This window comes from Thermobia domestica, chromosome 8, assembly GCF_964235325.1.
Source record: "Thermobia domestica chromosome 8, izTheDome1.hap1.1, whole genome shotgun sequence".
Lineage (NCBI taxonomy): Eukaryota > Metazoa > Arthropoda > Insecta > Zygentoma > Lepismatidae > Thermobia > Thermobia domestica.
Window position 1 is genome coordinate 127,623,948 of NC_137461.1, and position 285,067 is coordinate 127,909,014.

General features: G+C 36.7%; 4 protein-coding genes and 1 pseudogene across 5 annotated transcripts; 4 read left to right on the forward strand and 1 right to left on the reverse strand.

Annotated features, from left to right (window-relative positions):
- The first annotated feature begins 59,141 nt into the window (after window positions 1–59,141).
- On the forward strand, window positions 59,142–79,151 carry LOC145693203 (COP9 signalosome complex subunit 9). The gene is made up of 3 exons (XM_081768985.1): window positions 59,142–59,385; window positions 74,620–74,692; window positions 78,884–79,151. Exons 1-3 carry the CDS (start codon window positions 59,317–59,319, stop codon window positions 78,919–78,921), a joined length of 180 nt encoding a protein of 59 aa, XP_081625111.1. The 5' UTR covers window positions 59,142–59,316; the 3' UTR covers window positions 78,922–79,151.
- A 7,574-nt stretch (window positions 79,152–86,725) lies between these two features.
- Window positions 86,726–158,621, reverse strand: Dp (transcription factor Dp). 2 transcript variants are annotated; one of them, XM_081768986.1, is made up of 11 exons: window positions 158,245–158,621; window positions 149,071–149,189; window positions 117,654–117,735; window positions 116,916–117,028; window positions 113,431–113,567; window positions 112,573–112,738; window positions 109,587–109,799; window positions 105,111–105,259; window positions 101,481–101,563; window positions 92,063–92,146; window positions 86,726–88,733 (listed from the first exon to the last, which is right to left on the reverse strand). In XM_081768986.1, exons 1-11 carry the CDS (start codon window positions 158,291–158,293, stop codon window positions 88,501–88,503), a joined length of 1,428 nt encoding a protein of 475 aa, XP_081625112.1. In that variant the 5' UTR covers window positions 158,294–158,621; the 3' UTR covers window positions 86,726–88,500. The 2 variants fall into 2 exon arrangements, with proteins under 2 accessions (XP_081625112.1, XP_081625113.1); XM_081768987.1 differs by having other exon boundaries at window positions 112,573–112,735; window positions 158,245–158,620.
- Window positions 158,622–158,652: 31 nt separating this feature from the next.
- Fsn (F-box synaptic protein) lies at window positions 158,653–186,393 on the forward strand. The gene is made up of 3 exons (XM_081768989.1): window positions 158,653–159,375; window positions 175,870–175,960; window positions 185,383–186,393. The coding sequence occupies exons 1-3, from the start codon at window positions 158,779–158,781 to the stop codon at window positions 185,475–185,477; spliced, it is 783 nt and encodes a 260-aa protein (XP_081625115.1). The 5' UTR covers window positions 158,653–158,778; the 3' UTR covers window positions 185,478–186,393.
- Window positions 186,394–265,459: 79,066 nt separating this feature from the next.
- On the forward strand, window positions 265,460–271,161 carry LOC145691839 (uncharacterized). Its single transcript, XM_081767155.1, has 2 exons — window positions 265,460–265,528; window positions 269,052–271,161. The coding sequence occupies exon 2, from the start codon at window positions 269,083–269,085 to the stop codon at window positions 269,608–269,610; it is 528 nt and encodes a 175-aa protein (XP_081623281.1). The 5' UTR covers window positions 265,460–265,528; window positions 269,052–269,082; the 3' UTR covers window positions 269,611–271,161.
- A 10,727-nt stretch (window positions 271,162–281,888) lies between these two features.
- Window positions 281,889–282,299, forward strand: LOC145692292 (protein GVQW3 pseudogene; annotated as a pseudogene).
- Window positions 282,300–285,067: the final 2,768 nt, after the last annotated feature.

The following is a 285,067-nucleotide window of genomic DNA, read 5'->3' on the forward strand; positions in this document are numbered from 1 at the left end:
ACAGAAACAACAGATGAAAAACTTCACATCAACGTTATATTCACAGTAACACACATAAACACAGCTGTCTAAATAACATTACTGTTGGAGAAAATACGCTGCAAAACATTTCCTTTCAAAAACAGTGGGGCACTTGCGCACAGCCCAGCTGACGGAAGTTCAACAGTACATTAGAAAGAACACGCAAAGAGACTTACGTTACAGGCACACGAGGAAAAAGGTCTTTTTAGGCAGGTTTTGAGTTATATTTCCGACAGCAAGAGTCGGTATATTAAATAAATAAAAAAAAATAATAATTCCACGTTTCCTCTTTTCTCTTTGTAATGGAAATTTTCAGGTATGAATTCCCTTAAGATATTCTCAAACATCTTTGACTCCGAGAGCAACACTTATAGCTCATTAAACATACTGTAATTTTTTCTAGTACTGTATATTGTTATGATTACTCTATAAATGTACATTATTTAAAAGTAGCTGTCGTACCATTGCTTATTAAAATTTTACAATCAAGTAATATTAGAAATCTTATTTTAAAAATACCCCAATTAGACTTATTTTCTGTAAGTGGCCACCTGTCTAGGTTGGCCACTTTTCAATGAAACCGATGATGGCCAACATAGGTTTCATTGTAAATCTTATATGGTGATGCAGGGGAAGATTGACAGTTGGGGAATATCGACACTTCTAAGCTGGAAGTGAAGGTGTTGGCGTAATTAGTACTAAGTAAAACTGTGCGGTGTATGAAATCTATATGTGTAAAAGTTTAAAAGTAAGTGGAATAATTTGGCGAGAAAGGTCTAGATTTATGAGGTGAGATGTGAGAGAAGTGAAGGGTCATTGCAAAATTTGAATGTTTTGTTAAGCTCTTGTTTGGAAGTAAAAGTTGTATTATTTCGTACTCATAGTGGACAGCATACAGCTGAAATTTGTGCAGTCACAGGTAGTTGGTTCATGAATGTGCAGTGTTTCTAACTTGCATAAAATATATGCTAGTTAAGCGTAACATATACATTCGGGGTACTCTCGACACTCACATTTGGGGTACGTTCGACAGATGCTTTTTCTTTTCCCTTTCGTTGTGATTTTTAATAACATATGTATCAAAAATACCATGTTAGTATTAACATATAGATAGTAGGATGTCTGCATCTTTTTTCCATTGCATTACGGTTTGAAATTACACACAGAAAAGCATGAGATGCTCCAGGAATTTGAACAAAATGTCAGTAGCCAATAGAGGCCGTAAAGAATGAAATTCCACTTGCTACTGCTTCAAGAGTTTTTGAAGTCCCTGGGATACATTACGTGACAATCTATTCAATGTTAACTCCAAGAAACATTTTGGTGAACGTACAGTATTTGATGAAGAAGACGAACACGTACTAGAAGAAGAGTTAATTATATTAGACGTGTATGGGTTCACCTAAGAAAATAAGATATAGTAATATAAAGCGAAGGACAATAGTGCCAAACTTTTAACATTTGCACAGAAAAATAGTAAAATAGAAAAATCAAAAGCATTGCCCCCAACTTTCTGACAAAAAACAAAAATGCTACTTATAAGATCCTTCAATTCTGATTTGTATTAACCATGCCCCTCCCCCAGCAGGCAAAAGGTCTGCTCCCGAGCAACCAATTTCTAACTCCGCCTATGATCAAAAGGTAGTGTCACACAGAAGAATGTACAGGTGCATAAAAATGTTACAAAACACAGTAACAAAAGTGAGAAAACTCAAAAATAAAATTCTTGTGCTATCTGCCGAGGTTGGTTTAACGTCAAAAAATGATTGGTTGCAATGTACAAAATATTTTCAGTAGTTTCACGAGCATTGTCTTTCTTCATCCAGACGATCCATTCTTTGTGTGTCAACAATGTGAAATTTCAGACAAATGTGAGTATAATGATTGCCCTTTCCTGTATATGAGGCTAACACTAATATTTTAATCTATAACCACACTTTTGATAAGATATACTTAACATAAATTAACAAACACTTTTTTATGATGTACGGAATTTTTGTGCTCTCTGTACTAGCTCACATTTAGCATATTATTTTTAAATGAAATTCTTGTTTTACATATTTTTTGTAACTAAGTTAAATACATTTTTGTGATTATTCTTTTCCTCATTTGTAACTCAGTGACATATTTTAATATCTTCTGTAGCTGTAAATAAAAGTATTCTACATTCCTAAACTTATAGATTTCCGTGTTTGTTTAAAGCATATAAACTACTTTACGAACAGCAATGTGTGTTGTGGCATTATTAATGACACTATCATAGTACCTAAGGTTTTAATGTTGATGTCGATGTTGATTCAACAAGTTGGGCAAGTCAGTCATGGTTCGTCTCAATTACACCTCCACATCTTCATTGCTTTTGTGTATCATGTATTGTATTTGTCAACTAGTTGGAATAGTATACTTAATCATGGGTTATAATTCGTTTCTTTAATAATTCATTACAATCTTGTTGTAGTGCCAATGTCCTTAGGGTGTCGGTATTGCCCCAAATGACCATACCAGCTTTCATGTAAGAACAATTTTGACTTTGTGTCGATTCCTCTTTGTGTAAATACTGGGTCAGTCCATATGAAGTGAGCCAATGAGGGTTGTTTCACCATTTCATATTCAAATTAGTTTTTGTTTGCGGATTCCTACATGATTACAGAGTCTAAAAACAATAATTTTAATTTTATTTTTATCGTTTTCACAACTTCGATGGTAGCCATTTTTGTTTGATAGCTCGCATTTCTGATTCTTGCATTTGTAATGATTTGTGTTGACTGTTATTACTCAGACCTGGTCAATCCTAGGTTGATGAAAAATTATACAGGAAACAACAGCTTTTTTTTTTTTTTTTTATTCAGTGCATATTTAATGAAAAATTTGTATGCAGAAGATTCCAAATCCAGTTGACATCGAAATTGACAAATTTTCTGTGTTCAAAGGCATATCACCACAAGAAGGAATGTAATCTCTTTCTTCGTTATTAGAGGATTTGTAGCTATCTAGATGTGCTTTATGGAAAACAAAAAGTAAACCTGAGAGTTGCTTCTTTTATAAGTTATAATGTTTCAAACGCGGAAATTTAAAAGGAAATCAAAATTTGGACACCCTACATTTTTGTTGGGACAAATTTGGGACAAAGTTGAAAAATCTGAACTTTTGACAGATAAACTCACTGTCTTGTATTATACTGGTGTGCAAATATCATGCTTGATATTTATTTACAAGTCAAGTTACAGGACGTTACAATGTCATAAAAAAAACAGAAAAAATACACTACGCTTATCAATAATAAATGATAATATGATCTTAACTAATATATCCTACTACATTTAAACGTACCAGTGTTACATGAAATAAGTGAAAAGTAGATGTTAAGTGAACGTGAATAATCTAATACGCTGAATAATTAGAAAATTTTTCATGGTCCTATTAGTTTCGAAATAAAGAACTTCCACTGTATAAACAATTCAGAAAAATTTAGTCACAACTTTATAACAAAGTGTGTAGCAGTAGTATTTTTGGAACTCTTTAGTGTTGATACATTTGGGTCAATACTATCAGAGAGTTTCTAGGATCAGGAATTCAACCCCTAGGGTAGTGAATACTAGGAATGAGCTACAACCTTATGTCAACTATGCTAATGTGAATTACCCAGAATGTTATAATCGTGATTCAGGAAGTGCATCAGTAAAATTTGTTTCTCAGGTAGAGAATAAGCTCATGATTAAACATACTTTTAGTAAAACCTCTGAATATTTAGAGAATAAATTTAGAAATTTTAAGAAATTAGATGGAAATGATAGTATTCAGATGTTTGAGGTTATGGTTAGCATCGAAGAAATTTTATTAGATACTAGTTATTCTTTGGGAATGATACTAACAGCTTTGATTTCGCGATGTGAAGGTACAGATTTGAAAATAATTTTGTCTGCCTTACATGATAACATTGGTTGGGAAGAGTTACGATATTCTCTGTTGACAAAATTTGTGACACCAGTATGTATTCATACGTTAATATTTGAACTTGTTTATAGGAGGCAGAAATTGGTTGAATTAATTAATAATTATGTTCGATCAGTCATGATTGCTATGAATGCGTTAGGAATGAGAGCACCTGAGATTGAACTAGTTAATATAATCCTGAGCGGAATGAATCCGAATCAGAGACATAGAATGTTAAATGCGTATATTCCTGGTGATAGAAGAGAACTTTTAGAAATAGCTGATCAGTTCGTCCTGATTAATAAAAATCAAATTGATTATAATAAACAATCAGGTTATGTCAAAAATAAATTAAATGTTGTTCTTTCTAGTAGTAATGCTAGGACTAATCGATTGTATGGTAATGAGAAAGATAATTTTATGGAATATCCTAATAAAAATATTTCGAAACCGAATCAAATGGGAGTCGGGTCTCGAAATTCGATATCTTCAGAGTCTCATTCGAATAAGCCGAATTATTTCACAGGGGAGAAACCCAGGCCCAGGGGAAATATTCCATCAGAACTAAGTGGCACTATAGCATCCTTTGTAGTTGGGAAAGTTAATAATCAATTGACTAATATTTGCTTGGATGGTAGATCAAGTTTCAATTTGGTAACTGAAGATCTAGTGCGTCGTTGTTGGGCTAAACATTTTGTGAAGGAAGCGGAAGATAGAACGGTGAATGCTCCTTCTGGGTTGACTTTTTCAACTAATAGGGAAGCGTTACTTAACATCAACTTGTCCGGACATTTCGAGCGAGTTAATTTTCGTGTAGTGAAACAACTTCCATGTTACTGTTTATTGGGCACTCCTTTCCTGCGTGAATCCAAATCAGTGATCGATTATGTGAACAATCGAATAATGTTGAATAAAGGAAAGAAGATAATTCGCCTGAACTTTCGTCGTATGATAAACGATAAAAGGAAGTGGTTGCGATCAGTTGATCAAGGTGACCAGTCCGAAATTCGGAACGATGGTACTTCGAACTTAGTTTGGTTTTCTGGGCAAAACTCCGGTATGGCTTCGATATTTATTAGGGAGGATGTAAATTATTCGGGAATTGCTAGCAAGGGAATACAGTGTGAATTGGAATGTGAACTAGAAACTGAGTTATTAAAAATTGAACATCCTTCAGCCACCCAATTGTTGAATTTCCGGACAGTGGTTGAGTGTGAACTTGGAAGAAGAGGTGATCAGGGTCCTGATTTGTTGTCTCGGCCAGTGGATACTGGATTTAAGGATACTGGCTTCGGAGATATTTCGTCGCATCGAGAACTACCTTGGACTTTAATGGAAAATTTAAACAGAAATAGGGATCATAGTAGCTCTGGAAAAATTCCTGTTGATTTGGCATTTATCACAGATAAAATTGAAACTAAAAATCCTGTTTTGAATTCGGATGAAGTAGCAGTTCCTGAAAGTCATGTGGAATGTCCTGTTGGAGAAAATAGAGGTTCTTTGGTGGCAACGACTAATTTGCAGGATAAAGTACTGGTGGAAGAATATCGAGCGGATTCTGGTTTTCCTGGTGTTCCCAAAAGGCAACGAAGAAAAATGCGAAAGAAGAAACGGAGTGATTCCACAGTTGAATCTTTGTCACATGAAGGTGATAGCAAACCAGATGTTGAAATTCCTGTTAAAGATGGGTTCAAGAAGACTGTTGGAAACTCTTCAGATGCTGAAATGCATGTATTGTCATCAAAAGGGGAAGTGGACGGAAAACTTCAGATTACCGATTCAGAAACATCTGATGTGGATATACAACAGTCTGAGACTAAAAAATTAATAAGCCAGAATAGGAAATACTTGTCTCCGGATAATTCATGTCTTGATAAAAATTTGAAATCGACAATACAGGTGAAAAACCTTGATAACACACAGGTGGAAAAACCAGTGATTCCTAATGAGTCCTGGAGATGTCAAAATTTAGAAATCGTTTACTGCATTACAAATTACATAACATAGCTTTCTCCAATTGCATTTTAACTGATTTCTTCATTAATGTTTCTAAATCGTTTAGAAGATGGTTTCGAAGTTTCTTCAATATCATCACAAATATAATCATCTTCTAATGAACTTAATACCAGTTTATTTGTGCATGATTCTCCCTCACATTCTCCACACATTGATGTGCAGTAGAGTCCTCCTTTTCAGAACTATGCAGTAGAGTCCTCGGGGCTTGCTAGGTTCATAATATAATAAGGATTTCGCAACAGTTTGGATATATTTCTTAAATCTTGTTCTGTCGAGACCATCTGTTATTTTTCCGCCATACAATTTCCAATAAACGTTTCTCCTACAAAAATAAAAATACGTTTAAATTAATGCAACGGAAATTTACCCTTTCCTAAAAAATAAAAGAAATAAGTAAGAGGAAATTTTCTCAGAGTGTTATTGGGAAAACATTTCAAAACGTGACCCTCAAACGCAAAATCCAAGTGCAAAACCCAGACATTAGGTGCCTACGTCTGGGTTATACGTTATTTCTTAACCAGGATCCGGTGATAGTCAAATTTGATTTATTGGCTGTGTTTGACAAAAACTGCTCTTGTGGAGCGGGCACGACGTTCAATTCTGTTACTTTCAGCTTTGTCTACATGGCCTCCCAAGAGATTTTCGTACATGCAAAACATATTTTGTACTTGGTTCTTCATACCCGTCGAAAACCACGGCCACATTGGTTCCGTAATTACTATTTATGTATTCGAGGTACACTCATGTTCAAAATTATTGTCACATGTCTATAAATATATATTTAATATTTATAGACAGAATTGAACGTCGTGCCCGCTCCACAAGAGCAGTTTTTGTCAAACACAGCCAATAAATCAAATTTGACTATCACCGGATCCTGGTTAAGAAATAACGTATAACCCAGACGTAGGCACCTAATGTCTGGGTTTTGCACTTGGATTTTGCGTTTGAGGGTCACGTTTTGAAATGTTTTCTCAATAACACTCTGAGAAAATTTCCTCTTATTTCTTTTATTTTTTAGGAAAGGGTAAATTTCCGTTGCATTAATTTAAACGTATTTTTATTTTTGTAGGAGAAACGTTTATTGGAAATTGTATGGCGGAAAAATAACAGATGATCTCGACAGAACAAGATTTAAGAAATATATCCAAACTGTTGCGAAATCCTTATTATTTTATGAACCTAGTAATCCCCTCTCCAAGTTCAGCTGCAGCGCGCCAGCATAGTTTTCGAGTGTACCATAAGATACAAGAGTGGAAGGGAAATCACCTTTCGCCTGAAGAACGGGGATGGAAATAGAGGCGAGACAGTACGTACCCATGGCATCGACTTTGCCACCAGCGCCAGATAATCTATTGCATCTCGTAAGGTGTGGATGCGAAAGTGACTGTTCCAGAAATTGTAAGTTCTGAAAAGGACTCTACTGCACATCAATGTGTGGAGAATGTGAGGGAGAATCATGCACAAATAAACTGGTAATTAAATTCATTACAAGATGACGATTATATTTGTGATGATATTGAAGAAATTTTGAAACCATATTCTAAACGATTTAGAAACATTAATGAAGGAATCAGTTAAAATGCAATTGGAGAAAGCTATGTTATGTAATTTGTAATGCAGCATTTCAGGTGGTTACCCATGTGCTATTTTTAACGATTTTCTCAGGATTTTCAGCGGTTTAAAACATGCGTTTGTTTTCCAAACGTTTTTCCGCCTTTAATTGTAAACATATTCTCACATATTTAGCGTAATCTAAGTGATAAAAATTCAACACCTTGCGCTACATAAAATGGACTAGTTCGCTTAATTGTTAAGATACAGAAATAATACTGGTATCTTTAGAAAGGTGAGACGCTACTCTATAACGTTTACTAGGGTGTGTTTTTCCGTATATCTGGTAATTTCATAATAATCTACTGTAAAACAAATAAAATGAACCGGAGAAAATTATTTTTTAAGATAACAACCGCCATATTTAAAAATGGCGGCAACACTTAAGAAGGATATTAGCTGAAATCACTTAAATAATGCTTTATCTTTAATTTGGCACTAAAACGAAGTTTGTATCTCAGTTCTGTGATTAGATATTACCGCATACGCATAGTAAATCGTAGTTGCGTGACCACCATATTGATGACGTCATTTCAGGTGGTTGCCCACATGGGATTTTGAGGATTTTTCTGTGGAGTATCAGGGGAGTCCATAGAACTATTAAAGTGAAAATTTGCTTTCTAATATTTTTACCGTCTCCAACCCTAATTTCCCTATACTAAGGAAGTCTTATTAATAATGCATCAAATGTCACAAGTGCTGCCATCTTTTGCAATAGGCACAAATCGTTAAACTCCTATCGCTTGTCTGCCCGTCATCATGTGAACGCCTCAACAGTTGTTTTGCTTATGTGTGGTATCGCTCGCGAAATTGACGTCTGTGAAACTTGTTCAGAGACGGTTTTCGTGTGTATTATGGTGTCGGTGCAAAAGAAGTGCTAACTTACATATCCATCAAAAATGGGACCAGCAGTTACGAGAAACGAGATTATTGTTACCGATGACTGGTTAAACATGCAGAAAGGAGTTTCAGAAGGAAGCGTGGATAGAATTTATGTTACATTTAACAGAAGCTCTGCAAATCCATACAAGCTAGCAGATAATTATAAATCTCGAAATCAAATGTGCATAGAGTACTTCACAAAAGATTGCACCTGCATGCTTACAAGGTTAAACTTCATCAGCGCATAAAACCGGCTGACAAACTCCTGAGTGTACAATTCGCAGAAGAAATGGTTGAAAAAAATTGATGAAGACAACGCATTCCTGAACAATGTTTGTGTTTCAGACGAGGCAACCTTCCATGTGGGTAAACATGTTAACGGACATAGCTGTAAGATTTAGAGGTGATAGAATCTTCGCGAAGTGAGCGAAAGAGTACGGGATTCTCCAAAACTAAGTGTGTGATGTGGTGTGACGAAGAGCAAAATTATTGGTAATCGAACAATTTTCTAGACATGTTGCAGCAATAGACCTTGCACCAACTCCCACCTTGAGCCATTTTCCCACAAGACAGAACTTCATGCCATTTTACTCACGTCGTCAGAGACTTCCTCCACGACCATTTCAATACAAGATTAGTTTGAAAAAGTTCAAAGTTCATAACATGGCCCTCCACGATCACCAGATCTTGACGTGTGTGACTTTTTTGTTAAGGACCAGGTTTATTTTACTCATGTTCAAGATCTGGATGGCTTGTGTGAAAGGATTGTGGTTGCAATAAGCAACGTCAATTCCCAGATGCTTGAACACGTTAGGATTAAGGCGGAATACCATTTTGACATTTGCCGCTCAACTACGTTTAGAAATTCATTTGTTTTCTTCATTTGTAAAAAAAAAAATGTCTTATTTGTGCGTTTGCGTAGGGTAGAGCGTTTTGCACTTTTGTTGAAAACTCGATGACGGCTAGTGCGGAAAATGTGCCATTAGTGCCACCGACCTTACTGATTTTTTTTTATTTTTTTGGACAGCCAATTACCCTGCCCCAACGGACTTAAAGTTTTTTAAGTGTTTGGTTAGGTAACATGCACAACACCAATGACAGAAAAGATACTTGCGGTCAGTTTTAGAGTTACCTGATGGTTATAATACAATTATTTTATTAAAAGAAACTTGTAGCAATGCCAGTAAATAATTTTAAAATGTTTATGAGTCAAAGTACAGCCATATTAGCTTAGTTGTTGGAATTAATGCCCAGATTTTGTTTGGAATGCCACGTTAACGATGATTGTAGGCATAGCCCTTGATATAACACGATTTTCTTTGTGCATCTCTTCGCTTCTTTTGCTCTGTACGCAAAATAACCCAGAACTCACCACGGGGAGGTGGTTGCACATCGCATTCCGCACACCCACCCACCCAGTAGGCATACGTTGACATTTGACCTTAGGTCACCTAGTTCTTCTTGGTCTCGAAGCGGGGCATTCTTGTTCTATACTTCAGTTTGGCTCTAACGTAGATATTTATTGCGTTCTCGCCGCACCTTTTCGACGCTACCTCGGACACCAGCTTCACTGTGCGTTCCACAGCTTGACTATGGCAAGGAAATGTTGTAAGAGTAGCTGAAGTTCGGATGTTTTCTTCAAGCTGCTGATCCGTTATGTTTCGTGTGATTGACGGCTCTGTTAGACATTTAGGCCAATTAATCATGTCGTAGTAATTTTCAGCTGTAAAGTTTAATTTTAGAACAATGATGTCACGTGGGCGGCTTGATCTCGGAGTCTTCTGGCTGCGGTACTTTTTTTTATCCTTCTCCAGCCTAACGTTCGAATATGCGGATTTCCATCTGCTGTCATCGCTATCAGCAGGTTTTCATGATGAGCGTAGTATCCGTTTGTTTATTGAACAGAATGAACTATGTGTTGTAGATTTTCTGGCAGAAAACGTGATAGCTTAACTATGCTAAACAGATTCATGGCGCCCATTTTGCATGAAGGATTTCGCCGTATTGAAAACCAGACGGAGACGTATACTTTAACAATGTACTGGCAAAGTAGACACAAACTTGAACTAGGTTTATTAGTAATGATGTAGTGGCGAAGCATACTACAGTCCAATTAAGCCATCATGAATGTGATAACGGTCCTGGTTTTTTGTTTGCTAGATCGGTAATACACATCCCTGTAGCAACAGTTTTACAAATTTCAAAGAGATAATTCTGGTCGCTGCTTAAACTAACTGGTTTTCCCATTTCAGACACCCATTCAACGGGAATGGGTGTAAAGGAGACGATCGGTGAATGTTCACAATCATTTAATTTCTTTCCGATGGGGCCGGAAAAAGCGTTGGTTCCGGTCCTCCCACCATCCAATTCGGTAACCAGGTGTCGAAATGGCAACTCGTTGGTATGAAGAAGGCAAATGAGATGCTGCCATTCCTTTCCTAGGGATCTTTGTATCTGACTTATCACGCCGTTATCCCATCCTGTGTTCGTGGTTTCACCATCGCTGCCGACTGCCTCAAAACTTGACACGTCGTACTGATTCTTCTCTAAAAGCTCCAATATAGAGTCGGCAATATCATTGCCAGTGTCTGACTTAGGTGTGGCATGACTCAAGTATTCTGAACCGAGCTCCGATAGAACTGTGATATGCTTTTCTGTAGCCTCTCGTCTTCGTAATTTGCCGTTAATTTTTTCTTGCACAAGAGTTGCATCATTTTCTCCGTCGAAGTAGATACTTGTAATCGCCCGGCCTAGGTGAGTCTTTTCTTTCTGGATCTTCTCACCCAGTTTATCTTTTCCTCTTCGTACCTTAGATCTGTCAACAACAAGATTTTTGTCCTTTGGCATTATGAGTCTCGCGTCCTGAAGTACATCAGAAGCGATCAAAGCAACCTGTCTGTCTGAAGCTCCAGTTCTAAACGCAGCCTCCGCTGTATTTTGAAGACAGATGCGCTTTAGGCTATATTTCCTTCTTGGTCGCGAATCGAAGTCAGATTCCGACGTGCTTCCCGATTCAACAGCTTCGCTGAATTCCCCTGACGACGCCAGTATCTTTGACCTGTGCCTATGCCTAACCCCACTAGTTGATGGACTTCCTTCAACATTTCCAGCGTCTTTCTTGGCTGTCTGCCCCTTAAATCTGCTCACTTTACGGGAAAACATCTTTGACAGATATTTGCCTGTTCGGACGTCAATGTTACCAATGTTCATTTTCCGTGAAGTTCTCTGGTCCAAAAGAAACTTGAATTCTCGTTTTGGAATCTTGTGTGTCCTCTCACAGTTGCAATCTTCGGCGGTTTTACAATTGCAAGCCGCAATATCAAAAAGAGACGTTTCCGCGTGTGCAACAAAACCTGCACGAAGTGTTGCTTCTTGTCCTTGTCGACTGAAATGTTTTTCCTTGGTGCGACACTTATTATAAATGTTTTCAATATGTCAAAAACTTTCTTTTCTGAAACCACAGGAATGATTGCTTTACGTCAAATATGTACAACTCTTTTTTTTTTCAATTAGTTTACAAATGTCAGTCATTGGTAATTTAGTTACACTTTCGTCACCACTTAAACCACTTCGAAACGAATGATAATGTCGCATAACGTCAACGTACTTGAAACTGCACTACACTCATTTCACTTGGAGTGCCAAATAAGCCTTGTTTTACACTTTCTCGCGTTGGTCTGCTATGAGGCTTTTTTTTCATCTTGCTTTCCAGTGCTTCCGAACTTGGAAACCAAAATATACAAAATGTCTCTGTATCGTATTGCACTAAGAAGACTGTAGCTTTAAGTACAATGCACAAACTCTCTGTCTTAACAGAAACAGTAGCGAACTAAAACCGTTAAAGCTTAAGCTGCAATAAACTGGCTTGTGGATTGGTTGGCCGATGTACACAATATTTATACCCCCACCGAACTTCGAGCGAGAATATTCTAGAATCGTCGGCGTAGGTTCTGGAGACAACCAGGCGAGCGGGAGGTGCGCGAATCTTCTGGACGAAGCCGGACGTTGCGACGACGCTCGAAGAGCGTGGCCAAAGTAAGCAACCACGAAGTTGTGTAGAATGCCGCTAGATGGCATTTGCTGTCGCTGTACATGACAAGCGAACAGTTGCTTACTTGAGGTAGGAAACGTCGCGCCACCACCCGTACTTGCATATTTTATACCTTGAAAACATTGCTGGTACCCAAATTGCAATAGGGAAATCATAAACCATGCACAACATCATGTTTCACAAACTTATACAACAGGTCAAGATCTATCTTAAGTTACGGTCCCGATCGAATGAGTTTGGTTGATTTGTGAAAAGCCCAGCCCGGTGTGTTTATTGGGTAAAATTGGGTTTAATTGGAAAAAGTTGGGTTTTATTGGGTATTATTGGGATTGATTAAATTTTCTACGTATATTTAAAACCATATTCTACTTTATATTTAAAACCATAAATACCATTTAAGCATTCATGTTCTATTGTACATCCACCAGCATAAGTATCACGCCCCCTGAGTGCTCTAATTCAATTACTTGGGATCCAGATCATTTGCAGTTGCGAAAACGCCTGGATAGATGCAAACCAACTTACATGTAACTTTTCTCGGCACCGACAGCAGTTGGTAGCACTGAGTCAGGTCTTTACGCAAGTAAAATTGTGAGTAGATGACGTACGAAACATTTCTCCATTCTGAGATGAATCTCTATGGTTCGGATCGTGTTATCCAATGAACACCACATATTAATCTCAATATTGCTATATATGTAAGGTATTATTTTATTATATACCGTATGTCCAAAGAAACAAAAACACTGACCACGCATGAATCAGCAAACGCTTGAAAGTAGATGATAATATCAAATCTTGAACAACTACACGAAATAAGTTTGAAATAACTGTCTTCATTGACAGAACTTCTACAATTTTCCTCATTTCAACATCTTTCTCTTTCTGGGAAGGAGATCTTGCTTGTCACACTGAGTATGCATTGAATTAAAACATTTGAAAAAGTTTGAACCTGGCCGGGATTTGAACCGGGGTCCGCGGAATACAAATTCAATGGGCTAACTACTCACCTACCGCGTCACTTCATCTTCCAACCAAAGTATTAGGTAGTTACAATCGTTTCATGGAAGATTACTACTCAAGATACTAATGATCGTATAAGAAGACGTTGTTTATGTGAGTGTCACAATGATTTACTCGATATTTCCTTCTCTAACTCAAAAACAAGTTATATAGATCTTCCTCAATGAGGAAAATATCACGAAACGTTCGTCATATTGAGGACACCACATCATTTTTAACGATTGTCCCGATTTACATTACAATTTTTCCTCACCGTAACTTCTAATTTACAAAGAAGAAAAGATGGCAGACATTACTTTCATTTTTCATTTTTTAAAAATTTACACTATTAATATTTTAATTTTTGTTTTTATCATTTAACTTGTATTTTCTAGATTTTCACATATTTTTTTCTTTCTTTCTTTCTCTCTCTCTCTCTCTCTCTCTCTCTCTCTCTCTCTCTCTATATATATATATATATATATATATATATATATATATATATATATATATATATTTCATATGTAATTACGTGTGTGTATACCTATGTTCCTCTGTAAATGGAGTTTGGCTCTGTAGAAGACGGTTCATTCCCGTTGTGCCTACTTCCCGTTCTGCCTACAGACCCTCCAGCACTTTAAAGAAAATATTTTTAATTATCTTATCTCTAGGCAGAACGGTAATTCCCGTTGTGCCTACTTCCCGTTGTGCCTACTCTTTCGAGACGGAGAATTATGTGCAGGGAGGAATTTTTGTAGGGAATATTTCTTTAGTATTTCTAAAAGCTTCTGTAAAAACAACCACCACCTCTACAAGTTTCATCATACATGGAAAATTGGTTGACTCAGTTGCAAGAATGTTAGACATTGTATGTGAAACAAACATTAAAAAAAAAAGATCTAATATAAAGCAATTTCAGAACAAAATTTTATTTGGGTTTCCAGTAGTTTACCTCCAGCATGCTAAGACTTGCAGTACTAAAAAATGCCACAGTTCACATCCCCAAGACATGTCTGGCCAACTATTAAACAAACAACGCAAGAGGATGCATAAGGCGGCCTTTAAAAAGAGTGTTTGTCTCCATCATATCTCTTTCCTCGAATTGATTGATTCAGTTGCCAGTAACCCGTTTGACATTGTATCTGAAACGAACACGAAACAGACTTACTTCGGGCTAATATCAATTCATTTCACAACCGAATTTTAATCGGTTTTCCAGTAGTTTATCTCCAGCATACTAAGGCTTGCAGTACTAAAAAGTGCCACAATTCACATCCTCAAGACATGTTCGGCCATACATTAAACAAACAATGCAAGAGGATGCATAAGGCGGCCCTTTTGAAAAAAAAGAGCCTTTGTCTTTTACATCACTGCTCCTTCTTTGGCATTACCTTAACAGGTAATTTGTCTTCTAACACGATTCTATACTACATGCAATGTTACATATACTTATATTGTCAATGTAAATACTACATATCGTCAATGTTAATACCATATATCGTTAATATAGCCAATATATTTAAAACATCTCACCATCACTGTTCTAAATGCAAACAGTATGCAACTGCATCTGTGTAAGCCACCAAGTCTATTACATGTTTCCAGACGTGCCTTCAATGATTTTATTTTTTGTTCAATTCGCTTATATTTCAGCTTTGGTTCCTTCGGCTTTTTTCCTACCTCCAACATCAGCATACAAGCTTCATTCTCACTCTGTTCTTGCTGCAACAGCTGTACAAATGTAAAAATATTTGGATGTTCTCTTGTCAGTTTTCTGTTTAATTTAGAGTGCCAGCCCTCTACAACATTATTTGTTCTTCCCTCAACATTATCATATTGGTTCCATATATCTCTGGAAAAGAGAGAAACATTAATTACATAAAACAAATCAAAGCTTGACAATAGACATTCAACAACGATTGGAAGTTGCATGTTAACGTCTGTCGTAGATAACGTTAAGGATAACGTCTGTTGTTTGTTGTTAGTAACACGGTAAATTTATAAGTATTCAGTTTTGTAATCATTACACTAGTATAGAGTTAATTTCAGATCTCTGGTATGAGCAGATTAAAATTTCGTATTGGCATGCAGATCTCAGAAATGATTTTTTATGGAATGAGAATAATAATTACGCTTACCACACTCCATTAAAGACACTATGCACCATTTCATATCCAGACACTTCTGAGCTCACAATTGTAGAACACATAGGCAATACTGTGTTGTATAATCAAAAGACTAATTATTCCATTTAGTTGGAATATTAAAATTTTTACCATGTATGTAAATCCGAACTTTTTCCTGAGTGTGTACTCAGACAGAAAAATAAGTTTATTTTAACAAAGTGAGCGGAAAATCCAAGGACACAAATACTTTACAAAAATAACAGTGACGTAGCTAAACTCTTGGATTTTCTCAAGACAAACATGTTTTTTTCACTAAAAAGTAGAATCATATAAATACTCTGGAAAATATACGTTTAGGATCAGAATTCACACACATTCAGGGATTCAGTTATTCAGTTAATCTGATACTCCTCAATCGTCGTCTGGGTGGACACATACATGGACGTTTCTCTCGTAATAAGTTTTCGTAGGACTTAAAATATTCAGAGATATGAGAGAACTGTAGAAACCGCTATTCACATTGTAAGTTTTCTTTTTACCTTTACTTTATTGATATGTCTTTTTGAGATTTGTATCTCAATTGGTGGTCTCTCAAGGCTTACCTTAATATGTATTTAAATTACTTTGAAATTTTGAAATGACTAGTAATCATGCAGACCAATTTAAAGTACTCTTTTGTCTTGTTAAGCATATTTCCTTTCATATCTGAAGTCTGCATCTTGTCACATTGAATTACTCATAAATAAATAATGAGTAATGAATATAATTTTTCTTTCCATGTATCTAATAAGGTAAATAAGGATACCAACACTATACTACCTTAAGATATGCATTACAAATATAATTTACGAATAAGCTCTCTCTCTTTCTTTTAAAAGCATATCACATGGCTTTGCCCGGGAACCGTAATAGACAATATCAATAAGGATTTTTCCAGTTATGCAGTTCTTTGCCCTTCAGGCACTTTCACTTTCGATTAGCATTCCGCTATTAATGGTACTTGCATATTTTTAAAAGCCAACAGACCACTAATACATTTCTCACAAGGACAAACTTGCTATTTTTTGATATTTATGCATGTCTAGTGTTAATAGTTTGCATCATATTTGTGCATATAGTTTTTTTTCCTTGTTGTTTATAAGTGTGTCTTTTCTGGTTATTTAAAGTATTAGAAAGTGTGCCATTATGTCACGTAGACAGCAAAACACTAGCAATGAGCTCAATGCTAATTCCTCCTCACACACACCGGTTGCCTATCCATCCTTTCTGGATACCTTTTCGAATGAACAAGGGCAAGACGCGGAAGCTTTCATACAACAATTTGAGAAATTTGCATTATTGCATAATTTAAATGACCAAAAACGTAAACAGATCTTTAAGCTCTCTTTGTCTAGTTTTCCGGCTCTTTGGCTCTCCAGTAACAGTAGTTACCTCAACCTATCCTGGGAAGAACTCAAAAAAGCATTCCTACAGGAATTTTCCCCTTCCAATTCTTCCCTCTCCGCTACCTTACAGTTTCAACAAAGGACACAGGGTAAGGATGAGAATTTAATCCCGTTTCTATATCAAAAGTATGATCTATCACAACGTATAGATCCCCCTATGCCATTTAAGTCATTTCTTTTGCAGACAATATTATCCTTACAACCGAGATTTGTACCTTTATTAGCACAGCATACTTTTGACAATTTTCAGCAGCTGATAGCTAAAGCCCAAATTATTCAGCGCTCAGACACTCTTTTGCAGTACCGTAATCAACAGAAACAAAAGAATGTGTCTTTTCAGGAAGTTTCCTCTCCCTCCCCGTCGTCAACTGTTGACGACCAGTTGTCAAAACTTTCAAAACAACTTGAGGCTCTGCATATAGCTATAACTAAACAAGTGGATGATGCCACAGTAGCGGTCAATGTCACCCATAATCAACAACAGAAAAAGAAGAAAAATAGAAAATATTTTCAGCCAAGGTCGCGTTCACCGTCAGCTCAAGGAAGACATTCTTCCTCTCCTTCTTGTAGTAACCAAGTAGGTCAACATTCACATGAGAACCAAAATAAGCGAAGGAATGCATTTTCAAAAGGCAAACAGAACTTTAAGCATTTCTACACACAATATTATACGCCACCTCCGTTTTATCCTTGTTTTCCTTTTCCATTTTATAATGGAATGCCTTCAGCACCAAACACAAATCCTACAAATTTTTTGGCTCTTGAACCAAATAACCCTTCAAAAAACTCCAACAATTAGGGGTTGGGTTAACACAAGATTCTCGGATACAACCCCTTGGTGAACAACCCACGTTGCCCATATATTCAGTTTCCAATCCTTGGAAACACAGCTTTTCTTCTTCATACCCACGTTTTTTTGCAGTTTTCCCCAGATATTAGCCACTCATTCTCGCAGTTAAATCCCCATGCTCCAGAATTTATTAGTAATAGGTACTTAGCACAGCACCCTGCTCCACAAGTATCACAAACGTCAGTTGATATCCCTCTCCAAGTGGCCACTGAAGCTGCCACTGAAACAAGTGTCAAAGATACTATAGGGTCGCTAGCCTTTTTTACAAATAATCAAGAATCTAATAATAAAATACCCATAAAACAAGACGCTTCCACCCATACTGACAATAGTCTTTCGAATTCTAAGCATGCTACCATTACAGTACCTTTGTCATTCAAAAATCAATTACCATATATAACAGGTGCCATAGGTAATCAGGAATGTCAATTATTGTGTGACACAGGCGCTATGGCCTCTCTTTTGCACTTTTCATTAGTGCCACCTAACTGTAAAGTATTTTCAATGAATACGAAGGTTTATGGCATAACATCCACACCCCTTCACCTTAATAAGGCTGCTATAATTCCAATTAACATAGCTGGTAAAGTTTTTAACGTGTTATTTCGTATTTCGCCAATTTCTAACATTCCTATTCTGCTGTCCAATGCGTTTTTGCAGAAACACCAAGCTAGTATTTCATACAGAGATAATACTCTCACACTCACACATTCTGCAGATGATTTTAAATTTCCTAAAGAAAATAATACAGAAACTTCTTTATCTGCGAATGTCAGTCGAGCGTGCAGGTTCAACTTTTATGTGCAGCGAGGCACAGTGATCCCCCCTAAGTCAGTCCGGTATGTACCATTACGTTTGGACACTCCAGTGAAGGATACAGAATTTATAGTTCAGTCCCCAATTATTAAAAATATGAATTCTTGTGTATTCATGCAAACTGCATTAAGTTCTAACGATATGTATCTTCCTATCGTAAATCCTACACCACACAAGAAATATTTTCATAGAGGGTTGCATATAGCTCAAGGCGCCCTGCTCCCCAAAAGGACTCACTCCACTGAAATTTACACAGTAAGAAAATTATACGAACCAACTAAAAAACAAGTTCGAGACAGAGTAGCTAGAAGATTAGAAAAGATAAAACCACATATTGATTATTCCAAATTTCAAATCAATCCGGATCTTTCCCAAAACCAAAAAGATAAAATTTTGGCCGTACTAAAACGACATGTAACATGTTTTTCTTGGCATGACAGAGATTTTGAAAGTTTAAACAGTTATTCAGCTAGTTTGAATGTAGTAGATAGGATGCCATGGACAGTAGGGTGGAGCGAAAATATGAAAGAGAAAATTTTAATTTGGCAGACCCATAAAAAGTTTACTACTTGTCAGTGAAACACCTATGTAAAATTTGATGAAATTTCGTGAATAATTTTAGGGTGCTACCAACCACTGAACTTCTGTCATTTAACTCTTTCAAATTACATCCTTCCAAATGGATCGATGGCGCAGTATGTTCATTGTTGGCTTAAAAATGAACCAACAAAGCTTTTTACTTAGGATTTTTTTTATTTTTTCAAACATAGAGGCATTGTAGAACACGTTTTGTACAGTTTTTCGCTTTTCTGCGTCGAGACATGGGGGTGACGACGTCATAAGTTAAAAACAAATCGTTAGGCCTATTTTCATTATTTTTGGCGCGCTTACTTTTGCACCTAGAAGGTCGAAATTTTGCACTCACATTCTCCATACCCAAGAGTATTTCTTTGATTTTTTCCAGATCTCTGTGTTAACGCAGAGGGGTCAACAGGGGCAAAAAGGTAAAAAAAAGAATTTTTATTTTAAAAACCCTTTTTTGGTGATTTTTCCGCCTCAGGTACATGATGGAGACATGAAACCGTTAGAAAGGCTATTCTACTCTGAAGAGAATGAGATGTGAAAAATGATCCTAGTGCAAATAGGGATGTCTCAGGAAATTCTTATCTGGGATCCCCTTTTATGCATGCATCTGAAATATTCTGGGATATTCATAACACATTAGTAAATATTTTCCCGCTCTCGCTTTTGCACCTAGAACAGTGAAATTTTGCACGCATATTCTCTGTACCCCTTAGTATTTCTGTGATTTTTTCACATCACTGCGTTAACACAGAGGGTCCAGAGGGGGCAAACTTAGAAAAAAGGGATTCTATTTAGATGAAAAATCCCCTTTTCTCGCGATTTCCTCCCTCAGATACATGATGAAGACATGTGAGTGGTAAACAATGATGACACTGTAGCTGCTTGACTAGAAGTCTAAAATTTACCTAAAAACCCCATAATTTAAGAGGGTTAATATACTTGGTGCATATGGAGTTATGAGCTGACGGTGTGAAAAGAATTAAACAAGACAAGGTGTTTTCTAAAAATATGTTAAAATTGGCTGATACTATGTATATAAAATACGTATTACTATTATGATTAATTAAATTAAGTTTAATTATACTACTTCTGTTGCATTTGAAAAACAATAATTAATACGGATTTCTTTATTTACAGGTAAATTGAGTAAAGCCAGGTGGTAGATGCCAAAGCCAGTCAAGCAATTGGTTTGAACTGAGACAGTGCAGTAAGCTGCAATTTTCAGGGATCAGTTTAGTTAGGAACATTTATTTGGTGTAATGTCAACTAGGAATGCAGTTCAGTGCCCAATTTTGGGGAGTCCTTCTGAAATGAAAGACAACATTTTACCAAGTGTGTTAGACGTTTTGAAGCACTATTTACATTTACGACAACTACTTAAAGCAACATCGAAGAAAGATCCACCGATTTCAGACATCTCTAATATTCTGGCAGAAAAGATTGAAGAAATTTGGAAGCGAGCGTCAATTCCAATTGTATCAAGAAAACGTGTTTTGCAACTGATCTCAAAACACTATGAGACATCATAAACTTGTGAGGTATCCAAAATCAAAACGAAATGAAAATTACTATCTGAAAGTCGAAGCTTTCAAAACTGATTCAAGTGCGCTTCTTGACATTGCATCTTGCAAGTGTGTTACTTTTGCTTCATGTACCTGTGAAAAAATTAATAAAGTGCCAGCAAAGGAGCACACATTTCTTAATGACCAGAGATCTTCCAGGAAGATGGTAATTGGTTCCGTAGATAAAACTGAGACAATGAAATTAAGAAGAGCAGAAGAAAGGAAAAGAAAAGAGGCTTCAAGAATTGAAAAGTATAAAATATCTACTGATGTTCGAACAGTCAGCACTGCTTGTGTTGCCGATACTGGTGAACTGTTGTCATCTGGGGATGAGGTTGAGGGTGACAGAGAGATATTTGAAACTGACATTCCAACATCAAAAGAAAAAGCTTCAAAAAACCAAATGAGATTACAACTTCCAACACTGGCGAGAGTTTCAGATCAGTATGGGGTATCTGATAGATGTGTTGCCGCAATTGCATCTGCAACTTTACAAGATTTTGGAATAGTTTCCAGGGAAGACAAATCTCAAGTAATTGACAGAAGTAAAGTACGGAGAGCACGACAAAAAACACGAGCTACTCTTCGAGAACAGAGAGAGGAACAAGACACGCTGATAGGACTCTAATTTGATGGAAGGAAAGATGCAACATTAACTCAAGCAAAAATTGGCCAGAAATATCACCGTCGAATCATAGTTGAGGAACACATTTCTCTTATTCAAGAACCAAATTCCATTTATTTGGGCCATGTTACACCATCAAATGGCTCAGCAAAAAGTGTGTCAGGAAGTATTCTTAAATTCTGCTTGGAAAACAGTATAGATATAAAGAATCTATCAGCAATTGGCAGTGATGGAACAGCAGTGAATACTGGAACAAAAAATGGAGTCATTAGGATACTTGAGCAACACCTTAACAGACCATTGCAATGGTTTATCTGCCAACTACATGCGAATGAACTTCCCCTTCGCCACTTATTTCAGTACCTTGATGGAGTCACACTGGGACCTCGTGAATTCTCTGGACCGATTGGAAATTTGCTGAAAGATTGTGAACATTTGCCTGTTAAAAGTTTCCAGAAAATCACTTGTAATTTACCAGACATTTCTGCGAATGATCTGAGCACAGATCAAAAATACTTATACGAAATGTGCCATGCCATTTCTTCAGGAAATTGCTCTGCTGATCTCGCCAATCGAAACCCTGGCAAGTTGTCACATTCAAGGTGGCTAACGATGGCTAACAGGATACTCAGAGTGTATGTGGGAACTGAGAATCCATCATTTAATCTGACTGTTCTGACTGAATACATTGTAAAAGTGTATGCTCCCCTTTGGTTCAAAATTAAAAGCAAGTGGTCATGCACGGACGGAGCTCAACATGTGTTTGAAACCATAGTGCTATCAAGGTTCTTACCTTCACATCTCAGAAGTGTTGTGGATCCTGTGATACAACGAAACGCATATTTCAGTCACCCTGAAAACCTCTTGCTAGGGATGTTAACGGATCAAAGAAAGCACATTAGAGAACTTGCATTGAAAAGAATCCTTAAGCATCGTGAAAGAAGTTCAAGCACTGCTGTCACAGTACGGCAGTTCACAATTCCAAAGTTGAACTTTGATGTGCAAGACTACACTGAAATTATTGACTGGCAGCAAGTTGAAGTCACAGAGCCCCCAATTTTGACAAATCTTACAAATGAAGAATTGCAATCCCTTATCATTGAAGTTCCAATATTCAATTTCCCCAAATTTCCATGCCACACACAGACCGTCGAAAGATGCGTAAAGTTAGTGACTGAAGCATCTGAGGCTGTAATTGGTCCAGAAGCAAGGGATGGCTTTATACGTACGAAGATAAAGTCAAGACTCATTATGCCAGCCTTTGAAACCAAGAAGGACTACAGTGTTACATAAAGTGTTAATGGGTCTTTAAATGTAGTAGGTTAAAGTCAAACTTGTAATGCAGTGTCTAAGGGTTTATCACACTGTGAGGGGTCTTGTCTTACATTTCATACGTACGAAGATAAAGTCAAAACTCATTATATCAGTTTTTGAAACCAAGAAGGACTACAGTGTTGCATAAAGTGTTAACGGGTCTTTAAATGTAATAGGTTAATGTCAAACTTGTAATGCACTCTCTAAGGATTTATCACACTGTGGGAGAGGGGTGTTCTTGTCTTATGTTCCAGAAAGTTTTAATATATAATTACTTGTGTTTAACTATGTCTTAACTGTATCAATTAATATGTTGGAAGTAATCAAACAGAAGGAAATCACCATTTTATATGAGCCTGCTGTATGCCCGATTATTCATGTAATATGACAATAAGAAAACAGCTGGTAGCAACCTAAAGATATGTTCAGAATTTCAAAAAATTTGGAATATATGTTGTACAACATTAAAGGAAAACTTTAGTACCTATGCCATTAAGAATTTCTATTGAAACTTTTTTCTCACTACTTTTCACTCCACCCTAATGGACAGTCCCCAGTTATTCCATTCCCTTTAGGCTTCGTCCGCAAGCAAAAGAAAAAATACAACAAATGATAGATAATGGCATTCTAGCTCAATCTGATGCTTTGTATAGAAACAATTTAATTGTAGTACCGAAGCGGGATTCGACTCAAGTACGTCTAGTTTTGGATCTTAGGGTACTTAGTTCTCGCTCGAAACCTATCAATGACGTCACACCAGGCGTGCAGGACGTTCTCGATCAGTTATATAATGCTAACTTCACAGTAAGAGCTGACTTATCAAATAGTTTTTATCAAGTCCCATTAGATGAGAAAGATCAGGATCTTACCAGTTTTAGTGTAAGTCAACTAGGATTTCCTCATACTCTATACAAGCTAACGAAGCTTCCCCAGGGATTTCGAACATCTACGTTAATCTTACACCGAATTATAAAAGATATCTTTAGAGACTTCTCAGAGAAAGATTATCTTTCTTATGTTGACGACCTAATCTTCAAACGTAGCACGTTCGAAGGCATGTTACGTGTTTTAGATCGTGCTCTTGCTACAGCTGAAAAGTATGGTCTTCTATTAAATCTTAAGAAGACACAATTTGGTGTACAAAAATTCAAATTCCTAGGTTATGTTATAGACAAAGGTCACATTTCTCAAGACCCTGATAAAGTCAAGGCTCTAGCCTCTCTACCTTTACCTAAAACAGCCAAACAACTCAAAGCTTTTCTTGCAGCTTTAAATTTTAATAGAGCTTTTTATAACAAAGTTAGTATAGTAGCTGCCCCCTTCATAAATTGGCAGCAGGTAAACAAAAGATCTTACAGTGGACCCCAGAACTTCAAGCAAATTTTGAACAACTAAAGCAAATGGCCACATCTGCTCCTATCTTGCAAATATATAACCCGTCAGCTGAGCATCTTTTAGTGACTGATGCTTCGATGCTAGGTTGTGGTTCGGCTCTATTACAGAAAATGCCCGAAGATAAGCATTGGTCTGTAGTACAATTCGCCAGTGCAACGTTACCGCCACGTGTTAAAGGTTACCCTATATATTACGCTGAGCTTTTCGCTGTTTATTTTTCTTTAAAGAAATTCTACAGATATTTAATTGGAGGTCACTTTACCATTCTAACAGACAATCTGGCACTTACTGCTGTTAAAAAGACTACAAATCTGACCAGTCAAATGCTACGTTGGATGTCATACATCAATTTATTTGACTTCACAATCCGTCATGTTAGGTCTTCTCAAAACAGCCTTTCTGATTATCTCTCACGAAATCCTTTATATCTTTCTCCAGAAGAATATCAAGATATAGAAGGAGACGAGCATCCATATGCCTTGTTAGTGTTAGATGGCAACACTGACATCCCTGATTTACAACGTGCAGATCCAACTTTTTCTGTTATCTATCGAGTATTACAAAATAAAGAAACAAAACACCCTAAATATAAGCAATGGTCACAACAATATGTGTTACAAGATCATAAGCTATACAAAGTGATTTATACTCCTACCGAGTCAAAGTTACGCCTCTGTATTCCGGCAAGTTTAAGAGATTCAGTTTTTGATAAATTTCATAAAGATACCCATCCAGGTTTTCAAAAATTAAGGTATCTAATTAAAGATCGATATTATCTACCTAGGTTGCAACAATGGCTCCGTAAGAAGGTAAATGCATGCATTGAATGCAATAAATTCAAGCGTAATTACCGACCAAATAACATTCATGTACAAAGTCATGAGCATAATAAAGTTTTTGATGCGTTCTTCATTGATGCCATTGGGAAACTCCCAACATCTGAAGGTTTTAATTATATTTATGTAGCCACCGAAGCAGTTACCTCTTATATTATAGCGAAACCTGTCAAAGAATTGACATCTAATACATTCATTCAGTTTTTACAAGAAGAAATTATATATCGCTATGGAGTCCCAAAGGTCATTTTCCTTGATAAACATCCTTGCCAAACCTCAATTAAATCACAAGAGTTTCTGAAAGCCCTCAACATTCAAACCAAATTTGCTTTGCCTAGTTCGCATAAAACCATAGGTTCAGTGGAATCTGCCTGTTCTAAGATACAAGCTAGTTTACGCTATCTTACGCAATTAGATCATTCAAAGTGGTCCCATTACTTACCACAAGCCTTTCTGCGCTTCAGGCCTTTCTGCGCTTCTACAGTTATACAGGGTATGTTTAATTCCCTCAAATGTTGGCAAAGCGGCTGCAACCTCTTCCTGTATCCCTTCCTTTGCAATCACTTCTCTGAAGATAGAAACAAATGAAATAAATAAAAAAAGTTAAAATTTACCTGCAAAATACATTCATCTGACTAGTGCAATAAGCTTGAAGTCAAAACTTGTAAACTGAGATTATTTGTAGTGCTAACTTGAACTTGTATCACACGACTAGCGAGATACTAGGCCACTACCTTCAAGAAACTGACTTCAGTTTACCCAGATCAACTATTTGGTGTCTCTTAACGTAATGTTAAAAAACGAAAGAAAAAAGTAGTTAATTTTTAACTAGAAGATAGAACTAACCAATAAAATAACTACTCATTTAAAAAGAAAATTTAGTCTTACCTGTAAACTTTTGGAACTGCATCTACAGGATTCTCGGACACTTTACACTTCATCCTGTCTATTAAGCATCTTGCTTCAATTTTGCTCCTTTCTGTTTCATGAGAGTGTACTCCACTCTTTGATGAAACATCGTCACCCAAAACAACAACTGTCGCTTTGCACCCACGTGTACATTTCCAATATGTCTTTTCTTTACTACGTCTATTAATCCGGTATAAGAACCCTTCGTACGCGAGCACTTTCCCCCCGTATTTCAAACTGACAAATTCTGCCATTCTGTGCTGCTTACTATTCCTATTGATACTTATAAAGTGACAGATTAAAAATTTGAATTGAATTTTATACAGATTACTGTCTCGATCTCAGAACTTTCACTTTTCGAAGCCGTCAGGTGTTCTGAACGCTGATTGGCTACCGGTGAACACAGTAGCCAATCACCTTCAAGAGTACCAAACTGAAACAAAATCTTATAAATCCCTTTCCCTCCCCGATTATCTGACCTTTTGATTTGAGTTGAAACTCTACAAAAACATTCAATTATGATATTTGTATTTTGTATTCCTGCTATTTACATTGACAATATAAATATGAAAATAGAAGTATGTATGATATTATGGCATATAGTATAGAATCACGTATAGAAGACAAATCAGCTGATAAGGTGATGCCGAAAAAGTAATTTTAATGTAGGAGACTAAGACCCTTTCTTAAGGGCCCCCTTATGCATCCTGTTGCATTAGCCCTATTTGTTTAATATATGGCCATCAAACATGTCTTAAGGATGTGAACTGTGGCACATTTTACGTACTATGAGTCGTAGCACGTTGGAGATGAAATACTGGAAAACCGAATAAATTTTTTTTGTGAAATGACTTGATATTAGACCGAAATAAGTTTATTTTCTTGTAACTGAATCAATTAATTTTCCATTTCTCTGTAAGTATTAAAAAAACACATCTCTACTAAAGTAGACGTGAATAACGCTGCTAATAACAAAACTGTACCTAGTCATTTTTTCTGAGAAGAGCAAGTAAGATAACATTTAAAATATATGATGAAATTTAAAGGAATAGTTATTCTTCTTACAGAATCTATTAGAATTAGTAAAGAAAAAAATCCCTAGAAAAGATCCCTCCCTGCACAGAATTCCCCGTCTCGAAAGAGTAGGCAGAACGAGAAGTAGGCACAACGGGAATTACCGTTCTGCCTACAGATAAGATCATTAAAAATATTTTCTACAAAGTGCTGGAGGGCCTGTAGGCATAACGGGAAGTAGGCACAACGGGAAGACACCGTAGAAGACTATTATAAACGAATAAAGAAACAAATTCTTTGAGGTTTTTCAACGCGTGTAGAAATAGGAAGTTTTATTTTTATTTTCCGTAACTATTAGTTTATTTTCTTAACTTTGCAAGAGGAATCTGTGGCAGAGTGATAAAGCAGAAAGCTACTATGGCAGCGGCCAGGTTGCAAATCCCTTCATAGCAAGTATTTTTTTGTTTATTGGAAGGTATTATTTACGTAATTGGTATTGTAATTCTGTTATTTCTTTATTATTATGGTTATTATTATTATTATTATTATTATTATTATTATTATTATTATTATTATTATTATTATTATTATTATTATTATTATTATTATTATTATTAACGATAATTTATAATTTGGTTTATTAAAAAATAAATAATCTCATCAAAAATATTTCTTGTAAACAAATTGTTCAGCCTCAAGCCTCGTTCACTCTTAAAAAGATCTCATGTAGAGCCAAGTCTGTATTCCTCCTATACTAACTCTAATACTTTGATCCTATGAACGGTATGACTCTCTACGTCTTAGTGTAAGAAAATTTCATGACTTGGCTGTTATGGAATACTGAAGTTGTTAAATCTTACGATTTATGATAATTTATGCTCATTATATCAGTAGACATAGTTCTATACCTGCATAAATTTTCACTTCTTATATACATAGATAATAGTTAATTAAGAAATGTGAATATTCCATATTCATTGCAATAAATTACACTGGATTACCAAAATACATCACAAAATCTGGTGTCGCAGCATCGTTCCTTCCGAAGTTGAGCTCTAAAGACGTTACCATTTATATCTTTTCTCGAAACGATTTCGTATGTTTTTGAGTCTTTCATTTTGGATATTATTTTGCGTTTTCGGGTTAAGATAGTCGCCATACTTAAAGAAAGTACTAAATCATATTCTGATAGTTCTGTTATCATGTTGTTGGAAAAGTCATGACGCATTTGGTGTATGTTGTACAACATGTAACACAAAAATACATTTCACTCGATGATATATTGCCTATTTTGTTTAATAATGTGCCATCTTTCAACCAACTACAGAATATCTCGTTCATAGTAGGACTTGTTTTTATCCTCCAAAAACTAAGGAAGCTGCTGCTCTACAGCCTCATGGGAATTGAACGTTACACCACACAAAGACTGTTGGAGAGAGCGAAATAAGTGGAAGTCTGTCGGAGTAAGATCGGTCGAGTATGGTAGATATCAAAGCTCTGAATGTTTTATGCGTTACCAAACGTGTGTGTGGTTTAGAGTTGTCGTGATGGAACCCGATCCCTTTACGATTAACGGGTTCTGGCCGCTTTTGGATGATGGCTTTGTTCAGACTGTTCAATTACCGACAGTACTCTTCGGAATCGATTGTTTTGTTCTTAAGTAGAAGCTCAAAAATTACGATTTCTTTAAAATCCCACAGCAGTGAGGGTATAATCATTCTCTAATGAATATCTGCTTTCGATGTCGTTTGAGGCAAACGCCCATTTGGGACCACGAACGTTTCCGCATTGTTCTATTTTCTATGAAACAATTAGATGGATGTTTTAAGCTGATAGCATCATATTCCTTACTGCTATCGATGGTATGAAAATAAAACACTACACATTATCTCATATTATATCGCCAGTATATTCCTATTTTTTGATAAGTTAGAACGACATTCTAGGACACCGTAGCGAAAAATGTATTTATTTCTTCATGCATTGCACGAAAAACACAAAGAGTGAACGCAATAATAACAAAACAAGGAAAAATATTCGATGTGAAGTACTTTGCCTCTTTCGATAAATCATGCGTCTTGGTGGTGTAATAAATAACAACGTTGATTCACCTTCATAGATTCCTCAGGTGGATTCCCGCTCAATATCCTCAGATGTTTAGTTTTGTTTACCAAAATAAAAGTCTTTTAATTATCCAGTCAAACGAGGAAAGCAAATTGTGTAGAAACACAACATTCCACTTTGGTAGGCACATTATTGGGAAGAAATATTATCACTTCTTGCAGACCAAACTGTTGACGATGAGTTAGTTAGTAGCGATTTTCGGTCTTTTTTCCTATAAACAATGCCCAGTGTTATCAACGACAAAGCTCTACACCAACGTCGCTGAACCGTCGATCGCGAGCTACTAATAGCTCGCGGGTACATTATAGTAGATCACTTTCACTTCGGTTGGCTAACCTTGAAATGTAAGTTTGAAGGCAATAAACCAACGTAAGATTTTTATAAAATGTTGGTAGTTCTTTTGGTTGATAGCTTAGAGCAGGATATAAAAGATGTCCGGTAGTTCAGAAGCTTCAAATGTTTGGCATCACTGCTCTACACGATAATATTAACGTAGTAGGTTTTTGACGAAAACAATCTATTATTATTATTATTATTATTATTATTATAACAAAAGACGGAAAGAAAAAATCACATTCTCGAAGCTATTCGTTGGAACAAAAAAGATATACGTCAGATGTTTCTAAGATTTACACATGAACGCAATAATATTCTTAGGTTTATGAATTTACAGATAAAGTTATCATTTTATGACACAAGAAATAGAGTATAAATAGTTGTTAACTGACAATAGTAATGAATTTTGTTTCGTCTTTCTTTTAGGTAGAAAGATTATGTGACATCTTAAATAGCATCCTACTTCTGACTAGAGTTATAAGTTCGATCACTATTTTCAATTTGTGCACAGTTAGGAACAATTCTACAAGTGCTAGGAAACAATAGCGTTTGTTCTTGACCAGTTACATTTTCCGCCCATACTAACAATGAGGATAAGCCATATGTATTCACCAATTGTTGGGCCAACACATTATGTTCACAGCCTACGAATCAAGGTTGATACGGATGACGTAATTTTGTGGTGCTGATTTTTCACCTGTGAAGAAAGTCGTCTGAACTCTAAGAACCAGAGAAATCAGGGTTGGCTCGTCCATATAGACAACCTAGGCGGCTGCCTAGGGCAGAAACGTTTAGGGGCGGATTTGCATGCGTTTTTACGTGCGGTTTATTAACATTAGCAAAAACATACGCCCGCCAGCGCCCTACACGTTTAGGAGAAAATTAATGAAAAGTGGGATCATCCAAGATCGATTACTGCTCATCTATATAGAGCGGGGAACATCTATCTGGCCATAATGCGTTTCCGTGGTCCCATTGTCCATTCTATGACTAAAGATCTGCTTTATCTGAATGTCCTGGCTCCGGATGCTGCAGAAATGTAGCTGACCTGAAGTTTTTACACAACGTACTCAATGGAAACTTAAGGTCTGAGGCCTTACTTCAAGAATTATCCCTTCACATTCCTTGCCGTATAGCACCAAAAACCCACCTCTTCCATCTTTCCCATCCTAGACTGCCTATTATTCAAAGGTGTTTCTTTCACAGAGCGCCAAATTTGTATAATCTAATAACTGACGTGGACATTTTTTGAGCCACTCAACTTTTGACAAAATAATCACACAAATTCAAAATAACTAAAAATGAATTAAGAAACTAGACTACTTATTTAGAAACTAGTTCAGAATTAAGAAACTATTTTAGACTAATTCGGAAGGGGATCCAGGACGGACTTCTGAGGCGCGGTGGGTTACTTTTAAGTACTAGTACTAGTTACTACTTAGAGCTACTTTTAAGAGCTCCAAACTCTGGGATGGGTTTTATTTATATATACAATTAGAAAGTTTCCTCTTCTGGGGGGACATCGCCCCACTGAATCCAGTTCAAAACACAAACTGTTTATATATTAACTTTTGATTTCCTTAAGCAGGCAAAAAATAAATTTTTGAATATATTGCAGTCACTAATCGCGTTTTCTATGGAATTTTTTTAGAAAGAATTACAACTATCGTTTGTTTTGTATTTACAATCGACATCGACATGCTTTATATTTCAATAAAACTTTAATTTCCTGTTTCCCTGTGGTTATATTAGCAAATTTCATTCCAAATGCCACAACAACAAAAACGTTAAAAATAATTGGCTTATAGATTACTTATTATAAAGGGAACGAAGAAAGTTCTGTCACTTTTTCACCCACGTTCGAACATCGATATGCCACTAAGACGTACATGGAAGATTAAAAATAGTCCCCACCAGTATCGACGACCTTCTGCCAACGTTATGGAAAGCCATGGATTCCATCGCTGTAGAATTTGGTGGGCCGTGAAGCGAAGTAGGTATCAAGTGCATTTTGCACCTCTACTAGTATTTGAACTAGCGTCCTCTAAGGTGATTGTCCAAGGAATGGAATAGGTGATAATCAGACGGTGCAATGTCCGGGGAGTATGGCGGATGCAATAGTATTTCCAATCCAAAGTGTAGAATGGTTTCCCGGCTCATCCTAGTTACGTGGGGCTTGCGTTGTCATGTAACAGGACCCCTTCGCGATTCAGAAGTACTGACTTCAGAGTTTTGAGTTTTTGTCGAACACGACTCAACTGCTGACAGTATACAGTTGCATTGATGCTCTGATCAGCTGGTACCAGTTTCCGATGCACAATCCATCAAAAACATAGGAGGACCTTCTTCTGGTTCAGTGCTGATTTCGGCTGTTTGGAACCGGTTTATGGGATGCTAATCATTGATGACGGCGCCATCGAGCTTCGTACGAGACCCAGTCATCATCACATGACAACACCTTGTCCAGAAATGGCTCCTTCCTCAGACGAGAAGGTAAAGCATCATGGGTGTCTGCTCGCGTTGCCTTCTGGCTAGGAACCACATCATGTGGGATCCATTGACCCACCTTAAAGTGCTTCCCAAGTTGATGGACGTGCTACCGAATGGTTTCTCCACTCACTCTTAATTGTAGTACCAATTCCTCACAACTCTTACCATTGTTCGCCTCAATTGCTGCCTGAAGATCTTCATTTTGTACATGTGTTGATCTTCTGGTACGTGGCACGTCTTCTAGTGTTTCGTCACCATTCTTAAACTTGTTAAACCACCGCTGCACTGTCCACATATTCACGACACCCTTACCAAAGGCCTGGCAAATCTTCCGCCCCGCTGCAGCGTCGTTTGATCAAAGTTTGAACTCGTACAGCAAACACTCCCTTATGACGCCCTGTGGATATCCCATGTTCACTCTGTCCTTAGGAAGTTCATAGTGTAACTGTTCTGCTACAACCAGGTAGTATGTTGGATATATCCACTCAAACAACTAACCTTCGCTTATGTCCATTTGCATTTAACTCACGGTGTGATTGCCAATTCTTCACAAAAAGCAACATAATTTTCTTGGTTACATTTATACAAGCACAGAGAGAGGCATTGGGCGTGAGTTTTGTTTTATTTAATGCTTGAACAAATTGTAACAAAGTGACAATGTTGAAAATGTCAGAACTAACAAGGCTTCACTTTGTGTTTGGGAAGAAAGGAGATTATGGGGGCGCGGACTTGTTTTTCGCCTAGGGTATAAAATATCCTAGAGCCGCCCCTGGGACAAATTGAATATTACTCATGTTATTATACATAAGAAGCATCAATATTGCAAGTAATAAAAATTTGTTTGCTTACCTTCGAGCGAATCGAACCTAGAACGTCAAGATTGCAAAACCGACTGTTGAGGAAGGGGAAAAGACTCAATGTGCAGTGAATTCAGTGTTCTCCGAAATGTTCTTCTATTACTTCCTGTGGACACAGCAGAGGTATAGCGTTCATTTTCTACAATGAACAGAGTGTTATGTTCAAAACTATGCCGACTTACAAGGGAACCTTCCGAAAATGATAGTTGCAGTGAAAGATGTGGCCTATGCCAATTGAAAGAGCTGTAACAGAGATGAGCATTCCCAAAAAATTAGCTGCCCATAGCAATAGGTTCAAGAAATATAAGGGGTGGAAGTTCCGGAAACAGCAAGGTTGGACAAAGGGGAAAAATGCAAATTCCGCAAAAAAAAAGGGGGGGCACGGCAAAATACAATGCTGACAAGTGATGTATAGAAAGAGACTTGCCACAATAGGGAACAAATGAAGGCCACCAGTGGGGTTAACAGTGTTGCCAACTGCAATAAAAAGTACATGGTTTGCAAAGAGCACTATATGTAGTGAGTGCAATATTCAGTGTCATGTAGAACATAAGATATGACGTGTATAATCAGTGGTACAATCTAACAAGAGAGAATAGAAAAAACAGAAGTAAGAAAAATACGGAAAAGACGAAGTTGGCCATAATGCGCCACATTTGATCACGAGCTGTGCATATTAGAATGAACAAAACAAGAAGCACCAACTATGCAGGAAACCGACGTACCTAGAGTCGAAAAGAAAAACGAGTTCCAAATTTGGCAGCACTGGCCATGAAAATCCAGACAATTCTAATATAGTTAAGCCACTCGCTTCACAAAAAGAAAATTCCGGCAAGAAGCATTAGCCTTCGCATCATTTGTACTTGCTCGTCCACATTGTACGTGCAATTGTTCGATGAGACAATGGTCCAAACAGAAGATACATTTGCAGTGAGCACAGCGGAATACTGCCAATCCGTCATACATGGTACAATGATCCCCTGTGAATGTCTCGAAACAGTACTCTAGAGGTGTCGGAACCTTTGGTGGTCTCTCTATCACATATCCACACCAGTAGAAAGCAAACATAATCAAAGGCTTGATCTGCTGTGTGTTGCTGTCTGTAGTACTATCACCGCCTATATGATGTATCCAAAGTGTCCCACCTAACTCTGCGACTGAAATAGTTTCAAAGCGAAAAAAAATGTGACACATCCAGTTGTGCAGGAATGTACCCATGTCAGCGGGCGAGAAACTTCTGTGAGACGCAAGTGCCCCCAAGTCCCCCATCATAGGGTCCCAGGGGCCAACTTCAAACTTTCAAATAGCACCATCGGTCGAGTTATATTTCTTTCGATAAATCATGGAATATGCAACAACGCATATCAGAAATATTTACTATATGGGATTTCAAAATATCTGCTCGGTGACAAGAACAACGTGCATTTTTGGCGGCCATTTTGAAAACCGTGCTTCTTATAGGCGGTGTTGTATCTATCCAGAGAAATATCATCCGCCCCCTGTTCCCATTTGACATGTTGCGGTTGACCCCTCGAGCCTTATGATGGGGACCCTGGGGACTTGCTTCTTACAAAGTTTTCTTGGCCCTCGACATGAGTACATTCCTGTGCAATTGGATTTGCAACATCTCTTTTCACTTTGCAGCAATTTGAGATCACAATGTTCGATGCCATGTTAAGACACAACATATATTTGTGGCGGCCATTTTGAAAAACATGCTTCATATAGTATGCTTCAAATGTTTCATTTTGAAAAACATGCTTCAAATGTTTCCTATATGTGTTGTTGCATATTCCATGATCTATCGAGAGAGGTACCACTAGTTCCCTGTTGCCATTTGAAAGTTTGAAATTGGCTCCTTTGGCCCTATGATGGGGATCCTGGGGGCACTTGCTTCTCACAGACTTTTATCATCCCCTGACATTGGTACCTTCCTGCACAACTGGATCCGTCACATTTTTGTTCGTTTCTCAAATCTTTCAGGTCACAAAGTTTGGTGGAACACCCTGTATATTCCCACATACGACCCAACCATGACATAATGTTTACTTCTATTATAGGTTGTTGTCTCAACCCAACCATTTCATGTTTCCCGACTTGGCATTGCCTCAATCACTCTAGCATTGATGCATTCCGAGTGATGCCTGTTGCCGGAATTTTCATTTTGTGAAGCGAGTGGCTTAACTATATTAGACTTGTGTGGATGTTCATGGCCAGTGCTGCCAACTTTGGAACTCGTTTTTCTTTTCGACTCTAGGTACGTCGGTTTCCTGCATAGTTGGTGCTTCTTGTTTTGTTCATTCTAATATGCACAGCTCGTGATCAACTGTGGCGCATTATAGCCAACTTCGTCTTTTCCGTATTTTTCGTACTTGTTTTTTTTCTATTCTCTCTTGTTAGATTGTACCACTGATTATACACGTCATATCTTATGTTCTACATGACACTGAATATTGCACTCAGTTCATATAGTGCTCTTTGCAAATCATGTACTTTTTATTGCAGTTGGCAACACTGTTAACCCTACTGGTAGCCTCCATTTGTTCCCTATTGGGGCAAGTCTCTTTCTATACATCACTTGTCAGCATTGTATTTTGCCCTGCCCCCCTTTTTTTTTCGGAATTTGCACTTTTCCCCCTTGTCCAACCTTGCTGTTTCCGAACTTCCACGCCTTATATTTCTTCAACCTATTGCTATGGGCAGCTAATTTTTTGGAAATGCTCATCTCTGTTACAGCTCTTTCAATTGGCATAGGCCATATCTTTCACTGTAACTATCATTTTCGGAAGGTTCCCTTGTTAGTTGTAAACGATTTAATGAAAATATGTATAGAAGGCCCCTATATTCCTGATATTGGCTCCGGTTCTGAAGAAGAACAAAGGCTAAATGAACTGATAGGTAAAGTTTGCAACATTTGGTTAAAGTCACCTCACAGAAATGTGTAGATGACTACTATATGCATAAAGATACGTGAAGAATGAATAAAAGTGGTACAACTTTGATAGAATAAAAGATATGTATGAGGAGAAGCATGTGTCTGTGTGTGCGTAAGAGTGAGAATAACAAAATGTGTTCATTCAATAGCAAATAAAAGTGAAAGGAAAATATTTATCTTTTCTCCTATTCATAACTAAAGCAAATAATGTAATCCTTTGCCGAGGTTATGCTAAATTTGTAATATGTTTGTAGTATTAACAAAAGATACGCTTAAGATCTGCCTTTTAAAAAAATTATATAATTACAATCTATACCCCCTTCCAATTCATTGCATCACCCTGAAGAAAATTTCTGGCAAATGCCCTGTTGCTACTACAGTTGCCAGGTCATACGACATATCGTCTCCAGCCGTTGGACTTTCTATGTTCAAACCATTTCAGCGTTACTACGTTGAAGCATTGAGAAAATAGCACAGAACCAATTCTTCTCCCTTTAGACAATGTCACGCGCCTGTATAGTCTCTGAAGTCTATCCAAGAACAGCAACAATGACCAATGCTATGAGCGGTTTCAAAGCTACTGGTATATGGCCACTAGATGTGGTAGGGAGAACCACCACATCGTCACATGGTTTCTGCAATATCTTTGGATAGTTCCTCAGCTTTCCCGGCAGGTGGTAGCACAGGACCGGTCGAAGGGTATATACTTTCAAGACAAGGAGAGAGCCTTCTTCTTCACGTTAGGATCAGGAGAACAGCAGCAACAGCGGCAGCAGAGGCAGAACCCGCATCGGAGGCCGGGCTATAAGAAGAAAAAGCATCTTATGGAAGAGAGTGAAACAACGAGTGCGTCAAGAACACTAGATTCAGTATTTGATGAGTACTCTATGTGTGAAGTGCGACTGGCGACTGGACCTCACGATAAGTATTCAACTTTCCTTTTTGTACCTGTATAGTCTGTCTCCGTCATCTGTATATAATTTTGTAAAATATATATAAAACATTTTTAAAAATCTTGATTATCATTTTTAAAAATCGAAACCACCTTACTACTCCTCGCGCCATCTGTGCAACCAATATAAAATACACCCTCACATTTGCTCCAGCGCAAATGCTACGATGACATACATCGACATGTATTCGGAGACTGTGACTTCGTACTTACATCGATCCCAATATTAGACAATCAGGTAGAACAGGAAAGAGATAAAAGGCATAAGTACTATGAACGTTACAACAAATATAGCAACAACGTCTACCACTAGTGAAAATCGGGAAAACGGAAAACCGCCAAAGCTACTAAAGCGATTCATGAAATCATTACGCTGCTCAGTCCAATAGGAAGAGGAAGTAGGTCTACCAACAGGCAACCACAGAAAACAGAAGTTCTCTCATCAAGTCCTTACAAAAAGCATCTTGAAGAACAACTGTAAAGGCAATCAAGAGTATCCAAACGTGTGTGGAAAGCCCTTATTTTTTTGAACCGTCAGGTAGGTCTGTATGTGCTTCAGGAAATCTTAACATCAAAAAATGTACTCGAAAAGTAGATACATCCAATCACGATGCTCCTAGCTACATATTCCCAGTGTTTCAAACGTGGCTGTAGAAATCAATGAACAAGGTTGGTTTTAGATCCTTTGTCAAGAAAATTTAGTTGAAGATATGGTACAGTGTGATTTGTGTAAAATCTGGATACATAGTTTTGTGCGGGTGTTTCAAGAGATGAACGTGCATTCCAATGTGATTTTAGTGCACATAAGGTGTAGCTGTCCGTGTTTTTTATAAATACAGATACGTTTACATTTCATAGGATTATGAACAACATTGCTCATTGAATCAACAATATGGATATTTTTTAATGATATATTCTTCCCCATACTAAATAACACTTAGATAAAAGAACGTGATATATAATATACATATTAATTTGGTTTACTTATCGGACGCATTTCTACTTAGATTATTTGTAAGGTGTTATTTCTGTGCTCGGTTATTTGCATTGTAGTACTTTTTCAATTTAAAGATGTATAATTCCTTATCTTCATAAAACATGAATAAAATAATGTGATATTCCACGGAAATGATAATTTGTTTAATCATATGCTTTACGGTAAAATTGGGATCCGAACCACATGAGCTTCCGCGGGAATCGAACCCGAGTTTCCCACGCCAAAGGTGTGTACGCTAACTGCTTAGCGATGAGAAGGCTCAACAAGACTTTTAGTTTGCTTTTCGTATGTAAAAGTACGTCCCCCTAAAAAGTCCTTGCCTCTCAAGAAAACTTGCTGGGTACACCTTGATAGATTTGATATTCTTTTACCCCCTTATTCTTTATGGGTTGCATTTCCAAACAATAGACTTACTTCGGAAGGTACATACCAAATTTCATTAAAATCGGATACCGGTACGTATTACAAGAGTCGGACGGACTGCAGTAGAGAGACGGACAGACGGACATACAAATGCTGATCGACTCAAATGGTAGACACTTCGCTTCAATCAACAGCGCTACTTGGTAATCTCGTAAGCTTTTATTATTGAAATAATGGTTCAAGCCTATGCCTTATGTGCCTTTAAAAATGTTAATGAGTTCGTGTCATAAATGTAAGCAATATATAGTTCATCTTTTGGAAAAATAATCAAAATTTCATATTTTTAAATATTTTGGACTTCTTCATACCTTCTTACTTTTTGGATAGCATTATCGCTTTTGGTTTGGGCCCTTTTGTGATATTAAGCGTTTATTGCACTATCCTTATTTATGCGCATATCGCTCACGCGCCTGTTCCCCACGGACGCACCCTTACGCGGGACACTCTCCTGACTAGGTTAGAGAGCATACACGATTTTAATAAACACCTAGCACAAGTTATTTTGTGTTCTTTGCACAGTCGTTGTAATGACATATATCCGGAGACATATTTGCATCTGTAAGGGGAGGTCGTCATGAAGTGAATCTGGACACAAGAATGCAACTCCTACCCTAAGAGACATACACCGTGTGCGTGGGTTTTCTCCGGGTTCTCCCGTTTCCTCCCACTTTCTTCATTTCACCATTTTATTCATTTCTCATCATCACCGTCTCCTTTATCCTAACTGGCATAACTGGTAAAACAGAGATTTCATTTAATATTTTTCCTACCCTAAGACTCAATTTCTAAGGCGCAACGAGTGTATTTTGTGATGAAACACTGCGTATTATAGGATTGCACATAATTTCCAGGTTCATTAGTTTGTACGGATATTATCAATCTGTACACAATTATATATGCAAGCACCAGGATGTAACTAATAGTCCAGAACTTCTTAAGATATCCTTTAAAGACAGGTAAAAATCAGTGGCGGCCGGTGGATTGTGTCTTCGGGTGTTGCAGTCCGAACGATCGGAGCCAGAAGATATAAACTAGACTCATTGTCTAATCAGTATAACTGTAGATGCAAATGCTATGCGACATGTGAAATTAAATAAAATTCTGTTTAAAAAAAATAATACAGAACATTTTTTTCAAGTTGTCACCTTATTTAATTAGTAAGTCCATTCTCCTCTCTTTGATTGGAGTAAATCTCTCTAATACATGCTGGTTGAACCCTTATATTTCCATTATCAGGTTTTCTTCGATGGAAAACATAACCAATGGTGATTATCTTTCTTGGGACATTCATTTCCTTGAAAGTATCAATTCTTCTCGATGTACAAAAACGCCTTTTCCCCTTTCGTTGACTTCATAGGTACAGTCACTCAACGATTTTTCTAGGAGTTTCGCTATGGGCATATAATTTGAAGTGCTCAACAACTAACTACACCTACAAATATGATTGCGGAAGTACCGCAGGATTCTGAAACATAAATATGTGTATAGGGCACATACTAGTTCCTAAGTGAAGTGTTGACCCGACTACGGTAGGTCCCATAGTATTGCAGCTATGGACCTTTAAAATTCAATATTTCATGTTTTCGGCAGCCTATAACTTCGAATGGAAGCATTTGTGCCCCCAGGTTGGCCTATACTTTTTGTCTTATCTTGATGTCAGGAATCACCTCCCAAACGTTGTCGGTGTTGTTTTGAAACACCTTGTATACTAAAGTAACAACCACAAAGGGGAGGATTTTAAGTATATATTGACTTATTAATATTTAATTCACAAATCACTGTACACGAAGCCTTCATGATCAATATAAGCTAAGTACCTTGTAAACGCGTGTTATTTTCATTTGTTTTCTGCTCTTCTGTCTTATTTTATAATTCTGCAATCACTTTTTTTAATTATCATTATATTGGTTTGCTTCAGTATAGTGTCATAATATAAAAATATGAATACATAAAAATAAATTCCATTTGTTAATTGATAGTGAAATAAAAGTCAGAAATTTTGTTTAGCGCGAAAAACATTTGCTTTCACTGGAAACCGTAAAGCGTTGCAGAAGCACTGCAACTACCAGAGCCTTTAACTTCTGACACGGGAGGGTCCCACAAGCTGTCGCTAAAATTTGATTGTCATATAGCACATCTGATAGAGAATCATGAGAAATGAAAATGAACAAAATTTAAGGTGCTATGGACCAGAAGGATATTGGACCAGGAAGCGCTTCAAAATTTGAATATCCAAAAAAAAAAAAAATATATATATATATATATATAAGGTAAACGCGCCTGAATTCGACAGGCACCCGAATTCGACATACCTGTGCTTAAATATTGTGAAATAAGCGTAAGATGTCATCCCTGCGATCGTGAATAGAAGTGACAACATTGTGGGAGTGTCTTTTCTCGTGTCAAAAGTGCGCTTACAGTAGATGAGTCATACGCATGCAGAAAAGAAGGACATTGTTGTGTGTGTGATACACTCTTCGAGAAAAAACACATAATCTTAAGAAAATCATAAGACGGCAGGTTATTTTCGTAAGACTTTTATTAAAGTTAGGTTTGCTTCAACCAAATAGTGGTACTTTAGTGTTGTAAAGGAGTTTCAATTAGTGCGTTTTGCTTTCTTCTGTGAGGACAAAGGTTGTGATGTAACATGAACGGGGGGTTGTCGAAAACACAAGCCTTTATTTGTAACGTGAACCGGATTTCGACAAGGTTGTCGAATTCATGCTAATAGTGCAAATATAATTTTAACTGAATATCTAAACGTACAAGTATGTTCAAAGTCTTTCATAAAGCTATTTGTTGTATAATTCTCCGATAGTTGTAACCTCAGTTCGATATGGAATGTCGAAATCAGGTTCCTGCATGTCGAATTGAGGATCATTGAAGTAACTACTCAGTTCAGAAAATTTAAGTTGTGTTCTTTTGTCCGTCTGATAATTTCTGCATAATAATAAAACAATATTTGAAGCTGAGAAGAGATTACTACTAATAATAATGCCGACTTAATGTTTTACATGGATATAATTGAAGGTGTCGAATTCAGATACCGCAACTGTCGAAACCAGGTGAAGTGTGTCGAATTCGGGTTCCACTGGCGAGTTCCAGTTTCATAAAAAAATTTAACATTAGCATTTGAGCCTTGAAGTGACTTTTAGTATTAGTAGAGACTGTACATTTCAAGGAAAAAAATGGGCCAACACCGACCAATATTATGGCCACAATAGGCAATTGATTTTGAAAAAGATCCTTAACCTGTCGAAATCCGGCGCGTTTACCTTATATATATATATATATATATATATATATATATATATATATATATATATATATATATATATATATATATATATATATATCATGAAATTTAGTACGTTGAAAACGGTTAATGTAATCAAAACAAAAGTTACACAACATAATGAGAACAAAATGCCCTATCGAAAACCACAATCATTGTTGACATAGGTGAAGCAGTGTTGCCAACTCAGCATAAAAATATTTTATTTGAAATAGCACCATATACAAGTGTGAACAGATTTAAAATGCATTATTATCACTAAACAAAACAGTGAAGTGTATTGGAACAGTGTTATACACTATTGGAGCTACGTGGGCTGAAAATATACAATGAAGAAGTCTGATATGTGGCAACAGATGCTAATAAAAGAATCGGGGTCTCATACTGTGAATTTAGTTCAAATGCATAACACAGGTAGTATAACATAGCAAAATGTCAGCAGTGTCACAAAATATTGATGTATTTGAAAAACGGAATTGAGTGATGCCATTTTTACGTCCTGTGTCAGCTCCGAATCTATGTAGGAGTGTAAAGTGGTATCCGAATCACCATGAAAGTGAAAGGGTACAATGAAATGTAAGGTGAAAAGTACAACAAAAAATGTCCGAGGCGGGATTGGAACCCACCATGCCTAATATGTCGGGTGTCTAGCCTGGCTATCCTGGCCGACTAAAAGCGAAAGAAGTAGTAATAAAATATTTCCAATGTGAGTATGGTAATATTACAGTGTACGAACATTATCATATGGTATGTAGGAGAGGAAATAAAAGGGTATGTCACTCAACACGGAAGACAGAAACCAAGAAATTACTCTTCCAAATATTGATAAGATAATCGAGAAATAATTTACAAAATTAGAAAACACGTATTTCTTTCCTCGCGTGTATAATTTTGTTTTCGCGAGTTGTCTGCTTATTCATCGGGGCTACAGAAGTATAATGTAAAATCCTAAATTGTTTCTAATGCATTCCTTTATTACCCTTTGTTGCCACATATCAGACTTCTCCATTGCATTTTTATTACATGTAGCTCCAATAGTGTGCAACACTGTACCACTAAACTTCACTGTTATGTTTAGTGATAATAGTGCATTTTTAATCTGTAGTAGTAGGGGTCCCGTTACATCGCGTCGAGTCAGCAAAAATTTTCTCGATTCTGATTGGCTGATAGAGGTCACATGACTTTAGGCCCCGCCCAAGCGGGAAATTCAAATTTCCAGGTCACGTGGTATGACGTCATGAGTCACCCCGCGGGGAAATCCTTTATTCTCTTTTATGACCGGGGTTTTTGAAATTTGTTCCCTTTTACGGGTAAGATGAGTGCTTTGATACCTGATTCTGATTGGTTGACAGATATCACGTGATCTTAGACCCTGGGATATTTGAAATTCGTTCCCTTTTATGGATAACATGAATGCTTTGGTACCACGATGATGATTGGTTGATCAAGGTCACGTGATCTTAGGTTTTGGGATTTTTTAAAATTCGTTCCCTTTTACGGGTAAGATGAGTGCTTTGATACCTGATTCTGATTGGCTGACAGAGGTCACGTAATCTTAGGTCCAGAGATATTTGAAATTCGTTCCCTTTTTACGTGTAAGATGAATGCTTTGGTACCACGATGATGATTGGTTGATAGAGGTCACGTGATCTTAGACTCTGGGACTTTTTTTAAAAAAATTCGTTGCCTTTTATGGGTAAGATGAGTGGTTTGGTACCTTGATTTTGATTGGTTGATAGAGGTCATATGATCTTAGACCCTGGGACTTTTGAAATTTGGGTACCCTCTTTGATCATTACTTTGCTACCTCGATTCTGATTGGCTGATAGAGGTTACATGATCTTAGACCCGCTACACGATGAACAGAAAAGTTTCAAACAAAAAAATTTCGAACTAAAAATTGAAACAAAATTTAGTCGAACTTAACCAATTTTTAAAAACAAAAGTTTCGAACTAATGATGTAAATCAAATTAAAAATTTTCAAATCAAATTTTTATCTAACTAAACTTTTAAAATTTTCGTACTAGAAATTTAAACCAAATTTTAGAAAACTAAAAAGAAAAATCCTAAAAAAAGTTTCTCCAGAAATCGAACTCAGGTTTTTCAAACCAAAGATGTGTACTCTAACCGCTTAAATGAGATCAGATTTAATCATGCTTGGCTTGGTGGGTTTCGAACCATGGTCCTTAAAAGGATACACTTATACTTTAAGAAAATAAATCTGGCAATGTAACGTGGATTAAATTAAAATGCTGATAGACTTCTTTGTGTGTTGACATAGAACCACATATGATTGAAATGCAAGCGTCAGCGATGTTGTATCGTATTACTTTAGTTTTACTACGAACGTGTCAGCATGATTAATGGAAAAAGCAAACTTTGACATTCTCGTATGGAATATGAGGAAAATGAAATGTTGTCACAATTTACGACAGGTAGTGACATGATCCTGACAGAAAGCATTTGGGATTATGTCATAATCGGAATTGCAATACTAGATGTTGTAACTATTGAGAAACGTGAATGACGTCACGATCGATTGTTACACATCGTTTTGGTTCGTGATTCATGACGAAAGCAGCGTTGTGATTGGATCGTTGTGATGCCATTTTATAAATTTCCTCGTTTCTGATTGGTTGATGCTGACGTCGTTTTTACAGCGACCTAAATAAAAATCTAAATTTCATTTTTCAAATCCTATACCGCTCTCAACCGTCAAGTAAAGAAGGTCTGCTTTTTAAAAGTGTCTTCATTGCGGCGACTTTTTGTTCATCGAATTTGAGGTAAGTTCAATGAGATTTTATTTTTCACACAAAATTCGAAAATCATTTTTATTTAATATTTATAGGAACTTCATATGCGGATCACTAATACAATATTTTACTTTTAGTACGAAATATTTAAGCTATGTGGAATTAGTGGAATGGGAAAGTGGGAGTACCCCGAACAAACTCACGAGATCGAATCAGGAACCTCCACACATTAAAACTAAGCACGAGAAATGATATGGTTTGTTTATTTTGGTTTGGCGTCCCTTCAGCTTAATGTTGAATGTGAACTCCCGTCGGGAATTGAATCATGGCTTAAAATGTATGCGCTTAGTTTTGAAAAGAATGCATTACAAAATTTCGAAAACTATGCCTGAGAATAATATGGTTCGATTCGCTTTGAAACCATTGTTTTAGTTTAGCGTCCTCTTCAACTTAACGTGATATTCGAGCAACCACCTGGGATTGAACCAGGGCCAGAGGTGTGTACGTCAACCATTTAGCTTAGTTTTGAAAAGAATGTATGATAACGCATGAGAATAATACATTTCAGAAAAGCTTGACAGCGATCCGACGTGAAAAGCAAACCCCACCGAGGATTGAACCAGGGCCTTCCACGTTAGAAGCATGTACGCTAACCGCTTAGTCACAATAAAAAAAAGTTTTACGCTATACAGATTTTGTTTTCACAATTACATATGCATAACGTTAATGTTTAATGGTTCTATTCAACTTGCAAACGCATCATTTTAAAGTCGAGGGAAAAAATGCTTACGCGTACTTTGTCACATCTCAGCACTCTTGAAACATTCATTCATTTCATGCATTCTTTTTATCACTATAGAATGGTAGGTCAGTTACATGCTGATGTAAAGATCTCGAGTTTGATTTCCAGTATGACAGCAATAAAACCTCATTTCAGTAACATAATTATTTAAAAAACTTTGATTTCTAGTACGTGTGCTTTAACCTTTATTTTACGGCTTGTCAGTACACTGCCAGAATAGTAAATCCGTTCTTTCCCGCGTGTCACTGTACTGACACAGGCGAAAGGTCTACTTTGACCCGTGAGCACACCGGTTGAGAACCAACGTTTCTGGTTCCTTTCACTATGGACTATCTCTTCATACAATAAGGTACATCATTTAAAAAATATATATATGTGCTCGCGGGTCAAAGTAAACCTTTCGCCTGTGTCAGTACAGTGACACGCGGTAAAGAACGGATTTACTATTCTGGCAGTGTAGTGACAGCCGTAAAGTAAAGGTTAATAATGGGATTCTGAACGCACCCGCCAGGGAATCAAACTCAGGACCTTTACATGAATTGCTTAGTTAAGAATTTAACATGAATGTTATGATTTCCTGTTTATCAGGTCATTAAGATTTTTCTTCTTTTCTTTTGTAGTAAATCACGTTGCTCAATTCCTTTTTTTCCTTAGGAATATTTTATCGTCCTGTTTGTTTGTTTTCACCTTTTTTCAACCATGGCCGAATCGGGTTTTACTGTTCGTAATGAAATCACTCGTCATTATAGACGATTTAACATTGAGGGCAGAATGCTGGAAATTCAATTTAACGCACCACCCGTAGGAACCAATATTATCCAATATGTGCATAACAGTTTCCAAGCAATGCTGGGCCATTTACTAGCCAATGTCGACGATGATGCGATGGTTGGTTTATCGGTAATATCACCATGCAAAACCAATAAGCCATTTTGGGTGAGTTTTCGCCAAGCCCGAAACCTGACACTGGAAACAATGTGAGCCTCGTTTGAAAGAGTTTTACAAAGTAACAATTCATTTCTCCTGCACGAGCCATTCACCGTACATTTTCATCGTGTGGATATTCCAAGAGGATACGGATATGGAGATCGTTTAGCCCAAGGAATACTACAAAATGAAGAACTGTTACGAAGCAAGCGAGGGATTGTACGCGTAAAAAATCAAGATTCAAGGTGTCTGGCGTACGCCCTTGTCATTGCTATTGGCCTGAAAAAAATACAAAAATGTAGATGTGAAACGACATAAGGAATATCAAGATCAGAGAAAATGTATTGTGGACCAAGAAGTCGATGCGTTATGTGCAAATGCAGGAGTCAATTTGGACCATGGTGCCAGTGTAAATGAAATACGACAATTCCAGTCATACCTCAAAGAATATAAAATTACAGTGTATACTAGTTTCACAGGCCATGACGTCATGTATGAAGGGCCCAACGATGAAAATCGCACTCCCATAAATTTGATTTGTTTGGCTGGCCACATTGACATCATCCAATCTTTAACTGCTTGTTTTGCAACCAAGTTCTACTGTGAAGCGTGCCATAAAAAGTATAGTGAACGTAACAGACATGTGAAAAATTGCCCTGTAACATGTTCAAAATGCCTACAGAGACCTCTATGTGACAAGAATCCAACGCCTATATTGTGCAACGACTGCAATCGTCAATTTTACGGCGAAGAATGTTTTAATACACAATCATCGTAATATTGTATATCATCAAGGGGAACCTGTATGTAAAATGGTGAAGCAATGTACTAAATGTTACAGAGTATATTCTTTTGTACGAAGTAGACAACGCATTCATGATTGTAATGAGATCTTTTGTAATGTTTGTAAGAAGATTGTTCCGGGATCGCATCAATGTTTTATGCTTCCTGATCGACAATGCTTCAAATCTGGTGTTCCTTCACTCATGCACGCAAAGAAAGCCTTATTGGTTTTCTATGATATAGAATCTATGCAGAACAAAAATATTGGCGATAATATGTCTGTACACGTTCCGAATTTATTGGTTGCACAACAAGTATGTTATGTGTGTATTGAAAACGATAACATCCAACAGTCTTGCAGTATGTGTGGTCAGCGCCAGCATATTTTCCAAGAAGACGATCCAGTTTATGATTTTCTTCAGTACTTGCGGGAACGTCGTCCCAATATAAATAGGATTTTCTGTCTCGCTCACAATTCGAAGGGCTACGATGGGCATTTTATTCTAAAGACCACGGTAAAACAATGTCAATGGAGACCTGACGCCATATTAAATGGGACCAAGATATTGAGTTTAACCTTCAATAATCTGACGTTCATTGACTCTTTGAACTTCCTGCCTATGGCATTAAGCGAATTGTCAAAAGCGTTCAATATACCCGCAACCAAAGGATACTTCCCGCATTTCTTCAACACCAAAGAAAATCAATCGTATATTGGACCACTTCCAGAAACGAAGTATTATGGTGCAAATGAAATGGCCGTCGAAGACAGGAACAAGTTCATGCAGTGGTACAACGATCATCGTAATGACACGTTTGATTTCCAGAAGGAAATTATCAACTATTGTATTCAAGATGTCAATGTACTGCGACAAGCATGCGTTTCGTTTATGACGTCATTTGAAGCAGAAACCAAAGTGAATCCCTTCTTGGAGACGATAAATATTGCAATTGCTTCCAATTTAGTATTCCGCCGGAATTTCCTCAAACCTAATACCATTGGAATTCTACCGGCACATGGCTATCGATGGAGAAGTACCCAATCGATCGCTGCAATGCAATGGCTGGCCTACATTGAAAAAACCGAAGGAAAACAAATTTTACATGCGGCCCGACAAAAAGAAGTGTTTATTGCGGGATTCCATGTTGATGGCTACTACCAAGATCCTGAGACGTTAGAGGAGCACGTCTATGAGCATGCCGGCTGTTTTTATCACGGCTGTAAAGTGTGTATTACTACAGGCTGTAATCAGCCCATCTACGGCAATCCAGAAGACACCATGGAATTCCGTTATGAACGAACGCAACGAAAAAATGCAAGACTGCGTGAATTGGGATACATTGTACATGAAATGTGGGAGTGCGAATTTAAACAGTTCTTGAAACAAAATCCAACAATGGCGACGTATGTCAAGAATCATCCGTGCATGAACCGTAGACCCTTAAATCCAAGGGATAGCTTTTTTGGAGGAAGGATCAATTGTGTGAAATTGTACCACCAAGTCGACGAAAAAGCAGGAGAAAAAATAAAATATTTCGATATTGTTTCGCTGTATCCTTACATAAATAAGTGTGCTAAATACCCTGTAGGCCATCCTAGAATTTATCTACAGGGTGATGAAAGTATACCACCAATAAATAAAGTCAACGGTCTGATCAAAATGACGATATTGCCAAGTCGCCATCTTTATCATGGTCTCCTGCCTTACCGATCCAACAAGAAACTACTGTTTCCACTGTGTGCTGTTTATGCCGAAGAAATGAACCCAGACCCTACAGCAACGTGTACGCACAACGATTAGGAGCGATGTCTCACTGGAACATGGGTATCATATGAAATACAAAAGGCAATAGAATTAGGATATCAACCGGTGGAAATGTTTGTAATTTGGGATTATGACATTGAACAATATGACCCCATCACGAAAACAGGTGGCTTGTTCACGGAATACATCAATACGTTTTTGAAATCGAAAATGGAAGCTTCTGGCTGGCCAAGTTCCTGTGTCACCGAAGAAGACAAAACAAAATTCATACAAACCGTCCTGGAGCGTGAAGGTATTGCATTGGATCCGACCAAAATTGAAAATAATCCTGCACGAAGAAGTTTATCTAAGCTTTGTGTTAACTCTCTATGGGGAAAGCTTTCGCAGCGTACAAACTTTAGCCAGAACACAATTATTGATCGGCCGGAAGAATTTTATGAAAAACTCACTTCCCCCGACATTGAACTCCATCAAATTGTACCCATCAATGATACCATATTGTATGCGTTCTGGGAGTACAATGAACATGTGCCTGTTCAAAACCAAAACACCAATGTCGTTTTAGGAGCATTTACAACATGTCAGGCACGTCTGGAACTGTACAAGTACCTGGAAAGTTGCAGGAACGTGTTTTACATTTCGACACAATTTCTGTGATATTTACAGAAAAGCGTGGGGAGCCAACCATTGAACCTTCCACGTACTTGAGATGCTTATCGGATGAGATGGAGTCTTATGGACAACGAGCATACATCAAGACATTTGTCAATGGTGGGCCAAAAAATTACAGCTTAGAAATATACAATCCAGACACCAACGTCACCAGCTACGTATGTAAAATTAGAGGATTTACATTAAATTACAATGTAGGACAGCATTTAAATTTCAACACGCTAAAAGAAATGATTACGAATCAATGCCGTGGACAAGTCACCATTACCATCCCCCATAAAATATGCAGGACCAAAGACCATACCATCGTCACACGCAAAGAAGAAAAATTGTACAGCGTCCAGTACACAAAACGTGGATTTAAAGAACTCAATTCTTATGATACGGTTCCGTACGGATACGTTAAAAAACGGAAGTTGGAACTGGAAAAAGAAGATAAAGAAAAAACTGTAAACACCCAATGAGGCAGCCCTTGTAACATAGTATTTTTCCTTTTCCTTTTTTTCCTCCTTGACCACAAAGCAGCAACACCAAGAAAAAAAATGAAGTACCCAGAAGAGTTCATAAACCACCAACACCATCAGTGGAAGAAATGCAGTCATCTGGTACCCAAGGGGGAACCTTGACCATAAAGTAGAAACACCAAGAAGAAATGCAGTACCCAGAAGAGTTTATAAACCATCAACACCATCAGTTGAAGAAATGGTGTCATCTGGTACCCGAGGAGGAAGATGAGCCTAAACAGATCCATCATTTACGAGTAAGTTTTATTTCTCTCTTATTAATATTTACTCATTTTTATTGCTTTAGAAAAAAAATTCATTAAGTAATCCATTGTTTCTTCTTTTTCTTTACAAGATACGTCTACAAGATCCGAAGATGATGACACGTCCAAAATATTCATTAACTAGATCCTGTATATATTATGTTAATAAACTTGTATGAGAAGAGCACATACCTTTCGTTAAAATACAACAAGTTGAAAAAAATATGTTTTATTATTTCTTGAAACCTTGAACACTTGTTTTCAAATAATGGTAATCTTCAACATTTAAGGTGGAAATTATATCCAAGATTTGGTTTAAATGATTAGTTTGAAAATATTTTGTTCGAAAAAATTAATTAAAAAAAATTTAGTGTCCAAAATTTGGCTTTTAATTTTTAGTTCGAAAAAAATTTGATTTGAAAATTTTTAAATGTGGTTTACATCTTTAGTTCGAGACTTGTTTTTAAAAATTGTTTTAGTTCGAAAATTTTTTTGTTTCAATTTTTTGGGGGTTCGAAATTTTTTCAATTTTTTGTTCGAAAAATTTTGATTTGAAAATTTAGTTCGAAAGTTTTTACTTTAAAATATTTTTAGTTCGAAAAAAAATTGTTTCAATTTTCTAGTTCGAATTTTTTTTGAAATTTTTGTTTCAAAATTTTTAGTTAGAAAATTTTTGTTTGAAATTTTTTGTTTTAATTTTTTGGTTCGAATTTTTTTTCAACTTTTTTAGTTCGAAAAAATTTTGTTTTGAAATTTTTTTTATTTCGAAAAATTTTTAGTTTAAAATTTCTTGCACTCTGCGGAACCGTTTCGAAAAGAACCGGAGCAGTTTAGGTAAGAAAAATCTGGCAACACTTTTTCCATTAATGAAGCGCTTACTGAGCGCTTAAAAAAACGCGTAAACTCACAACAATGTGTTATAAGAAATCTACAAGCCACAAGAATGGACCCCTCTTTCACCATTGTTAACATTAAAAATAAATGTATCCTTTCAGAGACATAGAGTACTGATTCAAGGACAGGATCTCCATACGTAAACATATAAGGTCTCTCCATCAAGATAAGAAAGCTGGTAATCATCTTATCTGTCAAAGAGAATGACAATATTTAATGTAAACCAGTACAATATCATGATACCAAAAAGGGTTATTTAAGGAGAGGGTTGAACCCTTCATGGGAACTTCAAGGTACCAAAAAGGATAACCATAAAAAAGGGGGATAAAATTCTAAAATCCTGGTCAAGAGTGATCACCGTCATATCACGTAACCTAAAAAAAAAGAAAATGAATTTCCCTCATGGGCTGGGGCTAAGATCATGTGACTTCTATCAACCAATCAAATTGAGGTAACAAAACATTCATCTACGACCCGCTCGAGAGAGTAATACTCCCGAACTACGTTTTTCCGCGCGCTACTCTAGCCAGCTGTTTTACGCGCTATCCTAGCCAGTTGTTTTAAGTTGGTCACAAAATTTATATCATGAAGTACAAGGGTAAGAAAATGAGCCCTATATCATGGAGTACAAGGGCATAAGTACTACAATTACTTATTTGCACAAAAATAAATAGATCACTTTTTAAGTATTATTTTCATATTATTTTAATTTAATAAGTGTTATAAAAATGTAAAAAAAAACTTCCTCGGGCCGGGTTTGAACTCGCGCCAAAAGAGACTTTTATTAGTAGCATATAGCGCTAGCCCACTCGGCCACGAAGGCGGACAGCAACAAATCTTGGATTTCTTCTATTTTAATCCAACGTGGCAAGAAGTGGATAACGCCAACCAATCACAACTGTGTTTCTCGTTTCTACTTCCGGGAGCATTACTCTCCCGAGCTAGTCCTATTCATCTTACCCGTAAAAGGAAACAAACGAGTGAGGGATTTTCCCCCACGTTATACCACGTAAACTGTTCACTGTGTGGTGGGTCTAAATCATGTGACTTCTATCCTTCAATCAGAATCGAGGTACCAAAGTATACATCAAAGAGGATACCTGAATTACAAAAACCCCAGGGTCTAAGATCATGTGACCTCAGGTATCAAAGCACTCATCTTACCAGTAAAATGAACGAATTTTAAAAAATCCCAGAGCCTAAGATCACGTGACATCTACCAGCCAATCAGAATCAGGGATCAAAACATCTTAACCGTAAAAGGGAACGAATTTTAAAAAATCCCAGAGCCTAAGTTCACATGACCTCTATCAATCAATCAGAATCAGGTATCAAAACACTCATCTTATCCGTAAAAGGGCACGATTTTTTTTTAAAAAAAATCCCAGGGTCTAAGATCACATGACCTCTATCAGCCAATCAGGGTCGTGGTACCAAAGCATTCATCTTACCTATAAAAGGGAACGAATTTCAAATATCCCAAGGTCTAAGATCACGTGATATCTGTCAACCAATCAGAATCAGGTATCAAAGCACTCATCTTACCCGTAAAAGGGAACGATTTTCAAAAATCCTGGCCATAAAAGAGAATGAGGGATTTCCCCGCAGGGTGACTCATGACGTCATACCCAGGGATGAATTCAGGGGGTAGCCCGGGGGGGAATCTCTCCTCCGAAGAAAATTCATTCCCCCCCGGAGAAACTCTCAAAATTTCAATCACAAGATGTAGAAATTACTTCACCCAAACTCCCCTGCCCCCGAGGAGTTCATATTCCCCCCCGGGTAAAAATGTCTGAATTCAACACTGGTCATACCACGTGACCTGGAAATTTGAATTTCCCGCGTGGGCGGGGGTTTAAGCCACGTGACCTCTTTCAGCCAATCAGAATCGAGAAAATTTTTGCTGACTCGACGCGATATAACGGGACCCCTACTACTTCTGTTCACACTTGTGGATAGTGCTATTTCAAATAAAATATTTTTATGCTGAGTTGGCAACACTGCTTTACCTATGGCAAAACTGTTTCTGGTTTTCGATAGGGCATTTTGTTCTCAGTATGTTGTGCAACTTTTGTTTTGATTGCTTTAACAGTTTTCAAGATATTTACTTTAAACGTACTAAATTTCCTGATATAGGCCTAATTTTTTTGGATGCTCAAATTTTGAAGCCTTGTAGCTCCTATCCTTCTGGTCCATAGCACCTTAAATTTTGTTCATGTTCATTTCTCATGATGCTCCATCAGATGTGCTATGCGGCAATCAGATTTTAGCGACAACTTGTGGGACCCTCCCGTGTGAGATAGGGGAAAGGAGACTTAACATTCGCTCCAATTGCAGCGCTGCAGAAATCTGATCGTTGTACGCTCGCTGCAACACAATATAAATTAGAGGCTCTGTGACGAATTGTTTTTCGCTTTTTAAAACGGATTAATGGATTTTACAGTTATACAAATAAAAAAAGTGTTATTTAACGAATATTTAGGGGTATTTTGCCGTTCTTGAATACTACTGCTAATAATATTTTTCTTGAAATATTTTGGTCGTTGCGGAACGCTGCAACATTAACATTGCCGCCACTGGTAAAAAATATTATTATTATTATTATTATTATTATTATTATTATTATTATTATTATTATTATTATTATTATTATTATTATTATTATTATTATTATTATTATTAATTTTCCTTTTTCGGCGGAAAAGAAGGCAGTTACATATTCTGAAGAATTAAGTACTTGCGTGAGCTTTCGTTTGCAAAACACGGTAAACAACATTACATACACCGAATTTCCAGCTATTTGTCCATATCTTCGGTTATTTCATCTATGGTAGCACTCCTGACTATGACCTATTTTTGGATGATTTATCTTCCATATAAAAATTCTCCTCGTGAGGTATACATAAGACAATTTTACACTTGTAGCCTACAAGAATTATGTCCGAGGGAATGCTTAACAGACAAAGTTTTGGACAAAGTGAGGAGGCGTAGGAGTCGATGAGTGGTTGTTGGATTACGTTGTGAGCTTCGACTGAGTGTACTTCTGTGCTAGGTCTTCAGCCGATTTTGAGTGCTCTTTAGTTTCGTTGTTCTCACATTATAGTGTCTTTGACTTGTGTTATCTTCCTTTTATTTACTACGTGTGTGGTGCATTAGTGCAAGGTTTTTTTTTTTTTCACTTTCGTCGCTGCCAAATATGGCAGCCTCCTCTGACGGACATGTGCTCCAATCAACTAAGATGGATACTTCATCATCTACTAATTCTACTTCTCATATAACAACTGTGCCCTATGCACACACTACCAACAACAGTTATAAAAATCACCATCTAGGACCTTATGTCGTCCACGTGTCCTCCACGTCTGCCTTGGGCAAACAACATCCTATGAAGTTAGGTCGACTCTTATATAATAACAATCTTACAGATGTCACAGATATTCGTACTCTTGGCCCCCAGGGTTTAAAGGTCTTTTTTCGAACTGGCAAAGCAGCCAACGATTTCCTACAACATCCTTTATTAGCGGCACATAATTGGCGTGCTTATATTCCGAATTACGCCGTTTCATGTCAGGGTATCTTACGAGGAGTCGATCCGTCCTTAACGGACGATGAACTCATCACTGCGTTACGCAGTAGCGCTCCAATCTTACATGTTCGCCGTATGTTTCGTAAACGTTCTTCGTCTGATGTTTCTACAGTTCCCCCTACCTCTGACTCTTCTCTACCTCCAACCTCCGATTCTCCACCTTCTGTTACGGATTCTTCCATCCCCACCGGCACAATCGTAGTCACTTTTGATGCCAACACTCTCCCCTCCCATTGCAACCTTTTCTATTTTCATCTTCCCGTCGAAACATATATTCCGAGACTCAAGCAATGTACTAACTGCCTTTTTTACGGCCATTTTAAGCAGGCCTGTCGTGGTAAACAATCTTGTGTTAGGTGCGGCCTACCCGGCCACCCCTTTTCCTCCTGCTCTGCACCTCCCAAATGTAAGCACTGTGCTGGTGACCACGTGGCTACCTTCCCTCAGTGTCCTGAACGCCTTATACAAATTCAAATTAATACTCTGATGGCTACAGAACATCTATCCTATACCGATGCCAAACGACGCTATTTAACCACGACCCCTGCACAGCGCTCCTTACAGGGAGATCCACTTCCCCATTCTACTTCGTCCTCCCTTGCCAATTCTAGCTTTACTCCGTCCTCTATCCCTACCTCCGCTTCCTTTTCATATTCAGCTGTTACTTCTCGGCCTTCCACTTCTCATTCTCCTTCCTCTCCTTCCGGTGTTAGAAAAAAGCGCTCTCTCAGTCCTCACTCTTCGCCTTCTTTTTCTGCCCGTCCCCCACCTCTTCCAACTGACCGATCCCCTTTAGCATTTTCTCCCCTTCCCAGTACTGTCACAGCTTTTCCGAAACCGTCAAATGCGGCAGATCCTATACCTTCTTTTTCCTCCGCTGTTTCGTCCATCCTTTCTATTTTAGAAAAATCGCAACATAAATTTTCTCCTCCCGACTATAAATCTTGCATCACCATACTCAAGCTATTACAATCACATTCACTATAAACTCATCTGGTTCCTGCTTTTCTACTCTCTTACAATGGAACATGAGGAGTTCTCGCAGTAAAATGTATGCCTTACATCACCTCATATCTCTATTTCATCCGTCTTTTCTCTTACTCCAAGAAACCTGGCTTACAGATTCCTACCGTTTTAACACCCCTTCCTACCATTGGCTTCATGATGTTCGCCCAGACGGTCGAGGGGGACTCTCTCTCGGCATTCATCATTCTTTACCTTACGTACTACACCCTCCTCCCATCCAATACCCAGAAGTTCAATGTCAAATGGTCACCGTTCACTCTCTCACCCTGGTTAACCTCTACATTCCTCCTCACGTTCACCTTCCTGATCATCTCTGGCTCTATCTTTTTAATTTCCTTACTCCTCCCTGGATTGTGGGTGGCGACGTAAATTGTAATCACCCGTTCTGGGGGGCTCCTTTTTCCAACCCCGCTGGCTCTGCCCTGTATCGTCTACTTCCCACCTTACCCTGTACTCTTCTGAATACTGGTACTCCTACGCGTCTTCCCCGTCCCCGTGAACTTCCTACCGCACCTGATCTCACCTTTTGTTCTCCAGCTTACTCTAGCCACCTTACATGGACTGTTACTTCCGATCCCTATGGCAGTGATCACTTTCCCATCATTTTACATAACTCTAATTCTCCTTCCTTTTCATCCTCCTCCTCTATAGGTCGCCCATATTCTACTAACCTCGATTGGTCTCTTTATTCTTCCTGCTTTGCCCATTTCTCTCCCCCTCCCTCGTCTAGTGATCCTCTCCATCTTCACACTGCATTTTGTTCTCGCCTTTCTCAAGCAGTATCACACTCCCACCCTGATCCGTCTCCCTCCATTCGATCCTCTAATGTCCATTCGCCTTATCCTAAATGGTGGACTAGGGAATGTCAACAATGGATTTTCCGACGGCGTCAAGCCCTTAAAACATACCTTGCCACTCGTTCCTATTCCAATTTCCTGGTATATCAACAAACCCAAGCCACTACGACCCGTATTCTTCAACAAACCCGTCGTAATGCCTGGCGCCAATTTTGTTCCAACCTCCGTTATGGTTCCTCTTTATCCTCCATTTGGAAATTTTATCGCTCCCTTCGTAACAAGACATGTCGTCCTCCCTCTGGTGAATCTATTTCCTCTCCCTGGCTTCATCAATTCCATTCCCAGTTAGCACCATCCACATGTCTCTTCCCTCCTCTCTGGCTTTCACCTCTATATTCTCCAGAACCATCAACCCCTATCCATCGTCCTTTCACTATGTCTGAACTTTCTCTCATCTTATCCCGCCTACCCAACTCCTCATCTGGCAAAGACGGTATACATTACCGCCACCTACAACATCTTCCTCCACTGTACCAGAACTTCCTACTCACCTTATATAATACTGTATGGTTTTCTGAACGAATTCCCCCTCAGTGGAAAGATTATGTCATTATCCCCATCCTCAAACCCACAAAACAACCAGGTATCGCTGAACATTATCGTCCTATTGCCCTCTCCTCATGTCTTTTAAAGGTCTTCGAACATCTCCTGAAACAACGCCTCCAATGGTTCTGTGAACACCACCTTTTATTTTACAAACAACAATACGGTTGTCGACTAGGCTCCAGTGTTTCTGACTGTCTGTCTGTTCTTATCTCTGATATTTGGCTTGCTTTTTCCCGTACCCAGTTTGTTTTTGCCGTATTTATTGATCTTTCTCAGGCTTATGACTCTGTTCCCCTTTATGATCTCATAGATATACTTTGGCAACAAGGCATCCCTTCGAAATATCTCCGCATCATTTACAACCTTCTGGTCCAACGTATTTTGTATCTTCGCCTCGGTTCCCAACTCTCTGAAGGTCGCACCACTTCTCAAGGTCTTCCTCAAGGTTCTGTATTATCTCCTCTTTTGTTCAATCTCTTTCTGGCCCCAATTCTTCGCCAAACCAGTAACACTGTCCGGGTTCTTTCCTATTGTGATGATTTAGTCTTCTATATTACTTCTCCCTCCCCACAACTAGCTATACCTCAACTCATTTCAGCTCTCACCACTTTCTCCACCTGGTGTTCTACACATGGCTTACGAATAAACTGGAACAAAACTTCCTTTCTAGTCTTTACTCGCAAACGCTCTCCCGCCCTACCCTCCCTTACTTTCACCGGTATCACTCTTCCTCGCCGTCCTTCAGTTAAATACCTTGGAATCGTTTTAGACTCTTCTTTACGTTGGACCCCCCATTATCATCTTCTACATCAAAAAACATCATCCTTCTTACGTTTAATTCGTTCTATTTCTACTTCTACTTGGTCTACAGATTTTCGTGTTCTTCTCCTGTTATATAAACAGGTTTACTTACCTATTTTAACGTATGGTGGTTTCTTTCTATCTCCATCTCCTTCTCGAGTCTTTCAAAAATTCCAATCCCTTCAATATACTACTCTCTGCCGTACTCTTAGTCTCCCTACCACCACTGCTGCCACTGCGCTTTATTCTGAGACCCGAGTTCCACCTTTAGCAATTCACTTGAAACACCTCTCCGACAAATTCTGTCTTCAACGTTTCCAATTTACACGATCCTCTCTCCTCCCTAAACTCACTCTGCTTCGACACCTTCACACAGGCCGCAAACGTTCTCCATATCTCGCATCTCTCCCCTTCATATACTCCAGTTATCTAGATCTTGCACCACATCTATTACACATCCAGCGCACGTATACTCTCCCTTGCTACTTGCATGACTATCCAGTTCTTTCCCAATCCTTTTCTATAATTTTTCCCCAATACCCTTCTACCCAACTTTTCCCTCCCGAAACTTACCAACATTGCTTTTCCTCATCCATTCCTCCTCTCCCTCAGGACACTGTTCATTTGTACTGCGATGGTTCTGGCCAGGGCGTGCATTTGGGATCAGCCTTCTACGATTCCTCTCTTCAACAATGTTTCAGCTTTCAACTGCCCCATTATGTCTCTACCTTTCTCACTGAAGCTTATGCCTTGTTTGCGACTCTTCTTCATTCACTTCAGCATCAGTATACATCTATCTGTATCGCCACTGATTCTAAATCTCTCCTCCAATCCTTACAATCTTCCCCTTGGACATCAAAATCCTCCTGGATTCTTTATGAAATCCGTTTTCTTGTATACCGCCGGACTTCCCTCAACTATACTACTTGCTTAATTTGGTCCAAAGGCCATGTCAACATCCTCGGGAATTCTCTTGCCGATGCCGCAGCCCGTTTCGGAGCCCTGCATGGCACTCCCATTGATCTTTCTGTCTCGCCTATTGACCTTTTTCCACGACTTATTACACTTCATTATCAACGCTGGACTGCTTATAATGCCTCCTGTACTAAGGCACGTTGGTACTGGCACCATCATTGCTCTCTCCGCTCTCCATCTTGGTTTATTCAACATCCTTTCTCTCCCTCCTACCTCCATTTTCTGCTCCGTAACAGACTTCACATTCTGTATACTCCCCAACGCTTATATCTTCTCCGAAAACGTACCACTCCACTTTGTAATTGTGGTCTCGACACTGGCTCTATCGATCATCTCATTTTCTCTTGCCCTCTCTATCAACAATATCGCACGCCATTTCTCTCTATTCTTCATAAATTTCACGGTTCTGGCCCTTTTAATGTAGATTCGTTCATTTTCACCTTATCCCCACCTGTTCTAACTGCTTATTATCTTTATTTACAAAGAACTAAGCTATTCAGCATCTTATAAACATCTCTAAAGATTCATCCCAATTCCTCATCTTTTTCTTTTCATCAAACCGAATATAATTGCCGGGAGAGCGATCTTCGCTAAGGCAAGAAACAACCGCAGAAGAAGAAGAAGAGTGGTTGTTGTCAAGGCAACGAAAGAGTAAACTTACTTGTTGACAAGTAAGAAACTTTGGATGAACTTCAAATTCTAACTGTAGATTTATTTGAAGAAATTTATTATTTCTCACATTAACGAACAGCTAATATGAAACCTACAGTTGTGGCAGATGAAATGTTTCCTGAAGGAGCTGGCCCCTACATGGAGGTGGAAGAGGTATTTTTATTTGTTAAGTTTAACAAACAAGAACTCTGTAGTTCAGTACTCTTTCAGCATAATGGTACACATTCTAGATTTCAAGATTTTCGTTTCTTTCTTTTTACAATACTTAGAAGTAGTTAATATATGGCTATCGTATTACGGAAGAGGTCAGACATTGTAAAAAATGTAAAATTTTTATTATTTACCAACATAGTAAAGGCGGTTTACAGTAAGTTACGTAAGAAATTAATTATGTAAAATTAAAACTTTTCACGATTTGGTACTACTACATTATAAATGTCCATGCTATAGCTTTGTGGGGGATTGCATTTATGAGTGCATATTCACTTTAGGAGGGTTTATCCCTTATGTAATACATGTAAGGTCATATGCCGTAAACACGTTCAAAAACGAACCAACTTGTGCTAGATGGCCACTCAGAGGCATGTATCATATCTAACGAGTCAGAGCAGGGTGAACCTTGTGGACCAGCGCGGGGAGGAAGTGTCAGCGATGGTTAGTATTAGCGTAGGTGAGAACTGTGGAAATACAGGTTAGTTCAGGTTATTAATGGGTTAAGTTCCAAAGTTGGGCGTCCGTTTTCAGCAATATTTTTAAGATTTACAGGAAAGATATTGATAATTTGATCGTTTGTGTGCTTGATAATATATAAGGGTCTCGAAAAATCTGTTTATTTGTTATATATAAGCGGTTATAAACATGGGACTATACGCCGAGCGGAGGGAACTACTTGGCGCAAGGTAACCGAACAGTTGTATTGTGAGAAAGTATCGAGCATTTATGTTATCAACATGGCGAATGTACAAGGGCAATGAACTAACAGTTTTAACATTTGTGACACAATACGTTGATAACGAGCAAAATCTTATAAAAGTTTGTGAAGAGCGCGGATTAATGAACCTAATAACAAATTGCAGAAAATGTGGAAAGAGGATAAGAGCGAAAAAACGTGGCGAAAGCGGACGCCCAACTTCGGAATAAATTGTGACAGTGCCAGTTTTATATACCTTCGTTCTTATCACTAAGCTAGTATTCCGCAGATGAAGACCATGGATTAGACGCACATTAACCTGTGTCAGCGTTGTGTTTGTATTTATTTAAAGTTATTTTAATATACCTATCCTATACTTAGTCCTCTTTTATTTCTGTCTTTGACTTTTAATCAGAAATATTTATTATTTTTATGCTTTCTTTGTTCTTGACCAGATACGTGTTCATCTGCATTGTATTTTTGCACAAAATTAGCACTTTCCAATTGTTAAGTGTTACAACTACGCAATGTTCAGAAATAACAAACAATGAATCCTTACCTTCTCACTTTTTCAACCAGCACTATAAACAGTACTCTACTACAGTAATATTATATCAATAAACTTGTAGAGAGGTGGTTGGGGGCGGAGCCTGCGATACATACATATCTCTGGGACATCAGAAATTACAAAACGCATCCGAAAATATTTCTTTCCTGTGTCAGAATGCCACACAAGGGGATACTTATATTAATGAAAAATGAACTTCTCTTAGCAGGATACACATCCTATTGTCTTAGAAAGTGTTTCTTAAGGGAAGACTTCGTTAATGGATGTACACATAGTCTTTAGGAGGGTTGAATATAACATAAGTGCGTGTGCACAAATGACAAAAATTGCAGTACATAAAACACGATGTACCTTTAAAAAAAAGACGGGTTAAGTTTCAAAGTTGGGCGTTTGTTTCCAGCAAAATTTTTAAAATTTACAGGAAAGATATGGATATTTTGATTGTTTGTGTGCTTGATAATATATGAGTGTGTTGAAAAACCTGTTTATTTGTTATATATAAGCGGCTATAAACATAGGACTATACGGCGAGTGGAGGGAACTACTTGGCGCAAAGTAACCGAACAGTTGCATTGTGGGAAAGAAACGAGCATTTATGTTATCAATATGGCGATTGTACAAGGGCAATGAACTAACAGTTTTAACATTTGTGGAGCAATACATTAAAAACGAGCAAAATCTTTTAAAAGTTTGTGAAGAGCACGGATTAATGAACCTAATAACAAATTGCAGAAAGTGTGCAAAGGAGATAACAGCCAATAAACGTGGCGAAAGCGGACGCCCAACTTCGGAATAAATGCCAAAAAGACAAACCAACTTGCCTCAGGTGGCCACTAAAAAGTACGAATGCTATCTAACTTATGCAGGAGTATTCCAAGGAGGCCTGAACAGCAGCAAAGGAGTGTGTCCGTAGAAAAATATTTTATATGGTTAGAACACGTGCCTTGCGTATTGCACAGCTTTGCGACACTTCTATGATCACTTTGTACACTGCCTTCTTCATGTCTTTCTAATGAAGTAGTATGTGTTAAAGAGCAAGCTTTCCATTTCGTATTTCTAATTTATAATACATGAAAGAGGTAAGATTCCCATATAGTTCGATTGCTTGTACAATCCTAATGTGAAATCAAGTAACATATTTTTCCGTGGATTTTACAAATTTATGACCCCATAAAATGAGATAACACCCAAAGTTTTGCCCCATTTCTCATTTGTTTCAGATGCAACTCTTATTAGTTTCCCTTCTACATTTCCGTATTTCCCTCTGTTACTGCAGCATACACGTCCTGGGTTAGATAACAAAACAGTGGGACATATTATCCTCTATTTCCTGTTTACCTAATATTGCATCGATTCGCGAACTCATATAGTCCAGAATTTAACTTCGTTTTTGACTTTTTTGTTACTATTATGCTGACATTTCGTCTGATTCTGTTCATTTCTCCGTAAATTTTATATTCCAAGGCCGCTACCTGCAGGAGTTTACTCAACATTAGCATACTTACCTTAGGGTTTGCAGAGCACCGACGCATTCATTCTGATTGTGATCTATTCACTTATTTCTTAATTCACTTCTTATTCGTTCTTATTAATTCGTTTCTTATTCACTTCCATGAAATTTATACTTTATAATACTCGTTATAATAAGCCATGTTTGTAATAAAAACTTCTTAAATTAGTGCATTTCTCCTCTGAATTTTGTTAAATTTTCCTATTTCAGATCTCCTTCTACTACACTTAATTTTTATATATTCCTTTATAGGCTCCAATACTACGTAGTAGAGTAATATGGAATCACAGATTTCTTGTAGGCTTAAAGTACGGTGTCCAACGTATAAGTTAAGCTTTGGAGCGCGACAAATGCTGATTTCTGGTGTGTAGATTGATGAACTCTCGGAGCGAAGAAAGCAATGCAAAATATTCAGTTCTTTCGGTAAAAATTATGATGCACTTTATCTCAAAGTATTTTGTATTGGCGTATGTCTAATGTGCCGGGAAAAGAGGCCGAAGTTAGAATGGATAAACAAGTAGGATAGGGTGGGTTTTTTTGAGTTAGAGTAGGTTAGGGTGTATTTATGGCTCTCCGTCACTTAACCCTGGCGCGTTTACACTTCTTATCATCACCCTTGCACAGATTTACGGTAGGAGGAAACAATGGTACTGGTTTGAAAACTACTGCATCCTTTTAAGGAACATTTTTACCTGTCGTGGTAATTTCTATTTCAATTACAACTATATAGGTTTTAAAGAAACATCACCGTAGTTGTGCAGATGAAGAGTTTCATAAAGAAAAAAACTTACAAATACAATGCTGATGCATTATTGGTTTGGCAACTTATCATCTGTATGAGGTATGCCTGAACGACGGACGAGGGAGTTTGGAAACCGGAAAGAGCGGAGGTAGATTACTAACACATAGGCGCAGCGAGTGGATTGTATGCGACGGAGTTGATGTGCCAAAGGCGTAAAGGACAATGTCAATTACAGTAAAGGAAGGTCATTAAAATATTGGTTGGAAGAAAAAAAAAGATGAAATGATTTTTTATAATTGGATATTGAGCGTAAGGAACACATTGTTGAAAAAAAAATTGAAGACCAGTGTACAGGGTAGTCTTAAGGTTTAGACCATGGAAAGTACTGGGAATATTGGGTAGAAATAAGTAAGAAACGAACATTATTCAGGTTAGTTGCAATTATGATTTTCTTAATATAGTTTAACGTCCAACGATTATGATCTTCAGATTCAGAGACAGACGAATGTTGAAAGTGAATAATAAATTTTTTGTTCTTCCATCGAGAATCAGAAAAAAAAATTGTGTTTAACGTCTCACGCATGTGCGCTTTAGAGTAAAGGAGACGGAAATCATATGCAAAGTCTCTCCAATAATAATTCTTCGTGTGGCAGTAGTAATGGATTCACATGTGTAGTCTTCCTCGTATATACATTAAATACAAGTATTTTCCGTTAGAAGTTTCACCAAAACCGATTTCCGTCCTCTCCTGAAGAATTTTGGTCCTTATTGAAACCAGTGTCTGTTCTTGTTTTTATTTAAAAAAAAAAATAGATGAAATCTTTAAGTTTTATGTCCCACGTTTATGCCGGTTAGGCTAAAGGAGACGGTGATTATGAGAAATGAATGAAGAAAGTGGGAGGAATCGGGAGAATCGCGGGAAAACCCTCAAGCACAGTGTTTGTCCACCACAAAGTCCACGGCACGAGCTGGGATCGAACCAGGGACCCCAAGCACCGGAGGTGAACGCTCTACCACTGAGCCACCGCGCACCCTCTTGTTTTTATAGTACTCATTTCCAAACAAATTAACGAAGAAGCAAATAGCTTTTGATAGAAAACCAACACCGGTTTGAACAAAGTCGAAAAACCTGGTTTTGTACCCACCACTAATTGTAGCGACTAGAAAAATGAACTCAACGGTAATTGATGACTTATGTTGTCTTGGCTCCTTGTTAACTACTTTTTAAATAATATTTGTATTTTTTTAAATAGTATTTGTACAGTGCGTCCCACTAGCTTTCGAACCCGAAAAAAAACGTTATAATTTCCGAACAAATGTACATAAGAAAATGAAATTCACAATACACGTACCTTGTTTCATGCTAAACACGAGAAAGGGTTGAACAGAAGCGCACACGTCAAAACAAAGACGATAGGTGGCGCCAGGGGAAGTGCTGCTTGGCGTGATGCGCGTGCGTTAGTGTGACTCGAGTCGCTGCATCACGAGGATGGTTCTGTACACCGTACAGGAACATGTGTTCATTGTTAAAAAAATATTGAATATTGGGATCGTATCAGACCGTTCAACGTGAATTTTGCCGTGAGTTTGGATGCCGTAAAGGACCATCGAAATCATCAATAGATCATTTGGTGAACAAGTTTGAAACAACAGGAACGTTGCTTACTGGACATGGAGGCGCGCGTCCACGGATGTCCGAGGAGACAGTACAGAATGTGCGGCAACGTCTTTTGCAGTCCCCTAAGAAGAGCCTGCGTCGATTATTACAAGAGGTAGGGATGTCAAAGTCAACTGTGCAAAGAGCCGCCAAAAGAGCCAAGCTGTTTCCATATCGCGTTACAATCGTCCAGGAGTTGAAGACTACAGATTGGGAAAAACGCGTGATGTATTGTAGTTGGTTGCAAGCTTTGTTGCATGACAATCCAGGAATCCTAGACTATACTTGGTTCACAGATGAAGCTTGGTTCCATCTCTCCGGTTATGTGAACTCAGAGAATACTCGGGTGTGGGTCGCCGAAAATCCGCATGTGTATCATGAGATTCCACTTCATCCCTTGAAGGTGGGAGTTTGGTGTGCAATTTCCCGACAGCGTATCATTGGACCCATCTTCTTTGAAGATACAGTAAACACACAAGTTTACTTACACATCTTCAGTGAATTTGCGAATCAGCTGGACGATTAAGAACTGCGTCGCGGTTATTTCCAACAAGACGGAACAACATGCCATACTTCCAACGTGGCCATGACAGAAATTGAGTCCTTTTTTGGTGACAGGATAATCTCCAAAGGATTGTGGCCGCCAAGATCCCCGGATTTGCACCACCTGATTTCTTCTTATGGGGTTTTCTTAAAGGTCGTGTCTACAGAAACAACCCACGATCACTGCAAGAGTTGCGAAACAACATTGAGAATGCGATTCATGAGATCACACCGGAGACTCTACATCGGACTTTTCACAATATGGAACGCCGTGTACAAACATGTCTTGACGTCCAGGGAGGACACTTTCAGCACCTGCTGTGACGGTCATGTATTCAGCATGAAACAAGGTACATGTATTGTGAATTTCATTTTCCTATGTATATTTGATCGGAAATTATAAAGTTTTTTTCGGGTTCGAAAGCTAGTGGGACGCACTGTATTTGTTTTGTAATAAACAGAAAGTAAGATTTTAATAACTAGTTGCTGCTTTAACATAGATTTTTGGGTAATTCATATTCTGACTGCACTGTAATTTCTATGGATGGCAACTCCGATTCATATTTTTGGTTGTAGAATAACTTACCTATTATTGTAAATAACTTACCTTACGAAAAATGGTTAGCTTTTGTATCATTTTTAGTAGTTTGCCCCCTTAAGCAATTATTCAAGACGTTCATTGTACACAACATTGTATTGATTTGCAAGCGATCGTACAGGTAGCGACATCTATTAGTGTGAGTGTTTATTATTAGGAATTATCGTGACGCACAGACTAATACGTTTGCCGTTTATTATTAAGCATAAGTGTAAAGTTGTGTAATGTAAATAGAAGAAAACAAGTTACATCTATTGAAAATATCATTGATTCGATAAAGTTTTTCGAACAACTACGTTTTGCCTCTATGGTGTAATGGTTCACAAGGATATCCCATATTAATTTTTAGTTTCTACTTCAGGGCCAAGCATAATGTAGTTCTAGTTAATGCAGGGTATCTCCTCCTTCTGCCTTTAATATTTTAAGAAGTTATTCAATTGAGCATTTGTAGCAAATAAATTCGTTAGTGCGTGTAAGACGGAAAGATACATAAAAGCACTGTGTTAATTAAAAGTTACATAAATCAATTCATCATCAATGATAGAATGTGCCAATCCTAGCATGTGCCAATCCTCCGTTGTCCAGATATTGCTTGCCAATCAGTGGCATCCTTACAAGCTACACATGCAACATAAACTGAACGAGGATGACCCTGATCGCCGATTGGAGTTACTGCATGTGGGCTACTGAATGACACGAACTGGATCCTGCGTTTGCCAAGGTCATACTGTTCAGCGACGAGGCGTATTTCACTTTGAACGGAGAGGTTAATCGACAAAATTGTCGATACTGGTGTGACGCAAATTCGAACTGAGTTGACCCGAGTCCAGAACATAATCCAGCGAAGGTGATGGTGTGGTGTGGCATATAGGACACCCGCATCATTGGGCCATTTTTCATTTACAGCACTTTAACTGCACCACAGTATCTGATGCTGCTGCAGGACTTTGTGTTCCCTGCCACACTGAACGCTGACGGGATTTTCCCATCTTATTTTCAGCACGATGGAGCCCCTCCACACTATAGACTTGGTGTCCGTGAATGGTTGGATGAACAACTGCCAGGGAAGTGGATTGGTCGCCGTGGTCCCGTGGAGTGGCCGCCCAGATCCCCTGACTTAACGCCCCTTGATTTTTATCTATGGGGACATCTTAAGCAGATAATGTATGCTAAGACAATCCGTGATTTGAGACACCTGGAGGAACGCATCCAACAAGTCTGTGACCAAATTTCAGGAGACATTCTCCTCCGTATGCAGTCAGAGTGGTTGCAGCAACTACAGTTGTGCATTGCACGGGATGGACAACACGTAGAGCATGTGTTGTAGCATTCAGTATCAAGGTAATTCCCCACCTTTCAACATTAATAACTTCTAAACTGTACAAGATAGAAGGAAACAAATTACACCAGTAAATTCCTGAGCTCAAGCTAGTGTTATTTCATGTAATCATTTAACACACATTAATGAATATTTACCAAAGTATACTGCAACAAATCACTATTACAAGCAACTATTGATATCAGTTGTTGAAAATCAAAGACATACTTTTTTCTTTTTAAATAAGCAATTATATGTTAGCATCATGATGGAAAGACTACAAGGTGCATGCAATGCAGTGCTACATTCTTGTCGCTCTAGCGCATGACCTCATCTTGGTCACAGAAGTGGCTAACAAGACACAGATGAGCTTTTAACAAGCGCTTGCTCGCTGGTATCTCATACTCAAATTTCTCTTGTATTTGTAGTGATCTTCAGCGAAGCGAAAATTTTAGTACAAACAGTATATAAACGTAATGTAATCAATGCTTAAGCTAAGTGAATTCAAAGGAAGATATTTACAATAGCAAAAGAAACACCAATATTAGTTCTTATTAAACAACTTTGAGCTTTGAAAGCTGAACAAACTAATATTGTTCACTACATTTTTCTCTTTTTTTCTTTCTTTCTTTCTATTCTTTTCTTTTTTTAACATATGAAGTAATACACTCGAGTATGCATAGGCCTGAGTAGTCTAAAATGTACTTTATTATTATATATATTTATGTATGCTCAAGTATATTCTCGTAATACATTGATCGATTTCGATTTAGTATTATTATTTTGCTTGAAAGAGAATTCTTTACAGGTAAATTTTGAGAATATCTCAGGGGCGAATTCATGATTTTCGTAAACTGAGGTGCACATACGTATATTTTCGTTATGCTTGAACAGTTTTTTAAGAAGTTGCTGCTATATAAGTTTCATCAGAATCTCAGGGGAGGTTAAAAATTATATTGAGCAGGGACGCACGTTTGAGAATGAAGTATATATATATATTGTTATATATTTGTACGAAATAGAACGTTACATATACAACTTTTTTTTATCGTGTTCTAAAAATATATAGAAATAAAATATGTATATACAAAGCACCTCAAACAAAGAAATTGCAAGAACATCAACGCTGTTCTCATTTTGTAGTTAATTTTCTTCTTCGTAGTAATCTTCGTAGAACCGGGTAAAGGAGTTGATGGCAAGCAGGTAGAGTGATTACACAGCACTTGACAGAATATTTACAATAAATTCAGGAAACAGTGTTAAGCTAAGTTAGTACTGTTAAAGATACTGGGATGGTAGATATTTATTGTATCGTTTTTTGATTGTACAAAAAACTGAAATTATTAGTTTAGTGTTTCATGATTATGTTCCGTGGGATAACGGAGACAAACGATAAATGCAAGTGAATGATTATGTGAAAATTTTGTGGAATGAGAATGCGGGAGTACCCCGAGAAAGTCACGAACACTATGTTGCCCACTATAAACTCACTTGACCGGGTAGCGAATCAGTACCCCTTGCACCAGAGGTGAGCGTTCTGCCCCTGAGCCACCGTACTTCCTAAATAATTATCCAAAGTTATGATTAAAATGAACAAAAAATTCAAAATGTGAGTGTAAAAATGCTCCGATAATGATGCCCATGACATAGGAGATGGATACTTTACTCTCTTGGTTCAAAACATTGTTACATATCTTTGTAACCGTTAGTTATTATTACCAACCAGGCACGTAGCCAGGATTTCCTAAGAAGGGGGGGGGGGGTCTGTGACATGAAATTTTGTGGTCATCACACCAGGACTCGATCAATCTAACGTATTTTACTGGCTACATGTATTGGCTCGTTAGGACAATAAAATTAAGATATGTTAGTAAGTATTTTAATAAACTATGAAGAAATCTCGAGTAAAAGAATAAAAAAAAAAAGTATTGAAAAAGATTTTACAATATTTACGTCCCTTCCTTTGTTCACTCAAAAATAACAATTTTCCTTTCATTATGACATCATCTATTATAAAAAGTTCATATCCAATAATGTTTTGTAAAATATTTTTCAATATCTGTGTTCCTTTCTCTGTTGAATCAAATTATAATAGAATTTCTTTCCATAACATTTTTGTTTTCATTATTCCGTCAACTACTGTCTGTTCCAAATGACAGGTTAAAGGAGCAGTAGAAAACTGTTTCTGAAATAACATGTTTGATACTGCACAGAAACGATGACGAAAAATTATGATTAAAAATTTCCACACTGTTATAGAGTGGCGCTATGCTTTCGAAAGTTTGAAATTTACCTGACTAGTAGCAGAAATTCTAAGAATTCCATAATTTTTCTAGAAATGTCAAATTCCCTGACTTTTCCAGGATATCCCGCTCATTCGCCACCATGTATTACAAGTAACCAAAAGCCTCATAAGAAAGAGTAACCAAAAGCCAGCTGTAGTTTTCTACTTTTAACGTTGATTCTTCTTTTTCTCGTTTCTTGTTGGTTCATCCTTCCTTATTCTTTTTTTTATGTTTCGAAGGGGAGTCCGGACTCCCCATTGGCTACGTGCCTATTACGAACCTTCCATTCCTTACTTAGTTAATTCTCGATATAATTTAATCGAACACGTTTTCAATATCACTTAACCGAACACGAAATAATTTCAACTTGTCACTTCCAGCCGAGCCTTTTCCGGTTGTCCCTTGCAACCAAGGTGACGTCACAGCCACGACAGCACTCAAGGCTACATGCGCATGCACCTTGTAGTCTTTCCATCATGGTTAGCATGATATTTGCTCTTGGTTATAAATATGAATATGTGTGCACTAATCTACTTCAAAACCGATCCCGTGCCGTATACGTGTATATTTATAATCAATACATAATACGAGTAACGTAGAACACGTTTTAACATTCTCGCCTCTTACATTTGTTAAGGTCCCTTCAGTTTTTCTATATTTATAGAATTTGAAAATCTTTGATTTTACGTCCATGAAGTTTTAATTTCCCGCCATTAAGGCTACGTCATGTCGATCTCTTGCATAAAAACAAAATGACATCACAGAAAAAATCGAACATGTCTTGAAAATTAAATCAATCATGGTTCCTGCTTCTCGCAACAGCGATGGATAGTGACGCTCGTCATCTCTGAGCTTTTATTAGATTCGACTATGTTTAGCGCCCGAGAAAGTTGTTTGCTTCCCGTTACGTTGTCCTTTGATCAGCGGCTGAATATATTGACAAACGTTATGATAGTGACAAAAGATTCATGCTGAACTATCGTGTGAAGAAGAAGAGTTGAATTTATATAAATGCTAAACAGATTTTATTATGTAGCCAATATTATCCCATTGAACATTTTTTGAATGCGGAAGTTATGGCACATAATGTGGGCTACGATGGTACAACGTTTCTGAGTTGTTCCTCATTTCCCGAAATTTACACTTTCTCCATATATGAACAATTTTCCTTCTTGTCCCTTGAACTTACGTATGCGACTTTTATTGTAATTAGCTATTACTACTTATTGTGTCTTGCTATAATTTTTGTAAACGATTTCGGCAGATTCGCCCTCCATCTTTAGTAGATTGAAGTCCTTCACTGTAAAATCGTCTGACGTCTCAAAATAAAATATCATGTGACACTTTTGTATGCATCGAGTTGAAGAAGGGTGAGGTCACGAAACTTAACACAGGTTTCTTGTTCCTTATTTATTAATAATATATATATATTAAGAAAAAACTCTTCGAGTGCGATTTTTGTGTAAACTTAAAAGCGAAAAACTACTCCTTTGTGAGATTCACGAAATGTAACTTTCAAATACACTCAGACACTTGATGCTGTAAAGTGATCAAATGTGCCGAAACCATTTAGGAAAATTATAACAAGATACAATAAGTGGTAGAGTTCACTAATTACACTGCCGGTTTCCTTTGTAAATCAAATAGTTAAATGCATCAATTTCTGTCACTAAACAAATATGTAAGGCTTGCTGTAGAGTTCGCGCCAAAAGAAACCTAATGAGATAGTGAAAAAAATTAATAATCCTCATCATTAGAGTCGATACTTATATTATATATGACAAATACATACAGAAGCTCGTTTCATCCTTATAGTAGTGAATTGTATCTACCTGCTCTAGTCTGTAAAACTTCTTTTCAACCAGCAATTATCCTGAATATGGTGGCCCTGGCGATGAACACTTGGCACGAGATTGAGCATCCATTGAAGGAGGTTTCTAATCTGCCCAACGTGATTCAGTTTAGCACACTTGTCCTTGGATACCTTCCAGAATCCCTCAAGTATTGTGGCACGACGTTTTGTGATATTCAGTTTTGACAGGGCGAAGGAACAAAAGTCCACGCTAACGCTTGCAGATATGCTACCTAGCGGGTGATAAATTGCGTTATGCCATTACTGTAGATAAAGCGTGAGTCAATTTGACGAGTTCAAGGCGGTCGTCGGTGAAAAAGAGCACGCATAGTGTACAAGGAAAGTTTTCCCAAAGGGTTTTTGGGAGTGGCGGCTTTCTGTACCGAGAAGAAGCTTCGTATACACGAAGTGGCAACTAACGTGAAGATAAATGCTGGTTAGTATTTACAGCGCCTTAGATCCCATATACGGCCAACATGCCCATGCTTTGTATGGCAATAAAATCGCCAAACTCCACATCTATCAGGACAAGGATAGCAGTTTCTCGACTACAAAGCCAAGGTCTACATGACTCAAATGGAACAGAAGACAAGTATCAAGGCCATCCCATTTAGACACATCCTTATTAAAACGGAACATCTCAAAATGTCGAACCACAATACTTCAGGAACCTCTTAAAAGTATACATGGCTAAAGTGGGGTAAAGTGTATCAGGCTGTGCTGACGAGAAGCTTCCTTCAATGGAAGCTCGATGTCGTGCAATTGTTCATCGCCAGGACGATCATATTGAACATAGTCGGTGGTGGAAAAGGGATAGGGTGTTGTAATTCACTACCATAAGGATGAAACGATCTTCTGTATATTGAAGAAAGATATTTTTAAAAACCTGTCTATTAAATAATACGCTCTTGTAGTACGTGCTATAAAGTGCTTTTATGAATCAGTGCATTAAGTAACAATGACAACAGATAGGGTTGATAAAACTGAAGATTATAATTATGGAATAGATAAATATCTGAGAGTCATTATTTCTGCAGTATTGCGATACACATAGTTCTGTTTTTACCATTTGTTGATATAGGTTGTTAATGAAACGTGCAACCAAGCGCATAAGTAACAAAATAAAATGAAATAAGTAAATAAAGGGTCTTATTAGAATAGATAGTTGATTGTTATAAACTGCTTTTCTTTGTTGGTTGTAAACAGTCAGGTAAACTTCATTTTTCCACATTTACTCACTGAATAATACAGTATATAGAACTCATATTAAAGGTAGAATTTTAATTTGCGTTATGTGCTTAAGCAAGTTTACTAGTCTAATGTTAATTTTCACGATTGTTGACATCTTTAGATTCATTATGTTCTCGAAATGCAAGGGGTCAGCTTTAAAAATATTTCACGACAGTGAAACATACCATAACTTGTCTTTTTGTTTTTAAGTATAGTTTTCGATGACTTTAAAATAAAGTTTACATTGATGTAATGAGACTGTTTGCCACTAATACATTAAACAAAGAATCTTCCTTGTTACGAGAGAGTGTATGCTCCGAGGCTGAGGGAGGTAGTGACGATGATAAAGAACTAAATGGTAAATGAAGAAAGTGGAAGGAAACGGGAGGTCCCCAAAGAAACAAGTGTTGGTCCAGCACAAAGCCAGAGTCTAATAACTGCTAGTACCAACTGATTTAGAGATCACATGGTATGTAATACGCAACATAAAGTTGAATACGATTATTGATAACAGAACAGTTATTTCCATTTTTATGTGTTTGAAAGAGGAAAAATTAGGTGTAACTTTAATTATAAAATGTGTTATTATCCTTTAAAATGCAGTAGTTTAAATCCTATGTTATAACTTATGTATGTGCGTATACTAAAATGGGCACATCGGTTATTTGCCCGCCGAACAATAGCATATTGTTGCATGGTCTGATGACTTTATGATACTACTTTCGCCACATCGATGGTCGGATCAGAATCCGCCGTCTTCCATGGAAGCAGCTGCTCGGAACGTGCACAGTAGAACGACGACAAACTGGAGGTGGGTACATTATAATTTGGGAAATCTTCATATGGTCATCCTTTGGAGGGCACACCATGATGGCTCCTAGCTATCGGCAGGTGATTGTTGATCATGTACAACTATTCATATCTGTCATGTTTCCAGCTGGCAATGGCAGAAGAAATAACGTCCCTTGTCACAACTGCAATGTTGTGTTGCAGTGATTCAAAGAGGACAGTGGGGATTTCAGTTTTTGCAGTGGCTCAAATTCACCCAATCTTAACCTAATTCAATCCCTTTGAAATGTCATTGAATATCAGATCCGAGCTCATCACGGAATTCACAGAAACTAAGTGACTTGTTGGTACAGGCCTCTTTTGCATAATAGCAAATTGTATGTATTGTTATATATCACAGTATTGCGAGCGGTGATAATATTTAGCAAGAAATATAAGCAAAAAGCTAGCACTCACCGCAAAAGACCAAAGTATTATTTTAGGAAGCGCTTTCGGAAAATTCTATTCCATCTTCAGGCTAGACACAGTTCGAGGAAGATATTAAAACATGGCGGAGAGATTTTTTACTGATCCGCAAGAAAGTAGTGGCGTTTATCATGTTAAATGTCAATGTGACAAAATATATATAGGTCAAACAAAAAGGAATATTGGTTCTAGAATATGTGAGCACATCCGCACATCTAAAATCTCGTAGTTTACAACCGTTATCCGGATTGGCAGCACATCTTAAAGACAATAACCATAACAATGCTAATTCATGTTTGGTAGAGAAAGCAAAAATAACAATCGAACGAAAAATCAAAAAGCCTGTTACCTTCGTAAAGAGAAACCTACACTCAATTCAGATAAGAAAGTCATAAATGCGATTTGGAGCAGTCTTTTTTACTACTTATTGCCGCCATCTGGAAGGTATAAAATCAGTGAACAGTGACAAGTGAGTAACCATTAATATTAGTTCATTTCAGACAATAAGATTTGTGCTTCGCATTTTAAAAATCTTTTTAACCATTTTTTCATTATTATTTATTACCTTCCTACATCTCTCACCCATGTTTTAAAATCCTCCTCGAACTGTGTGTAAGCTGAAGATGGAATAGAGTTTTCCGAAAACGCTTCCTAGAATATTTTTTTTTTTCGCGGTGAGTACTAGCCTTTATCTTATGTTTCTTGCTATATCTGTTGTTTTTTATTCTTTCATAATGATAACGCATATCCTAGAACTGATGCTTATAGTATTTGTAGTATATAGACTTAATAATACAGGAAATAATATATGTAGAAAATAATACAAAATGCATTTATTTCCTTAGCCTATTTTATGTTTGTATGTGTATGTAGGAAATAAAAATCTTAATGCAAATTACTTTATTAATTTATTTTTCCAGGCAGGGGGATCTGGTGGCCTGCTAATGGATTTAGCTGCAAATGAAAAAGCAGTTCATGCTGATTTTTTCAATGGTAGGTGTAAGTCCACAGAACTTATATTTTGATGAAGTTTTATGAGAAAATTAAACCGGCATGTTTCAATGAAGAGTTCTGATTTCATTGTCTGATGAGAATGAATTATATTTGTACCTTATGTATTATAAAGTACAGTCCTGTTTATCATTTACTAGCTTGTCTAAACCTCTAGTGGAAACATGGAAAGAATTTAGTTGTCTAAATGATAACAGAAACTTCTTGCATTCAAGATTATTAGTGGTATCCTGACCTTAACGGGAACTATTTGCAATTTGTAGTTGAAGAACGTCCTGCTTAATTTTGTGTTGAAATAATATTTGTTACCTTTAAATACTGTTGGCATTGCTCTTGCATTCATCTAGTGTATCGAAGGAAAGACGAAACTCTGATGTCTTGCACCGGGAGGACTAGCTATAAAAGCTTTGACCAAACTATAAATGTTACGAAGGAGAGCATAACATTTTATTCCTCATAATTGAGCGAATTTTCAGTTAGCGTCAATTAGAGTTTAATTGATGTCATTGAGTGTAACTGATGTAATTCAAGCTTGAATTTACAAAGTGTGTTAAATCAAAATGTTCTTCAGCGAAGCTCGGGGGTGGAAAAATGATGAAATCATTCCCAAAGATTGTCTAAATTTTATGATATCTCATGATAGATGAAAAACAACAGTGTCACTTAAGGGAGAACTGTTGTCTCTTTAACCCTCTTAAGGTCCTCGGGTCCATTTTTACCCATTTTCGTTTTCAATGTTCCATAATTCGTAAAGTGTATCATCTAAACTTTCCATACTGCATGACTTTTATTAATTTTATTATGTTTGCATATATAATTAATATAATCGCCGTAGGTGTTTAGATCTATAAAATTTTTTACACTTAAGTCCCTTTGGGTCCATTTGGAGCCATACAATTTACTATGTAGATCTTAAGCTGTATTCGAACCATTGCTCACTAAGATGCATCTGTTTATGACCACGCGTTGCTTTGATAAACTCTTTTGTCATTTTTGGACGTTGGCGGGAAATTTTCCACAAAACGGAAAATTCATAGAGGCGGCAGAAACGAAGGGAATTTCTTTCAGATATAGTGAGAAATCGGAAAATTTTTGCGCTCTTCGCTCATTTGTACAGTATATCTGATCAGTAAGGTTCTCGTTTACTCTGGCGCTCTTGCTTTCACTTTCCCCGTGAATCCAGTGGCGCAACCACAAATTCTCTTTTGGAGAGGCAAGTATTAGTGTCATTGATGACGAGTTCTGCTTGTGCAGGAGCAGCTAGAGCAAATTACTGTGCGGAACGGTTTTCCACTACCGCTTTTTTTTTTATTATAAATCCTCTATAAACAATATTTTACAGAAATACTGCAATAATGTAACTTCTCTAGTATTAGGTAGGAATAGGTATCTCCTCAACGTGACAGTCTCGGGGAGGATTCCTCAGTAGCGAACTACATTAGGGGGTGTAGGACACTTGCTGCTCCACTGCATACAGAGAGGGGTTAGAGATCCCGACAAAGCTCCACTGCAAGCAGAAAGAGAGGTAAAGTTTCCCACAAGGCTCCACTGCAAGCCAGAAGGAAAAGGAACCGTTAGCTCCACTGCAGGCTAAGGATTTGGGTTTAGGTGGGGTATTTCGGAGGCTCCACCACAAGCCAAGAAAGGAAATTTGACCAGTCGAAACAGAGAGCTGTCCATGGAATTCTGAGACGGTGGCTCTGCTGTTCCCTCGGTTTCATGTGATCAGTAGTATCGCTGTCTTCTCCGTCGTCTGTAGCTATAGTATTCCATAATAAGGTGCACATGTCTGGTGTTCGTAAACATAAGCACGTGGGACATTGCAATATATATAATTCGCATTATACATTACATGGATTTTTTACCATGACCAGCCCCTGCCTCCCTGTGGTTGTACTACTTCCTGTATCTCTCCATATTTTCGCGGATATGTTTGAAATCCTTCCATTTACATTGTAAACCATAATATCTCAACTGTCTATGGACGTACACTTTCGAATTTATTGTATTTTTGTGTGTGAGCGCATTTGTGTTCCAAGGGAAATATTGAATCAGTATTTTGTATAACGTTATTTCTTTTGCTGTAGTCTAAATATTTTCAACAAGTAATTACGTAAAGCTACTATGTTAGAATATGTACATAGGACTACGAACGAAATATAAACAAAAGTTTATTACATAAATCAATATCTTAACTACCTGTTCATGAGTATAGATAAAACTACTCACTCACAATTTGTACAAGGTCATAGGAGTGATGTGTACATTTTACTCCTACGCCTTTGTACAGTGTGCAAGATTTTAGTACACAAGTCAAGATGTTTTACGATAACATGTAAATAAATTAAATCGGTTTATTAGTACAACATTTAAGCACATACATGAAAAAAAAAAAAAAGAGACGAAAATGCATAATGGGTCCAAATTGACTCGAGGGCTTTGTGTGTGAACTACAAACGAGGACCTAAAGAGAGTTAAAGAGAAATACGAGCGTGTGTAAACAATTCCTTGAATTAAGTATCGTTTCTCTGCACGATTCTTGCATATGAGTCCAAAAAATTTATTTAATTTTAGTATTTATGTTTCTTTCGCCGTTCTATGCATTTGTGGGTTTCATTGCATTTCTTCGCAGAAGTGTAGTTTACGGGAAGCTTTAATTAAAATTTCGTCTTTGTATCTGAAAAATATAGAGACGACTCTTAAAAAGTACAAAAGGAATGAAAAATTCTTGTGAACAATTCTTTGCTTACTTAGGGAGATAATAATAATAATATCCTTGAAGTGATCCGAATTCCCTAAAGCGTGAAATAACAGATATATACTTTGTTTTTCGAAAGCTTTCATATGACCTCAGTTGTAAATCTCATTTTTCATTCAGAGTGTCGGGGGGCTCAGTGGCTCAGTTGTAGAGCGTTCAACTCTGCAGCGGAGGTCCCTGGTTCTATCTCAGCTCGCGGCAAGTTGGCTTTGTGGTGGACAAACACCGTGTGCGTTGGTTTACTCGAAGTTATCCTTTCCTCCCATTTTCTTCTTCATTCCAGCATTTTATTCATTTCTAATCATCTCCGTCTCCTTTAGTCTACGTGGCATATCATGGGACGTAAAACTGAATAATTTCATTTTCATTTAGAATGTTAAGATGGAGGGTGGTTTGTAAGTAACTTGGTTTCATATTAAAGAAAAGAATTTGAGTTTTTTTTTAAACGTACTTTGGTCTTTGGCATATTCGCTTCGAAATTCAACACACTTGCCCCAATGTTTCTCCAACTTCGTGATTTCTTCCCGGAAATGAGTTCGAGACTTTCAAAATACTTGTGTACTTCCTGTGTGATCCCTTCCATTTACTAAAATTTTCTTCTGCCAAGAAAGTTTTGTGTTTCGGAAATAGATGGTAATTCTGAAGAGCTAGATGTGGGATATAGGGAGGATGCTGAGGTAGTTCAAATCGCAGCTCGGCCAATTTTTGCTCAGCGACACCGCTATTTCTTTGCTCCGAAGTGAGCAAACGCAGTTTCTATCTGAAGCATTTTTTTTTTTTTTTTTTCATGTACAATTCATTATGCAAAATGAAGTGAACTCGCTAACTTGAGACGCTTGCTGCTTCTGCTAACTCACATACTTTCACTCGTCTGTAGGTTAAAACCAAATCATGAACTTTCTTTCGGGGCCGCAGGACGTGGTGGATCTTTAGTGTTTGTTCTGCCTCACTTAAATTCATTTACTCAAAGTCGAACAGTTTCACAGGAAGGACATGAGTCATGTAATGTAGGAAAAATCCTCATGAATTTCGTTCGATGTTTCCATCCAGAATCATATTACGAATTCCAGTTATTCGAAACACTTTTCTTTAAGCAACGAATTACTGTCAGAATGATTGGAACTACAGATTACTTATTCATAAAAAGGAAACTTGATGACTATATATTCAGGTGGTGCTATAATGCGAACCAAGTTACTTACCAAACCGGTCTTGTATTACGAGCACTTGGTTCAGTGTTGACCGTAACATAGAAGCCAAACAAGTGAACTTATTTAAGAGCCAGGGCAAAAAAGTAAATGTATTTAGGAGCCCTGTCGGTCCTTTAATTGTGAATCTGTATTGATATTGATAGTCATGTTTGATTTCATTTACAAGAGTGGAACAATATATTTCTTATTTCGTTGTAATTTCAGATTTCGATGATCTCTTTGATGATGATGATCTCCAGTGATCATATGGATCTTCAGAGCTACTTCCGATTAAATGTTCTCCTTCCTAATTTTATTGAATATTGTTAAAGTTTGCAATTGCCTGTCAGAAACATTATTAAATTTTGGAGACTTTTCGGAGAAAGTGGAGACTAACAAAATGTGCATTTCAAGTTAAATTTAAGGGTAAATATTATCATAAGTTATGTGTAAAATTTAAATATTGCCTTAAAATAAAGTATTTATTTATTTACTTCTATGTCTTATTTCATATATACCAAAAAATATCACGAGCGTGTCACCGCGGTGGTCAATATTTAGCGATCCCTTATCATGCGCATCTCTGCATCGCGCTCCTATTGAAGTCACGGAAGTGAAACGACCCTATATACCAGATTCAGGTCAGAAATTAAATGTACATTTTTCGAATTTCTCTTACCATTTTAGATATTCAAGGTAACTCAGTAGGAAACCATTTTTCCAATGAAATAATTATCACAGCAGAAGACAGTAACTATATTTATTATGGAACCTATGGGAAATTTATAGAATAAAAGCATGATGATAACTCCAACTGAAGTTTTTTGCATCTTTTGCCTGGAGCCGGAGTTTTGAAATTTTGGTTTTTGTATCCTTATGGGAAGATCAAGGGTCTTTCCTAAATATCAGTAAGTACTTTAATTTAATATTCCATATGATCCTATAGCATTCATATAAGCTTGAAACAACGAAATGTTTCAAATTTGGACTTTGAGACATTGTTACTTATAATCAGTGTTGTTACTTTTCAATCATCTGTTAATTAACTTGCATCTCAAAAAGTATGCCATGGAAGAAACAGGTGACAAGTTTCCTTATTGCGGAAATAATAGTATTTCATTGAATTTTAAAGAAAATCTTCATTAAAATTGTTTTGCGAAAATTTCATCAAGTCCAAAACTTGTGAATCAGAAGCCTGCACATTATATTTCACTCGCTTGAATAGCAGGTAGTCTACCATCATGTCAAGTTTGATCCAATTCAGATGATTTCAACTCGTACGATGGTACCCTTAATTTGATTAACCAAAATTTGGGAACCAAACGCCGGTATACCGTATTATTCCATATGAATACTAAGCTTGAAAAGATCTATCACTATAGCAAGTTTGGTTAGGATCGGATGAGTTATATTGGCTGCATACAATAGTTCTGCGAAAATAAGTTCACTAAGTACAAACACCGAGTTTGATGAGCTCACAATTTGAGAACCAAAAGCATATAAATCATATTCCACAGGTTTATATACTAGCTCAGTGTCTACCACCATGCCAAGTTTGATCCAAATCAGATGAATTCGGTTGAACTTGAACTATCCAAATGCAAATTTGATGACTAATTTGGGAACCAGATGCCTGTATATTATTTCACAGGGTTGTGTAGCAGGTAGGGATGCAAGAGCTTAAAAACAGGCTTTTGTCTGGATTTTTTTTTTTTTTTTTGAACGTTTCTATTTTAATGATATAATAGTAGACCAGGGTGTCTATCGATCACGAAAGTCATGAAAGTCACGAAATTTAGCTTTTGCGCCAAGATTTTTTAAATCTGTACAAATATAAATATAGACTGGAAAATTTTGTCTTGTAAAACGTCAAAATTCACCACTATGTCTATGGTCGGCTTTAGACGCTACCAAATCGCAAGCAAAGCACGCTTCTATCGCATGCATGAAAATTCGGCCCAATTCGCACCCAAATTCGCTCTTGAGAATGTTACTAAATTTTGTTGTTTGGGAAAGAAAAGGTCACGAAATTTCAGTTTAGAATTTTAGTAAACACGCTGTAGACCCTTTGTTTTACAATTATAACAATATACAGTATAACCTCGTTAACACGAACTCGCTTAAGCCGAACACTCGGTTAGAACGAACAAAATTTCGGTCCCGGCATCGCTGTACGTTATCTTATAGGAAGTTTTATCGGTTAGCACGAATTACGAACTAACTTTTAGTCCCTTGAGTCAGTAAATGTTTTCATTTAACAGGAACTTTCAATCCTTAGTTTTTTTCCAGATCATTTTTCTTATTTTCGATTTCACTCCAGATGTTTTTGTCATACAGTATTTATACAGACGAAAATTGCCTTGCAAATAAGAGAAAAACCAGAAACGGGTATCTTTCCTCTCTTATGAGGTGTTTATTCTGTCCTCCGTCAAGCGCTGAACATGCAGGTGCTTGGCAGACAAGCTGGTGACAGCAGTCATAAATACCTTTCCGTTACTAGCGGTACCCAACCTGCTAGCAGAGTTGTCAATTTTATAACTTGACCTTGATTTTCTGTGTGGAAACTTTTTTTTTCTTTTTTAAATCTTCGAAGATAGGATAATGAGCTTACTGTAGTGTTTTCATTTTTCAGAGGCCGGTACCGAGACCGAAACTAGTCTCGATCTCGATTTTAACTCGAATTTGAGGCCGAGCTGTGCTTTTCGAAATCGAGACGAGACCGAAACTCTTAGTCTCGTCTTGATACAATTCTGTGGATGGTATCAAAACGGAGAATAGTCTTGGTCTCGTCTCGAATTTGGAACCGAGACTACTCAGTCTCGTCTTGATACCATCTCTAGTGTTTTCTATGACATACGTAATATACTGTAGTGCGTATGTATGGAGAAAATGTATTCGAATAATAAAATTTGGGACCCCGGTTAACACGAATTTTTTTAACACGAACTCCTGATTTTTCAGTCCCTTGGAATTCGTGTTAACGAGGGTTTACTGTATATATATTGTCTGCCAAGCACCTGCATGTTCAGCGCTTGACGGAGGACAGAATGAACACCTCATAAGAGAGGAAAGATACCCGTTTCTGGTTTTTCTCTTATTTGCAAGGCGGGTTGGAAACAACCGAATCTGTAGAAATTTTCTTTATTTTATCAGTTTTAAATCAAAATCTCAGTTTGGATTTTTTTTTTTTTTAGTTGCACGACAAAATTCTGTTTTGGGATTTGTAAGTTTTATTATTATTATTATTATTTAGATAGGGCTTTTACAGACAATATTAAGATCTTCATTGTGCTCATTGCCAGCTCCACTCGTAGGTCGATGTCCTGTGTCTGTAGTCGTGGTTCACAACCTATTTCCGGATGGGATGTGGATAATGAACTGCAGGCCTGGATACCGGACTATGAGTTGAGATGGAAGAGACTTTGGAAGAAGAGTTTTCAGGCACTGGATTAGGTGCTTAGGCAATCCAGAGTGTCTACAGGTTTGGAGACTCCAAATTTCTTGACCTTTTCTTCACGATTCTACAAATTTTCTTCACCATGTACTACATATTTTAGGGTATTTTTTAAATCCCCTATTAATGGCCGGTTAAGATGAAAGCTAAAAGTATTTTACACTTTTGTCTTAGCAAATTGTAATCACTAAAGGCTGCATAGTAAATTATTCATTTCACTACCTAGTAAATTATTCATTTCAGCTTTGGAACATTCAAAATTGTCAATAAAACAACTCCAACTGACCAAAGCAGTATTTTTTTAAAGAGTATATATATGTGTGTTACAGTTTCGGCTATGTAACATAGCCTTCCTCAGATAGCTTTCGGCGGTAACACAGATATATATACTCTTAATATACATACGTGGGGGCGCGGTGGCTCAGTGGTAGAGCGTTCACCTCCGGTGCTTGGGGTCCCTGGTTCGATCCCAGCTCGCGCCGTGTGGACAAACACCGTGCTCGTGGGTTTTCTCGGGGTTCTCCCGTTTTTTCCCACTTTCTTCATTCCACCATTTCACTCATTTCTCATTATCACCGTCTCCTTTAGCCTAACCGGCATAACCGTGGGACGTTAAACTTAAAGATTTCATTTCATTTCTTAATATACATACATATATGTATATATACTGTTTTGGTCAGTTGTAGTTTTATTAGCTAATTTATCTAATTTTATCATCTCAGTGTTAACTCTTAGAATACACTTTACAACTTTCATCCTGGATGGGGTATGGCTTTATTTATAATTAACACTTTCTCTGTGAATACACTACTAAATGGCAGAGATTTCATGTCATCATTCTAGTAAGTACAAATACGTACTATTGTGCAACGCATATGGTAACTTGGACATTTGTATTTGCATAGAACATTTTATTTTCATACATAGCTTCTTAAATAATGAAAAATACACATTATTACGCAAATACTTTTTTCTCTATGTTAGACTAAGCGCACTTACTAATTTTCTTTCTCAGATTTGTAATTTCTCTGTCCAAAGAATCAATTGTTTCATGTATTTGCTGCATAAGTCTCCTCTTCTTCATCGCTAACAAATGTAATTCTTTTGCAGACTTTCATTTACTGTTAGCCACTTCGTTCTCTTTGCTCTTCTTACCCTTTATAGCTTCCTGTATTCTAGATGATGAATTTCTTACCGCCAAAATCATTGGTATAGTTAGCTTAACGTTAGAAATCATTCTGCAGCTAATTACTTCGTACACTGCTCATTGAGCAACAAGCGACTCTTCTATCCACTGGCATCTCTGGCATGTAAAATTTGGAAGGGGGGGGGAAGGGCATCAAAGAAAGTAATTTAAATGGTACTACCCAGCCCAACCTGTTTATCTTCGATTCCCTTTACCTTTCTGCTTACCTTCACGGACCCCCTGAGATATATCAAGAACTCTGTTATAATCATTTTGCAGCCTGAATATTATATTCCAAATAAATAGACTATAATAATTATAATTTATTTGTTATTCTGTCATTAGGAAATAAATTAGAATAAAATATGGGGGGGACGAGTCCCCCTCGCCAGAGGCGCCCGTGCTTGTCAAGTTTTCTACCAAACTCTTTATTAACTGAGAAACCTCTTTCCACAGCCGCACTGGCGTGAAACAAGGTGAAACAGTGCGGAGAAAAGAACTTAGTTATCGAAACACTATTCACATTTGTGTCACGGAGAACGTTAGAAAGAAACAAATCCAGTTTGTCTGTCTTCCAATCAAATAATTTAACTGCTTCCTTCAGACACGAGGAATCGCAAAGTTGAAGGTAGTCCCGTTTCACACATTCGGCCATCGATGGAGATAAATGCTTCTCAGACACAAACTATTTAAGGGGCACGGGTTACAGGAGAGACTCGTAATGAGCTATTCGCCACTACATCTGGAGAAAGACACGAGTCTCCTCTAACAATTCTGCAGGCCAATGGGCACTTTCCAACGAATTTCTTGAACAGAGATATCAAATATTCTCTGCATTGGTTCCTAAATGACAGTATCTCCAGATCTTTTAAACCTCTGCAAGCAGCGGAAGTACCAAAACCAACATTCTGAGCCATCTTGATATTGGACGAATTTGTTAAGTCAAGGGTAGCGAGCTTTCTGGTGTTGTTGATTCCAATCATGACATTTTTGAATGAATCTGGTTGCGATACTGTACAGCAGAATGTACAGTTCCCTGTACATGACTGGCACAAGTGAATCATTAGATTGAAATGTGGCAAGAAAATCCTCCAACTCAAGTGCAACTGCCTGCAGAAACTCAAGCTTTGCAACTAGAAGCTGATCCCGCAGAAATTCTTGACCTACCGTGCCATTTCTTGACCTAGTGTTCATTTTTTTTTGACTTTTCCTTGACCTGTAGACACCCTGGCAATCAAATTGACAATCGATATGCTGGGTTGCATAACTTACACTTTCTGGGAATCTAGAAATGCAGTTTCAAAACTAGTCATGATAGACAGTCCTGTAGAGCCAGCTTTTTTTGCACTTCTAGTAGGTGGTCACAGTCCACTACTATGCCAAGTTTGATCCATATCGGATGGGTTTGAGGAGACTCGTACGATGTATGTATCAAGGATTTTTCAGGGAAAATTCAATGACGGACGAAAATCAGATGGCGGAAGGTCTGGGCTACTAGAAGTTCGATTTTAGTTCATTCATGACTGAAATTTTCTGATATAATGCTAGATTCGTAACATGAGATACTGTCGAATTACGATCTACCTGGTTTCACCTTTGCTGGGTAACGACGTTACAAAAATATAGTTTCATGTATTCGGCAGACCCATGTGTCACGAGTTCCTAATGGATATAATCTATCTGCTTCTTCTCTCACACAATGATCTACAAATGGTTATCAAAATAATGGAAACATTGAAGAAAATGTAACTTACACAGCGTGGGACCACCGTTAGCTTGCAGAACAGGTCTGATTTGTCGTGGACGGCAGCAGTCAGGGTAGTTTCCAGAATAATTTTGTGCCATTTTACATGCATTGCAGCACTGTTCCATCCTCGGGGATGGGAGAGTATATCTACTCCAAATTTTAAACTCCATAACAGACCACATGTATGAAATAGTGTTGAGATCTGCGGATTGGGCGAGTCAAAGGACCTGTCATCCTGATGTTCATGAAATCACGCATCAACAGCTAAAGCAATGTGAATACGCGTATTATCAACTTGGAAAATTGTGTCGTTAGCCGGAAACAATACATGGGCCGTTATGATACCTGTGGTCAACTAAAATGTCAACATAATTACTGGCAGTAATGGGCTCAGTGTATAACAGGAAATTAGGCCCGTAAGCACCACAGAGATGTCTGCGTGAAAGACTCATCGGACCATATTACGCGTTTCGAATCACTGGCGGTCCTTTTGTATGTTCTCGGTATTACTTGCTTCACGCTAAAGCGTTGTTGACCCTAATCAGCTGTTTGGAAATTGCATCTACCAGCTTTAACAATGCCTCCGTTCTACTCTGCCTGACATACTACAGGCGATTATCTAATATCCCACTACAACGGCTAGGCGATACGCATGCATATCTAATGTAAACATCTCAATATTGCGTGTTGTAAACTATGTGTGTATCCATTATTCTGGTAACTATTTGTATTAGTTTATGATACCGTTACTTCACAATATCCATTATATCCACCCACGAAGCTTATTATGTACGCGTTTGTAGTAATTCTCAACTGTGATATACCTGTGGTGAACAAAGGGTTACCCTGGAGTTCGTCTAGAGTGAAAACTAAGCCAGTAAATGTAACGAATGATAATGGTATCATGTACATTAGTCATTGCGAAGCTGTGGGTGCCATTTTTAATATAATTGTATTAATTTTATTTATTTACAGGATTGTCGGCAGCAGAATGTAGTTAATAGTTTGATATAGTCAGTCGTATATTGTAAACTATAATTACACTTTTGTCATATAGATAACACATCTACTCAAAAATTTACAACACTTTCATGCCTGACGGTGTTAGTGCTTATTCACTGCTAAAAATTGCAGGTCGATAATGTAACTATTTTTCATACAATAAAATCTCAAACTGTTTCGGGTGCGCAATCCTGGCGTTCATGGAAAACAATCTATCGCTGTTGTGAAGTGATTTTAGAAAAAGCAAGGATTGGGTCAACATTATCTCAACACAGCAATGAAATGTGATGTGCTTCTAGTGTGACCTTCTAAGACTGTACGTCATTTTTAGCCATCCTATACATAATTTTCATTCTTCTTGTACTTAAAAATTAATAAAGCATAAATTTTGATAGCAATCTGTAGAAATGCCTCAAAGGTAGGTATTAAATGACTACGGAATATTTGCTTGCAGTGGAGTGATAAGACTGCAACTTTATTGCTACACTGTGAGCTGTCTAATTAGAATTGGTGGAATCTTTGACAAAAATATTGAGCACACATTTATTTTAAAAATTACTACTATGTTTAAATTTTGCCATTATTTTCTAGCTGTATAAAATTAACGAACTTACCACTTTTTCATGAAAATATAAATATACGTTTAAAAGCGGCAACACACAAATGTATGCAAGTATATTAACAAAGTGTGATATTGTTTTTATTACATGAACTTTTCGACAAAACACAATGAGCTGTACAAAGGAAAAAAAAATCTGTATTATGCTTCTCTTTCGTATAATTTTTTATATAACAGAATCAATGAGAAATTCATATGCAACATAATAATTACAAAGTGAAATAATGAATAATTTCTTTGCTGTAACCAATAAGTGTACAGGCACACATATACAGTAATAGATCGGCCCACTAACATCAATTACACAATGGAAAACAGCTGTTCTTGTGCTGTGGCTTGCAAATACTTTGGCAAGATCGGGAAAAAACTACAAGAAAAACTTCTACCACCATAACAAACCTCTTTACATAAAATTCATCATTCTTGCTTACAACTATAGACATTTTTTGATTCCCTATCTTCCAATATACATATGTGTATCTTAAAATTCAATATCCAGTCATTGGGCACATATTATCCTGAGTTATATAATAGCCTCCCATTGGAATAAAATACATGCAGAGGCATCATTTGAAGTTTCTTTTTGCAGAAAGAACACCCTTTCTGCTGTGTTTGTATATAGGAGAAATTTCCCATACCACACACAGGTACATCTCATCCACAACTTGTACAATATATGTTATGTACTTCAATTCAGTACAGTACTGGCAGAAATTAATCAAAAGAAAGAAAAAAACATACCAACTGTGCATTAAAAAAATGCACAGGCTCAGATTTGGTCCATTACACGAGATTATCGATAGTCTTCAGCACAATCATTCAGGCTTCACGTTATCACATTGTGGTCAGTATTAAACTAATTTCTGAAGAAACCATGGCCCAAACAAGCTTTATACATGTATACATGATTTTATTTGTTTTCGGACTGTCTAAAAACGTGTTGGAATTTTTCTCAAGAATGTATGTGCATTAATACATTCTTATAAATATAGTATATTCGAGAAGTCAATCGTATTCTCGAAAAATTTGTTTCTTTTTTTTTTTTTTTTTTTAAGAACCTTCGTATTATAACACATTTATATATATAAAAAGTTTTTCGATATGGAAGCTGCACTCAGAAAGTATATGATTAAAATTATTACCGTCACGTCAATGCTTTCTATTGAGTAGAAATTTCATCTATATTTATATAGATAAACAGAGCCTGTACAATTTTGTTATATTAAAAGAAATATAACGAAAAACATATTTAAACAAAAATGGTTCGCATTACATGATTATTAAATACCTTCTTTGATATCTCTACTAACTTATTGTGGGAAGGAGAGGTTTATTTGTACTAAGTGCAAGCAAGTACTATACAAACAGTTTGGCTAAATTAATGCAATACTGATACACTTTAAAAAATATTTTCACTTATTTTTCTGCATCCAACATGGACTGATACAAATATCATGGTAGTAGCTAAAGACCGAATGCTTTTCAAGCGAGTAAAATAACTTTTTACACACACAACAAGTAAGATATTTGTTTTCTCCTTCGGAAAAGAAGAGGTTAATCACAGCTTGCCATATGGCAAATTCATTCTTCGTTTTTCCTTTTTTTTTTTAAAAAAAAAAATTAACGAACGCAGGCCTTGATCCATAATATACTGAATTCTTCTGGCTGTCACACAAAACTTTTCTGGCAGTTATGATCTTACAGATTCAAATCCACTTTTCGTTCCAACCACATTTGCCATGCAATATACAACACATCACCAGTCGAACAACAGAACCTTATTACCTAAATGTCTAAACAAGAAACATTCATCTCGCTTCTGAATATTTCAGTTTTAATTTACATCCAGTTCATCTGAAATGTCTGAATCATCATCGTAGTCATCAGCCGCAGAAGGGGATGAGGAGTCTGGGCGGAGTGGGTCGGAGAGAGAGGTGAGGGACGACTGTCGAGAGAGACCTCCAACGGCTCGCTGCACTTCAAGATCTTCGGAACAGACTGAGATGGACGACGAACTGGGCCCAGGAACATCAGGCAGGACTGGATCTCGCTGACCTTTAGCAAGTTCTAGAAAAAGGAAACAAAATGTTTAGAAATAAAACCGTTTTATTTTATTATTTCATGAAATTGAAAGGCAGTATTACTAATTAGTTTGAATTTTATGGGCTAAACTTAGTGGTAGAAAAGGTGAAACGATAACTGAAGATATTAGTGAAACAAACAAATGGGATTAATACCGATACAACTGCATTAATAAGTAGCTTAATAGCTAGCTGACATACTAGGAACAAATGTAATATTCACAGTCATAAAAAAACAGACCCTTATTTATTTATTTTTGTCCAAGACTGATCTATAATTGATATTTAAACAATATGTATTACGTTCTTACTATGCACACTGATATGATTTAAAATTCTGATTTGTATAGCCTAGGAACCAGAAGCCTGCACTGATATAGCACTACAATATTTTACACTTATGTACCAGATCAAGGTCTACGACAATGTCAAACTTGATTCTGAAAGAATGAGTTCTGTCGAACTTGTATGTCATATGTGATGTCCTTGATTTTTCCCCCTAGGCCGAATAAGTATAAAATAAAATAACCTGAAACTTATAATACGACAGTAAGTAGACCAATACAAACATCGCCAACAAAATTAAAACTGCTTTTCCACCGTATTACATCATTATGAAAATAATTATTCATAGTTATAAATTTAAATTAAAAGCTGTAGTGTATGCCAAAATTCCATCCTTAATTTTTTCCTCAGTCTATCTCTCTTGTAACAATTAAAAAGTCTTCAGCAATTGTTAACTTTAGTACTAAAAGAAAACAAGTATGTCCATATAACATTGTTATTTCTTGAATATTGTATTTCCGTTCATTTATTATTCTTATGGTTGTAGAAGAGAAATAACAGAATTTATTCACTTCACGAAACCGTCATTTGTCGACCACTAGTCTAGATATATAAATTAGCTTGACCTTTTAAAGAAATTATTTCCCTCTTCTCAAACAATACTCACTACAGTAAAGCCCCGAAAACTCTTGTACCTTATATGTAATAGCATTCCTCAGTACTTAGTTTTAGGTTAAGCCTCATACTGTTCAATAAATACTGTTTGAAGCCTTTCAGTGAACAGTATTTCACTTGTCATCTGCACGAAACACATGTTGTTAAAAAAAAATAAAGTTGCTCCATTGTTAACACAACTCTGAGCACATCAACTGGTTACAATGTAATGCGAACCGTCTTTATTATGCAGTATACGTGGGAGTTCAAATTTAAAAGTCTAGCTTCGTTCCTAGCGGTGTCAGACATACATATACAAAGAGAAAAGTGATGTTTTAATCTTTTTTCTCACAATAATAAGCACGTACATCCAATGTGGAGAAACTTTTCAAACGCACTGTGTAAAATAATTTGTAGCTCCTTAATTGTCAAAACGAATACTTTCCTCGTGAAATGCAGTATTGGATTCACACGATAATTGTTCTCTTACGAAGTAATGTTTCTTAAAGGTAGATGTAAGATATCGAGTGGAATATGTGTATGTCTTATGTGTAACAAAGGGGATAACTGGCAAATATGGAGGCATAAACATTAAAAACCTGCTAGCTTGAAGATAACATCTCTTTAATTACTGACGCTAATAAGACGTGCACCTACACTTTCACATGCAGCCCGAATATCAATTATCGCACAGTAAGGCTACGAGAATTCTCGGAAATCAGTAGAGTTCACTGGTCTAATTCTGTTCCCCTTCACGATCCTGAGCTATGTCGTAAAAATAATTCGCCCTAAGTAATCTTGCCAGCATAGTAACCTGTATGGGCAGGGCCATTTTCACTATTCCATTGGGCCGGACTGACCTGCTTTCTTTTCAAATCGGGCTGCGCCCAGTCCGATTAATTTCAGTTCTTTAATAATTATTAACTTTCGTTAAACGAAACGTTGAAGTCTGTTTGTACGAAGCTGAATAAAAGGTATTACGAACAATGCAATATTTACAGTTTGTGTTACTTAGCGGCGGATTGCTTATAAAGTCGTGTCGGATTCGGGTGAAAAACCTCCAAAACTTTCCGGGTACGGTTTGGATTGGGCTTGGGCCGAAATATTAGGTATGTCCAGGTCTTTAGGGTATGAACGGTTTACATATAATAAGGTCTTTATACATGTACTTATTTATCCTTCTATAGTCCTTACGAGAGCTTCAACAGAACACTTACTACAGCATTACTTTTGCCACTTGTCACAAAATCCTATTTAGGGCATGTTCTCTTCCCCTTCAAATACATTTTCGACCAGATAATCGAATCAGTTAAAAAAATTTAGTTCGGTTGACCAGGTTTACACGGCGCTAGTCAGTCATGGTTTATATAAAGTACATTATCGATTCATAAATACTCATGTAAGTGTGTGTCACCGGTAAAGAGAACGAACACAGCTGAAAGTTTGGCTTCCATACCACCCCTTTCTTTAGGTTATAACGTTACATGTTGTTCGTTGATTACAAACCCTAAACAGGACTCTTTGTCATGGTTGAAAAGAGTTATAATAGTGCAGGCAGTCCGGGTTCAATAATTAAAGAAATTACGTGTGAACTTGAGTTTACATTTCATATAGTTTCTGCTTTAAAAGGCATACTAAATCTCAGTTAACCAACATAACAATACATCAAACCGAGATTACAGAGTGACGCGTATGCATTATGCGTTGATTCGTGATGAGATGCACTAACTCGGCGTAGTTACCGTCTTCTGGCAGTAGTCAGTCATAAACTCATGTATGCCTCATTTCTTTAAAAGTATTGCTCGTGAAAAGAAGTTATCACTTAGAGGGGAGAGAACGTCCATCATTTTGGCCCCTCGGATTCAGTCGACACGATTTTGTTTCTTCTCTCTTAAAACCAACTAACTGTTTACAAATGAGTAGCACTTTTATTACAATGCCGTATGAACCAGCCCACACTTGTCTCCTTCTTACACTTGTCTTGTAAAAAATAAATTTATACAGCATTAATTTAAATTCCTTAAAGAATTATACGTCATCTTAGTTTTCCAATAATTTGAATAAATAGATATATAAGCTATCAGAATTTGTATAATCTTTTTCTTATTAAATTGTATACTTGTTTGAGATTCTCAACTATAATGAATGATTCGCATTTTAGTAGAATTTTATTTTTCTGATTTTTTGTATCAGTGTTCAATCGAAGAGAATCTATCAAATCAGTTATATAAGGACAGATTTTGAGGATCATAGTTTGAGAAACGCTGTCCGAAGTAATCTAACTGCGTACATTTTTAACGAAGGTAGGAGATGAAAACCTCAGAAGTGTGCGTTATATAATATTTGGCATCTCAGTTTGTAAAATAAAATACTTACGAACTACGTAACTTTCCAGAGACTTTGGCACCATCGATTTCGCTTTTTGCAAATCAGCCTCAGTACACTGGCCCCTCTCTAAACCTGCAAAATATCAAAATAAAAACATCAATGCAGCAATTTCCTTTATTAACTTTTACAACTCATATAGCGACTCAATAATTGAGTGTATTCTCGTAACCATCGTAAGAAATATTTAAAAACAAATGTTCTAATTTTATAACAGAGAACGGACGATTCTTACAGTGCACTAAGACCTTATTTGTATTGAAGGACTTAAGTCACTTTGCTTTACTTCCACTAGCGCTGGTTAAACAAAACACAAAAAAATAAATCTTTCATATTCGTTTTTGTATGTTTTCTACTTACTGAATTTAATATGCAAAGTCCATACAAATCTTATGACCAGTTATCTCTACTAACATGAACAATACTGAGTGAAATGAAATGAAATCTTCATGTCCCACGGTTATGCCGGCTACGCTAAAGGAGACGGTGATTATGAGAAATGAATGAAATGGTGGAAACAAGTAGGAGAAAACGGGAGAACCCCGAGAAAATCCATGCGCAATAACATTGAGTTAAAATTAATCAAACTACTAGTAACGTTACCATGACTCAATATTGAAATTTACTAATTATCTCCAACTCTTTGCAATAAGCTTCCAAACCTGGTTCTGACCTTTTATTCCTGACGCACAATTTTTAGTACAAACTTGGAGATTCCAAAATCATTAAATGTTAAACACAAATGGAAATATCAACTTAAAACACTTATTATTAAAAGGTGGCCAAAAAAGTTCTTGCCGTTCTACAGCAGTGGTACACACAGGGCAATACAGTGGACAGTACGTACCTTTAAGTTTCGAAGAATCTCGACCAGCATCCAATACCTTTTGCCAACGTTCCTGCAGCTGCACAATTTACCCTGAAAATAAAGCTCATCGGTCATGGATGCTAAGAAGTCCGTGAGTGCGTTACGCAGATCTCTATTTGTGAAGGATCTTCCACAGAGGTAGTTGTCGGGAGAATGAAACAAGTGGTAATCTGTTGGCGCAAGCCCCGGTAAATATAAGCATGGCACAGTGTCTCCCAGTTAAGTTGCTGAAAGGTTTCCCGGGTCTTCTTTGCCACATGTGGCTTGGCAGTGTCGTGCAGGAACACCCTTGTAATTCACCAATGTCGACTCCTGCTGCAATGCATGGTGCACCTTTTGCAACTGCTGAGAGTAGGGGTCAGCAGTGATAATCTGACCAGATGGAAGAAGCACGTAATGCACCACTTGCCAACAATTCCACCATACAGACAGAATTAACTTTCCATGGGTGCAGAGATGGTCTTAAGGTGTGAGAAGCAGGGTAACGTGGCAATAACCAATGTTTGGTACGCCTGGGAGTGTCACAGAGGACCCACTTTTCGTCACCAATGAGCAAGGTTAAACAGCGTTGTTCCTTGTTGGCTGCCGACAATGTTTGGGTTGCACACCTGCTTAACTTGTATGACTTCCCCATGTCATGCAGGTGCAGTCTGCTTGTTTCAACAGAAACATGGAATCTTTTTGCAAGTTATTACATGTCAGGCCACTCTCCTCCTTGATGGCTGCTTTCAGGGCCTTGTCATCCAACGCATGTGGTCGTCTACTCCAAGGTTCATCCAACAGGCTCACATCTCCAGAACGGAATTTCTGGAATCAATGCCTGACGGTACGTTCTTTCACAGCATTCTCCCCAAATGCATGGCATATGCGGTGAGCTGACAGACCCACTTAAAGTCATACAACAAATACACGCGAACTAGCTGCCTCGATATTTTCATTTCTCTTCGACAATGGACGAGCTATGCTGTATGTACGCAATGTGCTTGTATTAGTGAAGGTCGATTATCAGTCTCACTCCCGATCGCTTGGCAGGCACGTATCATTTCGTTTCCTCTTTGTGAGCGCACGATTAATTGGACGTCACAAACGGCAAGAACTTTTTTGGTTACCTTGTACTACTATTATCACTTTGTCATTCATCAAAGATATTAGATTTAGTTTAAGAAACGTCGACTAGGGTTTAATTAATTTTGTTTGCAAAGAGACTAAGTTGCTTCCGGCTTGGGTACAGAATCTCGTCATCCAAAATTTCGCAGGAGAAAATTTCACCTCGGACAAAACTTTGCCATAACGATTTTTTTAGTATAGAAAGTTCACTATATCGCTGTACGTATTCATAAATACAGCCAGGGTTGGCTGGTTTAAACCAATTTTTTTTTAATTAACTGGTTTAAGCCAAAAAACGGAAGAAAAAAAATGTTCGTAAAAGTAACTATTCGTAAAATCTTGATGAACACACACATTTGTGGGCTATCACGTTTCACTCCCGTATATTATTCGTATTATATTCAGACCTAAGTTTATGAATGTTTCTTTTGTGATTTTTTTATAGTTTGTTGTTATTGTTACGCATTAGCAATCAAAGGAAAGTTCTAAATATTGTTTCTTCGTTTTAATAATGTTTACTATTGATAATATACATTGAAATGCCGTACTTTTTGAGAGAAGAGGGGGGGGGGGATATAAAAATCCCACGAGAGGCATTTATTGAAATCAGAAGTATCTTTGGCATCTGTTTATGTATAAATGGGTCAGAGCCAAAGTTGACTCAAATAATTCGTATCTTGATTCACTTTTGTTACTAATATGCAAATTAAGTCGTCGTATTTCTTTAACTTGGACTAATAAAAGTTGTAGTGAACTAACTTGGACTAAATTAGTTCTTCCGTACTCTGCAGTACTTTAAAATTGTCCATATGTAATTCTGTATAATGGTTCCACTTGTGCAATTGTTTGTCTTTTTGTCCTTCTGAAATGACTCCTGACAATTATATTAACAAGTATGTAAAGATCAGTACAACGTATTTTTATCAGGAGTCCTTCGTGAGTGAATAGGCAGACGTATCGCATTTGTGGCCAATTAGTCTCGGTTTCGAATTTAAATGGAGGACAATTTCTCTCAGATGTAAGCCGAGAAACGGTTTGGATTCCACTTTAAGCTTATTAACCTCTTCTAGCACAACTCGGTTGTTGCATAATAACATCAAGGCGAGATAAACTTATTTCTGTCCATATGTGATATAAATACATAGAGCAAATTATTTAAACAAAACAAAACAAAAACAAACAAACAAAAGTTTTTGCCAACCCTGAATACAGCACATACTTACATTAAAGTAATGGCGGAAGGTCATTTCCAACGTGTTTCGATATTATTATAAATAATTTTACATGAATTTAGAGGGGAAAAAAGCTTAACAGTTTCTTTTCTGCATGGATTATTGTAATACTATTTTTTAAAAAATCACAGTTTACGTCCACCAAATAATTACCTAGTAAGAGAGTCAATAAGAAGAGGGATATGACATTGACATTAGCGAGGTTCAAAAGAAAGCTGAAACTAATAAGTAACTCAGTAATACGTAAAATGTATAATTAATAGAAGAACAATATGTTTTAATTAAGGCCGCACCCAGGTTTCGGGGTAGGATATTGGAGTAATTGAGTTAAGTTTTAGAAGTTTGTGTTGCTCTTTAGAGGCGTTGTCTTAGCTAGATTTCGGACTGCGAGGTCTGCTCATATACCTTACTTGCTGATCGCAAGCGGCCCTCCAACTGAATTCTTATGTGTTCGTCTTAATATAACCACCAGACAATCGGGCACATCAACTAACGAAATGAGAACATCCCAGATTCGACGACTTGAAACACTACGAGCTCAACTTTAGCAATTCGATATAAAAATAACTAAAATGCTTCAAAAATTAATATCTTGTAATATCATATGAAGGGTAAGGGGAAAAAACAAGGAATGTCCATGTGTGTGCTTTATCTGGTTCTTTGTCCTATCTGTTGGTGACTATTGGTACTATTTGACAGTATATGCCATGCATGCGTAGATGGCGAAATGTCCATGTAAATAGGGGCTCAAGATTTGACTACCCTATTCATTTTACGCGGTTTAAAATATAAAAACGCTGTTTTCTCGAAAATGCTGTTTTGTGACATTCCTCCTTTTTTCCCCCTTACCCTTCATATTAGGTAATTCATAAATATAATAGACACTTACTATTAATTAGCTGCCCCTCCCAAGCCCTGGGCATGCTATTAACCTGGGTGGTTAATCAAAATCTCTGCACAGACTGTGAATTCTGTAATTTATTACGACTTGATTCTAGCATCCGATCCTTTATACGTATTTACTTCAGCACTTTTCATTTCTCTATTTTCAAGTGAAGAAGCTTCTTAGGTCATGTCTACCATTGCTGTTTTGTAATATTTTCTGGATTTTTTTGAACTTTTACATTAATTTTTTTGAATTTTTACATTTGCAGCTATGCAGACTTTTGCTTCTTTTGAAATATTTTTAGTGAATTTATCAAGTTAATTGCGTTAGTCATCCTCTGATTCGCAGTACTGACAGACAGCTAAATGGAAACCTTCATATAGTTTGTGCCAATCCAAGAATGGAAGAAGCATTAATCAGGATAAAACGGTTCCGACAGAGGACGACCTAAAGAAAGTTTTTACTTTTTTACTTTTTTTAAAAAGGAATATGATACGGAGATATAAGACTAGTTTAGTGGGGCCTTAAAATGATAGTCTCGGTACTCAGGAGATCCAACTGTTTCTTCTTCTTTCTCAATATCCTTTCTATACTGCTTTATTTTACTTTTTCCTCTTTAATTCTCTTCGAAGATTTTAAGATCTCACTTATTTGCTAATAAAAATATTTTAGGTGATTCCGATTTTTCATTTTTATTTTGCTTTTAAAATTTTATTTTCGTGATGAAATTAACTAAAGTTTCTAGTACGAATTCAGTTTAATTTTCTTGTTCAAATGTTTTGTTTAAATGGATCACTGGCAGTCAGAGGCCTCGGCCAAAGGTTGAGGAATGGAGAAATAATATGGACTATACTATATTTTAATTTGACAGTAAAGACTGTATTGCTGAGTTACTTTGTACTATCATTTCCTTGTTTTCGTTTATGTTTCTGAACTCTGGAAGAACAGGAAGAATTGAAGTCTCGATAGGTGTAGAAATATTAAAAACAATATTTGGACTGTTGCAGGACTGAATTAAACTCAGAAGCTGTAGTAGAAGCAGTTAGGCATTTGAAGCATAACACTTTGTGACTCAATCCCGCTCTGTCTAGAAGGATTTATTTGATGATACAAAGTACAAAATCACCAAAATTTAAGGAGTAGGAAAGAATTTCCATTCTAATTATCGGATCTGGTTACACAATGAGAATTCTTTCCGGACGGACTTTTGATGTATTATTCCGAAACATTTTGGAAGTGCAGAATATTTTTATTTTAGAAGAAAATTCCACCATAATTTCCTTTAGAAATTTTTCAGCGATTACGACTTAGAGGTAAGAGTTGATGATAGTGTCAAGACTGTAGAAACCAGATGGGTCGTTATCTAGCTTTAACACTAAAAGGACAGTGCTCTTCGGGCGTCAGAATACTCCATCCTTAACAGGAAATTAGAATTAGAATGATTGTCGACAAATTGCATCCTTGCTTTAGGCAGTTTTTACACAAGATGATTTCTTCCTCATTTAAGGTAATAGAAGTAGTTCCAAAAATTAAAGTTTTACTATTGGGAGAATATAACAAGAAAAGTACAACCTGTAACAAGAAAAATACAGATTGACAGTATGGACAAATCATATATAGTTGTAGACGTAAAGGAGAATAAAACCTTTGTTAATACACGTCAGTTATCCTCTTTGCAATTATCCACATTTGATCTAGCAATTTGCACTCCAATGTCTCCTATTGCTAAAAATGACTAAAAACAGCAACAAGAAAGGCATAAACACATACGATGGTTTGCTTAAAATCTGGACACTGGACTGACAAATATGATCAAAGAAAGGAAAAGTGAGTTTCGTTTCACTTCCGGGAATTCAACATTGAAATTTGAAGTAGTACATCTATAACTACTGATTGCAACAGATCAATAACATCAAAAATAGGACCCATTCCTCGGACGCTGAATCCATATTAAAAAGCCATTACTCGCTATGCCTTACTGTTTATGTTCTATTACTAGAGACCGGATGTTAGGCAAAATGCCTATTCTTTAATATTAAAGATATTATCAAAAATAACATTTTAAAGTTTATATAGGGGGTTATAGTTTCGATTTAAGCCAATTTTATTTTGCATATTTTGCCTATTTCGACCTTTACTGCCTAAATAATTGCTTTAGTGCCTAATGTTGCCTATTCTATGAATTTTCTTCAAAATAAGCCTTCATTGGGAAAATATATAATTTACATAACATAAACAATACATACATATATACGTATATTAAGTGTTTGTAAACACAAGCACGTGGTACGTTACAATATATACACAGAGTGAACTTCAAAGATGTGCACATACTTCCGAGGTGATTAATGATATCAAAAGAAGACAAAAAGTTTTGTTGTAGTTTGTCGAATTCCGTGTCGTGTGCGAGTGATAATGATGCCAACTTGGAATCGAAAATCGAATATTGACAATTGGGCTGGAACAGATAGATATGTGCACATACGTTGAGAGGTGATTCGTGACATGAAAAGAAGACAAAAAGTCCTGTTGCATGTGGAATTTCGTGTCGTGTACGATTGACAGGGGTGCCAACTTGGAATCGAAAATCGAATCCTGACAGTTGGAACGGAACAGATAGATGTGCACATACGTTGGGAGGTGATTCGTGACATGAAAAGAAGACAGAAAGTGCTCCACGGAAATAATTATTAAAACCTGAAGTAGTAATAAATTTCAACTACTTCAGGTTTTGATAGTGTTGCAGGTTGTGACAGTACATTCACTGGACACTGAATCGATTGCAGAAAACCGCCTGTCACTATATATTACCATCTTTGTTCTATGGCGATAAATGTTGAAACCGGAAATAGTTAATTTGAACCACTTCCGATTTGAACAGTGTTACCGGAGGAATTAGAACCTATTTTTGGGATGCTGAATCAATGTAAAAACCGCATCTCGACCTTTCTTAACCTATAACTCTATGAAAATTAGTATTGAAACCAGAAACAGTATTACATTTCAACCACTTCTGGTTTTGGTAGAGTGCTGCGGGTTTTAACGATATGCTTGCTCTCTTGAGACATTGAATCAATTGCAGAAAACCACTTGCTGCTTATTTTACCATTTTTTTTCTATGGCAATAAGTGTTGAAACTGGAAATGACTAATTTGAACCACTAATAGAGGGTTTATGAAGAAGATTGAACCTATTCTTTGGACAATTAACTGATTGAAGAAAACCCCATTCCGATATCTCTCACCGTTTGGCTCTGTGGAAATGAGCATTGAAACCCGAAGAAATATTAAATTTGAACAGCTATCAGTTTTGATAGTGTGTTCGGAATAGACATGGTAAGTTGTATTTAGACGCTGAATCGTTTGCAAAAAAACTCGCTATCTGTTACTGTTTTCGTTCTATAACGATAAACGTTGAAATGGTAGTGATTAATTTGAACTTTCGGTTTGAACAGAGGGTTAACAGGGGAGATGGAACTTATTCTTGGGACGCTGAATCGATTGCAAAAAACCGCATCAAGATATATCTTATCGTTTTTGCTCTAACACCTGTCCACAGACGGACGGATGGAAAACGCCGTTCTGTAAGACCTCCGCCACTTAGGCATAACATAGTTTGGAAGTCTAACACAACTGAGAAAAAACAATTATACAGAGGGTATCAAAAGTCCCTTACCCTCTTTTTAAAATCCACACGGATGTAGTTTCATTAAATGTGAGATGGGCGATACACAAAGGTCCAGGAGGACACTTGTGGGAGTATGTCACGCGGACGGCCGCCATATGATTCGAAATTTTTATTATGAACAGTAGATGGGTAGTATGGTGCAAGACTATGAGCTAGAACTTTCTCAGGATGTCAAATATGTAATCAGATTTCATGTAACTTAATTTGGTGAAAAGTTATTGGCAACCGAATGTTATGTTTACTTCTTTCTTGCAGGTGTGAAACTATATCGTTAACACATGAGGAACGTATCCATATAATCGACCTTTGGGGCTGAAGGACTGTCCATGCAGTGTCACGGTTATTAACCCAATTTCAGGATGCGAGGCAGAATCGTGGACATACATTGTAGCGGATAACAATGGGCAGCCGCGGACGAAGCAACAGTAAGTGCTGGCCGCCTCCTCGATGTCACTTCAGCGGAGCACACGTTATTTATTAATGCAATTGGGGTGAGACGTTCAGTGGACAGGTGTAAGTGGCATCCGTATAAGGTGCAAATGCAGTAATATCTCTCCGAGGACGATCCTGATCGCCGAGTGCAGTTTTATGAGTAGGCTATCGAGCAATTACGGCTAAATTGTAACTTTATTATGAAGTACCATTCGGATGCTCACTTCTACACAAATGGAGAAGTTAATAGACAGAACAAGTGCTATTGGTCACCTGACAACCCTCCTAAAATGACCGGTACAGAGATGATGGAATAAGCACGCATATTGGGAAAATGAATAATCGGTCCCTTTTTCACTGCAGAAACTTTAACTGTGTAACGATACCTCGTGCTGTTACAGGAACAGATACTGCCAGGTGCGATGTCCAAAGATTGCCCTCTTCGGAAAACAGAGGTCGTTCATTTTACACTTCACCACCCATTCATTCAATACACTGCATAATGCCATTCCACTGCTTCTCACGTAGTGCGGAGTTTGCCCTAATACATCACCACCAACGGCCCAGCGTTGCGGTCTCCCCCTGACAGTTACCGTGTTTCCAAACCCAGGTGTTTTCATTAAATAGATAAGTATTTGTAACAATTTATTATAACGATATCACCTTTAAATATGGTTTGAATTTCCATTTTATTATTCGTTATCCGGATATAGCAATTTTACTTTGCGTTCCATCTATCAAGTAACAATACATATACCCCCCCCCCCTTTCCGTTCGTGTTTTAAGATTCATTAAAAATTTTTACTTGTGTTAATTTTTTCCCAATACATTTAACATAAAATCTAAAACAAATAAAAGGAGTCCAAATTTACCACAGCATTCGAATCACAATGACATCCACAATTTCTTTAACCCTTTCAGCAGATACCCTCACAACTGTGAATGCTACTTTCAGCTGTCAAAAAATGCCAATCAAATGATTTTAGTACACAAATTAGCTACAAGCACATTTGTGAGTGTCTGAATAATAAGTTGTTAGGTACTGAATTGCCATTTACTGAGTATATTGGAAAACACAACGTTCATAAGTAATGTGTTCTGCATTCACAATTGTATCTGCTGGAAGGGTTAAAATAAAGTAAATTCATATACTCTCATGCATTTGAAAATTTAATACGCTGCACAAAATCAACGTACCTAAGGCCATTCCCATTCTTTTAAGAACTTCTATATCGTCGTGAATTTCAAACGTATCGTCAAAATTAAACAGGTACTCCATTCTGTAAATAAATAAATACATAAATAAATAAATATTTGTATTTTTGGATCATTCCAAAGTAACTACACATTCAAGTAAGTCAAGAATCAATTAAGTTCTACATTGTTCTCAATAAGTTTATCTGAAATATAATATGCAGGATGTCTCCCAAAAAGCAGGATTTCTCGCTGTTTCCAGTATTGGTAGCAGCAACTTCACTCCTATGTTAGGGTCTCCATATCTCAAAGACACAAATTACTTCCTATCCATTATCCACTACGTCACTGACACTTTTAGCCCCCATTACTATTTTAACTTCCGTAGATGTAACCTCATTATGTTTTAATATTCCACTCACCCACGCCTCAGCGTTTTCTACAATATACGCCCCGAATCTTGAAACCTCAGCATGCAATTCCTGACCAAACTGTCCCAATTTGAAATGAAAATGAAAATGAAATTTTGAGTTTTACGTCCCACGGTTATGCCGGTTAGGCTAAAGGAGACGGTGATAATGAGTAATGAATGAAATGGTGGAATGAAGAAAGTGGGAGGAAACGGAAGAACCCCGAGAAAACCCACGCACACGGTGTTTGTCCACCACAAAGTTCACTTGGCGGGAGCAGGGTTTGAACCCGAGACCCCTAGCACCAGAGGTGAACGCTCTACCACTGAGCCACCGCGGCCCCTAACTGTCCCAATTTATTCTCACTATTAATATTTTTATATTTGAATATAACCACTATCTCCAAATCAAGGGCACTCACAGAACTCATTATAGGTTAACCTATTCATAAGACGTCTGCAACAACAAATATGCCCCTCATCACTACTTAAACTTTTTCTCTTAGCCTCGATTCATAGACAATGTCTTCCTAACATGGACCTACAGCCTACAGGCATTAAAATAAAATAAAATAAAAACTAGTCCCTAGAACAAGACGTACCCCAGTGAATTTTACCAGGTCCTTGTCTAACCACACAGTCACCTTTGTGGATATGAGTCTCACTTGAGAATGGGCATCTAAACACTGACGTACAAATCAAAAAATGAAATGAAATCTTTGAGTTTTACGTCCCACGGTTATGCCGGGTAAGCTAAAGGAGACGGTGATGATGAGTAATGAATGAAATGGTGGAATGAAGAAAGTGGGAGGAAACGGGAGAACCCCGAGAAAACCCACGCACACGGTGTTTGTCCACCACAAAGTTCACTTGGCGGGGGCTGGGTTCGAACCCGGGACACCAAGTACCAGACGTACAAATCAAATCTATCAACCCTCACTTCAAGAATTTCCACCCTCAACACATTAAATGCTTCTTATGCGATCTATACCATTACAGGAGCCCTATTGGTTAACTATATCGTACTAGTCTCGCAATTCTCTCGTCGTCTCTCAACAATACTTCATGATTCTCTCAACAGCAATCGCCATCCGATATGTCCTTAATCTCGTTACCAAATAATTAGTTATGCAAAAGACTATCGAAAATTTAAAAAAAAAAAAAAATGTAGACCGTTAAATGTTCTATTCCTAACTTTCTTGTCTTATAGGATCATCTTACCTGAAATTTTAAAGGCATTTCAGATTCATCTTAAAATATTTTACCGAACACCCTCCAACCTCCATACTTTCATCACGAGAACAGGCCCTTTGAAAATTCCACATCTCCATTGAAGAAATACTAGGCAACACTGTCAAGCTGTAATGCCCACCTGACTTCCAACTTCCCATCAAGAACACATTTTTTCTATCATTCCGGTAGATGCGATCCTTCCAACCTAGTTTATATCCTTAAATACTTCCACTTTCCAGTCTTTTACATATGTGAAATTCTAACTCCTTTCTCGATTCGAATCAACAATCGTCGATACTCCTGCGCGCTTAAATTCTTCATCTACCTGTCTCAGAAAACAATTCATCACAACAGCATATTTGACTATACCTACGAATCCTTCCCTCAGGATCTTTCATGTTCATTAGACAAGAGACCGGAAAACATTTACATTACTATCCTGTCGGCCACCCCACTTCCCCCATTGGTAAGCGACCCTGCCACACTATACTCACCCAGTTTACCAGTGTTCGTTCTATACCTTCGCCATTTTTGCTGGTGTTATGTTATTTGCATTATACATCCGCTATTCCCCCCCCCCCACACACACACACTTACTCACTCACTCACTCACACTCTCTCTCTTTCATTCTGGCTTAGTCCCATTCTTTATTTACTTTATAAGTTTGCCCTTGTATTAAAAAAATTCTTCTCTCTCTCTCTCCCGCTCTCTCGATTAATTTTCCAATTTTATTACGATCATCATTTATACTGTTTCTTTCATACACATTCCATTTTTATCTTGTATCTCATTCTTATTTATTTTAATTTTACTTTTAAATTGTCTAACTTTTAATTAATTTATTTATTAGTTTCTTCACTAATTTTTATGTTTCAATCTTTTTTTCCTTTACAGTACATAAAATTTTCTTCTTTATTAGTCCCTCACTCCTACCGACCTACTTCTGCCACTGGGACTAACTACTACCTGCTAACGGACTAGCAGCATTAAATATGACCAAGCGATCCTGCATTCTTACAAGAGGCTCACCTCGACGCTTCTTCGTTTTCATCTCTGTTCCTTGTATTTTCTTTTGACCTTAATTTTTTCTCCTCCCTATCTGCTTGAGTGTTTCAGTGAAAGAGTTCAGTGATGATTTTTATTCTGAATATCTTATACATATAAGCGTTAACTTCATAAATTATAGCAACTATACAACAGCCAAAAAACTGCAGCAATAGAAATTACTTGCTGTATGTGCTGAAAGATACAGAAAGGTAGTTTTCAATGCCAACAACAATGGCATTCATGTGCAGGAGCTAACAGCAGGAGCCATCGAAAGATACAATCATAGAAATTCCTTGTTCTATCAGACTAATATGCACAAATGAACACAAAAGTATAAAGAAAAATATGGTACATAATAGCAAATAACAATCGCCTTTCAAATAGTTCCTAATAGCAACCACACATCTTTGCTAACGATAAAGCAGGTGTAGAACACCACCACGTCGACTGTGTGAGATCCGTCAATGTATACCGCCTTGTTCGCAAAAATGTGTAGATTCCCTGGGGCAGTATTTGAAGTGTAAACTTTTTGCTATGTATCTACCGTACTTTGCTTTGTATTCATTTGCAGTAAAGCGTGATCGAACAATGAATTCGTACACATATATTCCTTTAATTGCTTCCTGTCGTTAGCTCCTGTACCTAGGGACCATATATCAATGGTACTGAAATCTTCCTATGGCTTTTTAACGTACATAGTTGACTCTTTCACTTTTCTCCCCATTCCTTTACTCCCGAAACAGCTGAGAACTGGGAACCGAGACCCTTGTTCCATCATCTTAAAAGGCTGACACCTTGAGCTCAGTGGATTTTTATCAGTGGCGTCACCAGAGAAATGGACAAGGGGCAACTCAAATAGTTTAAATGGCAAAAGGGGGATCCATCAGTAATAAACAGATCGGCAAAAATCTTACATACAAGCAAATAAATAAATATCACTTACTTGTCATTGGAAATGCTACAGTCAATAATTGTCTTCTTACTTGTATTAACTATTATAAATGGCAGTTGGATGGCTGAATTTGGAGGAGGAACTCCGTGGGTCTGTTCGGATTTTCTGTTCCGCTCGACCAAATTTTTGAAAGCTATTTGCTGGAATAAAATTATATGCTCTCAGTGCTGTATACTATACTACAAACAAGAACAACTATTAATGCATTTCGAGTTATCATCTGTATAAACTTAGTTATTTCATAAATATTGTCAGGATTTTGACCGTAGTTCGACCATGCTGGGTATGAGTGAGTGCTGTCATCTGGGTATCGTGGGAACGTGTAACGATGGAGTAGGGCGACTACGAGAATCGTGTCGCAGTCATAGCGCTGGGCAAGGTGGACATGCCACCACCACGGATCTTTGCTACCTTGAAACCTCTGCATATCTGTAAACGATTTGTCAACCACACCATCCAGGGCTACAATGGAACGGAGAGTGTCAATGTCCAGCAGTGTAGTGGCAGAATGCGTACAGTGAGGACACCACAGGGAATTAAAGCCGTAGGTGAAAGGTAGTCGGTAAATCCCGTCAGGACTCAATCAGTGATATCCAGAGATATCAATTTCCAGATAAACTATATTACGAGTGTTCAACTAGGACCTGGGACATGCCTACAAACAACGTACAGGTCATTTTCTGACTAATGCGCTACGTCAGCAGTGTGTGGTGAAAAACAAACGTTTTCTCAAGCGTTACGCAGGAAGTGGCAACAGGACAACTCCTTTCCGACGAGAAACTATTCACAGTTGAGTAGTCCTTTAACACTCAAAATGAACGTGTGTACTGTACGCATCATCATCAGTGCACGTTGCTGAACGTGTTTCCAGGGTGCAAAAGTCCCATCACGCAGCATCAGACATGGCGTGATAGGGTGTGAGGTTCAACGGCACAATCACGCTTCAATTTTTGTGAACAAGGGGTGAAAACATCGGCTGCCGTGCATCAAACCACAATCCTGAAGTTCATTGTCAAATCACTGAGTACCACCACGTCCCCCAACCAATAATGGACCTTCTAATAGGATTCTGCTTCCGCGCACAAGGCACGGTCAACACAGGAGTGGCTACAGGCCAGCGTCCCAAACCATCTCCACGTCAGACTAGTCTTCTAGCAGCCCGGATCTGAACCCAATTACAAACTATGATCAATGGTTCAATCAACAGAAATCTTAATATGAACTCCCTAAAGCGTGCTCTGATCAAGGTAGCCCACCACTTTTCCATCGACACTGTTCGTAATTCCACTGACGAGTGGCCCCTCAGACTCCGGGCCTGCATCCAGGCCCAAAGTAGACATTTTGAAAACTGATTGGTGCTCTTCATGCTCCACACCTCCGTGTATCATCTTGCAAAAAGGATATCAATATATCGTCAATATAGGACTGTGATTTATTTCCAAACCTCTCACAGTATTTATGAAATAACTAGATATTATACAATACATGAACTCATTATACTATATGCGCACACGCAATGTCATGCCGTGTCCAATGCCCTCGCTCGGCCATAACAAAGAATTATCACGAACAGTCAGCACAAATAAGTATCAACTGTAAGGTAAACATGACGACAAATGTCTTCCCTCATTGATATTACTTGGAGTTCAATATATTTTTATGTGTTCTTATACAGTATAAACTTCATAACTATTCACAAACTTTTCACAATGAGTTCAACATAAAGAAATCTACAGTAAAATAATATTTCTGTGAATATATGAAAAAGTAGAAATCTTAGATTTTATCAAGTCTCTAAAACGTAAAACGGTACACGACAGAAACTTCTATATACTGTGTATGGATTCAAAATACTGGTGCTGCAACCTAGTGCTTTGAGTGCCTTCGTGAGATTCAGGCACAGAAGAAAGAAAGAGAAGAAAAAAAAAGCGTTGTAAAATGCATCAAGTACATTTTGTCTAAATGACAACTAACTAAAATATATTATTCATTGATTGACTTCATTTTTTTTTATTTTATTTTTTTTTTTACTATCAGTTATTGTTGACATCTCTCCGGGTACAAATTTATATATATATATATATATATATATTTACCTATTATGCATTGTCCGAACAACTTAAAACCTTCTGCATTCTATACGTATCTAATGACGATACAGATTTACTAAGGTTTTAATGATATTAAATATTTTTAGTGTAAATGTCAGTTTTAATCCAAGGACTTTTAATGAAGATAATGATGAAATTAGAAATTATCATTTCAAATTCGGGAGAGTAATTTAGCTAAGTATCAGCCTCGGGAAAACTTAATTTAAGCGAATTTGAGAAAACTTCTTTACGGGGAGAGTAATACGTAACAATCCAACTTTTATTACTAGTGCGAGGCACGTCCACAAAATAAGTATTACTCGGCCCCTCGCGGGCAGAGGGAATATATTATTGCTATGTTGGTGACACTGCTGTGTAGCTTAGTTCCTACCGTTTCCAGCGACGCCAATCATGCGTCAGTACGACCAAAACTGTGGCCACAGTAACGTCTCCCGTAGATGTTGATAAAATTTGCCGCAAAGTGCGAGATTCGCAGCGTTATCCGTTATCTCGTTTTTAACAGGAAATCTTCGTCTGAAGTTTTTAACGAGATAAAAACAATTAAGAAGGGCAATGCAGAAAAAGAGCGGACTACTGAAGAAGGGAGTCCGCTTTCTGCACGACAATGCCAGACCGCATACGGCCAATGCAACAAAGCAACTTTTGGAGTCAGTCGTATGGGATGTTTTGAACCACCCCGCACATTCCCCTGACTTGGCGCCTACAGACTATTATCTGTTCACCTCCCTGAAGATGCACATGGGTGGGAAAAAAATTTCAACTGACGAGGAAGTGAAGATGTAGGTGAAGAATTGGGCAAAAGAGGTGGCGGCAGATTCTTTGAACAAGGCATGAAAAAATTCATGCCTCGTCTCAATAAGTACATCGGAAGGAATTGCGACTACGTGGAAAAATCGTTCACATATGTACTGATGTAACAATGTAAAAGTTTTGTTTTAAATAAATTTTTTGAAACTTACAAAAATCTAGTAGGCTTAATTTCTGGACGTGCCTCGTAGTATTTCAATGTTCAATAACCGATCATATTATAACAAGTGGCATCAAAACCGAAACCTTCAAGAAAACATCAATATGCAGTACTGAAATTTAAGCTTAACTTAATGATACGTAATTATAAATTAAACTGAACAGCCAAAATTAGAGTTTACTGTAATTTAAGTACTTGAATTCCTTATAATAGGAATACCTATTTGTATTCCTTAGTGTAGAATAAATTTTCGTATACTTCAGTTACATACACGAGTAAGCTTTAACAAATATTACCGAGACTTAACAAATGTATATTGATACCTTCACATGTTTGTTGTTTTAATATCGGTAGAAATTTCACATTTGTAGACCAAGTAATATATTTTTAGATTGATTATCCTTCTGTATAAAAGATAATCCAAACAACTGTTTCCTCTAAAATTGATCATGTATGTAGAGTGCACTCCCACACACTTTACTTATCGAAGATGATATTTTCATTTTTCAGGCCTAAAATTTTTCATTTTTCAGAATTAGAGGAGATCATAGACTATGTTTAAATTTCCCAAGTAAATATTTCATTAACAACCTTATACTATTCCATAATGGTTCTTCTCACAAAATTTTAGAAAGGGTAGTTGACTGCTAATTTAAGAGGTAAATTACATCACTTTGTTGTGTATTTCAACAATATTGGCTGGTTATGTATCTAGCAAAGTTATTTTAACAATTTCATTTTTCTAGATCACTTCAGTCGAGTACTTAATTTTGTATGACATCCGCGAAAATTTTGAGTTGAGTTGATTTTGAGTTTAACGTCCCTTTTCAGCAGCGAGGCTATATGAGACATGGACCTACTGATTAACGTGGAATCCGAACCACATGAGCTCCCGCCGGGAATCGAACCCGGGTCTCCCGCGCCAAACGCTAACTGCTTAGCCACAGAAGAGCTCCCCGCGAAAATTTTGTTTTATCGGTTGTGGTGAGGATGATTTTCCTAAACATGGCTTCCTATATAGGAGCAAATGCTCTTATTGCCGTCAGGACTTATAATGGCAGTAAATGTCAACTTAAATGGTTAGGCTTATCGTTTAATTATTATGTGGTGCTTTGATTGGATTGCAGTTTTGTGTTCTTTCAGCACCAAGGCTGTATGAGAAATGGACTTACAGCAGTGGCATCCGAACTACATGTACTCCCATTTTAAAGAAACAAATCATAGAAATTTTTGAAACAATATATATATATATCTGTGTTTAAAGATTCAGAGGTCATGCCATTGTTTAAACAACCTTGTTAATTATAGAATATTCGAAAATATTACTGAACATCATTTACCCATAACAATCAAAAGATGAAAATTTGAATAAAGAAAATAAATCCTTACTTGGAGAATAAGATCATGTAATTGTTGTGTTTTGAGCTTTATCCTCTCTAACCTCTTCTGCTTTTCTTTTTCAAGATTCACACATTCTTGTAAGGAATTTGTTGGCAGTCCTAACCACTTAATTTCCTTCTTCTCCTTAGAAATAATATTCATAGCCATAAGAACATTCAATGCGTCGTACACTCGTCGCCGAATGTTCTTCTGGTCATATTGCTGGAAGCAAACACAAACAAAAATTCAGTAATACAAATTGCAAACCGAAACTAATTTATTCTCTAAAAGGCGAAATGTTACACATGTCCCTCGCGAAAACAACAGCATTCTGAGAAAAATTATTAGTTCAATTACAAAAGGTATTTAGTTTCAGTTTTTGGGATTAATAATTGAAAAGCTATTTTCGTTGTTAATAGCTACCTAATTTCTTTTGCAAATGAAGAAAAAAGAATATAAAATCATCAAATTATTATTAGAAATATTACTTCAATCTCAATTTTACGAATATTACACACAAGACAATGACCAGTATTTACTCTGTAGTTCGTTTGAAATCGTAACATCCTCAATCTCAGGAAATCAATCAAATCACACATACTGCTCCACTCTTCACCATTGAATAATAATTCGCCAAGAATGTTCTCACTGAACTTTCGAACTCAAGTACAGACCATTTTCAAAATAATTAAAAGAAAATCTCACTTCTTTACTATATAATCAGCTAGAGCACTGAGGATGTTGCTTTTCAGTGAAAGCAAAAGCTTTATAGCTGCATCACATGCTGTCGCTACTGTGGGTAATAAAAGTAAATGTACCGAATTACAATTCTCCTTTTATTCCACTAGAGGTGGTGGCGATCACAGCTGAGATCTGAACTGTTACTATTTCTTATCTCAGCCTTTCCCGACTGGTGTGCCATTTTAAAATTATTTTTTTATTATTTATTTATATGCCGTCCAAACAGTCAATCAGTCTAGACTTTTTAGACACATTTTATATTTTCTGCAAAACTTTTGGTAAGAAGTTAAAATTAATTTCAAGACAGACTGTACCAATCAACACTTGCCACAGCAGCAACAGTGCTCAATTCTATATTGAAACTTACAGTCTTACACTAATATAATTTATGTTATACAAAAAACTAATAAGAGTGTCGCGATGATGTGGGCGTCCAGTGAAGTGTGCAGTCAGTCAAAAAAAGAACTCGGAATCCTGCCTTATCCAAACAACGATGTATAATTATGTACGTAGAACAGTAATTTAAATACACTTCGTTGGAAAGTTCGCGACAATTCGAAATGAAATGAAATCTTTGAATTTTACGTCCCACGGTTATGCCGGTTAGACTAAAGGAGACGGTGATAATGAGAGATGAATGAAATGGTGGAATGAAGAAAGTGGGAGGAAACGGGAGAACCCCGAGAAAACCCACGCACACGGTGCTTGTCCACCACAAAGTTCATCTGGCGGGAGCAGGGTTTGAACCCCGGACCCCAAACACCATAGGTGAACACTCTACCACTGAGCCACCGCGGTCTCCTACATTCTTTTGAGGGAGACTAACGTCAATTTTTTGTGACTGTGCTGCAGCAACAAGCTACTTCGTGGGATTATCCCGATGTCACTCCCACAGTGCTAATCCCCCATGTGCATTAATGGTGTGAGAAAAGCATCTATAGTGAGATAGTATATATATTCAGTGTTGAGTGTTATGATTGTTTCTCTACTACATTATTTTTAATAGTATTTTAATAAATAAGTATGGTGCCATTTTATTTAATGTGTTTTTTTTATATGTATGAATAATCTTTGTGTGCTTCGTGGTCTGAGTGACCATCTGATCGTCCGTGAGGATTTCGGGACGGAATATCCGAACTTCTCGGTACCTAATGCTCATCTCATTATTGAAACCGGTGGGCGATTTGGGAAAAATTCTGTAATCCTCTTTTGGAAATGTCCTTTGGTGTCTATCAGGTAAGTTCAGGTCTCCTGAAAACACTCATTGGTGGGACAGTAAGGGGGGCAGGTCCGGAAGGCGGTTACAAATAAAATGGAGTGCGAATCGAAAGACAACAGGACAATAATTGTTTTTTGCAAAATTGGCCATGATGTGCCAGTGATACTGAATCCTTAAATAAAATAAAATTAAAAAAAAAAATGTTAACTGGACTACCGTTAAGATTTATGAGGTTCACACAAAGCAGGCCAAGACGTGGCAGACCAAACTGTGCGAATTCCGCGTGCCATAAAAGCTGTTAGGGTCAGAAAAATGAAAATATTTGTGATTGTTCTATTTATGTGTACTATCCTGGAATTGGAATCCTCGTTTATAGCACTAATACAAGCTGGACGTTGCAAAACGGATGTAAGCTAATTCTCCATTACTCTACAAACGCCAACGAACACATTACCGCATGAAAATAGAAACATGTTTCAGGATTTTGAACACGATTTTCTCGCAAGTAGCTTTTCTTGGTAGGATAAAATGTGGCAGCGTGATCATTCAGTTTGACAACAAACTATTGCACGCAAAGCAAACTATATCTGAATGTTTTGGCTTATGAAGAAGCCAACTGAACTAATTTAGGTTAAATAATACTACTAAGTTAAATAATAATACAATACAATACAATACAATCGGGTAAATAATAATACAAACTGCTACTTATTTCTCTTCAATCAATGTAGTGATCAACATTGCAACAACTGATTTTAGAGCTTTGTTTTCCAATAATAATAATAATAATAATAATAATAATAATAATAATAATAATAATAATAATCATGTAAACATATTGTGAAGTTGAAACTGTCAGTGTCTAGCAACTGAAGGCAATAAAATTGGAAATGCAATTAGCTATACCTATTGTCAGTCCACAGTTATGAGCTGTTAATTAAACATTTTTAATTCCAAAATTCCAACGTTTCGCGATACGAACGAATTACTGTTAGACATCCATTATATTAAAAATATTTTTGCTAGAAAATTTACCTGATCTGTTGGAGAAGTCATGCATGCTGGATTTGTGAATTCAGTCACAAGCTCGTCTGCTACTTCGTTGTACGATGTTGTTCCTTTTTTCCGAACTTTCTCACAAACCTTCATTGAGAAATGTCTCAACCCTTTCCCCACCTTCTCTGTTTTTCTTCGTTTGCTACTTGAAGTAGAAAAAAAAAAATCATGTACACTAGTATCAGGCAACATGAATACCAGTTATTCAGTACTTTCTTCTAATTTGAATATATAAATCAAAACTCGTATGAAACTGCTCGGAAAAGAATATTGCGAGCAGTTTCCTGTTCTTTCAATGCAAGATTACTATTTTAATGTATATAAACACTTATTGTTGTGAATTTGACGAATTAATATAATAATCTATCAACATATATTTTGCTCTCATAAACGTATTATTAAGTTTTAAAGCTCTACTCGGTTAACGAAATTTCAAAAAACTCGTATTTTTCAAGCAATAAATTAACGAGTAGACTAAACACTAGAATAATAATGCTCATAACAATACTTGTAACTTGGTAAATATGTAAAAGAACTTATTTAAGTAACACATAAAAGATCTTATGACGTATATTAATTTATTTCCAAATCAAACAATTTTACTCTTATACTTTACTCGTACACTTATAATTTGTAAATCTATTTTTATCTTAACAATTACGGTTACTTATCCGAATTGCTCTGCATTTAGGAAATATTACTGCAAGAGAAAAATATAGTTTATAGTAAGTAGACCTCCCGGACTTATATTCCTGTAAAACTACTACGTAAAAATTTAAGGTAAAGCAGGCTTAATAAGCACATCTGAATTTCAAGAACAATGAATACTGCACTCACTACTCAGGCAAGAGATCAGGATCTGGATCTTGTCGCTTCCGTGAGCCGCTGTGGTCTAAAATTGGAGAAATGTAATTTTTTGGTGTTGAGGGTGTAGAAACCTGAGGACTCGACAAACGCTGGGGTGTACTCAAGACCTAAGAAAAACAATTTAAAAATATGTATACAAACGGGTCATATTATATCAAATTTTCACAGTATAAACTCACAACATAGGGTGACCAAATGTCCCAGTCTTTTTACTCTGTATTTAGGAGTACCGGGAAACAGCTTCCAGGACAATCTTTTGTTACTGTAGTGAAAGCAATTTTGTTGTTTTGTGGTACTCCGCTGGCAAACACAGATAAATATTTTGTGTTGAGATATTCTTACTTTTTTTCTGCAGTAATACACGAAGAAATACAAATGAAGAACAAGTAGCGAACAGCGAACACTCACACAATTGCACCAATATAACATTAATGAACAAGTGTTACATCTTTTCCAATTAGGTTCTGGTGTAATTTTTTTATGTAAACTCAAGGATTTGTCTGAAGTAATACTGTAGCAATTCCACCCAACAACACCAATGAATACACTATTTATCTTACAACAGAATGTTTGAAGGTTTTGTGTGCCATATATTTCGCATGCCTACTTCTTTAAACTATCTGATATATTCTTTAAAACGAGCTAAATTACAGGAAGTTGGAATTTGTATAACTGTATAAGCCCAAGAACTAAAGTGTTAAAATAATAGAACGCGCTTTTTATTTTTCACTTCTCTTGAAGGGGTTGATTTGTTGTCCTGTCTACTGAGTTTTTAGTGTCTGTTGGTAAATGTGAACAGGTGAACACTATACTCTTCTTCCTATAATATTTGAATGAAACTGAATTAGTCATGACAAACGCTTATGTAAGTACAAATCAAAAGAATTGTAAGCCGTGGTATTTTATAAAAAGGAGTCGCCACAACGACGAAGCTCCATAACAGTTTCATCGGAAATGGTCATGGGGGTCAGTCAGAGAGTATTCAATCAAAAAACACTAATCAAGAATTAACGCACAGCTTGCAGTAAAACGTTGGAATCGTCTTTCATAGAATCAGAATTTAGTGACGAAACAAAACTTGCAGCAGCTGCATTAACACACGCACATCAGACTGTCAAGCGCCACCACAGTTTCAGTTCAAACAGATATACCAACAAACTTATACGTATTTTGTAGTGACTCGTCACATGCAAAGAAGTTGAGCTAATATTTTCACAAATCTACAGAACAGTGAAAATGCTAACATTGAAGGAATAGGCTGTGCCCCAGTACATAGGTACAATTGTATCCAAACAGTAGAAGGCGTTTAAATGCGATGTGGAGGCTGTACTTTTGAGCTCTGTGTTTACCATAAACCTGTACAGAGAAAGAACGAAGTACAGTGTAACAGAAGTGAGGAGCATTTCATTTCTAGATAGCGATACTTCAAGAATCTCTACTTAGAAAACACACTACAGCTACCTTCAGAAGAGAAGTGCATGAATTTTACCTCAAAATGTGAAGCTTTACACTCAGTGAACTGGAAGTCTTTAAGTGGATACTGTTGAAGGAAAAATGTATACCCATTAATGATCCCTTTTTGTTTGATCATGTGGTGGCTTTGTAAAATGCTTACGAGAAAAATAAAGAGGAATGGAATGATAAAATGTGTCATGATTTATTTATTTATTTTTTAATTACTGGGCAAAGCAGAATTTAGTATTTTTCTGCCATATCCTTCTAGAACGTCAACGTGGAAAGAATATTTTCGTTGTTGAAAATACATTGAACAGATGAGAAAAGCAGGTCGGAGGTTGATACTTTATCTCAATACTTCAGGATTCGCACAATTACAGCATGAACTGTACGGACTTTTATCACTACATTATACAATCCAATGGAATGATCAATAAGGCAAGAAGTTCAGAAAAATATTCTTGGATCCCAGTATCAACTTGTGCTCCTGCTGCTGTTTCTTCACATTGAGATAATTAGCAATATTCTAAGATAAGTAACAAACATTGATATCAAATATTGAAGAGCGGGAAGGGTGTCCAGGACTTTTTAGTTTTTTTTTTTTTTTTTTTTTAATTTGGTCACCCTAGACTAGGATATTAAAGAAAATGACACAAACCCAATTCGTAGCAAAATACCAAATTTTGTACTTATTCCATCACTTCGTAAAAGCTTTTGTAAATTACTGAAAACAATTTAGATAATGATCTTCAGTGCAATGCAAGTATTTACTGTCACCTTTTACCATCCGCTTTGGTATTCTGTGGATAAAATTTACTTTTTCTAATATCTTTATCTTGACGTCAGATCATAACGCATTGACGGATCAACTGCTGTTGGATTGTAAAGATTTGGGATTTATGCCTTGATATTGGTTCTTTACAGAATTTATATTTGGTGAACTTTACTGCGAACATTTAAAATAATAATAAAAAAAGACAATGTTACAAAATCTGACGGGGAAGTGAAAATTATCGACATTAATGACAAAATTAAACAATAAATGTTACTATTAATAAAATAAATCCAACAGCATCAAAACAGTAAATCGAATACGGGAACTAAAAACTAAATTCGCTGGTGTCAGATCTCCCAGTCATGAAAAAACAAACAAATTACTGGAAGTAAATTTAATTTTTTCAAGTTAAGCATGGTAGTCTTCCTTCTCCTCGGTTTCCTTCCTTTCTCTTAAAGGTTTGAAAAAGTTTAAACGATCTCCGTATTCGGCACTAGCATTTTATATTAATACTCTAGCTATATACTGCTCTGAACAATTCAGTATGAAAATATTTAGACAAAAGGAATACCTATGTTAACTACATTTGGAATGAATTCGCCAATTAGAATACGGCAAGCAAAGACCAGTAATTTCACCAGACGAAAAGAACCTTTCTAAAACAGCATATCTATCTAACACAACACACAGTAAAGCAATTTTAAATGGAAGAGTCCAATTTCAATCGAATGGAACGCTGGTCCAACGATGAAGTGTTCAGTTTTAACCTTTATGAAGTCTACAGCATAAACAAGTTCTGAATGTACAGAGCATCAACGGTGTCTTAGGCTTATGGACTTTTATATCCGTGAGTTCTGTCAAGATGGTCCTGTTCCTTTCATTTTGTCACCATTCGTCCAATTATTTCATCGTCACCAATCACATAAATTAATCAATCTTCCTTATAATCAGGCAATCACTGACGGGAAGTCAAATTATACAGCAATAAACAATACCTTAAAGATTGTGACCACTTTATATCTAGTTACTAGTTATGAAAGTTTATATTACTGTTGAAAACTGTAAAAGGAACGACGAATTTACTACGACTTTCTTTTACTGAAACCACGGTTATACTTCTAACATAGACTGTTTTATTAATAGTTCTATGTTTCATATACAATATAAACGCACTGCTCCTAATATAAAAAGGAGGGGGAAAGGTAAGTTGCCCTGAAATACTTACCATGGGAGCTGAGGTTAACTGTATTGTCTTTGGTAATATTGTTTGTTCCCCTTTGGCTGGAGATCCTTTAAGTGGACTTCCTGTTTGGACTGGTATTGTCAAGACATGGGACCCTTTAAAACAATGAAATTATATTTTTAAAAAAAATGAAATTACTGATAAAGCATATAAAGCAGGAAATATTTCATAATCCTTTATGAAATCTACAGCATAAACAAATTTTGACTGTTTTAGTAGATTTAAAGCAAATAAATTCATACAGACAGGCTTTGCAAAATTTGACACTGGTTCCAACTACTATTTCTGCTTTAAACCTATAATGAACCAATTATCCCTTTAACATAAATACCTAAAGTATGATTATGCCAAAGTAAAGTATTGCATTCTATGTTTCGAGTCCTTAAACAGAAGTTCCACTATTGTCGAGTTTATTAATTGACTACATTTGGGCCAAGGCATCAAAATATTTTCAGGAATTTCATAAAAGTAATACATACAAAATCAATGAGAACAGTAGTTTAACGTTATTATTTTTAAAGTCCACATAGAAAGCCTGAAACAACAACTAATAAAACTTGAACTCTTTAATGGTATACAGATAATGATTATAGTAATAATTCCTGCTTAGCTTTCCGGAGTCTAAGTCTCTTGACTTTTTTACATTCATTTCTCAGAGAAATTTACTTTGAGTTACATATACTACGGAATGAAATTTCAATATTAAAAACTTGTACATACTCTGCGCTGTTGTTTTCGGACTTTGGATACCAAGCACCTTTCCTAGGACCTGAGCATTGGTTGTTGTAAGTACAGTAGCCGGCTGAAACAAACAATAATAAATTGCTCATTATATAGAAAAGGATGAACTATTTCTTACAACTAATATTTTGCTACAAAAAGTTTCAAACATATCTATACCACAAATGTACATAATGTAACTTATATTGGGATTCGATCAACGACAAAAAAATTTACATAATTATCTCCTAGCTTTCTTTACACATATACTACCCGTAAGACGTTTGGGAACAACATAACATGCAAGTATTTGTTACATAGCGATCAAATAATTCTTATAAAAAAATGACTGTCAGAATGATTCCGAAACAATGATTTTCAGTTAGTTTAAAATGATTATGCCTTCTGAATAACACATTATTATTATTATTGTATAACGACCATACTTGGAAATACACATATCGCGTTTGTTTATCATGTTGAGTTGAACAAGGCGGCCTAGTGACCCCGATGGCAGAACTTTGTCTTTCTACGATGAGTTTTTGTAAGTCAAAAATTTTCTGCACGAATTCTAAAGTAAAAAATCAAGACAGTGTCATGTTTTTATTACAGGGTTACATGAAGCATGGTAAACAGTTTTCAGCAGTATCATCCCTAGTTCGAGTCTAAATCTGTGACGTCATTTCTTGAAAGAGTTTTGCTAAAAGGAGCAGATTTAAAATATTTCTAATACGATACACCGTATTTTATAATGAGAGCACTGATGGGGGTCCATTTAGGATAATGTATGTAACCTGGTGTGTTGTTCCAATATAATCACTACGTCAATCCTTTGCTGCTGGCCTTTTCTCCATCACATTAGTAACACACACATGGTATACTCAAACAAAACATTATTAGCTTTACCACAACAGAGTATTTGTCTCGGAAATCTGATGCTGCAGCTTTAAAGAGAGTGTCCAGTTATAAAAAAACTTTCCTTCATTTATTGAACTGGTTACCAAGTCCTGCATGGATTTAATGAAAAGCTTGTATTTAAACAATAATCTAGCCTGATCTATATCCATCAAAAACTGAAATGGGAATATACTCACAAACTCAAAGAAGTTTGAAGAAGACGGAAAGTCCTTTTTTGCTTCCTCAACAGAAACATTACTCCTTGGAAAAGTTAAGAAATCCAAATTAAACAAGAATTCTGACCTACTATCTGTTACAAGAAGCTTTCGTCAGCATCAGACTCATGTGTATAAACTTCAAATTGTACCAGAAGAGAATTTAAAAACTTCGGGAATTCTTCGAAAATGTGTGTTATTAAAGCTTTATCAGTCTCTTCCTCTGGTTTACGGTTTTTTCTTCTTCAGATCTCAGAGTTTTTGAAATGAAATGAAATGAAACCTAAGTTTTACGTCCCATGGTTATGCCGGTAGGCTAGAGGAGACGGTGATGATGATAATGAGTGAAATGGTGGAATGAAGAAAGTAGGAGGAAACTGGAGAACCCCGAGAAAACGGCGCGAGCTGGGATCGAAAGGGACCCCAAGCACCGGAGGTAAGCGCTCTACCACTGAGCCACCGCGCCCCCCTCAGAGTTTTTGAACTGATGGGTTGGTCCCTTGGTGGAATTCCATAAAAATGACCAGTTTCAATCTAGAAACGATCATTTATGTGTTCTTAAAAAACTGATCTAGTAGCACCATATTTGTAAGCCATATTTTCCACATAATTGTACTAATTTCTGAAAGACATCTACACATAGCAGGCACGTTTTTATACTTTTCTGTTAACTATTTTTTTTTCCTTTGGCATTTTTTCTGCATAGGCGCGACAAATTTTCTGCGATCACATCGCAAATCGCGGCATATTCTGCTATGGGGCTAGTGACTACTTCGTATACTTGTAAAGTGAAATGGAAAACTAAGCAAATGGTTTCCAGTTATCAAAATCATCTGAAAGGAAGTTAAAAATAGATCGAGAGAAAACATTTCTTAATGAAATAAGGGCCAAAAATGTAATTTTGCATCAAGAATAGAAAACGATACGGAAAAAAAAACTTTCGCGTATTGGTACATGCTATGGCTGAAGCAATCTATTGCTCAATTCTAGCTTTCGAGTCTTACAAAACATCTGGGAGTTTAATCTTGTTTCTATTTTGAAGTCACTTTTTGAGACTTTGTCGGTTTGTCTAAGTAAATTTGTCCTTGGCCAATCAGCATAGAACATGGGACCCAAAAGTAGAGTATTAATAATCGTGTCACTTCCATTCCAAATCTGTCTATCCGTTGTTGAGAAATAGTTTAAGTCGGTTCGTTTCTAACTTGACCGACCAAAAGAAAAATAAAAGCCATCTGTACATTTTCATATCGAACGGTAAGGGAACCGAAAAATCGCAATTCGGAATGCTTCGGAATATATTTCGACATATTATATATACTAGATGAACCTGCCCTCTCTACACAGCGCATCATTCACATATCAGCATGAACTCCTTGTCACTCCTCACAACATCTGTCATGTTCCTTTACAGACACAAGGGGAAGGACATCTTGATAAAAATAGGAAAGGGGTACCATAAAGGGGATTTTTTTTTCAATATCTCGCACCGTTTGCAAGACTTGAGTCTACTTCCGGTTGGAGTTGCTAATTCATGTATGATCAATGTTTTCTTTCTTCTTGCATGCAGTATGCAATAAGCAAATACATTACACACACAATTATAATGTCAGTGACATATGGTGTTCATTGGGTAAAACACTCCAAATAATAAAGATTTATCTTAGACCAGATAATTAGTTATCCTTAGTTTTTCATTATCATTTGGTCATGAAACAAACACCTGAGAGATATACTACCCCATATACAAATGTGTGTGTTGGAATGTATAACTAGTAGGATATGATGCTTTACTTTTTTAAAAATTTGAACACTTCCAGTGTACCCCCAAAAAATGAAATAAAGAAATAACGGCTATTTTTTTAATATATTCAATTAGAACTGAACAATCTACACAAAATTTGCAATCGACCAATGAAAACGGCATCTTTTTCTAGAGCCTATGGTTCCCAAGAACTCACTATCGAAAGGACTAGCCACAAACACAAATCTTTTCTAGCATTTTAACATACACATTCTGTACCGAAAATAATAATTCGGTGTGTTTTGAGGAGATAATCAAAATACACTTTGATACAATGGTTCTGTTCAGAGAATCGGAAACCAAAGTTATATTGAATCAAGTTTTGAAGTGATAGGCTCCAGAGTGATCATTTTTGTTTATTGAAGTTTCGTGTCTCTTTTGAGCATCGACTATATATATCAGACGTTAACCATCGGTTTAAGGTGGAATCTGGTTCACCATAATATGTTCAGTACTCTTCTATTGGGGTTCGAACCAGGGACCATGAACAACAATGGCGCACGAGCTAGCGGGAGAGCTAGTAATTCTTTTTCAAATTGTTAATGGTAAGCCTCACACAACGCAATAATGTTAATTGAGTATTTGACCAAATATGTGGAACGTGTGCAGATTTCGTTAGTTTGGATAGTCAAACAATATTCAAGGAATATTAGGAATATCCACGAAGCACTCGGGAAATGTTTGCCATCTGTAGCTGCTCAACATCCAGAACAGTAGCGCAGCGCGTTTCAGTATAAATCAAGTTGACGGTAGCTTGGTAACATCATAAAGAACGAAATAAGAAAAAAAAAAAGAAAAAAAACACGACTTGAAGTAGAGTTTGAACCACTCACTAACAGTTCACTTTACTTTCCCCTACATCAAGAGAACTCGGTGGTATTAGCTGTTTATATTGGTTACATGAACGGAGCAATACACGGAAGAATCGTCAGGAAATAGAAAAAGGACGAAATAGTTCAACCATGCCCCTCTCCTCTTCGTCTGTTCTTGAATTACGCTTTTATGACTAAGACTATACCCGGAGAATTGGGGAAAGAAGCGGCCTGGCATTTTCATGTCAGGTACCATCCCAACATTTGCCTAGTGTAAATGGGAAAAATCTCACTCACAGTGCTTTGCCTGAAAAGGGTTTTTCATCTTTTCGACGAGAAGTCCCATCCGGAATCGAACAACCTGGGATCGCTCACACCAAGGACGAGAGCGTTAGCGACTACGCTACGCGGGGTGAGCAGTACGCTTTTCGGAACGAATTTTGTGGTGATGGAACAAATAGGTGTAAATGGGTTTTACTGGGTTTCAGTATCGGATCCGAAACCGCTTTTATCAGAAAATTTCTTTTGGTTTCGTGCTCGGACTTTTTCTTTCTTAAATGTGTTTTGGTTCCAATCCAATTCACGCCTGTCGATTCCATTACCATTAATAGCTCAGATTCATGCCAATTTGGTCCAAATTTGTCAAGCCATAACAGAGATAAATGTACATGAACAAAAAGTTTACGAACAAACATGCATCATGGTAAAACTATAGTGCCATACAATGGAACCACCAAAAGTAGGCAAAACGTATAAGTGTAATTACGTTAGTAAATTTGCAGAAAATGCTTCCACGTGAATGAGGCTACGCAAGTAGTAATTTGCTCACCTGTAATTTACGAAAAATTCCTTGGGATCTTGTTTCATCTTTCAATTTATATTAGCGTGTATTGCGAAAGTTATGAAGGTACTGTAGTTTCATTTTGTAGTACAGGTTTTTTGAACGTAATTATGTAATTATAATTACGTTCAAACCTTGCACTGTTGAATATACACCGTGTGCGTCTATTTTCTCGGGGATCTCCCGTTCTTTCCACTTTCTTCACTGAACCATCTCTTGTTCATTATCATCACAGTCTCCCTTAGCCTCAGAACAGAAACATGGAACGAAAAAAAAAAAAAAGCCTTATACTCCACCTATTTTATTTGCTCAATTACTACCGACTAGATGTGTCACCTCAATACTTTTCTGAAGCTTAAAGAAAAAGTTACTTTCCCTGCACCGTTTTATTCAAGATTCAAGTCAAAATACAACGATCTATCGTCTACCTGTATTACTTAGTTAGCATTTCCGATCCATTTAAATATTTAAAGCGTAGAATCCAATACTGTTTACGGGTAGATCTGAGAACTTATATCCTGCTATTCTCAATAATTGTTCTTGATGTGATATTTCTGGAAGCATTATCCTATCATAGCACACTACACTAAGAGTAACAGAAGCCAGTGATCTTTCCTTCGTGTTCTCCCGTTTGAAATTTTTGTGGATGGAACATACCTAGCAGTTTCTTTGCCCTAAACGTGAAAACAGTGATTGTATCAGTAGTACACGGAAAGGGTCGTGTCCCCTAGACCGTATGACGAGAGCGAGATGGTTCATTCACTTCAATTCTCAATAAGAAACTTTCAAAGTGACATCTTTTGTCCGCTTTTCTTCTTATACAAGACGCATGAATTGACCACGGACACACCAAAAAAGCAAAAGAAAAGTCCTTCCATCATTTCACTGATTTTCTTCGAAAGGTAGAACATTAGAAGTGTAGCCGATACTTCACGCAGTGTCAATATGACGTCTTTTCTACAAACGCTTCTATATGCTTAAATTCCAATACGCCACTGAACTCATTACTGTCTTCGATCTGTAATTCATAAACATTAGAATCAGAGTCGTATATAAGACTCGGTATTTGCTCTTCACTGAGTATTAATATTTGCAAGTTTCACTCTGCGTCTTTATTTGTTAATGGAATATCCATTTATGTTTCGCCAAACAACAGAAAAGAATTTAAAAAAAAAAAAAAAAAAAGGAACGAAGTACCAATCCGTTCTCTCTACAGTCAATACTATTAGCAGAGTTACCCCTCTTCCCCCCCTCCCAAAAAAAAATCCAGGACATTTCGAGGACAAATCAATTTTCCAGGACTTTGACACAGGAAGGTATAACAGGATTGCAACTGTAGGTTCAAAACTCTCAACAATGTAATTAAAAATACAATAGTTTGTGCAAGTACAGTATTAATACAAGTACGATATTAATACACAAAGCAGAGCGTAATGTGGTGCTTTTTTTTGGTGGCCTCCTAACTCTCCCTATATAGCCTCCCAATCCACCCACATCCAGCACATGTATTTTCATTCTTTCTACATGACATTTTAATTGCACACCGAACAAATTTACAAACAACAAAAATCTATTTTTCGTACATGGCATCTTCATTGAGTGACAATGTGACAGATATAATTAGGCGTAAAAAGGAATTATATTACAAGCTTTTTAACTGAGCTGTGTGATTACCTCATGTATAGACAATCTCCTTCTTTAGCGAAGCTGTTCTACGGGTACCATTTGATTTTATCAATAAAGTAAAGCAAGACTTCTCCTCTGTTTTATGTGCAAGCTGGTTTGCTTCAGTCTCCAAAGCTTCACTTGTTACCATCAATTTCCTTTTCTTTCTCTGCAGCTGCTATACATTTTCACTAATCTCTTTCCTCTTGCTCTGTACTTGACTTTCAACAGTCCTTATTTCCTCCAGCTCTGTCAGATAGCGCTGCTTTTGTATGGAAGGTATGATGCAGCATTTCTTTCGTGATGTTAGTTTTGAAGTAAGGTATATTTATGGGAAACACCAATCTCAAACTGACCAATGATTTCTCCTTCATATATTCAACAAGCAGATCTTTATTTATGCTGTAGCCTCATTCGACAGCAGCCTGTCCATGAGGCAAAAGCAGAAGATTCTTTATAATTAACAACAAATCTTTAAATTCTTTCCAACCATCCAACAGTTTTGTGTAAAAACAATCCAGCCTCTCAGGGTCCAACATGAAAATAAATATTACAGAACTCGCTACCTTCCAATGAAATCCTAATTTAAACAACTCAGGAAAACAAAGTTTCTTTGGCATAGCAAGGAATTGAGTTTCACCTAGATATGACCGTATCACAAATAGCATTCTTATGAAATTATACTGAAGGGTAAGTACTGTTGCGAAAATAGATTGATTATAGAGGTATAAAATAGATACTGGTACAAAGCACAGTTTCTAGTGGATAGTGCTAGTGAAGACAGCATCCAAGAATGGACTGACAGACCAGTGGATGAAAGAAGGAGAGAGAAGTTCTTCGAGCCAGCTACCCTGTTGGGAGAAGGAAAGCCCACCAACCACCCACACATGCAGGATCATGGCAAATTATTATTCAGCACAAAACCAGGAAAAGCAAACAAAAATAGCAATCAATTAAAATCCTCGTTACAAGTATGAAATATCTGACATTCAGTATTTCTGTAAATTTCAAGGACATTTCCAGGATGTTTCCAGGACAAAATCAATTCAAGGGCTTTTCCAGGATTTCCAGGACGAGTGGGAACCCTGGATTAGGAATTAGGAATTCGATTTCTGGTCTGTCAGCATCTAAGGCCATTTAACCCATCACGTATATGACTGATGATGTCCTTTCGTGGGCACACTATCCGATGAAAGGGAAGGAAGAAAGAATTGGAGAAGGAAGGAAGCGGCCTGAGACCATTATATTAGGTACCAACCCGGCATTTGCCTGATGTGAATGCGGGAAACCCAGGAAAAACTTCAAGATGGTTGGCCTGAAAAGGTTGTTACACGTTTCCGACCAAGTGACCCCACCGGGAATCGAACCCGGGACCGCTCACACCAAAAGCGAGAGCGTTAGCAACTATGTACAGTCAACAAAATTACTGAAATAAGCCATCAGTTCAAAATGCTATACATGCTATTTGGAGTAAAAAAGAAAATAATTTGAAGTTCTATATATACTGTTTTGGCTGCACGTGATAACACGTATTTCTAACATAAATGTTAATATTTCGAAAGCAAGGAAGGTAATACAATATGCAGAAACATATGCACTGTTGCCTTCTTCCGAAACGAAAAAGATCCTAGAATTATGGACAGCCTGCTGACTTCAAGGTCATCATCACTCAGCATCTAGCAATTAAAAGGCAGAACATACATAGTCGTTAAGATTTAATGTGATTAACTGCAAACGTGTATGTATGTTGTTCGGACTCCAAGTGTTAACTTTAAAAGGTTTTCGAAAAGTTTTCCCTACAGTAAATTCGTTACCCTTTTTAACTTTCAAGTGACCATCGGAAGAAGGGAAGTGTGTGATAGTGAAAGAAAAATCGGACCCGAGATTTCAACTAATTTACATGTTTCATAGCTGAAAAAAAAAATATATATATATATATATATATATTGAAGGTCTCTCATTCGTTCGTTCTTCCTGATGTATGCAATTCGCCAAGAGGTCATATTGTCCAACGTATTCGCACCAAATTTTGAATTAATGCTTTCATAACATTCCTCAGGGTTTCGTTCTCTCTTTATTTTCATTACTTATCCCTTTTATCATTTTCTTTGAGTGTTCTTCAAAAATAAAGTTTATTCACTGAATGATAAAAGTAAAAATAAACTGTTTTCTCGAAAACTGCTTTAGTGGTTTTGTTTATATTTCATACATGAACTCGTTTTCATGGGAAATATCTAGAGAGGGTAGTTTACTCTTCGGATGAGTTCTTATTATGCGATTTTCTCGCACAGAGTTCAGTCGATTTTTTTTTCATATTTCATAAATAAATGTTTTATTAATAATCTGAGATATGACGTAACTCATGTTCTGAAAAAAATTACAAAAAATAGTTTATCTTGGGGTGAGTTTCTTTCCGAACTATTTTTTTAAAATTAAATACTCAAGCGATTTTGTTTGTATTTGATAAATAAATGCGTCCTTAATAACCCTACAATACTGTAAATCATTTTTCACAAAAGAAAAAACTGTAAGTTACTTTTTGCGAGTGAGTTATCTTCAGACAAAGTATTTCCAACTGTTTGTATTTCTCAATCACATGTTTCACTAATAACTGCGACAAAACATGCATAACATGATTTACTTTAAGACATTGGAGAAGAAAAGATTAGTTCGGTGGCCCGTATTTTTTCTATGTATAAACTCCTATTTCCTCCGGGAAGCCATAGTCGAATTCTCACCCTCGTGTTGCGTGATATCTGGGTCGATCTTCGGTTGAACAAGTTCCCACTCCCCTTTTACAAACGGTATCACTGAAGTAAGAAGATCGTTTCTATATTTAATTTTTAATTTCTCTGCAAACGATGTACCTTTAGTTTAATGCTCCCGTATTTTCCTTTGGGCTCTACTACCAGGTACAACTCAAACTGAAAATCAAATTTGGAAGGAGCACCCGCACTACAACCAAGCATGTTCATCTTTCAGTTTTTCGAGAAGACCCCAATGAAGCTGGACTCTAGATAATGCTTCTGAAAGTTAAATTCCTACAAAACTATTATGCAGTTACGGAAAGTTGACGTCTAACAGACAGATGCACATGCTGTACACAAAACGAAGGGGTAGGACAACCATTGTACGCGATGGGTTCGCCAATCACTGAAGTATTCTTTCATACTCTTTCTAGGCAAGCGAGGCCACTAACCTTGCTGTTACCAATAGTTAAATGTTGAATTCCCTGTCAAATATTCAAGTACTATTACTTTTGTTATTTGAACTTTATACATTGCAAATTATGTCATTATTGTTATAGCTATTGTTGTCTGGTCGTTATTGTTATAGCATTATGTCTGGTTAAACGTTCTAAGTTGGTTACCAGAGCTACTGTATCTACTGTTGGCGTCTCCAATGTATCACATGTTCTGTTCACTGCAAGATGCCAGCCTTCTTGAATCGCACAGTATTAATGTAGCAGAAACCTAATAGCACTATAGTCACAAAGTGCTGTCACTAGCCTGACTACTAGGTAGTTTTAAGTTAAGTGGGTAATGTGTGGTCAGCACATCAGGTTTTCTCTCAGCATTTCTACCTTCGCAGATAACTCTAATAATTTAAGTCAATTAAGGCCTACCGCTCACTGGCAACATTTTGTCGGGCAACTATCTTGTTGCTCTGGCTAAATGCATTGAGTCTTATGGGAGTCCGCTCACTGAGGCGACGGCGACAGAAAAGTTGCCGAGGTACCTCCAAGTAGAAAGGTAAAAAATAAATATTTTCTACAAGTTTTATCACGTAATAGTTCATTCCGTGTGTAGCGCGTGAAAAGAAGTATTCGCAATGGAAACTAATACATTCTTTGATTAGTGATTAGCATGTCTTTAATTAGTGATAAAGACTATGAAAAATTAATTGAGGAAATAGAGAAACGCCCAGCGTTAAAGAAGAAATATATATAAAGAAGAAATTGTGGAAGAAAGTGTATTTCGCTGATAAGAAACTAGAATGAGCTTTCCAGATAAGAAAAAACAACACAGGTAGGTATATTATTCGATAATGACATATTGCTGTCATACTACACACTACTACTTCCATTAATTTCCCACAACTAGAAAAAAAAATACAGATAAAATTATCATTGTGAGTTTTCTTTCCATTTCAAATATAAAAAAGAAAAAAGTGTACAGTATAAAAAATGGCCGATTTTAAAATGTGAAGAATACGCGGGAAGAACGAAGAAAGCCAATTTTTATTTTATTGCTATACGTGGAACATCTGAAAGTACAGTTACGGTACAGTGTTCTCCGATTGCCGTTTTTGTTAGTTTCGTTCTGTTAGGTATTCCCAGTTTTATATTTTATATTTTCGTTATTCTTGTTATCTTTTGATACGAATAATTGTTCCCGTTCGTATTAGCTTACGTAATGCTGTTATTTTTGTCACTCATTGACGCTCAGGTACGTCATTTAGGGGGGCAGGAGGGGGCAATTGCCCCCAAGAGTTTGAGGAATACATATACTTTAATCAATTGTCTACTAATATACTAGTATAAAACGTGAAAGTCTTATGTCGGTGGTGCTCTTGCCCCCCCTCAAGCGAAGTCTGAAATGACGCCCTTGTTGACGCTACCTTCTACTTTTAAAGTTTGATAGCATTGGCGTAATTAGGATAATTTGCTGGGGAGCCATGGACCCTTACTTCTAAAAATTGCAAGAACATTTTAGAAGATCTTGTTATAATAATGTTATATATGTCGTCTGAGTCCATCCCCCACCCTCATTGTTAATCTCTTCAAATTATTTAGTCCCGCATTGTTAGTTCCACTCATGGCTTGTTTGAACTTATAGACCTTTAACACGCCTGAAAACCTGTGCATGCTAATTCCGAGTGTGAATTGACTTTTTTAAAAATGCAAATGGTAAAGGTGCCCACGATAGGGTACATGTCTAATAGACCTTTGGTACTAAGTTGAGGATGCTCTATCCACCCAATGTTGAGATTATTTTTCTCGAGACCACATAGATGGACATGTTAAGAAAATAGTTCTATTGGATTGAGCATCTTGAAATTAGTAGAAAAGGAGGACTTTGAAATTTGTCCAAGCAGTCTTATTTCATTTATTTAAATTGATTTATTTAACCATTGGAATGGGCGTTTTTTTTTTTTTTTTTTTTTTTTTAATGCCCGAAACCAGCAATTATGTGAATGCCGATTATGTAAATTGTGATATCAAATGCTCGGCAACTTTTCTGTTGCCGTCGCCAGTGAGCGAGGGTATGGCAACAAAACTGTTTTGTCTCCGTGAAGTTGTTGACTGCAGGCGACAGCGACGAGATAGTTGCGCGACTGTTTTGTCGCCAGTGAGCGGTAGGCCTAATTCTCACTACCTCAAGATACATGTCAACATAGACAACTATGCCTATCACAATTAGTAGCATGAAATAAAACCGAATCAACGTATACAAAACGTAAACAAGCTATTCATTTGGCTATATAGGAAAACGAAACAGTAATTTAAACCTTTCATTATCTCTTTACTTAAATTTGTTTCATTTTTTAAAATTTTTCTGACATAAGAAAACGTTTATTTGAATGTTGGGCGTGTGTTCTTATACTCCCGTCATCTAGTTCAAGGATATATTACATTAGCCTATTCGGGGAGAAGAATGTTCAACGTTTCTTTGGTAGCTGTAGCCATGCTCTTATTTAAACTATTCATTTTGTCAAAGCACCTTGAAGTCAGTCACGAACAGAACAATGACAGAAGGTGTACGGTCCTTCTGGATTTTAACGTAACATTCGGTCTTCCTAACGAATGCCTTCGACAGCCACTCAAGTGTAGCTTCCCCTCCCGCAAAGAAAAGAAAAACCGGTTACGAGAAAATCGCACCTGGCGCTTGGGTTGCTTCCACTCCTGCTCACGCATGGCATTGCAGTTGAGCGGAACACCACACATACAACACGCACACCAAATGAATGCGTCACATACCGTTGCACCATGTGAGATCTATGAACCACGTGTTGCTGCTTCTTTTCGCGACAGTCCATTAAAGAGGCTAATTTCCCCCGTATCGGAATCCTCTTCTGAATATTTGATGTCGATCATCTCGTAGGTTGAAGTCTGTCCAAATACAGTTAGGCTTGATATTTTGAAGTTTACATTCTTTATACCTATGAAATATATTTATATGAGGTAATGCATTAAAAAAAAAAAAACTGAGGGTTCAAATAAATAAATAAATAAATAAATAAATAAATAAACTTTGGATTAAGCTGAACTTTAAAAGATTTATTTTTTTTTCTTTTTCTCTTTCCTTTAAGACAAATGGAAAGCTGAATCAGGCCATCACTGAAATCTTGACCATTTCATTAAAAGCAAATCTTGATTGATTGATTGAGGTTTGATGGGGACGTCAGCATCGAGGTTATTTGTCCTCGTCACGAAGAGCAAATCTAAACTTCTCAGTTACAACAATAATGAATATTAATTGTATAAAATGCTATACATTAACGAAAAACAAGTTATACCAAATTGTCAAGTTGGTAATGAAATATTTATGACATGAAAAAACATTTCCTGAGTCGTTATTGAGAAAATCGCGAGAAATACTTACTCAATCTCTTAAGAATAAAATACCCCACTGTGGATTTTTTCAGGACAAATGAGTTATGCCATTTTGCCAGGTTAGTAATGAAATAATAAAATAGCTTGAAACGTTTTTGAGAAAATCGCACGAGAGAGACCGTGAGTGAGTGCGAGAGAGAGAGAGAGAGAGAGGGAAGGAAGGAAGGAGAGAGAGTGTGTGTGTGTTGCACTACTTGTACCGAACAAATTTCAGCTTTAAAAAAAAGCGAATTAAATTCTAAAAGTGAAAAAAGAAAACAATTCTCATCCCACGCTTATGCCTTTTAGGCTGAAGGAGCCGAATGATTAATTACGTGAAAGAATATGAGAAAGTTAGTGGAATGATAATGTAGAAGGAAACGCAAGAACCTCGAAAAAGTCTACGGATACAATACTGTTCACCACGAATTCACATGGCCATGGATGTGACCCGTTGTGCGAAGTCTAAGGCCGGCAGCACATTGACCAGAGGCAGGACAGTCAAGGCAAAGCACAGGGAGGCAAAAGAGATATCCCTAAATACATTTAGAAGAGAGATCCCTGAATACATTCACCGCGTGACTCAATCACAACGTTGAAGAAGCCTTTGTCTAGTGGTGAATATGCGGTACAAGGCTTATTTTTTATTTATTTATTTATTTTTTGCACTGTTCACAGTACTGTAGCTCGGCAATCCTTCCCCAATTTGGTCAATGTACGGCCAGTTTTATGGAACCAAAATTGAAAAGTTTCTGGGAACGACACTTTGCAACACTTTCGGATGTACACTTCTGTTGTTCTAACATAAACACTGCCACGAGCATGGATTAGCAGTTGGATACTCCCCATTGTGAATACCAGAGTGCGACGTATGAGGACCGACAGGCTTCACAAATGCCACCAACGGTATTGCGTGTCGGTGAATGCACGGCGTGCTATTCCGTCTAACAACCCATCCTCCATGTTATCTCCGAACAGTTACACCTGAATGTGATTCATACAGTGAAGGTCCACGCGCTAGAAGCCAGCCAAATCGTGAAACGAAAGATCAACTACAAAAAGATACACGAAAGCCCCCCCAGCAGGAGATCAGTGCAATATGTTTTCAAAGTAGGTGACTTGTGAATACATCTGAACAAACTGGGGGGAAATTCAAGCAAGTGGCACAGAAGTGACCAAGTAATTTCGTTCGTCAGCGCACCGAAAGTCATCCACACGGTCTAACGGTTCTTCATGGATTTTGTCACATCACATTACCAACAATGTTATGTTAAAATCAATGCTGTATTCTATCACAAACAACCGGGTGGGACCGCATCAGGACAAGCTGTCTGATTAATTAGAAGTATAGCGCCTCTTTCAGCACCACAGCTACATGAGATGAAGACCTAGAGTTTAACGGAGGATTCGAACAACATAAGCAGCCGACAGGAATAAAACCCTGACCTCTCGCACCAAGGCGCGTACGGTAACCATATAGACCCGAGGAACTCCGCAACAGGACAAGTATCGAGCTACACAGCTAGACCATCTCTGGCATTCAACCTACAGAAAGATGGAAGTTAGGGCTTGGATTCGTGCTTTTCCCTCTACTGATATTTTAGTGAAAGGTCTCTCCTTTGAAACACCACATTTCTTCTTGATCACTGTATATAGTTTCCGGGCTCTGGAAAGAACTCCAATAGGAATAGAACAAAATGCACATTGTGTGTATGCAAAAAAAAAAAAAAAAAAAATATCTTTTGTAGTGGAAAATTCTCTGTCGGGCAATTGTCAAGAGTGCTCGTTGTCACATAAATCTCAACCTGTGGTGGGCGTGGACACTCATATTTTCATTACAGTACAATTACACAAAATCAATCAAATAAATATACCTGCGGGAAACTGATTTCTTAAACTTATTCCATCACATACGGAAATCTTAAACACAAATGTTAGAACAGAATTCATGTATTTACATTAAGCTTTCCCACATGCTATACTCACAAATGATGCAAAAGTTACTTTTTCTATAGATTTTCAGTCCTTTGCACAAAATCCGACCTAGTACGTTCAATGGAAAATCTCAAACAACAAATCTTAAATTTGAAAATAATAATAATAATAACATACATCTGAGATCAATAAGAACAGTTAAATTAATAAATTGATTTAAGTCCGTCTCATAACTTTATCAGTTTTTCACGATTCGAACTACAATTATTTAGCAATTGTAGATCATATTCAACATTCCTACCTTCGAAAAGCTTGTATGCATGCCTCAAACTGTATTGCACAGAGCAAACTTCTTATTCATATAGAACTTCATTATATACCAACTAATAAAAAAGTACTGAATATTCCACATATATTTGAGAACAATAAATTAAAATTTAGTGTGTAATTAAAAAAGAAACAGTGTACAAATTTTAATCTACCCCATTTTTTCCCCAATAAAAAATACATGTTGGTTTTCAAGTTGTCATCACAGCTTTGTAATAGTGGATGAAAATCATTAGTATTCCTAATGAGTAATAATAGACATAGAAATTTAAAGCCAATTCTCAACTCGTTACAAACTCAGAGTTCGAGAATACAAGGTATCACATGCCTGTCTTTGCAAATATCTGTGTTGGTGGGAAAAACAATTAGATAAAAGGAAACCATGCCCAGAAAAAGTTCGAATGATGTTAAGATGTGATTTTATTAAGTGTAATTTTCGATTTTTTTTTTTTGGGGGGGGGGGACACTTTCATTAATACCCACTACAATAAATTCCCGATTAATTTAATCATTTGCATCCAGAATGACTGCCTATCGCGCACATTTGCGAGAGTATACTCATATTAAGTTTTAATGAAACGGAACTCTTAATACGAGAAAATAATACACAAACCTCACCAATAGGACACAAAGAGAAACGTCACTGCGAACTTGAAGTTCATCTGCAGAGATGGGGGTCCCTACAAGGTCCAACCATCTTATTTTGAAAATGTATGTGGCATTCGTACAAAATGTACTTGTTACAAACATTACGTCCAGCCAGAGGGTTGAATGCAAGTGGGTCCTGCTCCAATGTGAAATTACACTCCTCCCACCACTCTACTGATGGGAACAGGTGGGAGGAGTGGGCAAAAAAACAGGCTTTTCGGTTTTTAGAAAAACCTGTTCCTTTTTTTTCTTCTAAAATTTGATCTATTTCTGACCAGAATAGTGTTTCGTTGTTCTCCGGAAACCGATTTCGTTTCCACAGAAACAGTTTTGTGTTTTCCAAAAGTTTTCACAGAAACCAGTTAAAAAAAAAAAAAAACTATTTTCGGTGAAAACCGAAACCGGTTTGGGAGAAAACCGAAATCTCGGTTTTCCGTTTTTCTGGAAACCGGTTTCCGGTTTTTATAAAAATCGGTTTTGCCCATCCCTAGTTTAAACAGGACGATACATCACCACATTAACAGAAAGAACTGTATCTAGCTAAGTTTGCAACTTCCTGGGCAAGGGATTGATCAACGCCATCTTACTGAACGTACTATCATGTTCAAATCAGTCCACGCGTTCCTTGTAGAGTTGTGAGATTGAACTGAAGGAAAACCTTGAGATGAGAGCCATTCGTAATTGGGGACACAAATTTGAAACTGCATGTTCTTAGCACCATTGCTGCCAATTGAACGTATGCTTTTACCGAACTCACTGTAAGTAACAAAATATTCGAGTTTGTCGACGTCTACCTTATTAATCTTCATATTTTTTGGAGTTTCTCGACGCAGAATTAGTCCTATTATATTTTCTAAAATAGTTTAGTGCAAAAACTCTCAGGCTATTTTCAAATTCATCTGGACACAAAGTTTGGCCATCATAAGTTCTGTCTCTATTATCTAGTTGTAAAACTTTCATTCTCTGAACACTCTTCGACATGCACATTACTGACTGGTATAGAAGCAATAAAAGTAAATTATTCTGAACAGGTTTGATGAATCTGCTTTCTAGAAAAACGCACTCTGTAACTGACAGTGATTATTATCTTTCCTAATAAGTGTTAATACTGTAGACTTCAAACCACAGAACTTGTTCCTCCTAGTGCCATTAGGGACTGCTTTCAACTTAACAGTCAGCGGCGGCTATATTCCTCCTATCCTTCCACAATTATGGGACACGTGCATTGTTGTGCTGTCACTCAATCTAAACTTGCTTTCCCTCTCTTTGGGATCTAGTCTGAAAGCAGTACGGGTCTGTACTGCTGTCTCTGCTGTCACTGTACTATGACCTACTAATGGTTCAACTCTATACCAGGAGAAGCATCCTTCAACCATCGCCCTATCTCTCATGGCAAGTATGATACACTGTCCTAGGATACCACATAACAACATACCTAAATATGTAAATCTTTATTCACAAAAAAAGTGCGCTTTCGCTACTCCACAGTAGAGATTCGATGCCATGAACGCCGCAGCAGATACTGGACCTGGGTGATATACAGCTTATCGATGGAGTGGGGCTGGTAGTCTTCGGTGGGTCGATATTTAAATTGAAGCTCAAACTCAAAATACTGTTGCAATTCTTGACGAATGATTCTGCTCTTGATGCTTTTTCTTCCTTTTTAATTCGTACGTTCTAACGTTCTGCTTCTTCTAAGTATAAGTTTAATTTCCGTATGGACAGTATTATCGCAGTGCCCTTCACTTTTCACTAACGTGCACAATACAGGAACGGATGTACAGTTGATTTAGGCTGGCTGAGTTTTGCAGCTGAACAAAACATTGTACCCAACAAACAATACTGCATTTTTAATTCTTTATTGCACTATTGTACTCTGAACCCTACTTCATTTAAGTTGGCGCTGCATCTAACTTAAATGCCATTGAGTAAAATTTTCGTGCTGTATTGACATGGGGCGATTCCTCAAACCCAAAAAAAGTGTCCAGTTACTTATTGGCAATTTATGGATATAAAGCACACAACATAACATATTATGGCAATACAATGTCCACAAGCAATTATGACTGATCTTATCCAACATTCTTCGCCAATGATCATTACCATAATTTCGGTAGCCGTCCCGTACTTAAATTACCATTTAAAGCAGACAATGTACAGTTACAGCTAAGCCAGGTCAGTCCATATCAATTCATCCAGGTCATGAAACCCATAGTCTCAGAATGGCATGAAGATTTTTCTGTTTACTCGACTTGCCATCCTTATTGATCACACCAAATTTTAATTTGATATCTTATATACTTTTGTAGTTAAATCTTTTTGTAGTTTGGTAAAATATACGTTTTTGTTGTTGCCGAGGATTAAAAAGATTACGACATTGATATACTAAAATGATCATAACTTTTTTAATTCTCATCATATCTCAATGATTTTTTCACTAAAATGATCACAATAAGATACAGAATAAGCTAAAAATACATTCAGCTACTTGTACTTGAATTGTTGTAGTAAATATTAGCTCAAACCTGGATATTACAATTTTCTTAAAAAAAAACATAAAATTTTAAAATACATTAAAAACTTAAAGGCACTACATAAACGAAAGTATTTTATATGTATTTATAAGCCTAAAGGCATGAGCTAATGTGTTCTGAAAGAAAAACTGTGGGTTTTTAACTGCAAATATTTTTAAACCATTTATCTTTAGAGTACGGCCAGGTATTTCAAGAAAATCGTAGACCTTCACGTTGGCAGCCCTAGCGTTGTCCCTAATTGTCACGGGGACATGAACCATATCTCGTTACAAAGCTTATGGAACACAGATTCCAACAAGGTAACTTCTGTGCCCCTTGTTTCCAACCCACAGAAGAAGAAGAAGAAGAAAAATGGCTTTCTTTAAAAAAAATATTTTGTCGGACTCTGGCAACACTGTTCATTGTCATACGCAGGAAAAAAAAATTCTCGCATACACACCAGACATTGAGTGGAATCATTAAAAAGTAAAGGGCGTAGGTGCAATAGCCTGCGAGATAAAAATTCGAAACCTCGTATATAATATGGTCAACCTGTATATATTTTACGAAGGAACTGTGGTCTACCCTCAGGTTGGCAACCCTGGCGACTTCCCTAATTGTCACAGAGACGCGAATGATACCTCGTTGCAAAGCTTACGGAACACTGGTTCCAATGAGGTAACTTTTGTGCCCCCACCCCCCCGGTTCCCAACCCACAGAAGAAGAAAATAGCTCTTCACTATGAGTTTAATGAATTATACATATTCATCACATACAACAGATTGAATATAATCAGTGAACGAAAAAAGAATTTACCAAATCTTAAAGTCCTGAAGTGGTTCATTTACTATTTACACCATTGAGGTCCTGAATTGGAATTACAGAAAATGTTTAAATAAAACACTAACAACATTTTATTTCTGGGCTTGCATTGGTTTCAACATCTTGTTGCACTGAAGATTGATCGAACCTATTTCCTTTTCGGAAAAATAATACATTCTTCCGGATGCTTTTGTGACTGGGGGGGGGGGGGGTTACACATTAAAGTATGTTATTCATAAGAATCCAGCAAACATCTTCTTTTGGGGACCAGTGAAAAGATGGAGCAGGCCCATGGGGATGCATAAATTTAACTTTAACGTCGCCTTTATCTTCATGGTTTGACAAAACTAATCGAAAATACCACCGGTCATCATAAAGGCATGCAATGTAATTGTGCACACCCACATGAGGCATTTTCACCGAATGATTTTCTCCAGAAAAGTTTAATATTGTGCAAAAGTTGTCATCTAAACTTACTCGTTTTGTTGCAGTGGAGTCTTCAGATTTGGGCTCAAAGTGATGAAAACTACGTGTTCCAGGTACCGTCCTGGCTTGAGTAGAACGCTAAGTTTTTTCGTGCCTCTATCAATGTTTCTTTTCTAATCATTGTGAACTTTATATTTTCTATATTTTCCTTGCAAAAATCAATAAAAAAATCGGAATTATCAATAGCATTACCATTACTACGTTGGAGACTTGCTTTTGTCACGATGCGCTTGACAGTGCCACCTATACCGTCACAAGGAGACTTCATATGGCTGGTGGCAAAAAAAAAAAAAACATCATGTAGCTTTTAATCCAAAGTCTTTTTCATGAACCTGAGGGCTGTAGGATTCGCACTCCTCAAGATACCGAACGAAATTGCTAACTAAACTGATATAAGATACCAACGAACTGTTTTGATTTGTGAAATACTTTGTGAAACAATACATTAAATATATTTTTAATTTACTAAAAACTAAGACAGTTATCGAAAGCGCTTATGAGTAAAAATAATAAAATTATATTTTGGTTATTTGATTTTAAAGTTTACTGTAAAAGCTTATGCGCAGTTGTATTAGTTCTAGAACATTAATTTACTGCAGCTTAAATAATTTGACATCTTCAGCTTGATTAAAATGTCATAATTTCATTACGCCTTACATGTAAATCATTCAATGAGTATTTCAGAAAGTAAAATGTGCACTATTTTAACCCTTAGAAGATGCCTGGCTCATCCCTTTCTCTTAGCGCCAGTACTTCAAACCTCTGTTGCTCGGCTCCTAATGAACCTAAACTGTGCCTCCCCATGCCGAATCCGTAGAACAAAGTGATTTTTCTTTTTTGATAAAAAAACAGTGTTGCCAAAGTCCCACAAAAGTTAAAGATGATTTTCATCTTCTTTTGTGGGTTGGGAACCGGGGGGGGGGGGGGGACCAAAAGTTACTTCATTGGAACCAGTGTTCCGTAAGCTTTGCAACGAGGTATCATTCGCGTCTATGTGACAATTAAGGAAGTCGCCAGGGTTGCCGACCTGAGGGTAGACCACAGTTCCTTCGTAAAATATATACAGGTTGACCATATTATATACGAGGTTTCGAATTTTTATCTCGCAAGCTATTGCACCTACGCCCTTTATTTTTTTATATGATTCCACCCAATGTCTGGTGTGTATGCGAGAATTTTTTTTTCCTGCGTATGACAATGAACAGTGTTGCCAGAGTCCGACAAAATATTTTTTTTTAAGAAAGCCATTTTTCTTCTTCTTCTTCTTCTTCTGTGGGTTGGAAACAAGGGGCACAGAAGTTACCTTGTTGGAATCTGTGTTCCATAAGCTTTGTAACGAGATATGGTTCATGTCCCCGTGACAATTAGGGACAACGCTAGGGCTGCCAACGTGAAGGTCTACGATTTTCTTGAAATACCTGGCCGTACTCTAAAGATAAATGGTTTAAAAATATTTGCAGTTAAAAACCCACAGTTTTTCTTTCAGAACACATTAGCTCATGCCTTTAGGCTTATAAATACATATAAAATACTTTCGTTTATGTAGTGCCTTTAAGTTTTTAATGTATTTTAAAATTTTATGTTTTTTCTTTAAGAAAATTGTAATATCCAGGTTTGAGCTAATATTTACTACAACAATTCAAGTACAAGTAGCTGAATGTATTTTTAGCTTATTCTGTATCTTATTGTGATCATTTTAGTGAAAAAATCATTGTGATATGATGAGAATTAAAAAAGCTATGATCTTTTTAGTATATCAATGTCGTAATCTTTTTAATCCTCGGCAACAACAAAAACGTATATTTTACCAAACTACAAAAAGATTTAACTACAAAAATATATAAGATATCAAATTAAAATTTGGTGTGATCAATAAGGATGGCAAGTCGAGTAAACAGAAAAATCTCCATGCCATTCTGAGACTATGGGTTTCATTTGATATTTTAGCTCGATGATTTGAAATGGACTGACCCAGCCTTGTAACTACTGATCGCTTTAGGAAACTGGTTTCTGTTTCATTATGATTATAATACTCAACTGTTAGTTATAATTTGTTCCACTTCAGAATAATTTGTGCTCCAGTTAAGTCGTAAGGTCAGACGCAAATTTTTGGTACAGCGTCGTAAGACAATTCAATTCAATTAAGAGAACCAAACAGCTAGGAATAAAGGCGTTGGCAATTAATTCGCTCGACATGTATTAGTCAGTTAAATGTAATTTGGCCGGCCATAGTCCTTCACGAAGTGCTAAGGTATTTTAATCTTCCAAAGCAATTTTATCCATTTCAGGCAACCAATAGACGAATATACAGGGTGTCTCAAAGTCCCCTGACATAGGGTAACTTGTTATTATCAGAGTTACAACAAAATGTAGGACAGGAATTTTTTAAATCGAACAAGCCGTTTGAGCTGCACACTCTTTATGTGCCCATGTTCAATGAAAATGCAACGTTGCCATTTACCGGGAAGTGGATACATTTTTTAACAGTATGGTGAATGGGGGCATGTTTGAAGAAGGGGTTGGTCATCGACACGCTAGCGTAAAAACAATAAGTTCACTGACTTATGTTATGGGATGGTAACACTGATTTTCATTTGACATTGGCCGCATAAAAAGTGTACAGCCCAAACGACTCGTTCGATAAAAAAACTTTCACTTTAGATTGAAAACAACATATTTGGAGACGGTTTCCCATCTTACATTTTGTTGTAACTCTGATAATAACAGAATTACCTTATGTCAGGGGACTTTCGAGAACCCTGTGTATTACTATAGAACTACGATAACAAACCAAATGTTTCATGTTAATCTTTACCTGTAGTTTTCGTTTTGTGTAAAGCTTTTATATCTGCAACAGTACAGAAATTACTCACAATTATTCGCCAATTGAAGATTTTAAGGATAACCTAATAAAATCAGTAAATAGCACTGGATACACAGATGGAAATAAAGCACAACTGAAGAACAGGAACATGTAACTATTAACATTTTGTCTTTTGTTCAAGTTGAGAGCTGCTGTTCAAGTCAGTTACAAAATTTGTACGTGATGAGCTGAAATTAGCAACTGTAAAATTTTAAAGACTATTTGATGTTCATTGTATACTTTGCCTTCGCTGAGATGAATAGTGACACTTCCCACATAGTTTAAATCCAAATTCAGTCCCATCACATTTAATGACTACGCATCTTTTAACCATAACGAGTACAACTAGTTCAGTAATCTTAGAAGTGATTTCTTAACTTTCAGTAGTAGATTAGTAAATTTAGTAGCAGGTCTGTAACTTTTAGTAGTAGTAATAGTACTTTCAAATTAGGAGAGAAAACTCCAACAGAAAATCCTGGTCCTCCAGTTCACAGATTGATGTTATACGTGGGTAGCCGGTTGTAAACAACAACTGCCAAATCAAAATATGGATCGAGAAAGGAATATGAGTGAGAAGAGGGATCTAGATCAAAGGAAATAGGAAATTGATACAAGCTTATATACATGGGGAACAACAACAGAAAGAATGGAGCTGGAATTGTCTTGAATAAGAATATGAAGGAGAAACAGGTATATTTGAAGAGAATAAGAGAGAATTATGAAGTCAAGCACGTCCTAGGATAAAGAGAATCCTGAGTACAGTAAGCGCCCAACCAACTGGGTGTGATTGAGACAAAGCAAGAATTTTGAATGGTGCTAGACAGCACTCTGCAGAATTATTCGTTACATGAGAAGCTTGTCCTAGCAGGAGATCTAAATGGGCATGTTCGACGATCAGGATTAGGATATGAAAGAATACATGGAGGATATGGAATGGAAGACAAAAATAAGGAATGTGAGAACATTCTACAAGTGGCGGAAACACACGATCTTGCTATCCTGAATACCTTTTACAACTAGAAAGAAGCATACCTTATTACATACTTACGAGTGGAAGCTCACGGTCTCAGATGACCGACTTTTATCTTATGGAGGAGACAGTGAATAAAGGACTGCAAGGAAATACCAGATGGAAGTCTAACAGAACAACACTACCCTGTAGTAGCCGATATCTGCATCAAAGGAAAAGTAGGAAGAAAACTACAAAATAGTTCTATTCGAAGTGGTGGAAACTAGATGAGACAATTGCTGGGAAGATTTTGAAGGTAATTAACCACATCACAAGTACTGCAAAAGAAGGAAAAAGAGATACACGTGGAAGAGGAGTGAACCAGAATATCAGTAACACTCAGGGAAACAAACAAAGTTGTGGGAGAAACAAAAGGGAGATGTCTCACGTGGCGGTGTAATAAGAGGTTCAAGCAGCTGTGAAGGAGAAAAAGGAACGATATAAAAAATGGCACAACTCTGGCAATCACCACGACCTGACGGATTACAAGTGAAGAATATCAAGAAAGCAGTTAGTGTAGCAAAAGGCTAAGCTTATGATGAGTTGTACAACCTGGAAACAAAAGAAAAAGATGATTTACAAGCTGTCAAAGGTAAGAGAGGCGGAAGAATGATATTTCGTATGTGAGCTGGATCAAGGGTGAAAATAAATTTCTGACAAATAAATAAATAAATAAATAAATAATAAAAAAAGAGGTGGAAGGAGAATTTTCAAAAACTTCTCAATGACGAAAACTCTGAAATGAAATTTTTGAGTCTTACGTCTCACGATTATGCCGGCTAGGCTAAATGAGACGGTGATGAGTAATGAATGAAATGGTGGAATAAAGAAAGTGGGAGGAAACGGGAGAACCCCGAGGAAACCCACGCACACGCTGTTTGTCCACCACAAAGTTCACTTGGCGGGAGCAGTGTTTGAACCCGTGACCCCATGCACCAGAGGTGAACGCTATACCACTGAGCCACCGCGGCCCAGGAACTGGTTTGGTCTGTGGCCATGGTAGAGGTAGCAAATCCCATGAAAAAGATAAAAATTGGTAAAGCCCCAGGAGAGGATAATATCCTTACTGAATCAAGGAAAGGGTTAGCTAAGGAAGGACAGCAAATTTTTAACAGGATACTGGAAACAGGCAACATGTCAAGAGAATGGAAAAGCAGCCACAAGTGCACTTAACAAAGAAGGAGAACAACATGTATAAGAATGTGGCAACTACAGTGAATAAAACTTATGAGCCATGCAATGAAGCTCTGAGAGAAATTAAAAAGCAAGATTGAGAGAAGAGACCGAAGTAACAGAGAACCAATTTGATTTAATGCCAGGACGGTCGACAACGGATGCATATTTGCACTTAGGATACTAATGGAAAAGTACAGAGAACACCAGAAGAGCTTCCTATGGTTTTCATCATTTGGAGAAAGCATATGATAGAGTGCATCATGAGATCTTTTTGGTAAAGACGACGTGTTCCAAACACACATACACATCTGTATAATTGAAGGTATGTATGATGGATGTAGGACAGGGAGTGATAAGCGCGTGTGGAATAACAGAAAAGTACACAGTTAAAGTGAGACAATCACGGATCTAGTCACAGCCCATATCTTATTGCAATTGTGATGGACGAGTTTACAAAGGATATCTAAGAGTTAGCACCTTGAAATATGCTATTTGCGGAAGACATTATACTGGTAAGTGAGACCAAGGCAACACTGCTAGAGAAATTTGATACCTGGAGAGGAGCACTTACGAGGAAAGGGCTTAGAATTAGTACCCAGACAGAATATCTATATTATCCTTTTAAAAGAAAAATGTAATCGACAATACAATATGACTTGTCGAAGAAAAGGATATTGACGAGGAAATTCAAGTACTTGGGATCAATACTGCACAAAAATGCAGAAAAGCGGCAGAGGCATGTGTGACCGTACGATACAAACCCACCCTTAAGGAAAAATAAACAGTAGTGAGACCTGCTATATTATACAGAGTGAAATGTTGGACGACGAAGAAGAGAGAAGAACAGAATTAAAAATGAAGTGATCTGGGGAACAGTAAAGATGAGACGAGTAATATTAATAGAAAAGCTACAAGGAAGTAGGTTGAGATAGTTTGGGCAGGTAAGAAGACGGCCTTCCTCATATGTAGGTCGCCAAGTGGATGCTATAGAAATAAATGGAAAACGAGCGCCGAGGCCGGCCAGTAGACATAGGGAGTTAACGATATGGTACAGTGTGGTGTCACAGTGAATATGATACAAGACAGAAACAGGTAGAGGACAGCGATCCGAAAAGCCGACCTCCCTCAGTTAGCTGGGAAAAAGGCTTAGAAGAATGGGGACATAGTAGTCAGTGGTAGAGCGTCCACATCTGATGGGAAGGATCTCTGGATCGATCCCAGGCCATGCGTTTATGATGAACAACATTATGTAAACGATTTTCTCGGCGTTCTCACGTTTCTTCCAAGGTCTCATTCCATTAATTCCTTCTATAACCATTCACTTCCATTAATCATCCGTCCTCTGTCGACTATAGTGCATAAACGTGGAACATGGGTCGGAAAAACATAATTTCTCATTCGTAAGTGATTTTTTTTCCACAACTTTTATACATTTAAAAGGATTTCTGTATTATTTAGATAATGAAAATACACTCATTTTTTTTCTATTTTAAAATATGTTTATTATCTTTAATATTCATGACGAAATTCAATTTAAGCAGATGTTAAAGAAAATTGTTCTGTTTATAGTTTTCTAGTAAAAACACCATACTACTCAGTACGCTAATCCATATTTTTGAGATGATCTTCGCACTCGCCCGGTTCGTCCTCTCAGAATATTATGTAACTGATTTGAAGACATTCTTTGTTCATGGATAACACATCGATATCCCATACTATTTTTTAGGTTCTTAAAGAAATGCTGGGATTATAATTGGAGTTGTCTGAAACCAAAGTGAACTAATCGAATCTTCATGTCTGTGGAAAACTAGCATTGTTGGAAACTCTGAAAACTTGACATGAAGTGCTGACATTAGGAAGTGGACTTCATGTGACAGTTGCGTCACTTTCTACACTTAGTTCGCTGTGGCATAAGGTTTGGTGACGAATACGCCTACTTCAATGATTTCAAGCTTAAAGTCAGAATTTGGTAAAAATGTAAATTGTTCACTGTCTTTAGACAGCTAATTTGACTTCCGCATCACTTTGGGAAATGGACTGCTGACACGTCATACCTACTCAGCAATTCTGCAATCGAAGCTTCAAGCCATTTAACTGTACGGCCACACTCGAAGTTCACACTGTACGGCACACTCGTCCTAACATAGCAGATAACTAAACATCAAACTACTAGCACCATTATATTTGATAAATCAAGAAAACAGTCGATTTTACATATCACTAATTCCCGTATTGATGTAAATTCAACGATACACAGAGTGAAAAATGCATGACTGGATCGAGATTTGGACCCAGGTCTCCAGCTTACAGTATCTTTGCCTAACCACTATGTTACTCAATTTACGGTGCTCAGTCACTCAGATCACATGGACTGTACCAAAACCCTTGCTATATTTGGAAAACCCAGTGTCTATATTACAGAATACCACTGACTCCTGTATCCTGTTTCGTTTCTTAATCTACGTTTTATGTGGTTTTCTTTTCAGTCAGTCTTGTTAGAAAACTATCGCATCGCAGTTTGCTACAATTCAAGATACAAACGAAAAACTGCATCACCATTTGATTATAATTTATAACCGAAAAGAGTTTATTTATTTATTTATTTTTAATATAAACAGGAAAACAGGATCATACAGTTTTCCTTTCATGATAGAAGGGATCTCTTCTGATCTTATGTTGTTGTAATAAACCTTCCTCGAAAACCTGACTTTTTCTTTTAGGTTCCCAATAATACATATCAATGTATTATGGACTAAGCACCATAGGTTGCCGCAAAACATACAACAAAACGACTATGTGTATTTCACTGTTTTATAACATACGGTATGGAAAGAAAAACTCCTGAATGAACTTTCCAAATGCAACATCTCAGTTTACCGTACATTTCGGAAACGGGGTAACTAATGAAATCACGACACTTTAATAGTACTCCCCTTCTGTCCTGCTATTTCAGAGAGGTTAAGAACTCATAAATGACACATCTGTAGTTATTTTATAACACTGCTCCAAGAATACTTTTTCACAACGTTCTCTTGTTTTTCATTGCAATGGCAAAAGAAAAGTAGTTAATAAGGAAAAATAAACTTGATAGGAGTATAATTTCACTACAATATGAGTGAAAAAATTAACACTTATCAAATTAAGTTGTTGTGTGTTTATCATTAAAATATAGGTTGATTCGTGGGGTGTGCTTGACGGGATTATGGGTTCAGTACTTAAAAACACTCCATGTGGATTCATTCAAAGCCAGATATCCTCTTGGGCAATTTGTAGAATTACATAATACTTAAAAATAATTAATATTTTGATCTGCTGAGTTAGGCATAAGCCGAACTGGATTATATGACAACAATGCCGTTACCAACTGTGGATATGTTGAATATATGTGTGCAAATAATTTAGTGAGGTTATCAATCATTATGTAATAGTTGAAATGCATATTTATCCCTCTCTGTGAAGAAAGAAAAAAAAAAAAGAAAGAAAGAACTACTTGCAATGTTCCACAGACATATTGAGCATGATGTACGGTACCTAATTCTGAAACTTATTTTCTATTTAATAGTTAAGCTATCGAAATATAGTGTAATGGTTACCGGATCAACACGGTAAGAGACCCGGGCTTGACTTCTGGCTCTAACGCATTTTTCACTCTGTGTTTTTATTAAATTTGCACGTTTAGACAATACGGTATAACCAAAATCGGTTGATTCCTCTCATTTCTTCATAAAATATAAATCTAACCATCATAGGTGTACATTAACTGGAATGTCCAAGCACAATAGGAGTTGCGGTACACTCCATTTAATCTGAAAGTATGAACACAGCTCTCAAGAGTGATGGGTGTGTGGCGAAGTAGTGGTTTGGGAAGTAAGCCGATATATTTACTTTTTTACTCGTAACCCACGTATTAATCTTTCATAATGAGCAATCTTTTTCAGTGAGAGACATGTAAGAAAAGAAGGCGAAAACCATCGAATAGGTTAATTTCAGTCGATATCCCAAGATATTTTATCCGGAGAACTACATTGAATTGCAAAAAGCGAAAACCTGTGATTGGGACAAAGATCGACCCCATCTCCGGTTTACTGTTGATTTAGCCGCACTTAGATCCCTCGGAGAACTTCTTCACTTTGAAGTTGATTACACTGGAAGATTATTCTACAGAAACAGTAACGACTTTCTACTTCAAAAAGAAAACGTCGACAATTTCACCGAAAAGTTCCTCGCACCTCGACTTTAGAATATTCAACATATGATCAGTACTGTTTGCTACAGTTGCCATAGAAACGTTATACTTATTTTAGTTACTCGATTTATTTCAAAGACCTCTAAAAAGTACTACATAATGTGTTTCTATTAAATATTTTTATCGTGTGGAAGATTCGGGTTCGTCCTCCGTGTGAGTAAAAAATGATTTGATCCTATTCTAAGATATAGGTTCACATCTCATAAAGGTCGAGTCATACCAAATCACAAAAGTCAAATTTTCAATATTTAACACACCATATCGCTTGATTTATCCAATAGCGAAGTGAATTGTCCTAGATTACCTATTACACTTTACTTAATTTTGTTATTAGGAATTTCTTTTAAGAATGCACTGAAATCCTTGGTAACCATATAATGTCAAATGTTATCCGATCTAAAGTCTCTCTCTCTCTCTCTCTTCTCTGAGTTGAGTTGATTTTGAGTTTAACGTGGAATCCGAACTACATGAGCTCCCGGTCTCCCACGTCAAAGGTGCGTACGCTAACTGCTTAGCCACGGATAAGCTCCCCCCCCCCCCCCCCCCGAGTCTGACCTTTGTCCTATACATCTAATTCTAAGGTTCAAAAACCTTCAAACAGCAATCGTGGTAAAGACATGAGTTCCTTTTCCCTACTCACGATAGGTCACTGTAAACCTGATATCACCTTGGTAATGAAGAAGTAATGTTCCGGCCGCTGTGCCTCTCAGATTCCTCAGGTAATCATTGAACAAAGATTGGATGAATTTTTGAGCTGCAGTAAGAAGGGTAGAACGAGAAAATAATGAAACTGTTCACCACCGGATATATATATATAAAAGCTGATCTCATATGTCGCTCTGAGAAGGCACTAAAAATTACCGCAATTAAATCTCGCGAGAGTAAGCATTTTAATTAGTTCATGTTTAAAACACTTGATGGATAATTGATGGACATTAAACTACAGAGAGATAACGAAAAGTTGACAGCAGACATCCTTGTAAAGAACTGATACCTTAGAAGGTGAGTCCACATATATGGAAACGAAGTGGAACGTCCGCCAGGGGCGCTAGAATCGCCCAGACAATAAGGACAGCACAGCAATCAGAAACCAGTTGTGTGGAGAATTTGGTAGCAGGAAGTGAGGTGCTCCGAGTGCAAAATGTCTCCAAACGTGACCCCATTCTGGGAGGGGTATATCGCCGCTCCTTTCCGACATCGGATTCAGCTACAATGCAATTATGAAACAGTTTTCGTCCAAGATTTTCACCATTTTCAAGAAGGGCACTGCCAATGTACTCAAACGCAACAAAATGCGCAGCTAGAGGAAGCGGGTGAGCGCATAGACACGAAAACAACACTCCCGTCCCAAACGTACAATGGATGTGGTTCGACACGTGCAGAAGTTGTTGACCCAGGAGAATCCGCCGCCACAAAGAGACAAGATCCAAATCAACTGTAGAGGATAATCAGCCAGGATTTACGCCTGCAAGTAAAGCATCAGCCACGTGTTTACACACTCACAGCCAAACAATCCGGGAACGCAGGGTCCATTGCAAACGGTATTTAGCAGGTGACCAATGGAAATATGTGGTCACGTTAGACGAGGTCTGGATCTATTTGTCAAACTCCAAGCGGGCTCGAGCCGTTTACTATCATCCAAAGACTGCCAAGGACTATGCCAATTGCGTCCGCACAAGCCGCGAAAGTTTTCCCCGTGGCTTCATGCTGGTTGCAGGTTTTTACCATAAAGGGAAATTCCCCTGCATACAGTTGCATGAAATGTGGAAATTAACGCAGCATACTATCAACAACACGTTCTTGAACCATTATACCGGCAGCATATTCCGTCATTGTATGGTACTGAGGTGTCGAATTCATTCATCAAGACAAAGCAGCCAGCCACATGGCTCGAACAACTGTGGCATACATGGCCTGCAAAGCGCGTGAAACTGGAATCCATACTATCACATATTGAGACATCCCTGTGAAGACTCCCGATGCTGCACCAATGGACTTTTGTGCTTTCTGGTGTTTGAAGCGAGCGATTTCTTTACGTCGCCCACGCACATTGACTGGCTTGTGGAAAGTTTGTACGGAGATGTGGTCCAAACTTGATCAGATTTCTCTGAACAGAATCCTACTTCAATGGAAACTTCGGTGTCGGGCAATAGTTTATAGTCAGGGTTGTCATATCGAGCACAACCGCTGGTGGAAATACGCCTTTCCGCCCTAGCGTAGGGGACACAAAATAGTTTCCATAAATGTAGACCAACCTTCTGCTTAACAATGCAATGCTATACAAACTTCAACAAAACCTAAAATATCTTCCGTTGTTACACGCATTTCGAACAACTGTCCAATGAATATTCATGGAAATAAGATTGCTCTCCAACACATATATTGATATTCCCAGCTCTACTGACCAGTTACTATGGAATAAAGACAAGAACACTGATATATAAATTATAAAAAATTGGATTATTATTATCAATGATATTGATCTTCCGATATATTGATGATCATACTCAAACCAAATGCTATTCCTATTATATTCTTTTCAACTGTGTAGATGGTGAAGTCTTACCTGGCTTCCGTCTTGGTTTGGAGCTTTGAATATCGCTTTCACAGCTTCGTTATTAATTGTTGTTGCCATCAAACCAGTAATTGGTTTTGTCTGCACCATTTTGACCATCTGTGGCTGTCCTGAAATAACAAGACCCACTAAATTAACCGATGAACAGGTTTAACAAATGAAAGATCTTTTAAAATAAGCTATACGAAGAGCTAACGGTGTAAGACAATCATTTCATAGAAGACGAATGTTAATTGTTAATTAGAGTCAAACTACAACCAGTGAAAACCAAAAACAAATTAGGCATGCATAGTTTAAACTACTTTGAGAGTTGGTGTGTACTAAAAAAAAGAGATCGTGAATACTGCTAATTGCAACACTTCATTATTTTTAACGTCACGCAGTTACGATCTACACATTACAGCGTCGCAATGAAGATAAACACTCGACCACTGAGCTCTCGTACCTCGCATATTATTCTTTCGAAAGAGCTATTTTTCAGTGGGACGGGAAAACAAAAGGGCAAACTATAGAAACACGTTCACTTCGGTTGATCTCAGACGACATTAACGCACAATCTCACTATTATTAATCTCAAAAATGATTTAAATTAATTAAAGGAATGTTGAGCGTAACTGTTTACGATACTCTTTAATGCCTAGCCCAGCGCTGACGGAAGTCATCTTGACTGAAAGTCCGTAAATTGTGCCTGTTCTTCAACAATTTATTCCTACCCTGAAGAAGGGTGGTTGATTTTGTATTTTGTTTGTTTTTGCTAGTCTTATATATCACTCTTATGAATATGTCAATAGTTGACACACTCCACTCTCCTGTGGCCCAGTCAGAAGACATTTCACACTCAGTCTTTTCAACAAAAGATCCTACAACTCAATCAATCAGAAGGATCCTCACAAATTTTATAGGCACTGTTAGAAACAAATTTGGTGAAATGCTCTCTAAAAGTCGTCGCAGCAAAAGCTGTATTAGTCATTCCTTCTAAGCTAATATAAAAATAATAAACTCACTTCCTCAGATATTGCAAGAGGTTGTAAGAAGTGATACCCCTACTTCATGGGGAAGAAATTGTTTTGTAATACAATATTTAAAATGTACATATTCCAAATATCTTTGTATTATGCATAATTGAGAGAATGCTTATGATTCCGATTAGCTAGCAGGAACCCCCACTACCAACTACAATTGTATTTCATTTTCATATTAAGTAATGATAAAATTTTATATTGTCAAGTTATACTCGTTTTGCAAAATAATTTTACTGTATAGACCTAATCAATGACGTATTCTACAATATATGTACAGTTACAATATATGTATCTAACTGAAACTTTTACTGTTTCAAAGATTATAAAAATGCATGGGGATTGCCCTTTCTTGGAAAAGAGGCATTACTGAAGAACAATGTCACCGTTGTATACAGTTTCGTTTGAAATCCTATTGTTCTTTTGGAAAATAAAATATTTAACATGAAAACGTCACTTTATTGGGGGTTCTGTCGAAGTTTCCATTCCGTGATTACGTTATAGAGTTCTACTATTATATCAATAAGAGTGCACATAGATTTAAATATGAAAGTATCACAGGAAGCTCTTTATATATTTCCCAACTGTCCATGGTTATAATTGTCACTTACTGATGACAATATGAGCGAGCAGTATTCACTTAAATTCACCATAGCTAATCTACAGATATGTGTTACTTTCTTCACTGATACGGTTGAATGTAGTTGTCTTGTCAATTGTAGTCTGAATTTCTGGACACTGGTTCATGGTGATAAGGGATAGAGCAATTTTTACGTTGTCGGATTCCAAGAGCCAAAGTTTCGTTTTGATATTCTGGTTCGGTGGAATGAAGGGTGATCAACATTGAACATAATAGTCTGTATAACGCAATGACTCTGATCTCACGCTTCCTTGTTAAGCACAAATACCTCAACATTTTCTTTTTATACAATATTTCTTATTATTGCCATAAATTAGAAAGTTTACTTGATATATCATTATTATGAAGCACAACCAGCAACCTGTGAATAAGATTAATATTCAAACATCAAAACATCTAAGAGTTAGGGATTGCATAAACATCTAAGCAAAAGTGTTTCGATCAGCCACGCTAGGCCTAATTCCCAATAGTTCATAGTTAGGCTAATAGTTGTCGTTAGCTGTGGTACCTTCTGCTTGACGCGAAGATATTATCGCTATCGTCCAGGCAATTTGGAGACGAGACGAAGGCTTGAGTAGAACAACTGGTAAAATAAATATATATCATGTGTAGAACTATTTAAAATCGAGTACATGGAACATGTCTTTCATGATCATTAATCATGCCCATTCCAATCAATAAATCAGTCTTCAGTTGTATCACATATTTTGCATATTAAGAATTATATTAGGAAGTGTATGACATTTCGTACGCCACCCTATATATATATATATATATATATATATATATATATATATATATATATATATATATATATATATATATATATATATATATATATATATCACGTATTACAGTTACCGATTTCATTGTTGTACAACTTAGAGAGTTTCTACGTAAAAGTCATCTCCGGAGAACCACTTCTAACTTTTAACGAAATGTTATGTGTTGACTCCCTGTCTGAATTAACTGGCTAGCACTGGAGCTGACGAAAACAGAAGCAAATTTTTCCGAAGAATTTATAATTATTCACATGCACAAATACATATTTTTCTCTAGAGTTATATGATCATTCAGTAAGAGCAATAATTAATGTTCAAGGTATACTCGCATACTTGCAAATTTAACATGAGTATACGCTAGATCATTGATGGAAACCTTATAATACACTGTGGACCAGACCAAAATAAGAATTTTACGTGGAGAACACGTGAATTCACAGGTCAGATGTCAACAATATAAATGTAACACATAACAGCTCGCTTCAGGGTTGCGTTTGCAAAGTGCCCCTGTGCTATACTTATTAAGTGTTCACCAAATTTTGTACATAGACCTTGTACCAGGGTTGGCAAAAACCATGGTTTTTATTGAAAAAAAAAAAAAAAAAAGTTTTCTTTTGGTTTAAATAATTTGATGTATGTATTTATATCACATATGGACAGAAATAAGTTTGTTTCGCCTTGGTGTTACTATGCAACAACCAGGTTATGCTGAAAGGGTCACAAAGGTTAAAGCGGTATCCAAACCCTTCTCGGCTTACATCCGAGAGAAATTGTCCTCCATTTGTACTCGAAACCGGGACTAATTGGCCACAATGTTTACATACTTGTAATTGTCAAAAGTAGTTTCAGATAGACAAAAATATAAACAGTTGCACAAGTGAAACCATTATACATATGCAAATAGACAATTTCAAAATACTACAGAGTACAGAAAAGCTAGTTTAGACCAAGTTAGCTCACTACGATTTTTATTAATCCAAGTTAAAGAAATGCAAAAACTTAATTTACATATCAGTAAAAAAAAAGTGAATTAAGATACGAATTATTTGAGTCCGCTTTGGCTCTGACCCATTTATACATAAATAGATGTCAAAGATTTTTCTAATTTCAATAAATGCTTCTCATGGGATTTGTATACCCCCCTATCCCCCCTTCCCCAAAGTACGGCATTTCGATGTATTTTATCAATAGTAAACATTATTAAAACGAAACAATATTTAGAACTTTTCTTTGCAACTGTATAACAATAATAACTATAAAAAAATCACAAAAGAAACATGTGAAGTAATGAATGGGGAATTTAGATCTGAATATAATACAAATAATATACGGGAGTGAAACGTGATAACCCACAAATGTGTTATTTATTTATTTATTTATTTATTAAAAAAAAAAACTGATTCAAATCAGCCGACCCTGCCTCGTACACAGCAAATATTCCTTTACAGACGCTTAAATACGAATTTGTGTCCACAGAAACGTTGAATTCAGATGGATAAGTAATTAAGACAATAAGTCTAGAATGAATTGCAGTACTACGTAGAACGTTAAAAAGTGTATCATGTCCAATTACTCCCTCATATGTGGCTGGTAATCAGTCAAGGGCTTTTTATGTCTCAGGTATAAAATCAAATTGAAAGTTATCGTTTATTTGTACACAGAATCATTAACTTTGTAAGAAAACGAAGCAAGTAACGTACACTAATTTAAAAATATAATGTTACGCATATTTGTAAAGATTTTAAAAAAATAACTTGTTCATTTACCTTTTTTATTTAATAAGTCAGAAATTTAACATACTGTTAAATGTACTTCACACTTCTAATATCCCCCATCCCCCGTTAACTTCTTCAGTAGTTCTGGGTAACTAATCCATGTTTAGCACTATCTTCTATTAAAAATCTCGAGTTCGTTTACATGAGTGGTGAGTTGTGGCGTTTGAAGAACTGTTGACTGTTCCTGTCAATTTTGATAGCATGTTACTGCTTCGGGATTACTGAACTGCTATTAATTCCTTATTTGTTTTTCGTCTGCTATGCAGGAATGAAATATCTTAATCATTTAAGTTAAAATATGCATTAATGTAAGCCTGTCCGCTTCTGAATAATGTGTACTGTTCTATATCTGTTATTCCATTTCAGAGGTGAACAGGCTTACAATGATATTAATTTTAAGTCATTAAAATATTTCTTTTCCTGCATACCAGACGAAAAACAAGTAAGAAATATGTAGCAGAATCCCAAAGCAACAACATGCTCATCAAAGTTGACAGGATGAAGAAAGACAGGACAGATAAACTTTGTTCTTGTATTTACGATTAGTGCGATTAAATGCTGAACATGTCCATTCCATTAACCACGTGATAAGAATCAACCTAAGACCTTCCTTGTAACTACATGGTTAACGTACGCACCTTCGACCTGGGATATCCGGATTCGATTCTAGGTGGGAGCGCAAAATAAGAATCTGTGTCAAAATTTGGACGAAGCCTATTAACCTAAGGCCTCACTACTGCAGACGTCGTATTTCATATGAAGTAGTATGGTAGAAAAAAATAATATACATGTTACTACTATGCAATCCTCCATAGAAGTAGTATTTGTGTACAGTTTATACATCATAACATGTTATATGTACTTTCCGAAAGTATTTTAAGTCGCAATGGTTTGATATAGCACTCTAATCCGAAACAAGCATCGCTTGCTTTCGTTCTTTCAGACTTCCAACCTTCTCAGTGAATTACAGAACTCAAAACATTATGAAAGTCTTTTTATTATGTGAATAATGTATTGCAACGAGGGCAATTGCTGGTTGCTATTCAAAAACAAACTGAGATTTATTTACTTATGTGAAACATGTATTCTTGAATGAAATTAAAGCTTTAAAAGCACAAACTGCTGGTCTAAGACACAAAAACAAAGAGTTTTTTCTTAAGAAGAAATTTGAAGCTTCTTTCGATCATTTATTAGATCAGGATCCAACTCAGGCTTGTGCACTAAAATGAAGCGAATGTTCCTGGTCTTACAATGATTAATCAAAATCAGAAGAAGGTAGAATTAGTTGTCGAGAAGTCCTTAGGTAATAATATAACATGTAGTAATGTGGTGTCAAAAAATTGGAAGAAATTGTTAAATAAACAACCTACCGTAGTTGAAATCAGAATTTCGATACAGTGGATAAGAAAAGTAAATTAAATATTGGATCCTTTAAGTGTACTAGATGAAGAATGAAGCATGAATCTGATTCATCTTTTCATATTGAGTTAAATAGTTACGATTACAATATAATCAATGTTCCGGAAACATGGCCTAGGGGTATCCTTGTTAGTTCATTTTATGGCAAGTTAAAAATATTCTCTGATTCCTAAGACCTCAGTTATTCAAATGGAAGAGCAGAAACGATCAAATGACAATATCACAATTTGGTAACAGAATGTGCGGGGTCTTAGGATAAAAAAAAAAAATCAACTGTACTTTTTTCTGCTGTTGCAGATTGTTCGTATGTATATGTGATTCTAGCTGATACCTCGCCTAAGTGAGGATTATTTTCCCAATACTTATACCTATTTTAGAGTTCACAGAGTGTATGAACCGAATATCTGTGAAAGAGGTGGAAGAGTGTTAGGTGCTGTCAACGAAAACATCAAAGTGGTTAGAAAAACAGTCTGAAATATTTCGAGAATGTCCTTTTATTTTCCTAATAAAGCTAACAAAAACTTATTACTACTTCGCGCTTATCGCAACTCGAACGTATCTCTCTATGTGTTCGACAATTTCTTTGGCAACATTTTTAAGTGGGGCAATAGAAATTTTCTTTATGGCATACATTATTATGCCAAACGGAAAGCTAAAGTTTTTTTTAGCTATAGGTCCACATCTCATATAGCCTCGCTGCTGAAAGAGACGCTACACTTACAATAATTTCAAAACATTTCTTTAATTAAAACCAAAGATAAAGCATATAGAATACATAAGGTAACTGGATCCGTGAAGCATTATATCGCATTTGCTAACCTCAGAAAAGTTTTAATAATAATTTCAATTGGACAGAGCAAAGTATGTGTCGAGTATTGAAGCGTCTTTAGTATATAATCGACAGAAATTTTGGGGCTTTCTTAATAAGAATAACAATGTTATTTCTTAGTAAGAATAAAACACACATTTTTGGTTCCAAACAATACGTCTGACAGGTAAAGAAAGCATAAGCCGGCGCATGTACACTCATGTCCAAAATTATTGTCGCATGTCTATAAATATGTTGTTCTAGGAATATAATTTGATAACGAATGCGCCGGTATTTCTTATAATGTTAGTATGTGAATAATTGGCAAAGACATGTATGTGGAAAATTTCATGTCAAAAGAGCAGTAAATAAGAACAATGAAAGGATTTTTTTTTGTTTTGTTTTGTTTATTTAGTTACATTTTATTTTACTCATTATGATTTTCGTATTTATAATTCTTTTCCTATGAAATTTACCACAAATATACTTTTCCCGATTACACACATATTATTAGTATTAAAAGTACCTTACAAAATTATAATCAAATTATATTCTTACAAGAATACAGTTATAGATATGCGAGAATAATTTTGGACATGAGTGTATCATTTTGTTTTCACGTAATTAAGTTCCCTCTTTCTCACTTATCTTTCACATATTTGCTTTCAGAAAATTAAACAAAAATTGGTGCAACTCTCTCTTTCATTATAGCAATTATAAGTCAACCCAAACCAAACCATAATCATTGCAAGTTACATGTTGTTCGCTGGACAGGTGATTGCCTACTGTTACCCGTGGCCAAACTAACTACAAGAACATAGATTATGTGTGACAATGTGCACCTCAAGACTTTGGAGCCCAGCGGATACAAATGAACCACAAATACTACCGGCAGTAAGTCATGCTTAGTTGCCCATTAAGGCGAACCGATTTTATGCAGATCTTCGTACGATGCTTACGTATTAGCAGTCATAAAATTATAGAAGTACCTATACAATATGTGAAGGTACTAGAAAATCTTATATAAATAGATTAGCATTCTTATTTATAAAATACTTAATGTATTCATATATTCTACTAATACAAAAAGGTAAATTACAAATATAAAACAGTATTGCATAAAAGTCTGAAAAATCTGTCACTCTTTAAATCGGGCTTAAATGAGCATAGTCTTGGGCCCAGCCTTTTCGAAGAAAGAAAAAAGAAATGCTAATTCTCGGTTGTCTTAGGGTTGGGGTAGGTTACGTTAGGTTTACCCTACACCCTTTCGCATACCTCACTTCGACGTATATAAAACATAGTTCAGTGTCGTCTTATTTACGGTCCGCATAGACTTACGTAACTCACAGGACTGCCACCTTTTACTTCAGTAGAGCAATATATAATAATAAAAATATAAGGCGATTTTACATCTATACATAATTATTAGGTTACGCTAATATGCACCATTACTGATGCGCCTGCTCCTTACGTACGCAACCTTCTCGCAGGCACTTTGATACGCTCTTCACTGACTCAGATAGCATTCCTACTTCTTAGTAGTCCCATAGCACATGTTGGTTCGTGTTTATAGCTCAGTTGGGAGCTTGTTTAGATGAAGGGGCAAAAAGTACGTAAAAAATAAAGATTTATAAAAGAGTTCAAGTAAAGAAAGCGCAATTGATTAGTGTAGAATTGAGAAATGCTATAGAAAATGTACGTACTTACTGGAAGCGCAAATTAGAGAATAAGAATATAATTATGCCAATAGTTATCCCCAACCTAACGTAATATTAACATAAATTAACGAAGATGTATTTTCGAAAAAAGAAAAACGATAGGCCCCCTCAAATAAACATTCTTTCTCAGCTGTTTAATTGCATACTCCCGAATGCGTATTTATATTCATAACAAGTAAACCCTAGTAAACTGAATCTGCACCCGGTAATGTAACTTCTCTCGTAAGAAACACTTTCTATAGTACTAAGACTGAATTTCCTAATCAAAGAAGCGAGTATGCAATGGATTTAAGTACGCAGATCTAAAATAGGATGGCGCGCATAGCTCTGTAAGCTACATTAAGTTGTAGTTTAAAAATAAACACACTTTACGACAAAAAATATATATACACTTTCACTTAACTTCCTGATTCTGGTGCACGGAGTATTTTTTTTTTTTTTTCACTTAAGAAAATGACCTTTAAAGTTCCGTCAAATCCACAATCATTTTAAGGTAATCCCTCAGTTAAGATCACGCAATTCTTGTCCACACAAACTACTCCTCCAGTCACAGAATGTAAACAACTGACAGTGTGGATTTTAAATGAAAGTAAATATTTCATCATTAAAGTCAGCAGGTAACCATAGTTAAACTTTTTTCGCCTCAAGTTCCTATTACTGAAGTGTGGTTTTGTTTTATAACAACCCCTTTTCATAAATAGTTTTATCTACCCTTTTTGCACATGTTTTCGGAAAAGCTCGGTGTTTTGACTAATCTCTTGTTACGAAATATCGGTCAATTTTCAAAGGCACAATTTCTATCGAAATCGAGCTTACAGAAGATAAGTCATGAAGGATTATTCCACTTATTTCGTTAGAAATCAATATACTTTAGCTGAAATAAAGGGCCAAATCAAACACGCGAAACTATTTCTGATTACTTGGGAAGCCCATTTTGCTAAAACGACCCCGAGAAACCATACATCCTACAACTACTACACACGTAGTCCATTCACAAAACTTACCACTTGGGCTTTGTATCCAAAGATTAACTGTATTATTGGGTTGCGTCATTTTTCTTTATCGTTCTCCGCTTGTACGAAAGCCAAACACGGAGAGAAAAACTGCAAATTACACTTTTCGATCAGTTCATGATACGACCACCGAATTCAGTAGATTTTGTCGCTTTACCAAAATGGCGACGGTGATTCTCCAACATTTCGACGATGGAAATTCACAAAAACATTAAAAATATGTGAAGGTCGACGCTACTTTGACGTAGCTAAATTACTCATGTTTCTAACTGTGCATAAAACAGACAATCAAACATTAAATACGCGGATAAAACAATCCCGAAAATAGAGCAATTTCGTGCAAATACACCTGAGATGAGCTTGGCGGCAGGCACAAAGCTATACAGGTGATTGGTTAGGCCTCATCACGTGTCGGTTCCTTGTTTATATACAAAGGAAAAGCATAAATGGACCGGAAATTCATTTTCTTATTCTCGTATCATTGGCTATTCCATTCCTACGTTCCTTATTCAGCTCTTTAATTCGATGCAGACCGGCAAAATGGTAGAGGAAGTAGCAGCGACGCTGCCAGACAATGTTTTAGAAGTTATATTTTCATATTTGGACCTTCATGATCTCAGGAACTGTTCACTAGTATGTAAAAAGTGGTACAAATTTTTGAACGATGAAAATAATGATGTGTGGAGGTTACACTGTGTTCGGAAATTGGCTGAAGAAGCACTCAAGTCGGATTTATTGTCGTCTGTGCCGACATATAAAGCGAAATTGAGAGCATTTTATCACGCGTGGAACCCGAATGACTGCTCAAGAAATGTGTATATAAAGCCTAATGGATTTACGTTACATAGGAATCCAGTGGCGCAAAGTACTGACGCTGCGCGTGGAAAAATAGGTTTTAGACATGGCAGACATGCATGGGAAGTGATATGGGAAGGACCACTAGGAACTGTTGCTGTTATAGGCATAGCTACCAAAGAGGCACCTTTACAGTGTCATGGTTATGTTGCACTATTAGGTTCCGATGATCAAAGTTGGGGTTGGAACTTAGTGGACAACCATTTACTTCATAATGGGGATTCTCAAGGGAACTACCCTTTATTAAATAATGCACCTAAATATCAGGTGTGTGTAATCATTGTAGGTTTGGTTGTTTTCCTTACTCTACAACAAATAGTGGTAAATAAGTGTTACGTGAATCGTTGAATCGTGTGTGGAATTTGGTGCCGCAGTAATATTTGGTTCTGAATTGGTAGGTCATTTACCTTTGTAAGTGTCAGTTTAGGAGTAATAGGCCTATGTGGCCAGTAGCAGCTACGACAACGGAGTTTTCATTCTCGAGATAGCACTACAGGTATCTTAAGGTAATTGTTAATGTTTAAATAGACATGAGGAAGCGAGCTAAATATATCAGCTTAACCTAACCTTCTATTACGAATGTAAACAGTGGTAAAATATTAAGGTGTGATGCTTCCCTAGTAGATAGGGCTGCACTCTTCGTTTCACTTTCCTTAAGACTTGTTTAGTTATAATTCCTGGCAACGAAGACAGTAGCTTGCAAGTGGGAGTGCGAAAAACGCACCAACGTATACTAGGTGCTAGTTATTACTAGCTAACTATGCATATAGTACCGTTCGAGGAACGACAAATCTAGCGTTCGGGTGTTTGGTAGAAGGCGCGTTAGCGATAGTGGGTATGCTTATAAAGGAAGACTGGTTTATAAATACAGGTGTGTGTGTACATATTTGAGGTCAATTTCTTAAGCCTCGTATGTGTATTATTGGTACCGTACTTTATTGAATAGGTGAAGAAACACATGATACTTGTACTAACATATCATATTACTAACGTACTTTAATATATTAAGTTACTTATTCATAACAAAATCATATTGGATTTCCAACACACGCAGAAAGTGTCGCTCCAGTAATAGCCCTATTAACAATGGCATATGTCGGACTTACGGGGGCCAGCATTTTTTTACAAAAAAAATAATTCTTCTCTTATATAGTAATTTTGGGGTCACTGTTTAGTATTAAGGGGCCAAAAGTGGCAAAAAACTAGATAATTTACAGAAGAAATTAATTGATAGTGATGTTCAAGTAGTCAAGGAAGTATCGTACACCATTTTTTGAAGACAGTTGAGTATCTGTAGAAACCGCAGTTTCTGTAAAAGTAAGTGGAAGTGATTGCCCATTTTATGTCGAGAATAAAACCCAACGCACCGCTGCGGGGCTTCTAACCCGTCCCTACTACTACTACTACTACTACTACTTATACTATGGATCCTGAAACCATAAAACGACCGCATCGGAATAGAAGATCGCAAAAAAGTATTTGAAAAAGCTGCCTCGCGAAAGCTAAATAATAGCCAATTTTGGTTAGGTAGTGTTAGTTTAGGTTTGTCATTTGAATGTAACTTATGTCTTGCTTTAACTTCACTGTTTATATATAGTGGCCGCAGCTTCCGAGGATTAGTGTACTCGACCTGAGCGGGGCCAGAGCAATTACAAAAAAATGTTGGTTAGGTAAGGTTAGGTTAGGTTAGTTTATTTTTATTGTTTGAATGTAACTATGTTTATACTTATCTTCACGGTTTGTATAGATTTGCCGCAACTTCCAGGAATTTGTGTACTATATTGTTTTCCTTTCTTGATCATCTGAATAAATATTCCGCCAAAATATGCTTTCATATGCTCCTTTCTCTTTCCAATTACCGGAATAAGTCACTTACCCCAACGTCACCTACTTTCAATTGATTGTGTGTGCACAGACAGCTTATGACTTTTCAATAATTTTTATTCCTTTCGATTCCCACTTCTCCATTCAACACAGCGCTTTTACACTGCACTATCATCACAGATTACTCTCACATCTATTACCCTTCCGTAACATGAACTGATTTTTTATGTAAACATCTGGGTCTTTACCTAGTTTTGGCTCCCCTCTGTCCGACATAACCATTAACAATTCCTAGAAAAATACGACGTCATTGTCGGCTTTAGAAGTAGAATTATTGTTCATGATTTTTACGGCCCGAATCTGAAATATGTATCGAAGCGAGTAGTAAAGCTGAGTGACAACTCTACCATTACTTTCTACTCTCCGTACTGTAGCCACTTTGGAGGAAATGTTATTCTTTCGCATACTTTAGAAGTTTAGCATATGTCTGCATAATATTTTTTAAACATTCACTTGGACTAATCTTGGTGTTATCTGTTATTTAGTAATTGCTAAACTTTTCAATGCAAACTTCCATTTCACTATCGACGTTTTCTTAAAACATCTACAGAAAAATTATCACATTAAATGTTTTAAGAAAACGCCGCTGAGGAAGATGGGAGTTTTCATTGAAAATTTTGGAAATTAAAAAGATAGCAGACTTATACGAAGTTTAGTCCAAGTAAACATTTGTAATCGTGCGGACATCTAGTTTTTTAAGTTGTTGCCCATAAGCAAAATAGTGATAATTTCGTGGGTATTTAATTATCAGATTACTAGAGATTGTTTCAAGTTGAAACTGTAGTAGTTTTTACTGGCACTTGGAAGTAGACACATTAATTTATCTTCTAAGTTCTTTGCGGATTTATTTAATTTTTGAAGAGACACTAAGTAAAGCTCATAGAAATTATAGCCGTGTTATGCAAATTTAATTTTTGCCATTGTGTCTAGTATATGTGGTTTAGGAAAATGTATATAGTATTGTTTTCACGTCGAAACGGTAAGACGGGAACCCGAGACCGATTCCCGTCTCAGTCACAATTTTCACTCTTTGAATATTGCGGTAGATATATTTCATTATATTGAACTCAGGTTGTAAAAGCATCAACATAGTACGTACAGTTTCAGTGAATTTCTAGAAATGATAAATCAAGTGAAAGTGTGTAGTGATCCGTTTCAGAGAGTTCGAAAATAATGTGTTACAATGTGGCTGATATTCTGCAAGAATTAAGCTTTATGGTTTATTTATTTATTCACGTGGACCCCAAAAGTAGAACGTTCTTCAACTTTCTGCGACGACTTGCGTAAAATCCACATTTCTGCAAGTATTTTTTTAATGGCATAATAACATTATAACCTAAAATTTTCAAACGCATAAAAGTTTTTACAATTCTATTTTACTAAACTTTTTATTTATTTATTTATTTAGTTAGTTAGTTAGTTAAATATTTATTTAGTTATTTATTGAGAAATATACCGGGAGCTTATAGCACTGTATAATAACTGAATAAGTAACCAATCAAAAAATCCCAACATATTTACTCAAAAAGAATTACAGGTACTTTTTTTTAACATCATGAAAACATTGCAATGAATCATTTAATCTCCTTGAATCCTTCTTATAACTTTGAATGTGACCTCTTTAGACATAAATTTGTCTCCAGAAACAAGCTTGAAATTGTCAAAAATTTCCTGTTTCCCTTGTAAGCATCAGGTGATCCATTTATCTGCATGTAAGACAACATAGTTATGCCAATCTCTTCAAACGAAAAATCACTGGCTACAGAGTTATTAGTCATGAGACCCCAGCTTCTGCATATCGTCCTGAGTAGCCATTTTCTAAGTATCACAATCACATTTTAAGCACGACGGCAGCGCTACCAAGCAATGCGCAATATCTCAGCAAGTATCCCGCCACCGGACGGCTGTCTGCTAGAGTCTCGACTCGGCTGGATGTACTGTAGCATTGGCGACTGTACGTATCGCTTACCTTTCCCTTTGGAGCCTCTCAAGCGTATCCGTATGTTATCATTATACGTTGAATTGTTCTGAATTGTGTTCTATTTACGGAGAAGAAAATCTTTCTATAACAATAATTTTTATGTAGAGAGTAGACTATCTTTCTGAGGCAGTAATTTCGTCTAGATGTTAGCCCATCTTTCTGCAACCTGTATTTTCTTTTGACGACATTGTTGCACCGTCACCTGTTGTTCTGCGTTGCGGACGTGGTCTAATCTTCGTATAGCATCTGTTATTTAGTAATTGCCGAAATTTTCAATGGAACTCTTGGGTTGTTTTCAGTGGTGGTTTCTTAAATAGTGTATCTATCAGTCACGAAAGTCATGAAATCAGAAAACGGTCTTCAAAGTCACGAAATTTAGCTTTATGGTCACGATTTCTTTTATCTGTACGAATATAAGGACAGACTGAAAAATTTTATTGTATGAAACGTCAATATTCACCGCCAAAAATGTGTATTGTCGGCTTTAGAAGCTACCAAATCGCAAGCAAAGCACGCTTCTATCGCATGCATAAAAATTCAGCCTAATTCACATTCAAATTCGCTCTTGAGACTGTGCTTCAGCTAGCATCATTTAGCAGTGGCGATGCAAATCGCCGAAACCACCTATGCAGTTTGTCTAACCAGTTTATTCAACTGTGAGAAGACACCAAGTTTTTATCGCTCCAGGGAACAGCCTTTGAAAGTAGAGATAAGATAAATATAAGAGCTGAAGAATATAGATACTGTTATTAGTTTTTGAATGTTACAAAAGTTTATGGTTTGGTAAAGAAAAGGTCACGAAATTTCATTTTGGAATTTTAGTGGGCACCCTGTTAAAGCGTCTAACAAACACAGAGCATCCATCATTGTAGTATAGAAGTATGAAAGCTAAAACGTTCTTCTGGTAATGAAAAAAATATATATACAAATTGAATTTCGTAAAAATATTTATTGAAGCCTAACAACAATTCAAAGAGATTTACTACGCAAAAGTAAGTGGGTACCTCAATGTGGTTCAGGCTTAACATAGGGTACCTGATTTCTGCATTTTTAAATATTTTGAAATAGATGTCTCCAAAATGTTGTAAAGAACGTTACTGATATCTCTTTACCGAAACCCGCAACTCGGTACACCTTATGGTTACCGAAATGTGGGGAGATAAAGAGCGACACCATAGATATATGAGGTTTATGTATTAGACATTACAGTTTTGAAAAATTAATTACTGAGCACTAACAACAATTTTAAGAGCACGTATAATCTAAAACAAAGGTACATCCCTATGGAGTTTGGGGGATCTATGAGGTTCACAAAATTTTTATTTTTAAATATTTTCAAAACATGACTGAAACAGAGTTCTGAAGAACGTTACAAGTATGTATTTATCGAAAACAGAAAGTCGGAATATCTAACAGTGGGAAAGAACGATTAAATAAAAACGACATCATAGAAGTGTGTGGTATGCTTACTAGACAGTACAATTTCGAAAAATTAATTGCTAAGGCTTAACAACTACTGCCAGATCAGTTCCAATTGGAAACAGATTTACACAGCTATGGGGTTTGGGCGTACCATGGGATTTGTCCAATTACTAATTTATACATATTTCCAAAACATGTCTTAACAAAGTTCTGAAGTACGTTGCAGATATGTGACCAACGAAAACTAGAACTCGGTATGTTTAAGTCTATCAGGTTATTGTCAAATAAAGAGAGACACCATACAGTTACGGGATTTTGGTATTAGATTGTAAAATTTCTGAAACCGATCATGGGAGATTAATAAGCACTTAATCTCTCACAGTGTCTCTCTAGTCTTTAGGTATACCAGCTGGAAGTTTTGGGTAAACACATATTTCTATCACTCTTTAAAAATATAAAGATTTATTTTCACAAGCTTGGAAGACCTCATGATATTCTAAAATTTCATACAGATACCTGATTACTTTGGTTGAAATTGCTTCTGGAGTACTTCTTAACCTTCCATGACCGGTTTCGGAAATTTTACCATATAACACGAAAACTCTCATAACTATATGATGCCTCTCTTTATTTGATATTTTGATAGCAGTTAAGACATACGTAACTGATATATACTGCTGTTAACAGTTAGACATATCGAGTTCTAGTTTTCGTTGGACGCATGTTTGCAGCCTTCTTCAAAACGTTTAAGACAAATTTTGGAAATATGTTAGTAGTTGTACAAGCCCCACGGTATGCCCAAATTCCATAGCAGTTTACATTTGTTTTCAACTGGAGCTGCATTGGAAGTTGTTGTTGGGCCTTAGTAATTAATCTTTCGAAATGGTACCGTCTAGTACGCAAACCCCAAACCCCTATGGTGCCATTTTTATTTAATCGTTTCTCTGTAACCGTTAAGTAATCCGTCTGTAACGTTCTTCACAACTTTGTTAAGTTATATTTTGGATATATTTAAAAATGGGAGTTTCACGAACTCCATGGAACCCACAAACCCCATAGGAATGTACGTTTGTTTTATATTACAAGTGCTCTTGGAGCTGTTATTAGGAATCAGTAATTTTTCGAAATTGTACCGTCTGGTACGCAAACCCGATATACATATGGTGTCGCTCTTGATTTCCCCATATTTCGCTAACCGTTAGATGTAGCGACGTGTAGTTTTCGGTCGATACATACCTAAAATGTTCTTTAACACTTTTTAAAGCAATATTTTGAAAATGTTTAAAAACGGGAGTTTTGCGAACCGCATGGTACCCCCAAACGCCATAAGAGGATGTGTGCGTTTTGAATTGAAACCGGCTTTTGAGGTGGTTGTTATGTCTTAGAAAGTAATTTTTTGAAATTGCACCATGTAATATGTAAACCCCACATCCTATGGTGTCGCTCTTTATTTCCCAATATTTCGGTAACCATAAAGAATACCGAGTTGCTGTTTTCGATACACAAATATGAGTAACGTTCTTTACAACATTTTTCAGACATATATTTCAAAATATTAAAATAATTCCGAAAGTAGGTACCCTCGAACCCATTTGGGGTACCCACCTAGTTTTGTGTAGTAATACATTTTGAGTTGTTGAAACTTTTTCGAAATTTATCATTCTCTTGCGGTACCACAACGATACACATATGATGTGATGAGTTTGTGTAGATGCTTTAAGAAAATACCTTTTGAAGATGATAGAAGCTCCCATTGAAAATTTCGACATTTAGTCAATTACCAACATTAGTCATCACATGTCAGATTTATTCCTAAAGCCTATAATTTGTTTGCTTCTGACAGAACGTAGTGGTGAGTGAATAATAATAATAAAAACCCTAGAAATTGTCACTAACAACGAGTGCACGTATACTTCTAACTAGTAAGGTGGAAACAGAATTGTATTATGTTTTATTTAGTGGTATGTTCCAAGTGAATACCTGCCAAATTTCAAAAATATACTTTTCTTTTGTATATTCTTTTGTAAGTTGGAAAGTGTGTTTGCAGAGGATAGAATGTTGCTAAAACGTTTTAGAACATTTTTGTTAATAATATATTATTGTAGGCATTTCATAGCGCTGATTACTTTAACCTCCCTCCCTCCCCCCCCCCAAAAAAAAAACTTACCGGTACGCTCATAATAAAGTGTTTCTGTGTACAGTTTATCACCCATCAGAAGACTGACATACTAATCTACTTAATTTTGACTAACTCATAAACTAATCCTTTTCCCCGATTGCAAGAGGAATAACATGAATGAAATGAGGAGGCCTACCGGAAACAGCAAATAGTGAAATTTTAAAATATCACTTCACCTTGGCTACTCCTATACCTCATGCATGTATGTATGTAGATGCAGCATAACTCTGGAAAACCTGAAGAGATTTTAACCAAACTTGGTTAACACACACAAATGGTTATACTTCCTAGCAGGATGACCTATAAAAATGATCGGAAATAATGGATATTAGTGTCAAATCCATAGTTTTCGAGGTCACTGAGATAAACATTGACACCCCTGATGCAGTTCAGGTTCTCGTCAAGAATTGACATCCCGCGTTAGCACCCATAGAAGGTAGGAGTGTGTGATATGTGAAGATAATAGAAAACGACCGATATTAGTATCGAATCTATAGATTTCGGTGTCATTGAAATGAATAGTCACATTCTCGGTATCGTTAAAGTTCAGATTCAACTTCATCAGCATGGACTGTGAGAAGGGGAGAAAAATAAAATAAAACGTCTAATATGACCGAATTGGTGTCGAATCCATAGTTTTTGGATTAGCGAAGATGTTAAGTGCCCACCCCGATGACATTTAAGCCCAAATTTAGGCAAGTACGAGAATATCAGCCAGCTTGGGAATTTGCAAGGGACAGGACGCTTTGCTGGTGGTTATTTTACTCAAATCTTTACCATTTCCAGTTTGATTGTATCATTTTCAATGAAAAATTATGTCCTCCAAACATTCTGATGGGCACATCCTGTGCCGTAAAACCTGCCTGTGGGCAACTACCCTGTCCTCACCAAATGATAAGTATATCAGATACAAGAATGTAAATGACCGAAGTTTTCACGTCAAAAACTATGCTCACAAATTTCTGAACCAAGAAAAACCCAGAACAGCCTGCTAATTTACTTAAAAACATCTTGGAAGTACTACTTATTTACTTTCTAGATTTCCAATATTCTTTACTATGTGTATTGTTCATTAAGCATATTAAGCAGCTACTCTCTGAAAAGAGATCTGCAATTTGATTAGTTTCTAGCCACTTTTTTTCTAAGCACTCTTGCCGGATATTCTACTTGTGTATTGAACAGAAAAATAACCATGCTCTCCGCCAAGCTACTCAGCAGTTTTGTTTTTTCGAGTGCTAAAAGAAATCATTACAAGTACTAAATTTATGTCATATACTTACGTGTTCAGAACAACGCAATAACGAGGCTTCTGTTTGTAAGCTTGAATTACTTCTCTTTGTTTGACTATTTGATAAAGTAAGAGTGTATATTATAAGAACTATTAAAGTCTGAGAGAAAGAAGATTTATAGCAACAACAATAGACAATATGTATTGAGAATATAGTAGACACTTTGTCAGTAAATTTGACATGTCATATTATTTTATCTTTTTAGCAAGCGACAATGATATTTATATTGCACTCTTTATATTAGCCGCTGTTGTTCTATTCTTTGATAGTAGTTTGAAATTATAGAACATGGGTCTAAATCATGGCCACTTCACTATAAAGAAACGTACAAAAATTATGGAGGGAGTAAACCTCGAACAGCACGGTCAACAATAAGAGGAGATCTTTCTTGTTCGAAAAGTCTCTTTGGCATGCCAAACGAAGAACTATTGAAAGCAATTGGTTAACCCTCCTTTGAAAAATGGGGACGTTGACACAGACTTCGAAGCAAATTGAGGTCAAGATGTTTACAATGATAAACTTGCAAACTACTGCCATGGAAACGGTCATGAGGCGTTTGAAGTTAGCAGCAAAAACTACTTTTTTAAAAATAGAATATCCAGCTCATGTACAATTTGAGAGAAAAGAAGTAACGATTGATTTTTTTTAATCGTTAAATAATTTTATAATGATTATCAGTTGAAAAGTAACTCCTGGAAGATTTAATTGATTAATTTAATCGTTTTAATTTTTTTAATCGATTAAGAGCAAGTCTTCCAAAATGACCAACAATAGTGAGAAATACATAGTTTTCGGGGTCGGGAAAACGTGTAATCCGCTTGAAATCAAGTTTTGGAACATAGTGTCCATCTCAAGTTACATCAATTAAAGTTTATGTTCTATGAGAGTAGGATGTTTCAAGATTTATATCAAAATTAAAGTATGTTATGGAATTTTATTATTACAGTTTCATTGAAATGTGTATCCTAAGGGGGAAGGGCTACTGTGAGAAAAAAATATCCCACCCTACGGCCTTTAGGGTTGTCTCATGTCAAATAGGCGCCTTGCCGAAAATTACGCCACAAATCGAGTAGGATTGAAAAATAAATATATTAAGAGAAGTTAACGGCACATTTGTGTTCTCTGAGCTATTTTTATTTTATTTTTATTTTATTTTATTTTTTTTTTTTTTTTAGTGTTATTATATTTTTGTTCTATTTCTTATTTAATGGTCTTTATATTAAGATCATAGTGTACAAATGGCGTAGTAGTAGATTGTGCAGATTTAGGAAAGTGTCTTAATTGGCTTCCCCTCAGTATTGAAATAAACATAATTTTATTCATGGAAGGTTCAATATTATGTCTTAATCTCTTAATTTTTTAGTATCCATTTCTCTTCGAGAAGTAAAAGTAGATAAGTGTGAAACCCATCATTTGTAACGTTGTTTTTCTTTTATTTATGTATTTCGGTTTATGATACAAATGTAAATTCAGTCCATGGAGGAATGTATACAGTAGGATAGAATATTTTATTTTCATTAAATACCATATATTGCAGTAGGTGTCCTCAACTTTGAAACAACTATATCCAGAGGATACGAAAGTTGTACTTTACGATTTTCTTCAAGTTTATTGATTAGAATTATTTACGAAGAAAGATTCCTATACTTTTCCGAAGTCCTTGGCACATCATTTGTAGCCATGAACCGACAATGTAGTGCATACTTAATCAGGGTGTCTATCGGTCACGAAAGTCATGAAAGTCACGAAATTTAACTTTTGGGTCACGATTTTTATTAACTGTGCAAATGTAAGTACAGATTGAAAAAATTTGTTCTATAAAACGTCAAAATTCACCACCAAAAATGTGTATGGTCGGCTTTAGACGCTACCAAACCGCAAGCAAAATAAGTTTTATCGCATGGATGAAAATTCGGCCTAATTCGCACCCAAATTCGCTCTTCCAAATGTTAGAAAATTTTATGATTTGGTAAAGAAAAGTTCACGAAAAAGTCACGAAATTTCATTTTGGAATTTTAATAGACACCCTGTTAATGATATGATAGAATGTATATTACTAATAAAAGTAAAATTTTGTGTTCACTTTATGTCTAATATTATATGAATGAATATTGTTGTGGTAACCAATAATATCCTGATCGTCTTTAACGTACATAAGACAGGTATAAATATACATAGAGGGAACTGTCATGATTTGCATCTCCTTTGAAAATGGTCTAAATAATAGTATCGTGTAATTTTTTTTTTTTTTTTTTTTTTGCTTTTACGTTTTTTCTTTTTTTCTTTTTTATCATTTGAAAACAGTTGGAGCATCAGGGAATTACCCCACAGTATTATACTATCTACAAATGAAAATGAAAGAAAGTTTAGTATGTTGCAAGAAGCAGTGTTTCGGTAATTATGGCTTTTAGTGTACATACTAAAAGAATGCTCTAGATAGTTTCCTATATACATTTTCAGTTTAACTTCGCATATTGCTAGATTTCCAATAGTTGTACGGAATTCCACGCATCTACCTCAATCTTATTATTATTAAGATAATAATATGTTTATAATTTCTGTTTTATATTCATTAAGATAGCTTGTTATACTTTGAGGAAGTCAAATCCGAGATGATGAATGGAAAGACAACAGTGCTAGATAAGATACCAATCAAGTTCATGAAGAATTTGGGGATCAAGAGTAAGAAAGAATTGTTCTGACACTTTAAAACGAGGTGTGACCTAAATACAACAATGGTACCGTGGGGTTAAGAAATCGAATCTGACAAAATGTGAGGACTATAGAACTATTATACTTCCATATCAGCAAAAATTACGCTTCGAATGTTGGAGAACAAGTGAGGAAGTAGAGGGGGGATAGATTGGATTTAGGAGGGTAAGAGCACAATAAATAGTGTGGACTTACGTAAAAAGATTATAGGCAAGGATATGCATTGATATGGATCTGTTCGAGTGAACTGGGAGTTGATGGGAGTTATTAAAAAAAGACTGGTTGAGGTGGAAGGACCGAAGATACTAAAGGAGAGTTGGACAAGAATGTTGCCTTTCTCCAATGTATTTAACATTTGTTTGCTTATTTGTTAGTACATTTATACGAGGATGGCAAAGCATAATATGTACATTTTTACGGGAAAGCAAATCAAACCTTGTGAATTATGGCAAAACATATATAACTTTTTGGTCATTTTCTGATTTTTCGCTCCGGTAATTGATCATCACTGCTTTCTTTAAAAAGACAAAAGCAGTTTTAATCGGAATAAATCAGTATAAAAGTCAGAGACCAGGAAGTAGAATAAGTGACTAGTTTTTCGTAGCTAGATAATATTACTAGTGAAGACATGACATAAGTACGGATGCACAAGAGAAAGAAGTGTGGGAATAGCAGGAGGATATAGGAGAAAGGAAAATCTATTTTATGGGTCCTTGAATGAAGTTAAGAAAAAGACTCGTCGAATATTCCGTATTGAGAATTGTATTTTACGGGAAATACAGATATTAAGCAAAAGCAACGGAAAAGTCTTAGAAACCGTTGATACGTGGATGATGAGTCGAAGTAAACGAGTGATAAAGCACTGGAAATGATAATGAAGTAAATAGTAGTTAGAAAGGTGAAGAGGAACTACTGGTAGCATTGTCTGGAAATAAATTGTATACTGAAACAAGTACGTGGTAGAAGGTATACTGGAAGGGGATAAACTTCAACTATACACATGCGCCTATAAGTTTTTTTTTTTTTTTTTTTTTTTTTTGCCAATGTTTCGAATGTTTGTTTTGTTTATATTCGAGTTAAATCACAGTGAAAAAAAAAAAAGGACCGTTCGCCTCAGGTAATGATACCTTAGGCATCACAATAATTATAGGTATTCCGTCATCGCTAGCAGATCATCTGCCGCAAACAGAGAAGCTTCTATATGCATCCTTAGCTATCCACTTCGTCTTGATAGTATATGTTATCCATTTTAAGCTAATAAACGATATAAGCTTCTGTGTTTGTGGGAGGTGATCGGTTAGCGATGACGAAATACCTATAATTATTGTGATACCGAAGGTGTCACTATCTGAGGCGAATGGCCATTTTTTTTTTTTTTTTTTCAAAGTGATTTAACTCGAATCTAGACCAAGCGAGCATTCGAAATATTGTCTTTTTTACATCTTATAGATGTAAATGTTTTTTCAACTGTTTTATGTTGTTTCTGATGCAAGGTTATGAAACCACAGGGCTTTTTTAAAAACCTAGCCCAGTGAGTTTTATTGCAGAATTGGGTTTTATTAAATTTTGTACCTATATTTAAAGCCATATTCCTACTTGAAATACTGTTTTAGTATTCCTATTCTATTGTACACATGAAACTACGGAACTCCTTTGTGGAGTCGCAGTGACTTCTGGAGCTGAGTCCTGATTCGATTTCAGCTCCCACCAAGTGGGCCCTGTGGGATCGTTCCCAGCTCCCGTTTCCTCCCAGTTTCATGTCACCATTATCATCCATCTCATCATCATCGTCTTTCTTAACCTCGGTGCGTAATCGTTAGATATTGAACTTAAAACGAAAAAGAAATGTAGCACAAGGGATCCATGTTTTGTAAGACGTCACCCTTTGCATCATTGACACTCGCTTATATTTCGATTTCTAGAAAGAAAGAAGTAGACAATTGTATACAGTAACAAAAAGATGGGTAATTCTATATAACATAGAACGGGAATAAAATCCCCTATTATACGTAGGATTCACATCTTTGAGCCAACATTCCGGACTGAAGATTTCTTTAGTTTCCCTCATATACTGGTATAGTACGTGAAATTCAGGAGCCAGAGATAAAAAACAGCTTTATTAAATGGATGTTGTTTTTAAAAATAAATAAATAAAAAATGTAGTCTTTCCTTTGAAAGAACTGAAATGTTGGAAATTCATTTTTTTAAATTCTTATTCCAAATTGCCAATTTGCTTTCTTGCATTAGATTTTGCTATAAAAGGGCCTTTGTAACAGACGATAATCGTATTATACATTACATACACCATCAGATACACAAGAAGAATTCGGGAGTTCCAGGATTTGATTGGCATTAGTGTTCAAACGATCGAGGTATATTTTTACTAATTTCCTTCAAGTGAAGTGTTTTCAATTTCTAATTAACTGATATATGGGGAAAGAAACTTTATTATTTACTTGTACTAGTACACAAGTATGTATACGAAAACAAAGAAACTGTAGTTGCACTACTGCTTATTGCAGACTAACTGAAATGCTCTTCTTTTCACAGGAAGAATTAGGTTCCTGGAAAATACTAGCTTCTCCTCTCCTTCCTTAAGATACGCATATCAATGAATGTGTAATAATAAAAACTCCATAAGATATCCTGTTGTTGGCATAAATTTTGAACCCCCCTTTCCCTTAGGAACGCCCTTTGAGCAAAGTTACATTAGTAAAAACAAGCTTGAGGTAGATACTGACTGTGTTCAAAAACACTTCAAACTGTTCAATCGTTTCCACGCGATCACAAACAACAGGCAACATCGATTTACGTATGAAAAAAGAAATTATAGAAAATGACCACCTTCTCTCCTTGAAACGTAAATTTCCAAAATCGGGGAAAGACTCCTTATTTTAATGATGAGTTTATATACAGAGTTTCGTCTTTTTAATTTAACGGGCTCATGAGATACTGTATCTTTGCTGGCTTTTGAACCCCCTCTAATTCCATTAGGATGCACTTTTAATCAAAGTAACATAATAAAAATTAATCTGAAGGTAGGTACTAACCAATTTTAAACTCTTCAACCGTTTCTCCATAATGTTATCAGAAACAACAGGTGTCATCGTTATCAAAATCAAGAAAGAAATTATAGAAAATACCCCCTTTAAAAGGGAAATTCTCAAAAAAACACTAGAACACTAGAACATTGGTCCACTGTACGAAAGGTAATCAGAAATTAAGGTTACAAGCCTGCAGTGAAAAGTGTATATATTATTTAATACAACCAATACAGCCAACAGATGGACATACGTTATTTTATTTTTCGACATAGTCTCCATATCGGTTGAGGCACTTGTATCGTGGGATGATTTTGAAGATTCCCTCCTGGTAAAAATTGTGGCCTTACGTGTTCAGCCACATTGTCACAGAGTATTTCACCTCTTCGTCTGAAGCGAAGCGACGGCTTCCTAGGTGCTCCTTCAAGTACGGGAAGAAGTGAAAGTCGCGTGGAGTGAGATTCGGGCTGTAGGAAGGATGGTCGATGATGTCCCAACGAAACAGCTTCAATAGCATGGTAGTCTTCTAGGCTGTATGCAGGCGTGCGTTGTCGTGAAGGAAGATGACGTCCTCGATAAGAAGTTCTGTGACATGCTGACAAGACATTGCAGTCTCTCCGTAAACCTCTGCGGAACTGCCGGTGAATTTCAGCCGCGGTTTCACGTTTCGCCTTCAGAAATCGAATAACTGAGCGGACTTCTTCGCGAGACCAGTTTTTCAAACGCGTCACCATTTGTGTTTATCTACAACTAGCGCTGTAGATGACGGGTGGCTGAAACTCTGCAAAGTTGCCAACTCCATGTATTAAAATTACTGCACACTACTCCTCATTCCTCTATAATAGACGAGACTAGAAATATCGGCCTTGTAGCCTTAGTTCCTAATCTTCCCTCGTATTTTTAATGAGTAGTTTGTATACCAAGTTTCATCTTCCTACCTTGGCAGGATCGTGAGATATTAAGACTTACGCATAGTTTTTAAGCTTCCGTTCCCTCCCTTAGAATAGTATTTTAATAAAAGTAACATGCTAAAAACCCAGTTCGAGGTAAATGATAACTACATCCAAAAATCCATTTCAAACGTTTCAACCGTTTCCTCGTGATGCGATCAGAAACAAGACCATTTTCATTTTATATACTAGATTGAACACTGTTAAAGCTAATTTGATCGAGCGTAAACAAAATTCGTTACGTATGATCTACTGGTATTCTGCTCTTGTGCTGATCTTTTAATAAATACATAATTTAAGCCAATTCTGAGATTAAGCGTGTACTAAGAAACACGTTTGAAGAAAGTAATTATGAACATGTTAATTTTATTATTTCAATCCGTTTTGAAGTTTTCTTTCTTTTTATATATATTGTCACGGACGCTCATCGATATCATCGTTAAACTTTGTCCGTGATTGTAATTTTAGTTCAATATTCTTCAAAGGACATTCAACGAACAGCGAAAGGAAATTATGGATATTTCAAAAATCAAATTCTGTTTAATTAATGAATTCTTTATCTGTAAAACTGCTATGTAATTCCGTCTTTGAAATCATTGCCAAGCACTGAAGTCAGCTAGCTTTCACAATTCAACACGTAAGATCTATGCATTGACAAATATGATGACAGAAGTGAATTTCAGAGGTTTACGTCTTTACGTATTCCACCACGAGTACAGGAAGTTCCATAACCTCGTCTCGAGTGGAGTAACAAAACTACTGGGCTCTTCCAAAGTCGGGGTAGTAGCTTCGAAAATCCATCAGGAGGAACACCTAGTCACTAGTGTGGATCATATTGCTCATCTAGACTACATCAATAAGAAAAGGTATGTACCTGTTAATATTTGTCAATGCCTAGTCATGAGTCAGTGCTTGGGAAGTTTCAAATAGACGCTACTGATCAAAACTACACACATTAAAAACATTCCCCACAGATCCTATTCTTTTATTTCAACCGAAATGATTAATCACGAATTTATTGGTGTACAACTTATCGATGTCTAGATTATTAAGAAAGTTTTGGTTATTGCTATGACACCTCTTGCGTACGTCCCGTTCTATGTAGATCATAGATAACTCATAGCGTAACCGCAATATATATATATATAGAGAGAGGGGGGTCTTGTGGGTTTTGGACTAGGAAGAATTCCAACAACCCTACTATGATGTGAATTTTATTATTACTATACATATAGAATACAATATTTAATATATGTATTTTGCTGTGACTTTTCAGTTACTATGTCTATTTTTCTTCCTTCAGGTGGGCGAAAGAATAAGGGTAATATTGGATTGTGATGATAATACGCTATCGTTCGAAAAAAATTACGAGTTCCTCGGTGTGGCGTTTAGAGGTGAGTGTACTTCTCTTATGGCCTTATTTTTTACTTGATTTTATTATTATTTTTTAAAAAAGTAATTTCATTTCTCACAAGTATAGGGTCCAAATGGCTGAATCGAGTTGCGGGATGAGACATAGTGCGCCTGATAGGGGATGTGAAAGTAAGTATGTGTATGTGCAAAGTTATAGCGGCTGAGTGTCATAAGAAATGGAGAGGAGGGAGTCAAAGTTGGTGGGGAAGGGCTATGCTATGTTATTGAAATACACCAAATAAACTGTTGAATTCTAAAAATAGTGAAAAATAGACAATGCAAACGGTGGTAGTTTCACATATTGGCAAAAGAAGAATGGGCAGAGTAGATCACGAGCCTCCGCCGCCATCTTGAAATCTGCCATTTTGAAATATGTGATATATCAATTACGGCCAGCGTGTTCTCAAAATGTCAATTATGAACTTTATTGATCCTTATCTGCACTTACTTTGAAGATTTAAGATCATCTTTATAGTTATTTACGAAAATCTTGAACACTGATACTAGTATGTTGAAAGTTTGGATTTTCACAAAAACACATGTACGTTAAACATATCTACTGTCAAGAAAATTAACAGTGAAATTTGATATCCAAGTTGTGTATTATTACATTATTATTTATGATATTACTTCCAATTTGCTAAATATAGTGCCGAAAAGAACTGTTCCGGTCTGAAAGAACTGCTTTCACTTTTTTGTTTGTTTATTTCTTGCGCTTTTGGTCGAAAACAGTGTGGAGTTTATATAGCTACATTTTGTTAAATGACATACTTAGTAATATAGACCATAACATAAAAATAAAATCTGATAGATCGGAATGCAATTATTACGCACTGTACGTAAACCACTATATTTTTTACTACTTGTTATATTTTTTAGTCATCTTTCTTTGTCCACTTTCGTAAGCAATAGCAACTTGGGATGAGTGTTGCACATGATATCTAAATGAAAAGTGGACTCTGCAGTCGAATATAGCAATGCAGTTGTAGCGGAAAATAAGTTATCGGGTGAGGTGGCTTTCTCGAGTGTATATCGTGCCGCAATACGTTTGATCGGTTTGTATGAAATATAAATCCTTCGATTATTGTGACAGTGTTGGCACAGGACACGATTATTTTGTCCTCCGACGACGGATCATCATTGCAAGTTCCGAACTCGCGAACCAACATTGTCACAATAACGAAGGCTTCATATTTCAAACAAACCGATCAAACATAATGTAACATCATACACACTCGAGAAAGCCACCTCATGTGTTTTTGTGAAAATCCAAACTTTCAACATACTAGAATCAGTGTCCTAGATTTTCGTAAATAACTATAAAGATGATCTTAAATTTTCAAAGTAAGTGCAGATAATGATCAATAAAGTTCATAATTGACATTTTGAGAACACGCTGGTCCTAATTGATATATCACATGACTACCTTTCCATTTCAAAAAATATCACATATTTCAAAATGGCGGATTTCAAGATGGCGGCAGAGGTTCGTAATCTACTCTACCCATTCTTCTTTTGCCAATATGTGAAACTATCACCGTTTGCATTGCCTATTTTTCACTATTTTTAGGATTCAACAGTTTATTTGATGTATTTCAATAACACAGCATACCCTTCTCCTCCAACTTTGACTCTCTCCCCCTCTGTTTCTTATGGCGCTCAGCCGCTATAACTTTGCACATATACACATTTTCACATCCTCTATCAGGCTCACTATGTCTCATCCCGCAAATCGATTCATCCATTTGGACCCTTTACTTGTCAGTACCATTGGAAGAATTTCGTATAGGAATAAGATTTTGATAGCCTATTCAAACTTAGAGAATATTGTTGGGTTAAATTTAATAGAGTTTTGATATGTGATGGCGTACATAAGTATTAAGTGAAGTGTTATCTCTGAAAGATATGACTGCAGTAACTGTTGCTGTCTGAACTAGATCCTCACAGGCACCTAAGTAGTCATTGATAATTTTAGATAAAGCTTTATTTGAGCGGATGTTTTAACAACAGAAGTTATGTCTCAAATTGTGTTGTTAGTCAGTTAACCACCCAGTATTTTTATTTTCGTTGTTTTCTGATTGTGACGAAACATTTTTATAGGAGTCTAAAATTGTAACTGTACAGTGCATAGGGGAAAATGTAATGTTATTTATTTGAAAACCTTTTGTATGTTATTCCAATGTATTTTACCCTAAATATCAGATATACTTTTTTTTTTTTTTTTTTTTTTTTTTTAATGTGATGACGTGAATGGTTATAAGATTACGATTTGTACATTTATAGATGTGGCAAGGGGGAATATTTCTTAGTTTATTTGATATAAGTTAATGCAATGTTATTATTATGGAGTTAAGAGTACCAGTATAAAAAGATTGTGTCTATATTTTTAACGCAATTTGTCAACAATTAAGAAATCTGCATTTCTTGATACTTTCGTGGAAACTATACTGTTTTCAGCCTCTTGTGTATATAGACTATTTTATGCTAGTATTAGCCGAAGAGTATAAGTGTAATATGTTTTTAATTTCGTGAAATTTCCTGGACAGTTTCAACTATTTATTCTGCGGCATTTTTCACGAGGCTAAAAGAATCAATAAGTCTCCTGAGAAATTTTTTTACATAAACGCGCAGTTTATCAAGAAGTTTTATTTCAGTTTAGAACCCTTGTACGTAAAGTGCAAACTGTAGTGTTTCGATCTTCATATGAGACTTAACCTGGTGCGAGCTCTCCCCGCTGATCTAGTGGCTAGCGCGCCTCCCCTGATGTATGTGGTTCTTGGTTCGATTCTCGGTGGGAGAGCACAAAATATGTATTTTTTCGATTATTTCCTTCCATCAGTCATCCATTTCGTTTAGCCTAAATGGCATGATTGTGCGACGTTAAAGAAAATTTTATTTCCTTTCATTTAACCTGGTAGAAAAGGCAACGGAGTAAGTGGTTGATACTGTTCAGGGAAACTTTAAAAGACACAACTAACAAAGCAAATGTTATAAGATGTACTGTTCCTGTTCGGAGCGACAGATATAAGAGGAGTTTGTTTACGTGACGAAAGCCAGATATAATAATACTGGGATTCGAACCATGGATCTCTTTTGGAGTCTTCTTAAGAACACCATTCATTCGTAAAAGACTAGCAGATCCAATAAAGAACTGGTAAGTAAACAAACATTCTCACTCCTACGGTCCTGGGATTCGAGCGTTAAACATCAGAGGCATGAGCCGTATACCCACCATCACTGTTGCGTCAGCTCCAAGATATGCTGTCCGCTGCCTATAAGAGAATACAAAGTGGGGTGGCAATGCATGATTTACGCCAGATGGATAGTGGGAGACGAAAGTAATGTTTGTTCTCCACTGTTTAGAAATACCTTACCTGTTAATAAACACTTTATGCCGCATACACTTTAACTTATGCACATTTGAAGCGCTAAGAAAAGAAAAAAATTTACTAAACGCATCTGATTAGCACTATGATCATTTTTAGAAAAAATAACAAGGATTGTAAATAGCTTTGTATTATTCTGCACTATGTGGGTTACACTACATGTGATTTGGAACAGTACTAATATTTTTATATTAGTATAACATTTCACTCAAAAAAAGAAAAAAATTGGCCCAAAGGTTTCGGAACGGCACGGACCGCGTACGACGATTCCGGCAGACGTAACGAAGAACATCCATACGCGTTCATGAGGAAGATTTCGTTTGTATTGTCACTTGAAGATGATAACTCGATGATTTCATTTCGGCAATGCACGATGAATCAAAGAGAAGTTTCTTCGTTGATTTTAATGTGGTTTTCATTATTCACTAGTATGTGAAAAGACACTAATTTGTTTGTTCAAATTCGAACGTTGTGTTCCATAAATTATTTTGCATTATTTTAGAAGTTAGACACTGAAACTTTACGTATGTCTATACTTTAAGTGAAGACAGAAACTTGGTACCTTGTACTTCACATGGTGGCTAGGAAAACACACATTTTTCTTCACATTTTGAGAACGTAAATGTCTTCGTTTGTGTAAGAAGTACTAACACATACAAACGTTGACCTTTACATAACGAGTAAGTATTCTTCTTCTGCCCTTTACATATCGAAAAAGAGAATGTCCTCTCTCACCCGATGACTCCTATCTTGCCAGAGTGAGTAATGCTCTCCTGCGCTCCTCATCGTTGCCAGATCACAGCGCAAGAATACACTGACTAAACTACAATATAGTTCGTAGAAAACATTAACCTTTTACGTTATTATATTGCTAATAATATATATAATGAATGGTTTATAAGTTAATAGAAATCACATTAAAAACACTGATTATTCCAATAAGTTGTATAATCGACGATTATTGATAGACTTCACATTGTCACGTAAAGATCTGTCATCGTCATGAGGACTTGTGCGTGGGCGTTTCTTTCGAGGGTAGCAAAAATTTTTCTTCTTAATATGGACTGACGGGAGGAGGCAAGACTGTCTGGAGAAGTGAGGTACCTTTTGGGTGACAAATTCCTAAGCATTGTTCTCTTCCAACTGTTCGCTGGCTGTTTTCATTTCTAAGAATTGAGGCTGGGGAAATACGAGGGTTGATTTAAAAATTCATGCCAATCCATACTGTTACAATGTTTCATTTATCCACACTCATCTCACGGTTTAACGGACTTCAAAGGCAATAAAAAGATCTAGAGCATTCGATTCAGACTGCAGCTCCTGATTTTATACTAGAAGTGTTGAATTTATTGTATTGCAGTGTATGTTTACAACGTACCAGGTTTTTTACTGCCATATTGGACAGTGTACCTGTTTAGAACTACAGTACTATATTTTTCCTCATCCTTTTGTAATGTAATTAGATATTAGCCATTACAGATTGAGTGTCTGAAATTTCGGACAATCAGCAACATTGCATGGCTATTGCCCCCATTTAAGTCTGTTAACATAAGGAATGAGTATGTTTTAAAAAACTTGTCACACACTATCTTCAAATAAGTATATTCTGGTAACCAAAACGTTTACATGAGTGCCTCATAATTCCTTGTTTCAACCATGTATATATATGGTGAGGCCTCTAATCGGTACAAGGTCGTCCCGAAACGATCGTATTGAAAGAAAGCTATGGCGCATGTAATCTTTATGCCCCGTTTATTAATGTATTTTGATCCAAACCGACCGGAAACTATATATAGTTTTCTCAACATGCCAGCATTGATCTATTCAGACTAAGTTTTTGAACGGAATGGAGTTGTTGTTCGTTTCAGATTTGAAATGTATGATAGAAATACACTTCAATTTCAGACATTCCCTGCAATGTCCTCTTTGCTCTTAACATGGCATGTACAATTACTCGCGTCATAATTTCGCAAGAGGAAACTGATTCATCTCATCATCTCAGGTCACAAAATCTCTGGATTGTTATGTTTTAAGTTTCCATTCTTCGGTATCCTGGACCACTTTCATTTCTTTATAGCTTTTCTTCCTTATATCTTGTATTATTTGGTCCGTATATATCAATCGCGGCCTTCCTCTAGGTAATTTTCTTTCTGCAGTTCCCTCCATAGATATAGATATTAACGTGATTCCTCCATGTCTCATAATGTGCCAAATCATCCCATCTCGTCTTCTCGAAATATTCTTCAATATACTTCTTTCTATTACCATTTCCAATACTCTCTCATTTGATATTTTGTCCGTCCATTTAATTTTCATCATTCTTCTGTAGCATCACATTTCAAAGGCTTCCATTCTCCGTGTTTGCTCTTCTTCTAGTGTCCATGTTTCGCATCCATGCTCGTTATTTTACTCCACAAGTTACATAACTCTTCCACTAGGTGATCCTATTTTGATAATTTTTCTTGTGTGTTTTCTAGCACATCTCATAGCCTCTTTTAATTTTCATGTTGAATTTGTTGCTAAGTACTTGTTGCATACCGTTTAGACCTAATTTTTTCTTACTGTCGTCCGCAAATCTTAAGTGAATGTATTTTCTTCTCATGAACGTTATTTCTATGCTGTAAATGCCCTTGATTTCTTTTAATGCTTTTTCACAGTAGAGATTAAACAAAGTTGGTGACAATAAGCATCCTTATATAACTACTTCTGAATTGCTGCTTTTCCTCTCTCTTTTTCTAACTCAATTGTTGCCTTCCGTTCTTTGTACAGGTTATATTATTTTTAGCTCCTTATAGTTTATTCCTGCTTCATTTAGTATTTTGAACATTTTATTCTGTTCAACAGTATCAAACGCTTTTTCCGGGTCCACAAATGCTACGTAAGTTGCTCTTCCCACTCGAATTCTTTCTTCTAGCAATACTCTTAATAGACTGAAATAGTGATGTCGTCATTTCCTCCTCGTTACCATGGTGATCGCCATGTTTTTTTCTAAACAAATACATCGAAAGGAATACTGTTAAGTCTGCTGTTAATAATCACAGATTGTTAATTAGACAATTGTATAATATTTTGAAGATAAAGTAAAATTAGTAAGAAAAAGTACAGATTAAGAATATGGGGTCACTATTTAGAAAATTTACGAGTGAAATTCAGTAATTCATGAAGTAACATCTAAGGAATCTTCTACAGAGACCACATTTCTACGTAAAATGATAAGATAGAAATTGCATAAGAAACGCTAGCGTCATTACCACGTAATCCATAATGAACAAAAGCAATTATACGCAATGTAGAAACTCTAAGGTAGAGACTGACAAGCTGTCGACACAATGAAACTAGAACAAAATACGATTTGTCTACAAGGAAAAGTCACTATCTACTTTGAAAATAATGTTAATTATATTGGCGCATTCAGATTTCTTACACCCACGCTTTAAAATATGAGTGCATGGTTACAGTGGCTACAAAACAAACAAATAAACAATCAAAACTAAAGAGGACACTAGGCTTGTAGCCATATACGTGCTGAGAATTTTCAGTCTGGACCGATTTCTGATCGGTTAAGTTTTAAACACTAATTCTGAAGCCCTACACATATGCAATGTAATGTGTGATACTGATGGTACTAAAAAAGATTTTCCAGAATTATTTAAGCTTAATATCCGATAATAAACAAGTTAAGTATTTTGACACTTAATATAACCTCCAAATATATAGATAAATACACAAAATCTACGGTATCAAAGGAAACATTTCACTTTCAACGCTTGCCATATTTTATTATATTATTTACCAAATTGCTTGCTTTTCCTATCTTTTCGTAGTTTCATTCATTGGAAATATTTTTTACATTACAAGTTTTCCTTTTAATCTAATGTTTGCAATCCAGAAGTTAATACGTCACTGTTTTCGCTTTGTACTCAGGTTCTTAGGCCATGTTGTTTAGAAAATAAAACTGCGATCACCATAGCAACGAGAAGGATGTGACGTCACACTCTTTCAGTCTATAATGGTAGTATGCTTCCCTCGTTCCTGTTTCCTTTTCATTGTCTTTTCTTTTCTTTTTCTTTTCTTTTTTTTTTTTTTTTTTCCTTCCTGAAACCAGACTGCTCATCTGCTGGTACTCCTTCCATCATGGATTCCAATCCTCTATAGATTATCTTTGTCAAGATCTTTGAAGCATCCGTAACCAAGCTTATCGATCTGTAATTCTCTCATTTCTCGGCACGTGCTGTTTTTAGTACTGCCATTATTTTACTGGTCTGAAAGTCTGTAGGCACCTGCACTTCTTCATAAATGTTGTTAATTAATTTATACAATCTGTCCTGAACTTCCTGTCCCGCACTTCGTGCTGGTATTTCATCTACACGTGGAGATTTTCCGTGTTTTAGGTTTTGTAATGTTTTGTCGTACTCGGATCTGAGTATAAAGTCTCCTCTTGCCTCTTCTGCTGTTTCCTCCATGTTTTCTAATTCTTTAATTGCTTGTCGCTTCCATAGAACCTTTCTAAATATTTTTTTCCCCATTTTTTAAAACTTTATCTCCAGCTTCAGTCATGGATCTTCCTTCTTATCTTTTAGTGCATTTATCTTTGGTCTCCGTGGTTTCAAATTCATTTTCACTTTCTAATAAGCCACATCTACTCTTCATGTGTTCATATTCTTTTCTATTTCTTCACATCGTTGTTGTACCCACTCCTCCTTGGCAAGTCTGCACTTATAAATGATCTGATTTCTTATTCTTTTATACTCCGTCTTAGCCTCATTGTTGTACTTTAGTTTTCTTTTCTTATCCGTTAAGTCCAGACTTTCCTTAGTGGTCCATTCTTTCCGTGCTATCTTTTCTACGCGACCTTTCTTTGCGGTAGTAAGCAGCACATGTTTTATGAATATCCATTCTTTGTGCATTTTTTCCTTCATTGGTTCTTGTGGTGTCTTTTCTCACATATCTTTCTTAAATTTCTTTGTTCTTTAGTTTGTCGGTATCAGGTCTTCCATTTTTTTCCCCCGAGCTTCATAAATTTCAACTTACTCTTCGTCATGACTAAGTTGAGGTCACTTTCCACATCCGCTCCTGTGTAGCTTCTTAATGCTTTTTTTTTTTCTCTTTTTTTTTCCGTTACCTACTAATGAAATGGATAATGCAATACAACGTGCTTGCCTCATACTCGAGAAATCACGAAGTTGAATCTTAGGTGCTAGATTCACCTACTCTTCCCCCCATAACCACATTTTGATGTTAATCAGGTTTACTGCTGCGAACAGCCATTCAAATAGGTTATTGTAGTTCGGACTTTCGATGCTTTTTTTTTTCTTAATGACCAGTGCACTAGTCTTTTCCCCATGGTCTCGGATCAAACCTTGATAAAAGTTCAGAGTTGTTCAGATTCCTGTTTCTTCATGAGATTACAGCCTTGCTGTTACATATGAAGTGCAACATAAAAACGACAAACAACTGAAATACCTTAGTGATCCGCGATAGCTCAGTGGTAGAGCGTTTACCTCTGGTGCATAGGGTGCATGATTCGATCCCAGCTCGCGCCAAGTGAGCTTTATGGTGGACAAACACCGTGTACGTTGGTTTTCTCAGGGTTCTCCCGCTTCATCCCACTTCCTTCACTCCACCATTTCATTCATTTCTCATCACCGTCTCCTTTAGCCTAGCTGGCATAATCGTAGGACGTAAAACTTAAAGATTTCATTTTTTTAAATATCTTACTACAAGTAGTGTCGCTCCTTCGTTATGACTAAATTCAGTTGTTTAGATATTTACAATTACACATTCAAAAGTCAGCTTCACTATTGAAATCTGTTAATGACTTCTATTGCAGAAATTCTCATTTCATTAAAAAAAAGAAAAGAAAAAAAGAAAGAAAGAAAAAAGAAATGAAATCAGGTGGGTAAACTGAAGATTTTCCAGAATGGGTAAGATTTTTTGAACAAAACCATACATTCAGACTTCGTTTTGCATAATGTCAGTAAGTTGTGATATTAATTCTCTCTTGGCTCTTTTTGCAGGGTTACCCGACAAGAGATTATATCCCTCTGTTTCAGCAGTGTATGGTAACACAGAAGTATCAATGGTCTACCTTGGTCCTCCATTGGATGGTTAACAGTGAAGTGTCTTAGATATAAACAAAGAAAAACAAAAACAAATAACTTTTATTAAAAATAAATAAACAAATAAAATATTGTGAATAATTCCGAGAACTCCTTACAAATGATGATCCTAGGGTCTTTGACATTTTTATTATTCGTAATTGCATAAGTAACATGCAAAGACATACGTGAAAACATTTTATACTGCGATATCTTATTTCGTTCTGTGTATAACAGAACTATTTGAGTAGCAACTTTATTCTTGAAGACTGCACACGAAGATGGCCAAAAAAAAGTGGTTACTGTTGATGTTTGTATTGTAATTTTTTCTGAAGGTCTAGTGACAGGTTTTTTCACTTGAGCTCATCAGGTGCCAAGAGGTGAATGTGTCCATTTACAGTTTTTTTTTTTTTTTTTTTCCTTCCTGTTTCCTTATGTTATGCTTTTCACTGCCGTAATTTTGTTAGACTCGTATTTTCAAAAAGAGTAGTGATATGTTCTTTTACTGTATATACATACATATATTTAAGCTAGTAACTAAGGTCTAAAGCAACTCTTTTAATTTGTAGAAGTCTTTCAGTAATATATAACAGTTGAGGATAATATATATATATATAATTTTTTTTCTATCATGCAGGTAAAACATTAAAGGTGTTAAATACACAATGCCATTTTTGTTTCTTAACCCATTGATTTATATGAGGAATTTTTTTTTAATGAACTGGCATTGAAATGGTTTTATTTTGCTCGTATCTTGTTCTCAAATCTATTTAAGTGCCCTCGTGATAATTAAAAGTTTTGTTAATATATGATTTTAATATTGAATAATCAAATATAATTTTAAGTACTATCAAATTTATTGTATTCTGCAAATTCTCCCTGATAAAGCAAAGGGACATTTAACTGGACTTGCAGAAGAAATTAATAAAATCACATCATGAAAATTCCAGCACATTTCAAAGAAGACAGAAAAAATCAATCCCCATATAAATTAATAGGCTAAAAAATGAAGGGGTCATACGTATTCTACACCGTTAAAAACTCTCATGAATTCGTAAATAAAATGAGTAGTTTATTTTAAACAGTCTGATCAGCAAATATGTATTTCAAACCAAAAAAATGTTTTAAATCAAAAATATCTTTTTTCGTACCGATAGTTACTTTTTTTTTTTTTTTTTTTTTTTTTAAATTTGATGTGGATTATTCACTATGCATTATATCATAGGACATATTGTTCCTAGTTAGGTTGTGTTTATTTTTATTTTTTCCTTATTTCAGAGCATTTTTCTTTTCCGAGTTTTTTTTTTTTTTTTTTTTTTTTTTTTTTTAATATAGTATACAGCTATTGTGATTCATTCCAATACTTCCGCAAACCCTTTTACGCTGTATCCATCCACATGCTTGTTCTGTATATATATGTGTGTGTCTATTTCTGCATATAAAATCAATCAGAAAAATAAATTCAAATTCCAGTACGAAATACTGAGGCAAAAGATAATAAAAGGGGCCAAAAGGTTATACGTGAAATTACAGTTTCATGTATATCAATACATATTTTTGCAGTGTGTGTTACCAGTGATTACATTTTTATTTAATAGACTTGAAATTGTCTTTCGATTGTCGAATCTATATGAAACGTAAACCTACAATTTGATGTGAAATCCGAACCATCGGAATGCATTCAATATTCGCTCACCAGGAATCAAACTCGGGACCACGCGCACTAGAGACGCATGCACTAGCCACGAGACCAGCAGAGAGGACTTATATGTGATTTTATATCGGTGGCATTTCTACAAGATGGACGAAAGTCCCTTTACATGATAAATGTTACTAGTTATTGTTCTTGTTTAATCTTTGTTAATATTATTATTGTTGATGTTGTTGTATAACCTCTTTAGAAGTCCCTTTACATTAGTATTAGTAGAGGTTTAGTATTTTATTAGTACATATTAGTAATTTTTTTTTATCAGTCAAGAAGATCTGTGTAAGTCCCTCCATGTTTGATGCGTCACCACGTTCCTACTTGCATCCGCTGGCGCTTAACAAGGGTGTGGCAGTTTGGAATGCTTTGAACTCCGTCTTTCATTGTTCAACTAATCACGTATAGCCGTTTACACGCTTTCGATTATACCCAAGAGTGCATACTTCGGTATTAACATTAATAATAATAATAACTATACCATAAACAATAACACAACATCAATAATAATATTAATAAAAATACCTACGAAAACAGTAACTCGTCATATTTGACTGTGTAAAGGAAGTTTTTTCCCATCCTGTACTGCCAAAATTTTGAGTACTAACGAATAAAACAGCGAATAGCTGTTCAGTACATTTTTTCTTACTTTAGTATTATTATGTTCTTTTATAAAAAATATTAGCTTTTCTGTTATCTAAGGTTGCTACTGAATTCTTTGAGTAAAATTCTCTGAAACTTTAATGTTGTAAACTAAATACCTCTTTATAGAGTCGTAGGTTCTCTCTTAACCTTAATAGTGTAAGAATCACTTTCTCAACAACTATCTTTTCACAACTACTATTACACATATACCTCTGTATTTCCTTTCCAACATTTTAAATATTCGCTCTGCTTGCATCAAATCTGGGGCTACGTACACCAGAAACCATTGGCGAGGGTTAGGGTCAATTTTTAAGATGAAATTTTGAATTTTGCATTCTTTTACAATACCAAGGTTATGAAGGACGGTACTAACTGTTGAGGTGGACTGGGAGTTGACAGGTCAACAGTTCATAATGCAAGATTAACTCTCATAATATAGGGCGTTTCCCTTCACACCGTCTCGCCTTCAAGAGAGCTGAATTACATGATCACGTCACCTTGGCTACTAATATGGAAAATTAATTTTTAGAAAAATCTTTGTCTTACGTTCCACGATTATGCCCCATAGCCTAAAGGAGACCGATGATTAATAACAATGATTTGAATGTTTATGGAAAAAAAAAGTAAGAGTGAGAATCTGAAGGTAACGGGGGGAGGGGGCACTGTTTTACGTCCCAAGAGATTGAACTAAAAATAAAGTAGAGTGAGAATCCGAAGGAAACGGGGGGAGGGGGCACTGTTTTACGTCCCAAGAGATTGAACTAATTGACCAGTACATAAATAGAACATAGTATTGAAAATTACGTTCCGAAAGAATTGTTCACAGTGAATTCTAAAATATGGTTGCTCACAGTAACTTAAAAACAAAATGCTATATTAAAATTTGATGAACGAAAGGGAGTAAAACAAAACAAACACTACGAAGCAGAGTGAAAAGACTTTGGACGTGGTATTTGTAGCTGGAAAATCAGAACAGCTTACACTGGGAGTCTCAAGAATCTATAATAAGTTTGTAAGTTATAATTGTTAAAATGTATGTAACTGTTACTTATAAAATTCCATTCACCCTCACGCTGGTCTAGTAGCTATCGCGTGTGCGCATTTGGTGCACGAGATCTCGGATTCGACTCATGGTGGAAAAGCATTGAAATTTCGAACGCATTACGATGATTCTGATTCCAGTTCAAAGTGTAAGTCCACATTTCATTATATCATCCGTGCTGAAGCTAAATTTCTACAAATAACAAAAACAAGGCAATGAAAATAAACTTAACAAAATTTAGAAAAAGAGTACTTTTATCTGGTAAATTTTGGAATTTTACGGAAGTTCACTAGATATTCTGTGAATATTACGATATGAAGTCACTTGATTTTTCTTTGTTTTCATTAAAATGGACGAGAAAATCTAATTTCGACAGTAGTGAACGTAATTGTAATTTCTTTGAAATACATGTATTTCAATTTATTTAAACTGTCATTTATACGATATTATATTAAAATGAATAACAAGTTTATCGACATGAAACTGTGATTTCCCAGTAGTTTTTGCATTTTTGCCTCATCTTCCATTTCCCAGATATTTTTCTGGTTGATTATTAGAATGTTCTTTTCCCCTATGAATTTTAGCATATGCAGTTAGATTTGTATGTTATATCCACGAATGTGTCAAAGTATATACGTATATGTATTTCCCGTCTTGATGAAAAAAAAAAGTGGGAGTTTGTTTTTTACGCTTACAATTGCGTATATTATTTGATGATGTGAAGAGTGGAATTTTATTATAGTATAGAAAATTTTCTAAATATGGTGACTTTTGGTTAGAACAATTCATAATTAACTATCTGCTAATGATGTATCCCTTTTTCTTTGGTTCTTTTTCATTTTTTGAAAAATTTTGTCCACGTTTTGTGGAGTTGCATTAGCATGTTTTCAAAATATCATTACCGATAACACATCCATTTGTTGCAGTACAAAACCAGATAATTCTGCCTCATGAGGCTTTTTGTATGCTGTATATTGTGTAGAAATTACAAAGGAGGCCAGAAATAAGCAATTTCAAAAATCTGTTACTAAGTTTACGAGATTTTGATTTCAACACAATGATCTTTCAAGTTATTTAAAAATATGTATATTTTAACTATGCTATCTCTTAGTAATGAGTTTTCTTAACACCAATTATTCAGAAATTTAGACTATGAAACAGTTAGTTGGTGGAAACTGTATTATTTTAATTGGTAGAGAACTAGCAATGTATGAAAAGAGCTGTAAGGTTTATGACTGCCAGTGCCTTCTCTAGCTGGTACAGATTTGGTTTCTGAGCTCCTTGACTATATTCCATCCCATATAGTTCGTTGTAACTAAAGAAAATCAATCTTTGCCAATAACTACGATTCTTAATTTGACGAGTATATATGTATAATATATATGTATATTATTTGTTTAGTCTCAGCCAGTTGCACTGCATTTACTTAGAGTATATACTTAATGTGTTCGTAAAAGAAACAAAGCAATATTGACGATGAATATTTGTGGAGTCTCTAAAGTTTTATATTTAATTAATCTACTGTCTTTTAATAGATTTATTCACAAGTACTTCCGCTATTTATTGAAGAATACTTACGAGATGAACTTGAGAAATATGACAGATGATACAATTTAAAATAAATAAATAAATAAATTAAATATTGTGAGAATATCAAAAGTAAGCGCCGGCAATCAAATATCTGTGTAAGAAAGTGATTACTTTCAAAAGACAAAACTATTTTATGTTGTTGGTGAGCACATTAACATAGAATATTCATTCATTTTTACATATTTAAAGCTAAGTTTTGTGTTAGCTTAGAACATTGTTATTATTATATACTGTGCTGAGCTTTTATTTTTAGCATGTGACATTTCTTTCGTAACAAACTTCGCCTTCAGCGTAAGTAATATTTTTAAGTGTTTGTGTTCTTCATTTTAATGTAGAATCATTTACAGTCAAATTCCTACCGTTTTTCGTAATAACTAAAGAAAAAAGACAAGATTAACATTTCGATAACGTAGATATATTACTACTATACTTCACAAAGTATTGTGAAGTATGGTAATGATAATTTTGGACGTGCTGATTTTTGCTGAGAAATATTTGGACATTTTTAAAATATCCTAAATAGCTTACCATTTCATGTAGTAGGAGAAATAAAAGTATGTTTGAAATCTAAATGAGCAAAAATGCGCGAGTTGGACAGAATCGTACTCAGATCTCGGGCTTACCCTGCCGATGCGTTAACTAGCATGATACCATATCTACTCCTAGACACTGCACGTTTTCTCTTGAGGACGAGGCATTTTTCAGGTCATGTTTGAAAGTTCCAAGTATGCGTCTCGTGTAATACATTTCGTGTGTATTTAGCCATGAATCCATATAAACTATTGAATATACATTTTGTTTATTAAGTAAACGTGGTAATAACGATTCTATACGAAATCCAGTGATCGTAATTTGTCTCACGTTCATAATAATTGACTGCAACACTAATTTTTGTAATCTTAAAACGATAGTTTCTCGTTTTGTTTCTGTGACAATAATTTCTTCCAAATAGTTGTCTTCCAGATGTAAACATGTTTTCCAGTGTTGGACGTATATTAAAAAGGAAAGTCAATCACTCTTGATTTATGCTTCGTTTGATCTAGCTAGTTAGAATGGTAGATTGCTATTATAAACATCATCATCAAACATCTTGACTATGTTTAGTAGGCATGTGTTTCTTCCTAGCTAAAGCGTACAAGAAGTAATAGCAGTTTTTATAGACGTGGTCAAGAAGTCTTTGTGACTACTCCGCCATGAGAAACCATCATTTTCTTTCTTGATTTTAATCAAACTTGAAACTGAGTGTTCGTTAAATTAGTTCTTTTAATTTAATTTTTAGCTAATTTAGTTAATGAGCATGGTCCCGACTTCGATTCCCGGAGTAGAGAAGGATACAAAGTCTCTAAACTGAGCAGTGTCTGTAAAGAGAGACATAAAATTCCAAGCAATGTTTCAGATTCTGCCTTAAGCAGTAGGCTTCGTCTTACATAACTCTGGTGATGAGCAAGACGTCATACTTCATTGCACCAATTAACTGAAATCTTACTACGGTATTCAAAAACTAGAGAATTGGAAAATGATATGGTAATGCAGAACTTCTCGAAACCCAGTACTCTATTGTATATTTGAATTCCATCAAGAAATGGCGTATAATTGTTCACGAAGTACTCTTAAAATATTGTGTAATTGCTAACACAAGAGTACAATGAATATGCATATTTTTACAAATTAGGTACAGATAAATAGAAATTGACTGTGTTTTGTTAGGTTGGAAGTCGCTTTTAATTATATAACAATTACGAAAGGAATATCTGTACTCTACGCCGACAGTGCAACTGGATTGACTAAGTTTGTTTTTCAGTAAAATCGTTTGTCACTGTGATAATATGTTTTAAGTTTTTTTTTTTTTTTTTTTTTTTATTGTTATTTGTTCTGTTGTTATGTTCAAAGTTTCTTTTAAGTTCTAATTTTTGCAGTACATATGAGTATGTATGTTATTGTGTGGGTGTATGAATGATTATATTTGAATTCGTGTGTGTGTGTTTATGTATATCCGTTTGCCTGTCCTAGACGTAATGTAAAATTGATATGTATAATACCGGAATGAATCGATGATGAGTAAAAAAAAATGACATTTTATACATATATATATATATATAAATAAAAGAATTAATGAATTCATATGAAGCTGCGTGGTGTTAGTGGATTATGATTGCCTTAGCATAAAAGCTGTGGAATCTATTTTATCATAAACAATATGATTAAGAAAAAACAAATAATAAATGAAAATATATCTTTGATAATTTGACATATGTAAAATTCAACATCAAAATTCATTTAAATGGTATTGTATTCATGAAACAGATTATTCACTCCATCTTTATATTTAATCGTGTAGTGTCGTGGAGATGAGTTAGATTCAAGATTCGACGTTATTATATATTTGATTACCCACGCTGAAAAAGACGCAACGAATTTTTGCACTCTTTATTTTCACACCAATTGAATTACTTCTAATTTAATGGTAAATTAAAATCTTGAAATGTGTTTTGTATGTTTAATATGTAAAATTATATTGATTGTTGCTAGGGACACTTGGTCGGTGGTGAGTTTGATCGTTTATCTATGGTGCTAAGGAAACTCAGGAATGCAGGTTTATGTCTATTTTTTTTATTATTTTCTTGAAAGAATTTTCATTCTTTGTTACTGGTTAAGATATTGCACTTGACGCAAATTAGACTTTACGTTATACCGGAGACCTAACTTTGTTGAAATAAACTGATTTAAGAAGACATTCATTTCGAGTTACGGGAATTGCAGCAACAGCAGATTCCGTTACCTAGCATCACTTAAGTGCGTAGGGTAGAAAAAAAAAAAAAAAAGTAAGGAAAGACCCTCAACATAAAAGACTCCTTTGTTGTGTCAATGTATACAATTACGTAGTATTTGGCTTATTTCATGAGATGCAGTTATATCCTTAAGAACGTCTTTCAAGTATGATCAAATAGAATATCCATTGAATGTCCAATATATACTAACATGTATAAGCATAAGTAGAGGAGAATATCGCTGGGACACAAACTGAAACTGTAGTCATTGAAAAAGTTCTTTCAATTATCAGAAGTGTACCCCTCCTCCTCCCTAGGAAAATATCGTAGTTACGCCGATGCTTACATGCGTAATATTAAGAGTTCGATCGCAGTAAGGAAATACGAATCAGTGAACACTTAAGATTGTGTTATCACTTTTTTTTTTTACCCCTTCTTTACCTTTTATAACTGTAAGTGTTTATTTGTAGTAGTGCCATTGGAAATGGCTTCTTATATGCTTTGTGCTTTCCATCAGAATAGAAGAGAGTGGAACCTTTCTTTTCTAGTTACACTCCAACCCTCATTTCGACCTTTCTTCAAGACTCCTAAATTTAATAGGGAAATAGTCCGTTCTTTTCTCATCTTTTTTATTCTTTTTTTTCTGTGATCTGTCACTTTAGTGGTCGTTATACTGTGGAAGAGGAAGTGGTTATTTATCTTTTTGCTTACGTACGTCAACAGAATCACTAACAGTTCAGAAACAAAGGATCTTTGCACCCTTCAAGTAAAGGTTAAACTTAGCTACACTGTTACCAAGCTAGCATACCTTTTATAACACTATTAGTCGAAGACTCTTAATATTGTCATCATCAGTTACGATTTTCAAATTTAACCGAGTTTTTGTCTTTTAATTTTTGCTGTGGTTTCTTGTTTATTGTCAAATTTATTTTTAACTTTAATGTGCCAATGTTTATAGCTCGAACAGAGTGAAAAAAAGTACCACTTGTATAACGTAACAGTGCATTGTAATTTAGATGAAACATAAACAGAAATCATATACTGTAATGAAACGAAAACCACAGATCCGGTACAAAAGATTGCGTAATATTACATATATTATTTTCCTTTTTAGGAGAAATATTCATTCATTTAACGTATTGTATTTTTCGCGAGTTGTATCTTTTTCTGGATGACAGTAGGTGGGAAAACTCAGAATAAATTATGAGAAAGAATTTAAATCAAATACAGTACTTTATTCGCACAAAATATTTATATAGCATTACAACGTTTGTAACTATTTAAGAATTGTAGACTTGTAATTGTATATTATAAAGTTCAAGAATTTTCTATGAATCTTACTATCTCGATCCTATTTTAAATATGAACAGTAGTTTAGAGAGGAATACAAAGATATTGTATGTGAAATGGGAAATCTTTTTCTATTTATTTCAATGTAAGATACAAATTACTTCTCTGAAATGTGACGTTATTCTGTTTTCTTTTTAAAGCTTCTTCCCGTTCCAAGTGTTCGCATGTGAAACCGATGAAATTCGATCTTAAAAGCACAAAATGTGTGGTTAACATATGAATTGTCTAAACTTTTCCCCCCCTAATGTTTATTGAATGATACCATTAAGTAAAACTATAGTATTATAGATTCAATGGAAAAATATGTAGCTTTTTTGATCAGTTTGATATTAAGAAGGCGTCGTAGTTGGTTATTATTGTTTAACAATTTTGAAAAGGACTAAAAAAGAAGACAGTAACATGAATTATTAAAATAGTGATGTAGTGCTTATAAATAGTATTAAAATAGGCAATTTAGTGTTTGACTAGAAGCGAATTTATACACACATAGTTCCAAAACATGTGCGAGGGGCTGTTGTAAAGTTCGTAGCCCAATTCAGAAAGAGTGGACTTGGAATGATAAACTTTTCTAGTTATTCTACATACTCCCGCCAAGTTCAGTACACTTCCTTCCACGGTGCTCCAATTTTTGCAGACCAGTTAAGAAAAAAAAATCAAAGACTATTCCTCGCACCATTGTTCCTTAGCACTAATCATCTTATTAGATCGAAAATAGCGTCCTTGCAAGTGTTGTTTAAGTTTAGGAAATAATTAATAGTCTGGCAGAGCTAAATCCTGAGAACAAGGAGAATGATCTAGATATTCAAACCCTATATCGTATAATTATCATGTAATGTCAGTTGTGTTTGCAATCCTCGATGGAGAGGAGCATTGTTCTGAAGGAACACTTTTTCTAAATTTTCTGCGGCGTTGCACTTTCAATTTTGTGAGTAATGAATATCTGACCCTTGAGCAAGTAGTCTTTGAGTACAATTCCAGCCGACTTCTATCTCTTGAACTTCTTGTGGCGAGCGGAACCTGAGTGCCGCCACTCTAGTGACTGTTGTTTCGTTTCAGAATTGTAGTGACACAACCATGTTTCGTTCATGATTACTATTCGTGACAGAAATTGGTCGACATTGCGTTCAAAATGGGAGATGACTTCCTTTGCCCTCACTCTTTATCACACTTTTGACGTGTTGACAGGTTTTTGGAAACTCATTTTACCAAGACCTTGCGCATGCTCAAGTCATGAATTATGCTACCGACATGTTCCCGAGAAATGCTCACAATCTTTACCACACTTTTTTTTTTTTTTTTTTTTTTTTTTTTTTTTTTTTTTTTTTTTTTGAGATTCTGCTATTTTGAAGAATTATGTAATGAATTTCATTCACGACAGTCACTGTTTTTGGTCTTCCTGCACGTGGAGCATAATCTGTTGAGAAACGACCACGTTTAAACTGTACTACACATTTCCTTACCACTGCATATGACGGAGGAGAATCCCGTAGTGTTTCACTGATTTCCTCATGAATTTGTTTTGGTGACTTTCATTGGCGGAACAAAAATTTGATGATAGCTCTGATCTCCATGTTCATAAAATTCGCAGTTAAGCACACATGATCATTTCAGGGGCCTGAAAGACACATCAAGAATTTTGTTATTAATAGAAAAATTTGTATTTGCATACAAAGTGATATGTTCTTTAAAACTGTACAATATCATCATTAAATCTGAACTCCTGGGTTGGTCATTGTATCTGAACTCTGGGTTGGGCTACGAATTTCTCAGCAGCTCCTCTTTCTAGGACATTTAATATTTGCACCAAAAATACACACAAGTACACACATTTTACCAGACGATTGCTTCGGAAACTATACTATTTGGTGTTAACAATGTTGAACTGAAGTAATATTGGTTTTGCTATTAATATGAGTAAATGGTTCAGGTGAAGGCGTTTTCACATTTTGAGCTAATAATACCGTAACATAAGTTCTGAGAATTTAGTTTTAAATTGTCTTTCATAACATGTAAACACTGTATTAATTCCTGTGAATTTTTTTTATAGAATGATAACCGATTAAAGGAAAATGCCAAGTGCTCATTTAAAATTGCTTTCCTGTAAAAGATGAAAAATAGACTTGATTCCTGTAATTAGTAAACTTCATAGTAAAATTACCAATCATGAAAAAGAACCCAACATTATTTTTGAATGGCTTAACTTGCAACTCGTGCTCTGTTCAAGTTATCGACTGCAGTAAACCGAAAGAATTCTCTATCAACTTTAAGATCGCGTTTTACGTAGAGTAAGCAGCTCAACTACTTACTATATACACATGAAAATTCACAAAAGCAGAAATTTTTATCTTATAAGCGTCATAATCTAAAAACGAACACCATTTGGAAATGAAACTGCCTCGCATCTTATCTAAAGTTTGTTTTGTATGTTGAAGACGAATAAATTTCTCTTCTGTAAAAGTGGAAAAAGAGATTTGGCACCCTTATCCCTTGGAACCTTCAGTTACTAAGGCACGTAGGAGAATTACTAATAATCAAAAGGCACACAGATCATTATGTATAATGACTTAAGTTGCAACTGGTACTCTCGGCAAATTACCGAGCATAAAAAAAAACTGGATCGGTTCCGTGTTAAGATTAAGGTTTCACGTTGGTACTTTTTCATTATGTAGAGAAAATAGCTCAACGACTTAAAACAAATTAAATACTTTCCTGATAGTTGTAGTGTAGACATAGAAAACTCTCGAATACAATTTCGAAACAATTTTCCTCACAATTGTCAATTTATTTCTTCCATTCTACACTCAACGCAACTATCTTTCACTACCTCATAAGAAATAAATGTTTTGACAGAAAATTGCAGAACTAGATTGCATAAATCTGACTTCAATGTCAAAGTATCTCTAATCATGAGACAATTATATAAGTAACCAATCCGCCGTTTGTTATTTTATATGCTAAGGAGATTGAAATATCTCTTGAAGTTTTTGTGTTACATCTATTTAACTAATTTTGACAAAATATGCCGATTCTGCAAAATAGTTTTAAAAAATATGCCATATTTATCAAAACGAAATGAAATTATTTTGAAGAATATCCCTTTTCTAGTAAAACGTAGATTTGAATGAATCCATTTTAGATATGTCGAAGAAATTTCTGTTTCCTGTCTTTCACTGAATGATTATGTATCAGTAAACATTATTTCGTAGATCGTAACGAGTTTGTTTTACAGTATTGACGTGTAAATACTTTACACTACACTGCTATTTTTGTTTTCATAACGGTGGTTTTAATTAGTTTCTTTCTTCCTGTTTTCAAAAATGTTAAAAAATACAATGCCCTCTTAAGCTTAAAACATACCAGAAGTATGGAATATCTTAAAAGAATTCACATGGATAGTTAATTGAGATGTAATTGGTTATTTGTTGCTGAAATGTGTTAAATGTGGGAATATTTCTTTTCTTCAACAATAGAACTAAATATATATATATATATATATATATATATATATAATTTTTACCAAAATATGACAAACGTATGCATTTCTCTTTTGTATTCGGTGAAACATTCTAGTGAAATTAAAAGAGCTTATCTGACCCCAATGTTAAAATAGTCATGGTGCTTGATAGAAACTGTATTTTGTGTTGGCAGCTATGGTAGACGATGAATATTGTAATGTAAAATGTTTTGAAACGTTTCCTGAAAAGGTTATTAAGAATCGTCGTATATTAGCATTATTCTGTATTGGAAAATTGGTTTAACGAGAACATAGTTCTAATTGCTTGCTTTGTGGGCAACAAGGCTCAGGATCGATTACGTGAAAGTTTGTAGGGAGCTGACATTTCCCTGAAAATATTTTTCTTTGAGTATATGTACTGTATTCATTGCTAAAAGGGCAAAAATAGAGACGAATAATTATCTAATCCAAAGTGAATGCCGAGACCATTAGACGAGTGAACATTTGTTCACTCCGAGATATCTGAAGGATAATACGTACAGAGATATATCTCGGATAATATATACAAAGAGAAGTATTTACAAGAAAATCTCTCAGTCTCTTAGTAACTTCCATGTGATTGTATCGGACGATACTTTAGCGCTTCATTGCCCGCAAAGTAGATTTTTTTCGGGACAAGAATTTCACATATAGAATAATGATATATGAGAATTTTTAACCACATTCCCAGTGAAATGTTCCAAATTCTTTCCTTCATAATTCTCATTTCCTGCCGTAGCTGTCAACATCATATGTCATTTCTGTCGAGCAGCAGAACCACTTTTAGTATTGGAAGCTGATATACCATTAGTGTTCCTAATATAAATAAGAAAGTAAAATATTATCATATCTAATTTAATACTAGAATCAAAAGTTAATAATCTTACTAGAGAAAAATACAAATGTAACTATGTATGAAATGAATCTAGCTTATCTCCATTTAAGGTAGATAAATGAATCCACATATTTTGTTAAATTGTATATTCTGTTCTAAAACAACTCAGGCTGAATAAATTTAAAAAGGAAAAAAAAAAAAAAAAAAAAAGAGGACAAAAGTACCTTTTAAATGTGGATATCTTTTATCTAGAGGAAACTAGGATAGATTGACATGGTATAGATTGGCGACACTTAAAAGAACGATTTCTTACGGGACTTGTATATATACATATAAATATAATTATTATTATTATATTTGATCAAGCATGGTAATGACAATGCACATGTTAGCTTTATATTGTGGTAGAGTGCATGTGAAATGGTTGTGTAGTTAGACAATGTGATCCTGTTTAACAGCATCACAAAAGTAGTTCGTGTGTGAGTGTACATAAATATATATATATATATATACATGAATATATATATAATACATATGTGATATTTTCTGCTATTAGCCTAATTGTCATTTTATACACACACACACACACACACACAGACAGACATCCACCTTGTTGGTTTTACGTAACTATCAGTTCCTTTATTTTAGTGTAAACTTAAGTTTAGGGGGGAGAATATGTGGACATGTAATTTTTTCGTTTTCTTTAAACAGTATTACGTGGTCCTGTATGATGAGCTTAGGTAGAAAATAAACTTGAAATGAAAGCTACATGAAAATTGGCTATCACTAAGCAGAACTGAAATATAAAAATTTTCTTTCTGTATACTTTATAAAAATAAACTGTTGCCATTACTGTCTTTTTTTAAATAAGAAGAAATATGTGCAATTTTATATTTTTAATTTTTTTGTGTCAGTAATTTTCTTTCCCTTACTTTCATGAACAATCTTTACAATTGAAACAGCGAGGTGTGGGCCTGGATTAATTGTACCTTATAACAGCAAACCTAATTCAAAAAGTAATAAATTCTTTCAGATAGTTCTGTATTTTTAGTATACACATAATTTGATTACTAGAATTTCATTTTGTTGATATAATTATGTTTACTAAATAAGCAGCAAGCGGTCTTCCTAGCATATATTTTAAACTTATTTCTTGTCAAAGTTGTATTATACGAGGTGTTCGCACTTTAGAATACGAATTCTCACACGAAAACATGGAAAACTAAGATCAGCGTGGTTGCACAAGTACGTCTTTTCGAAGTTACAGCCACAGAAAATCAGTCAAAACGATATATATATATATATATATATATATATATATATATATATATATATATATATATATATATATATATATATAAAGAGCCATAACTGGAAAATGAAGTGGCAGATAAAGCTCAGGTGAAAGAATATAGTGATTATTGTGAGCCTAAATTCGTCAGTTCTCAGTTCCTGATCTGCCATTTCCGTTTGTAGAAGACCTCATGAATTTCCATTTCTGCGTCGAGGTTAACCCTGTTGCAGTTCCTTTACCACATCACTGGTATATGAGTTGAATCTACCTTCAAAATAATCACTGTGTTGTTTGACCCGACGTTCCAGTTTGAGTTACGATCTTTTATTTATATATATTTAGCATTTTGACCAGTTTTCGGCGGATTCTTGCTCTAAAATGACACACTTGTACACACCTGTTCACAAAAAGGTGGAAACTCGTTCAGAAACTAAGTCCGAAAAAGTGAGCCTAGATCCGCCACAATTCCCGCAGATCTATACACAGGGATTTGCATGTTCCCGCCGTTCTTTATATAGATACTAGCTGCAAACCGTACTGTCATCCGAGCGATGTGAAAATGTAAAAACAAAATCAAACTACTTATTTCTGAGATTAATATTGATTGCACACCTCATGCACAGTTCCAATATGCAAAATCAACTATTATCTTCAGTAGAAATTGCTGAAAACGACAGAAAATGGATATTTAAACCTCCAAGTAGGAACCTGTGCTTAGAGCGATTCTATCATCAATATTATAACACAATCTCTTGAAAATTGCGTCTGTGGTCAAGCGGGTTTAGTACTGCTACTGACATTTCTGAAACGAAGGGCGGAAAGTTATTCTTTCTTTCTTTTTTTTTTAATATATGAGAACTTTTTTATAAATATAAATTTCTACTGTGAAGTGACTGGAAACACATGTCACACATCCGACGAACTGTCACTTCTCAAATCCCTGTCACATTTAGTAGCCCGCCATGTTCATAATTCATATACGAAAACGCTAAAATCAGAAATGTGAACACAGTTGAATACCTAAAACCACACGCCCAACATGAAAATTATTCATATATATATTTCGGGGAGCTTTGCTAATTTCATTCTTGGAAATCTGAACATTCTACGAGATATTTCATTCACTTTACAATATTTTATTTGAATAAACATAAAATTTCGGGGGGGGGGGATCAAGCCCGGAAGTCCCCTAAAATACGCCTATATATATTTAGCATTACAAAAACTTAGGGTATCTTATAATCTGGATTCTTACAAAGCAGTTTGAACAATTATTTAGAAAATATGTACTGCTTAAAATCGGATTAAATCGCAATGCCAGTAATCTGTAATATCTTACATTTGTATTTATTTACATTGAATATGTACTTGTTTTATACTGTATAGCATGAATATTAGCTGCCACATAAGAAACAGGTATATATAATTGAATTTAAGTAGGAAATCGATATAGTTATTATAAGAAGAAGCTTGTGAAAATGAAGTGTATAATAAGGTTGTATCTGAAATAGATGTTGCGTAATAATGTAATTGGTTACCCCGCCAGCTTTGGAATACTGGGCTCTTCAAATTGTCCATCCTTAGGGATGCGCAGAGTCGAGTCGAGACATCACTTTTACAGCATATTGTCGAGACGAGACGGCCTCAAATCTTGTCTCGTGCGCATCCCTATCCATCCTACCTAGATAAAATCAATTTTTGATGTGAATATTCAATTTCTTTTAACGATAATTGTAATCTACGATACAGATTGAAGTAAAATATTGGCTTGAACTGCTTTATTACCCACTTAACCTTCGTATACTGCAATTATATCTAATTGTGGCATAAATATTTATTATTATTAGAATGTAAACACTGAAGAATGTATATTAACACACAATGAGGAAGAACTCAATGCTCGTAGTAATTAACAAATTGGTTGCAAGTTTATTTAAAATTAACTCTCTTGAAATCTAAATCATCATTATTAGAAAGAAAGCAAGAGAACCGTTTTGTTAATTTGGACATATTATAAGAGATTGAGGAATGTGTATTTAATCGAACAGAATATATGAAACTAAATGGAATGGCATGTGGAGGATAGGATGTGTAAATGAAAAATGAAAGAAAGCAATGGTTAACAGCAGTAGTCACTACTTACAGCAGATCAGTGAAATCTACCCCTCCCCCACCAAAAAGAATCAACAATTCTGAAACACAAGGGTGTCACATTTTCTTCGTTTCCTGACAAAATTGAGAAATGGATTTTGCATATTGTTCGTCTATACCCCTTCAATATAGTTAGCTAACAAACCAAGTACGGTCGACTGACTAGACGTCAAATGAGTGAAATTTATATAGGAAGTTTCGATACAGCGTTCACCGAAGTGACGCAGACGTGGTGTTGAAGCTTCTGGTAGGTCCTATTTCGTAATGGATTTTAGGTCTTTAACTCCATACTAAAGGCGTGTCGTATGATTTATTCAAATCGTCAGGTATTCGGACAACCATGAGCCCAATTCGTTTTGCTTCACTGCTCACAAGTTTAACTTGAAATAAATTACTTACTTTTCCACGGAAACATAAACTGTTTTAATGCTCATTTTATAATGGTGAAATGTATAATTCTGCAAGTAATAAAAATTTACATGTCCATCTCCGAGATTCGATCCCTCGTCCTTTGGCTTAGCAGTTCGACACGTAGACAACTAGACTAATTGTCGTTGTGTAATAGCTTGCAGGAAAATCGGTTTGAACTGCACGAAGAAAATTGAGGGCATTGATAATAGCTGGATTGAGGCAACTACCATGTGCTCTTATGTATACATAATTTCGAAATACTTTATCCTTAAGTATTACAATGATGAATTGTTTCTACAGTACAGTTAATAACGGATCAACATATCATATTACACTTAAAAGAGGAAAATACAGATTTACAGAATGTTTTCGATTGTGAACGTTGGATTGTGGGTTCGAACCTATCATCTTTGGTTTACTGTTTCCCGAAGATAATCGAAGTTGAACTTAGGAAATGTTTGCCTCAAAAGACCAATATTACACAGTCCAAGTTCAAAAACTAGTTCTTATAGCAACTATAGTGACTTCCTAATTAAATTTAATTTAGAGTTACCCCGTGCCTTAAGCGTCGGTGGACCATCGATGGGTAAGGCCCGCTATACACTATAAGATAGATCCTAGGAAATCTCTTACGATTTGTCCTAGAGTCAAAATCTCAACGTGTATGGCATCAGATCGCATGTCATTTCCTGTGTTCTGAACGATCCTATGAGATTTCTCTTGTTTAGAGCACGCTCTATTTCGGAAAGAAAATTCGTAAGATTTCGATTTAAGCGACATCAGGTGAGAGAAAGTAAAAACAAAACAAGTGAAAACACAACTGATGAGATATCTTCTGATCGTGCAGGTTTACTTTAGGTGTACCACTCGATATAATTGTTGAAAAAATATAATTTGTCACTGTTTCCTAAATGATTTGCGATGACCGACATGAAAATATCTCACATAGCATAGATAAAATTCCTCAAATAGACCATCAAAAGCAATTGTTGCTAAACTACATTTTTTTTTTTTACGATTTGTGTACAAATACGGGGTAAAGATATATAGTATAAAAAGTATAGTGCAATAAACGCAAACCAAGTTGGGCTAGGTGGCCTCTGGAAAGTATAAATGTTATCTAACCCAGTCAGAACAGGAATTGCGGGGCCCGAGCGTCAGTAGGGGTGCGAGCGAAGGAAGCAGGCGCATCAATGAATGTAGTGAAAACGAATGAGTTTTGGGAATGATATGAGTTTGAATAGCACTTATCATGATATCGTGGTAGTAGCGCTCCACTTGTAAACATAAATTGTAGCTTCTGTAAATTATGCATATGCAATACACTGGTGGTGGAAAATAGTATCACCGGTCATCTTTCTTTTGCATCCACTTAGGTAAATGTTTCGCAGAAGGGGTCCAGAAGTAGGCAAAACATACAAAATTTGCAGGAGAAATGGAAGATGCAAGTACTTAGACCTAACACAGCCCAACTAAATCTAACCTAATGAAATTAACTAACTTAAACTAACCTAATATTAATAGAAGTAAGCGGAATTCTATCACTTTTTGAGCTGGACCCATATACTAATATAATCTAACGTAACATAACCGTAACTAACCTGAACCAACCTAAACTAATGTGAATAGAAACTACCTAAATTGTAACATTTCTTAGAAAAAATAGCTGGATCCTTTCTGCTAAACATTGTCTCTCACCTATTTTATCCGTCGTTAAAACATTTATAATGATTTTACACTAGCAACCCTACAGTTGTAAACATAAAATACAGGTGTATTACTTTGTATTTAATTATGTTTCTTGCAGAAATTTGTTCCTTATAAATATGTCTTTTTATGCAAAGTATTAAATTTTAATTGTAAATCTTCTAAAATATGGTGTATGGTGTATGCAAAAGTATACCAGCACCCTTCTTATTTTATGTTTTTTTCTTCTTTTTTCTCATTTTAGACGTATCCAATTTAACAATATAGCGCCTGATACTAATATCATTGGGAAGTGCAGTGTGGTTAGCATAGTAATTCTTCAACTTTGTACTTTTATTAAATAGAACTCTTTCACAATGTTGATAAACGTCATTCGGTCAGACAGGAAAACTCTTGACGTGTATGGCACAAAAGGGTAGGATTTCCTGCAAGATATGTCATAACATTTTTCTGAAGATAAATCCTAAGATATTTCCTAGGATTGATCTCGTAGTGTATAGCACGCCTAACTAGCGACCTCTCGCCAAAAATTGATGGCCCCACTTCCGTTTTGAAAATTATACCACCAGTGGACCACCGGTGGTAGAGACGCGACGAAATGCCAATGAATTACAAAATTACTTCACCAAAATATGTTAAATAGCCTATATGCATGATTCATTTATATTGAGATGAGTCTAAAAAGCACTTACAAAATATATATCAAGTTCTCCTGGAATGGCGCGAAAGAGCAGCCTTGTGATGTAGAAGCATGGGTTACTCTTGACCCCGGAGCTCACTTTAGGAACATTCGTCAGGAAAAACAAATATATAATAAACGCATGCACATGACTGGCGATAAGTCGTTTCGGTCCCTTCGCCGATTCTCCGAGACGAATCAAAAGACGGGACCGAAAATAAGTCATCGCCGCTACGTGATGGTAACTGCAACACCCCTACTCTAGATGTCTGTTTCGACTCGACGAAACCCTGCCGCCAGGGACACACTAGCGGCAATCTTTCCATGCGTCGCTATATCGTCGATCGACATTTACTGGCAAGTGGACCACTGGATATTGGCGACGTTAACGGCATGGGGTCAAGTTTCATCTCACAAATGTGAGATATTCTATTTTTGGCATAAATTTTAACTCCTCTGTTAGGATTGAAACCGGGCTTGAACTAGATGGGAATCATGTATTGAGCTGTGATCTTGTTGAACTTCTATAAAGCCGTCTTCAAATAAATTTCTCGCAGCGGGGAGCAAGCCATACTGCACAATATACAGATACTTCTTGCTGTTCAATCGGCCTTCTATACGGTGTAATTCACCAACTGTATCCTTACACAGCCATCCCCAGCAGTGAATAGTAACATGCCCCATTCGATGAGTTCTGTGGATCGTAACGTTTTCCTGTGGGTCTATACACAAGTCGAGGACCATCATTTGCTCAAGAGAATATCTTTTCGTCTGTGAAGATTACATGATCCCAATTACGACCAATATTTGCCTCAGCAAATGCTAGTCTATCAACTTTATGACTACTCGTCAATTGCTCATTACACGCGGCTCGATATGCATGAAGCCCTGTATCTTTAAGGCGTCGCCGAGCGGTGAGGAAGGAGCCAGGAAAACGAGACGCTATCACTAACTGCCGGGATGACATGAAAGGATTGCGACGGCTTACATCAACTAGGGCCCGATCGTGTTGTGGGATTGAAACCCTTTGAAGGCCAGTGCCAGGTTTTCTAGACACGTTACCTGTTTCTGAGGATTTTTTCCACCAAGTAAATGTTGTAGAACAGGGAACACCAAGACGTTCGCTAGCTTGTCTCACACTCATACCACCGTATTCAACAAGAGCAGTAAGCTGCTCGCGAACATTCTGACCACGATGAGCCATGACTAATGAATAAATTGCACCTATTTGGCTGTAGGTGATTTCGTTACTCATAGGCTTAAGTGGAGAAACTTGTCTGCTGCGACAAGGCATACGTCATGTTTTCGTAGTTGCATTTTTCACGAAAAAATGTGTTACAGAGTTGTGTGACACACACACACACACACACACACACACACATATATATATATATATATATATATATATATATATATATATATATATATATATATATATATAATCACAAGAACATGAATAATTTACATTTTTGACGTCTGTGTTAACGTTTTCATACATAAATTCTGGAAATGGCGGGCTAGTAAATGTAACAGAGATTTGAAAAGTGACAGTTCGTCTGATTGTTTTTCCAAGCACTTCAAAGTAGAAATTTATGTTCCCATATATTTTTAAAAAAAGGAAGGAACAAAAACGAACTCTCCGCACGGAGGCTCGAACCGTCGCCCTTCGCTTCAGAAATTTCAATCAGCATTGCTAAACCCGCTTAGTTACGGAAACATTTAGAAGGAAATGTGTTATAATATTGATAATTGTAACGCTCCAAGCGTAGGTTGACACTTGAAGTTTTAAATAGTCATTTTCGGTCTTTTTCAGTAATTTCTAGTTAAGATATTGATTGTTTTTGCATATTGGAACTGTGCATGAAGTGTGCAATCAATATTAATCTCAGAAATAAGTAGTTTGATTTTGTTTTTACATTTTCACATCGCTCGGATGACAGTACGGTTTGCAGCTAGTGTTTATAAAGAACGGAGGGAAAATGCAATTCCCTGTGTATAGATCTGCGGGAATTGTGACGGATCTAGGCTCACTTTTTCGGACTTAGTTTCTGAACGAGTTTCCAGCTTTTTGTGAACAGGTGTGTACGTCAGTGCGTTTATTCTTTTTGATATTTTGCGTTAAGGATTAATTTCCCAGTATTGTTTAGTGTTGTTTCCGATCGCCCTCTATAGAGTTTAGTATAAAAGTTACTTTTAATGAGTTTATTGTGACCGTGCTTGTTTGGGATTTGACTGTACGTTTAAGTGCTTGTTTGAGATTTGAGTGTACGTTTAAGTTCCGCGAAAAGTTTAATTTCGAACGCAAAGTTGGGTTCACTTTTCAAGATAGGATGATTTGCAATGGAATGTATCTAATATCCGTAGCTTTTTTACATTTTACTTGAAAATTAGTAATCACAAAAATCAGAAGATAATATTAACGATTTCAATGCTAATTTTGTAGTTTTGTGAGGTAGTATTAAAGCAATTCATGGCCAAATTATATGTTGTAGACAGTGGCGTATTTAGGGGGGAGGACTTCCGGGTTTAAGCCCCCCCGAAATCTTACTTACTACAGTAAAGTATATGAAATATCTTGCAGAATTTTCACGCAAAGCCCCAACCGAAAGTTAGCAAAGTCCCCCAGAAACAAAATCGTAAATACGCCACTGGTTGTAGATAATTTTGAAGCTGCATTTTGTTGAATTCAAACAATATAGTAGGATATACTTAGGAATTCTTACAATCAGTTTAGTTACAGGTAAGTGTAATTTGTGGAAACTCCTTGTACTCCTAGCTTTCGGCTCTCCCCTGGATCCTTGATCTCGGAGGTTAAAAATAGGAAAAAGAACAATAAAAGCACCAGAAAAGTAAAATGAACGGATTCACCTTGTTCAAACGTCTGGTCACTCATCTAATGATAGAACAGCATATTGCAACGTATATGGCAGGTTTAATTTGTATATTCTTTTGTTTTGTAAGGCAGGTTGCCGGCATCAAATGGTGCTTTTATTTCTATGTCAATGCTTGTATTTCTCATTCACTGCCTCCCATTTCTTATCTCAATTTAACTTCGGATTTCTTAAACAAGATTTTAGAAACGTCTCAATTTCATTGTAAGCCCTGAATAAAATTCTTGAATCATCAATATTATGTTGTGATTCTTTTAAATGTTTTAATAGTTCTGAAACCGGGAGTTCTGCTTTGGCGTCTCTAAGATGTTCTTTAAGAGGGCAGACTACTAAATATTTTTGAAAAACTAATAAATTTTCTTTTGCCCGTTTTTCGTAAGTGGAAAGAGGTAATAATATGTAACTTACCACAATAATAAATAATATTATTCTACACCCGAAAATATGTATTGGAAGAATTTTCAGTGTTGCCATCCACAAATATTTTAGTGTGACCAGAATTTGAATTACTTAAAAGTCTAGGTAAAGGCAGCGACTAGAAAAATGAACTCAACGGTAATTGATGACTTATCATGCTGTCTATGTTCCTTGTTTACTACTTTTTAAATAATGTTTCTATTTATTTTGTAATAACTTATTTATTTTGTAATAATTTACGTAAGTTTTATAAAATAAATAGAAATATTATTTAAAAAGTAGTAAACAAGGAACATATACAGTATGATAAGTCATCAATTATCGTTGAGTTCATTTTTCTAGTCGCTGCCTTAACCTAGATTTTTGAGTAATTCAAATTCTGGTCACACTGTAATTTCTATGGATGGCAACACTGAAAATTCTTCTGATTCGTATTTTTGGGTGTAGAATAACATTACCTACTATTGTAGTAAGTTACATTTTATTACCTCTTTCCAGTTACGAAAAACGGGCAAAAGAAAAAATATTAGGTTTTCAAAAATATTTAGTGGTCTGCCGCCGGCTTAACTCCCATTTTGAGATTCTCTGGCATACCTACAGTTCCTCCTAGTAACTGCATTTTATTTTATAAACTATTGAGTTTTCGGTGGAATCACTGTGGTAGCTCCTAAGTTGATTGTTTTGTAAGAGTTTTCAGGGTTTTAATGCAGTACGGAAACCATATTGTGTAATGGTCTTATTTAACACAGTTATCAACCTGGAGAGACTCACCCACTTAATGTTTCAGTTGCAGGACTGTCGGAATATAAATCCCTATTAATGTAACTATACCAACTTAATAAAAAAGACTTTTTGATACCCATTCATACTACTTAGCTTCAGCAAGTAATCTATCTCCTTTTGTAATTCGAACTCAAGTGAGCTAAGTCGTATATATCAAGAAACTGAATGTATCCGAAATAAATTATTCTGGCTTCTTGAATGCTGTTTGTCATATAATAATGTTTTTCCTCTAAAAAGAATATTTTCCACCAAGTAAAAGGTTTAGTCATGGCAACCCTTTATCTCCTTGCTTAGCAACACCGTCGAAAGTAAAGATTCTTAAAGAAGAAACATGACACTGTACTGTATTATAGATATATGTGGATAGTGTACTTTTTCTATAAAGAAATTTCGCAAATTGAATTTTTATTAGGCAAGTTAAATCGGCTCCACAGCATTTTAAAATTCACGGTGGAACCTGAGAAAAATTAATTTATCTATTTGGATTTAAATATCAGTAGGCACAATCACAAGTTCGTTACCATTGTACACCATAAGTCTATAGCAGGCAAACAATATATACATTACAGTTCTATACATTCACCTGTTATTAAGGCAAACATTTGGAGGAACTTACTTTCTGCGTGCTAAATGACTCAAATTCACTGAAGTCCGAATTACAAAAGGAGATTGATTACTTGCTAGAGCTAGGTAGTATGAATTGATATCCAAAGTGCCTATAATTAAGTTGGCATAGTCAGGTTAAATGGGATTTTATGTTCCGACAGTCCTAAAAGCAAAACTATTGACATTAAGTGGGTGAGTCTACTTATATATCCCAAGTTGACAGTCTGCGTTAAATATCTTATCCCTACTGAATTAAAACACTCCAAAACTTTGAAAGAAACATCGCCCAATCTCTAACATCTACTACGCTTTATCAAAAAAAAAAAAAATAATAATAATAAAATAAAAATAAATCAATAAAATAAAATAAAATAAAAATAAAAAAATAAAATGCAGTTGCCAGGAGGAATATATCATTATTATCATCATCACAGGTAGTCTGCCATTATTGCCAGGTCACTTGGCGCAACTAAGAAGCTCTCATGCACCATAGTCTTCAACTAATCTCTTCATGTACGATTTTTCTGTTTTGCCTCTTATCCATGCTCCACGGTCATAGGCTGTCCTGTAATGACGTCACGTATAGACCCGTGAAGCGCGCAAAAAAAATTATTGTCTGCTTATTTCCCGCTTAAGAATGAGGAAGAGGGTCTTCGCGTGAAAATCCCCATACAGAATTAACGTTACATACTAAAATACTTTTTTGTTACTTGTGTGCAGAGTCAAACTTAACTGTCTGTAATTTACTACATAGAATAGTGATTTAAAAAAAAGAATTTATAATAATTGTGTTTTATGATAATATTCGATTGTTAGAAACCTTACCTCACTGGACAACTTTCCTTATTTTTTCTTTCGCTTGTTCTGGGAGCTTCCGTCTCATTTTACAGAAAAATGAACACTTTTCTGTTTTGCCAAACTATTCAGAAACTTAATTCTGGCAAATGTTCTCATTCGCACAAATGTAGTCACTATTTCAAATCCACGTTAGCATTTCTGCCACAAATAATTCCCTTTAGACATTTCATGGTATCTTTTTCCCTACGCACTGTTCTTCCATGGTATAATGAAAATGGTTTTTCCTTAGCTTTTACACACGAAAGCCATTCTTCAGTGGGCTGTGCGAGATGGCCATGAAACAAGCTCTGAATTAGGGGTGTAGCCAGCAGGTTTATCTAGGAGGGGCCGGTCATTTTTTTTAGGGGAGGGCAGCTACAATTTACAAAGCCAAAATATGTGTTACAGTTAGTGATTTTGAGGCCTGAAAAAACGGAAATTTTTGGTTTCCGTCCAGAAAACTAAAAACACCTTTTTTTAGCTTTTGTTTTTGCTTTTTGTCCATAAATATTATGTACTAGGTAGATTTTTATTATACTTAACCAAGAACTACAGCTCCGGACCCAACGTTGTACCTTTGTGCATAATTATTACAATTTAAACGCTTGTACACAGAACCTATCTACATAAGACTGATTTTCTTTGAAATTTCACGTAATTTCTTTGAGATTTCCTGACAAAAATATTTATTTATTATTCATGACTAAAAAACACCATATAAATTCTCGTATTGGCATAAATTGACAATTATTTTAAAATAGGCCTATATAAAATATTTTCATGGTTCATATTGGATATGATCCGCACAGGAGCACTAGATCAATCAATTGTAGCAAATGTGGTAGCAAGCTGTGTATTTGGTCATTACTTACAGGAAGAGATACCATGCTATTGTTCGATGGTAAGGAGCGGTAAATAATTTACCAATTATTAATTATATGTAAACGGTTATTTTTAAATGACTGAAGTGAGGTAATATTTCGGTGATGTTTTAAAAGCTAAACGAGTTAATCTTACGATGATGTTTTAAAAGCTGGTCATTTCGGGGGTCCAGGAAATCATTTGAGGGGACCTGGCCCGATGGGACCCCTCGTGGCTATACCGCTGCTTTGAATCCAGGTTCTGATGATGGTGAAGAGTGATGAACGGGAACATTTTTATTGTATTGATTACTTAAATTAGTTTTGTAAGCCAATCTGCTATATACGCCAGTCCATCTTCTTCTATTACTGATTTTGTCTCAATATCGCATACTTCACTTATGAACACCTTTGTCTTCGGTCAGTGTCTTCAGCATTTCATCAGTACATACGACACCGCATTTTGAAAGAAATATGCTTGAAATAAATTTTTCATTTTCGACAGTATTTGTGTTTTTGTTAGTTTCCAGTACGCTACAGTTATTGCCTAAAATAATCATTCTAACTCTATTTAATGTATTTAAAGCTGTAGAATGATCGTAGAGTCCTTAAGTGTCTTCAAAGAGTTGGGTCTACGCGTGACGTATTACGACCTTTACCGACTCCCTCCGAACAAAAACCGAAGTGTTTCGAGGCAACCTGTTCTCTAGTAACCTTGGTAGCCTACTTCATGCTGTTCCTCTTTCCTTCCCCCATACCCTCTAGGACGTTCCTCATAATACAGTTCCTTCTCAGCCAATGCCCTAACCAGTTTCTCTTTCTCTTTTCAGTTACATCTAAAAGTATTTCTTTCTTCGCCATCGTTTCTAACACCCTGTCATTTGTTTTCCTCTCGACCCAGCTAATTCTGCATTCTTCTCCACACCCACATTTCAAAGGCTTCCAGTCTTTTTTCATCGCTTTTGCGTGATGTCTATGTTTCTGCGTCACACAGTACAATGTTCCACAAAAAGCATTTTATGAATCTTTCTCAACTCGTTATTCAAGGGCCTACAAAAAAGACTTTTCTTCCTCCAAAATGTTTTTCGCCTTTCCTACCCTTGCTTGTATTTGATGTTCGCACTTCATATCATCACCAACGGTAATACCCGAGTATCGAAACTAGTCACCTGTTCTTTTCTCTACATTTATATTTGACACCAACCACTCGTTCCAGCCACAATGATTTTTGTCTTTCTAGCATTTATTTTCATTTCATATTCTTCACAGCCCTTTCTCAAATTTTCGACATCTTATTGATATTCGTTTCAGATTCCGCAAGAAGCGCTATATCTCCAAACCGTGTATACCTAAACATTCTACCGAAATAACGTCTTCATTATGTAGGCTCTTTTTCACTATTTCTTCTAAACAGGTATTGAATAACTGTGAGAGGCATCATCTCTGTCGAACTTCCCTTCCAGTTGCACTCTTCTGTGTCATTTCTTCCCGTATTCTAACACTTACTTATTGGTTCATGTACAAGTTTCTTATGGGTCTTCAATATTTGGATTCCAATCGATCCGTTTTTAGAACTGACAGCAATTATTCCCAGCTCACACGATCAAAAACCTTTTCTATGGTATGAAGGATGGGAACGAAGGAATATATAAATATGGCAAAGAGAAACGTCAAAATATGTGTTAAAGAACATTTTAGACACACCAAAGCAGAACACCTGGTTTCAGGACTGTTGAAACATTTGACGAAAGAAGAAAGCACACAATACAATATTCAAAAATTTTACTCGGGATTAAAATTAATATTGAGAGACTTGTTTTCGCAATCTCGTTTATTTGTTTAAGAAATCCAAAGTTGAATTTAAATAAGAGGTGGTTGACTGAGAAATGGGAAGCAGTAATTGAGAAATACAAACAACAATGACACAGAAACAAAAACACAAAGAGGAAATGAAAACTTTCCACTACAAAACAAAAGGGTACAGAAATTAAATCTGCCACGACCAGAAGTTTGGACAAAGTGTTTGCTAACATGACCATAGCTGCCGAAAGTCCAGAAATCTAATTCCTAATCCTAATGCTAAGATTTTTTTCTAAGCACTATTCTACTCTGGTGAATTCGTTCTTTGTACTTTACTGATGTTTACATAGTTTTTTTTTTTTTTTTTTTTTTTTTTTTTAATCTCCGTAATCGAGCTCCAGGGGAGAACCGAAAACTAAAAATTACAAAGCGTTTCCAGGGATTTTCGGTAAGTAAAATGATTGTATTTCTTGAGATCACTGTAGCTGTTTCACCTGTATTTCATGAGGCTCTTTTTAGTCAGTTTCTCCATTTTGAATTTTTGGAGCAATAAATTGATGAAAGGCGGTACAATATTACATACTAGAACTGTGTGTAACAATGAAGAAAAAAAGGAGGAGAGATCAAACCCACATTATATTACATGCGCAATTTTTAATTCCGTTTCCATATAAAAAGACAGAAGCATAGTTAATTCGTGACAAACATAAAATTAACAAACAGTTAATTAATATTTTGCAAATTATTCTTTCTCAAATTTAGGTTCTCGCTCATTCTCTCCTTGCTCAGTTTTATATTTCTTGTGAAAGATCAATATTTAAGATAGCAACAAACGACCAGATTGCAATAAGAGAGGGAATAAGTTCAGTGGTCAGTTAATAACTTTTCGTCCTCCATTTGATTAAAAAGATAAATACAAGGATAGTGTATATCATACGTTATCGATGGCCCTCATCCGATCTTAGCCGAATTTGGCATGGGTGTTAGACCTTAAAAAGCTTAGTTAGCGTATGAAATATTAATATTAAATGGTGTGAAGATCTTCGGTAACCTAGTTGTCATCAGATTTGGAATTTCCTAACTCAAAAATTGCTGGCTAATAATTTCTCGAGATCAAAGGACTGCACATCATAATATTGCATGAGGATGTTAAGACTTACCAACATTCCAAATTTGGTTAAGTGGAGTCCTTTGGTTCCCCACTTACTAAGCATCAAAGTTAGTAGGCCTAGGGTTTGGACTCGACAAATCTGTTATGGGAAATAAGTGCACTATGTATTTATAATAAACTTTTGCTAAAAATCAATGAAAGACATTTTTTTCGTGTACAGGAAATCTTACTATTATGCATATAATATTCTTGGAAACAATTATATATCGGGTATTACAAAATAAGTGTTACAACTCTTGGGAGGTGACTCCTGCCATTGAGTCAAGAAAAAAGTTCTCTTGAACTTTCGCCTATCGGACATAGTTTCGGATCTACTAGGTGCCGAAAGTGTGGGAAAATGACTTCCGGACGCCAATAGTTTGGAAACTATCCAACGTAAAGAGGGCGGATAAAAAATTCACTGAAGAAGTCATACCTGCTGTATTGAATTTTACATGTTTCACAATCCTACCATGCACGCGCAAGGGATTCCCCAAAGGAACGTAGGGAGTCCCGGATAATCTGCCAAATGAAAATTGGTCTAAATGGATATGAATTGATGGGGTTTCTACCAGGTAACAATAATTCGTTTGTATTAAGTCGATATCTGGAACAAATGCAAAATGGCGGACACCTTTATGCCTGTTGTGTGTGGTTGCATAATTGCCAGATACAGATACTGGCCAACAGTGACGTTCTGAGTATTAAGTGTAGCGAATTTGTACTCAAATGCTCTAGGAAGACATCTAGAGTGGCGGTAGAAAACAACAGATGAAGCAGGGTGATTCACATGTGTGGAAATACTTAATGAAAAATGTCCAGAAATGCACTTATACTAAGTAAACGTGAATTCAAAGCGTCGGAAATGTAAGGAATAGCATCAAGAACATAAAAGCCATTGCCAATTCACCAATAATATTCCATCAATCTGATGCAATATGATCTACACAGTTGCATATCGATACGGATGCAACAACTTAGTCCAAGTTGAAATTGTGCAAGGGGACTCACAAAGAAACTGGATAAACTAAAGGAATGTCACTAGTGGGATCGTATGATCGATATTGAAATATGGCGAATGTGTGTATTGATATCAACATGTAGCTAATGGACAAATGTCAACATGTCCCACTACTGCTGGGACACGGTCCAACGTGCAAAAACTAGGAAAATAACGTTGTACATTCTGCTATTACATCTGGTGCACTTTTTGGTAGAACGTAACTAGAACACGATTATATCAATGTCCCTCTTTGTTTGGGACATTATCCCACAGTCGACAAATATGAAAACAAATATCTTAATCCATAGTTCAAATTCTGATAGAGCGTAAAAATAACAAACTTGTATCATGTTCCATGTCTTCTGGGACATGATATACTCGAGTATCATGTTCCATGTCTTCTGGGACATGATATACTCGAAATATAGGGAAATATCTCCAGAAATTCGTATCTTACACAACAGTGCACATGCCAAGACAAAGACGAAAATGAACCAATTTGGAACATGTAACACTACTGCTGGAATACCATACATATGAAAAATAAAACGACATGAGAAATAGGAAGAAACGTCTTATAGCTCTGATTGTGTACAACTGTGCAGTAGGACTAACAAAATGAAACACACAAGCATGTCGGGATGCTTTATAAGAGCGCTTGTCAAACAAAGTGGGTACTCCTCAAAGAAATGAATACAGAGAAAGTGAGGCTCCCTCGAAGCCTTAGGGTGGTCGCAGTTTCCAATCCTACTGGGAGCCCACGTCCTTAGATTCAAGACCCGAGTAATTTTCCTATTTTTCGCACGTGGGACGGTGTCCCAGCAGTAATGGTACATGTTGACATTTGTTCATTAGCTACATGTCGATATCAACACATACATTCACCATATTTCAATATCGATCATGTGATCCCACTAGTGACATTCATTTAGTTTATCCAGTTTCTTAGTGAGTCCCCTTGCACAATTTCAACTTGGCCTCAGTTGTTGCATCCTTATTGGTATGCAAGAGAGGACGCGGTGGCTCAGTGGTAGAGCGTTCACCTCCGGTGCTTGGGATCCTTGTTTCGATCCCAGCTCGCACCGTGTAAACTTTGTGGTGGACAAAAACCGTGCTCGTGGGTTTTTCCGGGGTTCTCCCGATTCCTCCCACTTTCTTCATTCCACCATTTCATTCATCTCTCATCATCACCGTCTCCTTTAGCCTAACCGGCATAACCGTGGGACGCAAAACTTAAAGATTTCATTTCATTTCTTGTTGGTATGCAACCTTTCTCATCATATTGCATCGGTTTGAGGGATTGGCAATGGCTCTCATGTTCTTGACGCTAATCCGACGCTTTGAACTCACGTTTACTGACTGTATTTCTGGGCATTTTTCTTAAGTGCTTCCACACGTGTGCTGTTTCATTTGTTGTGCTCTGCCGACACTCCAGATGTCTTTCTAGAGCATTTGAGTACAAATTTGCTATACTTAATACAGGGGTGCCCACAAGGGGGGACTGCGTCATTGAAATGTTTGGGGGGGTTAAAATCTATATAAATATGTTTGAGGGGGTGTAAAAATTAATCGAAAAGTTTTGTTTTCATGGAAGAACACCTACGGATAGACAATTGAGGGGAGTGCGTCATGGACATGAGGGGGGGGGGCATGGTCAGAATCCGTACCTGGCGATTATGCAACCACACACGCAACGGACATGAAGGTGTCCGCCATTTTGTATTTGTTCCAGATATCGACTTAATACAAACGAATTATTGTTACCTGGTAGAAACCCCATCAATTCATATCCATTTAGACCTATTTTCATTTGGCAGATTATCCGGGACTCCCTACGTTCCTTTGGGGAATCCCTTGCGCGTGCATGGTAGGATTGTGAAACATGTAAAATTCAATACAGCAGGTATGACTTCTTCAGTGAATTTTTTATCCGCCCTCTTTACGTTGGATAGTTTCCAAACTATTGGCGTCCGAAAGTCATTTTACCACTCTTTCGGCACCTTCTAGATCCGAAACTATGTCCGATAGGCGAAAGTTCAAGAGAACTTTTTTTCTTGTCTCAGTGGCAGGAGTCACAGAGTAATATATTAGTTGCTAATTTATATTATGCTTTAAATGATGCTAAAGAATGTCTAAATCTGCCTTGCAATAGGAAATGTTTAGGGAGTCAGCCAACCCTAGACTGACTACTACTACTAGAATAATTATGGGTATTAAATAGGCAAAAACAGGAAACTTCAAATGTAGATAATTTAGGCACAGATGAATAATTTCCACTTTAATGCATCAGTTGTAAATTATGTATGGATTTGACCACATAGTGCAAATACAAATAGGTTCTGTTGCATTGTGAACCTTAATGTTTTACAAATGTTCGTAGTGACGGTCCCTAGCATCAAGGCATAGTTGACAACTCCGTGCGACAGAATCGCGCACTAATAAAATCGTTGCTACTGGGATAGTGCAGATATATTAAATTTATTGCGTCATATTCGCCTATTTTCCTGGGTTGTTTGTAGGCCAATATATACAGTATCATTGAGTTTTTACGTAGTGGCTTCACCAAATCAAATAAATGTTTAAAAACTATCATGTGGTTCATACATGTATAAGAAACATTCACCAATTTGCACCATTCGTGTTCAATGGATGTAACAATTTTGTAATGTGTGATTACCTCTTTATGTCACACAACAAAAGCTTTATAGACACCACATTTCCTCACATAAATTATTTGTGGATTTTGTAAATGCCTACATTACCAACTGATCACTTCATTACCCGTCGACTGCATCAGCCATTTACAGGTGATGGACAAAAATATAGAAACACCTAATATAAAAGAGCCATTTCAAACACGATTTGCGTCTGAATGATAGATGTCACTGTGGTCACCGGCACGTTCTGTGAGGTATACAACCTAGCCAATCGAACGGATGGGTCAGTTAGGCGCACCATACACTATAGGATAGATCCTAGGAAATCTCTTACGATTTGTCCTAGAGTCAAAATCTCAACGTGTATGGCATCACATCGCATGCCATTTCTTGTGTTCTGAACGATCCTATGAGATTTGTCTTGTTTAGAGCACGCTCTATTTCGAAAAGAAAACTCGTAAGACTTCGATTTAAGCGACATCAGGACGAGAGAAAGTGAAAACAAACTGATGCAGTATGTTTCGCTAATATATCTTCTAATCGCGCAGGTTTACTTTTGGTGTACCACTCGAAATAATTGTTTAAAAATTATAATTTGTCATCATTTCCTTACTATTATTTCCTAATTTATTTGCACTGAGCCACATGAAAATATCTCATATAGCATAGATAAAATTCAAGGGGACCACCAAAAGTAATTATTGAAAAACTAGTTTTTTTATCGTTTGCCTATAAATACGGCTTCCGGATGTAGCTATAGTATGAAAAATATAGTGCTAAAAACACCAACCTGTGCTAGGTGTCCACCGAAAAGCATGAATGCTATCTAACAGTGAGCGGAGGGCAAATCGGGTGCTCGAGCGTCAGCGAGGGGCTGTGTCCGAAGGAAGCAGGCATGTCAGCGAAGGTAGTGAAAACGAGTGGGTTTTGGCAATGATACTAGTTTGAATAGCACTTGTCATGGTATCATGCTAGTAGCGCTCCACTTGTACAAGTTACAGCTTCTGTAAACTGCAGAAATACACCAGTGGTGGAAAATAGTAGGTCTACCACTCATCTTTTATATGCACTCACTTATGTAAATGTTTCACTGAAGAGGTCCAGGAGAACGTAGAAAATACAAAATTTACAGGAGAAATGGAAGATGCAAGTACTTAGACCTAACACACCATAACCAAATCTAACCTGATGAAACTAAACTAATCTAATATTAATGGAAAAAGGAAAAATTATATACCCTTATACTAATATAATCTAACATAACATACTATAACCTAACCTAACCGTAACTAACTTGAACTAACCTAAACTAAACTCATGTGAACAGAAACTACCGAAATTGTAACATTTCTTAGAAAAATTAGCTGGACTCCTTCTGCTAAACATTGTCCCTCACTTATTTCATCTGTAGTGAAACACTTATAATGATTTTACACTAGTGAACCTACACTTGTAAATGTAAAATATAGGTGTATTACTTTGTATTTAATTCTATTCCTTGCAGAAACTTGTTCTTGATAAATGTCTTTTCATGCAAAGAATTGAATTTTACCTATAAATTTTCTAAAATGTATTGCTCCAAAAGTACACCAGCACCCTTCTGATGTTTATGCTTTTTTTTTTTTAGAGGTATCCAATTTAACAATATAGCGCCTGACATTAATATTAGTAGGGTGTGCACTGTAGTTAGCATAGGAATTCATCTATCTTGTACTTTTATTAAATACAACCCAGACAGCAATTTAAACTTGCTTCAAGTTTGCCCAAACTTGCTGTTGCAGGTCAGTTAGCTTGCCGCAAGCTTTACTATGCAAGCCAATTAGCTTGCTGCAAGCTTGTAGCAAGCTAGTTAGTTACATCAGGGCAAGGCTTGCGGCAAGCTTGTCTTCACAAGTGGAACGCAAGTCAAATTATTTCAAAAGCAAGCTAAGTATAATCGTAACTCATTAATGGCAAGCTTTATTAGGCTTATTGCAAGCGAAAGTCACGCCAAACAAGGCATATTGAAGCTTGCAGAAGCGAATTTTGATAAAACAAACAGTAAGAAATCCGTATATACCGACCGTCTGACTAAATCTATGCTACAATATATTTTCCCCTCACTTTCCAAATTATTGAAGCAAACACACAGCCGTGAAAACACCCACGTCTCCCATCTACTTGTACAAAACATTGAAATAAACATATTTGTAACGGTTTTACTGTGACAAGCAATATCAGTCATTGTCGTGGCTGTTGTTGAGTGGTGAAGTGACGGGCTTGAGCCTTTGCCTTCCATGTTTGCTGCGGCGTGGCTTGTTTTGTGTGGCGTAATTGTTTTTCGGGGCCGCAACTGTTGCTGGCTCCGTGCTGGTCATCTGGGGTGTTCAGGGGCGAGGCATCCTGTACAAATGTCTTCTTGGTTCTTTGGTGGCGATGTTCTCAATGTGTGGGTATGCAGAACTTCTGACCTGGCGCCAGAAGGAAGCTGATTGTTGTTGTCTGACCTCATTCAGCGTCGCCAAGTTGAGGTGTTCATGAAGTTGAGCCACCCTGGTGTCCCACGAGTGTCCTGTGATTGCTCTCGCAGTTTTGTTCTGAACCACTTGCAGCTGGCGAAGATGTGTGTGTGGAACGTGGCCCCAGGCTTGGTGGGCGTACAGCAGTACCGATCTGATGCACATCTTGTAGACGTGAAGCTTGGTTTCATGGGTGATTTGGGGCCTCAGGAAGAGCGGAAGGAGGGCTCGGAAGCGTTGTGTCGCCTTCTTAGCTGTCGTGGAGAGGTGGGGGATGAAGGAAAGTTTCTTGTCGAGGATGACACCGAGGTACTTTGCTTGGGGACTGAGTGGGAGGTTGGTTCCTTGTAGGGAGAGGTGGATGGGTCTCTGCTTTCTGTTTTTTGTAAAGTCCATCAGGGTGGTCTTGTTGGGATTTATCTTGATGCGCCAATTCCGTGTCCAGTTTTCCAACATGTGTATGTGTTGCTGCAAATAGACTTCTGCATACCGGTGATTCAGATGTCTGGCAAACAGTGTGGTGTCATCGGCATATGTGGCAGTGGTGGTGTTGGCGGTCTGAGGGATGTCGCTGGTATATACGTTGTAGAGAATGGGGGAGAGGCAGGAACCCTGCGGAACTCCCGCTCGAATACTTCTTGACGTGGTGGTATGGCCTGCATGGTGTACATGGAAACTCCTGTTTTGCAGATAGTTGTGTAACAGTTTCACGAGGTAGGTTGGGAAACTCGCTTGCATGAGTTTGTGATTGAGACCTTCGTGCCACACTTTGTCAAAGGCTTTTTCTATGTCCATGAAAAGGCCTAAAGTGTGCCCACGTTCGTTAAATCTGAAAGTGATGTAATCTGCCACTCGCACTATTTGGACTGTCGTGCCGTGTCCTGGTCGAAAACCAAATTGATGCGGCGGGAGAATGTCCTGGGCCGTGATATGCTGCTGCAGGCGCCGTTGGATGACCCTTTCCACAAGTTTGCTGAGGTGAGATAACAAACTGATAGGGCGGTGGTTTTTGAGTTCAGATCTGTTACCCAGCGTCTTAGGGATGAGTATGACTCTTGCGTCCTTCCAGGCTGGAGGGAAGTGGCCTGTGTTGAAGATGGCGTTGATCAAACGGCAAAGGAGTACTATGACTTTCCTTGGTGCGTGTTTGAGCGCTTGGGGTGGGATGCGATCCGGTCCAGCGGCACGGTGGGTCGGGAAATGCTTTACAATTTGTTCCACTTCTCTTGGGCGTACCAGTGGGGGGTATTTCAACAGTTGAAGGTGATTGGCAGTGTGGATGGAGTGCTGAACTGCCTCCAGCGTCTCGGCGTCAGGTTGTATATCATTCGGTTGAAAAACACCTTCCAGGTAGTCCGCAAAGAAGGTGGCTTGCTCTTCCGGTTTGTACACCAATCCTTGTGGACCTCTGAGGACTGCGCACGTGGTGGGCCAGTTGGTCGGGCAAGTGTTCTGACTAGTCGCCAAAAGTCGCGTGAAGGTGTGTCCATCTCCTGTAGGGTGATATTCCACTTCTGCAGACGCCTGCGTAGCAGCCTCTTCTTTATTCTTATGGAAAGGGAGTTCCATACACGCTTGTATTCTGGGTGTCGAGTTCGCTGCCAAAGTTTTCGTGCTGTTCGTTTGAGGTGGATGAGTGCCGATGTGCGGGCCTCTGCCGGGTCTGGTTGCTGCTGGTGAGATGGATTGTTGCTGCTGGTGGTGGTCACATCTATCGCAGTGAGGATGTTGGAGGTTAAAGATGCTACTGCTGCGTTGATGTCTTCGGGGGTGCGTAAAGGGAGACGAGGGTCCACCAACGCTGCCAGAAGGTCCGTGTATTGCTGCCAGTTGGTCTGTCGCAGGGTAGGTAGTTGCCTTGCAGGAACATGTGTGCGGAGGGTCACTGTTAGCTTGATGGGGATATGGTCTGAGCTGAGGTCCGGAATGGTAATGGGGCCGTCCGTCAAGGCGATGTTTGCGCTAAGCACCATGTCCAAGATATCGGGCTGTCCGCCATTCCGGGGAAAGTGCGTGGGTCCCGTGGGCGCGGAAGGTAGAAAGTCTACGCCACGGAGAGCCTGATAGAGAATGCGGCCATTTCGGTTGGAGGTTCTTGAGTTCCAGTGTGGGTGTTTGCTGTTTAAGTCTCCACCAACCAGCACTCGGTGTCCCAGCCTCCTGAGAAGAGTGAGGTCTGGCGGGTGAAGAGGCCCAGTATGAGGTTTGTAGGCGGAGATCAGCTGCAGTGGGCCGTCCGGAGAGTGGACCGTGACTCCTATTGTTTCAAGTGAGGTTAGTGCCGGCGTGTGGAGAGGGTCGTGGGCAATGTGCGACTTTATGAGAATGGCCATACCAGCCATGGGTCCTTGTCGGTCTGTAAATTGCTTGTCGGGCTTCAGGTGAGTTTCGCTGATGAGGGCTAAGTCTATTCTTTCCTGGGTGAGGAAATCCTGTAGTTCCTCACGTTGGTCGGCTATGCCGGCAGCGTTCCAGCATGCCACTATGAGATTGCGGGTAATAGCAAATTTACTGCGTCCCATCATCCAAAAGGTCTGCGGCTACTTCCAGGACAGTAGTCATTTTTGGTGATAAGATCTGTGGCTGCAACTATCTTTCTTAAACCTTTCTTCAGGTTCTCGATGATGGATGTGATATTCAGTTCCTTGAAGAGATCTATAAGTTCTTTGATAGAGGCTACTAGCGAGGGTTCGTTGGCTGGATTGGTTTCTGCAGGTGGAGACGTGGTCTGTTGGCTAGTACGGAAGTGCTTGGCGGTGGCATCCGTGGGTCGCACTGAGTGTTTTTCGGAATCTTAGCGCTGTCACTGGTTGCACTGTCACTAGTTTTACTGTCACTGTTCTTATGTGGTTGCTGCGGGGCTGTTTTGGATGGTTGGGAGGTGGTCTTGTTGGCGAGTGTGGACTTGGCTTTGGGGGCCGTTGAAGGGCTGGAATCAGTTTGAGCTTTCTGCCTGTTGGGTGCTGCAGCAGGTTGTTCTGTGCAGGTGTTGGACTCTTGTTGGTTGGCCATTAGCCATCTCTGCTCTTAGCCATTTTGACATATTCACATCCCTGGTAGTTGGCGGGGTGATTGCCGCCGCAGTTGACACACGACGCTGGCGATTCACGGGTTTTCTTGGGGCATTCCGACGTATGGTGCTGGCCGCTACATTTTACGCACCGGGCGTCCGCTCGACACGTCAGTTGGGAGTGACCGAGGCGCTGGCAGCGGAAGCACTGTAAGATGTCAGCGCCTTTGTAGGGCTCAACTTCCACCCTATAGCACAGGATATAACGGAGGTCATAGATATGTTCCGCTTCCTTTGACTTAGTGAGGTGCACCAGAAAGAGCGAGAAGCGAGGACGCTGCCCTGTGCTGTCAGATCTGCCTTGAAGCTGGGTCACCGAGATGACCGGGAATTCTTGGTCCGCCAGATCTTCGTAAATGTCCTTGGGTTCAGCGTCTATGGGAAGCTTGCGTATGACCACTTTCATTGGGCGGGATGCTTTTGGAAGTTCCGTGGAGTAGCCTTGGCTGGAGCAAAAGGCGTCCAACTTCTCGAAGTCGCGCGGTGTAGTGCATTGAAACTTGACATAGTCGCGACGCTGCTCCAGTTTGGGAGGGGCAGACAGGGTCTTAACTATGGGTTTCACGAAGGCAAACCTGTTGGTGATGTTATAGATGTAGATCGGGGGCTCTTCTTGGCTGCTGCTACCGGTGGGGGCGCTGTCGACGTGGAGGCTGCATTTTCATCACTCCTGGCATTGACACTCAGGGGAGAAAACATGTTTCTAAACTGCATTAGGGAGGAGATGGAACCCTCTGTTGGAGGTCGCGCCGTCTTTCTGGGATATTGAAATGCAGGGGGGATCTGGGGCCTGGCCTGTGGCGTCGTCCATGTCCGCCACCACCACCACCAGGTCGTCGATGTTCAGTGTCGAGAGGTCCACTGGGGAGCTGGAACTGGGGTCGCTAGCAGAAGAGGACTCTTCAGGGGGGACGCTATGGTAACTTTGTTTGCGGTAGGATCAACTGGAGCATACAACTCCGTGTTCTGGAGGCTGTCTTCTAGCACTTCTTGGCTGCACTTGTCTAGCTTGCTAGCGGGAGGGTACTCGCTGGCGGGGGCCGGTGCCGAGTGCTGTGTATCGCAGTCCCTTGAACTTCTTTGATAAGCAATCACGGTCACGGTCACGGTAATTTTGGAATTGTGAGTAGAGTATCGGGCCAAAGCACCTGACTCCATGAGTTAGATGGTATAAGAGATATATACAACACGTGCAGGTGGTTGGGTAGGTAGTACTATTGTTTTGTTTGGTGTGATAGGGTACATCGGCAACTGTCGCAGAGTAGCTGATGATGACATCAGTACGAACGCTAGGAAGATATTAAATGTGTGGCTTGCGATGGACATTTCGTAGAGCGAATTCGGTGCCGATGTTAGCTATTGCTGGATTAATGTGTCTGGGTAAAGTATGCCAGAATTTACTGTGGAGATGTCGTAGTAGTTCTCTAACAGTAGGGAGCTCTAAATCTTCCAGAATCTGTCTGTTTGGTGTATATCTGTCGTGACCAGTGATTATGCGACCAGCTCTAGTTTGCACACTTTCAAGTGTTTGAAGATGACTATATGAAGCGTGTTGCCAGGCAGGGCATGCATATGAAAGAGTGGACAGGATTATCATCTTAAGTATGTGAACACGGACCTCATGAGAAAGTGAACTGCAGCGAAAGATGGGATATAACGCTGAGATTTTACGTAAAGCTCTTTGCTTTATATCACTGATGTGTGTGGCGAACGTTAGCCCACGGTCTAAAGTCACTCCCAAGTATTGGGCGTGGGTGGCGTGAGGAATGTGTGCGTTCTCATAGATAAGATGTCGAGGGGCGCGGACGTGTCTTCTACTGTGGATGACAGCACAACTTTTGTCTGCATTTACTTTAATCCTCCAACGTCTTGCCCATTCTTGAAATCTTGTTAGTTGACGTTGCATATAGATGTAGCATTGTGCAAGGGAGCTACTTGTCGCGAAAAAGGCAGTATCATCGGCGTACGTTGCGAGAAAGCTATGTGGTAGTGTCGGTAGATCTGCTGTATACAGAGTATACAAAAGCGGTGAAAGTACAGCGCCCTGTGGAACACCTGCTTTGATAATCCTAGAGGAGGATTTGGCACCATCAACAGACACATGAAATTTTCTGCCAGTGAGGTAAGAACGAGTCAATGCAGAAGACGATCCGGAAGACCTTGGGTGTACAGTTTATATAATAGCCCTGCTAACCAGACTTTATCAAATGCTTTTGAGACATCCAGATATACGCCAATGGTGTGTTGTTTTCTATTGAAAGCTACAGTTAAATGATCTACTACGCGTACGAGTTGCGTAGTAGTGCTATGTTGTGCACGAAACCCAAACTGATGAGATGGTATGAGATCATTATTGAGTACATGCTGTCTCAGCCTCCAGAGTAACACACGTTCAAATAATTTACTTAAGTGTGACAGAAGACTGATCGGCCTATAGTTTTCCGGGTGCAACGGATTTTTTCCAGGTTTGGGGATGGTGATGATACGTGCTTCCTTCTAGGTCTTTGGGAAGTAGCATAGTTCAAGGATAGCATTAAATAATTAGGTTAAGAAGACCAGTAATTTCCTTGTGGGGTGTTTTAGTATCTCAGTTCTAATCCCATCAGGCCCAGATGCTATCCTTGCCGGCAGACGTTTGATATGTCTTTCTATTTCCCGAGGTGTTACTAAGGTTATATCATCTGTAGGGCTTTGTTTGCTTATGGTATATAATGTGGTTCGGATGTGCTGTTTGAAATAAGGATCAAGAATTGCTCTATTGGGCTGGAACTGTTCTTCCAAAGAGTCGGCGAAAATATCCGCTTGCGACTGAGGGTCTTGAGTCAGTCCTTGAGGTCCTTGAATGACTCTAGCTTTTGAAGCGTTTGTAGTGCGTTGGAAGGACTTGGAGTATGTCCAGATTTTGCGATCATTTACTGTGACATTTCGAAAAATGTCTTCCCAGTATTGTTGGTTTTGTCGCATAGTTAGCATCTTGAGCTTTGCACGCAGTTTGTTCCATAGCGTCTTATATGCTGTATCGACGCCTAGCCCAGCGTTTTAGATGGATATACAGTTGTAGATGAAAACTGTCGCATTGGCCGGTTTGGGTTGAAGAGATTTTGATGGTGGTGCTCGCTGCCTCTGCAGTACGAAGTGCTAAGGTGACGTAAGAAACGGCTTGTTCGATATCTTCAATAGTGGCTGGTGTATCTCGTAGATCGATCATATTGTTTAATTCCTGTTTAAATACATCCCAATCAGTTTCTGTTGTTTTGATGAGAGGGGTGGTATGTGCGAGGCTGCGGTGTGAAACGTGGAAAATGACAGGATCATGATCAGAGTCTAAATCCGAGATGACATAGTCCAGATCTTCTTTGGAGTTCCCTTGATTGAGTGCAGAAGTTGACTCGATGTTGGAAGAAATGAGAGCTTCAGGATCGTTATCTGTAGCCATTGGCTGGTTATTAACAGAAGTGGGAATGGAGGTTTTCTCTGTCGTTGGTTCTTGTAAATTTTTCTTGGGTGCTTCTGGGTGTTTCTTCGGCTGCTGTGCCGGTAATTTTAGTGCTTCAGAGTAAGACTTAAATACCGGGCAACCACGGTAATTTGCCGGGTGATCCCCCTGACAATTTGCACAAGTGGCGGGTGTTGATGTGTCTGGTTTACTGCAAGACTGTGTGAAATGCAGTTGTCCACATTTAAGACACCTCGGGTGAGCTTGGCAGGTATCTTGAGAATGCCCCAAGCGTTGGCACCTGTAACATTGCAGCACTGAAGGAGGCTTATAGGGTTCGATCTGGACCTTGTAGTACAGCAAGTTATTAATTGCATGTATCTCTTTAACAGCTGCAGTTCTCTCCAAGGCTACCAAGAACAGTGGCATCAGTATTTTCTTATCATCAGTCTTGCTTTTGCGAGACATTTGGTGGACACTTATTGGTTTGAAGCCTAATCGTGTAAGTTCTTCCTTCAGGTCATCTAATTCGGTGTCAATAGGCAGTTTACGGACAACTACCTTTATAGGCCTTTCATTTTTTGCTACTCCTGTGGCATATTCAGTTTTCGTTTGCTCACAATAAGCTTTGATAGCGTTATAGTCATCTTTGCTAGCCGCTCGAAGTCGGATGCGCTCCTTATTGGGCTGAGCTAAGGGAGGCTCCTTCAATGCTCGCGACAAGGTCTTTATAAATGTATATGTGTTTGTTATTCCGTATATGAAAATCGGAGGCGGCCTGAAACTGGAGAGCTTGTTAGTCGGTGCATTGTTGTTGCTGGTACTAGTATTATCTGTTTGCTCAGGTGACAAAATATCGAACCTATTACTGGTGGGAAGAGGTGGATATTCTTGGGTGCTATTAATTATTTTATCTGCCTTGTTGAGGTTCTCCAAAGAAGACCTTCGTCGTTTGAGTGTTCCCACTACTGTGAAATCCATATCTTCAGTGTTATGCGACGTTGATGGCTGCGATTCACTTGACTGTTTAAGTGTAGTTGTCGTTTTCACTTTTAGCTTCGCTGGGGCGGTTGATTGTTTCTTTTTGCCTAACGGCAGAAGAAAATCTTCCGGTTTATACGTTGATCTTATTATTTTGCCCCTGATACTAGGAATCTTGGATGATTGTGCCTTTTTCTCAATCTTGACTGGGGTCTTCTGAGAAGTCATCTTTATAGCGAAAGTGGGAGACGGCGCTAGCTTACCACAAAGGAGGGTAGTGGAGTATCTAGTAAAAGATATGTTCTTAGAGCGATGCTCTAAGTTTGGACTTGAATAATATGGCTTTTCCTCGGAAAAGGAAGCACAGAAAGTAATCGTTAGCCGGTAGAGAAGCCGAAGTCGTCAACCGGTTTGTTCGAGTATCTCTGTCTCCGAAGAGGAGAGTCTCAAAATAAATCGTTAAACCTAAAGAATAGCAAGGTCGTCTAAAAATAAGATCAAGTTAGTGTGTCAGCCTCCGTGGAGGCACAAAAACAATTCGACGGTTGTTTCCTTAACCTTGATGAGGTAAGTAATCCAACCGTATATACGAAGATCGCGAATCAATTCAACAAATGGGGATGGAATACCTAAACACAGACTGTATTGTAGTCTGTGTACCTAAATGACTCGTTTATTTTTCTCCGCCAGCTACGGATACCCTATTCTTTCACCTGGTTAGAGATTCCAGGTGGCCAGTTCCACAAGCAATGCGCCGTTGCTTCTTACTAATATCCAATATATTGCCATGTTAGCAGCGAGTACTTGAAATTTCTACCTTTCAATATACAAACGCAGAAAAATGTTTACTCATTAAACACAACATTCAAATGAAGTTTATACTGTAAGTTAAACTTTATGCTAAAATATCTGCAACAATTCTGTATTCTTTCGCGAAATAAGTAGGCTCAAATCTGCTGCCATCTATGTTCACATTTATGCTTTATACATAAATATTACAATTCGTTATGCCTCATGGTTACCGAAATATAAGGAACTAAAGAGTTACATTATATGTACGTGGGACTAGAGTACTAGATGGTACAATTCGAAAAAAAAAATAATTAAGTTTGTCCTTTATTGAAGGTGAATGCTAAAAAGACGCTAACAACGCGAACACTATCTTGTCGCCGAAAATTAAGAGATCAGCGTCACGTGGTTTTTGAGAACAACTGAAAATCGAACGCCCGCTGGCTTTTAATTTCAATCTAAAGAAAAGCGTCTCGCAAGTGAAGCATGCGTTGCCCGCACTACAGCTTGCGCTAAGCAGAAATAAGCCTTTGTGTATCAGGCAAAGCGAAATAAAATCAAATAAAAGCAACAGGCAAGCTTGCGGCAAGCAAGCATGCTGTCTGGGAACTATTTCATAATATTGAAGAACGTCATTCGGTCAGACAGGAAAACTCCTCAGGTGTATGGCACAGAACGGTAGGATTTCCTATGAGATATGTCATAACGTTTTTCCAAAGATAAATCCTAAGATATTTCTTAGGATTTATCTCGTAGTGTATAGCAGCCCTTACAGTTCAGTGACCGGTCCGTGCAGGTTATCCTGAATTACGCCTGAGCTGACAGTTTCAAAGACAGCAAATTGTGGGTGTGCGTATGGTGGGAGCTTCCGTGCCGAAAGTAGCGGAAATGTTATCAAGTCTCGAAGATCATGAATGCCTACGAGTGTTCTGGAAAAACTGTGTTGGCGTAGCATCAGCAAATGTGTGTTGCGTGATAGAGACAGACGTACATTGGGTAGGTTGTGACCAAGCAGAAAATCACCATGGCGCCAAAAGTCACAGCTGAACTGAATACAGTGCTTACAAACCCTGTTAGCGTCAAAACAGAACTCCACAAGCAGGGTATTTATGGCAGATCTGCAATTCTCAAACCATTCGTGACTGTTAACCATGCTGCTATCGAAGACAGTGGTGCAACACCCATAAAACTGGACAATGGTGCAGTGGAATACGGTCATCTGATCAGATAAATCTTCCTTTACATTGTTTCCAAGTGCTGGCCGAGTTCATGTGTGCAGAACGCAAGCACAAACGTAGATATAAACTCTGTTACCAAAAGTGAAGCATGGCGGTGCACAGTGGTGGGAAATGGAAAAAGCTGTCAAAATCGATTTTGTCAGCTTTGCCGCCTATGAAATCGGTATTGATATTTGATTATAAGTACCTCTGCTACTTCCAAACCCCGAGTTTCAGGACATAGGAATATTTTCTCTGTCCATAAAATGCATGTAATCATAAACAAATAAAAGTGCCGACAAATCCGTAAAAAATTGAATCAAAGAATATGATATGTTTTAACCATTCAGGGACGGATCCAGGGTGGGCGATCTCCCCCCTCCAAAGAGGAAACTTTTTTAAAATTTTATATATAAATAAAACCCATCCCCAAGTTTGACGCTCTTAAAAGTAGCTCTAAGTACCAGTATTACAACCCACCGCCCCCCAGAAGTCCGTCCTGGATCCGCCCCTGTAACCATTTATATCGTTTCTGAGGTCGATAAAAGTGGTTGGATAGAACATTGGACTCAAATACTGTTTGTTTAGTGAAGAGTTCTAATTGTTATCCATTGTCATATCATTTGTATGATAGCTTTGTTAATTTTACCGAAAAGTTAAATATACGCTGATGTTAGTAGCTCTGCAGTCTAAGCTTATCCTTGCTTATCTGCAAAATAAGGTTTATTGAGTTGACCATGAGTAGTACAAAGCTTGAGCATTGGAAGTAGGTACAGCCAAGTGCAGCTGAAGAACTCAGCCTCATCTATAGTGCGTCCAGTAAGAGAACGTCTCTGACAGCTCGGAGTGACATTGCCACTACTCGCGTATCAAGGTTTTTTCGGTGCAACTGTAGTGGCAATTTAATTAATGGTATAAGACAAAGTGATCGTGGTTGGTAACACTGGTATCAAAGTAGGGGCTGCAATGTCCCACCGCATGTGATAAGAAACGTCAGAGACCATCTCTTGTTGGCCGTGCTTTTTATAACTGGAAATGCGGGATGAGTAATGTTGTTGTGGCTGCAATCGAGATCCGCTATCTGAGCCTTACAAAGGGAAAGGCATATTGTCTTGTACTTAATTTGGATTACCCGTGGTCCCTGAATCAAAGTTGTAGTGAAAACCTCATACATATTGCAGTGGTAAACCATCAGTCATGTGGAGCTGCTGTATATTACACGTCAGTGCAGTAGTATATAAGCATATTCTATACTTAATCTTTTAATCATACCGAAACAACATAATCTTCAACTAAATTACATTCCAGTAAGTATTTGCGTTTCTTCGCAGATGATGCGAGTGCAAAACAGTGAATTTTAATTTTGTATCCTAAAGCCAAACACACATTTGTTTTAGCTGCACATACAATTGGAGCGAGAGCACATTGAACCCGTAACCTCTTCTTGGATGCATATTAACACCTGTCATAACTTCGTACTGGCTAGCGATGTCCAATTCACATAAGGCGTCAACATGTTTTCAATTTATAAACTATGTATGATTCACGATAGTGGATTTCAAGACGTCGGCTTTCATTATTATATGTCCTCTCCAATTTATCTTCACCTTTATTCCTCCCTTACAGTGTTTCTTTGGTTATATTTTGTAGTATTTGACATTTATACGAGGGGTTTCCACACTTTTGGACCACCCTGGGAATATAGCTGCACGTATTGTAGCAGGGGTTGTTGGAATCATTTTCGCAGTAGTTGCAATCGATTTAGAAGACAATTACGTATAGAACGATAGAGAGACGTCCGTCAACTTCCATTGTTTCGGAATAAACTATTTTTGTCTGCTTTTTCCAAGTTTCCGACCACTGTGCGGTGGTTCAGTAATGATTTGGGCAGCCACATCCTATTCTGCCGGACCCATCATCACTCTGCATGGACATGTTACTGCCAAGGATGGATTATATAACAATTTTGAGTGACCAGCTGCATCCCATGGCGTAAACTCTGTTCCCAGTTCAAGATGACGAGCCCTGCTCATACAGCTCACATTGTCCAGGACTGTTTTGATCAGAATAGGAAATACATATAACAGATATTTGAAACAATTCGCTTCTAGTACCACACTAAGCTTCAACCTTTTTCTCTCTCTCTTCAGATGTCACACTTTAATTTGAATCATCATCATCATCATCATTACTTGTACTTCTCAAATTTGCACGCTTCTTTTTATTGTAGCTTTTTACTAAAATCTGAATTCAAATTACAATACTGGCTTGCAAACTGTTTAAGTTCTAATAACTCGCTTCTATTCACTTTTGCTAAGTGAAAAATATTTTGCAAACGATCATCAGAAAAATTTTCGACCTCCACCTCCATATCCTCATAGTTTTTCAGGTCCAACCAGGAACAGTAATCTCTTGTTGGATACAAACTGTTCTTCTATACTTTTACCCGCACAATCGAGAATATTAAAGTAGGTTGCTCTATATTTCTGATCATGCAACAGACTTCTAGTCTCGTCAGAAACTTGTTCACACGGTATTTTCATCTTGGGGATTCTTTTTTTCTGGAAAATCATATCGATTTCTTCATTCCTAAAATAAGTTAGGATTTACACTTGTCATCAGGGGTGTAGCCAAGGGGGGCATCGGGGCCAGGCCCCCCAAATGGTTTCCTGCCCCCCCAAATGACCAGGTTTTAAAACATAGTAAAATTATCTCGCTTCATTCATTTAAAAGTAACAAAGTTTATTGACAATTAATAATTTACGGTACAATAGTATGAAGAAATATTGTTTTTCCATACCGATCGAAAAATAGTATAGTATCTCTTCCTTATACCGACCGAAAAATAGGATACTTTTTTGTGACAGCAGATTACACAATTTACTGCGATTTGTATTTGACAGTTTGAAGACAAACGTTTTAACAAGGTACTACAAATACAGCCATAAAACAAAGGTACTAAACTGATTTGTAAGTACAGTATATTTTATATGCTTTAACAAGTGTTTTAAAAGACACAGAGGATGGAAAATTTGGTGAGAAACAATGCTTTTATTCAATTTGGATTTCATTCGCTCTCTCTTTTATTTCTACTCAGTGTAATAAAATAATTATGTTTTTTTTTAGTCACGAATAATAAATAAATATTTTTGTCAGGAAACCATAAAGAAATTAAGTGAAATTTCAAAGAAAATCAATCTTGTGTAGATAGGTTCTGTATACAAGGTCTTAAATTTAAATATAAAGGTAACCACCAAAGTTTGGTTGCTTTTTCACCCACTACCTTCGAACATCGATATGTCACCTAACCTGGAAGATCAAAAATAGTCCCCATCAGCATCGACGACCTTCTGAAAACGTTCTGGAAGGCCATGCAATCCATCGCGGTAGAACTTGGTGGGCCGTGAAACGAAGAAAGTATCAGGTGTATTTTGGACTTTTACTAGGGATTTGAACTGGCATCCTCTAAGGTGATTGTCCAACGAAAGGAAGGTGATGATCGAACGGTGCAATACCCGGGGAATATAGTGTTTGCAATATTGTTTCCCATCCAAGGCGGAAAATGGTGTCCTGAGTCATCCTAGCCACGTGGGACTTAGCGTTGTCCCGTAAACGAGGACCCATTTGCAATTCAGAAGTGATGGCTCCAGAGTTTTTTGAGTTTTTGTTGAGCACAACTCAACTGCTGACACTACACAGTTGCATTGATACTCTGACCAGCTGGTAGCAGTTCCCGATTCACTATGCCCCAAACACACAGAAGGACCTTCTTCTGGTACAGTGCTGGTTTCGGCTGTTTTAAAATCGGTTTATGGGATGCTAACCAATGATGACGGCGCCGTGGAGCTTCGTATAGGACACACTTTTTATTACATGTCAACGCCCTGTCCAGAAATGGCTCCGAAACAGTAAATAAACACAGGCGACTGCCACGTTACCTTCTGGCCCGGAGTCAATATATGAGAGACCCATCGACCGAACTTGTAGTGCTTCACAAGTTGATGGATGTGCTGCCGAATGGTTTCTCCACACACTGAATTGTAGTCCCAGTTCCTCTTTGTACATGTGTTGGTCTTCTGGCACGTGGTGTTTTCGGTGCTTCGTCATCGTCCTTAAACTTGTTAAACCATCGCTGCAATGTTCGCGTCATCACGACACTCTCACCAAAGGCCTGGCATATCTTCTGTCCCGCTACAGCGGCGTTCGACCTCCATTTGAACTCGTTCAGCATACATGCTCTTATGACGCTCTGTGGGTGTCCCATGTTCCCTCTGTCTTTACGCAAGTTCACGGTGTGTCTGAATTGCAACAACCAGGTAGTATGTTGGATATACCCACACCAACAACTGACGTTCGCTTTATCTCCACTCGCATTCAACTCACGGTGTGAGGTCCAATTGAACACAGACCTCCACGAAAAGGGACAGAACTTCCTTGGTTACCTTTATAGTTATGCACAAAAGTATAGCGTTTGGTCCCGGGCAGTAGTTCTTGATTAAGCATAATAAAAACTATCTTGAATATAATTTATGAATAATAATAATAATAATAATAATAATAATAATAATAATAATAATAATAATAAAAAGAAGAAGAAGAAGAAGCTAAAATAGCGTTTTTAGTCTTCCAGAAGAAACCAAAATTTTCCTTTCTTTCAGGTCTCCAAAACACTAGCAGCAACACATTTTTTTTTTTGCTTTGTATCCTCGTCGCCAATAGTGCCTTTACATCGCCGTGACGGGTATGTGACAGCGCAGTTCTCTAAGGAAGGGATGGTTCCATAAGAAATTTTGATTAATTTTGAAGAGTTTTTATTTTGACTAGGGAAATAACGTAGGTATAGGGAGTAAGGGCATAGATTTAAAGCATCAGTGCACTGTCATCTCTGAAAAGATTTGTTTTCTCTGTTTTTCAAATTATTGTCTTATATGTTAAGTTAAAAACTGCTAACAACTGCTACTAGCGCTTTTCACTCTTCAGGAATTTACTACTACATGTTCGGGCTTGAATTATTTCATTCGCCTCACTGTAATTATTTAAGAATGGAAACTGATTACGCTGAACATGAATATGTTTAGTTGTCGTAAAGCAAGGGCCGTAATAAATATAGATAAGGTTCTTATTATTATATAAAACACATAAGTATTTATTCCGTGTATAGAATAATATAATACAGTAACTAGGCAACATCATAATCACTAACTACCGCATGATTTTTTCCGATATAGAGTTTTTCGTTTTATTCCCTATATATATTAAGTTAACTGTAATAACATTTATCATTGATAGCATATATCATCTTTCGCCGATGTAGCCTATTAGTCAGAACATTCATCTCCATATATGATGACAAAAGAAAAAATAAATTGATATGAACAGTGATGTGATTAATTTTACTGCACCCTGGATCTATCTATCTTCGATTTACTCATACTCTCCCAGGCCCCCTGCCCCAGGTATTTCAGCTGCTGCGTTATATATATGGTTCCATGTCAGAAGGGCCCGGCAAAAGGGCAAAGACCGAAAGGCCAGAGTCAAAATGGCCCGCGACAAAAGGACCCGAGCAAAACGGCCCTGCTTCAAACGGACACGGGTTGAAAGGGGCCCGCTACAAAGGGGCCCGGGTCAAAATGGCCCATGTGAAAAGGACCCTGGTCGAAACGTCTCCGCAACAAAAGGGCCCGAGTCAAAAGGGAGTTGAGTGGATTTTGAGTTTAACGTCCCGTTCAGCAGCGAGGCTATATAAGACGTGGACCTACTGATCAACGTGGAATCCGAACCACATGAGCTCCCGCCGGGAATCGAACCCGGGCCCCCCACGCCAAAGGCGCGTATGCTAACCGCTTAGCCAGGGACCGAGTCAAAAGGGACCACACTACAAAAGAGCCAGACCACAATGGCCCCGCAACAAAAGTGCTCGAGTCAAAAGGTTTCCACAACAAAAGGGCAGGAGTCAAAAGGGCATGAATCAAAACGACAATCATCAAAAGGGCCGGGTCAAAAGGGTCCCATGACAAAAGGGCCCGAGTAAAAAGGGACTTGCCTCAACGAGCCCGGCTGAAAAAGAGCCCTGCTACAAAACAGCCAGAGTTAAACAGCCCGGCTAAAAGGCCTCCGTAACAAAAGGGCCCGAATCAAAACGACCCTTATAAAAAGAGCCCGGGTCAAAGGGGACCCACGACAAATAACCCGAATCAAAAGGCCCTGGGTCAAAAAGGGGTATCGCTGCAAAATGGCCTGAGTCAAACGGCCCGGCGTCAAAAGCGCCCGGTTCAAAAGGTCTCCGCAAAAATGGGCATGAGTCAAAACGCCTTTCATCAAAAGGACCCGAGTCAAAGGGGCCCACGGCAAAAGGGCTTGAGTCCTAATTGACCTGCGTCAAACGGACCAGGGTCAAAATGGGTTCTGCTACAAAAGGACATGTGTGAAATGGGCCCGCGTCGAAAGGTCTCCGCAACAAAAGGGCTCGAGGCAAAATGGGCCGAAACGAAACGCCCATCATAAAAATGGCTAGGATCAAAAGAGTCCCACTACAAAAGAGCCAGAGTCAAAACTTTCCCACGTCAAAATGGCCCGGGTCAAAATTTCTTCGCAACAAAAGGGCAGAAGTCAAAACTGGCCCCTCTACAAAGGGCATGAATCAAAACGGACCCGCGAAAAAAGGACATGGGTCAAACTTCTTTGCAAGAAAAGGGCAGGAGTCAAAAGGGCCCTAATCAAAAGTGCCGCGTCAAAAGGGTTCCACGACAAAAGAGCCCGATTCAAAAGATGCCCCGCTACAAGAGGGCCCGAGTCAAAATGGCCCTCGTCAAAATTGCCTGGGTCAAAACCTCTCCGCAACAAAAGGGTTTGAGTCAAAAATACCCGAATCAAAACGCTCCTCATTTAAAGGGCCCGTGTCAAAAGGGCCCCACGACAAAATGTCCCGAGTCGGAATGTCCCGCATCAAATGAGCCCGAATCAAAACACCCGTCAAAAAGGGCACGGGTCAAATGGTTCCCACTACAAAGGGGCTTGACTCGCAAGGGCTCTACGTCAAACGGGCCCGAGTAAAAAAGGGCCCCGCTACAAAAATACCCGAGTCAAATGGCCCCCTGTCAAAAGGGCCTGGGTCAAAAGGTCTACGCAACAAAGTGCTCGAGTCAAAATACGCCGAATCAAAACGCTCCTCATGAAGAGGGCCTGGATCAAGAGTCCCACGACAAAAGGGTCCGAGTCAAAAGTGCCCTGCGTCAAACGGACACGAGTCAAAAGGGAACCCGCTACAAAATGCCCGAGTCAAACCAGCCCCGCGTCGAAAGTGCCCAGGTAAAAGGTCTCCGCGACAAAATGGCCCTGCGTTAAGAGGGCCCAGGTCAAAAGGATCCGCGACAAAAGGAGCCGAGTCATAAGGACGCTGCGTCAAAAGTGCCCGAGTCCAAAGGGTTCTGCGACAAAAGGGCCAGAGTCAACAAGAAACTGCGTAAAACTGCCCTGATCAAAAGGGGCACCACTACAATAGAGCACGGGTCAAAAACGGCCAGGCGTCAACTGGGCCCGAGTCAAATGGGCTCCGCGTCAAAAAGGCACAAGTCAGAAAGACCCTACGTCAAAGGGGACCAGTAAATACGGTTCCACAGGTAAAAAGCTTGAGATCAAAGCAAGAGTGGAGATCAGGCATGCACAAGAGGATTGTGTCCCCTTAGTAAGTTGAAGTGTTTGTGCAAATGAAGGAAATATATCTGTGGTTATTAGTAACAAATAGGAAATTTGAATGGTAATATTAGTTTTGTTTGCTTGTTGATTGTTTTGGAACAATCGCTATTGCTTAAGTCGTTCTCCATGAAAGTTTGCTTGCACTCCCGTCATAGGCGGCTGGATGTATTAGGGCCTAGGCCGCGGTTACCATTTAGGGCCCTCAGACTATAACACCAATTTCTAAAATAACGTACAAGTGGCGCAACCACCTATGAACTCGGGGGCCCATGCCCTCTCCGAAACAAACCTGGTCTATCTTATACAGCAGCGCTGCAGACAAATTTTGGTGAAATTTCAAAATAGATCAATGTATAAATAAATATTGAATTAAGTCAAAGCACTGTACGAAAGGAGAAATACCCAGTGAAAACCCATAAATTAATTTCTTAGAGTAATAAATGTTAGTAAAGAGTGTGTCATTTTATGCAAAAATAAAGATGTTCAAAATAATTATTATAGCGCAAATTTTAAAACTTGTAACCGTTAATAATAGGGAATTTGTGAATTGGAATTTTCATTTTAAGGTTTTTTAGCATGTTAATAATAAGGATAACTAAATTGCTTGTAATGAGGAGAATTCAAAATTTCAATTTTGTCCACAACAAATGGTGCAGCACGTCGTTTGCACACTACTGTGCTGGATATTCTTGGCCCCTCCCGAAATAAAATCCTGGTTGCGTCACTGCGTACAATGAATATCTTCGATGAGCCATCGCGTTATGCAGTTGTAAATTCGTTGTTACTTGATAGATTTTGCAAGCTATATTTATCATTGCTCATTGGAAATTTGATATCACAGCAAGCACAGGATTTCCAGAAACAAACTTTCAAGAGAATATTTTATAATTATTATTGTATTGCCACACGGGGTGTCTAAAAAGTCCCCTGACATGGATAACTCAGTTATTATCAGAGTTACAACAAAATATAAGAGGAGAAACCGCCTACAAATATAATGTTTTTAATAGACAGTAACTTCATTCATTTATGTTGTGGGTCGGTGTAAATAGTAACGTTGCATTTTCATGTAACATTGGACGCATACATAGTGTACAGCCCAGACGGTTTGTCCGATTTGAAAAATTCTTTCACTTTAGATTGAAAACATATTTGGAGACCGTTTCCTCGCCTATATTTTGTTGCAACTCTGATAATAAGAAAGTTACCGTATGCCATGGGACTTTTGAGACACTCTGTATAGTAGCTGAAACACTAAGAAAATAATCGCGAATAACTTTTACTATGGAATGAACAGGACAGCTTACTAAAAATTGTAACACTAAACAACTAATAACTTTTGACTGTGGAATGAACACGAGAGTTTTACTGAAAATGATAAACACTACTGAACCACTAAACAACTAATAATTTTAAAAAGTTAAGATTCTTTGCAGTTCAGCTCATGACTTGCGGAGTTCCTGAATAACTTCGTTCACAGACACTAAATTTAACATGTCTCTTTCCATATTCATTAGCAAAAATGTGTCCAAAATGTCTTCACACAAACCGGCTCTGAGATTTGTTTACTCTAACTTTAACTTTGAGAAGCAACTTCCACATGTCACTTGTGTGCATGGTAGAGACAACGCATGTTTGTATACAATGTATAAATTATTAAAGCAATTAGACTGACAGAAATTGGTACAAAATTTTCCCTGCACATGACAAACAATTTTTATACAAGCTGTTTGCAGCATCATTATCACTCTTACCGTGAATCCCGTCCAAAGATGTTCCATCTCCCATAGCATGCTCAGATGCATAATCATCATCCTCTTCTACGGATTCAGGGGCATCATTCTCTTCAGGATCATAAAAAACCACAACGTTTTGTGACTGTGAAATACACACAACAGAGAACTGCTGGAGCTCTTTGTATATTTTCTCCTGTTTTATATTTAGTTTTTTTTTTTCGCAAGAACTCTGAAAGCTCTTGCAGATACACCATTCTTCTTGATTTCAGAAAAGTGCTTGGGTTCCAGTATTTGAAGTTCTTTGGCTGCTGAAATCTATCACTAACACGTGTAACAGCTGTATTCAGAATTTTCGTTGAAGTTTTTTATTCTGAATAAATCATTTTCACTTATATTTAAGTTCTTTTCCAGTTCATCTGCTCTCCTGGCATTTTCTTCTTCTTTAAGATTCTTCTGTGCAGAAAGTCTTTTTCCATTGCTATCTCTACACCAGATTGTGCAAGCTGTTGATTTATTTTCACACAAAATATTTTTGTATTTTCGTAAAGCATTAACCAGACATCTTTTGCCTCTATTTTCGTCTGAAGCTGGTGCTGCAAATTGTCTAAAAGTCTCCAGGTTGTAAGATAGTCCAATCCGTGAGACTGCAAGTATTTTAAAACAGGCTCCGTTTCCGTAAATAAGTCCTGAAACACAGAAGTCCTCATTACAGTGTTAAATTCTGTCCACTTATTCAGCAAAGTTTAGCTTAAAATTTTGATTTAGCATTAAAACCCCTGTCCTGTACAGCATCATTGAGGAACAATAAAAATGAAAGAAATCTTGATGATAGACAGTAGTCCTCGTCTTGGCTTCATGTTTCGTAGCGAAACTCGTTAGTGTCCACTACTGCATTCAGTGCCTTGTTTCTGCTCCATCATCGCGTTGTCCAACTTGTTGAACTTTTCGTAGTCTGCCATGTCCCTCGTGGCTTGCATCAATCATTTTCTTCCAAACATTCTTTCTTTTGTAGTATTCAGACAGAACACGGCATTGGTTTCATATAAATTTGCAGCTTCAGGGATCTACTAAGTCGAATTTGTCATAACCAAATTAAGAGCATAAGCCATGCATTGGGTGTAAATGATTTCTGGATTATCCTTCTCCAGTAATTCTTTAACTCCTTAATAGCATCTACTGAAGTTGCCAGCTCCATCAAAAGAATAACTTACAATATCAGACATCAAAACATTTTTGTCACAAAGTACTCTTTTGATTTCATTATAAGTTACTTGTCTTGTAGTGTCACTGTTTACCACTGGCGTCTCTGACATATACAATTTGGGGAGGACATCAAAGAAAGTTATTTAAATGGTACTATCTAGCCCAACCTGTTTATTATCTTTAATTCCATTTGTTACATATCTGCTTACCTTCACGGACCCCGTGAGGCATATCAAGAACTGTTATAATTGTTACACAGTCTGAATATTATATGACAAATAAATATTATTATTATTATTTATATGTTATTCTGTCGTTAGTAAATAAATTAAATTAGAACAAATTATTGAATATTTTGTACTTCAAAATATTGGGGGGACGCGTCCCCCTCGTCCCCCCGCCAGAGACGCCCAAGGTATTTACGACAACTGCTAACAGCCGCTCAAATACTTGACCGTTTATAACGTAGAGAATTACTATAGCCAGCTGATTAAGCCCTGAAACATCTTGGATAGAATCAACCATTATGTTGAAAATGTCCGCTTTCTTGGCGTCTTCCACTGTTTTCTCCTGTTTTTCCATTTTTGAATTATCAAATATAGACCTACAAGATGTATTAACATCCATAAAGAACCAATCAGCCTGTTGTTAAATATGAACCCAGCTACAAACCAGGGACCAGTCTTCAACCTTGAAAGGGCCACAACTACCCAACATTATGAAAAAAAGGTCCCAATTCCCAACAGTTCAACATGATGAAAAACATGCCTAGGATCGCAACTGCTCAATGAAATGAAAGAAGGGCCCCAACTGCCCAATATAATGAATAAAGGGCCCAGGGCCCCAACTTCTGAATGTAATGAAAGATGACCCCAACTGTCCAATATATTGAAAGAAGGGCCCAACGCCCCAGGTACAAACTAAATCACAGTTTCTGATAATAAAAGACCATAGTGAAAGATGGACCTAGCCATAAATCAAGTAACAAAAGGACCCCATTGCAAAAGATAACTTACTGATTGATGGAAGGATTGAAGAGGAGTGTGTGTTGGTAGCATAATAACACTGAGCTACCGAATTATTTAGCTCTCTTTTGTTTTAGCTTTTCTTTCTCTTTCTTTCTTTATTCTTTCATCATTGTTTTCTTAGAGGGCCTAGGCCGCGATTTCGACCTAAGGGCCCTGGCCAGTCCGCCCCTAACTACCTTCTTTCTGAGTATATATTCTCGTGACATAGCCCAATCAAAATTTATCAATTGCTGACTTTTACCTTACTTCTAAAATTCCATTTCTACTCCTGGATCAAAGTATAAAAATACATATTAGTATGAAAAATATTATGTGGAAAACATTAGTCTAATTTTGCTGTGAGAAGACATATGTGGATCTGTATACAGGGTTGCTGAAAAGTATTGGGACAGAACAATAATAACGATATGTCAATTGCATTGATTTGGAGTGTGGTCACCATGGAAGGCATCTTGAATTCCGCCATATTGCATATCACACAATATTGTTTTAAATGTAAAATGTTATGATTTTACACTTCAACTTAGACTTGAATATTCCCACAAATGAGAATGTGAATTCATTTTTCACACTTCATCTGTTTGAGAAAGGGTGTGCTATATTTTACATATGTATCAAATAGGGAAAGTATTATGACAGGGCTGTAACAAAGAGACGCATAGACTTAGGAAAAGTAAATGTTACAGTTTGGCATTGGTGTATAAACTGCGTTAAATGATTTAGTGCACATCATGGCAGCCATCTTGAATTCCGAATATTGTATACCACACAATATTTTTAAATAGAAAGAGGTATGTGTTGAGTTTTGATTTAGAGTTTAACGTCCCGTTCAGCAGTGATGTTATGTGAAAAGAGGTATGTGTGTCACATAAACTCATGCTAGAATCTTCGTACAAATTACATTCATCGTCCGTTTCAAAAGCATCGGAGTCTACATTATTTATTATTTCCATAATTTCTCCGGACGAAAATACGCCACTATCATAGGAACCACGACTTGTCGCGGTAGTATTCATTTGGGATGTCCTTTTTCAAAAAATCTGTTTTTCGATTTTCGGAAATTTCATTTCTCGTTTTTTTCGTTTTTCGAAAAAAATTTGTTTTTCGTTTTTCGGAAATGTTTTCCTTTCATTTTTCGAAAAAAAATTTGTTTTCCGTTTTTTCGAAAGATTTTTCGTTTTTCGAAAAAATCGTTTTTCGTTTTTTCGAAAAAATCGTTTTTCGTTTTTTCGAAAAAATCGTTTTTCGTTTTTTCGAAAAAATTCGTTTTTCCTTTTTCGATGATTTTTCGTTTCTCGAAAAGTTTTCGGAATTCGTGGAATGATAATGTGGGAGGAAATTGGAGTACCCCGGAAAAATACACGGACACGATGTTTCTGCCATGAACTTACTTGGCCTGGGATCAAATGCACAAGAGGAAAGCGTTATAACTGAGCTACCTGCTCCTTGGATTTGGATCTAATGAAAGGATAGTATGTAGTGCCTACTATTGACGAAACTCATCCAATCACGACCAAAATAAGTATGGTTATGGACTGCAATGTATTTAGTAAACACGTTAAATATTATGGTGTTTGGGACTTTGGTTCCAGAGTTATTGCTAATCAAATTTGTGGTTTAAGTTAGTGATATCAAGAAATTTCACTAAGTCGCATTTGATTAAACTCAAATGATCTTGACGAAAGTTGGTAGGATCGTAAATATTGACAAGCTTGGTATGCATGGAAGCTCATATAAAGTATTATGAAGTACAGACTTTTTGTTCCTGAGTTATTAGCTATCAATGTTAGGTTTGGAATCAGTGAAATCAAGAAATTTCATTAAAGTGCGAAAGATGGAACTCATCCAATTTTTACCAAACTTGGTAAGGTGGTAGATCTTGACGAGCTTAGTAACTATAAAGGTAACCAAGAAAGATCTGTCGCTTTTTCACCCAACACCTTCAAACATCGATATTTAACCTAAGACATACCTGGAAGATCAAAAATAGTCTCCTTCTGCCAACGTTTTGGAAGGCCATGTATTCCATCGCGGTAGAACTTGGTGGGCCGTGAATCGAAGAAGATATCAAGTGCATTTTGCACCTCTACTAGGGATTTGAAACTGGCGTCCTCTAAGCTGATTGTCCAAGGAATGGAACAGGTGGTAATCGGACGGTGCAACGTCCGGGGAGTATGGCGGATGCAATAGTGTTTCCCATCCAAAGTGTAGAATGGTATCCCGGGTCATCCTAACCACGTGGGGCTTAGCGTTGTCCTGTAACAGGAGGGACCCTTTTGCGATTCAGAAGTGCTTGCTCCAGAGTCTTGAGTTTTTTCTTGAACACGGCTCAACTGCTGACAGTACACAGTTGCATTGATGCTCTGACTAGCCTGTAGCAGTATTTTTTTCTCAAAATACTGTCCAGAAAATTCGGACTTGAACTTAGTTAAATCAATAAATTTCATTAAAACGCGTTAATCTCATCCGGTATTGGCCAAAGTTGATATGGTCATAGACTTTAACGAGTCTGGTACGCGTGCAAGCTCAGCATGAAATATTGTGATCCACAGACCCTTGGTTCTCGGTTCTTGAGGGATATAAATTAGAAATAATAATTCACAAAGGTAAAGAGTGTAAAATTTATATTTTCAGAATAGTAAAAAATAATTATTTACTAATAGTGATAATTAATGTGTTATCGACAATATGGCATTACTGCTGAATAGCCGGACCAATTTGAAAATCGAAAAAATGAAGCAAAAGATACTGCATTCGGTTATATTTGGTTGGATTACATTAAATTACGTTAGATTATGTTATTAAGTGCGCAGTTTTACTAACGGATCCATAGTATAAGTAGGAGTAGGAGTAGCAGTAGTAATAGTAGTAGGAGTAGGAGTAGGGGTAGTGATAGTAGTAGGAACGGGTTAGAAGCCCCCCAGAGGTTTGTTGGTTTCTGTTCTCGACATGAAATGGGCAAATTAAGGATTTGCTCAAATTTATCTATACATTTTACAATCTATGGATCCGTATAGTAAAACAAATGTACCTCTCGGCGAAATAGTCCATCCGCCTTCACATACAGTGCCGCTTACAACATCAAAAACAACCAGCAAATACAATCACTATTTGAGCTTTTATTATTCCCCTTACCTGACTTTCAATCATTCTACCTCATAAACTTAAATAAATTCTCCAACTGACCCGGTAAATTTCCTAAAATTGGTCCGGCGATACAACAATTAGTCCGACAATATATTTTATAATGTAAAGGAAGACTAACAAATTACCAAATAGAAGGATCCTGTATAAACTGATCGTGATAGTATCAGGCAACTCTGTAATAAATTGACTTTTAACAATTGATTTTAACAAAATATGAAACATGAAGTGATTATATGCACTGATACTAAAGACATTCATTTCTCTTATTTTCTATAACTAATTAAGTCAGTATCAAAAACAATTTGATTACTTTCAAAAATAGGCAATTTAATACTAACAAAATACTATTGAATGGTTTATTTGTTCTAAAGATGTTTTATATACAGTAGGACAAAGAACTAAGTATCTGACTATAATAATCTCATCAAACGAGAATTCAAATTTTAAATAGGTGGGTCTTCGTTTTCGTATTAGTTTTTACTGCTACTAACTTCAGTAGAAGAATACTACTAAGATGAAATATTTTTTATTTGGTTGTTTGTTGAAGTTCAGCGTCCCTTTTCAGTATCGAGCAAGACTATACAAGACGTGAACCTACATTTTAAAGTGGAATCCGAACCACCATAACACGTTCAATGTTTTCCCACTCGGGACCCTGTGCATCAAAGGAATACGCGCTAGCCACTAGACCAGTGGCAGGGCTTGAAATCTTTTCTTGGAATTATGAAATTATATATTTAAAAGAAACGTTTGTCGCTTCCTAGCACCTCTTTCGTTCTATGAGGAAAAAAGATTGTAACCAGAGATATAGTAAGTATGCATCACTTTCGGTTGCATTAAACTTAGAGATGGAAACTACCATTGTGGCACAGAATCTATATCAAAAACTGATTCCGGCTATCGTCTTTTCTTTACTATGAAATCGGAAATGGTAGTTTCTCACTATTTTCGGTTTACATAGAGGGATAGCGATCGATATGACAATCTTCGAATCCTGGATTCATATATAAAAAAACATATCTCATTCTCTCTTATTATTTTTGCTCTATGGTGATCACTATTGAAATTAGAAGTGGTAGTAAATTTCTACCATAGGATAAAACTTGGAGATAGTCTATTGCGAAGGTACTGAATTCATGCTTCTCGCTATTACCATGCTTGCTTTACGGTGATCAATACTGAAACCGGGAGTTGTGATCAGGGGCGGATCCAGGACGGACTTCTGAGGGGTTGTAATACTGCTACTTACAGCTATTTTTACGAGCTCCAACTCTGGGATGGGTTTTATTTATATATAAAATAAGAGTGTTCTCTTCTGGGGGGCGATCGACCCCTGAATGCCCCCTGATTGTGATACATTTTTCCTACTTCCTGTTTTTGTAGGGAAACAAATGAGTTTCGTTTCACAGTGTAAAACTACGGCAGATTTGCAATCCATGCGAATTGAATATTCAAACTTTAGTACAACAAGTAGCACAACTAAAACTCTTGGTTGGAATAGATTAATAAAATCAAAGATAGAATCTGTTCCTCGGATGCTGAATCCGTATCAGAAAGCCATTATTAGCTATCACTTATCGTTTTTGTTCTATGGCGATAAAGATTGAAAGCAGGAATGGCTAATTTGAACCACTTCCGGCTTGAATAGAGGGTTAAGGGAGGAGACGGAATCTGTTTTTAGGATACTAAATCGATTTCAGAAAACTTCTCGATATCTTTTATAGTTTTTGTTCTATGAATATAAGTATTTGAACCGAAAGTAGTAGTAAATTTCAAACATTTCCGGTTACAACAGAGTGAAGCAGGTTATGACGATATGTTCTCTTAAAACTCTGAATTGATTCCAGAAAATTGCTTGTCGCTATCTATTACAATTTTTGTTTTATCGTGACAAGTGTTAAGACCGGAAATGGTTAATTTGAACACTTTCGGTTCAAATATAGTGTTAATGAAGAAGTGGAATCTATTCTTGGGATGCTGGATTAATTTTTTTTAAATATGTATCTCGATATCTCTGACCGATTTTGCTCTATGGAAATTAGTATTACCTATAAAATCAAAAATAGTAATAAATTTCAACCATTCTGCCCTTGTGGAATGTTGCGGATTGTAATTGTATTTCCTCTTGAGAACCTGGATCGATTGTAGGTGAACCACTTGTGGCTATCTATTACCAATTTTGTTCTGTGGCAATTAATGTTGAAACTTGTAATCGTTAATTTGTACCACTTCTGGTGTGAAAGCTGTTTGACTCCGGCCTTATTTGACCCGCGTCCGTTTGACGAAGGGCCTTTTTGACACAGGTAACTTTGTCATGGAACCCTTTTGACCCGGGCTCTTCTTATGAGATGCGTTTTGATTTGGCCCCTTTTGACTAGGGCCTTTTTAACCCGCGACCTTTTGACGTACGGCCGTTTGACTCCGACCCTTTTGTAGCGGGGCCCCTTTTGACATTGCTCCTTTTTATGAAGAGCGTTTTGATTCGGGCCCTTATGTTGTGGAGACATTTAGACCCGGGCCCTTTTGATGTGGGGCCGATTTCACTCGGACCCTTTCGTAGCGGAACCCATTTTGACCCGGGGTCATTTGACGCAGGGCCCTTTGACTCGGATCCTTTTTTCGTGGGCTTCTTTGACTATGGCTCTTTTTATGAGGGGCGTTTTGATTCGGCCACTTTTGACTCGGTCCCTTTTGACGCAGGGTCGTTTGACTCTGGCTGTTTTGTAGCGGAGTCCCTTTTGACCCGGGTCCTTTTTATGAGGGTCGTTTTGATTCGGGCGCTTTTGACGCGGGACTTTTGACTCCGGCTTTATTTGACCCGTCGGTTTGACGCAGGGCCTTTTGACTCAGGTAACTTTGTCGTGGAACCCTTTTGACCCGGGCTCTTGTTATGAGGTGCGTTTTGATTTGACCTATTTTGACTAGAGCCTTTTTAACCCGCGACCTTTTGACGTACGGCCGTTTGACTCCGGCCCTTTTGTAGCGGGGTCCCTTTTGACTCTGCTCCTTTTTATGAAGAGCGTTTTGATGCGGGCCCTTTTGACTCGGACCCTTATGTTGTGGAGACCTTTTGACCCAGGTCCTTTTGATGTGGGGCCGTTTTCACTCGGACCCTTTCGTAGCGGAGCCCCTTTTGACCCGGGCTCATTTGACGCAGGGCCCTTTGACTCGGATCCGTTTCTCGTGGGCTCCTTTTGACTATCGCTCTTTTTATGAGGGGCGTTTTGATTCGGCCACTTTTGACTCGGTTCCTTTTGACGCAGGGTCGTTTGACTCTAGCTGTTTTGTAGCGGAGTCCCTTTTGGCTCGGGCCCTTTTTATGAGGGTCGTTTTGATTCGGGGTCTTTTGACTCGGGGCCTTTTGTTGCGAAGACCTTTCGAACCGGGTCCTTTTTATGGGGCGCTTTGATTCGGGCCCTTTTGACCCGAACCCGTTTGACGCAGGGCCTTTTGACCCGGACCCTTTGATGTGGGGCCATTTTCACTCGGACCCTTTCGTAGCGGAGCCCCTTTTGACCCGGGCTCATTTGACGCAGGGCCCTTTGACTCGGATCCGTTTCTCGTGGGCTCCTTTTGACTATGGCTCTTTTTATGAGGGGCGTTCTGATTCGGCCCCTTTTGACTCGGTTCCTTTTGACGCAGGGTCGTTTGACTCTGGCTGTTTTGTAGCGGAGTCCCTTTTGACTCGGGCCCTTTTTATGAGGGTCGTTTTGATTCGGGGTCTTTTGACTCGGGGCCTTTTGTTGCGGAGACCTTTCGGACCGGGTCCTTTTTATGGGGCGAGTTGATTCGAGCCCTTTTGACCCGAGCCCGTTTGACGCAGGGCCTTTTGACTCGGGCCCTTTTGACGTTGGCCTGTTTGACTCGAATCCTTTTGTAGCGGGCCCCTTTTGACCCGGGCCCGTTTGACGCAGGGCCCTTTTGACTCGGGTCTCTTTCTTTTCCCTTTTGTCTGGCCCTTTTGATATGGAACCATATACAGTATATAACGCAGCAGCTGAAATACCTGGGGCAGGGGGCCTGGAGGAGTATGAGTAAATCGATGATCGATCGATCCAGGGCGCAGTAAAATTAGTTACACCACTGTTCATATCTATTTCTTTGTATTCTCTCGACATCATGTCTTGAGATGAATGTTCTGACTAATAGGCTACAGTGGCGAAAGACGATATACGCTATCAATGATAAATGTTATGACTGTTAATATATATAGGGAATAAAACGAAAAACTCTATATCGGACTCCCCCCCCCATTGGAAAAAATCCTGCGGGCGTTAGTGATTATGATGTTGCTTACTTACTGTATTATAATATTCTATACACGGAATAAATACTTATGTGTTTTATATAATAATGAGAACCTTATTTACATTTATTACGGCTCTTGCTTTACGAGAAACATATTCACGTTCAGCGTAATCAGTTTCCATTCTCAAATAATTACAGTGAGGCAAATGAAATAATTCACGCACAGATTTAGAACTTAGAATAGTGTCTTGCGAACATGTCGCAGTAAATCCCTTAAGAGTAAAAAGCGCTAGTAGCAGTAATTAGCTCATTCGTTTCCTATAGTTCTTTAGTGAATTACATAAATCTTACAGACGTTGTATCTCTTTCTTTCTCCTCTCTATACATCATGTCTGGAGATTAATGTATGGACAAATAGGCTACAGAGGCAATTTTAAAAAGTAACATGATCTACGCTATCAGTGACAGATGTTGTGGTGTTTAACTTAACATATAAGGCAATAATACGAATCTTTTCAGAGATGACAGTGCACTGATGCTCCAAATCTGTGCCTTTACTACCTATACGTACGTTATTTCCCTAGTCAAAATAAAAACTCTTCAAAATTAATCACAAATTCTTATGCAACCATCCCTTCCTTAGAGTACTGCGCTGTCACATACCCGTCACGGCGATGTAAAGGCACTTTTGGCGACGAGGATACATTGCAGCTGCCCCCCTCAAAAACGACGCCCCCCTACACAAATCTGCTGGCTACACCCCTGCTTGTCATGCAATCTTCTAAAATTTTGTCACTTCTTTTTCTTCTAATTTCTCCGTATTTACCGAATTCCAGATCTTTGCATGGTCTAAAGACTTGCTTAGCAGAAATATGACCACAGGAGGTGTAAGTGAAAACATATCTAAGATGATTGCAACTTAACCCTCCATTAGTCGCGCCGCGGTCAAAAGCACCGCAGGGAAATTATTTTCGATCGTGTGTCCATTCTGTTTGTCCGACAGACTTCTCCGTCTAGCTAATCTTCCCCCTCACCTTCCCGAACATTCCTGCTCAATCACTCCGTTATCCGTTGTTTAGTTTAACTACTAATGATTGTTCAGTGATTCTGCGGTGCTTTCCACCGCGCGCGACTAACCGTGTAATGTTTTTTCTCAGTGTTTCGCTCTCCACGTGACCTTTGCTTTGGAGATATTTTAAGCTTTATAAACATAAATATTATTTTAATGGACGGAAAAGAGGTCGACAGACCAAGTATGAAAAAAGAGAAAATTAGAAATGAATAACTTAAAACATCGGAGGGAATGTTAGGAATGGACTATTTGGATGAATCAGCCGAGATGATCTCGTGGAAGCTTTGTCTGAGAAAGATCATAACACACACACACACACACACACACACACATATATATATATATATATATATATATATATATATATATATATATATATATATATATATATATATATATATATATATATATATATATATATATATATATAAGTGAGTGAACACGAAGGGTGAAGTGAGGAGTCTGCGAGTGAATCTGAAGATATTAAACCCAGAAATGACCAGCGATTCCCCGAATGTAGTCAGAGCAGGAGAGAACGAAATAAGCGACGACGAAGTGTAGAACAGTGTAAATTTGAAGATAACCTCAAATAATTCAATGTAGTGCTGTATAGGTGAAGTCAAAATAACAGGACCGTAAAATAATTCAATGTAAATTTGATGTGATTTCAATTTAGCGCCCTTTTCAGCATCAAGGCTATGTAAGACGTGGACCTGCTGCTTAACGAAGGATCCGAACCACATGAGGTCCCACCGTGAATCGAAGCCGGAAGTCCCACGCCAAAGGCGTGTATGCTAACCGCTTAGCTACGAGTGAGCTCTAGTTCAATGTAAAATGCGCTGTGAAGCTTTGTTTTAGTGTTATGTTTATCTAGTATATTTTTAACAAATTTACTATTGCATTTCTAATTTTAGACGAACCAGAGTTGACAAAAACAAAAGATCATCATCAGATTTAGAATGTTCAATAAAACCAGTGCGTAGCTATCTATCTAAAGAATATGTAACGAAAAAACATTTTATTCCAAATGAGAAATTAAAAAGGACATGTCTAATTGTAAGTTTCTCTAATAGTTATTACTGTAAAACATATTATAATAATAAAAATGTTATTCCCTCTTAATCAGAAAATATACAAAATTACGTTTCTAATACAAGAAAAATGTTTAAAACGACATTTGCAACAGATTATGTTCGTGCGGTCCTTTTGACCGCGCGCGACTACTCGCGTTACTTTTTCAGCGCGACTTCTCGAGGGTTAAAATACCAGTCCAAGAAGAGAGCGCGCTGTAAATTTTATTTTGCTATCAAAATTACCTGTTGTCACTTCTAACAATACTGAGAAAAACTATAACGAATTTGCAAGATTTAACTCGATCATAATGCAAATAATTATGGCTGATATAATAACTTTGTGTTTGCTCCATCACCTACTAGCGCCCATATTTTTTTAATCGCAGTAGCTTTGCCACCCGAAATGATGTTTCTTTGTGTGTTTCTTCCATACGATCATTCTCTCATAAACTGCTTAGAAAGCAAGCGGATTGTTTCATAAGTCTGAATAAATGTTTTTGCTTGGAGACAGTTTGTGAGGTACACACAATAAGTACGTGCCGTTTCGTTCTAATTTCGAAGAGCCCTAACCTATGTCTATTTATCAACAAACTCTCACTCTTTATTGATACATAGTTGCTACCGTTCCGCCCATTTTGTGTAGCATGTGGCATTAGCTTCTTTGGGGGTATGATTCAAAAACTAAAGAATAGCATTTGCCAGGGATGATATACTGGTAAAATGGCGTCCATGAAGAGAATCTTTGAAGTTTGGGAACAACCAGAAGTCACTCGAGGTTAAATCTGGTGAATAGAGTGGGTGTGGAAGAAGATCAATACCGTGAGCAGCCAAGAATGAGGTCACAACATTAGCAGGGTGTGGCGGTGCATTGTTCAAGTGCAGGATGAATTTGCCATTTGTGGTTGTTTCTCAGTCAATTTTGTAAACAAATTTGTACCAAAAATGTACGAAAACACTCGCACGTAGTTGTATGACCTTTCGGAACAGGATGGCACTATCATTCCCTAGGACATATTGTGGAAGATTAAATATTTGTACTGTATGGCTTCCGAATGTATAATTCGTAGTATCCATGTTCATAATCTACAGCAATGGTACAGTTTTGGTCACAAAGTGGGGTGGGGAGCCTTCCATGATTCAAGATCCTTACAAATTTCCTTTAGGTATGGATCTTTTTCATTGCATTTTTACCTCAACCAGTGGTGGGAATTGAATGATAATATTGCAGTATGGATATGATATTTTCGTTGTAGATAAACAAAATAGCTAGAATATAGAAAATTATGATAATTTTAAGTCGCAAATGTAATATATATACTGTATTATTTATACTTTTAAGCTACAAGATGCGTCTGAAAATTTTGGTGAATGGTCTCAGATAATAAATGAAAGAAGAGTTAGAAACAAAATTCCTTTACTGGCCTTCCAAATCATCACCATTATATAGAACGCACTTCTGACATCGGTTGTAAAGCTGTTGGAAACTGTCTGCAAACTCTTCTTGTGGAATCGCTCGAAGCACCGTAGTCACGTGTTGATGGATATCCGCAACGTCTGCGAATCGTAAGCCTTTCAGAGCTAATTTAAGGCCGGGAAACTGAAAGAAGTTTGCCAGGGTCAAATCATGAGAATAAGGATGATTTTTAAGAACAGTCACCTTGAGTTGAGCGAGAAAGTGGGACACGTGGATCATAGTGTGCGGGGGGACGCTGTCGTGGAGGAAATTCCACTGTTCACTGCGGTACAGTTCTGGCCGAACCCACCGTGAGTTGCAGCAGCCATTTACAAACTTCCGCGTAGACAGTTTGATCGTCATGTCAAAAATATCTCTAGTTTACTACGTTTCTTTATTTGTGCTTGTAACACGTCTACAAACTACTACTACTTAACCAATAATAATTATTATATGGTTGCCTACATTTTTTTAAAATTGAAATATGCCGTGAAGCCTAAGAAAATGAAATGAGATGAACATATGATCACAAAAACAGGGACTGTAATTCCAAAACAAGGTTGATTAAGTTTTTAAGTACTATAAATCCATAAAGGTTAAAAAAACAAATCCTGGAAGTATTATTGATTTACAATTTCAAATTCAATCCCTATTGTGAGCTCCTCCGTGGCTAAGCGGTTAGCGTACGCGCCTTTGGCGTGGGAGACCCAGGTTCGATTCCCGGTCGGAGCTCATGTGGTTCGGATTCCACGTTAATTAGTAGGTCCACGTCTCATATAGCCTCGCTGCTGAACGGGACGTTAAACTTCAACAACATCAATCCCTATTGGTATGACGACATGTCCATAATTCTTCACAAATTCTTGTTTCATCGGCGTCCGAGCCATCCCGAAGAGCGGAAATGAAAGAAATCCATAATACTAAAATTCCATCAACAATTACATCTACCTTCATAAATACCTTACCTTTAAAATTCAAACTGAATTAATTACAGGGCATTTTAGTACATGATTTTTAAAATTCAACCACAAGGGAAATATGAGATTAACATTTTATTCCTCAAGAGGATAACAAGAAACAACAAAACTCAACATCATCTTCAACAACTAAAATAAATAATTACGTAAGTAATAATTAAACATATTGTGAATGAATTTGGATTCATTAGAAAATTATTAGAAGAGTAATAGATAGTTTAGGCTACAAAGGAAGAAAAAAGACATGATATATTCGCGAACAATCAATACAAGTTACTAATTAATATTCAATTTGTCAGTATGTCAACTTATACAGTCTTCTTTTTTATGAGCATTTATTGATGACAAGTGAATGAATGACAGATGAATTAAAAGAACAGATGAATACAAATGGCTGATTATTGGACGGAGTCGACAAAAGATTATATTAATTATCAAATGAAAGAAAAAAGTCTGCAGCCTATAAAACTTTAAGTATATGCGTTACATTAGAGGTACAAGCTAACCATTTAGCACAACTCCATGTGGAAATTAATCACAAACTTCTTTATACTGACAAGTAAACCTTACGTTTGGGTGAATCGAGTTGCTGACTGAGACACATATGAGAAAGTAGTACTAAATGTGGTCAGTATTTCAATGAAGTTGTAGGTGCGAAGCTCCAGGGGTTTAGGAGATACAGCTACCAGAACATCATATGGAAGTATAGTCTTCATACAGTTGGAGGTAAAAGCTCTGTAAGACCTCTTGTAACGACAAAAGGTGAATAACAAATATATGGGTACATATTAGGACTAGGGGGAAGTCATATAGTAAGGGTATACCTGACGGCGGCCATCTTGAAATCCGCCATTTTGAATTAAGGTTAAGTTTTTAAAATAGGAATAGGGTCATGTGATACATGATTTAAGGCGCAAATTTAATCAGAAGAACAGTGGTCACGTTAATTTTGAGTTATGCACAATTGGTAAAAAGTTACAGGGAAATTAAATATTGTTGCAGCATATTAGTCCTTTACCCCACCCTGTAAATTTTGTTTTAATGATAATAATTAAATAAAAAGCAGATGGATAAATATTAGGTCTATGGTAAGAGTTGCCTTGATGGCGGCCATGTTCAAATCTGCCATTTTGAAGCAGACAAACGCATAACAGTGATACCTTATTAATAGCAAATTTTACCATAAATCCAACGGTATAACCATTTTTGCTTTATCATTAACCATCATTTGTTATCGCATAAACAAGTTGCTAATTTAAGGAAAAATGACCAAAGAGGAATTGAGTCATAATTGAACTTGGGTCTTCCTTCCAGAAAAGTCCTCAATTAGTAAAATCAATATGTAGTTGAGAAAAGAGTGCATGACTTGCATAAATGCTCTGCTCACAGTGAGCACACCTGACAAAGCAATCGAGTTACACATGACACATCTGTCGTTAACAATTCCGTCAAAGCAGTAGTCGTAAGGAGCGATCCATTTAATTTTGTGCTGGTTAATGATAAAGCAAAAATGGTTATACCGTTGGAGTTATAGTAAAATTTGCTATTAATAAGGTATCACTGTTATGCGTTTTGTTTAAAACTTTTGTCTATTTCAAAATGGCGGATTTGAACATGGCCGCCATCAAGGCAACTCTTACCATAGACCTAATATTTATCCACCTGCTTTTTATTTAATTATTATCATTAAAACAAAATTTACAAGGTGGGGTAAAGGACTAATACATATGCTGCAACAATATTTAATTTCCCTGTAACTTTTTACCAATTGTGCATAACTCAAAATTAACGTGACCATTGCTCTTCTGATTGAATTTACGCCTTAAATCATGTATCACATGACCCTATTCCTATTTTAAAAACTTAACCTTAATTCAAAATGGCGGATTTCAAGATGGCCGCCGTCAGGTATACCCTTACTATATGACTTCCCCCTAGTCCTAATATATACCCATATATTTGTTATTCACCTTTTGTCGTTACAAGAGGTCTTACAGAGCTTTTACCTCCAACTGTATGAAGACTATTCTGTACTTCCATGTGATGTTCTGGTAGCTGTATCTCCTAAACTCCTGGAGCTTCGCACCTACAACTTCACTGAAATACTGACCACATTTAGTACTACTTTCTCATATGTGTCTCAGTCAGCAACTCGATTCACCCAAACGTAAGGTTTACTTGTGAGTGACATTCCACAATAGTTTCTTAATTTAACTGTTAGTTTAGGTTTCAAATTTTGAGAAAAGTAGATATGATTTCCCAGTTAGTTATCCAATATTTATAGTCCAAATAAACAATGAATTTCAGTTTATCAATTGAGGTTAGAAGTCCGAAACCAATTATAACCGGGAACACTAATGCGCACTATAAACATTAAGCGACAACCTTATATCTTCATTATACAACTGATAATAAAATTTATATTGAAATTTCATATTTGGAAATCCATTATACGAATTCAAAGTAGGGGTTTCCACTTTCGCGCCATGTAATATCGTCGAAGTTGATAATCTAACTTATATTCTTCAAATACTATAACCAAACAAAATGTAGGCAAAGTCCAAACTCCAGGTTAAATTTCCAATAGATCCAAATAGAAGAAAGAACGGTGTATAATTTCAGATTCAAATTCAAAACAAACAATGAGAATCCATAGTTTCTGCCAATCCAAAGGAAGAAAAGGTTCACTCCAATTAAATAATTCAATGATAAAAAAAATCCAAATTCCATATGATTTTAACTATGAGCAACCAGTTAGCTTGAAAATTTTCAAAGTACTCAGAAAATCGTCGTTTGTAGATCGAAAACTATGCCTTGCATTCCATCTGATAATTATTTTATAGTGTTATTATAGGTATTGTGCATAAGAGGGTCTCACATATTATTTATACATTACAAAGTTTCAATATTCAAACAATTTCGATTTAACTAACTTCTCGGGTATCATTATTACATTAATAGAAACACTCGCACAATGGGTAGTAGCTGGAAGTAAATTCTTAACCTGGGAAACTTTTCCGGCTTCGTTATATTTAAACTACATATATTCGAATATATATCATTATATTATCTCATTAATCATTCATCATTACATTCATTTATAATTTTGACGCGTCAATTCTCTAAATAAACACGGAGCAATATCTTCTTATTATGTCATGACACCTTTTTCTATATCAACATAGTTCCCAAGCAATAAGTACCTTCTGACAACTCACATACTTAAAAAAAAAAAAAAAAAAAAAAAAAAAAAAAAAAAATACAAATAAATTTATCCCGCTCGAATACACATTCGTTTTACGTTCAAATTGATTATCCGGTATCTGTTTACATTACGCACAGAAATTACAAATCGGATAATTTCGAATTATTAATTACCAAAATTATAATTCACAAATTTGTAATCAATGATCCAAATACAAATAAACGTTATCAGATGAACATTCATAGAATTCAAGTTATCTGAATCTAAATGTGGAGGAGCGACCCTAACATTCCATCATGAGTGATATTACAATTAATTTACTACAGTTTTAATAATTATCATCCAAAATCACAATTATTTACTTTATACTAAAACTAGCAGCGTTCACCCCGCTTCGCTGCGGTCACCCTGGAACGCAATAAACTTTGTTACTTAGATAATTTTTACTTTTTCGCTTTCAAGTGATATGATAAAAACCATAGAAGAATGTTAACATTATATCGCCTGTCATTTATGTTAACCCGCCGAGTGACACGGTCATGTGGGTTGCATATAAATACGGTTAGATTTAGCTATGATGAGCTAACAAAGGATTTGTACGTTATGGACACTTGAATGGTCAATTATCTCAAGACACTGGTAATTAAAAATTAAAGTGATATGATAAAAACCATCTAGGGTCCAAATCCTAATAACCCCCCAAAAATAAAAGAAATTGGTTCAGCCGTATTAGCGTGATGAGGTAACAAAGGATTTGTGCGTTCTCTTTTATATATATAGATAGATATTACACCATATGTTATTACATTACGTGAACGAGGAAGAAAGAAGTCAACACGCAAAGAATTCAGAAATTCAAAATCCCGGAAGAATATCTACAAAATGCCAATTCGAAGAAATAATTGTGTAATCAAACTTTAGTATCGGGAAAATACTTGCACCATAAAGGATTGATCAAACGAAACGCATTACAATTATTAATCTACGTGAATTCCATTCTTAGAATCAACATTTCAAACTAACAAGCACAAAATAAAAAAATCAAAATTAATTGGATATATGATCTACTACCGAAATAAAACACCTTTCTCGTCCCTAAATGTCGTTAGTAACGATGAACCACACTATATTGGTTGCACTGACAAGGACTTATGTGTTCGAATCCCGAAGGACGCATGGTGAAAATTTGAAAGTACATTATCTCGGAAAATAAACGTTATTAAATTTATTAGCAAACATTGTTGCACATTGACTGAAACCGATTTAAAAGAAGAGAAAGAATACTTTAAGAGGTCGCTGTTTGACGTACTTGAGCATGAGAGCGATGATTAAATTAAAGTATGACTATATTAATTTTGCTCATCACCGAAAGAAGTCATACTATTTGTAAAGCAAAATAAATTTCCATAAAGATTACTTTGATTTGTTATGGTTATGCATTGTATTTTCAGTCAGGTTGGGAAAAAATCAAACCAAATATTTATGCTTATTGGAGGGGTCTGGAACAAGCATACAAGAAAGAACAAGGAGAAGAAAATTCAAAGAAGGAAGAGCAACACAAATTTTCATAAGCCTTTATTTACAATCACATAAAAAATAGGGAAGGGAAAACGTACATTGTTTTGCTCAGCTTCGATATAGCAGAATCACCTCACCATTAAGTTGAAACGGTATCGACATAACATACATATCAAACTTTTATTTCAAATTTAGATTTATAGATTTAAATTCCGAAAAAGTTATTAGATTTATGTAACATCCAAGAAAAGTAAGTATTACACCCCGAAAAACATAATTGTTCTACTTTAATATTAAAATATCCAAATATAAAGACGTCTAGGTTCGAACCCAAAATTTACAGTGAGTCACGAATGTTCTATTTACCCATACAGGAAATAATCGAAACAAAACATAATCTAAATAAGCATTCTAATATATATATATATATATATATATATATATATATATATATATATATATATATATATATACTGTATATATCCCATTGATAAAAATGGGGGAGTTTACGAACAAAAAGCGGTAAAGATACAACAGATAGAAGAAAGAGGACAGAAATATACAGAGGAAAGTAAGATAAAAAAACAGATACCGCTGAAATGATAATCAGATCTTAAAAAAAAAAAAAGACTGCGACAAGTGTCGACTTTAATACAAATATGTATCTTAATATGCCAAACGCTTGTAGCCTCAAAATTTACATTGCCACCTGTGAAAACACTTGGTGCCAAGGTTTGCAAGTCCGTGTCCTCGATAAGAATTCTACAAAGGAGGAATGCCTTATGAAATTCTTATCCCTCACTGTATCTAGCCCAAACCACCAAGTTATATTGGGGGCAATGCTTTAAATTTAACAATTTCAAACAAGAAAAATGTCATCCGACGCCTCAAAGCAGCGAAGGAGAAGAATTTAGATTAAGACAAAGAGGAAAAGCTTAAGAGTCGAAGTAGGATAGAATATTAAAAAGTAAATATCCAAAATTAAAAAAAAAATAAAATAAAATAATTTAGTGATGGCAAGGTAAAATAAGCCGAAAACTTGCCAACCGCTGCGGTACGCAAGGGTGCGAACCTTGAAATGCCATTCATATCCACTACTATATTAATTATAAACAAAAGAAAGTCTTAGAATGGAATGACCTGACAACCTGCTACGGAATCCAGTTGAACAATATCATAAAATGTAAAAACGGTATTGGTCAACATCGAACCCAAACACCATGGTTAATTATTACGTCGAAATTTATAAGACTTTCACAAATTCGCTAATCCCATACTTGAATTGATAGCCCTTCATTAGTATATTAATATTATAGGCCACATATCCCTTGTATCATAAACTATAAATCACTATTACTATCATCGAGAGTCGAACTCCAGTAAATGAACACATTAACAATATTGACCTAATCACCAACTCACATTGAGGTTATGGGGGGGGGAACTAACTGCAATTAAAATAGGAGAACATATCAAAGCCAAACTATCAACTTCACGGTGCAAATACTATCCTTTCTAATATTTTATAATATTCAAGTAGTCCAGTCATTATAATTCAAAAATGGAGGCTTAGAAAGAAAAACATACAAGCAAGGGATTTTGTTTGAATATTCTGTATACCTTTAGGACTAAAAATATATAAAATCCCCAAAAATGAAAGTTGTGCTCAAGCCGCCATCTTGGAAAATGGCTGAATGCCCAATATTTACAAACGAAGTCGCAGATTTAGGTTTAAAATAATATAGCAAGCACACTAATTTGTCAATTGGTATAAATTATACCTCCTTAGAATCACAATAAAATAAGCTTTCAAACAACATATAACACTTGTCCGTAGTACGTATTAAAGGGAAGTAATGATGAGAAATATTTAAGGTTTAGTGCCCAAATTCCTTTCTTTTTCAAATTTTTCGGCTGTAACATGACAACACTGCATGGAAATCATACCCCAAAAATTGTGCAAGTACACTAATACATAATAAATATTTCTGAAAATTGCACATCATTTCGACGAAATCAAAGGGAATAATAATTTGCAGATCTTATAATTGCGTTTGTCTGGACTGCGTAAAGAACTCTATAATAACGCTTCATAAAGATATTATTTTTCGTCAGTCCACCTACAGCTATAATATGAATTGTTCATCTCTGGAATCACAATAAAATAAACATTGGATTGGTGTACCGTTGTTGTTTAAAGTGTTTAATATAAGGAAGTACAGGAGGGAATTTTGCGGAAAGTTAACTCTAAAAATTCCCTCTTTTTGAATTATTGCTGTTATAGAGAGGCAACACTGCATGGAGACAAGATCAAAATATTGTAAATAGACACTGATAGATTTTGATAACATTGATAAAACTGTACAAGTGGAAGTGTCCAACCTGACATACAAGACAGTTCTTTCATGCAGTTTGTGTTTGACAAGACAGATGTAAACACGAGTACTCTAGATGGAAAGGGGCTTGTTGAAATCCTTGGTGGCATAAAGTGCATAACCCCAGCTCAAGCAGTTTCAAATCCATCGCCTAATACCCGAAATGTGAAAAAGAAAATAACCTCTCAACTGAACAGTATAAAAATTGTGAATTTCAAGAAACCAGTTACATCTGCCTTAAATGATTTGAAGATATAAAACATCGAAATGAACAGTGAATTTTTAAGGCAAGGAATCCAGCTTAATATTTCTTAGATTTGTGGGTTCTTGTTCTCGAAGAACCAAATACCATTTTAAAATGGTACGTAAAAGCAGTTTTTCAAGTACAATGAGCCTGTGAAAGTACTAAAATATTGCCGATTCCTTTTATAAATTTAGGAGCAAGTAATATGGGTGATATCACTACAGCTTTGATGTATGCTGCTTCAGAGAGCAAACGTAAGAACAAATCATGTGTTGTTACTTTCGACTATCCTCTTTTTGTAAAAATATGTGAAATTATAATGTCAGCGGAGGTTGTGAGCCCTCTTTCAACAGTCAGTGTACGACTGGGTGGTTTTCACTTGCTAATGAGTTTCTTAGGTTCAGTAGATTATATCATGAGAGGCAGCGTTATTGAGGAACTGTGGTCAAGTGTTTATACTAAAAATCAATTTCCCACCTTATGTCACGTCATGCTTTCTCTCGATCCTTGAGAGCATATCTACTAACATTGTGTGCATTGTTTTATTGCTTATATGAAAGATATATTGAATTAAAAAGCGATTATTTTAATACAATAATAAGAGAGAGTGAAGAGGTACTTAAAAATGAAAAGTCATTGGCAGAATTAACATCGTCTGAAGGATGTGTCCAAGTGGTAGATGACTTAAAATCTGTAAAAGAGCAAAGGAAAAAAGTCGAACCGCAGAATTGTGGCTTCAGTATAGGAACCAGTTGATACTGGTCATGGAATTCATCGCAGCGAAAAGAACTGAAAAGTGTAAGAAGCATGTGGAGATAGTTAAACTTATGATCCCTATCTTTCATGCAGCACTTTGACGCAAAATGTGTTCGCTGGTATCTTCAGTTAGTACTTGAATACGAACATCGAATGTCAGCACAAGACTCAAGAAAAGAAAGATGCTTCTCCGTTATTTTGAAAGATATTGGTCGGGAGTATCCACTGATATGGTTATAGAGCAATCACTGAACCATCCTATAAAATTAGTGAGTGGGCTTACTCATGGTAGAGGCATAACAAGTGGGACTTTGTTACGGTGGATTGTTTCCTTACCACTTAGTACGGAAATATCAAAAGCAGTAGAGAAACTAACAAACTTTTACATCCTCTGAGCAGCATAAGGAAGAAGAACCTCTCGGCAGATTCGTGATTATCGGGAGGCGGAACTTTTTGTAAGTGGCTCTTGGAACATAATCCATTTCATCAAGAATCTGGAGAACTAATCAACATCGCGTCAGGACTGGTTGCAGATGACACAGTAACTTGTGATCAAGCCATAGAAAAGGGAATGGCTTCCTTAGCAGCAAAAGAAGGAAAAGATTTTGGGACTGTAATCATTCACAGCAAATATAAAGTAATTTCCCTAGCAGCAATAAACTCTGGGATTGTCATAAACAACGAAACAGTACTTGTCAATATGCAGCAACTTTTTAATAGGATAATTGTTGTTGTTAAAGATTCTTAGGAACTGGGAAGATACTTCAAGTGCGAGCTTGCAGCAAAACCACAATCCTTATCTGACAGTGTATAATTAAGGTAAAACAATGTTTTAAGTTATTGATATGTCTCATTTTCCCGAAGACTGCGTTCACGTTGTTGATGATGGTTACTTACTTCATTGTGTGGTGTAGCCCCGACCTGCAACTTACGAGAATATTTTCAAAAGCTATATTTCCTACTTAAATCACATTATGGAGGTTCATGTACTATCGTGTTCAGTGGATATCCAACCAATTCTACCATAAAGAGATGTGAACAGCAAAGGAGTGCTGCTAAGACCTGCAACTTACGAGAATATTTTCAAAAGCTATATTTCCTATTTAAACCACATTCTGGAGGTTCATGTACTGTCGTGTTCGATGGATATCCAACCAATCCTATCATAAAGATATGTGAACACCAAAGGAGTGCTGCTAAGAGAACATCTACAAACATACATAAGAATCTGAACTCTTCACCAACAAATACAAAGGCTGATTTTTCCTTGCAAACAACAGCAACAAGAGACAATTCATAGATATTATATCAAGTCACTGCTGACAATAAAAAATAGCTATTTTTCAAACCGAATCTGGTATAGACAGTCTCATTGCCTCAGTAGCCATAGATAAAGCGAATGCTGGAACGAATGTCGTTGTGGTTGGTCAGGATATTGATTTGCTTGTTCTCACTATTAAGTCTTCTCTATCTGACAAAATATATTTCTTCAAACCAACTTCAAGGCATGGAAAAGATACATTGTTCAATTGTTCAGACCAAAAGGCTCTTCTGGAGGAGGTTTGTGATGTTCTTTTTGCTTATGCTGTTTCTGGATGTGATACCACTTCAGGCCTCTACAACCAAGTTAAAATAAAAGCTCTAAATACTCTTCAGAAAGATTGTGAACTTCGGTCGGCTGTAAAGGTTTTTAATCTGTCTTTGGCTTCGAAAGATGAAATTGCTTCAGTAGGAGAAAAAATTCTACTTCAGTTGTATGGTTGTAAGAAGTCAGAACCTCGATGATTTAAGGTATTACAGGTACAGTAATGTAATAGCCAAACAACAAATATATCGAGCGTTTGATCTTGCTATGCTTCCACCGACCAGTGATGCGACTTCACAGCACTCATATAGGGTCTATTTACAAATCCAACATTGGATGGGGAACATTTCTCGACCCAACATTATGGGGATGTATGATCAGAATAAATTGCTAATTCCCGTGATTTCTTCACAACAGTCTGCACCATCTGAACTGCTGAAACTAGTGTTCTGTGCATATAAACTATTATGCGCTAACGCATATTGTGAATGTATAAAATCGGGACTGGCCTGTTCACCAATGTGTGCTACGTGTCAAGGACAATCGTACAGAGGTCTTCGATGATGATTTGGAAGACAATATTAACGAGACCCTTTAGAAAATCATCGAGCCAACTTATGATATGAAATAATCCATGCTATGCGGTTACAGCTCGACAACATTTTCTGCTATTAATATCGGTAATATGTTTTTAAAAAAAGACTTGTAATATTATAAATTTATCTACTTCTTGTTTCATGGTTTTTATTCCAGAAATCTAAAAAGACATTTCAAGTAAAAAAAAAAAAAAAAATTAAAGAAATGACTCAAAGCCTTCTTGACTGCCATTTTATTTTTCTTTCATATATTACGATACAGTAAGAGCTCAACTACTGTGATCTCCCATTGTTGTGGGAAAGGCTGGACACATCCAAAATTATATTTAATATCTGTTAACGTCTATTTACAATGTTGTGATTTTGTTTCCATGCAGTGTTGCCTCTCTATAACAGCAATAATTCAAAAAGAGGGAATTTTTTGAGTTAAATTTCCGAAAATTCCTTCCAGTACTCCTTATATGTAAACACTTAAAACAACAACGGTACACCAATCCAATGCTGACTCACATTGTAACTGCAGGTGGACTGACGAAAAAAAAAATCTCTTTATGAAACGTTATTATAGAGTTCTTTACGCAGTTCAGGCAAACGCAATTGTAAGATTTGCAAATTATTATTCCCTTTGATTTCGTCGAAATGATGTGCAACTTTCAGAATATATTTATTATGTATCAGTGTACTTGCACAATTTTTGGGTATGATTTCCATGCAGTGTTGCCGCCATGTTACAGCCGAAAAATTAAAAGAAAAAAAGGAAATTTTGGGCACTAAACCTTAAATATTTCTCGTCATTACTTCCCTGTAATAGGTACTACGGACAATTGCTATATGTCGTATGAAAGCTTATTTTATTGTGATTCTAAGGAGGTATAATTTATACCAATTGACCAATTAGTGTGCTTGCTATATTATTTTAAACCTAAATCTGCTACTTCCTTCGTAAATATTGGGTATTCAGCCATTTTCCAAGATGGCGGCTTGAGCACAACCTTTATTTTTGGGGACTTTATATATTTTGAATCCTAAATATATAGAATGTTCATACAAAGTCCCTTAGTTGTATGATTTTTTTTTCTAAAATTTTGAATAATGACTGGACTATAAGTCGAATACTGTCAACGCCCTACATTTTCTCTCCCCAAAGATGGAAGAGAATGATTCCGAGTGCCACCATATGTACGTGCATTGAATGTATGTGAATAAACGAGAACAAACAAATAAGTATTTGTAAGTGTGTGTGTGCAAATCTATATGTATGTATGCGTGTGTGTGTGTGAGTCCGTATGTATACAAGTTGCATGTAGGGGCGAGGGGGACATTGGTACACGGGGCACATATGTACGAGGTAGATATTTTTCCACTGTGAAGAGGAAATGGAGAACAGTTTGGTGTTGGCAACATTGGTGACGAACATCGTGAAGCACAGTTGATGGATGGACGCAGCGTTCTTTTCTCTGTGCAGAGAAAAACTTGATTTCTTAGAGCAAAAGTAAGTTTTCACTGATGTCTTTGTAAGCTTATATTTGTAATAAGCACTAGATTTTTGAAAACGTATGTATGTTGCATGAAAGTGTAATTCTTTACAAATAATTTCATTTATGTTCAATTGTCCTGCGTGGAGTAATTTTTCATTTATATGAATTAATGATCCTGAAGTTCGGTTGGGGCACATTAGTATACATGCATGTGGGGTGGATTGGTACGTACCAATGTGCCCCCACTACTCTGTACCAATCTACCCCTTCCATTTGTAATTATAAAGGTAGACTACTCTTTGTGCATTTCCCATGTATCACAGTTCTCATTGTGATTAACATCAAGTAGAAAAAGTTACTAATAATATAAGCTATCTCTTGTGTGATCGCTTGATTTCCGTAATCAAAGCATAAAAATAAATTAACCAAAATAATATGGAAAACTTTCCTATCCGACTTTCCGAAACTATAGGTACACATACTTTCGAATGGAAAATTGTTTAACCATTTAGGAGCAATGATAGGAAAAATGTGAAGATTCTTCTCCCCAGGTCATAACATACCAATGATTTTAATAGGCACATGTCTAACAAAATCAACCTCAATATATATTTGTATATGGACACTACAAGCCAGCGTATAGTAAGCGTCATATTTATTCGATTTTCAGCAACCTATTTGAAAGTTATTCGGCGAAAATCTTGAAACTTATAAAGATAACCAAGAGAGTTCTGTCGCTTTTTGTGGAGGTCTGTGTTCAATTTGCCCTCACACCGTGAGTTCAATGCGAATGGAGATAAGACGAAAGACAGTTGTTGGTGTGGATCTGATTGTGGCAGTTCAGTTACACAGTGAACTTGCGTAAGGACAGAATGAACGTGGGACCTCCACAGAGTGTCAAAAGAGCGTGCATGCTGTACGAGTTCAAACTGGGGTCAAACGCCGCTGGAGCGTGGCGAAAGATATGCCATGCTTTTGGTGAGTGTCGTCACTACGCGGATCGTGCAACGGCGGTTTAACAAGTGTAAGGACGGTGATGAAACACTGGAAGACGCACCAAGTGCCGGAAGACCAACACATGTACAAAATGAAGATCTTCAGGCAGCAATTAAGGCGAACATGTGAGACACGTGAAGAACTGAGATACAATTCAGTGTGAATGAAGAAACCGTTCGGCATCATCTCCACCAACTTAGGAAGCACTACAAGTTGGGTCGATGGGTTCCACATGATTGGATCCGGGCCAGAAGGGAACGCGACCAGATATCTGTGTTTCTTTACTGTCTTCTCTAAGGAAAGAGCCATTTCTAGACAGGGTGTTGACATATGGTGAGAAGAGATTCCTGTATGAAGCTCCACGGCGCCGTCTTCATTGGTTAACATCCCATGAACCGGTTCAAAAACAGCCGAAACCAGAACTGCACCAAAAGAAGGTCCTCCTGAGTGTTTGGTGGAATGCTCGTGGCATCGTGCAGCTGGAACTGCTACCAGCTTGTTAGAGCATCAATGCAACTACTTACTGTCAGCAGTTAGTTTGTATTCAAGAACAACTCAAAACTATGGAGCCAGCACATCTGTACTGGCAACAGCAAGGGGGTACTCTTGTTACAGAACAACGCTAAGCTCCACGTGGCTAGGATGACTCTGGACGCCATTCTATGCCTTGGATGGGAAACATTATTGCATCCGCCATACTCCCCGGACATTGCACCACCCGATTATCACCTATACTACCGCGATGGAATCCATGACCTTCCAGAATTGGCAGAATGTCGTCGATGCTGATGGGACTATTTTTGACCTTTTAGCTACGTCTTAGGTGACATATCGATGTTCGAACATTGGGATGAAAAAGCTACAGAACTTTCTTGGTTACCTTTATAGTAACAAAGCTTCGCTTCCTTTGTAGATAAGGTTACGCTCGAACCAAAATTATAACATCTTTTCCAGTTAGTAGTTGAGGTACAGGTAGCCATTGGATTATTTACTTCAATTTTTTTTTCTCATAGAGACAGAACCCCATTTATAGTACGTTTTTATCTTCGTAAATAGCTTGCGGAACTTTTAAATTTTGATGAGAACACTAGCAAGCATTGGACTTTTTTTATTTATTATTATTATTATTATTATTTTGGTAACAGGTTAAACTAGATCTGTTAAATTACTAAAGATTCTTACAAATTTTCACATTCCCTGTTTTGTTTCTAAATTATAGTAACAGTGCAATTTAATCGGAGCCCAGGGGTTCGCGTCCCTGCGATTGGTATGCGACCTGTGAGTCTTTGGACTAATTAGTACTCGCAGATACTAAATTATTTTATTTAATATTTTTTTCTTAATTTTGCTAACATTTTTTAATTGTACTAACTCTTATTTCAGTTTTCTACACTTTGCTCCAGACTTTTCTCAGCTTCTGAGGGGTCGGATATTTTTTTTTTTTTTTTTAATTTAGAAATTTTTAAATTAGAGACCCCACTGACACTTCGGTAGTGCCGGGGTCTCCAAGGTCTCAGCTAGCTGGAATTGCTGTGGGCTTGGAGATATTTATCTTAGGCTACGTACTTAATAGGCCACCTGTTTCGGCGTATGAAAGAATATTTGGCACAAGTGGCGGTTTGTCATATGAATAAATTCGACCACTTGTTCTTTGTAGTTAGTATATCTATATTCTTTGACGCCGCTATTATCTTCTCCCTACCTTCGTTCTTGTCCAAGATTTTTTGTTCTAACCTTCCTCTCCCAATTTCCTTTTATAATTTTAATTTTTTTTAATTGTTTGAAATTTACGTTTTTTTTTATACCATTCGATATATATAATTGAATTGGACATTCTATTGAGAGGTTTATGATTGGGATTCGTAAGAATATTCATTCTTGCTAAGTAGTAACAAAATTCGACACCGGTAGTCTTGGCCGATTGAGTTCGCGAGCGATCGCACAGCGGTTACTTTATTCCGACATTATTCTAATGACTAATTGACTTTTCGTGCACTTTATAGTTCAAATTTTCAATACTCTTTCTACGGAGTACCATGGGATGAAAAATTTTAAGTTTAGGTTCTTAGTAGTATGTGTGGGGTTAAATTAGGTTTCTTTGTAAATTCAAAACTAGTTTTTATTTCATATTCGACCAAGTGTCACCTGCCGAGAAATTTTGGGAAAATTGTTTATTATACAGGGTGAGTCATAAGTCTCCATACAAGATGACTAATGTTTATTTTTTTATTTTCCAGGTACTAAGTCTCCATACAAGATGACTAATATTTATTTTTCATATTTCAGGTAGTAAGTTTCCATACAAGATGACTAATGTTTATGTTTTACGTATTTTCCAGGTAGTAAGTCTCCATACAAGATGACTAATGTTTATTTTTTTTATTTTCCAGGTAGTAAGTCTCCATACAAGATGACTAATGTTTATTTTTCATATTCCAGGTAGTAAGTTTCCATACAAGATGACTAATGTTTATGTTTTACGTATTTTCCAGGTAGTAAGTCTCCATACAAGATGACTAATGTTTATTTTTCATTTTCCAGGTAGTTGAACCAAAGTGAAAGAAACGAAAGAATGCCACTTACGAAGGAAGAACGTATTGACATCATTCTGTTGGCTGGTAGTGGTACCACGCGTCATGTAGCACGTGCGTTGAATGAAACACACAGAACGCAGATACCCCATGACACAGTGGCCAAACTCATTCAGAAATTCAAGAGGACACGTTCTGTGGCCGACGAACCTCGATGTGGAAGACCGAAGATGGCAACAAATGAAGTTACGTCAACGATGGTGCTGGCAGCGATTGTCAAGAGTCCGAAAAAGGGAACCCGACGCCTCTCTGCAGAAATTGATATCAGCCAAAGCAGTGTCATGTGTATCTTGCATCCTAACAAGTGGCACCCATACAAGCTACAAATGTTGCAGAAGCTTGCAGAAGACGATCCTGATCGCAGGGCAGAGTTTCGTGAATGGGCACTAAACATGTACCATCTCACTCCCATGGATTTTTATTTGTGGGGCCACCTGATATCGATTGTGTACCAGAAGAAAATTCGGGATTTGGATCATCTTAAATCAGTGCAGCTTGCAAACCAGTAACAAGTGCAACATTGAAAAATGTTCGTCGGAATTGGTTGAAGCGCCTGTCATTTTGTCTCGACATGCAAGGGAAACATGTGGAACATATTTTATAACTGTAGTATAGTATTATCATCATTTGTATGGAGACTTATGACTCATCTTTATATCTGGGATTTAGCGATATGTCGATTGCGCCTTGATATTTTTGGTATTGTGATGCGTAACTACCTAGCTGCGTGATTAGTTGAATGTATGTGAATAAAATATTTCGTGACACGTGGTAGACGTTGTTTATGAGAAGTGTTCTTGAAGAATTAAACGTCCTTAGAGATAATGTAATAAGAAGTATGTGCGAATATGAAAGATGTAAACTAATGCTTTGAAGGTTTACCTCCAACTCCGTGTTCGTCATATATTTCATAGAATATAAATATTGCACGTAGTTTGAGCAATCACTTTAATTATAATTGCACTCTGTAACATCGCTTGTAAATCCTGGAAATACAGTAAACTTTTTGTATTAACTCCTCTGTAAAACTAATGGCATGAAAGGATAGGTTATTGGGCCCTCACTAGTTTTACTGACAATCTGTGCTATAGAACCTCATCAGGCTGAATTACCAAATCTCCCTGATCCTTAATGTATACCTCAGTGAATAGTGCTACGAAAGTTATCTTCAGAAGGTGCGATAGTGACCGAATGATTGGAAAGGTTTAAAAATTTTATCCCAGTTTTTTTTTTTTTTTTTTGTTTGTTTGTTTGTTTAATCTAAGCTGAATTCTACAATAACTGGTATAAGTTTCCTCCAATGTTCCAAGAAGTTTGTTTTCATGTGAACGGTATATTGTGTCATTTTATCGTATCCTAGATTTAATGACGATATTTTCGATTTGTGAAGTGCAAGTATGATTCCGCTAAAGCGGAATACGAAAGTCACTAGCTGAAAATTAACAATTCTGCGTATAGACACCTAACATGGTGCAGTGAAACGCGTAAATTTTCAAGTGATAGTAATAAACGAAGAGAATTGAACTCTTTCATTTTATTTTTTTGTATGAAATGATGAGAAATAGACTCATTTTCATTTCGCTTTTCTTTTTTTTTTTTATTTTTATGTTACCAAAAAATGAGAAACGGTCTCATTTTCATTTACGAATTTTGATAACTATGAGAGATGGACTCATATTAAATACTTGATGTCATTACTCTTTATTCTTCATTAATCTAACTTTTTTTTAAAAAAAAATTATCTAGATTTTTAAAAATTTTAATCTTATTTCGTTGTATCCATTAGAAGTAACTATGTTTATCACTAATTTTAACGATATATCCATTTATATTGTATTTACGGAGTTGCATCCTAACTAAGTTTATAAGCTAAATGTCTATCTATGTATCTTTCCTTGCAATACTTAGTATACCATATAATTTTTACCTATATATTGTATGTAACTCGTCAAATATGTTTGCTTTTGCACAATAAATGTAAATCAACTTTCAGTAGATTAGTTTCCTTGAAAGTAAATTTTACCTAAATGGTGAGGTGAAATATCGTCCAGTATGAGAGTGTGTGTGTATGCGGATGGATGAACTCTAAGTATTAGTATCTTTGGGGCGTTAAGCACCGCAAATGTACTTATGAATATCTAATTATATATGCACCATAGTTCACGTTCGATGGGATATTGTAGATGACTATCTCATTATAGCTCTAAGAGGTGAGGCAACAGCAATGAATAAATCAAATCCAGGAAAATGTTCTCTTACTTGAATTTTTCTTCGGTATTTCAAAACACTATGATTTTTTTTTTTTTTTTTTTTTAACTCACAGATATGTTTGACTTCATCGATGTCTGGATGAAATTAATTATTATTTTGACATAAATAAACACCGCTTCTCGTGATCTAAGCTGGGTTTCGGTAACTTCAATGTGCATAGTTACCTGGATACAAGTCAGAGTGACACGAGTAGTGCACATGACACAAAAGGATTCGGAACAAAATTATCTTCACTAATTAGAATTTATTTTGCGTTTTCGCCCTACTATTCAATATTCATTCAGTATTTCTTCCTTTTCTTCCTCTTCCCCTTTTCGTCCTCCTTCTCCTCCTACCTTCTCTTCTTTCTCATTCTTCCTTTTCCTCTTTCCAATAAAACTGAAGAGGGGTCGCGACTGGGAGTTGTCGCTATAGACATGGTCATTAAATTGTTTTGATGTTTCTCTTCGGGAGTCTGATATGAATTAGTTAATCGTAAAACATACATAAGAAATCCAAAATTCACTCATTTATTTATTTATTTTTTTTTTTAATTTCGCATTTGGCTAAATTATCAAATTGAATATTCAGTTTAAATACTGTATAGTCAGCATCTCCCCATTCACGACAATCGTCTTCAGTAGAATAATAATAATAGTATTACATATTATTATTAGGATTTTTAGGGCCAATCCTACCATCTTCTGATATAAATATCTTCCTGACATCTTTCTGATAAGTGTTCTATAATGTCCTGATAACAATCAGGTGGCCGATAAACCCTATCGGCTGGTTGTTACCTTGACAGAAAGTTCAATTGCCTGTTAACAGCTACAGCTACTTGTTAGTTGTCGTGTAGTGAACCAAGGACGAAATCGAAGAATTGTTGATGTTGTCAGAGGACGATGAGGAGATTGTTCAATATATAACGAGGCCTAGAAGACCAAAAATCATCAGACAACGAATCAATCACTTTGATGAATGAACTGAAGAAGATTTTTTTGTTCGATTTCAATTGACAAAAGACAGTTGTCGTCAGCTGAACGAGGAAATTGCTGACGAGATAAGAACTCAAACTGATAGGTAAGCTTCAGTTCGAATATATGCCAATTTTAGTATTGATTCTTAAGTTGTAAGGACGAACTGCATTACCTCTATGTATATGATACCAATGCATATGTAAGTGTAGCCTAAAAAGTGTTTATTACTTAAGTTTGTGTTTGCCTTTACGATAGTGTGTCCCTAGACTATAACGTGCATAACAAAAAATACCGGTACTCATTTCTGTTTCCCATGTTTTCAATAGGATAATTTAAACAAGCACACTGAAAACGCACTTAAAGTTTCTGTTTTTATCAGCAACAGAAAACCAATGAGTCAAATGGTCCGTTATAATCTTGCTTTGGGTTAACTATCTGACAGAGTATATATCAAGCACAGTACATTGTAGAACGATCCACGGGTTAAAGTAGCTCACAACTTTCTGATATCTAATTCTGACTGATAGTAATCAGAAAGAATATCAGGATATTGTAGGGCTGGCCCTAGTGGTATTATGTGGAAATATGTTCGTATGGGAGAAACTTTTCCAATGAAATAAATAAAGAGGACAGGCTTCTGGAATTAAAAATTGGAAAGGCAATATTTCATTCGAGTGTCTTACAATGCAACATTTCTGATATACATATTTCAATGATTTTGTAGTTTTTTTTTTTATATAACCAAGCAGACTATTACAGTACTGTAAAATATGGATTACACACATACATGCTTCAAAATATATTTAGGAAGTTCAATAAAACTTAAAGGGGTGGTAAGTTTTAAAAACCAAGAAATAAAACGAAATTCTTCCTTAATGAAATCTAAACTTTTATTTTCTCGTAACTCACTTCTCAACAAAAAATTGCTTTAAAAAATAATTTATTACGTAACCATCCTTATTATGGCGAGTATAGCCATTCTGAATTACAAGTATGTATTTTACAACTTTTCGTCTTGATCGAAAATCTCTACACCCATCGTTTTCATAACAATGGATTATTTGTTATCTTCCTATACTAACACCGTCTACACTGTTATTTATTTTTAATATACATAACAAATACCTTGCGTGAACTATTCTAAAATATACTACTAAGAATAAACAATTGTACAAATAAAAGCACGTATATTGTAAAGAATAGAAGAGGCACTAACAGCTGTTTCTTATTTACTTTAAAGAAGAAATTTTGTTAAATATAATAATATCAAGCTTGTTTTCTTACTTTCTGCCTAATTCGAAAATCATAATGTTTAGCTTTTCATTCACACTATACACACTAAAAAAGAGGCTTTTTAACAATAATTACAAGAGCTCCACTTTAATTTCACCATATACTTTTCAAAATATTGCAAAATTTGAGATTGACATTGTAACCTTACACCTTATCGTTTCTTAATACGTATTTTAAAGGTTTGACAGACCTGAACAATTAGTTACATTTTTTGTACATTTTTAAAAATATTTGTGTATGCTTTTATATACACACACAAATTTTACTTCAATTCTCTTTTAACGACTTTGATTGATCAAGTAAAATAAGTGATTCAATATGGATAATTATGTAAACGCCATCAGTAATACATATACATATTTGATATTTGCTTATATATATTATACAATAAACTTTTCATTTAATAGATTAAGTGAGGCAAAGGGTGCCCATTAAATCGCGAATTGTGTTATGAACAATATTTAAAAAATGTGATATTGCACTTGAAATTGTGCTGTATAATGTCACTTGAAAATATTTAATGTATCATAGCAGCAACAAAAACTTTCTTACGACTGCGTATTAGAAGGGTAGAAAAAAAATTATCAAGCTTCACCTGCCTTCCAGTTGTTACTTTTCTTTCCTTCTTCTCCTGTTTCTTAATAATCAAAGATCTAAACTGTCAGATATGTTCATAATAAGCCAACATTTCCCAACCTTATGTATGTGATTATGTCCATATGGCCTTTTACCTCTGCCATTAGTCAAATTCTGTCCGTTAAATCTGAAGTCCGCTGATTCAAGGATAATTTACTGTACTTTCTCCATTTATCTGAGTATTTACATTTTTTTGCACTGAATATTGCCCGCAAAATACCATATTAACCCGAATGTAGTACGACCTCAAGTTTTTGAGATTATTTTAATGGAAAAATAAAAATACCCAGTATAAAATATGTGCACATACTTTGAAAATATATTTAATATTCGGTAAGTATTGAATCAGTTTTGATTTTGCTAAAAAGCGGGATCGAGTTGAACATACTCTGTGCCTTACGACCAAATTTTTTACTGATATCTTAATATGGTAAATTGTTGCGAGGTTTTAATTTTAAAAAGGCTATAATTTAAATTTTTGATGTTTTAAAAGCATTTATCGATTTAATATGTTCATTAATAAAAATATTTGGTAATACATAACCCTATTCATAAAAGTTCGCCAACATAACACCAAGGTAAATAATATAACGAAATCTTGATATCTCAATTCGCATTGAGACCTAATGGAAACTTACATGGAAATCCGGATCGTATTGAATGCGGAAAGTAAAATTAGATCGATTAGAGTACTCCTTGGAAGCGTAGCAAAAATTATGAATAGCAAATTTTTCATGTTAATCAAATCGAAATGTACCATGACACATTACATAACCTATTTCCAATGTGTGTCTGAACTTGAGGAGTCATGCAGCGGCACAGCAGTCATGGAAGAGTAACACAGATGTAACAGTCCTGCATGTTATGAAATAAACTTTCTTTTATTCAAGTGTAAAGGGTTAGGCTTCGATTACAATACTAAAAATGTACTATTCGGGCCAATACTGTATTAATACTAATGCTGAATAAATACTCATTATGACATTCTTTAAGGAAACAAAATTTAAAGAAGAAAGAAAAATGAAAAAAGACATAAGATACTAAAGAAACAATTTTAAAGTAAAATATATACCTATGCATATTGACAACGTAGATTTTTCACAAAAAAATGAACACTTTAGAGAGACATCAGCACATAACTTTTGGCACTAAAGATCTTTATAAATTAAGAACTTAAGTCTGAAAATACAAAAAGTCTGTATTCAATATGAACTGATTGCTTTTAAGACTTCCGTCCTTGTTGAGAAATTAGTCAGCTGTAAATTCCACCTGTAACACACGGGCATGTATTTCATCAATAAAAAATTAGAATGAAACACTATTTTACTTGACACTAATATACAACTATTACGAAGTTATAGAGTAACTGTATTATTTCATTTGCAATAATCTGAAAAATGCTGCATGGAATATTTTATCTTTTTTAATATATAGAGCTGTAGCAAAACTATGTCAGTTACAGCAACCAAAATAATTCTAGCATTAACGAATGGTAATGGTTTTCTTTTATAACAACATATAACTATATAAACATTCTAATTCCCACATTCTAATTATCGCCATGACAAACAAAAATTCATTTTTTAAAATTGTGTACACTATTTCACATAATATTTGTTACTTCAAATCAAAATTAGACATAGCAAAAATCGTAGGCCAGAATGCAATAGTCTTTTATATTTTTCTAGGCTGTATCAAATTACACATATAATAAACTACAGAAAAGGTACAATATTATAGTGAAGAAGCACAGTCGTTTCTTGACAATAATTTTAAACTTGTAAAACCGCAATAGAAGTGCTTAGAGTATTCTCCTATAATGATTCGACAAGCACTAATTCTGTCTTGTCGTGCTTTATAACAATAACAATTATTTACAAGAAAAGACAAGAGAACTCTTTCCACGAACACTAATTGATGATGACCAGCATTGGATAGCACCTAGTCATTTACGTACTTTTTACTTCTCTATCAATCATAATTTGTAGTTTTCGAGCAAACGGTTATCTTGAGTTCTTTAAGACGAACACGGGAAGTATGTATATAATGAAAAACTGGTTGAAAGAAAATTTAATAATAAACCAGCAGGGCCTGGATTAACTCATCTGCAGGCCCGGGGCTAGAAAGAATGTATAGCCCCTGCTGATTTCACCTAATGCATTTCTGTGAAAGTACAGCAGGAAAGTTGAGGGAATATGTTTCATATTTTATGATGATGATGATGATGATTGCATCTTCATGATTCTTTTTAGACATCCAGTTGAGATTTTGATCAGAGTGGAGGCCCGGGGCTATAGACTCCCTTAATCTGGTCCTGTAAACCAGTTCGTTTGTATTCTACTCAACATTTTACAAAATAGTTTCTTCCTATTTTGATTTGACTGTTGACAGATATAGTTTTATTATCTTTAATTATTATTAAAGATAAAGAACTTTTCATGATTATATACCAGAGTAAGTTGGATACCTATAGTTTCTTTGAAACTCCCCAATTTAGATATGGATGATAGAGAGGTTGGATTTTGTTTTTTTTTATTTGTTACATAAAAAATGTTTGTCCCACCATAAATAGGTATTCAACTTCAGAGGTTTTCGTATATATAACATGTAATTATACAAAATTATTACAAGTGTACGTTATATAGATCTTATAACCTAGTAGTACGGTAGAATAGGACCCACAAATACATATTGTCTTAAGAAATACATTTTATGAAAAATATCTACAAAAAATAAACTTGAATGTACTTTTATTTCTATCTATACATTATCAAGAAGTATTGATATATGCTATTTAACGTACATCTTATAACCCTACCCATGTATACATAACACATGCCAGGCCAGATACTGGTGACAATTTAACATACAATCAGAATGAATTATCAATGTCGGTAAGCTGGGGACACATTTTATGGGCACTAAGGGAAAGCTACAAGAATATACTAACAGAGAAATAAATATACGAGAATTTCCAAAAAACTGGATCATTTCCAATTATCCATTTATTTCAATTTTTAAAATGCGTTTGTTCAACTTTTCGTTGTTTATATTAACCTTATTTCAGAGTATTCACTTTAAACGGGCTGAAGTCTTTCCGCAACAAACTTTGGATGGTGTACCATACAAACTGAGAATATTATACAAATATATTTTACTGAGAGCTGAGACTATAATCTACATGTCTAATTTAGAAAGCATTGTTATAATTTCTCCTGATAAGTTCAATATCTGATTTTTTCACATCTGCTATTTTCAAATATGTCTTTCTAATTTACGTTGTCCTTCATAATAAAAATATTTACCATTACTCAAATGTTCAAAATGGAGGAATATGTGGAGTATATCCGTATATCAGTACCTGCTGAAATTCACATAAAATATACTCCCCTCTTTGCAACATAACGAAGCTTTCGATAAGAGATTACGAAATAATCGGTAAGAGATTTTTACTCCTTTGTTGAGCTGAAGTACAAGTCATATAGCAGCTTTTTAAATGTATTCACATATAGCACAACTTCTATTAATTCAGGCAATGGATCTCATGTTTCAAGAAGAAAGATTTTAATTAATTTCGGAAGTGAAGCAACATTAAAGATGTGACGTTCCTCCGCCATCTTTGATTTTTAACCCATTGATTTATATAGGTTTGTATTTTTTTCATTTTCTTTGGAATGAAGCAGATTTTACTGGTTTGATTTTAGCGACGACTTCTTCAAATCTATTTAAATGCCCCCTTGCTTTCTGAAAACTAAATTTTGTGATGTCTAATGTAAATATTTGTACGTCAAATTTAAATCAAGGAATCACAAATCCTGTTTAAAAAAGACAAGCATGTCAGTACGTCATGCTAACTTCTAATAGTAAACAGTCACGCTAATAGGTGTCGCTACTCGCGCTGCCTGGCTGACGCCAATAGATGTCCCTAGCTTGTAAGTAATTTGCAGATTTAGAACTATTGATGATGATTTAATTACAAGTTAAGAACTGCATTGCTTCATTTTAAATATCTGAAAATAGGACATGAATCGTAATTGAATTTTGATTTCAGCATTAACATTTGTGTATTTCTACTGTAATGTAATGCGACGATTTAATTACAACTTAAACTGTATTATTTCAGATTAATTATATGAAAATGAATAGCGATGATACTAGGGTTGCTACCTTTTAGTATACCTACAGCAGGACACATTTATCGAGCATGTGCAGATTGCCCGTTTCTCATACCCAAAATTATACATAGTACAATGTATTATGAATAATAGAAATAAATACATATACCTAAGTATATACGGCTGAATGAGATTTCAAACCAAAAACACACGAAATAGAAAAGTTGTAGCGTTAGCTTGTTGACAGTTAGTAGAAGGGAAGTTAATGACCATTAAACCGGTCAAAGTGTTGGCTGTGATTTTGCTACTGCCAATACGAAAAATTTTAGCGATCGCACCATACCGATATCTCAATAGGTACGCACCGTAGTCAGAATTTACAAATGTCACTAACAACTTCTGTTGCATATGTTGTAAGTGTTTTGGATAATTTGACGTCCCTCTTAGGCGTAATTCGGGACGCTGTAATATAGAGAATGAACGTGCTTTCTTCTTTGTTATTAAGATAAGGGCTGTAATCATATTTAGATCTGAGCATCAATATTTGTGTAAGTTCAAGTTAGTTGGTGTGTATATTAATTAATTAAATAAATACACAAACGTAACTAATTAGAGCTGTTAATGAAGCACGATTTTAACCTACAGTTAAAATCAACCTGAAGGTTTGGGGGCAACTAGTTTATATATATAATGCAAATTCATTTTAACATTAACAAGGAACATTAACAAAAGGTTTGAAGAAAGAACCAGCACGTACAATAACACCATCACAATCGTTGTCTATTACAAAGAAATGAAAAGAATACTTCCCCATCAATAGGAAAATAAAGAAAGATGGCAGAGGTAATGCATACCCTCAATAACAAATGAGATGACCTTCAACGCTATCGGTAATAATTCGCCCCCTGATTGCAACGATAACAACACAGATATACACTAATAGGTAATCTGACTAGAAGATTGTGCGAGAGTTAATACGAATAAAATGTGGATAAAAACAAGTAGTGCAAAAATCGCAAAACTACATCTGGTTATTATTTATTACTAATACACATTCCTTGTTCCACTAAATAGTTAGCATCACAACAAATAATTTGAAACTACACAACCACTAAGTTACGAGAGGGGGAAAGGAGTCGACACTCAATATCACCTGTTGAAAGCAATCCCTATCACAGCATATAAAAAGATCTGTAATAATTTTACACACACATCGAGATAGAGGCACTAGTTCGATGCTCTTCTAAATATGTGTTTAAATAATACAAATATTTCACTGTTTATATACAATACGAACAGCCACTTTATAATTAAAATTGTAAATAGCGTGAAAGAACAAGTATTAACAGAATGTTATCATTGTTGGTACTCAGTACTTGCATATTTGTTGCATAATCACAAACATATACATAAATAAATTAAAAAAAAAACAAAACACTTTCCAACTTCGTTTCGCTTTTAAAACTTGTAACACTCATAACAGTCATATTACAGTAAAAATTGAATCACTTTAGTTTTCAACGTAAGCTGCTATTAAGTTACAACCAAAAGTTTAACTCGTATGTTACCAAATTAGTATTTTACAATAGAGTACTTTCAAAGGCTAATCCAAAATTAGTTTTCGCGTAGTTGCCCGCAGAAGATAATATTATTCCATATACATAATCTATTATTCCATATTTTATATTATTATTATCCGCAATCAGTTAACTGTGTTCAGAAACGATTATTTTGCAATATCAACTAATTAAGTAATTAAAACGAAATAGAAAACATAATTGGATACAAGTTAAGGAACACAAAAGAGAAAAAATCCTGAAACAATATATTAAGTAAGCGATGATTGGACATTAGGTATCCTGTGTTTAAAAAATGACAGTTTCATATAGATAAGCAAACAGAAAATATAAAAGCGACATCAACAGTAATTTTTTAAAATAATACATCTGACAAGCTTTTGTGTTGTCTGATTTTGTTTCTTTTTTGTGTGTAAATGTAAATTTTTATGCCCATAGTAGGAAAAGGCAGAGCCAGCAACTGATTAATTGTGTAATTTCAGATGAAGACAATATCAGAAAGGTTCGTGGTCCGATTGTTCAGGACTGATCTCTCTAAGGGCTACGGCTGGCCAAATGGCTTTGAGAGTGGTTCTTCTATTAAATTGCCTCAAGAGAAGACAGTATCTTGAAGCAATTTCAAAATAAAATCAATGGAAGCGAATATGATCATATATTACTTTTTCTTTATTTATCATCTTTATTTGAACTAATTTATCGGATCAAAAAGCTTACGGATTTCTTATTAGAATTAATTGGGACACTGAGGAAGGATAATCGTGTAAACATAAGCACTACTTGGTGGACAAGAGGGTCAAACCCAGAGGGAAATGAGAGCCAAGTTCAACAGGAGGTATCCATGGAGATTAATGAATGGTAATGGTGATTTGAAAATTGCTATTACCGGTTTAGAATGAACAATATTGTGGCAGACTGTGGTGTAAATTAAAAAAAAAAAGTACATTTAAAAATGTATGTTTAAAATGGCGGCGGACGTATGGTGCACATTTCATATTAAAGTAATAAAATTCTCCGACTGGTTTCAATATTTATAGCCACCGTGTATATTTGATTCTATGTTCTTCTGTTATAATTCGACCGTTAAAAAGCTAATCGGAGCAGAATGTACGAGCTCCTTCATGATTAAGCGGTTACCGCACGCGTCTTTGGTATAGAAGACCTTGGTTCGATTCCCGGCGGGAGCTCATGTGGTTCGGATTCCATGTTAATCACTAGATCCCGTCTCATATAGCCTCGTTGCTGAAAGGGACGTTAAACTTAAAATCAACTCAATATCATACAATTTTTTGTAAGATCTATTAGTTGGTGTGAATGAATAACTTGGGAATAGATTGTGGTAAGTTTCTCCCTAATGTTTCATTTGCCATGAACACTACCATCAATCTTATGAATATAAGTTACAAACTACAGTACAAGAGACAGTGCTGCGTAGACACAAAAAATTGGATATCAAATTAAAATCATTATTGGATGGAGAAAGGTCTGCTTTATTTGAAATGAAAAGAAGAAAATAATGATGACAACTAAGACGACGAAAGTTACTGAAAGAGTGAAGAAATTTGAAACGCTCTTGAACTCTATAGTTATTCGTTGTTCCGTTATAATAAGAGAAGTTAAATGTTATCGTTGAGAATGGAATCCATAGGATAAAATTCAGAACTAAAAACTGTAAGTTACAGTTTCACTTATTTTTTCATTACAGCTTTATTCTCATTATTTGAAGTCAAATGGCATACTTACGAGGGGGGACCTCCCCAAAAAAACGGAAATTGTGCTGCAGTGGGGAGGGAGAGTGGGGGAACCCATTGTTGTACCAGTTGTCCGTTGCGATCACGCCACCTGCGTCAGTGTGCGAAGTTGTGTCGCTGTGAGTGCATCGGTTCGCTCTTGAGAGTTTGTTTAGTAAAACAACTTCTTCCAGTTTGGCGAAAACGTAATGGCAGATTATCGAGAACAACGGGCGGCTGTGAAATTTTGTTTCCTGTTGGGGAAATCGGCCGCGGAAACTACTGTAATGCTGAAGACTGCTTATGGGGATGCTGCCCTAAGTAAAACCAGAGTATACGAGTGGTTTGCACGTTTTAAAAATGGAGAAATGTCAATTGAAGACCAACCCCGTTCAGGACGCCCCTCAACGGCAAGAACTGACGAAAACGTCGAAAAAATCAATGCCCTCGTTCGTGAAGACCGTCGCCGAACCATTGATCAACTCTGTGAGATGTCTGAAATATCGTGGAGTTCAATTCAGAGGATTTTATCAGAAGATTTACACATGAGAAGGGTTGCAGCCAAATTTGTCCCTCGCCTTCTCACAGACGAGCAAAAGGAGCGTCGACTTGAGGCATGAACTTTAAAATCAGCTCAAAGAGGACCTTGACTTTTTTGCCAAGGTGATTACTGGTGATGAATCGTGGTGCTATGGCTACGACCCCGAATCAAAGCAGCAATCGAGCCAGTGGAAGACAAGTGGCTCTCCTCGTCCCAAGAAAGCTCGCCAAGTGAAGTCACACATCAAGACAATGCTCATTTGTTTCTTCGATTGCAGAGGTGTTGTGCACGCGGAGTTCGTTCCCCCGGGTCAAACTGTTAACCAGGGGTTCAACTTGGAGGTTTTGAAAAGATTGAGGGAGTATCCGGAAGAAAAGGGCAGGCGAAAGGTTCTTCCATCATGACAACACTCCGGTCCACACCGCCCTCTCCGTAAAGCAGTTTTTGACCAAAAACGGCATGACACCGATTGTGCACTCCCCTACTCAACGGATCTAGCCCCTTGTGATTTCTTTTTGTTCCCCAGACTCAAACATGACATGAAAGGAAAGCGTTTTGCCACTGTGGAGGAGGTAAAACAAAAATCGCTGGAGGTCATAAAGAAGATTCCGATAAGTGATTTTAAAAACTGTTTTGAACAATGGAAGGATCGTTTGCAGAAACGCGTTGCGGTCCATGGACAATACTTTGAAGGTGATGAAAATTTGGTGTAAAAATATTAAGAAATAAAGAAGTTATGACGAATTTCCGTTTCTTTGGTCTCCCCTCGTATTAAAGAGACAAATACAACTTCAAGAATATGTTAGCATTGTAATGAAGAAATATAAGTCTATACGTTAAAAATAATATTTTTTTTTTTCAGTGTTCGAACTTCCCTTCTTCTTGGTAACTGTTCAAATATTTGCAGTTAATTTCTTATTGTATAAGAGTTAACGTCATGCTCAGTTAGGATAGAAAATCAACCAAGAGCTACAAACTATAATTTTTGTTAAGCTTTGATTACGATCGATGTTTTTAATTTCAGTTACATAATTTTCTTTGCCATTTAGGTACAGACCACCAAACTTAGATTAGGAGTATATGTATACAGAATGTTTCAAAACAATACCGACAACATTTGGAAGGTGATTCCTGACACCAAGATAAGAGAAAAAGTATGGACCAACCTGGGTGCACAAATACTTCCTTTCTGAGTTATAGGCTGCCGAAAACATGAAAAAATGAAATTTAAAGGTCCATAGCTCCAATACTATGCGATCTACCGTAGTCGGGTCAAGTCTTTACTTAAGAACTAGTATGTGCCCTATCTAGATTGCTCTATACTTTTTGTCTTATCTTGGTGTCAGGAATCACCTCCCAAACGTTGTCGGTGTTGTTTTGAAATACCCTGTATATATTCTTATCATTAATTAATTTTAACCGTAACAAGGTGAAGTCACAAAGAAGTCACACACCAAGATCATCAAAATCGAGCAATTTATACAAACAAGCTATCAAGTTTTATAAAATTTATATCTAACTAAAAATTACGAAAATCATTTTAGAAGTGATAAAGTACATTTTACCCAACAAAATAACAATACTAATGTTACATAAATCAACGTAGAAGTTTGTATTAGTGTTTGTGTACTCACTTTTAAAATTCTTTTCTGATTAACCATTGGAAATCGTCTGCATCCATTAATGGAACGAATTTCTTTTAAAATTTCCAAACTGTTATGTGTAGGTACATATCGAAAGTCTTATAGAACGATCCTTGTCTATTCGCCTTTGAATTCAGCGTTCACAATATAGGCTCTATTTTCACCCATATACTACTGACCCTGCACGTAGTAGAGCACCACTTTCGCCTTCAATATTAGATATCTATCGAGAAAAAACGGCAGGAGACAAAGATATATATATATATATACTTATGTAAATTTCTACTTACGCTAGAAATTTCCAATGTAGGTAAAATTTTATAAACGATATTTACATCTGAAGTAAGAAGTATTAATTTCTAAATTTAATTTTGAGAGACATCTTGTTAGTGAAGCATGAACTACCGACAATTAGGTTCTAACCATCGGCGTCGTAAGAATATAAGGTTCTGTATCCTACTTTAAAAAGCATATTATAACTAAGTTGCATTGCAGTAGTAGTGGTAAACAATATTTTTTGTATTCTTTTTCATACGTGCTTGCTACAAATAGTAAATTCGACTTATGCACCGGTCTGTTTACTGAAGTCGAGGACTAATATATATGGATTTAACGTTCCAAGAATAGATTCAAATCTCAATTAAAAACCGAAAATGGGAGCATTTTCGGTCTCACAGTTTGAAAGTCTATCGAAGTTTTATGATGTAAAACGAAACTCCTTACGTAAGCTTAACTTGTAGTCTTCTACGTAATAATATCAACAAATTTCTACTGTTGTTTTAGATTGTATTTCTTTATAAATAAGGATCTAGAGAAGAAAACACATTTTTAAATCTCGCATCCTTGAAAGCTTTACTGTCCCGTTTCTCAATTTATTTTCTTCTGCTACGTGGCTTTTCAGGTGATGCAGTTTCTGTTTCTTTACACAACGTATTTTGGACTGAACTTACTTATTTTCTCTTTGCAAAGGCTTCTTATTTAAACATGGGATTTTACTGAAAGAAAACAACCCATTACCATGTCTTAGTTGGTAATATAGCAGATGAATATACATTGAGAAAGGGGCAAATGAAGCTTTAAAACCGTGCGTTATAATAGTTATTTCCAAAATGCTAGGCAAGAAATACTTTTCTTCTAAATATTCAATATTTTTTCTTCTCTGTAAGTAAATGTTACTTATATCTGCTTATTCTCTTAAAACTTA

Coding starts and splice junctions, on each gene's coding strand:
- LOC145693203 (XM_081768985.1), top strand. CDS start 59,317: ATGAAACCTACAGTTGTGGCAGATGAAATGTTTCCTGAAGGAGCTGGC. Junction 59,386..74,619: donor CCTACATGGAGGTGGAAGAG/GTATTTTTATTT, acceptor TTATTTTTCCAG/GCAGGGGGATCTGGTGGCCT. Junction 74,693..78,883: donor TCATGCTGATTTTTTCAATG/GTAGGTGTAAGT, acceptor TTGTAATTTCAG/ATTTCGATGATCTCTTTGAT.
- Dp (XM_081768986.1), bottom strand. CDS start 158,293: ATGACGCAACCCAATAATACAGTTAATCTTTGGATACAAAGCCCAAGT. Junction 112,739..113,430: donor CCTGATCTCTTGCCTGAGTA/GTGAGTGCAGTA, acceptor TTCTACTTCAAG/TAGCAAACGAAGAAAAACAG. Junction 105,260..109,586: donor TACATGATCTTATTCTCCAA/GTAAGGATTTAT, acceptor ATTTTATTCCAG/CAAATAGCTTTCAAAAATTT.
- Fsn (XM_081768989.1), top strand. CDS start 158,779: ATGCAGACCGGCAAAATGGTAGAGGAAGTAGCAGCGACGCTGCCAGAC. Junction 159,376..175,869: donor ATAATGCACCTAAATATCAG/GTGTGTGTAATC, acceptor TTCTTCCTTCAG/GTGGGCGAAAGAATAAGGGT. Junction 175,961..185,382: donor CCTCGGTGTGGCGTTTAGAG/GTGAGTGTACTT, acceptor CTCTTTTTGCAG/GGTTACCCGACAAGAGATTA.
- LOC145691839 (XM_081767155.1), top strand. CDS start 269,083: ATGCCACTTACGAAGGAAGAACGTATTGACATCATTCTGTTGGCTGGT.